This window comes from Sinohyriopsis cumingii, chromosome 7 (assembly GCF_028554795.1).
Source record: "Sinohyriopsis cumingii isolate HCF-2022 chromosome 7, ASM2855479v2, whole genome shotgun sequence".
NCBI classification, from domain to species: domain Eukaryota; kingdom Metazoa; phylum Mollusca; class Bivalvia; order Unionida; family Unionidae; genus Sinohyriopsis; species Sinohyriopsis cumingii.
Genome location: NC_142967.1, coordinates 14,157,979 through 14,373,010, shown reverse-complemented (window position 1 = coordinate 14,373,010; position 215,032 = coordinate 14,157,979). Strand labels below are relative to the sequence as shown.

At 37.4% G+C, this 215,032-nt stretch overlaps 1 protein-coding gene and 1 pseudogene across 7 annotated transcripts; both read left to right on the top strand.

Moving 5' to 3' along the window:
- Positions 1-2,392: 2,392 nt before the first annotated feature.
- LOC149794760 (vitamin D3 receptor-like) lies at positions 2,393-143,345 on the top strand. Of its 7 annotated transcripts, none has more exons than XM_089964395.1 (7): positions 2,393-2,441; positions 35,881-35,943; positions 87,968-88,098; positions 119,649-119,819; positions 127,260-127,377; positions 130,374-130,816; positions 138,232-143,345. In XM_089964395.1, the coding sequence occupies exons 1-7, from the start codon at positions 2,432-2,434 to the stop codon at positions 138,715-138,717; spliced, it is 1,422 nt and encodes a 473-aa protein (XP_089820521.1). In that variant the 5' UTR covers positions 2,393-2,431; the 3' UTR covers positions 138,718-143,345. The 7 variants fall into 7 exon arrangements, 5 of the variants coding, with proteins under 5 accessions (XP_089820521.1, XP_089820519.1, XP_089820523.1 ...); XM_089964393.1 differs by lacking the exon at positions 2,393-2,441 and adding an exon at positions 2,606-2,806; XR_016422194.1 differs by lacking the exons at positions 2,393-2,441; positions 35,881-35,943 and adding an exon at positions 86,381-86,768 and having other exon boundaries at positions 138,232-142,038; positions 142,206-143,345.
- On the top strand, positions 89,379-94,252 carry LOC149794761 (uncharacterized; annotated as a pseudogene).
- Positions 143,346-215,032: the final 71,687 nt, after the last annotated feature.

Below are 215,032 nucleotides of genomic sequence, written 5' to 3'. Positions count from 1 at the left end.
TAACAACACTTTTAAGACTCCAAAAGAGGACTTGTTATTTAATTCTAGATTATTGTATAGACAATTTCCAGGATGCAATAAATAATATAAAGATTTTAACAATGCATGAAAGAATATTTCTTGGAAAGGCCAAGTTGATGTATAAAGTATCCAGAAAAGCTATTCCCATCTGTCTAAGCAATATCTTTCACCAAAGAGATGCTGATGGTACTCCAAATTTAAGATCCACAAGAAGTTAAAATTACATTATACCAAGGCCAAAGAAGGAGTTGTTTTTTAAAAAAAATTCAATATACTGGTCCACTGGTATGGAATAACATTCCCAGTGAAATATGGCAGGCTCCTAGCATTTCTTCTTTTCATAATCAATGTCTCAAATGGGTGAAATCTTTAGACAATTGAACAGTTCTAGTACAATAAATACTGCCAGCTTTTGTGTAATCTTGCATCATTTTCACAGTTTAATTTTCAATGCAGGATGATATTTTATATTTTATATATGTTCAAGTGTTCACTGATGCCTGTGCATATGTTCCAGGCTTGATACTTTGATTTTTAGAATCATTTAATTACTTAGTGTCAAGCCAGATTCTTCACATCATGTTGTATATACTGTATATATTGTACATAACAGATATAAGGCCTCAAGGCATCATGTTGTATATACTGTATTAATTGTATATAACAGGTAGAAGGCATCCTCTACAGTTCCTCCTTCTCGCAAGGTCAAACCACACTCAGATTCTCTAGGAATTTCCTCACCATTTGCTTAGGTGGATGAATGAAGACAGATTCCTGGTGGGAGTTCCCATGCAAGCATCCAGCTTCCAGTGGGATTGCCTATTCTCATATGCCTTCCCACCATTTTGCCTGCAGCAAAAGATGCTACAAAAAGTCAGAACTAACACTGCTCAGATGATTCTCATAACCAGCAATTGTGTTCATGGATCTCCTAGAACTTTTGATCGATTGACCCAATTCCCTACCTGAGAGGAGGGATTTCCTGTCATAACAGCCCAAACAGCCTCCACCTTCATGCTTGGCTCATATCAAGTGCTTTCTCTGCCAGATCAAGGTTTTGGGACAAGTTGCCAGTTTCACCATTCATGCCAGGAGAGCTTCTGCATCCAAGACCTGTGATGCCAGCTATCTAGCTGCCATCTCCAATACACTTAAATTCTCTAAGGGCACAGATTTTGGTTCTGATCCACACCTTTCCAATCTTGTAAAGTATTTTGTACTAGACCTGTCTCCTCTTCTCTTAGTCCCCGATGGAATCTTTCTTGTGTTTTAAAATCATTAACCAAAACCTCATTTGAACCATGGAGGGAATCTTCCTCTCAAGACCTCACAGTCAAAACAGTGTTCCTATTTGCTCCTCTGAGGCAAAGAAGTGAGATTCTTACCTGTCGCTAGTAACAGTATACCATGGCCATTCAGTATACTAAGCATACCAGTGCCATTCAGTATACTCAGTATACCATTGCCATTCAGTATACTCAGCATACCACTGCCATTCAATATGCCGCAGCCCCGCCTAGAAATCAGGTGTAGTCCCATTTCATTGGTTAAATGTGTTGCTTATGAGTGCTTAGTTAATTTTACTAATGAGAACCAATGATAATGTGTTTATAATCTATTATAACAAACTGACTCCCATAAACACCATTATATCAGTTTTTGTGAATTTCATGGCTTTATGGTTGAAATAATGTGTTGCTTTCATCAGTACTGAAGATGATGCAACAGCTCTGTAAACTGATCTTTTTTCGCTTCACAGCTTGGTTATATATCAATGGGTGTTTAAATTAATTGCTTGATTCATCAACAAAAGCATCATCAAAAAACTTTCACCATGAATAAAACTTGATTAATAGTAGATGTATTGTAATCTGGCAATTTTGGTTCCCTGTAAAAAAAAAAATAATTATTTACTGCCTGTTGACATCTGAGCCACAATTAGGAGCCTTAAAGAATCTCAAAATGATGATAATGAAGAATTAAACAGGGTAGCTGGGTACAAGCTGTTTTGAAAGTCAGTGAGGCATATAGCTTGTCATGTGGCTTATCAGACTGATCTTCTGCTTCCAAATACTTTAATGTCTTACCTACCCTATACATCTCTTAACCAGTCTGCACTTGGCCAACTTCTGCATTAAGGCAAACGAGTGATTCCTTTCAGTTATTCAGTTTTAATGTGAAGTTTCTTTGATTATATAACTTTTCTTCATATTTTTTCACTGTAACTTTTTCTACCAAATATAAACTTTGATAAATGAACAGAAAGCAGCAGATTGTGTTGATATTGTAACCGATTTATTTTTTAAGAGATGTTTTAAAGACCATAAATACGGTAGTTAAGGAGTACACCAAGTGCAGTCATGGAGTCCTGAAACAACAACTGTTTATTAACTGTGTACCAGATGTAATCATGAGAGAGGGTATGTTCTTAATATAAATGGTGGGCCATATAAGTTAAGTTCAGGTGAATTTAGAATTCAGTGGAATATTAATTTATAGGCTTTTTATAAGAAGTTTACTTCCACTTAAATGTGTTGCTACTAGTAAAACCCCAAAGAACTTTAATCAATTATCAGCCATGCACATTAAGCGTAAGTGGTACAACATGATCACTGCTATAAATAAATGTACCACAGTATTACAGCAAATGTACTTCACATATGCATGTATATGTAAGCAGAAATTCAGCCGGATGCTAAGGTATAAACTGTGTGGATATTTACCAACTTTTGCATTCTTACAGGCATCATGTACAGCTTAAAAAGGGAATACTATGACACTCAAGGTGAGGAATCTTAACATTTTTTTAAAAACCTTTTTGTACTGGGGAATAAAAATATAGGTACCTTTATTAATCAAGTGCAGAGAGGAACTACATGTTAAATTGATGTGCTCCTGATCAAAAGTGAGGATGTAGGGTCTAATAAATATTGTGCATGGGTCCTAGGGTTACCATAATGTTGTATATGGGTTACTATACATGAATGTTGAATTCAAGTAGCCTAGTATTTGGACTACTGTTTTATACTGTTGTGATTTGGATCTTTAATGTAGCTTTAACAATTTTTGCAATGTCTCCAGTGTAGTGGTTTATAGTGATGTCTTGTACTGGGGCATCATGCTACAGACATATAGCATCATCTCCAACTCAGACACATTATCCCGATACCAGGTTGAGAATAATGTCCAACCCAGTCACATTATCCAAATACCAGGCTGAGAATAATGTCCAACCCAGTTAAATTATCCAGATACCAGGCTGAGAATAATGTCCAACTCAGACACATTATCCAGATACCAGGCTGAGAATAATGTCCGACCCAGTCACATTATCCAGATACATGTACCAGGCTGAGAATATGTCCAACCCAGTCACATTATGCAGATACCAGACTGAGAATAATGTCCGACCCGGTCACATTATCCAGATACATGTACCAGGCTGAGAATAATGTCCAACCTAGTCACATTATGCAGATACCAGGCTGAGAATAATGTCCAACTCAGACACATTATGCAGATACCAGGCTGAGAATAATGTCCGACCCGGTCACATTATCCAGATACATGTACTAGGCTGAGAATATGTCCAACCCAGTCACATTATGCAGATACCAGGCTGAGAATAATGTCCGACCCGGTCACATTATCCAGATACATGTACCAGGCTGAGAATAATGTCCAACCTAGTCACATTATGCAGATACCAGGCTGAGAATAATGTCCAACTCAGACACATTATGCAGATACCAGGCTGAGAATAATGTCCGACCCGGTCACATTATCCAGATACATGTACTAGGCTGAGAATATGTCCAACCCAGTCACATTATGCAGATACCAGGCTGAGAATAATGTCCGACCCGGTCACATTATCCAGATACATGTACCAGGCTGAGAATAATGTCCAACCTAGTCACATTATGCAGATACCAGGCTGAGAATAATGTCCAACCCAGTCACATTATCCAGATACATGTACCAGGCTGAGAATAATGTCCATCCTAGTCACATTATGCAGATACCAGGCTGGGATTAATGTCTGACCCAGTCACATTATCCAGATACATGTACCAGGCTGAGAATAATGTCCATCCCAGTCACATTATGCAGATATCAGGCTGAGAATAATGTCCAACCCAGTCACATTATCCAGATACATGTACCAGGCTTAGAATAATGTCCAACCCAGTCACAATATGCAAATATCAGGCTGAGAATAATGTCCGACCCAGTCACATTATCCAGATACATGTACCAGGCTGAGAATAATGTCCAACCCAGTCACATTATGCAAATATCAGGCTGAGAATAATGTCCAACCCAGTCACATTATGCAGATACCAGACTGAGAATAATGTCCGACCCAGTCACATTATCCAGATACATGTACCAGGCTGAGAATAATGTCCAATCCAGTCACATTATCCTGTTCTTTCTCTTTAATTACATCAATCGTGAAAAGGCTGCATGTGAGATACATTGTCAGATTCAGAATAAAAACTTACCAATGGGACTCCCCTCATCAGAGCATTCAAGATTTGAGAAACACAAAGAACTTTCTTCTAATCACTATGTACAATAGAAATGTTTGATAGCACTAGCAAAAGAGCACGGAAGCATCATAAAATGCTTTCAAAAACCTGGCTGATCAAAAACGTGAAAACTAATATCAATTAAATATAAGAGAAATACATATATTTCCATAGCATTCCTTATTTTCCTGCATCATAACATGATTCTATGTCTAAACTCGTTAGTTTTTCAATTTCAGTAAATCATAAAATTATTACCAATGTCAAAGACAGTCTGTGGTAAGTTCATGTGGGAGTTATGAAGAGACCGCAGCCATAACCACAATTCTGGCAAATAAGATCTGGCATTTTATTGGGAAAATATATTTATATCACCAGGGGAAAATATATTTATATCACCAGGGGGAATATATTTATATCACCAGGGGAAAATATAGTGATATCACCAGGGGAAAATATAGTGATATCACCACCAATGTAATACATTTCACTGATAAACTAATTGTTCATTAGTGGAGAAATATTTCAAATACAATTTAGGGAATAAATAAACACTAAAGCTTTTCATTTTTTTCATTTGCATTTTTTCACGATATGTAAAGTTAGAAGAAAAGAATTGTTCCTTTCTTACTTGGATAGACTAAACTGAGACATTCATAGATCAGCATGCACTGAAGTAAAAGTTTATCTCTAAAACTTTTTATCTTGCTGTGAGCATAATATGTAAAAAATAAGAACAATTCATTGACAAGATTTAGTTTTCATTCGCAACATTTTCCTGGTCACATATTCCAGATTACAACAAGAATGACAAGTACTACTAGTGTAATACAAAAATGGACTGTAATAGTGCCATGCCACCCCCACCCTATCACCCCCCACTATATCCAACTCAATGGCATCTAAGTAAATCTAAACCAAGATTTAGCAGTATGGAATGCTTACCATCTGAATCACCAATTGTCCCTAAGTATATTAAATTTCCATTCACTGTTGAAACCTGTCATTTTTTATCATTCCTGTGGAAATCCTGCTGTCTGAAAAATCTCTGATCTTTATTGCCAGGCTGACACTGGGCTAGATGGGTGCTGAATAATTTCATGTTTATGTGGATTGGAAGGTATGGCAGTAGAGCTGGTGTACCCTCCCTCCTCCAATGTATGAATGAGTATGAAACAACCGGAATGGTTCCTAGGTAACCAGGGAGGTCTAAAACTAGTAATCACAATATACAATAACCATAATTTATGCCTTTTAACCAAATTGATTCAAGACTCAACCTTTTCCCCTAGTCTGCAAATTAGGCTTACGGCTGACAACTATTTTAATATAGAAGCCATGGACACTGTGCATACCAAACCTCATTCAGCTTGCAGTAATTTGATTTGTTGCATTATTTTTATGTCTTATTATGACAATATTCAGTAAGACACATCTTTGTTGGCTACAACTTTCTTAAGATTGTTGTGATAGTGTTTAGTACTACCACATATATATGTTTTGAAAAAAATGCAACATGATGCAATGCATGGGCATGTACATATGATGTTTTATACTATCTACAATTACTAAAACTGCAAAGGCATACACACTTGAAATTATGTGAAAATGACATATACCTTAAAGAAAGAATTGACAGAAAAATCACATTGTCATAAGCAGAGATGTTGAAATATTTATATAATTTAAATTTGAATGGACAGTTTCAGTGTCAATGACAGCCATGTTGATGTCTATTTACACATTTGTAGACTTTCTACATGTTTATTGGTAGTAAATGAAATTAAGCTTTTTACACATGTAAATGTTGCAACCTTTTTCAAAAGTATTGCACCTTTTTCCCATGAAAATGTATTATATTAGCCTAATTTAGTTATGATTCATCACAACTTTGTTTGCCAATTATGATGTTTTTTTATTTTCTTTGTTAGAATTGATTTTGATGTTGTTTCTAAGGTAACAGAGGTTACAGCAACTACATCTAAGGCAAAACAAATTTGAATCCATGATACATCCACGTTTTATCCAAATTTGTATTATAATGTGTATTTTAGTGGATTTCCACTGTACATGGTAGTTTCAACACAGAACATATTTCTGAATTTAATATTTTTTACTGACTAATTGGATATTAAAGAAGAGTAATGTTTGAATATTATTTGGTTATGAAGATTCTTTAATAAATACTGTAAGAATTTTAAAAAATTAAAACCATTAAAGAGTACTGTTTTACAGCACTCACTCGCTATAAGGCTCTTCATTTTAGCATGGTTCATGTTGTGAAGCATGCATTGTGTTGGATCTAATTTTATTTATTTAGTATTAAAATTATATGCATCATGTACTTCATTAGGAGGTTGTCTCACTAAAAGATGGTCCACTCTATGACTCCTGTAGGCAGTGTTATATTGAGGGAATGTTGCATGGCAGGCTTAATTATAAGACAGTCTCTCTGTAAGACAGCAGATGCTATGGCTTCCATGGAAAGCACTATTAAGAAGGAATAAAGTACTGTAAGGTGCCATGACATGCAAAAGATTCATTCATCTATGGGAAATATTTAACAGGTTTCAACTTAATAATGCCTAACTTGAACATAAAGAGAAATTCTGTCCTCAAAAACTCAAGGATTCTTCCCTCGAAAACTTGAATGCTGGAAATTATGAGAAACACTAAACTAGTATTTGATATTTTTTTAGAACTATGTTAAAATGTACTAATTAAAATTGTGCTTTTGGTTCATTTGATATTATGTACTTCATTATTAGCAAAATTGTCAGTTATGACACGAAGTCCCATTAAAATCTGACAGACACCGATTATATAAGATTAGTACTTGTAATAAAGGGTTGAAGATGTGCACACTACTGGAAGGTATTCAACTCTTGCCTAATCCAAAGTCATCTGTACATATTCTTGGTCTGTGTGAGACATTCTTAGGTTGTAATCTCAATGGCAGCATAATTGTTATTAAAGGATATCAGTATAAACCAAATCAAGGGGAATTATTCTTAATATTGCAAACTCCAGAATATAAAAAAGAAGACATACTTTGAAAACTGAAACTATTGAAATACAGTGCATGGATAGAAGTAATCTTGATATGCATTAAACCTGTTCTTAAATGGATTTCCTAGAACAACAACAAGAATAATAATAACAATAACAATATAATATATTATATTAGTAATAATAATAAATTTATGTAAGATCAGCAAAAAACAGAAGTAGTAATACATAAAGCAAATATAAACAAAAATCACATAATGTTGATACAGCGCATACATAAAATCAGTTTAAGATGAACATAAAAATATGTGGTCCACCAAGGATCTCACAGTGAAAGTTTATAAAGCTTATTTTAAATGGGGTTCTGAGGAATCTTGATTTTGGAGCAGGGTACATTTTGCATCTTAAAATTTTGTATTCAACTAGGCTGAGAAATTTCTGATAAGTATATAAAACTTGAAAACTTATTTCAGAATTAAAACATCAGTAAAAGCCACTTTATTCTAATAAAATATCATTGAACTTACTCTTGATCTGCGTTCTTTTAAAAGGTATGGCATCTGCTGTTTGGAATAATTTGTATATTTTTGGATGGCAATATAAAAGAAATCATCAAAGCTATGGTGTAACAAGGTTAAATTGACTACTTCTAATGGCAAAAAGGTGATGATCAGTAATTTTCCAAACTCTTTGGCTTATGTACGATGGACATTTATCATTTTGGTAAACCAAAAAAAATATGATCATGGATTAATCACAATTGTTTCTCTATGTCCTCAACTTCACATTTTCAGGTTCATACTATCAGATACTTGAGCTGGGTTCAGAGTTACTTTTGAAACTTAACAGTTTTATTCTGTGGATAATTAGAGTTTGTTTTTCAGTTTTTTACAAATTCCAGGATGTCACAAATAACAGGAATAGCCAGAATTAAAAATAATAGAACAAAATATTTTTTTCTAGTATTATGTGATCAACATTTACCTTGTATAAAGAAAAACCTTTATCCTGGCATTTACATCCTTTAGTATACTGTTAACTGTGCATTTGCCCAAGCATTTTGTTTATGGAGACCCGAGTAATGAATATACTTTTGAAATTTGACTGTGTGGCCATAACAGGTTAGTTTGAATTTTCTGATGTTTTTCTTTTCACTTTTTGCTTCAGTCCAGAAAAGATATGTTCTGCCTCACCGTGTCATACTAATTTTTATTGCCAGTGTGCCAAAGATAGCAGGTTTCTAATTGTCATGTCAGGTTTCTAATTGTCAGGTTTCTAATTGTCAGGTTTCTAATTGTCAGGCTTTTTATGTTTAAATTTGATAATGATCTGAAGTGAGAAACATAATAGCAATGCCATCTGCAAATGCTGTGGGTGTACATGATAATGAAATTCTAAGTGTTTTGGGTGTACATGATAATGAAATTCTAAGTGTTATGGGTGTAGATGATAATGAAATATGAAATGCTATAGGTGTACATGATAATGAAATACTAAATGTTGTGGGTGTAGATGATACTGAAATACTAAATGCTTTGAGTGTACATGATATCGAAATGCCAAATGCTGTGGGTGTACATGATAATGAAATACTAAATGCTATGAGTGTACATGATATTGAATGAAATAATGACCTTCCAAAGGGATATGGATGTTGCAGGATCCAAATAGAGTCAATAATTGCTTTTTAAAGGTGTGTGTTATCTCATTCAAAAGAAATGACAACCAATTAATGAAACAGCTGTTTCTCAGCCCCTGCATGACCCTTATGACTTTTACTGCTGAATCACTCAAGTAAATGAAACCCTGATTGATCATAAAAATGATACTAATCAATGAGAAAATGTAACTGAAGTTTGTGATGCAATAAGCAGTCACTCTTATGTGTGTATCATGAAACATTAGCCCAAATTCACCTTTAAATGAAATTGGGAAAAATAAAGATTTCTGAAACTTTACGTAAAAAACATTTTCATGACATCTTACTTTGATGCCTTTTAATGATAATATGTATTATTTCAGAAGTTATTGTTGCATGGAAAATGATCTTTTTAAAGGTATGCATAATAATTAAAAACTATACTCAATTCACAACACAAAATAACTATGGCAACAATGGATACACAACAAGTATTGGCCCTCTGCCTGCAATGCATCTTATTCTAAAAAAAGTTTTAAAAGTTTTATTATTGAGATGCTTAATTGTCTTCATTCAGTCTTTGTCAGCCAGTAATAGAAAACTTCATAAATAATTGTATACATTTTAGTAGATGTAACATCAGTGTGTATCATCTTTACTAGACAGACTTTATAGTTATTGCCAGAAGAAGCTTTTTTATTCAAGAAACCAATCCTCCATGAGGCCTTCTGCAATTACAATGTTTTTATGTGTAAGAGGTTTAATTGTTAAACTATTCATCGGTGACACAGTAAATATAACATAGCGTAGGCAAATAACAAAGGAGAATTTTCAATAAAATCACCAGAGGATTTCTTTTTTGCGTTGCTGACTTGTACAAAGTGGAAGTACCACACTGACTTTGTGATATTAATTTTTTTCTTTATCATGGCCTTCCGTCATAACTCTGTCAAAGTTCTGAGAAATTTTTTTGATCCTTTACGTTAATTTTTTCCACATGGCGTAACAGATATATATATATATACCCATGCATATCTAGCTACATGAGGAAATAATTATACAGTTTTTCAAATATACCTTAATACTTAAGGGTCAAGTACATTTGAAAAATGTGGGTATATGGGAAAGCCTGCCAGTAGCTTCTCTTGGGTTGGTGGTTCTTCCCTGGGTTTTCCAGGGTTCTTCCTCCACCAGTTACACTGGCTGCCATGTATAGCCTATCTTGTGCTGAAAAATGGCGTTAAACCCTAAAAGAACAACAACAACATTTGAAAAACTGTTCAATTATTGTTCTCTACAGCTAGAAAACATGGATATACCTGAATTAATCTGTAGTACAAATATTAAACAAATGTTAAAAATGCCTTGTTTGCATGCTAGATTAACAGTAACATTTTGAATTGTGTATTGTTCTTTACTTCCCCAGAAAGATAATGGACCATTTTAATTTTGATGTATGCCCACAGGTTTAATTAGCTTAGACATCATGCATAGACATCATACATTGTTGTGCAATACGTAGATGACAACATGAAATACTGGCATACATGACAAAGTAATGCCATTTTCCATCATCATCAGTACATGCCGATTCGTGGGTAATCAAGATTTATCAATCTTATGGATCGACTGCCTAGAAATATTTTAGGACCTGTTAGATCATCTTTCTGTGCAGATATGTGGAGGGAGAGAAAAAAGTGCATGTATTCTTTTGTAACACAATGAATCATCCTGAAATTTTCAAGACACCATTTGTTTCTTTGAATTTATATAACTTCTCTAGCCCACTAAATACTTTCTCATTTGAGGAGTCAGCATGATAGGGCCATCCATTTAGTATGTATGCAAATAATTGGCAAAGCTTGACCCCTCCCCCCCCCACTATACAGATGCATACTTTTTTTAATTTAAAAAAAGACACTTGCATACAAATGCTTAATGCACCCCACCCCAACCACCTGAATTCTATAGAATGGCTTTTATTTAATCCATGCAGAAAAGATCAAGGATTAATAATATTAACGTGTTTAATAAAACAAATAGTCGATCAATGTTGAATGTCTGGCTGCATCAAAGAAAAAAGCTGTGTAATTTTAAAAAGTTTGTCGAGTGTCCACTAAAATTAAAATGCCGACTGAACCCAGTCAAACAGGTTATGTATTAGACAAATTATTATCAAGGTTTCACCCCCACCCACCCCCGTTTCCTGTGCGTATGTACATTATCAGTAGACATCCCCACACACACAAATGTATGCATTTGGGTTAATCCCCCATCCATGAAAACATACTAAATGGACAGCCCCATACTGGAATTTTCTGACAAATGTCTTAACTGGGTTTAACCGGGTGTTGACATGAGCTCAAAGTTTCCCTTGATATTTAGGGTTAGTTCAGACTATTTAGTGTTAGTACAGACTATTTAGGATTAGTACAGACTATTTAGGGTTAGTACAGACTATTTAACAAGCCCTCTAAGGTCACCATGTTTTACAGGCTGTCAGCTATAGTGTAAAAATATGGTACCACTTTAGTTACAATTTTAAGAAGACAACTTATACAACAATTAACATACACATGGCAAATTCTTCTACTATAAGATACTGACCTTGAAATTTGGTGGTGGGGAGATGTTGCAGTTTTCTTTCAAGCTGGATTATTTTATGGTATACCATTGTGTGTATCACACTATGTTCAGAATTACCAGAGTACAAAATTTTGCTTGGTAGACCAGCTCTGATTGATTGTGATGCATCAGTCTTATGGAGCATATAAAAATCACTTATAGTATCTACCTGATGATTCTGTTTATCTTAAATGGATAGAAAAATGTATAAATACAGAATAAAGTAGATGCTCTTGGGATTTAATTTAAAATGCTTTGGAGTATGTAAATTGCTCTTTGCAATGTAAACTTTTTTTTAAAAGATGTTTTAGAATAGAATTTTAATTTTAATGTCCATTTTACTTTCACAGAATTTAATTATTGTTTTCAGTTTCGTTTTGATCACTCCTTTGTGTGAAAACTATTATTTAGGTAATGTGTATCAGAAGATAAATGTAACTTTGCCTTTTATTTCTGTATTGCATTTATTACTCAATATCTCTGCAAGCATAGGGATGTAGAAGACTAAGGATTGTGCTGCCATGCTGTTAAACCCTATAACACACACACACACAGAGACACACACACACACATACATACATACACACACACACTAACACACACACACACACACACACACACACACACACACACACATACATACATACATGCACACACGCATATATATTGTATGTATGTATGTCTGTATCTCTGTATTTTGAGTACTCTGCTGTTGACTTCCCTACTAACCTGGCACCTGAAAATAGTAATACAAAGCACTACATTTACCAAAAAATGTACACTTATCAGTACAGATTTCAAGAAATAATTAATTAGACTGAAACTCAATGGGGAAATTTAGTTGTGGAGTAAGCATGATTAATGGACTTACCATAAATACTCAAAACTCTAGTCAAACTGCAAACAACAAAGATCCTCATCTGCCTTAGCATAATGTGCCTGCAGATCGGGGTGTATATTGTACTGATTACTCCTAAAAAACGGCGCAGATTCAGATATGCCGGTACATCTGTGCAGTTTTGCAGTTGGTGAGTAAGTATATATGGTAGTTCAAAATGTCAAAGTTATGATCTAATCAGTGATCAACTTCATGTTATTTTGACATTGGACCTTTCTTAGAAGTTGGTGGTACTTGTCATAAACAAACATTGTCAGTGGTTCTCTTGATCAGTTTCCTTGGGGTTTTTTTTTTACAAAAAACACATGGAAACGTAATTGGACAGAGATTATAATGGCGCTATTGAGACCAAAATACAGGTCTCATCTGTAGAGCAAGCCACTTAACAGTCTTTCAGACTGGTTTTGGGAAGTAGCACACACATTATATGGTACCATAGGCACGTACACATGCAAAAAAGTGTCCCCCTACCCCCAATAATTCTGCAGGTGCTTCTCTATGGTACTTAATAAAGTTAGTAATTTTGTTCAAATTTATATCTGCATCATAATTCCATAAGTCATAAATCTTAAAGGGACTCTTTTCATATTTTAATGTATCCTGATATAGAAAACTAGAGAATAATAATAATAATAATAATAATAATAAAGACTTTATTTAGAGAAGGTAACTCAGAGAGTTACAGAACTAATCTACCTTGAGACCTTCTATCTGTTAGGTACAATATATACAGTATATACAATGTGATGTGAAGAATCTGGCTTGACACTAGATAATTAAGTGATTTTATACAAAAAGGTACTATCTTTGCATTCCTTATATAAAGTTATCGACTGTTTCCACACTTGTGTTGGGCACTGAAGCAAAGATCATGTGGTTTATTCAGATGAAAAATGTAACCTACTTATGTCCCTACTGTAAACTCTAGGTACATGCATGAATGCCCTTAGCACATTCAGAGAAAAACAAACATCTAGCATGTGTATGGCAAAAGAAGGCTGTATTAGCATTTACCTGTAATCGATATAAACAAGTTTTTTACCTTGAAAAGAATCATTTAGTTAAAGATTGAAACACAGGTGTACAAAATAAAATCAAGTGTACATAGTGAAAATAAATTACAGACCATGTGGTACTTATTGACTCCCTTCATTTCAAGTGCCCCACTGCTAGTACCTAATGCTTCGAGTCATTATTCATGTCAGTCATAAGCTTAGAGTGTGTGTGTGTGTGTGTGTGTATTTTTAACTTAGCATTAACAATTTTCAGTCATATCGCTACGATGTCTGCAGCGTGGCAGTTTATAGTGATGTCTAGCATTGGGGCATCATGCCGCCAACATTTAGCACAATGTCCCACCCAGTCACATTATCCTGACACCAGGTCGACCAGACCTAACACTGACCTCTTAATGCTGGGCACCAAGCAAGGCAGCTGTTAGTACCATTTTTATAAGTCTTTGGTATGACTCGGCCGGGGATTGAACCCACGACCTCCCACATATGAGGCAGACACTCTAACCAGTAGGCCACCGGAGCAGTCATAAGCTTAGTTAAATGTTGGTTACTTCTTTGTTTCAAATTAATTTTAAATATTTCTCACCTTCTTAATATCAAATCCTTGTAGTGATATACCTTACAATTGTATAATTAACAGAAAGATGATAACTAGTTGGATCTATTTGAAGCTATTATGTGTTATTTTCAATTTTCTTGTATCAGCTCATGTATAGAAATGTTGTCCTTTTATGCCTGATAAGTGTATATATATACATAATAGGGTGGGAATTGCAGTAGTTTCTTATATATGACCCTATGGTCTAAGTCCCTAGGGATAAGGATTAACCCCAGTGTCAGAGTCAGTTGCAACATGTGTGTGTATGCCCAGTCAGTATGGGGCTTGGAATAGTTTATATGTTATAACTTGGAGCCTAAGTTCCTATGAGTAGAGAAAGATGCTCTGAGAATAACCAAGGGTTCTCATTTTGATATATATTTACAGATTGATCACATATACTGAATCTAAGATCAGTTGGGTGGGTTTTTTTTTAAATTCTACTGGTCATAGACCAGAAGAGCTTATAATAATAATAATAATAATAATAATGACCTTATTTCGAGAGGGTAACACAATTAGCTAAGAACTAATCTACCTTGAGGTCCTTATGCAAAGGAATTTATTTATTTTAGCTGGATCTCTAAAGCCATTGGATATATTGTGTTTGGAAGAAGGAAATAGAGTGGGCATTTCTAATCTCAACTGGAATACTATTCCAGAGCAAAGTTCCAGAGTATTGGAAACATTTTTTAAATAATTCCTTATTTGGTTTGGAAATTGTATACTATTTGGTAAACACGGATCACACGTGGGGAGTATTACCAGGTAGCCTATACTGGAATAGTGATTGTAAATATTCAGGAGCACTATTATGAGAATTTTTGAGTTCATGCATTGTGTTTTGGATGTCTGACAATGATGTGTCATCTGCATAGAGATCTGTAGCAGCAGAGGGGGCGAATCGGACATTTTGTCCAATCGTTATTTTGCTTAATTATTACTTTCTGCACTCAGCGGATCCGGTGTCGTCAGCGCCTGGTAAAAAAAAAACGACGACGTCGTTGGGGGATCGTCCAAACGTCATTTGGTTTAATTAACACCTTCTGCGCGCCGATCCCCAGCGTCGTCAGCGTCCGGTAAGCACATCGACGACCACGTCGATGTCATCGCCCCCTCTGCTGCTAAGTGGTTATTTACAATGAAAATTATTTACAACTAACCGAATATTTGGTCAAGTCCGATACGATATCGTGTCCGAGGATCATGTAAATTTATCGTTACAAATCCATGTGGGGTCGACTGAGCATGACTAAAAAAGTTTCGAAAAACATTAAAGTCCATGTCACCGCCGCACCATGTCTGCCAAATATTTCGTAGCGTGTGTGTATCAACGCCGTTGAACACAGCAAGAATATTACAGTTGTCTCTAATTACTTTTGGAATCTGAGTGTATCGTTGAGTGACATATATCACGTCAGTGTTTTTATGCCTGCCTCTGGAAAATATCCTAGCTGGGTTTTTTTGATTGTCTAACATAACATCATCGTACACGACTAGATTGTTAACGTCGCCATCAATATCATCAATACCCGGTGCATCATTGATATCCGTAATAAACTCAATAACATTTTTTTTAGCGATCGCTGATGCATTCTCGTTGAAATCTTTCAACACCTCGTAGCATCGTTGATCATCTACGCTAGGAGCAACCAAATACAACTTATCCCACTTCATCCATCTCATTATTAAATTGAGTAACAATTGCGTCTTGCCGGATCCAGATGGTCCGATGATAATCATCCGGATCGAGTTTGGTAACGCTGCAACATGCTTAACTGGTTCTCTTGTTTTAGTCGCCGAAAAATCAATTATATTCATATCTCTATACATAAATTATGGATCTATATTGTGTGAAGTGTAGAGTACGTACTGGCACAAATGATATGACAACCGCTACAACAAGAAATAACAGATCGGCCCTTACTGGCAAGTGTGTACAATGCGGTACAAAGAAATTTAGATTTATTTCTATTAGACCCGGAGATGTTTTAAAAAAAAGCGAGGAGGTGACATCGCAGCCAAATTGGCAAAACTCCCCGGAACACCGTGGGCAAAGTATCCAGGAGAAAAACACCTCCCAGGATATAACTACTGTGGCCCCGGAACACGATTAGATATTAGACTCGATGATCAAAATCAGCCCAAACCCGGTGAGTATCCAATAAACGCTATCGATAAGGCGTGTCATGCTCATGATGTTGCTTACAAAAGTAGCGATCTGCAACAGCGTCATATCGCGGATGTAAAATTAATTCACGCATTAAATGCTATTCCTGATAAATCCGTCAAAGAAAAATTGGCCTCATGGTTGGTAAAATCGGCTATGAAAGGTAAATTAATGATTGGAAGCGGAGCTTCTGGCGCTGGTAATTGAAAACGATAGCGTTTATAATAACAACATGGAATCCATCTATTATTCTCCGAGAGGATACTGGAAGGGGAAGGCCGCAATTGGTAAGCTTGCAAGCGCTGCAAAGGTAACAAAGACCACTGCGGCTAATTGGTTATCCAAACAGGCTATATGGCAAATCTATCTACCACCGCCTAAACAAATCAACTTCTCGCGCTTTGATGTCAGCGTACCTAATGAAGTTCATCAGGCTGATATACTATTTTTGCCGCATGACAACGGTTACAAATACGCGCTAACCGTAGTTGATGTTGCGAGTCGATACAAACAAGCGGAACCATTGAAAACAAAGTCAGCAACTGAAGTAGCCGATGCGTTTGAGCGGATTTATCGAAGAGGTCCTCTGCGCTGGCCAAATCTATTACAAGTTGATCCTGGTAGTGAATTTCGCGGCGCTGTTTTATCAACGCTGAAACATCATAGCGTCGCGATACGACGAGGTCATACTGCGCTACATCGTGATCAGGCAATTGTTGAACGATTCAATCGGACTCTCGCTGAACGGTTATTTGGATATCAATACGCGAAGGAATTCATTCAAGAAAAACGATCTCGTGAATGGGTTAAAAGGTTGCCAGGTGTAATTGCAGCGTTAAATAACGAGATTACCCGAGTAATCAACATGAAGCCCAGCGACGCGATTAAATACGAGTATATACCCGGAAAATTAAAAATAAATAGCGTTTCTAAGCCGATTCTTGGCGATGTCACTGTTAGATATCTATATGAACCAGGAGAGCTTGAAGGCGGTAAAAAAAGGGCTACCGATCCTATTTGGAGTGTTACCACACATAACATATCAACGATAACACGATCAACTGGTAGACCACCGATCTATAGACTGGATTCAACTGCTCCTCAGCGCGGATTTACACGCGAGCAACTACAAGTGATACCTGACGATACTCAATTACCCCCGCGTGGTCTTAACTAGCGCCGTTGCGTCTATTGCACTCAAGACAGGTCAACCTCACATTGTTTTTGACATGACCGAGACTGTTATCGATCCTATCCACGGTAAATTGGCGAGTGTCTTTATCCGAATAACGCCAACTCATTATACAATTGCAACTCGCGCAGTGATTATTCTGTTGTTGTCGTAGCGAGATTATTAATTCGGCATCAATATCAAAACGCCGCTGTTTTTTTTTATCCTGTTGGCGGTAACCCGAGAGTTTTCTATCAATGACGCTTGCATCGATAATGTCGTTGTCGTTGGTGACTCCGTCACTGACTTCGTCAACAACAATTCTTCGAAGCTGATTTATTCTCCGTACTCGGGACACTGCAAGATAGACTAGATTCGACCATTCGATGCGATTATCAACCATCCAAACAATTGTGTCCGTGATGGTTAGTCCCTGCGAGGAATGTATTGTTGTTGCGTATCCTAGCGTCCACGGGGATTTATCAGCACGTAGCGCGTCCTCGACGACGCTGATATCAACGAGCACGATATCATTCAGCACGAGAACTTGTTTTTTTGTCCCTGACGCTGTCGGGCCCGGGATTTCAACTTCAATGTTCTGCCGCCGTGTGTCCGCGGGTCTATAACACAACGGCACTGGGCGCGTTGGAAACTTTTCCTTATGCAACGTAAACAACCTCCGCTGAAGTGTGTCTCTGACTATCTTTCTACTCGCTACAATCAAATCGTTTGGTCTCCATGTTTCCCAGAATTCATTTAACGGCGTTTCCGGAATCACCTCGCGAATTATTTCACATTGAATTTTATCCGGCTGTAATCTGATTAGTTTTTTAACCTCGCGCAGTTGTTCATCAAGTGCTCGGTAATCAGTATCGGTTTCTTCATAATAGTCCACAAAACCCCTTAACCAATCATGTGGACCCTCGCCGACAAATGGTGGTGGTTGGCCATGGTCCCCACACATGATTACCGCTGTATTCGCGCGCAGCAACCACTCAAGAAACATTTGTAAAGTATCTAACGAAACAGTACATATCTCATCCCAGATGATAATATCGGGAATAAATTTTTCACCCATTCGATCAGGAGTCCACTCACCGCCGCTGTATCGAAAAAAGCTGTGATAAGTAACGGCGTCAACATTTCGTTGTTTTATCTCTCGCGCTAGTCTATGGGTCGGTGTAAGCACGATTATACTTGCCCGCGTTCGAAATAATTCAATTGCCCGAGTCGTCTTTCCCGACCCGCCACAGCCGCTTAAATAAACCGTCTTGTGTCTACAAATTGGATCAGAACACGATGGTGCATTAGACCATTCTGATAAATTATTACCGCGTAGGTAATTGTTCTCAACGATGACATTTGCTGACGGGGAATAATCGCGTCGTATTTCATTTTTAATTCTCCATGTACCCCAACTCTCGTCCGGACTAGTAAACTCGGCTACGTTTCCCTTATACGCTACGTCAATATAAAATGAATCAACGGCTACTCTAACCGCGGTGTCAGGAAATCTATTTATCATCGAGAATAAATTAATAGCGGCATAACCCAGCATAGACGCCCTCAAATGCGGGTATGCCGGGCTGTCTCCATCGCTGTAGGTAACAACTGTACCCAACCTTGTTCCATTGGACAAGAAAGCTGTTTTGCAGTTCACGTATCTATTTTTTGCCACTGCGTCCTTGATTACGAAATCATATTCTGCGTCATCTATAATTAGCCGTGAGCAATATCGTTTGTAGTCGCAGTTTTTTCCACCTTGTGTGAACTTACCAATTATTCTTCTACCGAGATCTTTTGCCTCTCTGTTTCGTTGGTTGAATATCCTCCTGGACCATTCGATGATATATTCCTCGTCGGCATCAATGTGTTTTTTGGACTCGTCAATTATGCTATCTAGACGCTCCGGTTCTGGTAACCAGACTTCAGTCTGTGCCCGGTATGATATAATCGCGTCACTGACAATCAACGAAACTAGCATGCTACAATCAATCATATACCGTAGCAGCGCTATTGGCAGCCATCTCTTTTCAGCCATGTGTCTACCGATCCAAATATAGCAACAGCGATGGAGTCCTGCCGCGAATTCAAATGATACTATGCGAGCGAATCCGGTTAAATCAAAATCAGGCAGTGGTCCATTAATAGCAACACGAGTCATTTCATGACTGGGGTGTCCAAATCGTTTGAAATACTCAGCGGCGGATCCATACCCGAGAAAACTCGCTGGATAACAGGCAACCATATCAACCGAGATCATAGCGTCGCGGTTGTATTCAGTGTTCCATAGTCCACCGTGATAGTATTCCAAACAACTGGATTGTACATCCGGCAGAAATTCCTTGCGCGTTGGTCTCCACGCATTTTTCCTTGCTGCAACATGAGCTACAACCGATGAAATCGTAAAACAATTTGTTAGCAGTTGTTCATCATGCTCCTCAAATTCTATGGCGGTTTTTTTCATCCTGTTGTGAAATGCTTCAGTGCGATATAATTCGCCGTTTGGTCTTACAAACTGATCAAAGGTATCCGCATCGTTTTCAGCGCTGCGAAGTAACCACACTGATACAGGGTCGTTTTTACACAAGTAGGCAATAGCATCAAATAGTTTCCTCTCCGCGAGAAAACCATCCCGGGAGAATTGTTCTCCCAGGAATTCTTCGGGTATATACTTTACTGTTCTATCCCGTGGAAATATTGTGATCGCGGGCGTCCATGCGTGTTCGTTATGATCAATAATTTTGATTGGGGCTCCCTTCGATTTATACTTCGATTCGTATAATACTTCACCGGTTATCGTTGTAACGGTTATTGGAAATCTCAGCGATGTTTCTAATCTCGCTATGTCGCTGATGGTTGCTCCACGCTCTTTTACGGTTAGTTCCCACTGGTTGATTTTGCTACGTCGTAAATCAGTCAATTTGTTTCCTCGACATGAATTTGTAAAATGCTCTATTATTCGTTCTGCTACACAATTTATCCCGGTTGACTGTTTCATCGGTTTCAGTTTTCCGATATCAGGTTTCTTATTTAACGGGTATATTCCATAAACAACTGCTGTTTCAGGATACGCTCGTTCATAGTATGGTCTGTCAATTCCGGTTAACAACCCCGGCTTGGAGTCGCGGCTGACAATGACTGTTTTCTTGTCGCTGAGAACCGGTTCAAATTTATCACGTATGATCCAATCGCCTGATTTCACCCGGACAATGAATTTTACTCTGAAGAAATATCTTTTACCGTCAAGTTGTGATATTATCATTGCTGCGCGGTTGTCGTTCATGGTAGCATCAACAACACCATCAATTCGAAATGTTGACCAACTATGAGATGCACCATCACGCTTGAATTCATTGATACAATCGCGTATTTTATTCAACAGGGTTTTATCGTTTATTAACGCTTTTGGTGTGTCCTTGAGGACTCTATCGAGATTGAACTTAATATTTTTCCAGGGCTTAATTACTGCTAATCTCTCAAACTCATCCATATAATTAAAACAAGTATTTAAATGAAAGAATATAGTATAATGAATCACTGCAAATGGTTGATGATTGGGTCGACAACCCCGTGCAATAAATCATGTAGAGGTGAATTCTGCGGGTATCATTTACAAAGCGTTCGTAATGGTTCTCTTGGCCCCCTGCCGTGCTTGGTTTGTCACGTCGGTGTAAGAGGAAAATCGCAGTTGTGTATTAATTGTGGCGGAAAGCGATACAGGGAACTAAAACGCTATTATGACAAGCGAATTAAAAACGCCGTCATTGACCCCACCGCCGATTTCGTCATTAAAACCCCCCAAGACTACGTTGAAAGATTCATAATTAAACCAAATAATAAATTAGACAAGTAGTATTATTATACAAATGGACCAAGAATTTCAGCCGCATCCCCTGGTCGTCAATTACGAGGCATCTCGCGACGGCATTGTTAGAAATCGTAGACTGAAGAAGCCGGTTGGTACCGTAAGTAATCAGGGGTATTTGATGTTTGGTGCCGGAAAAAAGAAGTATTATGTTCACAGGATTGTATTTGAAGCATTCAACGGATTAATCGAAAATGGGCTTGTGATTGATCATATTAATAATAATAAGACTGATAATTCTCTTACAAACTTGCAAGCTATCTCGCAAAGTCAGAATACCAAAAAAGGCCAAACCGGTAAATACCCAAAGAAAGCAAAACCCGTAAAGTCATTTGATACAACAACTCACGAGGAAAAAATATTTCAGTCGATGAATGAGGCAGGAAAATATTTTGACATTTATATCGCCTCAATACGATTTGTTGCAGAAGGAATACAGAATTCAGCGATCTCAAAAAAGACCGGGCATAGAATTCGATTTTTATATATAACAGAAATCAGCGAGTGACAAGGTCACCGTGACGAAGTCACCGGCGCCTATGGCGCTGACGAGGTCACGTCTAACGAATTATTAAACACCTTCGGAATTGATACACGGGGTTTCATTTTTCTTTTTATTTAAAAACAAGATGTTTTATAAGAATAATGAATATCGAAGACATCAATAATATATTAGCCGAGATTTCAAAATTAAAAAATCAAGGAATTGAATTATCTGATGGTCTCGACAGTGAAAAAATATTATCCGATTATGAGATTATTAACGAACAGTCGAAACGGGGGCGTTTTACCCTGGCCCGCGAGTATTTTTTTATAAAACGATTACAACATACGATCAATGAAAACTTGTACCACAATGACGCAAATGCATTCATTGGACTATTCACTGCCGTTGAAATAATACGAAAAAAACTCGGACGTGTTTATGAACGACGCCGGGAGATTTCTAGTAAGATCAAAAACATTAGAAGGATTATAGACGAAAACTCCGGCGAGAAATTAGAAATTGCTTCGCAATTGCAATAATGGTAGGCGAATCACTTACTACTCGGCTAGCCAGAGAGCGGCTAGCAGCGCTTAAAAAGTTTATACCGTTACGAGACAGGGTGAGAGAGAAACTTCAAACGCGACAACAAATGCAAACCGATTTTACTGTTGGAAGCGAACAACTCTTTGCCCCGGTAACTAAAGCGACCAAAGATGTTACGGCGGCAACTGTACCCGTTCTTGGTGCGCTTGAAAAGATAGCAACTCAAACCGAACAAACAAAAAGGTCCTTAGAAACACTCCCTGCAAAAATAGCGGCTGCTACAACACGGAGGCCACCACCACTCGCTATAACCGAACCACAAGAACCTTATGTTACAATGGCCGACGAGGAAGAATTAGGTGCTACTGCGAAAGAACCAGAAGAAGAAATACCCGAAGAAACACCAGAAGAAGAAATACCGGAAGAAAAAGAGGGGAATATACCCCGTATTGTACTCAAGAAGAGCACAATAGATGAAATTAGAGGCTTCAGCAACAGGGAAGAATTAATTAATTTTGCTGCCAACAATTTTGCTAAGAGCATACGAGATAAGAAGCATATCAATAGCGGTTACGAGAAAAATATAAAGTCGTTAAAGGACTGGGCAAGAATAGTGTATTTAGCGAGTAAACATAAAGATGCATTACCACATCGTAGTAAATCCGATTACGACGCATTCCACAAGGAAGTTAAGAGTATAACACCAAAAAAAGGAAAAGGATACCCTGTTGGTAAAGAATCCTACGGCGTTACCTGCCCTAATAGTGTTCTCAGTGATATATCACGGCTGGAAGTACTAATCGGAGGAAAACGAGCCGGAAATAACTCTACGGAAATAATCAATGAGGCCGCTGATATTTGCAAGCGGTTATTTGCAGGCGGTATTATGGACATTAATGCATATCGAACGCTCATAGACGAACTCGTGGATGATTAATTGGAAAACTGGTGTTTTAATAAGGATGATCATACACTACAACCATGATAAACCAGTACTCGTCTACGTGGTAAACTCGCGATTGCCTGTTTACCGCGCGTACTATGGAGATGGTCTCGGTAGCACCATTGCGGGGTTATTTACAAGAATGGCTCCAAAAGTAGCGCCGTTAGCCAAACAATTAGGAATGAAGGCTATTGATGTTATTCGTGATAAGGGTATTAGTGCCATTGGAGATGTTGCCGGAAGGGCGTTTTCAGCCGCGCGGGACAAACTAATGTCATTGGTGAAATCCAAGAGAAAAAAACAGAAACCACCGGTAATGCCATCAACGACAGTGATGCCTGCAAATGTCAGTAAAGTAATAAATAACGCCGTGGAAGAAAAACTAGAGTCGTTGGCGACGACTTCGCCATCCGCCGATGCGGCAACCAACGCGCTCATGAACGCGATAGCGGGGAGTGGTTTAAATTCAAAGAATTTACGACGAAAAAATCGCAATTGAAAACATCAACATGATAAATAATAGAATGTTTGCGCGAACCGCTGACCCCGCGTTTGATATGGACGCCCCAGTACGCAGGGATGATTCTGTCCGTGATTATCAATTTTATTCTTATTATGCAGCGCAACCTGACCTACGATCGCGAATTGAACTTCAAGTCCAAGATACCAGTAAATATTTTTTGCCGTGTGAAGCGTTTATCGAAATTGAGGGAGAACTCGTGACAAATACTGCCGATAATGCACCATACGCGGATGACCCTCGTGTTCGAGTTGGTTTCGTCAACAACGGTATCATGGCGTTATTTGAGAGCGCTAGATATCTTATTGACGGGCGAGAAATTGAATCAATAGAACGCGAGGTTGATGTTGCAACGACGATAATTGGGTTGGCGAGGTATTCAGATGATTATACAAGATCGGCGGGCCCATCTATGATGTTTGCGAAGGACGCCGCCGATAATGCTGATCACATTCAGTACATCAACGTGCTGGCGGAAAGAGATACCGCAGTTGACCCACAGGCTGAAGCAGCCAATCCAGACCGCAGAGCAAGACCAGGCGCTAATTTCAATATTATAAAAAGCACCAACAATGATTACAATCTAGGATTCGCAGCACGAGTAGGAATGTTGCAAGGACCACGCCGAAAGTTTTCATGCGCGATTCCACTCCATCACATATTTGGATTCTGCAGAAATGTCAGAAAAGTTGTCTATGGGGCTAAGCATACAATCGCGCTGACGCGAAGGGGCGATGATAACAATGCAATATGGCATGCTGCTGGCGTCGCTGCCGGTAAAGTCGTTTTAACTAAAATGGCATTGTGGATGCCGGTGTTGACTCCATCAGTTACCACGGAAGCACGATTGTTAGCATTTATGGAACAGGGAGGGAAATCGTTGTTGAGTTGGCTAGCGGTAACAACTGATGCTAAAGAGGATAACGTCGCCGATACGTTTACATGGCACCTAGCATCAAAACAGGGTGTTTCAGCCCCGCGTCATATATTCATAGCGCTACAGAATAGGGAACGATTGGGTAATCAAGAACGCAGCCATATGATATTTGATCGATTAGGAGTCATGGAGGTTTCGCTGAGAATAAACGGACAACAGGAACCATCCGAGGATATACAGCTTAATTACGGTGACAACCATGTCGCACGTGTGTATCATCGATTGCTGTCATATATGGGTCGTGATCAAAACGTCGACACCGGTTTGCAAATATCACAACTTGATTTTAAAAACCTGTATCCGATTTATTATTTTTCGCTGGAACATCTTGATTTAACGAGACAATCCGTCGTTGATATACACTTCCGAGCTCGTATAGCCCCGGCTGGTGTTAATTATAGAGCGGTTGCTGTCATTCTCAGCGATAAATCAATGCTGTTGGAAGGCGTTGGTGGACGAATGAGAATCGTTGATGCGCCAGTGGAAAACATGTAATTGAAAGCATAAACGCGTTTACAATAAAATGTCGTATAGTGTCGTCAGTGTAGAGTTGACTGATGGTCAAGTCAAGAAATTACGATCAAAGTCGGCTAAACAATGCGGGACCACAATAACGCTGAAGCCGTCGCAGATGGCGGGTGGTAATCATAAGATATCGTTGACGGCGCGTCAAATAAAACATTTCAATGACGCGATTAAGAATAAAAAAGGTGTTCAAATAGATTTTTCAGCCGCAGCAATTAAAAACATGGAAAAGACCGGTGGGATATTTCCGCTGTTAGCTGCGATTCCGGCATTGATTGCCGCGGCGGCCCCAGCAGTGGCTAAGGCGGCGGCGTTAGGAGCCGTTGGTACCGCGGCGGGAATGGCATTAAAGAAGGCAACCGGGAAAGGCTACAAAAAAAAACGACCCGTGGCCGGAAAGGGTCTAAGACTACCGGGAACCCCGTATTCATGGTACTCGGGAAAGGGTCTAAGACTACCGGGAACCGTTTATTGACTCGGGAGTCAATGACTCCAATGTCTAATTTTGATTTAATAGACGCCGCAAACGCGTTAGCGATAAAAAACTTCAGAGGTGTTTTTATGAGGGATCAATTACCGGCGGCACCAAGGAATATTGAAACCGGTATAATTAACCTCGATGGGTCCTCCGGAGCGGGAACTCATTGGGTTGCGTACGCGATTGATCCGCGTGCGATCGTCTATTTTGATTCATACGGGTTAGCCCCACCAAACGAATTCATGCGGTATATCCGGGCGTGTTCAGCCCGGGCGTGTTCAGCCCGGGTTTTTTATTCCACGCTGCCAACACAGCAGTTAAGTGACCCACCGATATGTGGCCATGAGGTATTGAACGTACTTGCGGCGATTTCATCATCGCGAAAACCACCTCATGTGGTTGTAAACGAATACACTAGTGGGGTCGTAGAAGCTCAACGGATTTTAGAGAATAACATTTACAATAATAATGATTGATATTTGGGGACGATCGGTTTCGGCGCTGAAAGAATCCACGGAAACAGCCGCCACCGATGACATAAAAAAACTAATTGAGGATGAAATCGCTGATACGTTGAACTTAACCAGTGTTGACCCAGATGAAATAGTTGTATTTCAAGACCGCCAGGGTAAATTGAAATCCGGTAATGTGTCGCTAAATGACGTTTTATTACGACAGCGTGATGCCGCCGAGAACACCATCGCGTTGTATACCGCCGACGGACGAATCAAACCGGGTGGACATATATTTCAGATAGAGAATACGATAGAATTAATCCGAGACGGTGTTATAAGGTTGAATAAATCAATAATCGAACTCGAAGGGTATGTGAAAACAACTATCGATAGATTTTTTGGGTACCCGATAGTATTCGAACCAAATCTTGCAACAATAAAAAATACTATTTCGGAGTTTACAACGCTGTCGGGCCAATTTTACACGTTGCGAAAAAATGTTAACAGGATCGATGACAACTTTGATAAATTCCTTGGTAAAAAAAATACCAAGCCGGATGAAATCACAATAACTATAAATGATATCACTGCGTATGGACAGAAAATAGAAACAATCAAAACTGATGTTGCAACAAACAAAAAGGGTGTAGACGCGCATGAACGGGAAATAGAAATAATCGGCGTTAATGTTGCAACGATCATAAATAATGTAGACTCGCATGGACGGAAAATAGAAACAATCAAAACTGATGTTACAACGATCATAAATAATATGGACGCGCATACACAGGAAATAGGAATAATCAAAACTGATATTGAAGCGAACAAAAAGGGTGTGGACGCGCATACACAGGAAATAGGAACAATCAAAACTGATGTTGAAGCGAACAAAAAAAATGTAGACGCGTATTGGCGGGGAATAGGATTAATCAAAACTGATGTTGCAGCGAACAAAAAAGGTATAGACGTGCATACATATGAAATAGGAACAATCAAACTTGATGTTGCAGCAAACAAAAAAAGTATGACCGAGAATACACGGGAAATAGAAACAATCAAAACTAATGTTGCAGCGAACAAGAATAATATAGACGCGAATTTGCGGAGAATAGAAATAATCGGAACTGATGTTGAAGCGATTAAAGACGGACTACCGAGAGTAGCAGAGCAATTCGAAAAAATAAAAATCCCTCATGAGAACATCATCAACACAGTATACACAATTCGGCATGGATCATTCGATTGGACTCCTACACAGAATACAGTAAATACTACCGCAACTGTTAAGGGCATTTATCGATTAACACTGGTTTCAATGATGCAGTTTAATATATTATCGTCGAGTTCATCCGGGTTTAACAATACAATATCAACAATTATAGACAGGAACGCAACTGAACAGTTTACAATTTATGCCGTTGATGGAAATTTAGCCCGGGCAAACATCACATGGTATGTGGAATTTGTAGCGAATCTAAGTAATTAAAAACACTAGCTCTTTTAGAATAAAATGACCACCAAGGTAGTTGAATCAGAGGTATCACCGACGTCACATCAATATCGATTCGATACCGCAAAAGAATTTTCCGCGAACTTGAAAACGCTTTCCGAACAATACCGTGTAAAAATAAAAAAATACCGTCGTAAAATAACCGCCATCGACGCGGTCGTGTACTCGGTGTCGGGTATAGTAGCTGGCGCCGGTGTTATTTTATCCACGGTGACCACGATAACCCCGATCGCTGTTCCAATCGCTGTCTCCGCAATGACAACAGTTGCTGGAGTTGCCAACGCAATCACTAGGAAGATATCATCGTGTTTTCAGAAAAAACTCAACGAGTATACAGTAAAACATCAAATAGTATCCGACGCATACTCGAAATTATCCGGGTTGATCTCGTTATCGATTGATAATTTGTTCGTATCCGATGTTGAATTCTCCACGATGGTCCAGTTATATAGCTCCGCGATGTCAAAAATCGAGGATTTTCAACTGGAAGCCGAAACCACCTGGTTGTTAAAATTAGACACTAAAAACAACGAATAATAATAATGTCGCTGAACCCCGAAGGGTCTCAATTACTTCAGCGGATCGCGGAGAACACCACTCCGGTACAAACAAGTATGATATCGATAACATCAACGAAACCCGAATTCAGTGTGAACTTCCCATCACCGGTTCCAGTAAAGGAAATAGCGCTGGCAAAATTGCGAGTATATCACAGTTGGCCTAATATCCGAGCGGACGCATTTAACGGACAACAACCTAATAACTCGCTGGTTTTTGCACGGACAAATAAACCCGATGGGACCCCAAACTGGGAGGAGGTTACAATACCAACTGGGTCATACCAAATAGAGCAAATCAATAAAGAATTTCAACGCAGGATAAAATCGATCACAGGAAAGGAATCAAAAATCGCTATTACGGTTCATGAACCGACGTTATCGTCGACGATTGAAATAAGCACACCGGGGTATATGGTTGATATTTATAACAGTTCAATAAGAACCATACTAGGATGGCCTGAGAATCCACCCGCGGACACCCCCCCATCAACTATCCTCAGACACGATAACGGAGATGGTGGTAGGCATATTGCTCCATACAACGTAAATATCGCATCAGTGATAGCGATCAATCTAGTGTGTGATGTTATCGAAGGGAGTTATCAGGTGGATACCAAGCAATCAAATCAAGCTCAACAGGGGTATATCCTTTATTCGTTTTCACCAACAGCCCCTCCGGGATTTTTGATCATTGAGAGTCCGATTAATCCGGTCTATATGCGATGCCATGATCGGTTTTTAACGAGAATTAATTTCAGACTTACCGATCAGTCAAATAACCTAATTGATCTGCAAGAGGAGGAGTTAGTGATCACTCTGTTTGTAAGATCATAGCAGCAGGGGGGGCGATGACATCGACGCGGTCGTCGATGTGCTTACCGGACGCTGACGACGCTGGGGATCGACGCGCAGAAGGTGTTAATTAAACCAAATGACGTTTGGACGATCCCCCAACGACGTCGTCGTTTTTTTTTTACCAGGCGCTGACGACACCGGATCCGCTGAGTGCAGAAAGTAATAATTAAGCAAAATAACGATTGGACAAAATGTCCGATTCGCCCCCTCTGCTGCTTCTGTAGATGATATTGAGTCTCTTAGTAAAAGTGGTAGGTCATTAATAAATAATAAAAAAAAGTAATGGACCAAGAATTGAGCCTTGTGGTACTCCATATCTAATTGTTCCAGGTTCAGACAGAACATAATTCATATAAATATGTTGTGTTCTCTCACTTAAGTATGAAGTAAATCATCTCACTTGGGGTCTTGACTAAAACGCTTCTTACGATGTATAGGTGGTTTCCGTGACAATGGTGTTGCTCTGATGTTCAAAATGGCACCATCTGGAAAATCTTCATATGGCTTTCCTAAATGGATGGCCATATGAACAGGGGGTAGTCACTAAAAGAATTCCTGTAATGAAGTTGGCCCTAAATAAAAATAGTGCTGATAACACATCATTTATGTCCACCATGGCAGCAATCTTCAAATTCTTTTCACAACTCCACCTGAACTTAAAGTCATATTGATATGGGATTTTCACCAAAATATATCTTATGATGAGTGCTTGGTCCTAAATGAAAATGGTGGTGATGTTACGAGTCTTTGCTCTTAAAATAAGTAACAGAAAAGAGTGAAGACAATAAGCTTTGTAAAATTTAGCAAATAATTTATTTCCCAAGAATACAAAGTGAAAAATGAGAAAAAAGAACTTACGGTTTAGTGAATTAAATCCAAAAATAATCCATGAATTAACAAATAGAAGTCCTATTAATAAAGGTCCTGCATTAAACTGAGTTCAAGTAATGATGAGATCAAAATTTGAAGGCGATGCCATCTGCTATAGTCAGCAAGGTGCTGATTTGTCAACAGTATCTTGTTGAATCACATAAATATTTTTCCAGATTTGAGTTGAGTATAAATTCCAATGAAAGTCTTTATCCAAGAATTTGTCAGAGAACTTTTGTATTTCCAGAGAAAATAATCACTTGAATTCAATAATTTGAAGAAAATAAAATTCAGCCTAAACTGGTCACAGCACAATACAACTTAATGTGTCAAGTGTTTTAAACCCAACTAGTGAAATTCTGACAGTCACAAGATAATATAGTTCTCTGTTTGACCCAAGGTGACAAATTAGCATTTTCAATAAACAACTATTGCCTAATGGAAAATAACTTTTTAGCATGATTGATTGAGTCTTGTTTACTTACAGCATAATAACTTATTAAATTCACTTGGGGATCTCCAAAACCCTGACCCTGATCAACATGTTTACCTGAATAATAATTTGGTTAATTAGTTCAGACACAAAGAATAATGAAGCTATTATTAGTTGTTTACTTAATGAAATTTTAAAAAAAGTGAATCGGGTCAAACAGAACTGAACTCAATTTTTGGGACAAGGTCAAGTCCAGCAAACAATGGGACATTACAGTAACATGTAACAGAATATATAAAAAGTTAAAACTATCAAACAAACATTAAATATACATAACAATAATATGAGGTTCAATATGTCTGCCATGGTGGCCATCTTGAAAATCTGTTTTCAACATTCCTCATAAATTTATAGTCACATTTGATATGTTGCTTTCACCAAGGGACTTGTTATGATGACTTTTGTGTAGTCTGTACTAAAATCAAATGGTACCAGTCTGATACACAATATGGCTGCCACAATGGCCAGCTTACAAAATCTTGTGATTACTCATATGACTGGGGTTTTTTCACTAAAGAACCTCTTATGAAGTTTTGTTGATCCTAAATTAAAATAATGTTGATATGGTATACAGGTTGTGGCCATCTTGAAAATCTTTTCACTACTCATCTTAAATGGAGTGTCATTTTGCCATGGGTTTTTCATCAGAAGAGTTCTCATAGTGTCTAGTTGGTCCACAATGAAAATTACTCACCCTCAATATGGCCACCATGGTGGCTATCTTGAAAATATTGTTATTTTTATGCCTCCCAATGGATGGCTATATCAACAATGGGTTTTCACCAGTAGACTTATGATACCAAGCTGGTCCTAAATAAAAAAGGTGCCAGTTTGTAAATCAAATATGGCTGCCACTGTAACTGTTAAAGCAAACTCATCTTAACACTATTATTCCTGCATGTATGATCATGATCACATGGAATTTTTACCAAACATTGATGTCTACTTTGTTCCTAATGAAATGCTAATCAAACATCTGGTATGTCCCCACAACAGTTGCTAATGTGAAAACCTTATCACTGCAGAATTGGACAGTTTTATTAATCACCAAGTTAAAAGGAAGAAATGGTCTTGTTCTTTTCACCTAGTAAGTTGTCAGTGATTTAGAGATCCTTTTTAAAATTGTATTTTTTAAGTTTTCTTTTTCATTTTTGAACAAGAGACAGAAGTTGTTACCTTGTCATTACAGAGTTAATAGCATTGCAATAGACCTAGGTATAATCAGGTCATATAATGATGGTGTCATAAAGTAGTGATTGCATCATTTTCACAGAGTTCATAGTATTGTAATATGTGTACACCTAGGTATAATGAGGTCAAATATTGATGGTGTCATAAAGTAGTGATTGCATCATTTTCACAGAGTTCATAGTATTGTAATATGTGTACACCTAGGCATAATGAGGTCATATATTGATGGTGTCATAAAGTAGTGATTGCATCATTTTCACAGAGTTCATAGTATTGTAATATGTGTACACCTAGGCATAATGAGATCAAATATTGATGGTGTCATAAAGTAGTGATTGCATCATTTTCACAGAGTTCATAGTATTGTAATTTGTGTACACCTAGGTATAATGAGGTCAAATATTGATGGTGTCATAAAGTAGTGATTGCATCATTTTCATATAGTTCATAGTATTGTAATTTGTGTACACCTAGGTATAATGAGGTCAAATATTGATGGTGTCATAAAGTAGTGATTGCATCATTTTCATATAGTTCATAGTATTGAAATACACTTAGCTCTAATCAGGTCATTAAATTGATGGTGTCATAATGTAGTGATCACATCATTTTCATCGCTCATAGCTTTGTAATACACCTGGGTATAATGTGGTCATAATGGTGTGATAATGTATTGGTCATTTTCACAGAGTTCATTTCATTGCATTGCACCTAGGTTAAATGTGAAGTTATATGTTAATGATGTCATAATGTATTGATCATGTTATTTTGAGCTTTCACAGAAAGTATTCGTTTTTATAAGAACAAAATTCTTGTCCAAAAATCAATGGCAAATAATTCTTAATTCTTTGTTGTGGTCAAAGAAGATTAAAGCGTTTAGAGACTAGGTTAACTTTCTTCTTGCACATAACCCTTAGGGTTGTTTTCTTCTCACTTGAAATTCCCTATTAGACTCACTTGCATATTGTTTGCCGCAGGTATCACAGGTGAGACAGTCAATAACTTATTCAGGACCTCTTAAATTGGTTGAGGCTTGTATAAGGATTTTAGATTTATCCATTTTCATTCAACTTCTAGTAATATAATCTGTTACTTTATTTGCAAAGGATTTCAGTTTTAAACCAGGGTATTTACTTAAGAAAACAAGCTCATATTGTTGCCACTGTTCCTTCTAAACAAAAATGTGTATATTGACATGTGGTTTTCACTAGAAGAATGTGTACATTGACATGTGCTTTTTACTAGAAAAATGTGTATATTAACATGTGCTTTTCACTAGAAGAATGTGTACATTGACGTGGTTTTCACTAGAAGAATGTGTATATTAACATGTGCTTTTCACTAGAAGAATGTGTACATTGACATGTGTGCTTTTCACTAGAAGAATGTGTACATTGACATGTGGTTTTCACTAGAAAAATGTGTACATTGACATGTGCTTTTCACTAGAAAAATGTGTATTTTAACATGTGCTTTTCACTAGAAGAATGTGTACATTGACATGTGCTTTTCACTAGAAGAATGTGTTTATTGACATGTGCTTTTCACTAGAAGAATGTGTACATTGACATGTGCTTTTCACTAGAAAAATGTGTATATTAACATGTGCTTTTCACTAGAAGAACATGTACATTGACGTGCTTTTCACTAGAAGAATGTGTATATTAACATGTGCTTTTCACTAGAAGAATGTGTACATTGACATGTGCTTTTTACTAGAAGAATGTGTACATTGACATGGAGTTTTCGCTAGAGGAATGTGTTTATTGACATGAGGTTTTCTGTTGAAGAATGTGTTTATTGACATGGGGTTTTCACTAGAAGAATGTGTATAGTGACATGGGGTTTTCACTAGAAGAATGTCTATTGACATGGGGTTTTCACTAGAAGAATGTCTATATTGACATGGGGTTTTCACTAGAAGAATGTCTATATTGACGTGGAGTTTTCACTAGAAGAATGTCTATATTGACTTGGGGTTTTCACTAGAAGAATGTCTATATTGACATGGGGTTTTCACTAGAAGAATGTCTATATTGACATGGGGTTTTCACTAGAAGAATGTGTATATTGACGTGGAGTTTTCACTAGAAGAATGTCTATATTGACATGGGGTTTTCGCTAGAAGAATGTCTATATTGACATGGGGTTTTCGCTAGAAGAATGTCTACATTGACATGGGGTTTTCACTAGAAGAAAGTCTATATTGACATGGGGTTTTCACTAGAAGAATGTCTATATTGATGGGTTTTCACTAGAAGAATGTGTACATTGACATGGGGTTTTCACTAGAAGAATGTGTACATTGACATGGGGTTTTCACTGGAAGAATGTGTACATTGACATGGGGTTTTCACTGGAAGAATGTGTACATTGACATGGAGTTTTCACAAGAGGAATGTGTTTATTGACATGGGGTTTTCGCTTGAAGAATGTGTTTATTGACATGGGGTTTTCGCTAGAAGAATGTGTATAGTGACATGGGGTTTCACTAGAAGAATGTGTATATTGACATGGGGTTTTCACTAGAAGAATGTGTATATTGACATGGGGTTTTCACTAGAAGAATGTGTACATTGACATGGGGTTTTCACTAGAAGAATGTATATATTGACATGGAGTTTTCGCTAGATGAATGTGTTTATTGACATGGGGTTTTCACTTGAAGAATGTGTTTATTGACCTGGGGTTTTCACTAGAAGAATCTGTATATTGACGTGGAGTTTTCACTAGAAGAATGTCTATATTGACATGGGGTTTTCACTAGAAGAATGTCTATATTGACATGGGGTTTTCACTAGAAGAATGTTTATATTGACATGGGGTTTTAACTAGAAGACTTCCTCTGCTGTATAAATGCTTCTGAATGACGATGCTGGTGCTCTGACATCCAATATGGCCACCATGGTGAACATCCTGAAAAGCGTCTTGTACTTTCTCCACCACAACTGATGGTCATATTGGCATAGAGTTTTCAGCAAAGTGCTTCTTATCATATCTCCTTGGTTCTACTTAACGCTAAATGCAGATGGTGCCAATCTTTTATCAAATATGGCAGCAATGATTGCAGTTTTGAAAATGCTATCTCTACACCATCAAAATGGATGGTCATATTGAAATGAGGTTTTCACCAAAAGTCTTATATGATGGCTAGTTTGTCCTAAATGAAAATGATGCTGATATTACATCAATTAGGCCACCACAGCAGCTTTTTTGAAAATTTGTTGCACAGGAATTCAGCACTCTCAAATGAAAAAGAAGACATGTTCTTTTCATCAATTCCTCACATTTCTTTTAGGACAGTAGAGGTTCGGTCTCTTCATAAGACTCTGCTTTTTTAACCAATGATATAAAATAAAAGATAAGTGCTATTTTGGTTGGTATTGCGGTCATTTTCATGCCATTAGCACGATTGATGCCTTGTGTGTAAACAATTGAAAACCCATCTACCCCAAATAACAGTATCTACTCTATAAATATAAAAATATTTATAGTATAGATGCTACTACTTAATCATTTTTATTGATGTAATTTGAAACTTGCGTGCCACCAATTAGTCATAAACATACAAAATAAAAAAATGACAACTGAAGATGTTTCAAAAGTCTAAGTATTCAAATTACTGTGATTTTTTCACTCTGTTTAATTTACATTATTTAATTGTTTTTCCAGGTAACTACAAAGGTAATTCAGGGACTCAGTTTGAATATTTTTATCCTTTTGTTATAGATCAGGGACGGTATTACTCCATACCATTCAATGGGTGCAATATGGTCATTGATCAGGTCACATGACTTAGTTCTAAATATAGCCACTGAGTCTCTTACAATCTTGGGTCATTCAAGGTTAGGAACAAAAATCAATAAAGTAGGCCAGGATATTTCAATACTATGTAGTTCAGTTCCTATATGTTAACACATCATGGATTGATTTGATATTAGGTTTTATTTAATCTTTGTATAGGTCTGACTGAGGAACAGGGAATACATACAGAGGAGAGAATTAGGGCATATGCTGCACACTTAAGTAAGTACAGTCTATAATGTATATTGTGTTTATATGTAAATCTGTTTACCTCATGCATGTATGTAGTATGTATATATCCTGCAATGGGCAACAGCCCTAACTACCTTGTACTGCAGCAAAATAACACGTTTGACCAGCTTCACACATGTGGGCTAGACTAGAGATAACTGTATGGATTTATTTTGATTACAGTCTGCATATATAGCATGTTACAGAAAACAGCGTACCATTCATATGTCGCATACAGCTAGCCTTCCCACACTACAAGACCCTTTCTTATGACATGGTTCCCATTATGAGGTGAGTAGGATCATGGATCCATTTTATTAGATTGTTTTAAAATTATGGGTATAATATATTTCATTATAAAGTGGTATTACTATAAGGCAGCATCCTTTATCGTTTTCATGACTGTGTTGTAATGAAGGAGTGTTCTCATTGTGAGGTGGTAATTTACAGTATGTCTCCAATCCACAGCATATTGTAATGAAAGAGTAGCATGTGAGGTCGTCTCATTATAAGATAATATGAATGGTTTCCATGACAATACTGCAGTGAAGGAGTGCTGTATAAGGTGTTCTCACTATAAGGTGGCATATTGTATGATTCTCTCGGACAGCATTATAATTAGGGAGTACTGTATCAATGTACTTCATTGTAAGACAGTACCAGTATAAGGCAGTATACGTATGGGTTCCATAGACAGCATTTGAATATTTCAGTGTACTTTATTATAAGACAGTCCCAGTATAAGGCAGTATTATGTATGGATTCCAAGGACAGCATTTGAATATATCAATGTACTTCATTATAAGACAGTCCCAGTATAAGGCAGTATTATGTATGGGTTCCATGGACAGCATTTGAATATATCAATGTACTTCATTATAAGACAGTCCCAGTACAAGGCAGTATACCCTATGTATACTCTACCTCGGTTGTTGTTGTTGTTGTTCTAGGGTTTAACGCCATTTTTCAGCACAAGATAGGCTATACATGGCGGCCAGTATAACTGGTGGAGGAAGAACCCTGGAAAACCCAGGGAAGAACCACCGACCTACAAGAAGCTACTGGCTCTTACCTCGGTAATTGCTCTGCCAGAATCTAATCAGCTGTTAAACATGCTATGTAAATTAAGCTGTCCCACACAAACTTTGTAATGAACATGGTCACCCGCACATAGGGACAAGAGGGGCAAACCCAACCCCAATTTCTCACCTAAACATGATTTGGCCTACATCCATAAAACTTATATGCTGACCACTACATGTTTGCACCCCCCCCCCCAAAAAAAAAAAAAAAAATTAATGAGTGAAGTGGAAACATTGTATATTTACAAGTGTTAAAACTACAAGTGACAACAGAGAATGCTTCCATTTCACTAATGAATTTTGTGCCTGTTTATGCGGAAAAAAAGTTTAGATTTTCTTTTTAGTATGCATCTGAAAGAAGAAGCATTGGGTTGCTTGGATATTTTCAGTTCTGTCTATACTAATGCTATTACCACTGTACACAAGCAGCCATTACAGCATCAAGAAAACATTTTAGAAAGTGTGTGTGTGTGTGTGTGTGTGTGTGTGTGTGTGCGATTTGGATTTTTAACCTAGCTTTAATGTTTTACTCGTGTGGGTACTATGTCTGCAGTGTGGCAGTTTATAGTGATGTCTTGCACTGGCAGACATGTAGCATGATGTTCCACCCAGCCACATTATCCTGACACCAGGCAACTAGTCCTAACACTAACCTCTTAATGCTGATTGCCAAGCAAGGCAGCTCCTAGTACCATTTTATAAGTCTTTGGTATGACTTGGCTGAGATTCAAAACTGTGACCTCCTGCATCGAAGACAGACGCTCTTCTCTGAACACTTAGACCACCGAAGCTGTCTATAGAAATTGTATAATAATTTAGGACAGGAACGTTTTAGAACTATGTTTCCTACATCTAATGTTTTAAATATTATCCTTATATTAATTTTTTATTTTTATATAAATGAAAGTGAATATGTTTTTCCTGCACAAATTTCTTACACGTGAACATTCTTAAGTTGGGTGTGATATCACAGAGCAGTTGAATCCAACAGTCTTCAGATCACACAGACTGTGAATTATGTGTTCTTTAGAAGCTACCAGTCTAGTTTTGTAACATTCACTTCATCTAACCTTTAACTGTCATGTGTGTGGGCTTGAGTGTCATGAGAGGTAAGTTTGCTAACTATCCAAGTATAGTATTAAGTTTATTCTAGATTTTTGCCTTCATATATCATAAACGTTATGAGGTATTTTGACAACAGGTGTTTGAGAATTTTAATAGAAACAGGTCATGGTAAGCTCCGTCAGTTTTAATTTTCAGATGATTCATGAAATGCCCTTTAATCTAATACTTAGAGAAATCTACTTGTTGTGGTCTGGAATTGGCTTTTAGGCATTTGGTTTTTTAATAGCACCATGTGTTTCATAATACAGTCATAAAGTACAGTGTAGGCACATTTTATTTTTACTAGCACAACATGTTTCAGAATATAGTCATAAAGTACAGTGTTGGCACATTTTGTTTTTACTAGCACCATGTGTTTCAGAATATTATAAAGTACAGTGTAGACACATTTACTTTTACTAGCACCTCTTGTTTCAGAATATAATCATAAAGTACATTGTAGGCACATTTTGTTTTTACTACCACCACATGTTTCACAATACAGTCGTAAAGTACAGTGTAGGCACATTTTGTTTTTACTACCACAGTCACATGTTTCACAATACAGTCGTAAAGTACAGTGTAGGCACATTTTGTTTTTACTACCACAGTCACATGTTTCACAATACAGTCGTAAAGTACAGTTTAGGCACATTTTGTTTTTACTACCACGGTCACATGTTTCACAATACAGTCGTAAAGTACAGTTTAGGTACATTTTGTTTTTGCTACCACGGTCACATGTTTCACAATACAGTCGTAAAGTACAGTTTAGGTACATTTTGTAGATCATCTGTTCATCTTATGAAGAATAAGAAGAGAAATGAATGAGTGAATGAATTAAATATGGAAAACACATGATATCTAAGGGCAAATATATTTCCTAAATAGGAATTGAAATTATTTCCAGAAGTGATATTGCCACAGTGGTAGTATGACTTTGATTGCGAGTCTAGGGCTCAGTCAGTGTGGGTACATGAGAAAGCTTGCCAGTAGCTTCTCACGAGTCAGTGGTTCTTTTCAGAATTTTCCCAGGTTTTTCCTCCAACATTTATACTGGCTGCCATATATAACCTATCTTGTCCTGAAAAATGGTGTTAAACCTCATTATAACAACAATAGCAATGACTTTCATTGCCACCATGGCAATATCAGTTTTTCTCACAGATAAATTTCAGCATCCCATTATCTAAAGACGTTCTTTTCATACTCATAACCCAGTAAGTTTACAGAATGAATTGAATTACAAATATATTTGGACAGAGATGAATATAGATATCACTCTTTAGCTTGCTGAGGTAAATCTGAACAAGGAGGATCATGTAACTGGCAGATGGTTATGTGTGATAGTGGTTCATTTAAAAGCCTTTCATTACCTGGATTATTTATCAAATATGACAGAATGTTTAGAGTTACACTATGTCACAGTCAGGATATCATGTGATTGAAATATTGTCTAGTATCAAAGCCTAATAAGCACTGTGAAAATAAATGTATATATATGTGTACAAGAAAACAACATCTAATACGTAAAATTCACATCTCTGATGAACATATTCATTCCTTTGTAAGTGATTAACTGGATTATATTTCAGTTTCCAGAATCATATTCTGTTGCTATGTGTCTAGGTCTACGTATATTATTCAAATTTTACAGTTCAGAGAAATAAATGGAAAAAGCCACTTCACGTGTCTTGATAGTATGCAAGCCAATTGATGCCATGTAGAAAAATATATAAAACCAGTGATGTAGGAAGACATTTTGGGTCACCACTAGGCCTGATCCACCCCCCCCCTTTCCCCCACACCTGTAGATGTGTTGATTGCTGTGCCTCGGCTAAACTCATTTAAACAGGTTCATAAACATATTTAAACAGGTTCATAAACACATTTGAACAGGTTCATAATTGAACAGGTTCATAAACACATTTGAACAGGTTCATAAACATATTTAAACAGGTTCATAAACACATTTGAACAGGTTCATAAACACATTTGAACAGGTTCATAATTGAACAGGTTCATAAACACATTTGAACAGGTTCATGAACACATTTGAACAGGTTCATAATTGAACAGGTTCATAAACACATTTGAACAGGTTCATAATTGAACAGGTTCATAAACACATTTGAACAGGTTCATGAACACATTTGAACAGGTTCATAAACACATTTGAACAGGTTCATAAACACATTTAAACAGGTTTAGAAATAGTTTGAATGAGTTACAAATTTAACTTTTTTGAACTAGAGCTTTTTATCTCCTGCTTATTTGTGATACAATACATATCATGATGCTTGGATGGTGATACAGTACATAAAGCAAGATGTATCATACCATTAGCAGACTTTACAAAACATATGGTGACACAGTACATAGAACAGTATGTATCATACAGTTAGCAGACTATACAAAACATGGTGATACAGTACATAAAATAATATGTATCATACCATTAGCAGACTATACAAAACATGGTGATACAGTACATAAAACAATATGTATCATACAGTTAGCAGACTATACAAAACATGGTGATACAGTACATAGAACAATATGTATCATACAGTTAGCAGACTATACAAAACATATGGTGATACAGTGCATGAAACAAGATGTATTGTACAGTTAGCAGACTATACATAACATGGTGATACAGTACATAGAACAATATGTATCATACAGTTAGCAGACTATACAAAACGTATGGTGATACAGTACATAAAACAATATGTATCATACAGTTAGCAGACTATACAAAACATATGGTGATACAGTACATAAAACAATATGTATCATACAGTTAGTAGACTATACAAAAAATATGGTGATACAGTACATAAAACAATATGTATCATACAGTTAGCAGACTATACAAAACATGGTGATACAGTACATAGAACAATATGTATCATACAGTTAGCAGACTATACACAAATTGTGATACAGTACATAAAACAATATGTATCATACAGTTAGCAGACTTTACAAAACATGGTAATACAGTACATAAAACAATATGTATCATACAGTTAGCAGACTATACAAAACATATGGTGATACAGTACATAAAACATGATGTATGATACAGTTAGCAGACTATACAAAACATGGTGATACAGTACATAGAACAATATGTATCATATAGTTAGCAGACTATACAAAACATGGTGATACAGTGCATGAAACAAGATGTATTGTACAGTTAGCAGACTATACAAAACATATGGTGATACAGTACATAAAACAATATGTATCATACCATTAGCAGACTATATAAAACATATGGTGATACAGTACATGAAACAAGATGTATCATACAGTTAGCAGACTATACAAAACATGGTGATACAGTACAAATACCATGACAGTCCCCTACCTTGTCCATTTGTCTTTGCATGCAATGTGTGTGTCCTGTGTTGGCATTTTAAACAGGCAGGAATGTTACTAATAGAATCTACATATGGTTTAATTAACTCTTTGATGCCTTTGTTATTATTTGACCCCTGAAACCCATAATATTTCCAGATAGAAGCGTAAAATACAGCTGAGGTGTTTAGATTCACCAGTTGGTCTTAACAAATCTTGTGATCAGAAGTTTAAAAAATGTTAAATATTTTTTTTTACAACTTGCAGTTATGAATGATAATTGATAAATTTTAAAAACAATTATAAATGTTCAAAATATGATTCAGTTATTAATTATTTTAAGTAACCATGTCTGACTTAAAATTATCATGATGTGTGGTCACTAAGACCAATGGTTTCTCTTGCTGAATAGGGAACCAGTGTGATGCCTACTGTCCACCAGATGGCTTGATTTGGTTTGGTGAGTTTAATGCCCTTTTAAAACACATGATAGGCTGTAAATGGTGGCCAGTATATCTGGTGTAAGAAGGACTTGAGTACACCCTTAAACCACTGACCCACAGAAAGCTACAGGCAAACTTTCTCACATACCCATGTTGACCGAGCCAAGACTCTAACCTATCCAGACAGAGGTGAAATGTCAGTGATCTACAGAGGCAAGAACCTTAGACCACTCAGTCACACTGTGCCCTGTCTACCAGATGGATGACTGTACCGCTCAGTCACACTGTGCCCTGTCTACCAGATGGATGACTGTACCACTCAGCCACACTGTGCCCTGTCTACCAGATGAATGACTGTACCACTCAGCCACACTGTGCCCTGTCTACCAGATGGATGACTGTACCACTCAGCCACACTGTGCCCTGTCTACCAGATGAATGATTGTACCACTCAGCCACACTGTGCCCTGTCTACCAGATGAATGACTGTGCTACTCAGCCACACTGTGCCCCGTCTGCCAGATGGATGATTGTACCAAAAGAGACAACAAGATTAAAATCTGTAATACTTTTATTGAAGAGACGTTAAAACTCATCAGTTTTATTTTCTCAACTTGTATTGCTTTGTATCATAATTATACATCAGGTGCTATAATTTGATGTATTATAACACACATGAAGTAATATGTGTTGAGGTATATTGGCAGAAGTACCAATATAGATTTAGCATATTGTCATATAAAATATAAGTATGAATTGATGAATTGTTACATCACTAGTTTCAGCAAGATTAGAGTTTATTTAAGTGAGTTAAAAACTTGTTTAAATCTTAAATGAGTACATAACTTGCTTTAACAAGTTCATAACTTGTTTGTACAGTCTAGTTTGAATGATTTCATAACTTGTTTGTACAGTCTAGTTTGAATAAGTTCATAACTTGTTTGTACAGTCTAGTTTGAATGAGTTCATAACTTGTTCATACAGTCTAGTTTGAATGAGTTCATAACTTGTTTGTACAGTCTAGTTTGAACGAGTTCATAACTTGTTTGTACGGTCTAGTTTGAATGAGTTCATAACTTGTTTGTACAGTCTAGTTTGAATAAGTTCATAACTTGTTTGTACGGTCTAGTTTGAATGAGTTCATAACTTGTTTGTACAGTCTAGTTTGAATGAGTTCATAACTTGTTTGTACAGTCTATCTGGTAGTTTGAACGAGTTCATAACTTGTAAAAAGACCCCTCAATATTTGACAGATGGGGTTGGGCATCAAGGGGTTAAAAGACCCCCTCAATATTTGAGAAATGGGGTTGGACATCAAGGGGTAAAAAGACCCCTCAGTATTTGACAAATGGGGTTGGGCATTGAGGGGTAAAAAGACCCCTCAGTATTTGACAAATGGGGTTGGGCATTGAGGGGTAAAAAGACCCCTCAATATTTGACAGATGGGGTTGGGCATCAAGGGGTAAAAAGACCCCCTCAGTATTTGAGAAATGGGGTTGGACATCAAGGGGTAAAAAGACCCCTCAATATTTGACAAATGGGGTTGGGCATCGAGGGGTAAAAAGACCCCTCAATATTTGACAGATGGGGTTGGGCATCAAGGGGTAAAAAGACCCCCTCAATATTTGAGAAATGGGGTTGGACATCAAGGGGTAAAAAGACCCCTCAATATTTGACAAATGGGGTTGGGCATCGAGGGGTAAAAAGACCCCTCAATATTTGACAAATGGGGTTGGGCATCGAAGGGTAAAAAGACCCCTCAATATTTGACAAATGGGATTGGGCAATTGTCAAAAATATTGGGCAGATTCAGCATTAAGTAAACAAAGAAAGGGTTATAAATTTTTTGCATCTTTTTTAACATTCTGTTCATCTCTTTGTTGAGTATTTAACCTGAATTCCATATTACTGCATAACCTTAATAAACACTGATTTGATAGAATGAATATTTCCAAAATCCCAAGAGGAAAGAAATTTATAAAGTTCAACTTCTAACTTTCGTCCAGAAAGCAACTAATTCTTTTAAGTAGCTGAATGGTATGTGGTCCTCTGCAAATCCACTGTTCTTGTACGGAAAAATGGCTGAACAGTCGATGGAAGTTCAGTGGATCTCAAAACTATTTGACCGATATTGAGCTCTTGAAGCTAGGTACATAAAATCTGCAAATCCCATAACTAAACAGCCCAGTGGACCATTACTTTTCAGGTGAAATAAATTAGTTCATTAAACACCCTTCATTAGCAACTGCCCCTTTTCTACTGATTTCTGCTGACGATATTTTCAGTTTGTTTATTTCTGATTTCCACTGCAAATCTGCAGCAAAATCTTTCATACTTTTAAGCTCTAACTGAACTCTGTTGCAAATCATAGAAAATATTTTATCTTCTGATATTGACAGCAAACCTACAAAAAATTATTTTTTCCTCAATTTCTTCTGCAGATCTGTTAAGAGTTATTTTTCTGCAGAAAAGCATTTTGTTCCAGAAACATGTAACAATTATTTGTGAAACATAATACACCTGGGGTTGCTTGATATACCCCACCAATACCTAAAATATTTCCCTTCTGGTAATGTCCCAGCGGGTGAGCATGGATGCAAGGGGCGGGGGGCCAATTTTAATTGAATGTCTGAATTTGTATTGTCATGCTTGTTAAGTTTATGTATGGTTCTTTACTGAGGATCTCAATAGTTTCTTTGTTACACCCCAGGAGCCACAACTTGATAACTCAAAGAACGACCCAGGGGCCTCATTCATCAACAGATGACTTAGCACACATAGAATTATCACCTATGATAAAAGGAAGGTAACAGATGGATGACAATGGAAATCTCGTTACACTTCCGTCTGTCGTCACTCATCCCTACCTTTCTGCCATTAACATCTTATCAAGAACATTAAGGACTTCTACCGGTAGCATTCTTTATTTTACCTTCAGGTTTAAAATAGGTTTGCAAAAGTCAGCCTTGTACATAACCATGCAAAAGTCAACCTTGTATATAACCATGCATATAAAGTGCAAATAATAAATTGTTGTTGGTTGGATTTTTAGTGGTGCATTTAAGACATTATTGGCAATATAATGGCCAGGAAATGGTAGCTAAGTGTACTTTTCAAGGATGTGCCAAAACAGACAAGTATGTTTTGCCAGGAGGGGTTAACATTATCTTTACGGTATAACATAAAGGATGATGAAAGTTGTTTTTTCTACAAATAGCAGTGTGAATCACGATCATTACTTACCATGGATATACAATTTATCAAATCACTAAGCATTTCTAAATGCACACACAGTCTTCAAGAAGTAGAATTTTACAATCCAGTATTTTAGGGAACTTTAATCAGAATGCCACTAACTATTTTCATGAGAGTTTTTCCCACTCATATTTTATTCTTGTCATATTTTAATTATACCATTTTCAGTTTTAAAAGGTAAACCATGATCCATGGTGTGTATCTAAATGCAAAACATTACAAAAAAATGTTCATTGTGATTGCCATATACATTTGCTAATACAATGAGTCAAACTGCAAACAACAAAGATCCTGATCTGCCATTGCATAATGCACTTGCAGATCAGGGGCTGTGTTGTTTGTTTTATTCATTACTCCAAACAAACTGCACAAACACGGATCTGCCAGCACATGCAATGGTAGATCAGGGTTGGTGCAGTTTGTAGTTGATAAGGGAGTATATACGGTACCTGTGGCATACCAAGCCTAAAGTAATTTTGTCCTAACATATGTGAATGCATTGTTTCAAAAATAGAACTCTGTACTCTGGGACCTTCCACTGACTAACATGGGTATGGATATTACAAACAAAACAAGGACTTCATAACTGTTGTAACAAATTTAACCATAACATGTGAAACAGACTATACTGTTTCAGCTCTTTGTTGATCAGTGTTTATCAGCTGATTACCCAGTAATCAGTTAAGAAATTTAAACATTCAACCTTAAACCAATTTTGTGGAGGATTATGTTTGTATGTTAGACCTACTCTGATGAACAGTGTTTTACTATTCACCTGCCTGGATTATGTACATCATGTAAAACATAAATGATTACATCATCTGTATGCCTGGCCAGGTTGATGGTAGTGTTACCACTGTATGTCTGTCCATCTGTATGTCTGTTACATCTTGGTTAGGTTTTACATTTGGGTCATTTCATGCATGCATTGCTGTCCCACTTTTAACAAGATGACACTGCATTGAAAAGTCATTGCTTTAGAAAGGAGCTTGACAAGTCGTAGCTTTAGAAAGGAGCTTGACAAGTCATTGCTTTAGAAAGAAGCTTAACAAGTCATTGCTTTAAAAAGGAGCTTGACAAGTCATTGCTTTAAAAAGGAGCTCCCATTGGCACATTTGTGAGCATGCCAGATTCATGACCAGAAGGGTCTGAGCGCAGATCCTACCATTAGATCAGACCATGTCACCTATCATGATATGTCCTTCGGCAAATGCCTCAGTGCTAAATAACCTATTTGTGTTGCTGTGCTGTAAAACACCAAACCAAAGCGTTGTTAAAAAAATGGTTCAGTTGTTATTCATGAATGTTTGGATAATCTGTTCTTCAGACAAAACCAAGGAAAGTGTTTAGTGTTAAGCAACACCCAATGTATAGAAATGAATTAAGAAGTTATAAATTAAGACAGAAGACGGTTTAATATTTTCCTCACAGCTTTCTGGCTCATCGGCTGACATATTTCCTCACAGTTACTTGGATGACATATTTCCTCCTTGCTGACCTATTTGCTGTCATTTAAATATGCTTACCATGGTTACTAGCAGCATCTATTAGTTCCCCACACCATATCACTGGACAGAATTTAAGCTGGCAGTACAGTTTGCTGCATACATTTCCTAGTCAGTTCCAACTTATATAATTAAAAACTTAATGGTTTTCAACATCATAGCTTATATATCAAGGTTTCAAACGCGGGAATCCAACAGCAATTTACTTTCATATACTGTTGATTTAGACTGACTTGGACATTGCAGTATTAACCATGATTTGTGTGTCACTCAAATTCAGCAAAGCATCTTTTAATAACTAAGGTATACTACTCTGCCATGAAATGTTTTCCCTGTTAAATATGGAGTTATTTCCCTTTCATGTAATGGCAATAAAGGACTCACGGTACTAATTCGACTCCAATGGTAAACATATGGAAACACTGTCATATTCAAAATTCAATAACTTAAAATTTATGGGTGATGATAATGACACCTATAATTTTTCGTGCACATCTAACCTTGGTGCAAGCTTATGTGTGGAGAACACCATATGACCCGCGGCAATTTGTTTACATACATGTGCATGAAACACGTGTTATTGATTCTGCACCAAATGAATCAGGTGCTACTTTCAGTATTGAGTACTCCTGAGTCAAGCCTGTAAAAATGATAAAATTGTATCAGTAGAAATTTGTCAATATTTTTTTTACATTACATATAGGACAAGCTCTCAAAAGATATTTTTCCTAAAATTTTAATTTTCATTATTAACCAATTATGGACCACCAAACCTGTAAATGCTCTATCATTTCTTCACCCATTTCTAGACTGGTTCACAGTTCTTCCGTACAATTAGTACCGTGTGTCCTATAACCAGATTTAATTTTTTTTGAAAAAGTTGTATTTTACTCCTTGATATTAGAGCATAATTGTAAGAAAGAATTGGCCATGCTTGTGCATGGATAATAGTGCAATAGCATTTTATGTGATACCAATATCTATAGTTAAATTGCATCCGCATCACATGTTGCTGTGTTGTATTGTACTTATTAATGGCTTATTCTTGTTATTAAAATAATTGTTTTCTGCCTTTGCATCTTCATGTTATCTTTCTATGGCATGCATGCTACACAAAAGAAACACAAGCATGCTGACATCAGCAAGTATGACATCACAGGGTATCAAATTACATGACGCATTGTATTTTCATCTCTCACTGGCTATAAGACAAGTTTTAAATGTTTTAAATTTTAAAATTGCAATTCTTTTCTTGCTGACTCTCACAGAAATAAGATACAGTGCATCCCTATTCACATCAATCAAACAAAACAAATAAGTGTGCCACATGACAGGTCAAAATGATAAGAGGCCGTTGCCCTTTTGTGACTAAAACAAATACACACACCCATGAAGCATCAAGAGATGCTGACATTCCAAACTTATTTAAACTATCATCACATGTGATTCATGACCCCCAAATGTTAATAAAAAGGTATAAAAGCCAAGGAAGAGTTCCATAAGCTTTATTATACTGAATAATTAAATAACATAGTGCTACTTTTTAGTATAAAACTATGGGGAAGGGTGAATAAGCAAAGAATAGACAGAGTAATTTCTTCAAACCTGGTAATGTTCCCCACAACGGGGGTGGGGGTGGGGGAATGTGTATCAACCCAAATAACACATCAACATGAGGTATGTTACATAAGGACAGCAAGAGACAAATTTGAAAAAGCTATCCAAAGTTCCTATAATGCTGACATTGATGTTGGAGACAGAAAGTGTATGCACAAACTGTTATGACTCAAGCTATTAAGTATGCTGGAGGTGGAGAAATGTGTGAAAAATTTTGCTATGCCAAGACAAGTTCATGTCTCTATGCAATATGCAGACACTGATAAAAATTGTCACTGAATACACTACTTGTTAAATTTAAGTAATAGAATTGAATTGCATATTGAAGTTGTCTAATACATAAATATATACCTACATTTACCCAAAGCTCATAAAAAGTTAAGAAAAAGTCTCAAAATCATTACTGTGGCTACTTTCCACTATAAGCAGTGTTAAATTACTTACTTTTTAATATAAAGCTGAAAAAATGCATACATTATTGAACAAAAGAGAAACAAAGCAAACATTGCAATCACTCAATTACAGTCAAAGGGGAGGTAATACACCTTGATTTGGCAAACCAAATAGCAAGCTCTAATTTACAGCTAAATGATTCCTTACTATTACTTGATGGTAAGAACAGAGCAATGTAGGTTTAATAAATAGCTTTTGTTTCAAATATGAAACCATATTTCTGACATGAAGCTTGTTTTCATTTATTCACAACAACATATATGGTGAACAAAACCCATATCACTTAGTGCACGCAATAATCAAATGCTGAGATTTGGAATAATGTGTTCTGAGACCACAAGTTGCAACACCCTGAGTATAAAGGTTTTCTATCATGGGACTTGGTACATGAAGAATAAAAAGATCTGGTTTGGTGGGAGAGAGCAGTATGTTCACCATGCAGTTATACATCAAGAATGTTTCAACTGTATGAAGGGAGGTTGGGGAAGAAAAACTGCCTGTGTAAAGAATGCAATACAGATAGGACTTTTGCAGACTTATATTGGGAATGAAGGGTTGAAAACTATTATTTTAAGTGAAAATGTCCCTCCCTGCTCCCTCAACAAAAGGAATGCAGAAAAGTTCCAATACTGTTTGCCCAAAAATGTAATGTACCAATATGAGAAACATGCTGAACATAGAATAGGTGTCAAGGAGTTTAATTCTAGGATAAGAAATAAGACCGGTATAATTGATATTCAATGTGACTCGACATATAATAATTCAATTTACAGGTTGAGGCAATGCAGCATGTGCAGTTTTGTGCACAGTCCTTATTTTTACAATGTTCTCTGCTATGATCTGCTGAGTGTGTCTCTAAAGTTAAATGATCAGTACTGATACATAAGTGATTGTGACATAAGTGGCTTACATATAAAATCTACCCCACCCCACCCCATTTTGGGGAATTATTGCATGTGTTAAATGGTAATTAACCATACAGACCAATCTATGGGTACCATCATATGAAATTCTGCCATCAGGCCATACTGTGCTCTTTTCCCTATGGCCTGAGCTATCTACTTCCACTCTCCAGTGTATAAAACCATCCCCATCTGTCTTTTGTATAGAATTTTTCTCCAAAATCACATGCAAACCATGATAAAAAGACTCCATTATCATTGTCATGTGTAAAAACCACCAAATTGATACCCTGGATGCACGTGGTAACCATGGAAACAACAAGCTCCTATTATGGTATAGGTCGCATATAGGACTCACGGTACTAATTCCACTCCAATGGTAAACATATGGAAACACTGTCATATTCAAAATTCAATAACTTAAAATTTATGGGTGATGATAATGACACCTATAATTTTTCGTGCACATCTAACCTTGGTGCAAGCTTATGTGTGGAGAACACCATATGACCCGCGGCAATTTGTTTACATACATGTGCATGAAACACGTGTTATTGATTCTGCACCAAATGAATCAGGTGCTACTTTCAGTATTGAGTACTCCTGAGTCAAGCCTGTAAAAATGATAAAATTGTATCAGTAGAAATTTGTCAATATTTTTTTTACATTACATATAGGACAAGCTCTCAAAAGATATTTTTCCTAAAATTTTAATTTTCATTATTAACCAATTATGGACCACCAAACCTGTAAATGCTCTATCATTTCTTCACCCATTTCTAGACTGGTTCACAGTTCTTCCGTACAATTAGTACCGTGTGTCCTATAGTAAGTGCTATCTATACTCGCTTATAAGTCGGGTACAACTGCAACAACATAGACCCAGATCTGCCTTCACATAATGTGCCAGAAAATCTGGAACTATTCAGTTTCTTTTTGGAATAATCAGTAGAACAAACCACTTTGCTTATCTGTTGGTGTATTATATGGCAGCAGATCTAGTCCATAATGTGCCAGAAAATCTGGAACTATTCAGTTTCTTTTTGGAATAATCAGTAGAACAAACCACTTTGCTTATCTGTTGGTGTATTATATGGCAGCAGATCTAGTCCATGTTATTTGCAGTTAGATCTTAAAAGTCGGGAATTGATTCTGACCAGTAATTGGTTCTGATATTGCAAGAAAATGATTTAATCAGATGTTTGTTTTAAGATCAATGACTATTTAATATTCATGAGTACTCATGAGTATTGGAATTAAAATATATTTCTCCAAATAGATTAAGATCTGTGACTAAAGATTTAGTAATCTTCTGACATTGACTATCAGTGCTTGTGTAAGGGCATTCTAATGAACAGAAGCTGTGTATATAAGGCAGCCAGATATTGGTGACAATTATTGTAAAAAGGAGGTTAAAGAATGCTGTAACAAAAAAGAAAATGATAAACGATAGAATTTCACCCAATTGCCACTGTGATTTTAAAAATTAATCTATTTATTGACAACAACAGTTGATTATTGAGCAATACCAATCAAGACTGATTGTAAAGTTTTATTTGCTGAGGTCCCCATACTTGTTCAAGGATAATAATAAAGGGTAGTTGTTGCTAGTAGGATTGTTTTCTTTTTGATTTGGGCATATCAATACAAAATCTTAATATAAAGGTCTGACATGCCATCACATTCTTAAAGGAACATAATGTGAGGGACTGGTTATTATTATGTCTGTAGTATAGATCCTGTGGCAATTGATCAGTTATATTGGGGTGTTTTCCCCATTTTCTTTCATTTGCAAGACAGATGGTAAGTAGTAATCAGATATCTTTCTGAGAAGCAAATGTTTGAAATTTATCACTTCTCTGTTCACATTAAAGATTCGTTTCCGTTCTCTATCCTCATTTTAAGCAGTTGACTGACCCATATAGCCCACAGGCAGTTGGGCGTTGCAAGCTCTGTTGGTGACACCTGTATCAATTATCCAAGAAAGAAACAATGTGTAAACACAATCACCTTTGAATTTAACTTCATTAAGGAATTCATTTGATGCTGTAATGACTAAACAAATCAATAACAGTTTAATGTAATATCATTTGAGATATCTTGTGATTGATGTTCTTTTGCTCACAGTATGTGTTGTTGTTGTTGTTGTGGGGTTTAACGCCATTTTTCAGCACACGATAGGCTATGCATGGCGGCCAGTATTAATGGTGGAGGAAGAACCCGGGAAAACCCTGGGAAGAACCACCGACCCACAAGAAGCTATTGGCAAGCTTTCTCACATACCCACATTGGCCGAATCCTAGACTCAAACCCACGCAGACAGAGGTGAGATGGCAGTGATCTGTAACGGAGAGCACTTTAGACCACTTGGGTCACTCGGGGGCCCCCAGTATGTGTTGCCTAATATATATATATATCTTTTCTGTGGCCTTTAACTATAATGCTTCATCCAGTGTCTAGTTGGTCCTAAATGAAAACAGCTAATCTAATATCCAGTATGGCTGCCATGATGAGCATCATAAAAAACTTGTTATTGCTTCCCCTTAACAGATGGTTGCATTGACATGGGATTTTCAGAAGAAAAAAAGAGCATCAGTCCTATTGAGGGACTCTTGTTTTATGTTTTTGTGTTATTTTTTCATTTCTTGCTAACAGTTACTTTTGTATATAACCTATTGGAAAATGTACATCTGCAGTATTCACATTCTGAGAACTTTGAGAGTCCAGGGCTAGTTTCTGAGGGTACATGAACTGCCATTTAAAGGGTCAAGGAAATGCATACAGAGAGCTGATATGTACATGATGAGTTAATGGCTCTTAGTAGCTGCAAATTAAAGTTTTCTGATGAAACCAGTATATAAATGCATGAAGCCTTGACCCAGAGCTTGTATAATGTGCTGGCCTATAAGGTTCTATGCTGTTTAATATTATTATTATTATTATTATTATTATTAAAAAATATACCTCAATTATTTAATGCACTTTATCTCAGGGGCCCCGAGTGGCCGAGTGGTTTAAAGCGCTCTCTGTTATGGATCACTGCCATCTCACCTGTCTGCATGGGATCGAGTCTTGGATTCGGCTAATGTGGGTATGTGAGAAAGCTTGCCAACAACAACAACAGCAACTTATCTCCCTTGAAGCCCTCTACTAAAATATAAACTAAAACGTAAAAAAGAAGTATTATCAGTAACATTAAGCAAAGTATCGTTATGCAGGTTTCTCTCATGAAAAAAAACCAATATTTTTCTCAAGTAAATACATCTCCAAATGCATACAAAAATACATTATGAAAGTAGAAGAATATAAATGTATATATACATTTTTGTTTTATCCCTCCAGCAACTGTGTTTTGAAATTGTTTTAAGCAGGATCGTCATGTATACATAACCGTTAATGATCACTTCTGCTTAGGTATAGCTTTAGGCTTTTCTGCACAAATGTAGAATGTAGTAACTGCATGCAGTATAATACTTAGTCAAAAAATATTAAGTACCGAAGTAGAGAGACATTTATACTGATAAATTTGAATTGTAATATTGCAGTAAATACCAACTCAATCTTTAACTTGTAGCTTTCTCAATAGTTTGTTAATTTGTAGGTTTGAAATATCGCATGTACATTTTTTAAGGATTTAGCTGACTCAGCAGATTGAATGAGTCCTATATTTTACCCCCTGAAAACTGAATTACACAGTTTTTGTAATTTGAACTGTTTGTTAAAGTTGATCTTAGATTATGGGGAGAAGATGTTTTGTAAATAATGTAATATAATAATGTCTTTTATTTGGTACAAATCACAGCAAGAAAATGTTTCACAGTGGGGGGGAGAGATTATTTTTTCAAAATTCCAAGCTCTCTCCCAACTTAAACATTTAATTAATGGTTGGTCCCTTATTGCAATTCATCACATGCAGTGCCGATTACAGTACACTTTTCTAAAGGCAGCTGCATGCAGTTAGCCGCCACAGACATCAGAAAGCCATAAAAGTTTTAAAAGTTTAATTTAAGAGAAAAAGGGTTCATGAATTAGGAAGTGAAAGGTAATTTCACCAAAAAGAAAGTCAGTCAAACCTACTTGTAGTTGAAATAAGCTTTCCATGTCAACTACATTGGAAAAGTACAAAAAAGCAAGACTGTTTATGTGTAACCAAAATCCCATGTAACCAGTGTTTATTTACACTTGCTTATAGCCACAATTCTACACAACCACTGTGTTTAATACACTCTTCATGTAGTCACAGGCCCACAAAACCAGTGCTTAAATATACTCTTGTATGTATAGCACAATTTCTACAACCAATGTGTTCACTACACTCTGCATGTTTCATCACAAGCCACACAACCATTGTGTTTAAATATACTCTTCATGTTTAGCCACAAGCCACACAACCGTTGTGTTTGAATATATATATTGTTAGAGTGTAGCCACAAGCCCACAGAACCAGTGTTAAAATACACTGTTCATGTATAGCTTATAACTCACACAAGCAGTGTGTTAAAATATAATATTTGTGTATGGTTGCAAACCCACACAACCATTATGGTAGAAGATACTGTTTATGCATAAACAGAAGCCCATACAACCAGTGCATGTGTTTAAAACATTCTGTTCATGTATGACCAGAAACCCATACAACCAGTACACATTTAAAATATACTGCTTTTGTATAGCCTGATTCCCACAAAACCAATGCATGTGTTTAAAAAATACAGTTCATGTATGACCAGAAGTTTACACAACCAATGCACGTGTTTAAAATATACTGTATACTAGGGCTGGAATAAGGTCCTTGCATGCCCTAGGCACTTCTGTAATAAAACCATTGACATGAGGCATGAAACCAGCCTATGTTTGGTGGTATGTTAAATATTGTATTTAAAAGAATGTTGGTCACTGATTGGCTGAAAATAATTACTGGAAATAAATTAGCATAATTTCTCAGAAGGAGCCTATGTATGAGTAAATGATATGCAAAAGTAAAAAAAAGTAGAAAAACATTTAAATATCATAAAGTTGCAGACAAACCCAGATTTCTTGGTCAGCTGATCTGGCATTGGCTTTTATAACTCTCTGCTAGATGAGTCATATCAGGCTCACTTGGGCCTCTTATTATCATAGAAACAATATATGAGCATGTTTATTATTCAGGAATCCTTGTGATATGCAGATACTTTAAGCATGCACAGAATCAAGGTGTACATTCTACCATCCTTGCTGAAGTGTCCATATTAAATGTAAATTGTACAGTATTTGAAATATCCATGAAACATGTCATCATGAACAGTCCACATTTTGCATAATTCCATATGTATTTTTTTAAATTGTGAGGTGAAATATCAAAAATTATACATATTTAGAAATGTTGCCTTACATACAAAACTAAGAGAAAACAGATAGAAGCAAAATTTAGGTAATTCCAGCACATGTGTGATTAGTGGTATATTGTAAAATATCAAGCTTAAATTTCACAAGATATAGATAAAATTTGATTCCTGCACAGTATGATAGGAATGCATACGCAATGAGAAGATAAAGATTCTGGATTTTTGTTGCACCAGTCTATTGCAGTACAGTTCCTTCAGGTTCAGTTAGATAGAAATATTGGGGACCTGTGCCTGCTTCAGCTCCTTCAACCGTCCTTGACTGTATGGCCATATAAACCAGTTCCAAAGTAAACTCACTTATGGGAGAGTGTCAGTATTCACTAAAACTATACACATTGAAACTTCTCTAAACTGAATCCTCGGTATGCAAGAATCTTCAATACCAAATTTTTTTGTCCCAAAGTTTTCCTTTTTTAATATCATTATTTTTTCCCAACAAATCAAACCCCTCAACTCCGAATTCCAAAACAAATTGCTGCGAATTTAATGACATGCTGGAATGATACTGTTCTTTTGTATACATAATTGCTTATGTTTTTAAATGAAACATTAGGGCTTTATGAACCAGGCATGTGGCATTGCTTTATATGCTATGCCAATGAAGACCCACATTGTTAAAAGTCAGATTCAGTCATCACATACCCTAAAGTTTTAGATCTTAGGCAAAGATTAATTAATTCATGATTGCTTAGGATGAGTATTATTTGGCTAAAGCACACGAATGGAGTCAGTAACCCTGAATGGAGTCAATAGCACAGAATTGAGTCTGTAACAGAAGAATGGAGTCAGTAACCCAGAATGGAGTCAGTAGCACAGAATGGAGCCTGTAACACAAGAATGGAGTCAGTAACCCAGAATGGAATCAATAGCACAGAATGGAATCTGTAACACAAGAATGGAGTCTGTAACCCAGAATGGAGTCAGTAGCACAGAATGAAGTCAGTAACACAGAATGGAGTCAGTAACACAGGCTTGATTTTGTTCAAGAAAGAAACAATAGACAAGACACCACTGCTTCTTTATGCCAGGCTTTTGAACCGTGAGCATTATGAATTATACAGAGCATTGTGGAGTATCGTTCATAACTGTAATCGACTTACAGTAAAGTTATAAAAGTATCTCATTCCTCAGATGCTTCTTTTGATGAGGGCTGTACTTCTATGTGGAACAACTGTATTTATTTACAAGATAGGATATGATTTTTAGAAGGAACGTATATTTTCAGCTAATTCTTCATGAAATACATGTGTTTAAAAAAAACAGCTATCTTAATTTTTTTAACACTTTTTCACAAGACACTGATTACTTTCTCTCTCTCTCGTTTCTTATAAGCGCCTAGCAGCTATGCAAAAACCTGTAAACTTAATTCTCAAAATTCAATGTACATGCTATATCTAGCTTGTAGTCTTTTCCTTTTACTGTAGTCTTTTGCTGTAGTCCTTTACTTTTACTGTAGTCTTTTACTTTTACTGTAGTCCTTTACTTTTCCTGTAGTCTTTTACTTTTACTGTAGTCCTTTACTTTTGCTGTAGTCCTTTACTTTTCCTGTAGTCTTTTACTTTTACTGTAGTCTTTTACTTTTACTGTAGTCTTTTACTGTAGTCCTTTACTTTTACAGTGGTCTTTTACTTTTACTGTAGTCCTTTACCTTTACTGTAGTCTTTTACTTTTACTGTAGTCCTTTACTTTTCCTGTAGTCTTTTACTTTTACTGTAGTCTTTTACTGTAGTCCTTTACTTTTCCTGTAGTCTTTTACTTTTACTGTAATCTTTTATTGTAGTCTTTTACTTTTACTGTAGTCTTTTACTGTAGTCCTTTACTTTTACTGTAGTCTTTTACTTTTACTGTAGTCTTTTACTGTAGTCCTTTACTTTTACAGTGGTCTTTTACTTTTACTGTAGTCCTTTACCTTTACTGTAGTCTTTTACTTTTACTGTAGTCCTTTACTTTTACTGTAGTCCTTTACTTTTACTGTAGTCTTTTACTGTAGTCCTTTACTTTTACTGTGGTCTTTTACTTTTACTGTAGTCCTTTACCTTTACTGTAGCCTTTTACTTTTACTGTAGTCCTTTACTTTTCCTGTAGTCTTTTACTTTTACTGTAGTCCTTTACTTTTCCTGTAGTCTTTTACTTTTACTGTAGTCTTTTATTGTAGTCTTTTACTTTTACTGTAGTCTTTTACTGTAGTCCTTTTACTGTAGTCTTTTACTTTTACTGTAGTCTTTTACTGTAGTCCTTTACTTTTACTGTAGTCTTTTACTTTTACTGTAGACTTTTACTTTTATCAAGATTCAGAATATATATTTATTGCAAATATCCAACAATTTATGTTAAACGTACAATCATCACGAGATTGTTTCACATTTCCACATATATGTACATGATAATAAATTCCTAATGAAACCTGACTTTCTGTACCAGATACGTTTATATGACACTTTATTAGGATACATGATGGCTACAAGAAACTGCAGTAGCTTACAAAGTTTAATGATGCTTCTTTAAAATAAATTCTTTGAAATAATATTTTTTTCATGCATTGCATGGTTGGTATGTACAACCAATGTTGTGTAATACATGGTACAACCAATTCTCATCAGTAAATCAGTCTGAAGTACAATGTTGTGTAATGTATGGTACAACCAGTTCTCATGAGTAAATCAGTCTGAAGTACATTGTTGTGCAATGCATGGTACAACCAGTTCTCATCAGTAAATCAGTCTGAAGTACAATGTTGTATAATACATGGTACAGCCAATTCTCATGAGTAAATCAGTCTGAAGTACAATGTTGTGCAATGCATGGTACAGCCAATTCTCATCAGTAAATCAGTCTGAAGTACAATGTTGTGTAATGCATGGTACAGCCAATTCTCATGAGTAAATCAGTCTGAGGTATATTGTTGTGCAATGCATGGTACAACCAGTTCTCATCAGTAAATCAGTCTGAGGTACATTGTTGCGTAATGCATGGTACAGCCAATTCTCATCATTAAATCAGTCTGAGTTACAATGTTGTGTAATGCATGGTACAACCAATTCTCATGAGTAAATCAGTCTGAGGTACATTGTTGTGCAATGCATGGTACAACCAATTCTCATGAGTAAATCAGTCTGAAGTACAATGTTGTATAATACATGGTACAGCCAATTCTCATGAGTAAATCAGTCTGAGGTACATTGTTGTGTAATGCATGGTACAACCAATTCTCATGAGTAAATCAGTCTGAAGTACAATGTTGTGTAATACATGGTACAGCCAATTCTCATGAGTAAATCAGTCTGAAGTACAATGTTGTGCAATGTATGGTACAACCAGTTCTCATCAGTAAATCAGTCTGAGTTACAATGTTGTGTAATACATGGTACAACCAATTCTCATCAGTGAATCAGTCTGAGGTACATTGTTGTGCAATGCATGGTACAACCAGTTCTCATCAGTAAATCAGTCTGAAGTACAATGTTGTGTAATGCATGGTACAGCCAATTCTCATCAGTAAATCAGTCTGAAGTACAATGTTGTGTAATGCATGGTACAGCCAATTCTCATGAGTAAATCAGTCTGAAGTACAATGTTGTGCAATGTATGGTACAACCAGTTCTCATCAGTAAATCAGTCTGAGTTACAATGTTGTGTAATACATGGTACAACCAATTCTCATGAGTGAATCAGTCTGAGGTACATTGTTGTGCAATGCATGGTACAACCAGTTCTCATCAGTAAGTCAGTCTGAAGTACAATGTTGTGTAATGCATGGTACAGCCAATTCTCATGAGTAAATCAGTCTGAAGTACAATGTTGTGCAATGTATGGTACAACCAGTTCTCATCAGTAAATCAGTCTGAGTTACAATGTTGTGTAATACATGGTACAACCAATTCTCATCAGTGAATCAGTCTGAGGTACATTGTTGTGCAATGCATGGTACAACCAATTCTCATCAGTAAATCAGTCTGAGTTACAATGTTGTGTAATGCATGGTACAACCAATTCTCATTAGTTTTGTTGGTTGTTTTTTTTTTCTTCAGTGATGACCCATTTTGATATGAAAATCAAATCCCTACATCACTGACAACCAGGTTCATGTTCATTTAGTTTCCAGGCAGTAAATGTAACTGTTGCAGCCTTATTTAATAAATATTGTAGAAAGTGTATCAAAAGACATTTTTTAAGCAAGAAGATAGAGAAAAGTTCTTAGTTGAAGTCTTCCTCATCAACAGCTCTGTTGAAAGTATTGGTAGTCTATATTTGTGTGGTAACTGCTGTGGATTACTGGCTAGCATGTTCAGGTTCAAATCCTGTCCAAGCCAGGTAATATTAGCAGCTGTTGATTAAATTTCAAATTTTAAGGCACTTTATTAAATTTTCATGTCACAGTATAACCTTACATGTGTCATGTGCAGTTAAACATCAAATGAGCCCCATTCATGTGAGAAAATAGTATTCTGTACAACTTCTTACTGACATTGACCTCACCAAAATTTGTTTGTTCTGTATGTGGAGTGTGACCTGCTTTTGCTTCGGTTTTTAATATAGTAAGATGCCTAGTCCAGAATGTAAACATTATGCACATCCTGACTCTTTACAGCAAATTGACCTACATTTTTTATTTGAGGTTGCCAGCCATTTGTAATCTAGCATGACAACCTTGTATAACAGTATTTTTTCATATGAACTGTTTGCTCTTGAAAATTGTGAAGTTGTTTAATAATATCAAGCTTAAATGTACTGGAGTGTCTCACTAATGGGTCATACAGAATATATGCTAATTTTTCTACCTATAGATGATTCAAATAATAATGTAATTATTTACAAATCACAGGTTTTATCAATTGGACTTAAAGCATTAGGATTATGGGACTGCCACATTTCATACCATGCAAAAGCTATATGTAGGACTTTGCAAATATTGGAAACTTAATAGAATTCTTTGATAGCAGTACACATGTTAACAAAGAACTGCTGTGGGTATCTTATTTTGATAAAATGCAACAAGAACCTACCCCTCAACAAAACTGCTACTCTTTCACAGATTTTGCAACTTTATCTCTTTTACAAATCAGAGTACATTTTTTCAACATGCAATATGTGGGGACCACAATTTTGTTTTCTTCAAACAACCCCACCCCACCCTACACCACCTCCATGATGGTCCTAAATGGTTCAGGACATCCATGTATAGTATATACATGCATATAAGCTTTAAAAGTCTTAAGAAGAGACATGGTAACAGATTTTACCTAAATTCAGATAATAGCAGAAAAATATTAACATATTTGATGTAAGCAATGTTTGAAAATCTAAAATAATTTCTTCCACACCTTTCATTTCTTTTCTTTCCAACCAAGGTTGTATTTTGTTTAAAATGATGCATAGAGTAAGGTCTTTTTGGCTACATATTAGAACAAGAGGATTAATATTCAAGATTTCTAACTGGAAATTTTTTTCACCCCTAAAATCCTAGGCCTCCTTATCTGAATATTAAATCAACATTCCCTGATTAAAAATGTATCCATTGGAAAAAGAAAGAAGAGCATACAATTTAAAGTCTTCTTTTCCATTTAACTCACATTTTTTGTAAGTGTTAAATTTGAGTATTATTTGTATATATAATTTAAATCATCCAGATTTGCCCTTTCATGTTTTTAAGTATAAATTAATTTTGATTCTGTTGATCATTGAAGTGTAAAAGATGGGATCAGTGTGGAGTGAACATGTGGTAACATCATTAAGTGCTTATAAATTTCAAAGCAAATGTGTCCCAAACATAATTTATCCTGTATTTCAGGTCCTATTCAGTAGATTATTATGAAGATCATAGGTCATAAACTTACCTGTATGGTGGACTATCCTGTTCTTTACATTTTTGAACATTCTTGGACATGAAACAAAATTTGTAATTTTCATTAAGTTATACTGAGAAAATCAAGACAAAGTACAAACATGGATACTGATTTTTCTGTTGCTGCAATATTTACCAAGTGGCAACCTGCAATGTTGCCTAAGTAAGGTACCTAACATAAAAAATATCAGTGTTCAGAGATCTTATGACAGTTCCCCATTCTGTGAAAAATGTGCACGTGTTTCTAAAGATCTTTACATGCCTGTCTGTTTTCTACCTATGCTTGTACTATCTCAGTTCTCATAATCATCCTATTGAATATTTAACTAGCATGAATTTTGCTTCAATACAAATTCTTTCAGTGATGCATACTTATCAACCTTGCCAACCATCCTACTGTGCCAAAATATGGCGGTATAATTATTTGACAGGGTGTGCATGGCCTAAAAGTGACCTTACACAATTCTCAGGTCATTGATTCTATCCATTTAGTTTAGAATGACTACAGCAATGCAAGATATTGGATTTGCTCCATAATGTAATATTAGTGGTGAATAATTGACTTTACATACTGTATATACTTGCTTATAAGATGACACCAACTGCGAACTACGAAGACCCAGATCTGCCATTGCAAAATGTGCCAGCATATCTGGGTATTTGCAGTTTGTTCGGAGTAATCGGTAGAAGAAAGAGCATAGACCCTATCTGCAGGCATATTATGTTGCTGCAGATTAAGGTCTTTGTTTTTAGCAGTTTTATTTGACTTATAAGCAGATATATATGGTACTTTATCACCTGTGTATGAGATACCTGTTTGTTACTGGCACAGATAGCTCAAACATGGGAAGCTCAGATCTGTATAAGAAGTGTTCATTATGATTTAGTGTGGAAACTGATTGTTAGTTTAGCTAATTTAGATTAACTATGGCTTATCACCAGTGGAGAGAGCCAGATGGTAAGATTTTTTTAAAAATAACATATGTAGAATATTGGGTTTTCTCTTGGTGTTTGTAGAGTTTGTAGTTTTATATTTTAACTTGTCACTTGATGTATCTGTACATGTAGTCTGTGTCAGTTATCATCACATCATTTGGGGGGAATGGTCTATCTTCCAAATGGGGTAAGGGTCTATCTTCCAAGCTCTTTTTGCAACTTAGATTTACAGTTTTCAAGCTTTACCTTTAGTTTCCACAATAAAGCTGTGATTGTTCTGAAATGCCCTATGATGTTACTACATACATGACATAGTTAAGTGAATAAATGTAAACTTACAGTAGTACATGTATGTAAGAAAATTTTGTATCAGTGAAACTCCGTTAAAAAATTTAGTTTGAAAAACTTGTGTACAGAAATAAGGCCATATTATTTATCAAAATTTTACTTTTACAGTGACCAAAATCAATTTGATTTAATTGACCCAGTTTAAAATTCAACCATTTTTCTATTTATGCATGTTAGACTTCATGTATACAGCTGAAAACTGTTATTATGTAAGCCACTGACAATGTGCAGGCCGTACCTGTCATCTTACAACTGTTTGCCGCATTTATGAAACGATTCAGTTTGTAAAAAATATCTTTGTTGAAAATATCTGACATTTTGGATAATATATATTTAAGTCATTGTGATATTACTTTGTATACATACATATATTTTGTATGATAATAAAAGTTGATAATACAACCGGACATGCACATTGGCTAATACCAGATGCACTGTGCATATTTGTTTTCATGGTTACTGATTTTGTAAACATTTACAAGCAGTAAAGTAAACTTAACCTTTACACATGTAAATGTTGCAGCCTGACTCGGATGATTGTACATGATTAATTAGATCAGAATACTTTTTCATGCGTGCAAGTTTATCCATTTTGAACACGAAACTATATTCACGAATATATTTCTTTTCCAAAATATGATATGATATAATGTAGTTAATTACATAAGGATCAGTAATTCGGGATAATTTTATATTGCAAGAATGCTGAATCAACTGTATTTGCAAAATTGAATGCCGTTAAAACATGATTCATAAATACATTATTTCATTATTTTCTTTGCACATTGTTGTGTACTAATTAATTAAAGCATGGTACTATTGACCATGCCTTCCTAACTGAAACTTGAGTCATAAATAAATTCCAGTGTGTGCTATGTTAAATAAAATACTGGTGGAATAATATTTTCATGTGGTGGATAATCCACATAATTCACACTGACTGCATATATTGTCTCAGGTATTTACAGGTACTGTTATCAGAACTGAAAACTAATAAAAGATTAAACATTGTGTAACATGCAACATAATGCTTAAAGGAAGGCATGTGCGTGCTGGTTGATTGTATTGTTTTTAGCTGCACTTCCAGGATAGGCATGTGTGTGCTGGTTGCCTGTAATGTTTTTAGCTGCACTTCCAGGATAGGCATGTGCGTGCTGGTTGCCTGTAATGTTTTTAGCTGCACTTCCAGGATAGGCATGTGCATGCTGGTTGCCTGTAATGTTTTTAGCTGCACTTCCTGGGAAAGCATGTGTGTGCTGGTTGCCTTTGATGATTTTAGCTGTACTTCTAATAAAGGCATAAGTGTGTGCTTATTTCCTGTAATGGTTTTAGCTGTATTATTAATAAAGGCATGTGTCGGCTGATTGCCTGTAATAATTTTAACCATACTTCTAAGAAAGGCATATGTGTGTACTGATTGCCTGTAATAATTTTAACCATACTTCTAAGAAAGGCATATGTGTGTACTGATTGCCTGTAATAATTTTAACCATACTTCTAAGAAAGGCATATGTGTGTACTGATTGCCTGTAATGATTTTAGCTACAGTGAAAGCTTTGTGTTTCCTTTAATGATTTTAGCTAAAGTGAAGGCTATGTGTGCTGGTTGCATGTAATGATTTTAGTTGTACTTACAATGAAGGTGTATGTGTGGGCAGGTAGCCTGTGATGATTTTAGCTGTGCTTACAGTGAAGACATGTGTTGGCTGATTACCTGTAATGATTTTAGTATTACTACTAATAAAGACATATATGTGTACTGATTCCCTATAATAATTTTAGTTGTACTTGCAATGAATTATATGTCAGTTGATTGCCTTAAGTGATTTTAACTACAATAAAGGCTTATATGTGTGCTGGTTCCATATAATAATTTTAGCTGTACTACTAATAAATAAATATGTCTGCTGATTCCCTGTAATGATTTTAGCTGTACTTGCAATGAATTATATGTGTCAGCTGATTGCCTTAAGTGATTTTAGCTACAATAAAGACTTATGTGTGTGCAGATTGCCTGTAATGATTTTAGCTGTACTTACAGTGATGACCTGTGTATGCTGATTGCCTGTAATGAGTTTAGCTACAGTGAAGGCTTTTGTGTGTACTGATTGCCTGTAATGATTTTAGCTGTACGTACAATGAAGACCTGTGTGTGCTGATTGCCTGTAATGAGTTTAGCTGTAGAGAAGGTTTTTGTGTGTGCTGATTGCCTGTAATGATTTTAGCTATAGAGAAGGCTTTTGTGTGTGCTGATTGCCAGTAATGAGTTTAGCTGTAGAGAAGGCTTTTGTGTGTGCTGATTGCCTGTAATGAGTTTAGCTATAGAGAAGGCTTTTGTGTGTGCTGATTGCCTGTAATGAGTTTAGCTATAGAGAAGGCTTTTGTGTGTGCTGATTGCCAGTAATGAGTTTAGCTATAGAGAAGGCTTTTGTGTGTGCTGATTGCCTGTAATGAGTTTAGCTATAGAGAAGGCTTATGTGTGTGCTGATTGCCTGTAATGAGTTTAGCTATAGAGAAGGCTTTTGTGTGTGCTGATTGCCAGTAATGAGTTTAGCTATAGAGAAGGCTTATGCTTGTGCTGATTGCTCCAATATTAAAAGGATGCTGATCTGAAATGGCTACCTTGGTAGTCATCAGCTACTGCTCTGTCTTAGAGCAAGGCACTTTTTTTTGCCTCAGCACAATATAACCTTCCTTGTTCATGTGCCATAAAACACCAACTCAAACCAACCATCTTGTAAATCTTCTTATGGCTATTCCTTCTGAATTCATTGCTGTTGCAACATGGGCTTTTCACTATAACACTATAACGGTATGTAGTAGAATATGAATGAAAATACTGCTGATCTGACTACTAACAAGGCAACCATAATTACCATCTGACTACTAACAGAGCAACCATAATTACCATCTGACTACTAACAAGGCAACCATAATTACCATCTGACTACTTACAAGGCAACCATAATTACTGTCTGACTACTAACAAGGCAACCATAATTACTATCTGACTACTAACAGAGCAACCATAATTACCATCTGACTACTAACAAGGCAACCATAATTACTATCTGACTACTAACATGGCAACCATAATTACCATCTAACTACTAACAAGGCAACCATAATTACTATCTGACTACTAACATGGCAACCATAATTACCATCTGACTACTAACAGAGCAACCATAATTACCATCTGACTACTAACAAGGCAGTCATAATTACCATCTGACTATTAACAAGGCAACCATAATTATCATCTGACTACTAACAAGGCAACCATAATTACCATCTTAAAATTCTCATCACTATTCTTCTAGGCAATCACATATCGTTTTCACCAAAACGCTTATCACCACCTGTTTGCAAACAAGTCTGAAATCCAGTCACACATGGATTTCAAAACTTGTCAAAGGTTTCTGCTTGCGTTTTTGTACTCATTAATGAACATAGTAACTTGTACAAAAATCTGAAGCAGGCTTTGTGCACATATTTTGTTTTTCAATAACATGATTGTTTTTGTCACTTAAGCCTTGTGCTGAATTTTATCCGACCTAGTCTATGCATATATCTGAAAAATACATTGAAATATGCCAGTTCAATTGCTCTGAGTGTGTGTGTGTGTGTTTGTGTGTGTGTGTGTGTGTGTGTGTAAAATAACAGTTAGAAAGTTCATTTCTTTTCCATTCATGTTATCTGTTTCAAAGTTATAGAACATGACGAAGACTTTCTGTAATGTCCTATATTTTGAACAAGTTAACTCAAGCACAGAAGAAAATGTACTTGTTGCCTTTTTTATATCTTGGTGTTTCTCAAGAATGTTTGAGGGGCCTCGAGTGGCTGATTGGTCTAAAGCGCTCTCCGTTATGGATCACTGCCATCTCACCTCTTTCTGCATGGGTTCGAGTCTAGGATTCGGCTAATATGGGTATGTGAGAAAGCTTGTCAGTAGCTTCTCGTTGTCGGTGGTTCTTCCTGGGGTTTTCCTGGGTTTTTCCTCCACCATTAATACTGGCCGCCATACATAGCATATCGTGTGCTGAAAAATGGCATTAAACCCCACAACAACAATAAGAATGTTTGAAATGATTCAGTATTCAGAAATTTAAAGAAAGACAAATGGTAGCAATAAACATGCTTTTCATGATTCCAAAGTTCTGGGTGATTCATATGTTGAGATTATTTTTGTCACCTTGCTTGAGAATATCAGCTAATTACATGTAAGGAATGTGTGATTGTTCATTTAATAGATATTAGAAGTTTGCAAAAAGAAATAACTCTAGAAAAGTGTCATGATTTAAACAGACAAACATTGAATCTTTATATATTTTGGCACCAAGTAAACAATCATATTTTGAGGTGATATACTTAGTGATATGATGTCATGTCTAACTGTACAGTATTCCCTTTTTATATCAATATATATGGGAGCTATAGGGTATGCCACCTTATTGTGATCAATATACAGTACTGTGATCAATATCCAGTACTCATATGACTGTCCATAGGAGCCATAGGGTATGCCACATTATTGTGATCAATATACAGTACTCATATGACTGTCCATAGAAGCCATAGGGTATGCCACATTATTGTGATCAATATACAGTACTGTGATCAATATACAGTACTCATATGACTGTCCATAGGAGCCATAGGGTATGCCACCTTATTGTGATTAATATACAGTACTGTGATCAATATACAGTACTCATATGACTGTCCATAGGAGCCATAGGGTATGCCACATTATTGTGATTAATATACAGTACTGTGATCAATATACAGTACTCATATGACTGTCCATAGGAGCCATAGGGTATGCCACATTATTGTGATCAATATACAGTACTCATATGACTGTCCATAGGAACCATAGGGTATGCCACATTATTGTGATCAATATACAGTACTCATATGACTGTCCATAGGAACCATAGGGTATGCCACATTATTGTGATCAATATACAGTACTCATATGACTGTCCATAGGAACCATAGGGTATGCCACATTATTGTGATCAATATACAGTACTCATATGACTGTCCATAGGAACCATAGGGTATGCCACATAATTGTGATCAATATACAGTACTGTGATCAATATACAGTACTCATATGACTGTCCATAGGAGCCATAGGGTATGCCACATTATTGTGATCAATATACAGTATTGTGATCAATATACAGTACTCATATGACTGTCCATAGGAGCCATAGGGTATGCCACATTAAAGAGGCTCAGTATACAGTACTCACTGTCCATGGAAACCATAGGGTATGCCACCTTATAGCCATCTTAAAAATCGTATTGTCGCTACTAGATGCAGATCTGACACGACTATATCCACCATAGCAGCCATCTTGAAAATATTTTTTATATTTACTCATTCTGAACTGTTGGTCATATCCAATATGGTTTTCACCCAAAAACTTCTAATGATATCTAGTTGCTCCAGAATAAAAATGGTTCCCTGCAGACATCCAGTATGGCTGCAATGCTTATCATTAATTCTGCCGTACTGATGGCTATAGTGGCATGGTGTCTTCACCAAAACTATTCCTATGGTGTCTAGTTCAACTGCAGTGAAAAGTATCTTAAATACATTATAACTGTTCCCACTGCGGGTCCGGGGTTGTAGAATTGGCCCGACGTGCCTCACTACTTGTCGCAAAAGGCGACTAAGTAGAGGCAACCTGTTTGCCATGGGTTGCGTCCCGTGTCGGGGGAGGAAATGATCCTGGTAGTTGAGCAGAGGTTTTCCAGTGCAATACACTACTTTGACCTCTACTTATATGCGGGTGGTCGGGATGAACCCGGTCTCGACAAATCGGCTGGTCAAGCCGAGCCCTAGGAAATCCTTATTTACTCACTCACCTTCTTTATCTGTATTCTTGTATCTCTCTTGATACCACCGTTGCCCCTACTGTCTATTCCTTCATCTTTCGTTTTCCCAAGTCCGAGAAGACTTCGTAGAAGGCGGTGGCTTAACAGGTCAATCAGGAGGTAATTTTATCAACTGAGTATAGCAGCTGTCTATCCCTGGCACTTGAAAAGTGTCCCCTTGTTAGCCTCCATGCTGGGCGGAAAGCATGGGTGCTGAATTTTAAACAAACAAACATGAAGAAAAAAATTACAAACGTACAAAAACAGTATCAGACTCGGATGACGAACCATGTAGTGTGGAGTCATTTCCACGCTTCATGGTTACACAATCGAAAGATGCCTCAAAACCGCTTTACGCACTCTTTCCCTTTGTTATTGAAAAGACAATTACGGGAACGACCGGAACACCAAAAAGTGTTTAAAAATGAAATCGGGTTACCTTCTTTTTGAGTGTAAGCGACGAGGTCAGACAGAAAATATCGTGAAAAATAAAACTTTCTTCGATATCCCAGTGATCTCGTTCGCTCACACAACACTCAGTACGTCCAAAGGCGTGATTCGCTGTCGTGACTTGGCTGGAGTCAGCGACACGTATCATTGAAGGGATGAAAAACGAAGGTGTCATTGCAGTTTGTAGAACACATATTAAAAGTAATAACAATCTGCAGGACACCAACACCATTGTTCTCACCTTCAACAAACCATCAGAACCCAGAGTGGTCAAAGTTGGCTTCTTGCAAGTGAAGGTCGAGATCTACATACCGAACCTCTTTCGATGCTGTAAGTGTCAGAAAAATGGCCACCACGAAGACAGCTGCTCAAAAAGCTAAATATATGGCCGATGCGGAGACCATTCCCATCAGGAATTTGTAGAGCAACTCCGCATTGTGTCAACTGTGGAAAGGAGCACCACGCCGTTTCCAAGGATTGTGATACTTGGAAACAGAAGGAAATACAGAGGGTAAATTATACATCTAACATTTCCTATCCAGAAGCCAGAAAAATTGTACGGGTCAAAACAGCCCATCCTTGCCCATCATTCTCCACTGTAGTGAAGAACAATCCCAAAACAACGAAGGACGCTCAAAAACACAGACAGATTTACCCGAATCAATACCAAGCTCTTAACACACACACACACACACACCATCACCAAGCACAAAAAAAACCACGGCATCTACTCAAACAACCTTCAATAATACCCCACCAGCGAAACCTCTAAAGAATAAACAAAATCTCGAGGAAATAGGCAGCAAAAGGGGTCAGATGACCCCATCAAACTCTATAACAGGTTTGGAGACATTGAGAGCATGCATGCAGAAGAAACTGCTCCATGCGCTCAAGGTAGCTCCAGACCTACCAACAAAACATTCACCCCTGTACATCCTCCAGAGAAACAAGCACACAGGTTGCCTCCGCGAAAGGACTAACCTAGCTCCACAATCTTCAATTCAAATTTATAATGAAGAACACCATCATACAATGGAACTGTCGAGGACTTAAAACCAACTACAGTGATATTCTCGGGTTTTTAAACGAACATGATCCTGCAGTACTATGCCTTCTGGAAACATTCTTGAAATATACGGATAACATCACACTTAAAAACTACTCCCTGTTTAACACCTATTCCCAGAATGTTGACAGGGCATCAGGAGGAGTTTCTGTTGTTGTGAATAATAGAGCCCCTCATAACGTCATCCCTTTAAACACAACGTTTTCAAGCTATTGCTGTACGCGTCACTCAACATCGAGTGATTACCTTTTGTTCTGTTTACATATGACCAAACACCAATTACATACAACAATACAGCCCTTGATAACGTCATCCCTTTAAACACAAATTTGCAAGCTATTGCCGTACGCGTCACTCAACATCGAGTGATTACTTTTTGTTCTATTTACATACGACCAAACACCATCTAGTACCAAATGAATTAGACAATCTTGTTCAACAACTTCCCGCGCCCTTTGTTTTACTCGGGGATTTGAATGCCCATAGCATTTTATGGGGATCAAATCATATATGTGACAGAGGTCACAAAGTAGAATAGTAGAATACTTCATCTCTAGACACGATTTGTGTCTATATAACACCAAATCACCGACGTATTTACAGCCAGGAATGGGCACGTACACGTGTATCAATTTGACAATTTGTTCTCCTACGCTGCTTTTTGGACTATCAATGACCTTCATAGCAGTGATCACTTTCCAATCTTCCTTTAAAATATCAACTCTACTATTGATGACGCAGTTTCACAATGGAATGTAAGGAAGGCCGACTGGGATAAGTTTTAATACCGTAATCTCCGGGCCAAAGTAAGGGATACTAAATGACCTGCACGATCTGGGTCTAAAAGGCCGTCTGCCCTCTTTCATATCAAACTTTCTCTCAGACAGAGAATTCAAGGTACGAGGGGGCTCTACCCTCTCAGATTTGCACGAGCAAGAGATGGGTGTGCCCCAGGTCAGTATTCTATCTGTGACGCTTTTAAACATCAAAATCAACAGCATCACCAAGTGTTTGGCTCCTGGAGTGGATTGCTTGTTATACGTTGATGATTTTCTAATATGTTATCGATCAAAGCACATGCATACAATTGAAAGACAGCTACAGTAGAATATCAACAAGATTCAAAATTGTGCTAGTACTAACGGAACTACAACAAAATATCAGCACGATTCAAAATTGGGCCAGTACTAACGGAACTACAACAAAATATCAACAAGATTCAAAATTGGGCCAGTACTAACGGTTTCAAATTCTCGAAGTCAAAAACGGTATGTATGCATTTCTGTCAGTTACGAAGACATCACGATGAACCTAATCTCACGCTGGACCGAACACCTATTCCAGTTGTTGAGGAAACACTAGACGGAACACCTATTCCAGTTGTTAAGGAAACAAGGTTTTTAGGTAATATCTTTGACAGAAAACTGACTTTTATTCCACACCTAAAGAACTTGAAAGCTAAATGCTTGAAATCTCTAGATCTGCTCAAAGTAGTAGCGCATACTGACTGGGGTGCTGATATAAAAGTCATCCTCGATTTATATAGAACGTTTATTCGCTCCAAACGGGACTATGGTTGCGTTGTTTATGGTTCAGCTAGGAAGTCATATTTGAAGATGCTTGACGCAATTCATCATCAAGGAATGAGATTCGCTCTGGGAGCATTTAAGACACCCCCGTGTGAATGTATCCTTGCTGAAACGAACGAACTACCATTATCACATCGTAGAGAAATGCTTTCCGCACAGTATGCTATCAAATTAATATCAAACCCTCTGAACCCTGTTTTTTTCGGCTGGTTTTCAACCCAAATACAAAACCTTGTACGAAAATAAACCAGACGCCATGCCATCCTTTGGCATTAGAATATCATCCAGCCTTGACAGTACAAAAATTGATCATTCTAAAATTCAGAAAACCTCCATCTCCGAAACACATCCCTGGCTGCTTAAACAACCAAAAGGACTTTTTACGCTTCACTGTGGAACAAAATCTGTGAAAAACCCTTCCATCTTCTACAACTCGTATCATGAATTCCTCATCGAATTTAAAAACTACAAAAGAATTTATACCAACTGATCAGAGGACGAGGAAAAGGCTGCTTCGTTAATGGAAAACACACAAGTTTGCTTACCAAATGGCACATCAGTTTTTTCAGCTGAAATCAGAGCAGCAGACCTTGGTCTGCAATATATAGAAAACAAACCTATTTTAAACAGCATCGTCTTCTCCGACTCCATGTCAGTACTTCAGTCACTACACAATTGAAAACTGGAGAACCCATCGTTGACCAATGTTCTTGTCAAAAATACTAAGCGGAGTACCTCCCACAATATTGTATACTGTTGGTTACCTAGCGATATTGATATTAAAGATAATGAAAAAGCTGATCGCGCTGCTAAAATGGCCCTAATTCAAGAACCATCTGATTTTGAAATACCGTATACTGATTTTAAACCCTGTATCAAAGAGACTTTAAGTCAGAAATGACAGGCATCATGGAATGAAGCAGTGAATAATAAACTTAATGCCATCAAGTCAACCCTAGGAGAATGGACTCCTTCCTACAGAACCATCCGTAGGGAGGAGGTAGTCATTGCAAGAATTAGAATTGGTCATAAGCATATAACCCACTCCCACATACTAAAAGTTGAAGACCCACCAGAGTGCGTTTCTTGCAATGAACCATTCACTGTTAAGCACTTTATGATAGAATGTTTCGACCTGCAACCTACGTACGATCAGTATTACAATGTACATGACATGAAGGAACTTTCTGATAAAATAAACATCACTTCTATTGTGAAATTCATGAAAGAAGTAAACATTTATTGTAAGCGATAACGGTATGCCAATACCTAGACCATTTTTATGTAATGTATATACCGTCCCTTTTTTTTCAAAACCTTTTTTCATATGTCTTTATTAACATACACCATTTACATCCCCCGTTGATCGGAAAGCTTTATTTTTTTTCGGTACCATCTTGTCGTTTTAATTTCAACTATTTGGTTTTTGATATCGCTGGTCGATATCAAACTGTTTATAATTTTTAAACTATGGTACATGTAACTTTTGTATGGCGCTAAATAGCCTAACAGTGATGGTGCGCCGTTAAAAATACAATCAATCAGTCATTAGAGCTGATGAAAAATCCCCTTAGCTCAGGAATAGCAAAGGTGGTTTTACCTTTCAGCAGTTAAAAAGAAAAGAAATGGTCTTATCTTAAATTCCTATAAATTCTTGTAATTCTTCTTTATAAATTGAATCTTCCCATTTCTATGTCACACTTTTGTTAACTTAATATCTTCAGAAGCCTTTTAAATATTTTCATGAAGCTTGGTATGCACTTCTGCCATGATGCTAGTTTTTGTTGTGTAGCAGGGTCTCTTTATTTTGAATACTGTATTTACGCTTCATATCTTACAGTTGGAAGGGGTCTTCCATAAGTACTAACTAGCCCACTGATAGATCTAGTTTCATTATAATTCCACAGTGTCATCCAGCCGTGAATTGTGCCTTACCTAACAAACGAAATTGTGTGTACATACAGTGCGAATCGCTTCAAGTTATTACATGCATTAAGCACATGTAGGTCACATTGTGTAGATAATGCAGTATGTTTTTTTTTTTCCTCAACCAAAATATAGAAGCAACCTGAGGAATGTAGCATGTACAGGGAGAAAGTGCAGCAGATGGCCAGTTTTCATTGAATGTTACAGGACTCACAGTACTAAATCACCTCCATGTAAACCTATGGAAACATCATAATATAAAAAAATTATTTTATATTTCAGAATGCTTGTAATCAATGTATTTTTCCGTATAGACCCATCCTAGATACAAGCTTTTATATTTCAGAATGTTTGTAATCAATCTATTTTTCAGTGTAGACCCATCCTAGATACAAGCTTCTGTGTAGAGATAACCATGTGAGCCAGGGCATTATTTTGATCTGCATCAGTTTGAAATGTGTGTTTCCAGTTCTGCACCTAAGAATCAGGTGCTAATTTCAGCAATGGGTTTAAAAAGTCAGCTCTGTGAAAGGACCGAAATTCTATCAGTAAAACATAGTCTCCATTTGTCTCAGTTACAAACAGGATAAGCTCCCAAAAGTTTCTTTTTACTAAAATGTTACTTCTCATTATAAAGCAATCACGGCTAGACTAACCCATATAAACATACATCTATATCTTCACCCATCTGCACCACTGCTATCACACTGCTTACAGGCTCAATGCAGATATTAAGAGTGAGTAATTGGAATATTTTCTCTCGAACAAGAAAAATATTAACTGCACGTTTCCTTAGTGTTTTTCTTTTATACATTTAGATGGCATCACAGATTGTTAACATTCACTGGCAGGTTGCTGTTTAGACATTGATTCATATATAATAATAATAATAATATATGCAGTAATTTTAATATAATTTAATATATAACTATATAGCTTATATATTGCTTATTGGTCAAGTCAAACTGCAAGCAACAATGTTCAGGATCTGCTGAGGCATAATGCACCTGCAGGTCAGGGTCTGTGTTCGGTATTCTACTGATTATTCCATACAAATGCAGTGGCAGATCAGGGTCTGTGCAGTTTGCAGTTGGAGATCAATTTCCAAATAAGATCCTTGGCTTTTTACAACCAAAGGTATATCATTCTCAGGTCTAATACGATTTTGGAGAAACGCACACACGCATGGATGTATGCCAGCCACAGCACCAGAAAACATCTCTTTTAGACACTATTGTGTGCATTTGTAACATAAACTTATTTGATGCATTCAGACCATAACATCTCTTTAATATGCATATTTTTTTTTAAATAAACTGAATTTTATTCAGGAAACTTGGCTCCTTTTGGAATATACAAATCTCAAAATGAGTATTTTGAAAGTAGTAGCAGTATGGTTTTGACACATCAACACAGTACTGGCTACATGGTACTGATTGAGACACGGAAGGTAGTTGTATGGCTTATCAGCTCTTGAAACAATTCTGGTTATGTGGTACAGATTGAGAAATGAAAATTAAGCAATACATGAAGGAATTTGAAACAGATTGTCACTTTAGCATGACTTTACCCACACTGAAATTTTTTTTGGACATGCATGCATCTGTGATTGTAGCCCACGTGTGGAAACCTGCATCATGGGTTGGAACTTACTGAGGTCAGTAACTTGCATAGGAAATTCAGTATTACCAAATTTTATTTCGTCCAGGTACTCTTCACATGTTTGAAGCTGGTCTGTGTGCTCTTACGCTGAATACATCGTGGATAATATCGTCCATTCAGAACAGAGATTTGTCGTAGAAAGGCTTGCATAGGGAAATGCGAAGTTTAACTTGGAAACATATGTCAACAGTCCATCCTGAACCTACATTGGTGTATTATTTATTTTTTTACTTTCTCGACGATTGATGCAAAATCGTTCTCGATTTCATTATTGATGGCCTCCGTATCTATTTAGTTCAAGATTGTACAGGTATCACCCCCAAAATGACAGGCTTGCGATTTTTAACACATCATTGCCTGGTGAGTCAATTTATTTGTGGGGTTAAGTGCCATGACTGTACACAATAAGAGCAATGTTCACTGTGAATAAAGAGGTGCACGCGTGCAGTACTTTTGATATGATCAATGGACGCTTTTTATAATAGCATTCACAGCATCAACGGCATTGGTAAGTCAGCTACGGAGTAAGGTACATAAAAACATACTGGTTCGCTATGTGATAGACACAAGAAACCGCTCATCTGTTAGTTTCGCGCAGCTTTGTATTGTTATATTTCTTGTTGTAAATTTCCTCTAGTGATTCTAACATGTAGGAGTCCAGAAATTTTCGTAGATTGTGTGTTAGGTGTTTGTTTTTTATATGTAATTTTTCCCTGGGCAACGAGCTTGTTTAGAGTGATACGTTGGGAAACCGTTTTGAATTGGAGCTGTTTTCCATCCATCCATCCATCCATCACTGTGCTGCTCTTTAACAAAGTTGTCTCACAGTCTCACATCTTTTCTTCTCCGAATCCTAATAGTCCAAGTACGTTGGCTTTTCTTGCATTTCTCAGTACCTTTATTCCACGTTCTCGCGCGGATAGTTCGAGTTGATTTACAGTTGTAGTTGCAAAGAGCAGTGATTCATTTGTGGTAAGTTGTCTCACAACCAGTCATGGCTCATCTGCAGAGTGCTTAAGTCCATTCTTAGGTGGCATACCTTAAGTATAAGGGTAAAATATTGTAAGATTACATAATTACCAAAAGAAATTACTTTTTTATAAAAAAAAAATTTAATCCTTGACAAAATCAACATTTTTCTTGACATCATTGACTTTTTGCATCATACAGTATTCATTACATCACTGTCCATGGGAGCCATAGGGCATGCCACTTTATACTGATCAATATACAGTACTCATTGTGTTACCGTACATGGGCGCCTTTGAGTATAGTACCTTATAGTAAGACCAGGATATAATGAATTGCACGATACGTACTGTACTCCTTCATTATAACCGTTGCCATGAGAATCATAGAGTATACCAGCTTACACAAGGCAGCCATCTTGAAAATCTTATTGTCTTAGACAGCAAAAGGGTTTCTGGTCGTTGTGCTCCGAATAAGTATGTTGAGAATTACGTGTTCTTTCGTTCTTTTACAAACAGTATGTGGCTTTCATTTAATATTTTTAAAATTTTGTACAGCAGTGTTGAAAAGGGGTTTATTGTTGATGTCACGTGACGATTAGACCTCTGCTCTCATGGACAGGTAGGTAGCAAGATTTGTGTAGTCATGTGACTAGCAATGCAAAGGTCTAGTCCAGATCACATTCCATCAACGCTGTAGTTTCGCCTCGACTTTCAGCAGATTAAAGACATAACGATTATATTGCTCGCAATTTCTACTTTTCCTATCGAGTTCATACAGGTGTGATTCTTGTAACATTGTGTAAGTTTACTAGGCCGCTAGTAAGCAGCTATCCTCCACCAGTTTTTCCACAGGCAGTTGACTCTACAATCCAGTATAAATGTCCAGATATCAAAAAGGGTTTTGGAAGGGTCCGAGGAAACTCTAAACCGCAAGGGATATCACTAGTACAGTGTACCTCCCTTGAGGATAAAAACCGCCCTGTTTCATTGCCAACATGTTGACACCATTGAGCTTCACTGGATCGCGAAGTACAAGACAGGTGACCGCTGAAGACAGGTGACGGCTGATTCCATTACATTTATATACGAAGTTGCATCGGTGGATTAGAATGATTGCTGAGACTTGGTGACCTTTGAACTCGGGTGACCGTTAAAGCAGGTTCTAGAACTTTAGTTTACAAATGAAATGGAATGCCTCATCACTTGTCTGTTTCTTCTTTCTCTTAGTTCCTCACTTATCTACTTACCTGCTTTGGTATCAAAGAAAAATCAGTATAATCGAGAGGAAAGTACGCCATTTTACGGCCATGATATGTACAATAATTAAAAGTTGATTTATAACGATGCCACTTATATTCTTTAATAATGAACTTGCACTGCCTGTCTGTCTGTCTGCGAGTTCCCAGCACTACAGCTCCCAGCCCATTATGCGGGATTGAGAAGAGAAGCTTCCGTTGACTACAATCACAGATGCACACACTTGCAAAAGTTGTCATTGGGAAAAAATGTAGGACAATCCTTAAAGCTTTCTGGCCAATAATGGTCTCAACACGGTCTCAAATATCCATTGTCATACTACCCAGCTAATTAAAACTATGACATGACCTAGTATTTGATCAGCTTCTTGGTCTAGACGTTACTATATCAAGAAATAATGCACTTATTACGATGCCATCACAGTTTTGTTTTTATACGAGGCATTGCAAGGTTTCTTGGTTTAATTTCGCCATTGGCAATTGAGTTTCAGGTTTCGACTTGCCCATTTGATTTTCACTTTACTGCCTACGCATTTAATGGGTAAGTAATCGATACAAATTTTCCGCAGAGGATTATCTGTGCATTAAGATATTCTGATGCGTAAATGAACATGAGTGAAACTTTACATGTTTCAGGCATACTTGAAAGGGCGATGCATGCAATTTGAGAACCTGTCTTAACAAGTTCACATTTAATGAGACTATGAACTGTGAAAATCCTTCATATTCCACGCAGACAGAGGTGAGATGGCAATGATATGCGATGCCATCGCTCATTATTATATCCAAACACAACTGTCACCGTTCATTTATGCCGCTTTCTTTAATAAACACGTGCTCCTTTTTTTTACTTCGTATTTTAAAGGATTCGCAACAAGTAACGGAATAAAAAGTCTTGAACCATCATTTCTTGCACTGCTATTGTTACATTGTCCTCTGTTTCACCAAATTTGTATATTTAAATGCAAAACAATCAGATTTTAAATCAGATCTCCACTGTATTACGTGAAGAATAGTGCAGATCTAATTTGAATCGGATTGAAATGCAAAAATGACTTGGTTGCCAACTCATGAGACTGATAACGCCACTGGAGAACAGTCGGATGAGCCGAAAGCAACACTAATAAACATATCAGTTAGAACAGATATGATTAAGAGCTTTTACTATTGTGACTAGAGAATTACGGTCCATTATTTCATACTTAGCAACAACAAAAAATTATGAGACTTGGAAAATAAATGCGCTGTACAAAACTAGGTATTTGAGCCATTTCAGATGTTTTAGGCTAAAAAGAAATGGCTGGGCCAATGACGTAATAGTTTTAGTACTGCGCCAGACATGTTCCTAGATGGTTACAGGTTCATCCCCTAGACTGATTAATTTGACCTGCTTGGCTTACAACACCAGTAGCTTTAGCGTGGGGGGAGGGTTGGGGTGGGAAGGGGGAGAGGTATCTTTTCTTTTGGGGGGGTATGGAATTATGTTTGCTTTTTTTAAAAAATAAAATCATTAAAAAATTAGGATTTTGCAGATATTGCAAAAGATGAGCAATTAAAAATAAAACATTTATCTATAAATCAAAATTAGGCATTGAAACGTTTAAGAACAAGCTATTACATGATTCTATAAATCAAAATTAGGCATTTAAACGTTTATGAACAAGCTATTACATGATTCTGTAAATCAAAATTAGGCATTTAAACGTTTATGAACGAGCTATTACATGATTCTATAAATCAAAATTAGGCATTTAAACATTTATGAACAAGCTATTACATGATTCTGTAAATCAAAATTAGGCATTTAAACGTTTAAGAACAAGCTATTACATGATTCTGTAAATCAAAATTAGGCATTTAAACGTTTATGAACGAGCTATTACATGATTCTGTAAATCAAAATTAGGCATTTAAACATTTAAGAACAAGCTATTACATGATTCTGTAAATCAAAATTAGGCATTTAAACGTTTATGAACGAGCTATTACATGATTCTATAAATCAAAATTAGGCATTTAAACGTTTAAGAACGAGCTATTACATGATTCTGTAAATCAAAATTAGGCATTTAAACGTTTAAGAACGAGCTATTACATGATTCTGTAAATCAAAATTAGGCATTTAAACGTTTATGAACAAGCTATTACATGATTCTGTAAATCAAAATTAGGCATTTAAACGTTTATGAACGAGCTATTACATGATTCTATAAATCAAAATTAGGCATTTAAACGTTTAAGAACGAGCTATTACATGATTCTGTAAATCAAAATTAGGCATTTAAACGTTTAAGAACAAGCTATTACATGATTCTGTAAATCAAAATTAGGCATTTAAACGTTTAAGAACGAGCTATTACATGATTCTGTAAATCAAAATTAGGCATTTAAACGTTTAAGAACGAGCTATTACATGATTCTGTAAATCAAAATTAGGCATTTAAACGTTTATGAACGAGCTATTACATGATTCTATAAATCAAAATTAGGCATTTAAACGTTTAAGAACGAGCTATTACATGATTCTGTAATCCAAAATTAGGCATTTAAACGTTTAAGAACAAGCTATTACATGATTCTGTAAATCAAAATTAGGCATTTAAACGTTTATGAACGAGCTATTACATGATTCTATAAATCAAAATTAGGCATTTAAACGTTTAAGAACGAGCTATTACATGATTCTGTAAATCAAAATTAGGCATTTAAACGTTTAAGAACGAGCTATTACATGATTCTGTAAATCAAAATTAGGCATTTAAACATTTATGAACAAGCTATTACATGATTCTGTAAATCAAAATTAGGCATTTAAACGTTTAAGAACAAGCTATTACATGATTCTGTAAATCAAAATTAGGCATTTAAACGTTTAAGAACAAGCTATTACATGATTCTATAAATCAAAATTAGGCATTTAAACGTTTATGAACAAGCTATTACATGATTCTATCAATCAAAATTAGGCATTTAAACGTTTAAGTGTCATTGTTCCATTTGTTTTCACCCTCTATATAACAGGGTAAGTCGTATGTGTGTATTTAACCCTGTGATTAAATTCGGTATCTACTGGTAATAAGTAAATCTGATGGACACTGGTACATGTTCTGTTGATCTTTTGATAACCTAGTGCGTTATAGTTTTCATGTTTCTGAACATAGAAACGCGAAGAAGGTGACAACGTTAGGGACCGCTTGGTGGCAGTCGAGCCTGAAATTATAAATCAGTGAATGAAATGAGCATATTTTGTGCATTATTAATATCTAGATGCTTTCCATTTTAAAATCGATCGGGAGGGGTACAAGGTGCCGGGTGGGAGTGAGGACTGCGTTATAGATGAATCAGGGTTTAAAACAGGGATGTATTCTGAAAGAGCAAGAGTTATGAGGAGCGTGGAAATTCCAAAGACGACCAGAATACGAACTTTTATTGGTGTCTGTCTGATCTCGGCTCAGACGGAATATTTTATGATTACTGCTTACAATGATAAACAACAGTTCATTTTCAGAATATAATCTTGATGAATATTTTTTTAATAGGGATTACATTTTTAAAACAACATTTTAATTAATTTGGAAAGTTGTTATAAGTTTTGTTGAAGTTGCTAAAAAAATATGTCAGTGCTGCTTTATGAGAGGGTTGCAGGCTCCTACAGTCGTAATAATGCAGTTTCTCTTTTGTTTCGTTGTTTATCTGTTTGTTTGCTTCTTGTTTTTTTTTTCTGATACTTGTATAAGCCTCAGTCATAACTTCTTCAGCATTTTCCTTCATTTTGCCAGGAAAAAATACCCCGGACGAAAATAGTGGTCATTTGGAACTTTCCTCAAGCCTGTGGTTGTCATTACATCATAATCCTAATGACATCACAATGCCTTGTGACGTTATACTGCTAAAAGCAACGTAATCAGTAGTTTGAGGGAATGGAAACTAAATGCTTTCTTCAGTTGCGTCTTTTATTTATAAAGTTACACAATAATAGTGAAAAAAATAAAAGTGCAAGTATTTTATTTATTGCTGAAGATGTGCAATTTTCAGCGTCAGTACTTCATCATGAGAATCGTTACTGTACATATCTAGCTGAATATTCATCCGCCAAAAAATGACCAATTTAGAAAGTATCGCTATGATTATGTGAGAATTTCTTTCAGATTCAGTTATTCAGCTTGCAATGGAAAGAGACGAGGCCTTTTAGACTGGTAGCAATTTGTCTGCTGAATATGCTTATTTGCAGCAACGTTTTGCTGCTTATTAACTTCTGAAAGACGACAGCTCCGATGGCCTAAGTGGTTAGAGCGTCCGCCTCAGATGCTGCAGGTCTCGGGTTCGAACCCCGGCCGAATCTTTCTAAAGGCTCACGAAAATGGTATTAAGAGCTGCCTCGCTATGGGCTCAGCATTAAGAGGGTAGTGTTAGAACTGATTGTCTAGGATGATATGACTTGATGCTACATGTCTGCTGTATGATGTCCTAAGTGTTAGACATCACTATAAACTGCTGCACTGCAGACATCGTAGCGATATGACTGAAAAATGTTAAAAATCAAAAATCACACACACACACATACACACACACACACACACACACACACACACACACACGCGCGCGCGCACACTTTTGAAAAACCATTTCGAGTCTAGTCAGGCTTTGGAAGTTAGGGCTTAACTTTTCACAATGGATAGTCAAGAAATCGTAACATTTTGTCATTTATAAGCAGGTGTCCTTCTTTGGGAGTGAATGTGCACGTAAACTTAATTTTAAAAAATTTCTACACTTAATGTCCTTTAATATAGCTAGGTCTACTTATATATATATATATATATATATATATATATATATATATATATATATATATATATATATATATATATATATATATATATATAAAATTTAGTTTTAAAGATGATTTAATGTAAAATGATGGAATATTTAACTCTTTGAAAAGTGGGTATTTTACATAGCCAAGTGTCGAAGCTATTGAAAGTCACAGAAAGAATGCATAGGTCGGTGTACATTTTCATGTAATACTCCTAGTTAAATATATACCAACAAGTAACGTGTCATTACATAGAAAAGTATGTGATAAAAAAGTCAGTCAGTAATTGCTCATAAAATAGTAGCTGACTGAGTATTTGAAATTTCATAAATTTTTGTTAAGGTTGAAGGTCACAGGCTGTTCGTATCAAAGACATGAAGAGAAACACTTGTTGGTGAATAATTAGGTTTCAGTACGGCGTAATCTGAGATAGCATAGGTTTTCCGAGGCAAAAAATACAACAACATGCGAGCTAGTTTATAGGGCAGGACGTAAATTGTTAAAGATTTCCAAATTGCGCTAGGGTTGAAAATCTAAAACATGCACAGTCAGGCAATTACAACCCATTTTTGCTGACCAAGAATAAACTATTACTCGACAAGGTGTGATAGATATACAAAAGTTGGCAATCACTTAAGATAGATCATGAGAGAATTTGTTTTCCGGAATTCTGTGACACTTTAACTGGTAGCCGCGCTAGCTGAGTAGAGTCTCGAACTCACTTGACGGGTCAAGTGCGAGTGTGCTAATTTTTTTAATAAGTGTACATTTTATATAAAATATAGGAAAAGAGTACATCAATAGCGGCACATCACTTTCCCAGGAGGTAGTCAGATAAATCAACCCCCTCATCTGTGTTGATACTGATGGGCGATATGTGGGTCTGATGTAACCTGTTCATTCAATTTTGCTGCATGCAAATCTTTCCGGAACAAACATACATAGACTTTATACACATACCGGTAATTGGTAACAGCCACATCAAGCGCAATATTGAAAATGGCTACAGGACAGATGGTTGTGCTGTTCCAGGTGGATTTACAAGATACCAAATATAGTACATGCTCCGGAAATATAATGTACATGTCACCAAAAGAACACTACAGCCGACGGTAGCTGCACAGCCACGAGAAATACCGGTAAGTGTATAAAATGTACACCGATGTGTGCAGCCATATTTGGATGCAGATAATTGCAGCTTTTAATGAATAGGTGATGTCAGAACCTCACCCGAAAATCAACATCATCACGGGTGAAGGGCTGATTTATCGGCCTACCCAGGAGGTACCACATGATACCACAAGATGTTATGCTGTGTGCTTTAATTGTCGATTTAGTTCGTGACAAAATATCGTCGACAGTTTTAACTTTGTTTGCATCCTTGATTCGTTCGACATGTTTCTTGCGACCTCACGTGCAAGTTTTAAGAACCTGATGTCATCAACTGCTTCCAGGGGCGCCCGCAGAATTATTGTGGGCGAGGGGTTGGGGCAAACATACAGTGGTCAGCTATTAAGTTTTAAGGATGTAGGCCAAAACATGCTTATAGGTGAAATATTGCAACCTACATGTCAATGACAGCAGAGGTCCAATAATCACGTGATGTCAACAATATACCATTTCGAAAGTTGTTGTACATAGAATTCGAAAATATTAATTAAAAGTCAGGTAACACTTGTATATAAAGTATAATGCACACTAAATTTTAAATATATTTATTCTGAGAACTATGACTAGAAACCTGTCGGTATCGCAGCAAGGTGGAGAAAACCAGATTCATCAAGTACTAAGCACGTGTCGGCAATGTATTTTGTTGGTATCACGTTACTTTCGCATTGACCTGTGCTCTCCGCTTGCTGAATCTGTTTTTCTTCTTCCAAGTTGCTGCAACATTTACAGATCTCTGGTCGTTGTTTTCAGAATAAATATTTTTGGAAGTTTATGTTCTTTCATTTAATTTTAAATAGTACTTGACTTTCATATATATATTCGATTTGTTTTCCTGCAGCGACATTAGAAATGGTCTATTGTTGATATCACGTGACTATTTGAATTCTGATGTCATTGATATGTAGGTCGCGAGATTTGTGTCATGTGACACAAATGGCGATTTCAAGGTCAAATTTCATCAACGCTATTGTTCCGGTTAGTTTGTCAGCGGGTTAGAGATATAACAAATGCTCTACTCGCAACATCTGAGAAAATAAATCATATTTCTATCGATTTCATGCAGGTATATCTCGGTAAAGTTTGCTAGGCCGGCTAGTAAGCGGCTACCCTATTCCGACACCAACTTTTCGATAGGCAATGGATTCTGACCATACACCCCAACATGAACGTCCAAATATAAAAAAATGGGGTGGCAAGGGTCAGAGGAAACTCGGACTAAGGTGAAATCAACCGTGGGGTAGGGGGTCTACAAATCTAACCGGAATGAAATTCTTCATTTGGGGTATTATATAAAGATGAACGGGTGTGTCTGTGTGAGAGAGAGAAATAAACAGGTCAGTCTTGGTTTAGCAGTTTCAGTAGGACAACTGGTAGATAACCAAGTAGGCGACTCTTTAAATGTTGCACTGACCAGGCAATCACAGACATTCAACTTGATACGTCTCAGCTCGCGTCGAACACGCACTGAAGTCTTGGTCTTTTTACTAACGATGGTCGTGGGTCGGTAGTTCTTTTCGGGGTTTTCTCAGGTTCTTCCTACACCATTTGTACTGTCCGCCATGTATAGCCCATCTTGTGCTGAAACAAACAACAACAACTAACGATGGATGCTTAATCTCATTATCTCTTTTTAATGCTGTAAAATTCCTGGCACTTTGCGGTATACAGCAAAGAAACAGATTTTTTTTTTATAAAAAAAAAAACAGTTGTTTTCCAGGATCAAAAACGAAAAATAAAACTAACGCATTCACATTCTATATAAATGCAAATTGGTTTAACAGTCTGTGCTGCCATAGCTAATTTTAAAAAAAAATAACAGCCAAAAGAACTGGTAAATAATCAGGTTTCACAACGTACATTTCTCATCTTGTTAAGCTTACCAAGTCTGTTGGTTTACATACCCATCCGTAGATGTATCTGTTAAAGCCGTTTCCGTTTCGATTATATAATATTTTGAAATGGTTTTTCTAAATTCGGTTTCAGTCAACATTTATGTGCATTCAGTGTAGATGCAAATGATATTGTGGGGGGGGGGGGGGGGCGTTTTTATATGTTATACCGTAAGACATCCTATACTATCTTGTCACTAAAAGGTGACATAATATAATTTTCACGTCGTTTCATGTTGATTTCACATAAACCTTAAAGAGAAGATACTTCTAACCTGCCTATCCTGGTCAAGACACACTTCATATGGCATTGTCAAGACACTCTTCATATGGCATTGTCAAGACACACTTCATATGGCATTGTCAAGACACTCTTCATATGGCATTGTCGTTTTTATTGGTTTAGGCATCAATGTCAGCTTTATGCAATTAATTTCTTGATGGTTGTATTCAGATGTGGAAGGTAATAATTATCACGTGCATAAAGAGCTCACGGTGACCTATTTTTCGTGTCCATAAGACTTTGATGTGTATTTGGAATACGTCTCAGATTAGCGAGACATAATTCTGTACAACCTTTGTAGTAAAACAAGTGATGCACTGTATTCAAAAGGGAAGACAGTCTCTTCAGAACAAGAGTAAATGTTCAAAAGCTTCAATAGTCCTGTGTAAATACTTGGTTTTAATTTTTGTAACAAATTAAATAAATGCGAAGAATGGTTTAAGTAATACAGTTTATTCATTAATATAATTCTAAACTACATATTACGGAGTTGAGTAGTGCCAGTACATGTTAGACCGTTGTGTAACCATTTTGTTGTTTGTTTTCTTGTTTTTCTTTTTTATGGCTTTTTGGGTTTTTTTTGTAAGATATGTGTAATCATTTGTCCAAGACGGTTTAAGAAGCTTACCTTTTTTTTAATCTAACATAAAGTAATTGCGTCAGCAGGCCATCGTGTCTACATCGGGTGATTACTCTCAGGACTATATAAAGGACAACTATGTCGTGACATTCGTTTTAAATTTTACAGTTTGTACAGCTGATTGTTACAAGATCGTATTACAGTGATGGTCATGGTACTGAATCAATAAACAAAAATAGCATTGGCTGTCGACGTTGCTTATGGACCGATCATTTAATAGCGTACGTCTCCATTTTATGCGCACATCGTATCTGTTTTTTTAAGTGCGCGAGGGACCGACTATTGTTTTCAGAAGGAGTGGCTTCGTTGAGGAATTTTTTAAGTTCTATTTCAGTTTACTAGATTGTAATAAAAATAATACTCTTGCTCTGATTTGTAAAAAGAGCGAACTAGTTATTTGCTGAACCGCACCCCATTTCCTTCATTGGACCTACTACCACCACTACATGATAAAATGTTAGCCCCATACATACCTGTGTCTTCTGGGTCACTTGAATCATCGTCAAGACGTTAACAAGATCTCCCTGACATAATATTTAGCACGCTTTGCTTGAGTGCAGGTCGTATGTACTTTAAATTAGGTATAGGTAATGTGATACAGTGTATCTCACTAGCAGTACAGAAAATTGGTAGTGTGTAAAACTGTAAAAGGAATCATTTCGCTAGCTTGATACAATTTATCAAGTTATTCTTTCCTTGATAGTCAAAACTACAACTTTATTTTGGGGTAATTTGACACGGAGGACGTCTTGAGTATTTTGCTGTGATGATGCCAGCTTGGCTGTATTTGGTTCGAGTATAAAATTACATTTTTCTTAAAGTACAAGAACGTGTAATGTGATGGAGTGCCAAGGATTATGTACTGGATATCAGTTGGATCGAAATCGGAGCTGGTTCAATCATGCAGTGGCTGATGAACTCCTTCGCCAATCTCAAAATTTCGAGGAGATAATCGGTTGGAAAGGTTGTATATTTATCCACAGTAATCCGACATTCATATTTAAAATAGACAGAATTAAAAATTACTCCCGATAATGCCAAAAAACCAGAACGGCGTTTGGGGTCAATATCAGGGTTATTTTTAAATCTAAGACAATTTTACTGATGTAATATGAGATGCGGGGAGGGGGGAGACGGATTCAGTATTAGACTGATTTTTAATTCCATTGTAAAGATAGAACTTCAGATTCCTTTGAGTTCTGGTACATAAGATTTTTATTAACAAAAAATATGTAGAGGGGAGTTTCCTTGAGTAAGTTATTTTTTTTGTTTTTGTTTTTTTTTCTGCATTTAGATGGTTAAAATTATGACGGGAAATGCATAAAATGCAGTAGATGTGGGTGGGGAGCGTTCCACCGACCCCTTGGCTATTTGTTTTGACCTTGCTTTTTTTAAATTTCCCAGAGTATGATATCTACGAATTACTGCAGTGTTAAAACCTTTTGTATAATTTTTTATTTTGCAAACCTTCGGCAGATATCTTGCTTACCAAACTATACATGGGCCTAAATAAGTTATGTTTCTGGTTATCGTCACATGATACAATAGTATTATTAGACAATAAAGGAATATTTAGTCTTTTACTTTACATGCAGTCATAATATAGTCATGCATACCGATATTTCAATCAATCCAAAGGTACCCTTGACACTGAAATCTTGTTCCTGTTTTGTTATGTAATTTTGCCAGTTATTATGATTAGGCTTTCTTTGTCCGCCATTTGTGATAAATGTTTCATCACTACCATTGTAGTTTCTTTGTCACCATCCGCAAAATTTAGTGGTGGGACAACTCTTAGAACAAAAGTTATCAATAGACCTTTCTGGCCTCACTTAACAGAGGTGTCAGTCATCACGATGGCCGTTGGTTACACTGCTCAGGTTCAAGAGGATACCATGTTCGAACTGGAAGAAAAGGCAAAACTCGAGATGTTTTGCATGTTTGATTCTACAAGACTTCATTCATTCACTCACATCATTTTATGAAGTGATCAGGAATAAATTTACTAATGGATTTAATTATTTTTTTTATTTTATAAGTCAGAGCAAAGATATTTATTTCAAGCTATTTTCAAAAAGTTCCAGGTTCCCAACCCCAAAAGGTAAATGGTCAGTACCTAAGGTTTCATTATGGAGTTCTAAAAGCACCATTTCTTTATTTCAGATTCACTGAAGATGGATGGTTACCATTTATCTTCATCATATAGTACAATGGAGGAGGATTCCTGGACTGCAGGGATTCCAAATGCCATGCAAGAATCACCTACTTCTAGCAACTCAGACAATTCACTTCAGGTTAGGCCCATTGCATGCATACATTTATATCACAAGCACCCACCTTCATGCTGAGACATGACAACAGGGACTTTAGAAACCCCTTGGTTGCTTAATAAAGTTGTTTTATGATTGATAGGTATTTTGAAAGCTGGTAATTTAAACAAAAAATTCCAAAAGTTCATCTTACAAGCCACAGGTATGGCATGTTTGACCATAATTTGATAAGTTTGTCATTAATTCTCTGGAGCTCCTTTATAGTGAAGTACATGAGGCTAGCACACAAAATACTTTGGGGCCCCTTTAAAGTGAAGTACACAAAGTACTTTGGAGTCCCTTGAATGTGAAGTACACAAAGCTAATACACAAAATACTTTGGAGCCCCTTTTATAGTGAAGTACATAAAATACTTTGGAGCCCCTTTTATAGTGAAGTACATAAATACTTGGAGCCTCTTTATAGTGAAGTACACATGGCTAGTAAAGCTGTCAGAATTTTAGAAAACTTTTCTACTGGGTACCTGTCCATTCTAATGATCGGTTACCTGCGTACCTGATCAAAGGGAAATTATATGTACAAACCTGAAGTTAATTCTGCATTTTTTTTTTAATTCACAGTATTCGATTAGTCCTGTAGTGTAAGATATCAACCTTGATATTTATGTTTAAAACATTGAAAAATTAGTATTTTAATGACAAACGAGAAATCCAGAGTGAAGGAAATTGACAAAGACATGTAGAATAAATATTCTTCAAATGGTTTTAATGTTGTGTAGAATTGAAGACTGGTTTAGACAAGCCGGTATCATTTAAACTAGGTAATGCTTTTGTCAAATGTGACTTATCAGCACATGCATTACGCAATTTGTGTACCAAGCAAATAAATCAAAGCAGTTGTGTCTCAGTTGCTCTTGAAGATCATGTCAGGTCATCAAAATGTGTCACTTTTAAAACAGAAATTCTCATATTACAGTATTGATAAGTTGTTTAAACAGTTCTGTGATGAACCCCAACCATTTGAAAAAGTTCTTAGTATCAGTACCGCTGACACTGCAGCCACAACTGTCCCATTCCCACATATTGTTTTAACATGTGATAGGATAATGATTGTTACTATGGTATGTTTGTTAATGGTTTTACAATGAATTTCTCACAGATGTGCAACAGTTCCATGGCTTTGGACCCTCAGCATACATTTTTCTTTTTCTTTTTAATAAATACTGTTCACAGGCCTGGATTTAAAAAATTACAGAATGTTTCAAAAAAATTTAGTATCATAATAGGTGATTCCACTGATCATGGTAGTGAAAAATGTGTTGACATTTTGGTTAAAGTTTTGGATTGTTAAGTACAATAAGTAAATGGCTTCTTTGTAACATTGTTACAGGTTCAGATCTTTTTGATTGCCTAAACCAGGTGTTTCTTGACAAAAAAAATCCCATGGCCATTCTTGTTCTTGACAAAAAAATCCCTGGCCATTCTTGTTCTTGACAAAAAAATCCCATTGCCATTCTTGTTGGCTATTCAAGTGACCATGTAAATGTCATGATTTGGAAGCAGAATTCTGTGTTATCAAGAATTAGGGAAAATCAGCCCCTAGTGTATGATTTGGGATGCATGTGTCATTTGGCCAACACATGCCTAGCATATGGCCTGAAGAAGCTGCCTTACAATATTGAAGAGATGCTAATTGATGTCTACTATCATTTTCTGAACAGTCCAAAAAGAAAAGAAGAAAATAAAGAATTTCAACAATTCACAGACACAGATGCAACAAAATTACTGAAGCAGTCCAGCAGGGTGGCTGTCTCTAAGTTAATGTATGGCAAGAACCCTAAAACAGTGGCCTTCTTTGAAGGCATCAGGGCAGGTGCAAAGCTATTTTGCACCCTGGGCAAACCATCACCTTACGCCCCTGGCCACAGGGCATCACTTATTATAAACTGTTCATTAGTATTAATACACACTTGGCTTGATCATTTATTTATTTCATTATTTGGTATACATATTTAATGATAATAAATGAATAACCTGACTGTGTACTTCAGTTTTGGCATCCTAGACAGACACTTAGTTCACATGCTGGATTAAGCCTGTCCTAGGCAGACACTTAGTTTGCATGCTGGGTTAAGCCTGCCCTAGGCAGACACTTAGTTTGCATACTGGGTTAAGCCTGCCCTAGGCAGACACTTAGTTCACATGCTGGGTTAAGCCTGCCCTAGGCAGACACTTAGTTCGCATGCTGGGTTAAGCCAGGCCTAGGCAGACTCTTAGTTTGAATGCTGGGTTAAGCCTGCCCAGGAAAGCATGTTGGGTAATCCTACTCAGGAAAGCATGTTGGGTTAAGCCTGCCCTAGGCAGACACTTAGTTTGCATGCTGGGTTAAGCCTGCCCAGGAAAACATGCTGGGTTAAGCCTGTCCAGGAAAGCATGATGGGTTAAGCCTGGCCATGGCAGACACTTAGTTTGCATGCTGGGTTTAGCCTGCTCAGGAAAGCATGTTGGGTTAAGCTTGCCCTAGGCAGACACTTAGTTCACATACTGGGTTAAGCCTGCCCTAGGCAGACACTTAGTTCACATGCTGGGTTAAGCCTGCCCTAGGCAGACACTTAGTTCGCATGCTGGGTTAAGCCAGGCCTAGGCAGACTCTTAGTTTGAATGCTGGGTTAAGCCTGCCCAGGAAAGCATGTTGGGTAATCCTACTCAGGAAAGCATGTTGGGTTAAGCCTGCCCTAGGCAGACACTTAGTTTGCATGCTGGGTTAAGCCTGCCCAGGAAAACATGCTGGGTTAAGCCTGTCCAGGAAAGCATGATGGGTTAAGCCTGGCCATGGCAGACACTTAGTTTGCATGCTGGGTTTAGCCTGCTCAGGAAAGCATGTTGGGTTAAGCTTGCCCTAGGCAGACACTTAGTTCCCATGCTGGAATTAAGCCTGCCCAGGAAAGCATATTGGGCTAAGCCTGTCCTAGGCAGCCACTTAGTTCGCATGCTGGGTTAAGCCTGCCCTAGGCAGACACTTAGTTTGCATGCAGGGTTAAGCCTGCCCTAGGCAGACACTTAGTTGCCCAGGAAAGCATACTTTAATAGTCATGAAGATGATGAAAAATGTGGTTTAAGAGTTTTCAGATGTAAAAACAACAACAGTAATGAACAATTATACTTGTTCAACCATATTTTATATTTCATTTTGCAGCCATTGCTTGAATTCATCACCACCTTTCAGGTGGTTGAATCAGTGGTTGGCCACTTGGATAACAGATTACTCTGCAAGTATTTGGACCAGTTTGTCAAAATATTTGCAATAACATCCATTTCAAATTTTTAGAAGTAGATTTCAAGAATGCAAGTAATCAACATTTGGATGATATAGCAGTAGGCATATGGACTCAACAGTACATAGCTAAAACACACACTTTCTGGAGGTGTCTGTGAAACCATTTTTTTTTTATAACTGTTAGACAGTTCTACAAAGAAGTAACTAAGAAGATGATCAGGAAATTTCCATCTAAAGTTGTCAGTCTCAAAGTATTGGGATTCTTAAATCCTGATCTGAAACAAGAAGTCCACAGAGAATCACTCATTCAGCTAGCAGACCTTCTCAGTGTAGATTTGTCAAAGATGAACTGCATGATTAGTATTCTGATAATGACTCAAGATGAACTGCTTGATGAGTATTCTGATAACAGCTCAAGATGAACTGCTTGATGAGCATCCTGATTACATCTCAAGATGAACTGCTTGATGAGTATTCTAATTACACCTCAAGATGAACTCCTTGATGTGTATTTTGATTACACCTCAAGATGAACTGCTTGATGAGTATTCTGATTACACCTCAAGATGAACTGCTTGATGAGTATTTTGATTACACCTCAAGATGAACTGCTTGATGAGTATTTTGATTACACCTCAAGATGAACTGCTTGATGAGTATTTTGATTACACCTCATGATGAACTGCTTGATGAGTATTCTAATTACACATCAAGATGAATTGCTTGATGAGTATTCTGATTACACCTCAAGATGAACTGCTTGATGAGTATTTTGATTACACCTCAAGATGAACTGCTTGATGAGTATTTTGATTACACCTCAAGATGAACTGCTTGATGAGTATTCTGATTACACCTCAAGATGAACTGCTTGATGAGTATTCTGATTACACCTCAAGATGAACTGCTTGATGAGTATTCTGATTACACCTCAACATGAACTGCTTGATGAGTATTCTAATTACACCTCAAGATAAACTGCTTGGTGTGCATTTTGATTACACCTCAAGATGAACTGCTTGGTGAGCATTCTAATTACACCTCAAGATGAACTGCTTGATGAGTATTCTGATTACACCTCAAGATGAACTGCTTGATGAGTATTCTAATTACACATCAAGATGAACTGCTTGATGAGTATTTTGATTACACCTCAAGATGGACTGCTTGATGAGTATTTTGATTACACCTCATGATGAACTGCTTGATGAGCATTCTAATTACACCTCAAGATGAACTGCTTGATGAGTATTCTGATTACACCTCAAGATGAACTGCTTGATGAGTATTCTAATTACACCTCAAGATAAACTGCTTGGTGTGCATTTTGATTACACCTCAAGATGAACTGCTTGGTGAGCATTCTAATTACACCTCAAGATGAACTGCTTGGTGAGCATTTTGATTACACCTCCAGATGAACTGCTTGATGAGCATTCTAATTACACCTCAAGATGAACTGCTTGGTGAGTGTTCTGATTACACCTCAAGATGAACTGCTTGATGAGTATTCTGATTACACCTCAAGATGAATTGCTTGATGAGTATTCTAATTACACCTCAAGATAAACAGCTTGGTGAGCATTCTAATTACACCTCAAGATGAACTGCTTGGTGAACATTTTGATTACACCTCCAGATGAACTGCTTGATGAGTATTCTAATTACACCTCAAGATGAACTGCTTGGTGAGCATTCTGATTACACCTCAAGATGAACTGCTTGATGAGTATTCTAATTACACCTCCAGATGAACTGCTTGATGAGTATTCTAATTATACCTCAAGATGAACTGCTTGATGAGTATTCTAATTACACCTCAAGATGAACTGCTTGGTGAACATTTTGATTACACCTCCAGATGAACTGCTTGATGAGTATTCTAATTACACCTCAAGATGAACTGCTTGGTGAGCATTCTGATTACACCTCAAGATGAACTGCTTGATGAGTATTCTAATTACACCTCAAGATAAACAGCTTGGTGAGCATTCTAATTACACCTCAAGATGAATTGCTTGATGAGTATTCTAATTACACCTCAAGATAAACAGCTTGGTGAGCATTCTGATTACACCTCAAGATGAATTGCTTGACGAGTATTCTAATTACACCTCAAGATAAACAGCTTGGTGAGCATTCTAATTACACCTCAAGATGAACTGCTTGGTGAACATTTTGATTACACCTCCAGATGAACTGCTTGATGAGTATTCTAATTACACCTCAAGATGAACTGCTTGGTGAGCATTCTGATTACACCTCAAGATGAACTGCTTGATGAGTATTCTAATTACACCTCAAGATGAACTGCTTGATGAGTATTCTAATTACACCTCAAGATGAACTTCTTGATGAGTATTCTAATTACACCTCAAGATAAACAGCTTGGTGAGCATTCTAATTACACCTCAAGATGAACCGCTTGATGAGTATTCTGATAACACCTCAAGATGAACTGCTTGGTGAGCATTCTGATTACACCTCAAGATGAACTGCTTGATAAGTATTCTGAGTACACCTCAAGATGAACTTCCAACATTTGTTTATGGTCAAACTACTTTGGATGAAATTTGGTTCAGAATTGTGGATATGAAGCTTGTAGTTTGTATTAACCATTTCATGTGTCTGATGGAATTGACATTTGCTGCATGTCTTCTACACTTTTGCAGGTACAGAAAGATGTTTCTCAGCAGTGAGAAAAATCCTAACAGATTGCAGAGACAGTTTGAATAACAAAACATTTGATGCTGTCCTTAGTGTCAAACTGAATACTCTATTGATGTTAGACCAAATGAAGATCTAAAGCAAGCAAATTTTGTACAGTGAAAAATTAAAATGTATCAGCTAGTCAGAAGTAGACTTTTATTGTATTTGGTAAATAAAATTTGTAAGAATGTAATGTTTTCAGTATTATTACTAGCTATTTTCGGATTGGGCTAATGTGGGTATGTGAGAAAGCTTGCCAGTATATGATATTATATGCTCAGGCACTAGGATATATTATATGACAAGATGTCAACTGGCCTTCTGGTGTCAGATTACATTATCTTAAATGATGGGGAGCTGATATTTTTATCAGTGAGATTGCTTTAAATTATCTAGGCAGTAGAACCTAAAAATCAGACTCGAACCTCCATATTTTGGAAGTTGGAATGCATCAAAGCTCCACACACACCCTTAACCATTGTTAAATACAGTACAAGTAAGAGGTGCCATAGTGGACAAAAGCTGGTCAAATGAGAAAGTTACAGTTGAAATTTCAATGTTGTATGTCGAGAAATCAAATATCACGTGTGGGATCAAATTACCTGTCATTAAAGTTCCATTGTCTTGATTGAGATATAAGATTTTATATGTTGAATTATACAGTGGTGGTTTAAAGTTGTATTTCCTGTGTCGACGTTTTACAGTGTATATTTTGAATTGCACAACGGTGGTAGAAATTTCAATATCATATGTCGAGCATTCCTAATTCACACATTGTATGCAACTGTTTGTGATGAAAGATCCATTTCATATGGCGAGTATTTTGATTTCATCTGTTAAATTTTACAGCATCAAGAAGCAACCTCCTTGTTTAAAAATAACGTCTGTTCACAAGAGCGACCTCTAGTAAAGAAATTCATAGTTATTCTCGACCTGTGAATTGTAACTTTCAAACTATAGATGCATGAAATGTAATAGCGCCTCATAATTGAATACACGAATGATGTGTCTGTATACTCAATATTAAATTGAACTGTTAAAGTGGACATTGAGTAATGTTACTTTTAACACCTTCACATCATTTCACCATATCAAAATAACAATTCTGACAAGTACAATAAAGTGTCCAATCACCGCTGTGTAATTCAACAGATACAATCTCAAAACTCAACATACAGAATGGAACTTTCAGCACAATCAATGTGATTCAACATGCTAAATTGAAACTCTCGACACATGACATTAAAATTTCAACAACCGCTGTGTATTTCTGAAGATACAATCTAAAAACTCGACATTGGACATCAAATTTTCAACTAGCGCTGTGCAAAGTCAACAGATGAACTCTAAATACTCAACATATGAAATGGAACATTCAACACAAACTCTTTGAACCAATAACGTAAATTAGGAATTCTCAACGTATGACAATGAAATTTCAACCACCACCGTGTAATTCAAACGACACAATCTAAAACCTTGACATAGAAAATATAACTTTCAACCACTACTGTTTAATTCAACAGATACATTATAAAATCTCAACCTAGGAAATAGAACTTTAAGGACAAGAATCTTTGATACAACAAGTGAAATTGGAATTTTGGACATATGACATTAAAATTTCAACGGCAACGTTCTGATTGGGCCAGCTTTGGACATTGACAGAGTGAGATGAGAGATATATGCATTAAATAATCAATTAAAATGACAAATTATGATGAATTTGGAATCTTTTCTCATAATTACTTTTCCTTTTAAACTTTTAAATACCATTCAAATAACAATTGGAATGTTAAAAGAGAGATGAAAAAGAAATTTAACATAGTCTAGCTTTTTAACATGAATATGTGACACTGTGTTTGCAGTGAATCATCTTTCTAGTCAGCTGCCAATAGTTCAGAATCATAATGTGTCAAAGTGTTAATACCAAGAAAAATAACAATAAATGCACTTTCCAGAAAATGACCATCAAAATTTAGGTATCACTGGCTTGATAATTGTGTTCTGATGTATATATGTGGATTTTTTCCAGCTTTCTATGAACTATTTCCTGGGTTGAGTTTATGGGGCCATTCAGGGAGCCTGCCTATTATTATAATATATATTTGTTACTCTCCACCACAATTATGATAATTAGCATGAAGCTCCTGTAAACACTTGTTCCTTGTGCATGTAGTTATCTTTGATACTGAAGTGTTTCTTGATTATCATTGCAATATGTTTTATTCAATACAAGAATTTCTACAGATACTAGCACATCAAAATTTAACTAAGTGTCTACTAGCACATCAAAATTTCAATAACAGTGTCTACTAGCACATCAAAATTTCAATAACAGTGTCTACTAGCACATCAAAATTTCAATAACAGTGTCTACTAGCACATCAAAATTTAACTAAGTGTCTACTAGCACATCAAAATTTCAATAACAGTGTCTACTAGCACATCAAAATTTCAATAACAGTGTCTACTAGCACATCAAAATTTCAATAACAGTGTCTACTAGCACATCAAAATTTCAATAACAGTGTCTACTAGCACATCAAAATTTCAGTAACAGTGTCTACTAGCACATCAAAATTTAAATAACAGTGTCTACTAGCACATCAAAATTTCAATAACAGTGTCTACTAGCACATCAAAATTTCAATAAGTGTCTACTAGCACATCAAAATTTAAATAACAGTGTCTACTAGCACATCAAAATTTCAATAACAGTGTCTACTAGCACATCAAAATTTCAATAACAGTGTCTACTAGCACATCAAAATTTCAATAACAGTGTCTACTAGCACATCAAAATTTAAATAACAGTGTCTACTAGCACATCAAAATTTCAATAACAGTGTCTACTAGCACATCAAAATTTAAATAACAGTGTCTACTAGCACATCAAAATTTCAATAACAGTGTCTACTAGCACATCAAAATTTCAATAAGTGTCTACTAGCACATCAAAATTTAAATAACAGTGTCTACTAGCACATCAAAAATTTCAATAACAGTGTCTACTAGCACATCAAAATTTAAATAAGTGTCTACTAGCACATCAAAATTTCAATAACAGTGTCTACTAGCACATCAAAATTTAAATAACAGTGTCTACTAGCACATCAAAATTTCAATAACAGTGTCTACTAGCACATCAAAATTTCAATAAGTGTCTACTAGCACATCAAAATTTCAATAACAGTGTCTACTAGCACATCAAAATTTCAATAACAGTGTCTACTAGCACATCAAAATTTCAATAACAGTGTCTACTAGCACATCAAAATTTCAATAACAGTGTCTACTAGCACATCAAAATTTAAATAACAGTGTCTACTAGCACATCAAAATTTCAATAACAGTGTCTACTAGCACATCAAAATTTAAATAACAGTGTCTACTAGCACATCAAAATTTCAATAACAGTGTCTACTAGCACATCAAAATTTCAATAAGTGTCTACTAGCACATCAAAATTTCAATAACAGTGTCTACTAGCACATCAAAAATTTCAATAACAGTGTCTACTAGCACATCAAAATTTAAATAAGTGTCTACTAGCACATCAAAATTTCAATAACAGTGTCTACTAGCACATCAAAATTTCAATAACAGTGTCTACTAGCACATCAAAATTTCAATAACAGTGTCTACTAGCACATCAAAATTTCAATAACAGTGTCTACTGGCACATCAAAATTTAAATAAGTGTCTACTAGCACATCAAAATTTAACTAAGTGTCTACACAACTCTGCAGAGTTTTTACAAAATCAAATCTTGCTTTTATTTTTGGTCGTTTTGAAGCCAACCCAAAAAGTTGGGGATATAAATAGTGTGATTATTTAATTTTGGTGTATATTATGGTGGGGGGGCTACTAAAGAAAAAAGCAAAGAAGTGTATGTCGAGGGATGAAAATGTTATTAGGATACATGCAGATGATGCAGTAGTGAAAAACTGACTTCACAATTGACTGCTTCAATGGCCAAGTGGTTTAAGAGCATCCACCTCGGACGTGGGAGGTCGTGGGTTGAATCCCTGGCCGAATCATACCAAAGACTTATAAAAGTGGTACTAACAGCTGCCTCACTTGGCGCTCAGCATTAAGAGGTTAGTGTTAGGACTGGTCAGCCTTGTGTCAGGATAATGTGACTGGGTGGGACATCATGCTACATGCCTGCAGCATGATGCCCCAGTGCTAGACATCACTAAACTGCCACACTGCAGACACTGTAGCGATATGACCGAATTTTTTTTAAAGCTATGTTAAAAATCCAAATCATACACATGCACAGATTTCTCAGTTTACTGCATGGGTTTAACACCCAGTCACCTGTTATAGTCTTATCACTTCAGATGTACGGACTGGCTATGTGGATCAAATATTCCATATCCTGTCCCTTCTGAAAGATCAGTACAGTGTCATGTCAACTACAGTGATCCAGTTCCACAATGACTGGACTCTGCCACATGTCTCTGATCACAGCAGGTCATCACCACAGTTGATCATACATTGTAATCCAGATTTGGAAAGAACTTTATTGATTACATTGGAGCGAGATTGAGATCAAGCAAATCTACTCAGATATTTTGCACATCACCTGTTTCCAATGGTTTTGCCCAGAAAGACCCCAATGAACCTCTCCCTCAATGGACAGTACATTCCACTGTCCCTGTTTATGATCAGTTAAAACAAGAACATCAGCATACCCACCTAATTCAGTTAAACATAGTGACATATAAGTAATTGCTATAAAAATGGAGTTTTTTGAGGGGGTAAAATTAAACTGAATTGACAAATGAGTGGCATGTGTGACTGAGTGGTTAAAGCACTTGCCTTAACTGATCAGTGCCCTCTGTCCAAGTAGGTTGCCTTAACTGATCAGTGCCCCCTGTCCAAGTAGGTTGCCTTAACTGATCAGTGCCCCCTGTCCAAGTAGGTTGCCTTAACTGATCAGTGCCCCCTGTCCAAGTAGGTTGCCTTAACTGATCAGTGCCCTCTGTCCAAGTAGGTTGCCATAACTGATCAGTGCCCTCTGTCCAAGTAGGTTCAAGTCACGGGCCAATATGGATGGGTGAGAATCTTGCCAGTAGCTTCCGGTGGATAGGTGGTTCTTACTGGGGTTTTCCCAGGTTCTTTCTCCACCAAATATATTGGCCACCATATGTAGCCTATTGTGTGCTGAAAAGAACTACAACAGCAACAACATTGACAAAGCATATACTGTATGTTGTACAATCGTTTAATTTACTCTACACTTTTTGCCTTGTATTATCACATGCTTCAGTTTTTTTAGTTTGCTTGGCTGTAAAGCCATGTGGGTTTATAGTATAGCCCTGTTTTCATTGTCTGTCACATTATACATCAATGCATCAGTAATTGCTTGTTACCATTATGGAGCCCATATTTCTGATCTGATTTCAATCAAACATGGAATATGAGTTTATCACATTAAAAACTTGGGCTCTCAGATGAGTCCAGTAATAAGTGTGATGTAAGTATTATTGATATGATCTTGCATCTGATTGTCTGAACTTCTTGCCTTTCTTGAAGCCTATATATCTGATTGTCTGAACTTCTTGCCTTTCTTGAAGCCTATATATCTGATTTGATTTTGATCAGACTTCAAATACAATCTATATCATCAACATCTTGGATTCAATAATGTCATCAAGATCTTGTTTGATTTTGATTATGTGTGTGTGTGTGTGTGTGTGTGTGTGTGTGTTTTCGACTTCTAAAGTATTTTTAACAATTTTTCAATCATATCACTACAATATCTACAATTGGACAGTTTACAGAGATGTCTAGCACAGGGGCATCATGCCGCAGATATGTAGCATCGTGTCCCACCCAGTCACATTATCCTGACACCAGGCCAACCTAACACTAACTTCTTAATGCTGCGCACTAAGCAAGGCAGCTACTTGTACAAGATTTACAAGTCTTTGGCATGACTTGGCTGGGGTTCAAACCTGCAACTTCCCACATCTTACGTGGACGTTCTAACCACTATGCCAGCAAAGTGGTTTCATCATGAGTGAGATGGATGCATATTAACAAGTTGATCTTGCATCTGACTGACTGAGATTGTTACTACAGTATTAAAATGCATATTTTGCCAAGACATCGCAGTCACTGGTCGCATTCAGCAGGTGCTTGCTCATAACAGAGCATTTATATAATAAAATCAATTTGTGCATTACAATTGTGGTTGGAAATGACAGGTGGTCACTCATAGCAGCTTTTACTGTACTGTTATTTCAAATTTAATTTTGATAAACTTGAAATATAGGCTTTTAAAATCAGGGTCTTGGATTGGATTGATAATGTGCAAGATCAGTGCTTATAAATAATGTAATTTTACCTCTTATTGGCAGGTCTCATAAAGCCATATCTGGAGTCTGATTTTGATCAAACTTGGGATGTATACCACAGTGTTTCCCCTTAACGCACATTTGTGCAAAGGATTCTCTTAAATCTATCAGGATTTATTTAATATCCAATACTTTGGATGAGCATAGTCATAGTCTGGTTCCCTGCTTCATATGCTCCCTGGGTTGCACTCAGATATTCATATAGCTGAGTGCAACACAGGGAGCAAATGAAACAGGGAACCAGACTAGCATAGGCAATATTATGATGGAGTAGCTTCCCCTAATCTCACAAGCTATCGCGATTTCCATCGAGCTGATCAAGATGTCATCTGGATGTTTAACGTCAATGTTTGTTGCACTAGAAAGTGATCACCAGATTAAAATGGCTTGGACTAAGAATCATTAGCGAAAAAGTAAAAGAAGCAGAACACAAAAGAGTAACTGTAGATCTAACTTTAATGAAAAACGGAGAAAATAATTCCCTTGACTGGAATATGGCACATCCATTAGGATTACCAGTGTGACTTCTGATTGCATGATTGCGAAGACTGCTAAAGTGAATAATCCTTTCATGACGGGTTTAAGAATTTTAAAAAATCTGCCATTGTTTGCCACAAGATATCTGGAGAACACATTATCACCCAAGACATTCTTTCACAACAAAGAAATCAGTAAACTTGCTGAGACAAATGTTATTTGGATTACAGAGTCAAGGGGTCATTGCAGGTTTTGTTGGTTTTTAACTTGCTGCAATAAAAGAAAGGTCTTAAAGTTCAAGTGTAACTTGTTAGAAAGAAGAATAGTCATTAGCCATTTTGATGTTTGGATAAATTTGTTCTAGGACGAAGTACAATGAAACTGATGATAGTACACATTTTATGACAGGCAGTAAATTAACTGCCATTTGGTTTAAAAGATTTAATTGGCTTTTTGTATTAACTTATATGTAATGTGTTGGACTATAATATTGCTACAAAAAGATTATAAGGAGACTGTTAAAAGTACGACTTTAAACTAAAAGAAAAAGGAACTAATAAAATTATTCTTTGAATGGACAATGCATTTGTTTGTTAATTGTGCATGTTGGTTTATTTGTATTTTTAGAGAGAGAGAGAGAGTTCATTGTGCAAGTTGCAATATCCTATTTCAGGCTGAAAAAGTATGGGTGAGATGAAAATTTGTCAGTACATTTTTGACCCCCCACATTTTTTATTTGACCCCCAGTTCTGACACTTAGGGGGTATTTTTTTACCCTCAATTTTACACCCCTGAGAGATACACTGTATACTATGTAATTCATGATCTTGAACTGTTTCAAAAGGAAACAATATTGATATATATTAATGGGCTAATCTTGCATTTGATTGAAGGGTGTGTTGCCACTCTTGAAGCCTTATGTTTATCTTTCTGGGTTATTATCATCAAGATCTTGGATGACCACGATTAAGAGCAAGAAACTACATATTAATTTTGCCTTCATCTTTAAGAAATAACTTTTATCAGGAAGATAGTTCACATGTATTCACACACTACTACACACTACATACATACTATATACATACACTACATACACTACTACACAAGTCATATGTGTTCATACACTACTACACAAGTCACATGTGTTCATACACTACTACACAAGTCTGCTTAGTGAAATGTTCAACTGTTAATGAAGCCAGTTAAGTGATGTCAGGACCACTTGGGCCTCTTGCTAACATGTCTTTGTTGAATATATCTTACATTTTAAGTAAGCATCTTTAGGATCATCAAAATACTGTTTCATACTGCTACATGTATGCATATAATGATAAATTCATAGCGCAAAAATATGTCGCGTACACAAGTAAACATTGCAACCTTTACAACTTCCATTTGAAACAATTCAGTTTTCCAAGTTTGACAGAAACACTAAATATCTGTAGAGAACAGCATTATTGTTTATTAAAATGTCAAGCAAAAACTATGTTACAGCTAGCATGGCTTAAAGCTGGGAGTTATTTTATCACTAAATGTCTTATCCAGTATGCACACCATGGGAAGTATTGCATGTTCCGACTTTCTGAATCATTCATTTGCCAAATTTTATTAAAATTTTGTTATCTTAGAATGAATTTTGACACGTTTGTGCTGTACCTAAGTGTGGTTACTTGATATTATGGGTATATTAATACCCTTGTCTGTCATTCTGACAACATAGGTTAGGTTTTGGGGTTAGATTAGTTTTCAGGCACAGTGGTGAAAGCCATCAGTATTCCACAACTGTGGCTGCCATTTGATAAGCATACTTTGAACAGAAAAAGGATACTTCATAAATCTTGTGTAATTGATACCTGAAATATTCTGTCTGTGTGTGTGGGTAAGTGCCATCAGGATGTGAAGGGTCATTTTGTAAGCTGCCATTAGTGTAAATGAGACTGCACACAAATTGGCATGCTTCATGAAGACAGGATTCTTATTCCTAAATAGTCCATGGTATTTTCTGGTAATCTAGCCATCAACTAGGACAAGAGCATCTCAAGAGAAATTCCATAATGATCTTTGTATCCAATCTGCAGAGATCTGATGCTGTGTAATTCAGATAAACAAGAATCCCCTGTTCACTTGAAATCATTAATGTTCAGCATGGACCCTGATCTGATTGCACCTTTTGCAATAGTGAATCTGAGTCTACACTGGTCACAGTTAGGATTGTTTTGTACATCAGCAAATACAGTACTGTGAGACCCTGATCTGCTTGCACATTATATAGCAGTTCATCTGAGTCCTTGCTGGACACAATTAGGCATGTTTTTGGTGTTTTAATTTTTATGGGGTTTAATGCTATTTTTCAGTACAGTATAGGCAGTACACAGCAGCTGGCATGACTGGTGGACAAAAAAAAATCAGGGAAAACCCTGGGAATAATCACTGGCCCACAGGCATGTTTTGTTCATCAGTAAATATATTATAGTCATAATCATGTTTATGATGTCAGCTTTCATGTGTTTACTGCAGAACTCGAAATGATATGATAATTACATTAGGAGGTCAACAATAGGTGTATCGAATTGCTTTTGAACTCTGTGAGAAATTAAATGTCAAATGATGCAATTGTGACTCCTGCTTTCTAGTAAATAATGGAAAAGAAAAATTCTTGGGCAGTTTTAATAATCACAGCATGACTTCTGAGCTGGAAAATGTTGAATCCGAGCATAAAGTATACAAGACCAGGGGAAATCTAGTCATTTATATCTTACTGTAAGTGTCCATGCAGGCTTTCTCTTATAGAAAACTTATATGATCTCATTACAGTATTTGTATCAGGCTGAAAAATGTCACTCACCTTTTTCTTGTTGTATTTAGTAGGGGAAGTCTATGATTAACCTGGTGGATTAGATGGGTTTTTAAATACTGTATATAATCTCTTATAAGTCAAGTCCAACTGCAAACTGCACAGACCCAGATTTGCCATCGCAAAATGTGCTGGCAAATGTGGGTCTGTGTAGGTTGTTAGGAGTCATTAGTAGAACATACAACATAGACCTTGATCTGCAGAGTCATTATACTACAGAAGATCATGATCATTTTTTCATTTTCAGTTTGACTTGACTTATAAGCAAGTTTATATGGTACTAATTTAGGTATTGTGTTATGGGCAATTACTGACAGAGTACTGTACTTTTTCCAACACTTTTTTCTATATAATGATCCCCAAATGGGGACAGATGTTCAACTACTGTTTTATGGGCAGTTATTGACGGAATATTTTTCCCATGCATTTCTGTGTAATGATCAACAAATGGGGACAGATGTTCAGACACTGTGTTATGGGTACCAGTAGTTATTGACAATATTTTTTCCCATGCTTTTCTATGTAATGATCCTCAGATGGGGACAGATGTTCAGCTACTGTTATGGGCAGTTATTGACGGAATATTTTTTCCTGTGCTTTTCTATGTAATGATCCTCAAATGGTGACATATGTTCAGCTAGGAATGACAGACATACATTCTTCAAATGATTTAGGATTATTTAAGTGTGTAAACTTGTAAGTTTCTCAAAAAGTATAGTCAAACATTTCATTAGTAATCATCCTTGCTCCATGGTGAGGATTACAGTGGATAATTAATATTCCACAGAGTTAAATGCAGAATTTTGTTTTTAATTCTAACAAATTACAAGATTCTGAAAGAGACTCACTTGCATTCTTCAAAATTAATACATTTTTGGGGGTTTCATACACTATAATTTTGGGGGATTCATACACTATAATTTGGGGGGATTCATACACTATAATTTGGGAGGATTCATACACTATAATTTTGGGGGTTTCATACACTATAATTTTGGGGGATTCATACACTATAATTTTGGGGGTTTCATACGCTATAATTTTGGGGGATTCATACACTATAATTTGGGGGGATTCATACACTATAATTTTGGGGGTTTCATACACTATAATTTTGTTCTTGACCCTTTAATATGGTATGACAATATCAAAATGGCAGCTCTCTGATGCATGTTATTCTTGGTACCTTTTCACAGCAATTTCATTAAAATCAAATCTCCCTGTCCTGTGTGAAGGTCTGACCGTGACTGCTTAGTGGTCATGATCTTGTGACCTTTGAATTTGCCAATGGAAATGCTGCTTTTAGAAATCAAAAGTTAATCAAATTGTTCGGTTCACATAGTCTCCCAAACATGAAGGTGTAAGACTTCCTCTGATTGGTTGATAAAATTAGCAGTTACAGTATTGTAATAACATAGGTCACCAGAACATGATCCCTAAGCAGTTGCTGTCTGGTCTTCACATAAGAGAGTGGAGATTTGATTTTAATCAGATTACTTTTCACAGATGTATGATTCATACAATTCTTGGTACCTTTTCACACACAATAGGGAAAAGCTTTAACTTGGTAATGATTGTACCAAGCTTTCCAGACATGCATTAAAAAAAATTAAAATAGTCTCACACCCAGGTAAAGGATTAAATATCTGCAAGAGAATACATTCATATTCCCTACATTTCTACATACTTGCAGAGTATTGTGATAGCTTAAAACTGTAGATCTGCCTCAGTGAGAAAGGTAATTGAGATATTAAAAAGTAATACTAGTACCTGATTTCTCATGCAATAAACCCATGAGGCAAGCTTTTAAATGTTATATATATATATATATATATATATATATATATATATATATATATATATATATATATATATATATATATATATATATATATATGAGTGTATGTATATATTGCAGGCTTACGGTCATTCAATAAAGTTTCTTTAGTAACAATTTGAGGGAGGGGTGGCTTATGGTTAAATGTGGGCTTTCCATGGTGTATTTACAGTACTTCATTATTTTTGACTTAGTTGCCTTAGCAAGTTGAGACAAACATAATACTTTTTTTTACAACAGCAGCAATGTTGATGTTTTGTTTTCCATATGAGACACTAGGTTCCCAAGGTATATATACATCAGTATATTGATGCATGTGAGACTAGGTTCAATAGGTATGCATCAGCATATTGATGCATGTGAGACTGGAGGTACACATATACAGTTTAAATGAGAAAAACAATTGCCCATTAGGTAAAAAACAATTGAGAAGTATCATTTCTTTTCCTGTTCAAACTTTTAGAAAAGTTTTATGATATAATTTTCACAATTTGATTTTATAAAGTAATGATCAAATCTTGATTTGATTTCACCAACAATTAATGTTTCAGCTCTTAGTTTGAATTCCGAACAGTTAATTGTTTCACTCTTAGGAAAACCCTAATGATTGTTTCGCTGTAAGGAAAACCCTAATAATTGCTTCACTGTAAGGAAAACCCTAATGATTGCTTCACTGTAAGGAAAACCCTAATGATTGTTTCACTGTATGGAAAACCCTAATAATTGCTTCACTGTAAGGAAAACCCTAATGATTGTTTCACTGTAAGGAAAACCCTAATGATTGTTTCACAGTAAGGAAAACCTTAATGATTGCTTCACTGTAAGGAAAACCCTAATGATTGTTTCACTGTAAGGAAAACCCTAATGATTGCTTCACTATAAGGAAAACTTAAATGCTATCCATACGATATGTACAAGATTCTATGTTATTGTCATATTTTTTAGCTCTTCGATTATAAACCAGAAGATCTTTTGGGATCACCTTTTGTCAGTCATCAGTCCATTATCTGTCATCCATCATCCACTGTTTGTCAGTCTGTTTGCACACATTTGTTATTACTATCCCCCTTATTACTTTGCACACCCATGGTCCAGCTTGTCGTAAATTATTTGTGATTCTTGTAATTGCTACTCACCCAGAATGGGTAGCTATACCCACATGGAGTGTTTATTAAAAGACTTTTTATGATGTATAATTTGTCCTAAATGAAAATGGTGTAGATCTATGGCATACCATTATGCTTCTGGTAATTATTAGGCTTTTTTCCACCTTGTTACATCTTACACTTGCCTATCTATGGATTATGAACATTCAGAAATTAAAAACTAAATCAATAAAACATTGTGCTTGTTATTTTTATTCTTATCTCTTTAATCCACACATCATATCAATTTGAGAGTATTGTAAAACAGAAGATTACTGCAAATGAAAATAGTGTAAGAGTGTGTTGTCCATTGTACTGTACATTGCTTATTTTCTATTTATAGCAGCTATATATGACACATTTCCAAGAAAATAGATGAGTTTCTTCAATTTGACAAATATGTTACAGAGTCATATAATAATGAATACTGTTTGTTAGTGGACCTTTTGATCCTTAAAAAAGAATGGCACCAAATGTTAAGCAAAACATGCTTTAACAGTGTGACTCAAAGATGTTACATTGCAGAAAAATGTTAGAGAAGAAGAGAGATTTTTTCAAAACTTTAAAACACATTTGATCAGACAAAGAATAAATCAATAGTGCTAAACAAATTTATTTTAGCACTCAGATCTTTACAATCAATTGAGTGAAAGTTAAACTTGAAGACTAGTTAATGAATGTGTGTGTGTGTGTGTCACTCTGTATACACACACTGTATCATTGATATACCACGAGTGGTATAAATTTTTCTTTAAAAGGAAATGAGGATTGCCTAGTTTCTTTTTAATGAAAAATGTATATGAGTGGTATATCAAAGATACAGTGTACATACTCCACATGTATCTTATTTATGCCACATACAAATACACATACTTGCATTTCCAGCATGTATCATGTCCAGTGGCCACCAATTGGCAGCCCACTTGATATTGCTGATATTCTTCCTGAAGAGTCAATCTTATCAACATGGGATTATCATTCAGAACTTTTTATAATGTCTAATTGATCCTGAATGAAAATGGTGCCAATCAGGCATTTACTATAGCTGCCACAGTGGCCATCATGAAAATCGTGTTACTGCTACCCCTTGGTTTTCATCAGTAGACTTCTTATGATGTCTGGTTGGTCCAAAATGAAAATGTGCTGATCAAACATCCAAAATTGGCCACTATGCCCACCTTTTTTGCAGATCTTCTTATCACCACTTCTATTGGAAAGTCATGCCAAGATAGTGTTTTCACCAGAAGACTTTCTTGTCTAGTTGGTTCTAAATGAAAATGGTGCCTATCTTGCATCCAGTATGGCTATCATGACAGCTATCCAGACCTGCCAACTCTTACAATTTTGCCATAAGTCCTATGAAAATTACCCATAAAATATGGACTTACAAGCAAAAACTTCAGAAAAATGATATCTGCCAAAAAATCAGGATAATCAGTTCATCTGTGTTTGATATGGATTGGGGTTTCATATTAGGATTAGTGAAATAAGGTAGGGAACCAAACTAATTTTACAGCAGCACTCCAGACGCTTTAAACTGCACCTATTTGTTCATACAAAGTGTCTGCATGATCAAACTGTTGATTATTAAAAAAATTAAAATGGCTTCCAAAAAGCAGAGCATGTTTAAGACAAAAGGGAAAAAAAGTTTCTAACAAAGTGTTAAAGATCAACATAGAAGAATAAAAAGGAGTATTCAGATTCTTGTGAATAAAAGCAGGAAAGGACACAGTTAGTTTATTGGAGATCATATGCCAATTTGATTATGTCTCGTCGGGAGATATGATTGCCGTCATCACGTGAAATGGAAAAGAGAATTCCAAGAATTATGTCAAGTTGAGCATTAGCAACAAGTCATGGAGTTGCATAGGGTTTCGGAACTAATGTTCGAGCAACTGTACTAGTGGTAAATAAACTTATAAAGTCTATGTGTACTTTACAAACTTTTCAGTTGAACATAATGTTTAACATTGCTGCGTCAAAAGTTTAATTATGTTTTCCAAGTTTACAATAGCAGTTATTGATATTTTGTTACACCTTACTGGAAACTGGTCAATCTTACGGTAAAAAATCAACTGCCTTACTGAGACGGACTCGTCAGGGTTGGCACATCTGGCTATTGTTATCACTACTCATTCTGAAAGGAACATCATATGAACATGGGGTTTTCACCAAAAGACTTTGATCCTAAATGTAGACAGTGCTCATCTAAACATCCAATGCGGATGCCCTTTTTTTTCATATTGTTTAAAACAAGATTAATGATTTTCTTTCCATGAAAACGGTTTCAAGATCAGTAGTCATCACTGCTTTTACAGGCATCCTGCCAACATGTATTGCAAGAAAAAAGTTCATCCAAATTTGGTACGTTGGAATTTATCAAAATTATCCAATATAGTTTCAGCGCTCGGCAATAAAAATAATTGCAGTCTTATCTTCAGTTTTTGGAAATTCTATTTTGTTGATCAAGTTTGAAGACAAGCAAATAATTTACAGTCAGTGGTTTGAACATTAGTTCACATTTTGTGTTCGGTTTCATGATTATGGGACTAGATGATCATTTTAATTTATAGTGATGTAATAAAGTCATGCAACAGATTGCTTTTATTACTTTACGATCCTTCTCGAGGGTCAGTGGTTCTTTTCGGGGATTTCCCGGATTTTTCCTTCACCATTAATACTGGCCGCCATGTATAGCCTATCGTGTGCTGGAAAATGGAATTAAACTCTACAACAACAACAACTTCACGATCATGTATATTTCAGTTTTCAATGATATTCATTTTGGTAGATACAGGCCAGACAATGTGTGCCAGTGGGGAAAGCTCATATTAAAAAGTCTGTCAAACCATGTTATATTAATTATTGATCATAAAGTGTTGTCACTCAGTATTTACTATTATGATTTTGGATAATAAAGAGTTGACATACTGTTTAGTGTAAATACAAGCTCTACTTCGGGAAAAATACTGTACTCCCCAAGGCTTAATGGCATTTTCTTAAGCCATTATTAAGCCTTCACAAGAAATGTAGGGCCAAGTTTAACTTTTGTATGACATAATTTTACCTTGTATTCAAGTACAAATTTGGTCACAGTTCAATTAGTTTATTGATTGGAACATATCTGATAAAAGTGTTTTGCACAAAATCTAAACTGTCGCCTCACTTTAAGTATGTGGACACACACAAAGTTCACACGCTGACTTGATGACTAGGGCTTTCAAATATACATTTGGTTTCCAAGTCATATGATATACTTAGCGAAGAAGTACAGCAAGATCTTTAAGATTTTATTGTTACATGTATTTGAGTGCTGGCAGTCTGATCAAAGGATACTGATCAGGCTTTTATCGCAAATCAATTCAAAACCATATCAGGATTTGAAATTATACTACTTGTTTTCATTTACTAACAAAGAGTTTGTTGACACTCAGCAGAGTTTCTTCCATGTGTAAGCAGACGACAGTTGAATTTCTAGAAGTAAATCTCTCATTTCCTTAAAGAATTATGAATGAAAACAAATGTTATCTGACAATCCAGAGCAGATTTGGAGTCTTAGTCAATTGCAGCTTACTATGTTCTTCCTTTGAAAGGCTTTCCTGAGCTAGTTATTCAGAAAGTCTTTAGTTGCATTTATTGAATCAGTCGAAAGCACATCAACTGGGATCATATCCTATGCTTCAGGGGAATATAGAGGATTGGTTGCCATACTAGTGGAATAAAAAACAAAACAAGACTTAGGAGAAAAGCCCCAAAACCATGGAAGCTGGTTGCAACTGGTCAGCATTTCATCACAGTGATTCATACAGTGACTGTGCTTATAATGCCTCTGATATTATGGTACAGAGGCATGAAAAGATGGAACCAGTCTGGGGTTTGGAGGTAAGGATTCTAATGTCATTGAAACAATCTTTTCTCATGTTGTGACAGAGAAGACTGGATTTGTAAATTTACTGACATTTTGTTGGATTGGTGGCTGTGCATTATGAAGAATGAATATACCATATCTACTTGTGTAAAAGCCAAACAATTTATGAAAAAATAAAGGCCTGGAAGAAGGGGGTCAGCTTATCTGCTGACCAATGTCTAAACTTGACGATTTTTAGGTCTTTTTGTTGACTACTGTAATGGCTGTAAATCTTGGGACACAAAAAAATACTTTCTTCTGTGTCATAAGACATAGGTGTGTAAAAAAAAAAAAAAAATTTCAGTGATCCGACAATTATTAAACTTTTATAATGTACTATGATCGATTTTGTTATTATTTTGCATGTGCATAATTTCTGATTCCTCCAACACGAAATTAAAGGTAAATACAGACTTCATAATTTGCTGGCCGGTGGAGTTTACCCAGGAGACCAGGCTGAACTATAAAGTACAGTACTTACAGACAGCAAAGTGTCACTTAAATCCTTATTTATTCCCATACCAGATGCAGATTTTGCTTTATTCATTGTTTCGGCCAAATTGCATTCTTTCATTTACATTGAATCATGCGTTCACGAGTTACTCATTTGCAGTGGTATAAACAATCCTACAAATTGAAGTAATATTTTTAAAAAGGTACACGCATTTAATTGTACAAAGCACATAACCAGCATAATTTACATGTTCACGAAGAGTGGTAATAATAAAGGCTAAAATTCTCATATAGATCAACTAAGATCAACATCAATCAGTTTTAGTTTTGTGTTTTGCTGAACAAATGTAACTTTACACACAATGGAAAGTTTGATTTTTAGGCATCTCCTATGTTGATAGTCAGCGAATTTGTCTTTCGTTTTGCAACAGCAGTACAGGCCAGTTAAACCGCTCCGGTGGCCTAGTGGTTAGAGCGTCTGTCTCAGATGCGGGAGGTTGTGGGTTCAATTCCCGGCCAAGTCATTCCAAAGACTTACAAAAATGGAACTAACAGCTGCCTCACTTGGTGCTCAGCATTAAGAAGTTAGTGTTAGGACTGGTTGGACTGGGTGGGACATCATGCTACATGTCTGCAGCATGATGCCCCAGTGCTAGACATCACTATAAACTGCCACACTGCAGACATTGTAGTGATATGACTGAAAAATTGTTAAAGCAATGTTAAAAATCCAAATCACACACACACACACAGGCCAGTTAATCATTAAAACCCTGAAACTGACTTGTGTTAAGAGGGAATTTTGACCGGCAACTTTACCAGTACATTGATGTGTAACTGCCTTTTATTCCATAATATTAGCACGATTACCATAGTTTTGCAAAACAGAGTGTAAGGCATACTTGTCATCTTTTAAAAAGCCAAGTAGGGAGACTGAATTGGGACCTAAAATCGGGAGTTTTTTTTGTGGCATTTTTAAAGCCTTGTTTTCACTAAATATTGATCAATCTTCCCGGTCCAAATATGAGTAAAATTCGCAAAAAGACTAGCCATTTCTCCCAGAAAGTGCCCTATTTTCATATTCTGTTCACCTCTGGTCAAACTGCACAATAGCTAAAGATTAGTCTTAAATAAGCAAGCAAGAAAGCCAATGCAACTAATTAAAAGTTAATCTTTATCCATGCAACTATTTTGTGAAAATGACTGGCCCTCTGTCGTATTTCAAAGAAACCACATTTTACACTGTGTGTTATGCAAGTACCAGCAATTGATTAGCAAATAAAGGATTCCCAATTTTGTTCAACTAAAGGTACCTAAATAGGCAGCCAAATGGTACCATACATGTGGCAACTATTTTCCCATTGTATGTCCGACCTTTTTCCCATATTATCAGTTCGTAAAGCATTTAGTATTCTTTACTATAAAACATGTATTCTGAATTAGTTTTTTTGAGTATACATTTGATGCGTTGTATGTATTTTCATTGCTTCTTTTAATTTAAAAATGGTAAATAACATTGGTATATATGGTATAAAAAGGCCAGGTGTGTTTCTCGTGTTTCTTTCGTGGGATTGGTGCTTTAACATGTGGAGTTAAGCAATCATAGTGATCATTCTTGGGATTGTAATTAATTGTGGATGATTTTGTTGTTGTGGTTTATTTTTTGGTTCTGGTTTACTTTTTATTTTTGTATTCTTGTAGAGGTTTTAAAAAATCCTTAATTTACGTGAATAGTGATTAAACTTAACATTCTATTTAGTGAAGAAGCGAATTCTTTCTAGTAAAGTAATTATTTAATCACAACAATAATTCACAGGTCATACAACAGAACATGTAAAACCTTTGTTGTTTAGAAGAAATGAAAATCGAACACATAATGTAATAATCGGAACACATAATGTAATAATCGGGAGTTCTCTGCAAAAATTGGAAGATATTAGGAAATCGGGAGATAGGCGTGGAGCAACCCAAAAACCTGGATTCCCCCCCCCCATGTGAAAGTTGACAGATATGGTTTAAGGTCGCTTACATAAAAAACAAACTACAACTCAGCTTTTATGGTATTAGCATAATTTTCAAAGCATTATTTCTGAAACTTCATTATTATTTTTTGTAGATATCATTAAAGTTTAGCACAGTGGTGCACACGATTCGAATCCAAGGAATGTACTTAATTCAGCACATAATCAGTACTACAATGTACATGTGGTGGCACCATTACGTAAATACGTTCATTAGCCTAATTGCGAGCGTTGAATCAAACCATATTGTTGTTCATTGTTTTGTTTTGCTGGGATTACGTTTTAATGAGTTAGGTATTTACAATTTGAAAGCAAAGTAAAAACATAATTACCGGTGCACTGATATAAAATGTCCAATGCAATAATGCGTAAACAAACAATAGTCGAGTCAAAAGAGAGGCAGTGTTACAGCAACTCATGATTGCTAAATTCTTGTCATCATTTGATCAAATTATACACAAATCTAAATTAGGCAGAAACACTAAGAAAACAGAAAATTAAATACATTACTTTTCAAAAAAGTTTATGCACGCCAACCTCAAGTTGAGTATACGTGTAATTTTTTTAAATATTAGTTTGCCTAAATAAATGCATTTAGAACTTACTTCATGCATCTTGAGATGTCTCGGAGTTGTGGGTCAGCTTATATGTGGGTCATGCACTTTTTAGTGTTTATAACTTCAGTTTGGGGGTAGGCTTATACATGAAAGGGCTTATACGCAAGTATATACAGTACTATAAGTGCCAAGATGGACATCAACTTCATCTGATCCATCTGCTGGTACTTCCAGGTGAAATACTGTATATTGGCTAGTCATTCGCTGTTCAGTTTGGATTGCATGGCTGGACAAATTTGTATTCAAGTCAGCTTATCCCTGGGCATTCTGACTGGAACTTGCCTTAAGGAGAGTTCAGCTTGTCCAAAAATATAACACAAGGACAATGAAAGCTTGTTTTTGTTGTTTGTTTTTTTGGTTAAAATTAAACATTGGAAGCTTTCTTGAAATTGTGTTATATTTTATTATTTATTTTACTACTAAAAATGTTTGTGATGTTTTCTTTTCATCTTTTTTGGCTCATTAAAAACATACCCAACAACCATAATGGTTTTTCTTTTTTCTTCAGCAAATTTCATTTTCCATAACACTGCATATGGATTCAGCTTTTTGGCTGCATTAAAAAATAAAAATTAAGCACTATAAAAATGTTTTGTCATTTTATTATCATCTCTTTAATTCCAAATTATAAATTTGTGAATATTCTTAAAAAAAAGTGACTGCTGCATAAGAATAGCATAAGAGTACTTTCCTTATTTGCTATTTATAGCAATTGCATATAACCCCATTTCCAAGAAAAACGGATGAGTTTCTTCAACAGTGAACTGTGCCTAACAGATTTGTGTTATTAATAAGATAATTAGTTAGTGAACCAGTCCATATTTTTTAAAGAAAATGGTGTCAGATGTTAAGTAAAATGCTTTATGGTGTGATTTGTGTATGTTATATGATGGAATATGTTAGAGCAGATAAATATTTTCAAACTTCAAAATATGTCAGATCAAAAAAGCTGACAAATCAATGCCACTTTAGAAAGTTTAAAAAAAGGAATATGAGAGAAATGTAAAGTCACAAACACACACACACACACACACAGAAATGTAATGCAGTACAGTGAGCACTCAGCATTATGAGGTTAGTATTAGGACTGGTTGGCCTTGTGTCAGGATAATGTGGCTGGATGGGACATGATGCTACATGTCTGTGGCATGATGCCCTAGTGTTTGATATCACTATAAACTGCCACACTGAATACATCATAGCAATATGATTGGAAAATTGTTAAAACTGTGTAAATCTATATCACACACACATACTCCAAGCCTTTATTGTTAAAGTGTCACACACTTCAAGCTCAATACACTGTACCAAAAAAAATTTGTTTGACAGGGTAGGTTAAGGTTTGAAACTCAAGAAGACCTACAAATGTTAATATTTAAAACCTACCTGATAATAAGTTTCACTATAATTATGTATTCCCTTAACTTTTCTTTTAATTATAAGCATTCACAGTATCATGTCTATACAATGCCATGTGAGATTAACCAAGACGTTAACTATAAGATCGAAGTGCGACTTTGACAATGTATTGTGAAATAAAGGATTAAAGTTGAATGGAATTGCACACATTTATGTTTCAGAAGCATGTATGTAAAAACACTAAATACAAGCACAGATTTATGTACTGGAGCTCATACATACCAATCCATATCTCTCTCTCTGTCTTTCTCCTCTACTGACGATAGAGAAGTACAACTTGTGGGGTGACCTTTTGTTCGTTGTTCATTGTCCATCATCCATTAGCACAATTTTGTTATTGCTACTTCTTCCCCTTGGAAACATGACACATTCATCCCAGCATCTAAATGAAAATGGTGCCACTTGGACATCCAAAATGGCCACCACAATGTCTAAAATCTCGTTATCACCACTTCACTCTGCACCAACACCACTTAGAAAGCAACTCTTCTATCTGGCAATTACTATCCATTTTAGGATATTATTCCTATGCCAACCAGCTCAGGGGATGTGTCCATATGTTGAGAGCAAGAAATTGTTCCCAATACTCAGCCCAATTATCTTGTTTATTTTCATGACTTGTTAAGGTCAGTCTAACATATGTCTTGATTGTGATTTAAACTAAGTAACATTCTTTGTAAAAATTCTGTTAACATTATTTTTGCAAAACTTAAAATTGACCATGCTGATTGTAACATTTCCCTTGTCAAATCTGCAGTTTTAAAAGTTGATAGTTTTTGCATATTGTCAGCCCCTTCAGTTGCATATTGTCCCCAATCCCATAATGCCTAAAAAGAGGTGTCTGGTTTCTAAGAGCACGAGAAAACTTGTGATCACAAGTCTTGAGTGGCTGACTTCTAAAAGAAGCATAGCTTCAACAGAATAATACTTCTGTACCCCAGACTTGAAACAAACTTTGTGACTGGCTTGCACTTGTGGTAAGGAAGAAGGTCAAGGTCACTGCGATAGAAAGCATAAAAATGGTTTATGTAGGTTTATTCCATATACTTGGACCATGCTTGGTGGATAGTTTGCATTGGGGGAAATGAAAAAGTATGTTGATTTGTGGTCAACATTACTTCACAGACCTGGATCAAACTTTGTAGATGGCAGATATATTGGTTAGGGAAGAATCTAGTCAATTTGAGGTCAAAGGTCAAGGTATCTATGACTTAGAGAACATGAAAGATCTCTGCAAAAAACTTTTAAAACTTTGACCATGTACCTTGGACAAAGTTTGTCTATGGCTTGCATGAATAATGAGTAAAATAAAAAACTGAATAATAACTTTATTTCTAGACCAGGGTCTTAAACATACAGCCACTGGAGTTACTTCCTGCAGCCTGCAATGACACCAAGAATTTGTAAAATTAATAATGCAAATGAAGAGGTTTCAGTGATGTGGCCATCAGGCTGTTGTACTAATCATGATGTGCCCTTGTGGTGATTTTGAGTTTGAGACCCCTGTTTTAGACCATGCACCTTAACCTAAGTTTGTGGCGGTCTTACATTTGAGCTGTGAAAGAGGACTTTTTATTTGGTGCTGAGAAATCAGAGGTCAAGGTTATTGTGGTTCAAAGATTATTAAGATCATAGGTTGAAAGAACCACGTATATACCTCAATCAGTTGGCACATTATGTGATGCCATATTTATTTATTACCGATGCATATAAAATTCTCCAGAAGTATCAGTTCAAAGATTTTACTGATATTTCGTTCAAGACAAGATACTGCCAGCTAAGAAAGAAGAGAGGTGCATGATACTTTACAAAAATAATCAGTTACAGCAATATCTTTGACCAATCCATCTTTTCAGAGGCTTAAAAATGCCCATTATTGTACAGACCTACTATACCACTGTGACACAAAGAACATGAACTGGTGGTTTCTGGACACCATATACATTACGATGCCTGATAACTAAATGTGTCAACATTGCAATACTTTGTACATGGATGTTATTGTTCAAATGCTAATCTTGTGTTCAAAACACAAAGAATGTGGGATCAATATTGCACATACAATACCAGTAAATTCAAGATTCTACTTGGTGCTAATCTGTATAACATATTTGACAAAGAATTTTTTTGGCACTTAATCAGGGTAGTGAATTCCCCTCTGTGTACAGATTGAATGACACCGATGTCATCAGAAATTTTATAACGTAAATAATTTCTGCAGGATGAATTTTGCAACTAATCAGATGGACAACTGTGTATTGGAGCATTCTTTGATATTTTTTTTAATCTTGGGAAACTGATATAAAGAAAATTTATATTGTCCTTCTGTACCACTTCACATATAACATGGTCTCATAGCATAGGTCATGTGATCTCATAGCATAGGTCATTTGATCTCATAGCATAGGTCATGTGGTCTCATAGCATAGGTCATGTGATTTCATAGCATAGGTCATATGATTTCATAGCATAGGTCATGTCGTATCAACTGTTCCGTATATTGATGTTATATCTGTTCTAGTTCTTTACATTGGAAATTTATGTTTTTGTAGCTTGTATGCATGTCGAGTTGGAAACAAAAATGGATGAATGATCTGTCTAAGAGAATAATAGCAAAATCAGGATATTATAACACATGCCTTTTATCTGAGCAATGACCACTTACATGGTAGGGTATGACCATATTGTAATTCTACCTTTGATAGTGGTCTTTGAATGGCTGTATGGGTAATGTTGAAATGGTACAGCCCCCACAGAATCATAATAATAAATTACACATAAGATTTTGTGCTTAGCTTTTACTGGTCTTTATTCTTTAAAAAGCTTTTTGATGAACAACATCTTTGTCTTTCAAAAAGAATATGGTTTATATAATAAATTTTGACCCTGTATTTTAAATGGTTTCATTTGTCCCTTATTGAATTTATCTTTTATGTTGTATAACTTTTGAAACATTTGTAACGACCTTTTTAATTTTTTGTTGGAATATGTGTTTATGTTTACATGGATCAATTTTTTTGTCCAGAAGTTTTGAGCAATTTTTACCTTTTCATTTTAACAAGTTTTTTTATTTATTTGGCATGTCATATCCATGATTGTGTTGTGACATGTACATGCATACATACATACACACACACACACACACACACACACACACACACACACACACACACACACACACACACATATATATATATATATATACACACACACACACACACACATGCATACATACATACATACATATGCACTTGTTGACCTAATTTGATTAATTTCAAGTTTTTTGTGGTCGGTGTCATTCTAAGAAATTGCACAAGGCTTTTGACACCATACAGTGTAGAAATGTGAGATGTATTTCACTTTGCTATCATGTTATTGTTAGCAAGTTATTCATGTACATTGAGATTGCTTGTCAAGAAAGCCTTGTACTTTCACTGATACATTGCCAGGGCTGATTGTTTGTCAAGAAAGCCTTGTACTTTCACTGATACATGGCCAGGGCTGAGATTGCTTGTCAAGAAAGCCTTGTACTTTCACTGATACATGGCCAGGGCTGAGATTGCTTGTCAAGAAAGCCTTGTACTTTTCACTGATACATGGCCAGGGCTGAGATTGCTTGTCAAGAAAGCCTTGTACTTTCACTGATACATGGCCAGGGCTGAGATTGCTTGTCAAGAAAGCCTTGTACTTTCACTGATACATGGCCAGGGCTGAGATTGCTTGTCAAGAAAGCCTTGTACTTTCACTGATACATTGCCAGGGCTGATTGCTTGTCAAGAAAGCCTTGTACTTTCACTGATACATGGCCAGGGCTGAGATTGCTTGTCAAGAAAGCCTTGTACTTTCACTGATACATGGCCAGGGCTGAGACTGCTTGTCAAGAAAGCCTTGTACTTTCACTGATACATGGCCAGGGCTGATTGCTTGTCAAGAAAGCCTTGTACTTTCACTGATACATGACCAGGGCTGAGATTGCTTGTCAAGAAAGCCTTGTACTTTCACTGATACATGGCCAGGGCTGAGATTGCTTGTCAAGAAAGCCTTGTAATTTCATTGATACATGGCCAGGGCTGAGATTGCTTGTCAAGAAAGCCTTGTAATTTCATTGATACATGGCCAGGGCTGAGATTGCTTGTCAAGAAAGCCTTGTAATTTCATTGATACATGGCCAGGGCTGAGATTGCTTGTCAAGAAAGCCTTGTACTTTCACTGATACATGGCCAGGGCTGAGATTGCTTGTCAAGAAAGCCTTGTAATTTCATTGATACGTGGCCAGGGCTGAGATTGCTTGTCAAGAAAGCCTTGTAATTTCATTGATACATGGCCAGGGCTGAGATTGCTTGTCAAGAAAGCCTTGTAATTTCATTGATACATGGCCAGGGCTGAGACGTATACACGTTTGAGTCAATGGAAAGATTAATGTTTATTCATCTGTGTATTATTTTCTGTGTATATGCTGTATCAGATCATGGCTTAATTTCTTTGCAGTATTATGATGAGAATAAAATGAAGCGAGAACAGAAGAGACGCCCCAAGCCTAAAGATGGCACACAGCTGTTCTGTGGTGTTTGTGGTGACAGAGCCCTGGGATATAACTTCGATGCCATCACCTGTGAATCATGCAAAGCTTTTTTCAGAAGAAATGCCCTAAAAACTAAGGTTTGTGTATATGCATGGTCTTTATAACACCACTTTTTGTGCCCTAAAATCTAAGGTTTGTGTACATGCATGGTCTTTTATGTTACACCACTTTTTGGGCCCTAAAAACTAAGGTTTGTGTATATGCATTTTCTTTATAACACCACTTTTTGGGCCCTAAAAACGAAGGTTTGTGTTGTAGGGTTTAACGCCATTTTTTAGACACGATAGACTATACATGGCGGCCAGTATTAATGGTAAAAGAAGAACCTGGGAAAACCCCAGAAAGAACCACCGACCCACGAGAAACTACTGGCAAGCTTTCTCACATACCCACATTGGCTGAATCCGAGACTCGAACCCACGCAGACAGAGGTGAGATGGCAGTGATCTGTAACAGAGAGCGCTTTAGACCACTCGGCCACTCGGGGCCCCTAAGCTTTGTGTATATGCTTGGTCTTTTACAACACCACTTTTTGTGCCCTAAAAACTAAGGTTTGTGTACATGCATGGTCTTTATAACACCACTTTTTGTGCCCTAAGAACTAAGGTTTGTGTACATGCATGGTCTTTATAACACCACTTTTTGTGCCCTAAAAACTAAGGTTTGTGTACATGCATGGTCTTTATAACACCACTTTTTGTGCCCTAAGAACTAAGGTTTGTGTACATGCATGGTCTTTATAACACCACTTTTTGTGCCCTAAGAACTAAGGTTTGTGTACATGCATGGTCTTTATAACACCACTTTTTGTGCCCTAAAAACTAAGGTTTGTGTACATGCATGGTCTTTATAACACCACTTTTTGTGCCCTAAGAACTAAGGTTTGTGTACATGCATGGTCTTTATAACACCACTTTTTGGGCCCTATAAACTAAGGTTTGTGTACACGCATGGTCTTTATAACACCACTTTTTGTGCCCTAAGAACTAAGGTTTGTGTACATGCATGGTCTTTATAACACCACTTTTTGTGCCCTAAAAACTAAGGTTTGTGTACATGCATGGTCTTTATAACACCACTTTTTGTGCCCTAAGAACTAAGGTTTGTGTACATGCATGGTCTTTATAACACCACTTTTTGTGCCCTAAAATCTAAGGTTTGTGTACATGCATGGTCTTTTATGTTACACCACTTTTTGGGCCCTAAAAACTAAGGTTTGTGTATATGCATTTTCTTTATGACACCACTTTTTGTGCCCTAAAAATGAAGGTTTGTGTTGTAGGGTTTAACGCCATTTTTCAGACACGATAGACTATACATGGCGGCCAGTATTAATGGTAAAAGAAGAACCTGGGAAAACCCCAGAAAGAACCACCGACCCACGAGAAACTACTGGCAAGCTTTCTCACATACCCACATTGGCTGAATCCGAGACTCGAACCCACGCAGACAGAGGTGAGATGGCAGTGATCTGTAACAGAGAGCGCTTTAGACCACTCGGCCACTCGGGGCCCGTAAGGTTTGTGTATATGCTTGGTCTTTTACAACACCACTTTTTGTGCCCTAAAAACTAAGGTTTGTGTACATGCATGGTCTTTATAACACCACTTTTTGTGCCCTAAGAACTAAGGTTTGTGTATATGCTTGGTCTTTTACAACACCACTTTTTGTGCCCTAAAAACTAAGGTTTGTGTACATGCATGGTCTTTATAACACCACTTTTTGTGCTGGGCACATCTGATTTAGTCATGTCTATCAGTCCATCCACACTCTAGATTAAGGTAAATATTAAATTTTCCTTTCCTACCTAAATAAATGCTGGCTAGACAAAAAAGTGGGTTTCTTGTTATCTAATTATCATATGAAGTGAGCAAAGTAGACCCTGATCTTGCCATTATTACTTTATGCAACATGAATAAGGAAAAAAATGCAAAATTATGGGGGTAGGGGTAAACTAACAAACGTTGCCACAAAAGGACTGGTATTGTTTCTTACTTTTTCCATACAAGTCACCACATAAGCACTCCAGCAGTTTTGATACATATCCAGCCTCTCCTTTCAAAGTAAAATACTACTGTTCCAGTGAATGCATTCAATGCATTAATCGTTACAAAATTAAAACAGTTGATTTAGTGGCACACTTACTTGGCCCATTCAACTTTTGGTCAAGGTCACAGTCTAAGAAAATAAGTGTTTAGGTTTTTTATTAAAGTTTTAATTTGCATATTTTTTAAATAAAACAATGGATGGATTCTCAAAAAATACTTGGATGAAGAATTCTAAAGCTAAAACATTTAATTGTACAACACACCCACTTGTGATTTTGATCTTGGGGTCAAGGTCACAGTAATAAAACTTTGCAATTTTTTTGTGTGCTTACATTTCCTAAACATTTTGATTGATTTTGCTCATGCATGTTATGAATCATTTTTAAGCTGCAACAATTCATTACGTGACATGCTTTCTTGTTATTGACCTCGTGTCAAGGTAACAGGTCATAGAAAATATGTGTTAAAGCTTGGATAAGGTTTTTTCATTTGCTTATATTTTCTAAACCCTATTATGGATGAATTATTATGAACCTAAAGACAATTCATTCAGCATCATGCACACGTAACTATATGACCAGGCTGTCAAGGTCACATTTTTGAATGCAACACTACCATCATGGGCATGACAGGCTGGCCATGGCCTTTTGTATTTCAGTGATTGCTTTGTAAACCTGAAACCTGAAAGTGCGTTTTAAACATATTGTCAGGACTGTTTATTATCCTGATGTTTAAACATTACGATTATTGTAACAACCCCCATTACATCAGACCTTTCTTCCATCCACCCATTCATCCATCCTTCCATCTGTCCATTTCTGTCCCCTCCTAATCACGTCTGGTTATAAATTCACAAAACTTAGTACACAATATGGTAACCATGTATGAGGATATAAATATTGTTTCCATCCCCCAGATGCTTTGGGAGGGTTCATAGTTCAAATGTGCAATAATTTCAATTAGAGCTGTGTTTTTAATAAATCTCTTGTCGGAACCTTGTATATTCAATCACAGTAGAAAAACATTTAATATGCTATTTTTATGTAATGTCTGCACTGTGCGCTTTGAGGAATCATTATCTGGGTAAATTCTGTCATGTTAAATTTCTTTGTAAAAAGCTTACACTGACAATGTCCTCAACAAAGTTACAGTCTTGTATTTGTATGTAAATGTAAAGTTAATTCCTTTTGACTATGTTGAGAGCTCACTGTTGCACTGCATAAAATATTCAAAAGTTTTGTGATATTAAGACACAGGCATGCAGATGGTAAATTTAGTGGTAATGAGAGACCAGGCATTCATGATGGTAAGATAAATGATAATGAGATACCAGGCATGAATAGCAGTATATTTAGTAGCAACAAGTCATCATGCAGCATGATGGTAATTTAGTGGCAACCAGACATCAGGCATGATGGAAAGTTATGTGTTAATGAGACATCAGGCAGGCATGATGGTAAATTCAGTGGTAACGAGACATCAGGTTGGTATGATGGTATATTTAGTAGCAGTGAGACATCAGGCTGGCATGATGGTATGTTTAGTGGTAATGAGACATCAGGCTGGCATGATGGTATATTTAGTGGCAACAAGACATCAGGCTGGTATGATGGTAAATATAGTGGTAACAATAAATCAGATAAGCATGATGGTAATTTACGCAATGATGAGACATCAGGCAAGCATGATGGTAAATAATAACAAGATACCAGGCATGCACGATGGTACATTTAGTGGTAACAAGACATCAGGCAGGCATGATGGTAAATATAGTTACAAGACATTAGGCTGGCATGATGGTATATTTAGCGGCAACAAGACATCAGGCATGATGGTAAATTTAGTGTTAATGCAAGATGGTATGTTTAGTGGCAACCTGTCATCAGGCAGGCAGGATGATAAGTTACGTGATAATGAAACATCAAGCAGGCATGAAGGTAAATTTAGTGGTAACAAGATGTCTGGCAGGCATGATCTTAAGTTAGGTGATATGTGAATACCAGGAATGCTTGATGGTAAATTAAGAAATAACAAGACACCAGGCATGCATGATGGTAAATTAAGATGATGAGACACCAGGCGTGCGTGATGGTACAATTATCGGTAATGAGATATAGGGCATGCATGATCACAAGAAGTAGTGAGACACCAAGTATGCATGATGGTAATTTTAAAGAGAATCAAAGACTTTGTAGGCTATAATATCTACTTCCTTTACGCCGCCTGTACTAGATCAACATGTCCTTGTACAATTTAAAAAAAGGATAAATTTGTTTGCAGACTTTAAGCAGAATGATAAACCATGCTCAGGTATCACATCAAATAAAGTATGTAGTGATTTTGACAGCATATAACGCAGTTATCACATCAAATACTGTATGTAGTGATTTTGACAGCATAAAGCAGGTTCACCTTAGGGATTGGAGAGGAGGGGAAAGATTCATTGATTTAAAGGTATAAGCAATATGTAATAAATATATGGAAATTTTGCAATAGATTCCCATTTAAGTTCCATTACTTAACATTTTTTTTACCTGTAGTGATCTAACTATTCCATGAATATCAAAAAGTAGGTAACTATTAACTTGTTTTTAGAGAAAAGGACATTGTTGTTGTTCATAATAGATTACTGTGTCAGGTTTTTTTATCCAATAAAATTGTTATCCTTAGTTCAAATGAACAAAAGGAACAGTTTATGTATAGTAATATACCTTGTATTACTTTGCTTTGGATGAGGGGAACTTGACGAATTGTGTGTTGTTAGTTTGTACTTTTAATGGTGCATATAAAACAGAATTGCATGACTATTCTTAAACCATTCCAATCTGTGACTAATTGATGCACCTGTTTTCTGCATTTGTGGCTTCTATACATCCTGCATCCTGTAAGTTAGATTGAAAATGTTTTGAAACAGGGATCATTATGTTAACGATAATTATAGGTTACTGCATTTGAATGGGAAAATATGAACAAGTTTTTCTGATTGAAATACTCCACGACCTTGGGAGTGTAGTATATCCATCCAACTAAATGAGTTCATATTTTCCCATACAAATGCAGTAACCTTTTTATTATATGCTCATTTTCTTATTCTATCTAAGGCTTAATTATGTAAATAAATATACACTACACGAAACAAAGTAACTGAATATATGCCATATTCCAAACTAAATACACAGGCGCAGATTCATCATTACACAACAACAACATTATTAATGAACTTACCTTTCGAAAGAAAATGGCGTTTTGGTCTACTTAAAATTGAAATTTGGAGTCATACTGTGAATGAATGTGCATTGCAGCAACTTTTCCATTTGATATGGAATGAATAGATTTTGGTATTTTTGTCAATGCTCATGAACTGGAATTATGTGCAAATTCTGCATGAAGTACATTGGATTTCAGCGGCAACGGAGCAGCGTGTTGACATCTGCAAGTGTGTTTCTGTTCTGCCATTGAATGTTTGAAATCATAATATGGGAAAAATATGAAGTCATTCAATTTCAATTATCAAAAAGACACTATGGAATATAATGTTTATTTCATTTTGAGTGCAGTAAGGGGGATGTGATTACAGTTGGAATATAGTCATAATTACAGTACAATTTCGAAATATGTAATTAAGCTTGAGAACCCATGACAAGCTCATGTAATTCGGATTTGCAGAACTAAGAAAGTACATTTTGAGGAAATTCAGGATGTAAAACTGTAAGCATATTTTTTTGCCCCACTTACTACCAGCTAAAGGAGACAGTTTATGCCTAGTAACTTGCATGTTATTTGTAGGTACCCAGCAATTTTATGAAATCTGGTGTCTATCACCAAAATCCGAAACATTGTATCAATAAAGTTAATGCGGAATGTAGCAAAGCAGCTGGTATGTTTCAGTCTATGAAACGTCTTTAATACATTCAGAAACAAATTTGATCAACCAAAACGTAAAGCGTCTGCTACATGAGTGTACATGATTTGTTTACAAAGTAGTTCCTAATACACTATTGGGTACACGTTTCCTGCACGTGATTGCAATACGAAGGTATACAATATTGTAAAATATTGCACAATTCTGACAATGTAAAGTTAAAGGATAAAAAAATTGAGCATATAATTAATAGTACATGTAACTGCACTTGAAATTAAATGTTCAAGAGGTGATTAATCTACCAGCTTTAGAATTTAGCACAGACCTTGTGACAACAATGTATTCTTGTCAGGATTACCTGCTGTCAATGTCTAAGTCTTACCACTAGGCACTTCTCATTTCTTAAAGGTGCTGTCATGGTTCAGTGGTTTGCCAGTCAGTGGACTTGCACTCAGACTAGCCTGGCTGACTGCCATAATGTGTCTCCAGGCAATATGCTTTAGTTCCTTTTGCCCAGCACTTAACTCGTACCAACTGCCATTTTAACTCCACTTTATTGTCATTTTACCTGCAGTTAATAGTGCACCATAGTGTGGGGTATTTAAGATGTGGGTCCAGTTGTATCAGCCCAAGAATTTTTTCAGGGCATGCTGCAGTCAGAAGGAGAACATCCCATAGAGAATAATGGTACCTCCCACCAGGCAGAAAAATTCAGCAATGATATAGCTCTTCTATTGCTGCTATTAAAATGTATTAAAATGCACTTAAAGCTAACTTTAATTATGTAACACTCAGTTATTATTGCACATGTCCTTTCCCATATGTATGTCCTTCAGTCTTGGCCAAAGTCAGAGAAGAAAGATATTCCAATTGTCAGAAGTGGACTTAGGTATCAGACTGGGATTATTTTTCACAATTACTAATAGGATGAGGGAATAGAGTCCTTGGATTGGGGACTAGTACCAGGAAAAGGGAATAGAGTCCTTGGATTGGGGACTAGTACCAGGAAAAAATATAGCAGTGCAATAATAGCAGGTAAGTATTACATAATTAAGGTTAGTTGGATTGTCTAATTTGTTTTTAGGCTTGCATGTTGACTCTACAGTTGATGATTGAATTGTTGCGACCAGTTAAGTGTATAAATAACCATTAAACAATGTAATCCTAAAATAGGTGCAGCATGTTGATTGTAACGCATGATTTCATGACCACAGTCTTCAAGACAAGAATAAAGCCACTTTTGAATTTTAACAAAATAGTTTTCACACAGATCACAGCATTAAATTCTCATGTGTTTTTGGTCTTCGTTTAGTTATGATGAATGTGCAATGTAGGATTATGTTTTTATTTTGTTATGGTCATTTATACTGGGCAAGCTGGACTGGTTGCAACAAAAGCAACATGCATAATGAAAAGGCTTATGGAAAGAATGTTTGCAAGGAAACATAAAATATGAAATTTTCAATACTGTGATGTAACATTCTGTTTTTGTAGATTATGACTCATATGTTATTTCCAGCCATCTTGACATAATTTTAAAAATTTGTATTGAGTTATCACTGTTACTTGTCAATGATAGTGACTTAAGTTCTTAATTTTATTTACAGGCATTTGCCTGTAGTTTTGATGGCAACTGCAAGTTGGATCCTCATACAAGGAAGTTTTGCTCAGGCTGCAGACTGAAGAAGTGCTTTGAAATAGGGATGAAAAAGGACTGGATCTTGAGTAAGTTGTAGTGTGCTTCATACCATCAAGACATAATTTATTACTCCCAAAAAATATCGGTGTTTGCATTCTGGGATTATTACATGATTAATGACAGTGAATAATGGTGCCAAAAATGCTGGTTGACCGTGTACAGTGAAACCCTGCTATAGCATGATGGTTAGGGGTCCACAAATTACCATCATGCTTTGTAGCCATATCCAGCCAAATCAGTTACATGCAGAAAATATTGCATGATTATCCTCTTGGGTATATAGTACAGCAAGTGCAGATTTCGGTGCAGAACTGCAGACTTCATTGGTGCATTTACCAACTTAATGTATTCTAAATGAAATATACTTAAAACAGTTATTCCATATTTAATATTTCTTATTTTGGCAGAGAAGCATTCATTGGAACATGCATATGTGCTTAAGAACAGTGCCAGCTTAAATGTACTGTACTCTTGAGCCAAAGTCTCAATGTATCCAAAATATTAATTCCATCAGCAAAACATTCATATTTACTTCACATGTCCAACAGGTCTGCTTTTGTACTGACAATAACATGGATATACAACTCTCCTCTAATATAACATAGTAGTCAGGATCCATAAATGCCAACTGCATTATGTGCCGAACAGTGGTATAGCGAAAATGATAGAAAATTATGTGGGTACCTGTATGATTGGGGGGGGGGGTAAACAAGCCGCCAGTCAGATGTATATTAATACTATCAGTTTATTTCAGATTCTTTTTTCACTGCGTGGTATTTATAAATTTAATTGTGTCCAATAATGATATTTTAAGAGCAAATGAAAATAAAATACCATCCAGCTTAAAGTGAATTAAAATGATAACAAAATATCACTTGCCCCCCTCAGAATTGATTAATTTTAGGTTGCACTTGAGACCAATGCATCTTGGCATTAAAACTGCATTTTTTTGTTCTAAGAGTTCAAAATCACACGTCTACTACTTCAACACCCAGTTTGCGATTAAATAAGTGATCATAAATCTGTAACAAGAGTACTGAGCAAAGTCAAGTCATTTTTATCAATAAAATGTCTATGTCTCAAAATATTAGTTACATATGATGATTAATGACTGAGTGATGTCACATAATGTACAGCATGCTTTTAACAATTCCAAAACATGGAATAACAAAGAAAAATAATAATAATAAACTCACTTATATGCATAGATGCCAACCCTCACGATTTTGGCATGAATTTTACAACATTCTACAGCGATTCACAGATTATTTGCCACATGCAAAAAAAATCACGAATTCCCCCATTCTCAACTATTTCAAAGTTTCCTGTTAAGTGCTAGTCATGATATCGCGATATTAGTAAAACTGTAGCCGATTGGTACAGTTCTCAGAGTAGCAAGCGTTTTAGCATATTTTAATCTATATGTATATGAGTACAAATTTCATACAGCTAAAATTTTCTCATGCATTTCCATGTACATTTATCCCATGTAAATTTACAATAATTAAAGCTTGTATGCCTATTCATTTGAACGACTACAGCAAGAATAATTAACAATCAACCAATGCTTTCAGTGTGCGTATAACGTTTATTTCAGATTTTGTGAATATCGAAAGAAACGTATTAAAACTACTATACTAATCATTGCGTAAAGTGCAGAGAACAGTTTGCATTTGTGAACTTCCTTTTCCATAACGGTAAAAACTTTTATAAAAAAAATAGGAAATTATTGATTATTATTAATAATAAAATTAATAAGCAAAAATATTAATAAGCAAACACCATGCACATGTAAAACCCGAGAACTAAGTGCAGTAGGTCTGCAATGGTCACAAGTCACTTTTATTTAAAAAAAATTAGGTTGATAAACTAGTTTCTACAGGTGTGTATGATAGTTGATTGAGCAGGCACTAGTGGTCAATTGTTTTAATGTTGGTAAATTAATTCATTTACAAATTCAGTTGATCAACTTTAAAGACCTCCACATTGTTTGGTGCATGGATACATATATCAGATGAATGAGCAAGCATTTGTTGGCTGTTAATTACCCTGGATTGAGTAACATTTCTTCACAGGCTGCACTGAAGTTAAGCACAAAGAAGACCTAATGGCTTTATTGTTGATGGTTCAATGATAATTATATCAACAATTAAGAGGATCAGTTCTTTTCAAAAGTATACCAAAAAAATTATTTTTTCTTAACAGTACAACACATCTTTACCAATTACCCAATCAAACCTTTTTCACTGAAACTTTGTAATACTTTAAAAAAATAACTGAACTTACTGCAAAACTTGGGAGTCTTTCCACAATCATGTTATTTTCCAATTTGTACTCTTACAAAGTATCTTATTTCATTGTTTCACTGTACATAGTAAAACTTTGCATTCTTTTCGAACAAAATTTTATCTGTAGATTCCTTTGAACAGCACTTATAATTCAACACCTATTATAGACTAATCCATCACCTACTGACCACTCTGGTGGCCTAAATGGTTAGAGCATCCACCTAGGATGCAGGCGGTCGCAGGTTCAAACCCTAGCCAAGTCATTCCAAAAGCTTATAAAAGTTATACTTGCAGCTGCTTCGCTCGGCACTCAGCCTTAGAAGGTTAGTGTTAGTACTGGTTGACCTGGTGTCAGGATAATGGAATGTTATATGTCTTAGACATAATGCCCCAGTGCTAGATGTCACATAAACTGCCACGCTGCGGACATTGTAGCGATATTGCCAAAACGTTTTTGAAGCTGTGTTAAAAATCCAAATCACACAATATATCACCTCCTTTAAGCTCAAACAATAAAGAAAATGAAATTAACTTAAAATGTTTGGTTGCGTAAATGGAGAGTAGAAAATATGTAATATTGTAGCTAAGAACATATAGAGTTGGAAATTTAATTTCACAGATAAAACGTGATTGTTGCTGTTCCATATACCAGCATCCTTTTGAAAGGTATACTCAAGTATTGCCATGAATTTTTTAAAGTATTAAAACTACTATAAATTATAAAAAAATTTCAGCTGATGATCAGCTTGCTAAACGACGAAAGAAAAATCCAGATGGTAGAATTAAAGATGGCAGATTCTCTGATTACTCAGAATCCAATTCACCCCACAGTTCTACGGAAGTTTCATCAGCGATGATGGATGATGCAGATGAAGCAGCTGCAAACTTCAACTTTTCACCGATGACTCTCAAATGTGAGCCAGAAGAGGAGGATGATTTTCCACAACCATTGTCAGAAGAGATTCAGAAAGAGATTGAACAACTGGAGAAGGAATATGATGCTGTATTTAGTCAGGGATATTCAAAGGAACAATCAACTAAGTTAACAGACAACCCAAGAAGTGCCAATGAATTGTTCAACATGACAGATATATTCATTCGCAGATTGATAAAGTTTAGCAAGCATATACCAGAATTCAGACAACTCAAGCAAGATGACCAGATTTATTTACTCAAGGTAAGCTGTACATTGATTGTTGTTTTGATCAAAGCCACAACATTTACAAACTTGGTAAACTTGTAAATGAACATGCATGTAGGTGTCCGTGATTCAGGACCTACCCATTTTAGTTCTGTACTTTCACATATCTGATTGGAGGGGCTCTTTTTAATAGGATTTTTTGGTTTATTTTCTTCTTAAAGTATGATTTTCACATTGAATGTGTCTTTTGAAGGAAAATGGCAAAGTTGATAAGAATCCTTTGTAGTGCACATTACAAATCCGGTTTAATTGCTGATATAATTTTTCATGTAAACTATGTATATACTCATAAGTCAAATCAAACTGCAGAGATCCAGATCTGCCATAGCATAATGCAGCTAAACATCAGGTCTATGCTTTTTGTTCTAGTTATTACTCCTAATAAACTGCACAAATCTTGTTCTGCCATTACATTATGCAACTGCAGATCTGGGTCTGTGCATTTTGCAGTTTGACTTGTCTTATAAGCTAGTATTAATGGTACATTATTTACCTTTGAACAACATGTTTGTTAACAGAACCTATGATTACTTCCCCTTGTCAGTCTTAAACTGCATGTCCACACATTGACTCCAATTTGTTTCATCTTGTACATGTAACAATTGGAAACAGAATCATCATGCAGCTGTCTCACATAGACCATCAGATATTTACACTTAATATAATAAGCGGCGGCAGATGTACAGCAGTTGAAACAGTCAGGGGTTGAGCAAGGTATGGCAATACATTATAGTAGCAGCAGCTGTTCATTCGCCATAAGGAGTAAATGGGTGAATAGATTGAGTTTCTAATCATTTTGATTAAATGGCACCATTTCAGTTATTGTAAATCATGCACACATTTAGAAACCTTGGTAAACAATGCAGCCTTAGGTTTGGTACTAGTTTCTTGTATTAGTTTTGATACTTGTTTGATACTGTTTATAGATACTTGATTGATACTGCTTATAAATACTTGATTGATACTGTTTATAGATACTTGTTTGATACTGCTTATAGATACTTGATTGATACTGCTTATAGATACTGCTTATAGATACTTGATTGATACTGCTTATAGATACTTGTTTGATACTGCTTATAGATACTTGATTGATACTGCTTATAGATACTTGATTGATACTGCTTATAGATACTTGTTTGATACTGCTTATAGATACTTGATTGATACTGCTTATAGATACTTGATTGATACTGCTTATAGATACTTGTTTGATACTGCTTATAGATACTTGATTGATACTGCTTATAGATACTTGATTGATACTGCTTATAGATACTTGTTTGATACTGCTTATAGATACTTGTTTGATACTGCTTATAGATACTTGATTGATACTGCTTATAGATACTTGTTTGATACTGCTTATAGATACTTGTTTGATTCTTACTAGTTTCAGACTTGTAACTAAATCATCTGACATTCTATTAAAAGCTAGTAATCAGATGTTTATGATTTCAGGTGTACAGTAATTTTCACATCACTCTGGGTGTTGTCCACTTTGTAAGAAATTAAATAGAAACACAAAAAATAATGCTATCCCTTAACTTATGATGCATTGTGAAACAGAATGTTAAAGTACAATTTGCTTCAATTTTACAGTGGGGGCCACTGTGGCTTGGTGCTTAGCATTCCATACCCCTCACCAAAATAGTGTGGGTTTAAATTCTACAGTTGTATCATCCTGGTCAGCTTTGATGATGTGACCATGTGCATGATACTTTATTTTAATTGTTTTGGTGAATTACTTGTGTTGCTGTGCCATAAAACAGTAAAACAAATCAAAACCAATTTTCGTTAGTGGGGGCTTTAGAATGTTAAATGCACCCTCCATCATGTCATTAGCGGTAACTAATGGAGGTAGATGTTTTGCTCCTCTGATGATGTTCCATTGAGAAGGTTTCAGATGTTTTTTAAAGGTTTGTCAAAAAATTAGATTTCGTATTTTTAGGATTTTACCCATGTTTTTTGTATGCCTACCATTATGTTAATAATTTAAAGTTAAGATGTCTGTTTCCAATTTGGCTTCAGCCCAATAACTTGCTATCCACCATCTCGAGTTACCAAACTTTGTGGAAGGCTTGTACTTACGGTATGGCAGAACCTTATTGATCTATTTCAAGCCCAGAGATCCATGTTGCTGAGACTGAAAGAAGGAAAACAGCTTCTGCACAATAACTTTGAGTTATGCACCATCATCAGTTGCCAAACTTTATGGATAACTTGCACTTGGGGTTAGGAAGAACCGCATTGATTTCAGGATAGATTGATGGTAATGGTCACTAAATGAAAGCAGAAAAAATGGTTTCAGCACTGTAACTCAAGTTCTGAAAAACTTAACGATTTCAAGCTAACAAGGTGAGAGGTCAAGGTCACACTGAAAAAAAACATTTCTGCACAATTACATTAGTTTTCCATCATCTGAAGTTACCAAACTTTTTGGATGGCTTGCATTTGGTGCAAGAAAAAACTTATTTATTTCTGGAGTCAACATAACAAAGGTCAAGGTCATTGACTGGAAAATTGCACAATAAAGTTAGTTCTGTATGACATGCCTCACCTATGCTTTATGGATGACTTGCACTTACGGTGATAAAGCATTTGATTTGGGGGTGTAAAGGTCAAAAGTCAAGGTCACTGACTGAAAGAAGAAAAATGATTTCCCCACAGTGATATTAGTTCTACATCACAAACCCCACCCAGACATGCATACAACCTGTTCTTACATTCAAGGGTAAGAGTATAATGTATTTATTGGAAAGTTATGGATAACCAGCAAAACACCTGCTAGTATTTAAACGCTCTATTACAAACCATCTGTACAAATAATATCACCTGTAGATGAGATTGGCACTAATACAATACATAAAAAATAAACTGAACAATGTCTGCCATTTATTTCCATAAATATCAAACAAAGGACACCTGTTCTCAGTTGCCATGCCATTGTGTGTCACATGAAGAACACAATTTTGGACCATCAGCCAGTATTAGATACCATGATATGTTTTTGGGCAAGGCACTTTATTTTAAATTCCTTGGCATTAAATGATTTGCCTTTGGTGTTGTGCTATAAAACACAAACTCTCATACATTATTAACATTTCCCTAAGCATGATTTTTGCCATATTCCATCTATATGAAAATGGGGAGAACAAATTGTCCAGCACTGTCAAAAAAAACTTTTGTATTACCAAGTACAAGTTTTTATTCCAAGTTTTAGAGCAGAGCATCAGCCCCTTCAAGGGTCTCTTGTTTCTGCAAGTTGTATGCAATGCAATTCAGTACAATGCAACTGCCATTGAAGTTACATCCATGCAATACAATTCAGTACAATACAACTGCCATTGAAGTTACATCCATTCAAGAAATATAAAGAAGAGTGCAGAGAAGTAACTAGTGGGATTTATATGTATAGCCAAGAAAACAGAACAGAATACTAAATTTGAAAAAGAAACATGACAACAAATCTGGAAGAAGGAAAATTAAATTCAAAGTGGGTTCTTTCTATTTCATAAAAATACAATAAAAATAAAATACCAATGACTGACATAAATATAAAATGAATTAATAAACAAGAAGCTTCCTCCCCGAGTTTTAATAATGAGTATAGCTAGCTAGCTGTATTCTGGAAGGGGGGTGAGGGTTAAACGGTTTTGAAATAAAAATGGAAAACCTTAAAATTGAGATTAAATTAATTAAATGTACATGGATTACTAATTGGATTACTAATAAGTATAATTGGAGCATAATCTATATATTACGTGCCATAATTACAGAAAACCATATGAAAAACGTACATTTATTTTTGCTACTGATGTAGATCTTCAGTTATGATTCTTGTCACAAATCGGCTAAATCCATGTGGATTAGTTCAAGAATACAGACACAAAACAAATCAAAAAATTGACTTTGTCTACAGTACATGTTTAACTTTCTCTGAAACATCGTAAAGTCAGGCCCACAAATTCAGAATGCTATATTACATTGCTGTCGAATTCCTCTTTCAAAATTTGTAAAGCGCTATTGATTTGTCCTTTTCCTGGTCCAACATGTTCTTCAGTTTAACAAAATCCATCTCCTAACATGTTTCAGTCATATAACATCCACAAGGCATATTGATAAAGACCGTTTCACTTAATATTTGGCACCATGTTTTTTTTTTCTCAATATATACTGGTCTGCTGCTTAAGTGTATATCAAACTACATGTATAATGAATCAGTGATACATGGTTTCAGCTTCCAGAAACCCATCTGTTTTCTTGGAAACATGTCATGTACAGTTACTATAAATAGAAAATAAGGAAACTGTTCATCATACATTGCCAAATGGTTGCACACGTCAAAAATGTAAGATCAGTATATGGAGATCAATGATGGATAAATGCGCAGCATCCAATAGACAGACGATACAAGCCTTGAAGTGTACTCTATATTCTGTGTCTCACTTGCTCCTGACCTTGCCAAATATAATCTTTGATCTGAACTTGGAAACATTTTGTTTGGTTTGTTTTAATTTACATGAACCCAATAAGGTAATTTTATTACCTGTGTAATTATGTACAGGCAGGTACCCATTAACATCTTTAACCACCACCATCACCATTTGAGTATGAAAACCCTAAACAGTCCGGAAATAGAGTAAAAACGCATTTTAGATCAATCATAAAGCCCTGCAATGTAATGTCAATATAATTGAAATTTTTTTGTATCTGACACTGACAGAGACCCTAGGGGAGGGAGCCAAAGATGACATCCCTCTGATGGATGGTTATTCCAAGGGAAACACAACCAACTAAATAGCTTAATGGTCTTCCATCTGTTGGAAGGTATCACATATCTCCCAGTTAAGCATGGAATCAAAAAGATGGATAAAACAATATAGCATGGAATCAAAAAGATGGATAAAATAACTTGATCTTGTGGAAACTCCTTGACATCTTTAGTAGCAGAGTCAGCCTTAGCTCTCAGAATTTATATCATGTGTCCAAAGGTACTAATTATAGAGATAGTGATGTCCAGTTAGCTAACCATCGCCAATATCGTTTCTTCAACATAGTTTTAGTCTGCTGTGTTTTTTCTTTTCTCCAAACCTGTGTGTGGCTTACCAATGGTTAGAGACAGAAGATTGTTGATATTGACACTGCTAAATACATTTCAGGGTTACTGGAGGTGAAAATGTGAATTTACTTTCTGTATAGTAAGTCACATTTTCTTGGCCTAATTTTCATGCGACTAGAATGCACTTGGGTAGTGGCTGTTCCCTATTTATTCTGAGACCAAGTAGTGAAATGTCAAGGTAACTGAAGGTGATGTACATTTTGGGCTTTTTGCTTTATGAGGAAAGTTCCAACATTTGGTTTTGATCAAACTTCAAAGATAGCTTATACTTGTACAGAGGCATCTCCATATTGATTTTCTATCCCAGAGGTCATGGTCACAGGAGTTAGAATTGTAATTCATAGTTTTATATGATACATCAACTTTACTTTTTTTTTTTTGAATTATATTTAGGACGGTCAGTTCCCTATTTAGTCTATGATCAGTAATAGATCAAGGGGCAAAGGTCACTGGATATGAAATTGCAAAATCATACTAATTTTATATTTGTAATATTTATGGGTTGGCCAAGAGGATGAACCGTTCTTGGGATGGCTAATTTTGTATTAAAGGATATTGTATATGAAGATTTGAACACCTGAGAAATTATATGGGAAGACTTAATTACCTGAAAAATTATATCTTCTTGTAGACAAGTGGCATTATAATGAAAGAAAGCTGTTAAAGGATTTAGGACATCAAGAGAGGTTACTTGAGGGCCTGTCAGGGTTAATTGTGTTACGTGTTTAGGCTCTTACAAAATATAACAAGAAATAAGCTAAGGCAACAAGCGTTGTAAAATTTAACAAATAATTTATTTCCCTAGAATAACAAGGTAAAATTCAGAAAAAGAACTTATGGTTTTGTGAATCATATCCAGAAATAATCAAAGAATTTAAAAATAGAAGTCCATGTAATAAAAAGTCCTAAATGAAACTGAGTTTGAATCCCAATGAATCCAAATTGGAAGGTGATGACGTATGCTGTAGTCAGCATCATACAGATGTGTCAACATTTCTTTGTTGAATCACAGAAAATAATATTCCATTTTGATTTCTGTATAAATTTCGATAACTGTCTTTGTCCAAGAATGAATTTATATTTAAGGGAAAAATATCTTGGAATACAAATAATTTGAAGAAAAATAAAATAATTAACCCCAAAACTGGTCACAACATAAAACACTTTGACTTCTCAAGTGTTATGGTAAGAATGACCATTATTTCTCAAAACATCAACAATTGATCTAGCTACAACGCAAAATAGATGCCCAGATTTGGGTCAATCCTCTGGAAAAACAGGAGTTTGTATCAATTGATACATGTTATTTGACATGTAGACCAGATATGGCCTTGATTCCACTTGATGAATCTTACTGTGAGATAGAATTAAAAATAATCAAAAAGTAAAAAGTTGTTTACTAGAAACCACTGGATCTGAATCAAAGTCAGGAACTAGGTCAGCATTAGATACAAAGTTTCTATTATTAATTGTAAATATTTTTTAAAAAAGTCTGAACTGAACTCTCTTCCAGTTATATTACAATAGCACGTAATCAAATAAAACAAATTTAAAATTAACAAACAATTACATTAAATCAAATATAAATTCAATCAGATATGCTTAATAATTGGAAGTCAAGATAGGTTACTTGAGGGCCAGTCAGAGTTAATTGGATGTCAAGAGAGGTTACTTGAGGGCCAGTCAGGTAAGTGGATGTCAAGAGAGGTTACTTGAGGGCCAATCAATTAAGTGGATGTCAAGAGAGGTTACTTGAAGGCCAATCAGAGTTAAGTGGATGTCAAGAGAGGTTGCTTTGGTGGCAGTCAGGGTTAGTTGGGCAAAATAAGAGGTTACTTAAGGGCCAATCAGGGTTAATTGGTTCTCAGTATCTTCATGGAAATTTTATCATTGAGGAAAAAGAGACAAAGATTGAATAGCAGTAATTAACCCAACATGAAAGGGGAATAGTCAAGGTAGCACCATAATGCCAGCATGGTTTCTCCTCAAGCCTGAAATTCATTAAATGACTGAGATTTGACTTGCCAGGATCTCATTTGAGAGTAAGAACAGTCTGGTAAACATAGATATAGAAGATTTATCTAAATAACTTTGCAATTTGCAAATAGGAATATTTATTGTATGACTAGAACATGTGTTCTTTATGATGTTGACAGCAATATGACAGTTTAGAATTCAATAAAAAAATTAATTTATTCTGTTCCATTAATAAAAAGAGATATGCCAGCCTTGGTTCTACTGCTGTAATAATTTTTTATTTCTTTAACAGGGAGGAATTATGGAGATTCTTGTTTTGAGGTCAGCAATGGGCTATGACATGAAAATGAACAAGTGGAAGTTAAAGGACAGCGAAATTGGTAAAGAGTACAGACTTGATCCCCATATGATCCAAAATGCTCTGGGACAGAACATGTACTCGGAACACGTCAAATTTGTCACATCTTTACATCATCTCACCCAGAGCAACAAGACTGTTATGACTCTTCTTTTTGTCATTGAACTTTTCTCAGCAGATCGGCCAAACATCCAAAACAAAGAGCTGGTCTCTAAAACTCAGGAAAAATTCTCCATGTGGCTGAAGGCATACCTCGAGTCGATTTATTCAGTCAATGAAGCAAGGCAGCTATACCCGAAGTTGTTGGTGAAGTTGTTGGATGTGAGAAATTTGGGTGAATTCAGTTCTCAACTTGCGTCAAATCTGGACATAACAAAGTTGGAACCTTTGCTCATAGAGATCTTCAGCTTACAAAAATGATGAGTTATTGTTCACATTCTGGTTTAAGTTGTTATAACACAGCTCTCCCCTGTTATAACACGACTCATTATAACAAGATTCAGGATATAATGCAGTACTAATGAACCTGTGAGAAAAATTATACTGATGTACAACAATATGGTTTCAAAGAAAATACACCTTTATACCATGGTTCATTATATTACACTATACTCAATATATCACATAACATAGTCAGATGTTATGAACCACAGCTACCATATTATAACGAGGGAGAATTGTATTAACATTCATTTGACATGCTTATTTTAGAAATGAGTAAATGATGTACATACCCAGACTGGCAGTGTTTGAAATAGATTATTCAGGTGTTTTAATCCAAGTAAATAATGGCGCTGATAGAGATGGATTGTACATAAGTGGAATATACTTGTATCTCATATCTAAAATGCTTAACAATTTCAACACTATTAACTGAAAGTCTATCTTGAAAATGTCTGTATTCCAGAATATATGTATATGTGTGTGTGTATATATGTATAGATAGATAGATAGATATAGATATATATATATATATATATATATATATATATATATATATATATATATATATATATATATATATATGTATGTATACTAATTGAACTGACAGATTTGGAAAGTTCTGTGATCAGTGTGACCGGTGAACTGTAAATTGAGTTGTATATGTTTTTACCTCATCATTTAGTTATTTCATAATACTAATATGTTTCTGATCTGTACATGTTTAGATAACTAACCCATCTGTCATTGCATGGTAACCTCATTTAAGGCAAATCTTTCTGTGCTACGTGTGCTGACAGTGTTGGAGAGAGCTTTTTGTGCTTTTCTTAGAAGCACCAGTCCACCTTGTTGTATGATTGTAAAATGAAATGAAATGCATTTCTGATTGTTTGTTTTGTTGTGCATTGTATGAAAAACTGGCATTTTTTTTGTAGAGAGTAGCGGAACACGGTTTATAGTAAATATTATATTGGCCTTTCAGAGTCATAAACATCTTAAACTTGATTTATAAAAAGTGATCAAATGACTCATTACTGGATGAACTATTTCCATCCCTAATTATACCCTAGAAAAAAACATTTTACATAAAGATTGAAGTTTTGATGTTATTGTGATGTGGCATTTTAACAGACTGTACTTGATGCATGCATTTTAATTATACATAATAATTAATGCAAGATTGACTTCTGTACTCATTCATTCAGATCTGCTATGATATACTGTATTTCTTCCATGACAAGAACATGGGGCCAGCCTACAGAATATTGTTAAAATGTATAGTGGGGGCTTATTATCAGGTAAATATATCCATTGTAAATATTTGCCAAAATAGGGAGTGGGCTTATCACAAATAAATACAGTAATAAGGATTCAGACTGTTTCTTTTATGATTGTAATGTAAATAGCATAAATTCCAGTGTACTCAGACTTTATGTGACAGCAAATCTGGGTCTCTGCTGTACACAGCTGGGTGCATGCATGATTATTGTTGTTGTTGTTGTTGTGGGGTTTAACGCCATTTTTCAGCACACGATAGGCTATACATGGCGGCCAGTATTAATGGTGGAGGAAGAACCCGGGAAAACCCCGGAAAGAACCACCGACCCTCGAGAAGCTACTGGCAAGCTTTCTCACATACCCACATTGGCTGAATCTTAGACTCGAACCGCCGCAGACAGAGGTGAGATGGCAGTGATCCGTAACGAAGAGCGCTTTAGACCACTCGGCCACTCGGGGCCCCGCATGCATGATTAAATGTTACGTTAACTTGCAGGATCAGTGGTATTAGGATCTAGGTATGGAAGATGGATTATTTAGTAATATAATCAGATTCGTTGAATGAATGAAATTACCATGATAGTGTATGTGTACATTGATGCCAGATATTGTCATAAGTGGAGAGGAGTATATGTTGTTATGGATTTACCATCATTTTTAAACACATGATAGGCTATACATGGTGGCCAGTATATTTTTGGTGGAGGAATTGCCCAGGAATTACCACTGGCCCATGGGAAGCTACTGGCAAACTTTCTTGGATAGCCATTTTGGCCAAGCCCAAGATTCAAACTAATGCAAACAAAGATGAGATGTCAGTGATTGTAAAGAAAGCTTTTAACACTTGGCCAACTGGGAATCCAGAGTACTATTGTATTTACATTGTGAGTAATAAAGCATAGTAGTATAACACGTATCAGAGTGGATATTTAGATGTTTGGAATGTGAAAGTCAGTGACTAGGGTTGTGATGTTTGCTTTCTAACTTGAAAAGGTGAGACAGCTTAATTATTAGCATCTGTTTTTTCAATCTTGAATAGATTTATTGAAACTTTGCACTAATCTTGCACAGTGTTAACAAATTGGAGTACTGAAAGTTTTCTTCTAGTAAATGTTTATGGTTTTTAATTTGTATGACAAACTGATCCTATGATCTCAGTAAGATCATAAACATTTGTTAGCTTTGAGAAATTTAAATTTCTCATTCACATCATCTCAACAAATTAGATATAGTAATAATAACAACCCATTTGAATCATTTAGTTAACAAAAATACCGATTTCGCTTAATGCAGTTTTCTTAGTGATGTAAGTTATCCTCAGTTATCTCTATAGTTGTGTTTTCGTGTGTTTGATACTTCAGAAGTATGAAATGTAGCTGCCGTAAAAAGAAATTGTTGTAGTTTTAAAAGCAGACAGTTAGCTCTGAAATATTGGCTTACATTTTCATTTTGTATACATTCGTTATAGTGCAGAAATTTGTACAGGATCGGAATGTTTGAAGAATGAGATGATTTCCACTCACAAGATGGATATCAGATAGTATGTTTGTTATATGATAGTTCAAGTTATGTTAATGTTATGATATCAATATATATTTAGATCATGATGAATAACAATATAGTTAATGATTGGTTCACATTTAGTTTCTTTTAAAATGTAAGTGCAAATGAATATTAGATTTTGTACATCACATGAACTTGTATTGTATCAGAGCAAGGCAGTTGTGCCTGCTGGAACAGGTATAATGACTTTATTACCATATGTACTCACTTATAAGCCTAGCAAAACTGCAAACAACAAAGATCCTGATATGTCATTGCATAATGTGCCAGATGATCAGAGTATATTTTGTTTGTTTAAGTGATTACAACTAACAAGCTGCACAGACCCAGATATTCTGGTGCTTATGCGTCAGCAGATCTGGGTCTGTGCAGTTTGCAATTGGACTTGTCCTATATGTGAGTTTATACAGTATCCTTAAGTTGAGGGGAAAATGTATACTGTATCATGACCTTTGCCAGGTATGATATCCTGAAGTCCAGGGGAAAATGTATACTGTATCATGACCTTTGCTAGGTATGATATCCTGAAGTCCAGGGGGAAAATGTATACTGTATCATGACCTTTGCTAGGTATGATATCCTGAAGTCCAGGGGGAAAATGTATACTGTATCATGACCTTTGCCAGGTATTGTATCCTGGAGTCCAGGGGGAAAATGAGTTCTGACCTAAAATAAATCCATGCAAATAGTAAATCATAACTTGAAATTTTTTGTGAATTATTAAGGAGAAACAATTCAGCCTCTACATTATCAGAAGTGGGAAATCAACTCATCACACTGTCATTTCCACTCATGTACATATCACTTTAAGTGTTATGTGTTGAAAGTTTATCAAGTTTGTTGATTTTAGTTAATGTTTTCATCTAAACCAAGTGCTTTTATTTAAAAACAAGTGTGCTAGGTTGCATTATGTTGATGAATTTTGGTTTCATACACATTTGCACACTGACAAGACATTTCAATTCCCATGTTTTATCTGGACTTTTGTTATGAAATGTTCGTCAGGAAAACATGGCTATTAAAACTGGATAGTCTAAAGCCTAGTTTTGTTCATGCTTATTCTTTTCCCTTTAATATTTTTACTGCTTCAGATTCCTTAAAGGTTCATGTATAGGATATATATACCAAGCTGCAAATGTCAAGATCTGTCAGTTGAATCCTGCTACTGAATCGGGCCTGACTTTCAGCCGTGTGACCCAGGGCAAGGCACTTTATTCCAATTGCCTTGGCACTAAATAACTTATGTTCCTTTGCTGTGAAACTCAAAACTAATCCTCAAAATGTACTGCTTGGAGTCAAAAATAAGTAGCATTTGTGTAGTAACTGATTTTCTGCCATGCACCAACTTTTGCGGAGCCTCTGCAATTAACATTGATTGGCAACAAGGAAGTTGCTTCTTAATAGTCCAAAATTTCTTACTCTATTGTTATTTCTTTTCTCTTTTTGTTTTAAGAAAGGGTACTTCTATGCATGCATTTTAGACCTATCGTTGACATGACTAAATTGGACCTATTCAGGATGGCCCTTAACAAGGAAGGTATTGTAGACCTCAAGTGTAATGCACTGTTTTAAACATAGATCCTGATCTACTGCTGTAATGTGCCATGGAAGATCTGGTTCTGTGATGTTAACAGTTGAATGCACTTTATGGATGCAACATTTCTTTAGGTAAAATGGGTCACTGTTTTCTGACCGTTTATCATTGCTGTAATTTGATGTGCATGGATATGGCAGCTTGTAGTAAATTGTTTCAGTTCTTAAAATTACTCGTGTATTTTGTTTTTATTCCCTTGCCAATGAAGATGGAAGGGGTTATGTGTTCGTTCACTCACTCATTCATTCATTCATTCATTCATTCATTCATTCCACAGTATCTTGGCCATACCAAAACTAAGTTAATATGACCTAATGTTCACACTTGAATGACTCTATTTTATCTACTAGTGACCTTTATTTTCATGCTTAAGTGAACATCTATCCATTTGTAACACCTTTAATATCCTTAACACCCAATTTAACCTATGATTATGAAAATTGGTATGAGCATGCTTTTAAAGGCCAGTACCTTAACTATACCAAAAACCATGTCAACTGTGACAACTGACCCATGTGAATTAGTGTCAACTTTTTAATGTATGATATATATTTAATGCAAAATGGCTGAAAAATGTTAAAGTGATCACAATTTGAATTTGTTTATGACAGTTGCATAGGAGACCAATATTAGGCTCAAATGTTCGAGAAGCTTCGGCATACCCATAAATCGTTGTGATACCAGACAACTTTGCCAGTATTAGTGCTCTAGGGTTTGGACTTGTGTCTGGATACGAACAAGTTCGAGTTTTGCATAGCCATCCTAATTTAGTCTTGCATTTGAAGCTTTCATTATTTTTGTCTGCTGTTTAAAGTATACATTGATTTTAACAAATTGTACTTTGTATACATCCAAAGGAATAGTTGCATAGGCTCATGATGTAATCAATTATATTCTTATAAACAGAAAGTTTAAAGCAACGGATATTTTAGAAAAAGTATAAAGAGAGAGAGAGAGAGAGAGAACTTGGATAAATAATTTCATGATAGATGCAACCTGATTAAAATGGAGATATGTTTTTATTTTATGGTAGGCCAAGAATTATTGGATTGTGATTATTTAGTGGAGTGAAACATGATAAATATTTTTACTGCTAAGTCAATACAAGAAAACAGCTATTTAAGACATTTGCAGGGTCTCTTGGAGTAGCATAATAATAAAGTTTGTTTTATTTCTTTTGTTTGTGGTCTTGAGTCAAAGCAGCTACCACCCATGCCTTGATCCTCATATCAGATGTGCACATATGCAAACCCTTAATTGTAATCCGACAGGCACCCATGGAAGAGGAAAGTAATGTGGGGTAAAGGATTTCAACCTATATCAGTGTTCATTAATGATATGTACTACTCAAGTCTCTGAGATTGTCTGACAAATGACAAGCATAAATACAAGTACATGTACAAGTAAAAGTACAAACGCACAAATGCAACCATTTGTGCATCCACTGACCAAGGTCATGATTTGCATCAACTCGCATGGTAAACAAACCAGCCACTGTTATTGCTATTCTATTACAGACAACTGGGCACAACATAATTTGTGGATTGACGGGTTTGTGAGCTAGCTATTCAAAACTGTTTCTTCCCATATTTAATATTTTGATATCGGATGTTTTTACAGCTTGCAAAATTTGAGATTCCATATCTGATATAATCTGGTTGAGCTGATTTCGTACATTTCTTGAACTTCTTTGACAGGAATGGAACCATGCAATAATGTGTTGTAAGGTCTACCGTTTTCTTGGTATTTATATACTTTTATGTTTTATTTGGAAATTACTCAACTTTTACTGCATGTAAATCCACTCACCCACTCCCCTTTTACTACCTATAAATCCACTCCCCCACTCCACCCCCGATTCATTATCTGTACTTTGAGTTGCCAGTGGTTTTTCCATTTGATAATACAGTTTTGAACTCCTCCATGCTAATTGTTTTATTCCCAAAAGCCAGTGATAACAGATTGGTAATTTTGTTGAGACTTTTGTGCTGCCACAAGAAGTTCTGAATAGACATGTATTCAAGAATGCAGCGATAATGAGATTCTTTAATTAGCACTGCCAGTCACACTGACACAATGACAATTCCGATAGGTGTGCCTATAACTTTAATGTATCTCTGCTTCCTGACACATGCAAACCAATGGTGGTTGTTAAGCTTGAAGTTCTATGCTAGTTCTTCTATTAATAATGTGATTCCAAAGTTAATTGCTCAACAGACTGGCCTTGTTCAGGTAAAATACACACCACCCCCAACACACACTTCCAACCAAGCACTTTTCTTCACTGGTACAGTTGCCATGCAATGAGAGAAAATCGCTTCTTTGGGAATTGTGCTTACCGTCATGTTCACCTAAACCTACACCAATTACTCCTTTGCTATTTGTTCTCGTTTTCCTTTCTCCCACTACTGTTACATGGACAAGTGTATTTTAGGTGAATTTCATTTGAGGTCTTTCTTTTCCTGGCAGAGTCAATGTTGGTGGTTCAATATAATTGACAGGGAATTTATTGCAGTGAGTTTGTTGTTGAATTAACACTGTCATTGTAAAAAAATAATCAAGGGTCTTTCTCTGTATAGTTTGCAGCATTGCATCATCACCTGCTAATGCTATGACTCCAGGCTGGCGTCAGGTTATTAGTGGTACATCAGTGTGATTCCAACGTTCTATTTCTATCTTACCTTCACTTAGCTTATATTTGAGAATATACACAGACCTAGTAACACTACTCCAAAGTAAATATTAAGCAAAGTTGAACAAAATTCATGTCAATGATAACATCCTCTGATAGCTGGTCTGCAAATTCCTCAAACTTCATCACTTCGATCAGAATTCATTATTTGTATATAATAATAAAGCTTAAGCACAAACATCTAAGATAGTTAAAAACCTGCCTGGATAGATGTTGATTCCTTCGAATTGAATATTATATACGGCTATTAATGATGTCGATACTGTAAATGTTAATACAAAATCAATGAACATCAAAGTCGATTTTGTGTATATATATATATATATATATATATATATATATATATATATATATATATATATATATATATATATATATATATATATAATAAACAATTAAAACAGCTGATTATTTATTGACATCACTATCAACACCATTAGTTCTGGTTATAATGAACGAGCATGATCCAGACATGCACACTGATGTTCAGGTCTGTAAACACCATTGTCAGAAGAACCAGAAAACAAGTTGGCCATTTGCTAAAGTTCAGTTGTTTTTTTTTTTTCTTCCTCTGCATCTTTGGTAAATATTGCTTAAATTTCCCTCCATGAAGTTGGTACGTGTGGTGGTTGGGGCACCTCTGCGATCTTTACACCCATGTGTTGTTTCATCTATGTATTAGCAACAACGAAATAGTCTTTGATAAAAGCACCAAGATATCAAAGTCTCGGATTTCCCATATTTATCTAGTCTTTGATAAAAGCACCAAGATATAAAAGTCTCGGATTCCCCATATTTATCTAGTCTTTGATAAAAGCACCAAGATATCAAAGTCTCAGATTCCCCAGATTTCTCTGACTTCGTCTTGGAAAATCTCAAGCTCGTCCGGGTCGACGTCAAAAATAAGACGACTGATAAATTTGGGCCAACAGACTTTGCATGATCATAACTGTATCTGGAGAGTCCGATAATTGTTGTGGGAATGTCAACCTTGTCAAACATGGATTCGATTTCCTTTCTTTCACTGGAATCGCGTGCGATGTCAAACAACGGCATGCAACCATTGGCAACAAATCCAAGCTTGTCATCTTCACCGTCATCGCTATCATAGTCCTTTGTTAGTTTTTCCACAATTCCTAAGAAGGCCTAACATGGAAGAAAATGCTGAGACATGTCCTGCACTTGCAATTCTGTTTTTAATGGATCGAGCACTCTAGATGGATGGATATCAATAATACTGAAAATATTTGGCACTGCGATTTAATATTACAGGCGTACCCATATCCCATGCAGGATCAGGTGTTTATTTAACTCTTGTCATTAGTACTTATACATTATGGGTTTCATCTAATACCTTTCTGCATAACAACCATAATCCACTTATCATTGCCAGACTTGCAATCGCTGAATCAGCTATATTGTTTTGGGCTTCATTGATGATTTTACTAAGTGGGGGGGGGGGGGCCGAGTGATCTAAAGCGCTCTCCGTTACGGATCGCTGCCATCTCACCTCTTTCTGTGTGGGTTCCAGTCTAGGATTCGGCCAATGTGGATACGTGAGAAAGCTTGCAAGTAGCTTCTCGTGGGTCGGTGATTCTTCCCGGGGTTTTCCCAAGTTCTTCCTCCATTAATACTGGCCGCCATGCATAGCCTATCGTGTGCTGCAAAATGGCGTTAAAGACAACAACAACTAACTGGAACTGACCTTTGGTGGTGCTCGAGTCACTAATAATCGTAGTCGATCTCAAATCGATTGAAGAGCCTGCAAACCCAGATTTGTTAACCAATCCTGAGCAACATTTTTAATGCTATTAAAGACTAGTATTGTACCTTGTTTAGCGGTTGGTGTAACGTGCAAGGTCAGAACAGCTAACACCTTTGGTTTGCATGTGATTATTCCTTGGACAACATCACCGCGACTATTTCAGTAGTATGTTGTGTAAATCGGTTTTACGTTGGGTTTTTTATATCGAGTTGACGATACGCACAGATATCACACGTTTACGTACGACTGTTAATATATTTAAATATCAGGTATCACACGTTTACGTACGACTGTTATTACATTTAAATATCAGGTCCATATATAAGAGTCAGCTGTAGTATGAAATTATTCCACGGAGATCCACAATGTGCCCGTATTGGTCCACAAGGGTAAAACGAATATATGTCAACCTGCCATTACGACATGGTGTAATCGATATTAAATCACCTGGTTCCACAGTTGGTAGAATAAACAGTATATAACTGAGCCAATGGCGTCACGGGTTAAAGTGGCCTGCATTATCGAGGTAATGTCTCGTGCGATATGGTATCCGGACCCTCCAGGTCCTGCATACAGAATTTATTGTTTTTCTTTTCAATACCGCGAAATAACACTTTACAGTTGTTTCTACTGCTCTGTTGGCCTAAGTGGTTAGAGCGTCCGTCTCGGATGCGGGAGATAGTGGGTTTGAACTCTGGCCAAGTCATATTAAAGACTTTTAAAAATGGCACAAGCAGCTGCCTTGTTTGGCGTTCGGTATTAAGAGGTTAGTGTTCGGACTGGTCGGTCTGTTGTCAGGAAAATGTGGCTGGTGGGACATGATGCTACATGTCTGTGACATGATGCCCCAATGCTAGACATTACTATAAACTGCCACACTGCAGACAAGATATGACTGAAAAATTGCTAAAGCTACGTTAAAAATCGAAATTTCACGTAGACACACGCATACACACATACAAACACAGAGTTACGGATCGCTTTAGGCACTTGTGTGTATCATTGTGTTACATAGATCATGTATTTTTGTGCCTACCACTGGAAAATATTTTAGATGTTTAAAAACATCATCGTATACGACAAGATTATTCTTAGCCGGATACAGGTCATCAATGGCAGGACCTTCATCAACTGTGGACAAAAAAATCAATGATTGACGATTTACTTCTTGGCGACGACTGAACCGCTTCCAGAAAAGCGCTGAATATATCATAACATGTTTCCAAAATAATTTCACGCATTAATCCTTATCCCGGTCGGATCTAGAAAAACCCATCTGTCGGTGAATCTGATTGTGAGATAGTTAACGTGGGATTGCCTTTAGGTAATTGCACCGTCGTCAGATAAGAAGGCTAAGATTTGCACTTGGTGGACGGTGTCTCCTCACTGAAGGTAAAGCACATTGATATAAAAAAAAAAAACACGGATAAGAAACTAGCCGCAATGTACAACTGTTCCCGTGGCTACTGAAGGGGCGAATCTACTGTTGAAACATTAACGATTGCTGCAAAGATCACCCACAGGGCTGCCCAAGCAATGGTTTGTCATACAAACGCTGTGGTAAATTACCTATCCGCGTAAACGAAGATTTCCCGGGCATAGCATAATGTGAAAATGCCCAACGAAGTTCATGAGGATGATCTTTCGTTTTTCCCACACGATCGGGCACGCGGACGTATATAGAAGTTCACATTAACCACTGTAGATGTTGCCATTAGATAAAAAGAAGCGGATACGTTGACGTCCAAAGATTCAGCGAATGTCAGAGATGAGCGTAAGTGTATCTAAACACGTGGGTCACTAACACAGCCACGGTTGTTTCAACTGGATCCAGGTAAAGAATTTTCAAGCCGTTACTGCATTGTCAACAGAACACGAGGTTTGGGTTCGTATTGGACATGTTAACATACATCGCAACCAGGTTAATGTGGAACAATTTAACCGTAGACTTGCGGAACGAATATTCAGATATCAGTACACGCAGGATTTGTTAATGCACTTGTGCATTTGTGCTTTTTCTTACATTTGTACGTGTAATTATATTTATATTTGTCATATCGACGGACAATCTGATATACGTGATTAGTATGATAATTGCGGTTTAGTTGTTTACTGATCTAGGTTGAAGTCTCCTACCCCACATGACTTTCCTCTTCCATGGGCGCCTGTTGGTAACGTTCGCGGATTACAAACGCGGGTTCGCATGCACGAGCGTCTGATGCGAGGACAAAGTCATATGTGGGGGGGGGGGTGAGGTAAAAGGCTTTAACCTAGATCAGTAGAAATAATAAATAGCCGATGTTATAATGCTACTAGTGGTAAGTATGGCCCCCTTTGCATACAAACGAGACCAGTTCAAATCCAATAGATTACACATACATTTTTTCGTCAGTTTGGTTTAATTTGCTGTTTTGCATTAAACTGAACTGAATTATGACAAACTTGTTTTCACTATGGTCAATACACATCGATATCATTACAACCATGTAAACTGTTACTTTTTTGGTCTGGTGTTGAGCATGTCTACCTGCCATGTAGGAGTAACAACTTAAACTCTCACAGCGTGCTTATTTGTTTCCTTGGTTTGCGTGTCATGTTTTTTATATGAGTTTTTTCTTTGAATTTGGAAGGAAGTCTATGTTACTACTGATAGATTCCTTGCGAATATACACAAAACACAGCAGACATAATCGATTACCACTGACATTATTGCGGGGGACACAGTTCCAAATCTGCTACTTCAGTAGGTTATACATATTGCTAGCCAATACGTCTGAGCATAAAATAAAAACATTTACTTCTTCGCTAACTAAGGGTTTTAGATCCACTTTGTTTAATATTGACCCTTGGTCAAGTTGATGCCTACCGCTACGCTATCTTATTTGATGCAGCTGAATGAAATGTGTCCATTCATTGATAGTTACGTCCACCAGCGAAATAGTTACTAACAATTACAGCGGCCTCCGTGGACAGCGATACATATCACATTTTAAGTTTCTCCAATTTAATCCTTTTGCAGACAGATTTTTCTTTTAAGTAAAGACATGTTGACATATTTGAAGTTGCTCTTTTTTAGTAGTATAACAGATAAAGTAAAATATTCTTTGTATTTGTTTTTATCCTGTAATCGTGGGTTCAGTCATTCACATCCACGCCACGTACAACGTCTACTTGAAAACTGAGCATCAGACATTATTTGTAATAATAGGTAACCATTCATATAATAAAAAATGTAAATCATAGTAGTATAATGCCATTAATGTTTCACAAAGTTTGAGGCTATTTGAGAGAGTCGATGTTATTCGATTCGTATAGGAAAATAATGAAGATGTTCCAATTACGTTATTATATGACATCGCAAAGAAGTAAGCTTCAGTGAGATTATTTCAATGAAAATTCACGCTGGGTTCGTTCTTTTAAAACATCTACGGGAAAATAGAACGTAATTTTTAGTTACAGCAGTTTGCTTTGACTTTTATTTTGGTGACGGTGCACAATCTAATACTTACACTTTTTTGTTGTTTAATATATATCATAAGTTGTTATTAAAATGTGTATTGAAGCCAAATAACGCAAAGTCCATGTTTCCTAAAAATAATGCAAAACATTTTATCTACCAATCATGGAAAGACAGTTATCTACAACTAATGAAAATCCTATGTCATCTGCAAATAATGCAAAGTCAATGTTATCTACAGATTGGGTTCGTAAGACAGGATATATTTGAAAACAAATCATTATTAAATAGATGACACATGTGCATCATGCTGACTTGCGCTGAACACATTTTCATAAAATCATATTCATCATCAGTTAGTTCAGTTATTTAAGTATATTGTAGATTGTGTGAAGCGCACAGCTCGAGAGTAATTAAAGTATATTTTAGACTGTGTGAAGCGTACAGATCGTGAGTCATTTAAGTATATTTTAGATTGTGTCAAGCGCACAGATCGAGAGTAATTCAATTATATTTTAGATTGTGTCAAGCGCACAGATCGTCATTTAAGTTTTTTTAGTTTGTGTGCAGCGCACAGATCGTGAGTCATTTAAATATATTGTAGATTGTGTGCAACGCACAGATCGAGAGTAATTAAAGTATATTTTAGATTGTGTGTAGCGCATAGATCGTGAGTCATTTTAGTATATTACAGATTGTGTGTAGCGCACAGATCATGAGTCATTTAAATATATTGCAGATTATGTATAGTGCACAGATCGAGAGTAATTAAAGTATATTTTAGATTGTGTGTAGCGCATAGATCGTGAGTCATTTAAGTATATTACAGATTGTGTGTAGAGCACAGATCGTGAGTCATTTAAGTATATTGCAGATTGTGTATAGTGTACAGATCGTGAGTCATTTAAGTATATTACAGATTGTGTATAGTGCACAGATCGTGAGTCATTTAAGTATATTACAGATTGTGTGTAGCGCACAGATCGTTAGTCATTTAAGTATATGGCAGATCGTGTATAGTGCACAGATCGTGAGTCATTTAAGTATATTACAGATTGTGTATAGTGCACATATCGTGAGTCATTTAAGTATATTACAGATTGTGTGTAGCGCACAGATCGTGAGTCATTTAAGTATATTGCAGATTGTGTATAGTGCACAGATCGTGAGTTATTTAAGTATGTTTTAGAAACGTGAAGCCTACAGATTGTGATTGATTTAAATATATTTTAGAAAGCGCGTGTAGCGCACAGATAGTGAGCAATTTAAGTATGTTGTATATTGTGTGTAGCGCACAGATAGTTAGCCGTTTAAGTATATTTTTGAAAGTGTGTGCTACATACAAATAGTATGTTTCTGGCAGAATGGAGTGTTTATTTTTTTAAAGTCAATTTCGACTGGTTAAAGTTGCTTATATGTCTAACTTTTTATTTTTCCTAATTTAAAAAAAACAACAACCTTAGTGGTCCATAACTTTGATGGTCTTTATTACTTGTTATGCATATTTAATTTAATTGTTTGTTTGTTTGTTTTAAAGTTATTTATTCCATTACTTGCTATTGTAATGTAACATTGTTTACTGGATTTGGCATTGTCTTAGTCGTATGACAGCTGTATTGATAAAAGCTAGCCAGTCGACGAAAGATATTTGACACGATAAGTTGTATTATGTTGTGACCAGTTTGGGCTGAATTTTATTTGCTTGAAATTATTGAATTCAAGTGATTATTTTCTCTGGAAATACAAAAGTGCCCTGATATAATTCTTGGACAAAGACATTTGCTGGAATTTATACCGAATTCAAAAACTGGAATAATATTTTCTGTGATTCAACAAGAGACTGTTGTCACATCAGTACAACGCTGACTATAACATACGTCATCGACTTCCATCTTGAATTTCATTGGGATTTGAACTGTGATTCACTTAGAACTTTTCATTGATAGGACTTGTGTTTTAAATCTTGATAGGACTTGTGTTTTAAATCTTGGATAACAATTTGGATTTAATTCGCAATACTGTAAGTTCTTATTTGTTATATTATTTTACTTTGTAGTCTTGTGAAAAAAATGTTTTGTTAAATCTTACAAAGCTTGTTGTATTCACTCTTTTCTGTTACTTATTTTAAGAGCATAGACTCGTAACATACTGAAGTGGTAAATATTACTTGAACTTGGCTTATAAATACCTTTTACTCATCACAAAAGTGGGTTTTTCGTATCTCGGTACCCGATATAATAGCTGATGATAGATCTGTATATCAGTTAGTATTGAATGATCCTGTTGAATATTACTTTGCAAACTAAACAATCCTTGAAAGTAGATTTATGGTCTTTCTTTTCTTTCCAAAGATTTCAATCAATATCCACAGCCAACACTCTATTCAATATTTTCAAGCAAGAAAATTTAAAGATTTAATCCAATACGTACACAGTGAGGTGAAAGAGATGATTATAATATTGAATGAAATTTCTGCTATTGAATCAGATAAGTCCCACACACAGAAAAAGAGGTTAAATTGATCGAGTAATGTTTCGTTTTAAGCAAATCGAAGCTTTGATGTATCAGTGGGCATTGGTATGCAATGTGAAGTCAAATGAATTCGTCAATATTAACAGCTCAAATTTTCTGTACCATGTACAACAATAATGATGTATAATGTAAGCCCAACTGCAAAGAGTGTAGATCCTGATCTCTCATTGTAAACTGTGTAGACAGATCAAGATCTGTGCTGATTGTTTTAAGTACATGGGTCCCTCACAGAAGCAGTCACAATACCACACTGTCCCTTTTATAGGATGGTTATGGGCATGATTTCCATTACATTACATAGTCGTTACAATACTTATTTCATATTTCATAATGAGATATTTGAAATGTATTAGTGGGAGAAAATTGATATCGCTACAGAGGCAAATACAGCAATTGCCACCTAATGGAGATAACACTTTGGAATTTTTTTGCTGGATCAACGCTTTTTTGCAGATGTGTGTCAATTATAAATGATAAATACGGTATGATATTTTAAAACTACTTGTCTTTTTTCTGGGGCTTAATATTTTAACAAACCACGTTCAATAATCGGAATATTTGTTCTTAAAATTAAAACGATAAAATGAACCACAATAATCACTGGGTAAGCTGTTATTTTCACACAGCAAGTTGCCTATATAAATGCCCTGTATTTAAAGGTCACCGGCCTTATGCGTTTAGTGGCCAGGTGTTTCATAACCAAACAACGGTTTCGCCCTTCCTTAAACGGTCACTGGAGCTTATCAGCAGCGAGCATTCCAGGTATGCAAATTAAACACATCTTTTGCATGATGATCAAGGCATTGTTTAGATGAAGGAACATCGTTTGAATCGACGTTTAAGCGTGTCATATCTCGATTGTACTCCAGTCATACTGGAAGTGAAGCTCAACGTTGTCAGGATGGTGGCTTCGAAAGCAAGGCGATTTTTCTCTTACAGACGGGGATCGAAGCAATTCCTTTGCTGTATGGTGGGTAAATGAATTGTGTTGTCTCAGCAGAAATGGGAGTCATCTTATATGCCATTGTGACACACATAGTTTTTAATTTGGATGAATTTATTTATTCAAATTATTATTCATCGGAATTATAAAGTGCTCATTATAATCGTGGACTAAAACTTTAATTTGGAATTATCGTGAGTTCACACAAGAGCATTTTGGATTATATTATTGAGATACATCAAAGGACTTTTAGCACATCGCCACACTCTAAACCATTGCCACATTAGCACGAACGAGACTACAGGTACATCAACACATTCAATATTGAAATTTATTTGGAATACCACTGTAATTCAATTAGAACTTCATACATTTTGAACTATGACAAAAGATTTAGGATTATTTGAAATTTTATTCACAATACTGTAAGTTCTTTTCAATTTTTCACTTTGTATTTTAAGGATATAAATTATTTGTTGAAATTTGCAAAACTTGTTGGGTTTCGCTATTTTCTTTTACTCAAGACCATATAGTCGTAACACACACTCCTTCCCTTATTTTAAGAAGCAAAAGGGGTTTAAGCCTTTCTTTAGAATTCCATGCTCATCAGCCTCCGTCAGATAAAAACAACAGCAGATGCTTTTCGATCTTGGCAGGAGACGTTATGTGGAAATTGTATCTTCATTCTGGCAACTCAGCTGTTGTCTGTTTTTTCAGATAGCAGGCGGGAACCATTTCCCTGGACCTATACATTCTCGTTTGGGCCTTCAAAATTAGCATATTCACATCAAGGTCCTCGAGTACTTGGCCAGTTCTGTGCTTCAGATGGAATACACCATTTATCATACAATGGTAAGCATCCTTGCTAAAACAATCGCACATTCAGGTTCCATACCATCCAAGAAATGCCGCACCGGCAAACAAGAACTCAGAAACATTTGTGCAGGCAAGCTGTCACATAATTGACTGTGTAAGGATGCCCACTATTTTGAGGCCGAAGCGAGCAATTGAACATTTTTTCTTCCAGTGGTGAGAGCAGAGAAGCATCTCTTCCTTGAAAGTCTTGATGTCACCAATCGCTAACTTTAGTCTCTTTTTTTTTTTCGATGATAAGTTAGCTCCGATCACCATCAAGGCCTACCGTTTTACAGTTTCATGCAGGTTTTGCCACCATGGAGGGGGGGGGGGGGGTGCAACAGCCAGAACAATGACCTCTTCAATATTTTATCGAATTTTGACTTATCCTGGAACCAACCATGTGGTTGAACAAGGCACCATTTATATACTGGCTATGGCCAAACATTGACTTTCCTATCCATTCAAACCAGTTTTCTTATCTCCTTAGCCTCAGCAGGCAGAATACGTAAGATTCATCGGTTAACTCAAACTATCTGCAGATTCGCCATCATGATTCGGTTTCTTTCATGACGGCTTCTAGCCAAGAAAAGGTTCATGCTAATGAAGAATCATGTTTTGTCTTTAATCTACTATCTTCTTCCCAAGGGCATATGCAGGACACAAAGAATTTAAGTGTTACATGAAAAGTCTCCAGGACCAATCAAAAGAGGGAGATCTGCTTGTTCTTATAACATTTCTGCTCAGGCTTGTTTGCCCTGGATCATTTGACTACAAGGAACTAACAAAAGTCAAAGTGAATTTCTCATGCATGTCGACTCAAGAGCGTAGGACATGGAGTTAGATAGTAACTGCTTTCTGACCAACATCATTCAAGCTGTTGGACAAAAAATCAGATACAATTTTTCAGCTTTTACCTCGGATACCTCTCATCCGAATGAGCTCGGTTAGGTCTGGTGAGATATGAATCATCAGTGGAACAAGTTATCTTACCAGAACACTCAGTAGCTTCGTTATGCAAGATGAGCAGGAGTGAAAAAAATATATTTTTCTTCTTCAAGACGGCAATGGCGTCTCTCGGGGGGTGGGGGTGCTTAGTGTGCGGACCGCACCTGGTGACACCATCAGAGGGGGTGACACCAAAATGACATTACCAAGGATTCTGTATGTTCTGTTACGGAAGCAGGTCCATGGGGTGACACCACGAGTTACCGCACTGGATGAGACCGACCCTAGTGACGCCACTGCAAGAAGGCATTCATTCATTGGCCTGTGCTAATCATAACTGATATTATAATGACAGAAACAACAACGATAACCATGACGTTGCTAGTCACATCGATCCTCTAGAACTGTTGGAAAAATCATTCTTCTTTTTTGACATCCGGTGACTTTACGGAAACCAGGGGATTGGATTTATAAATAACAAATTTTATTTGACAATACTTAGCAACAGTTTCTATGGATACGTTTTCCTAAACCTAACCATGTTTCACGGCAAAATTGCTACAAGTTATATAGTTGGATAACGGCGCTCATTGAGAAGTGACTCTGGTAAAAATAGTAATTCAACCCACTCAAGATCTTAATATCAGCTGGAAACGAAGACAGTTCCTAGTGGAAATACTCAACAAACAAATCCAAGAACTCTTGGATACAAACTATCCCGTCTTTTACGAAAATAGAAAAAGAGAACCATCAGCCAATCCAAAACATCAGCTGATCTTTTTTTGATGTTCGGTCAGCAGCTCTTCGATACAGTTTCAGCTCTTTTCAATGAACGTTTGGCTAAGATACTGCACGTGATTGACTACCACACAACTTCTCATCATCTGAAATAGATTTTTGCTGACAAGAACAACTGATTTTTTATATCCTATTTAACTGAACCAATGGCATAATTTTAATGTTTGTGGAGAAATAAAATATTGGAAATCACAGAGAATTCAATGGTGAGAGTCATTCGATTTAATGTGCCTGCCTGCAGTCCTTGCGGCGACGAACAAAATTGTGGAAACTTGCATCACATTTACTGAGAATTTGTGCCGCCCTATTAGTATCCTGTTTAGAAATTTCATTTTGAGAACGTCAATATTAGTTGTTATGTATATCTTTTTGTTTTGTTTATGACTGTAAATTGTGGTGATTATCTGTAAAGAAGATATTACATGTCTAATTTTGTACACGGGTATATATTCAATTTTAAGATATCAAGACTGCCGTAAATTGCAAGGATCTATGAATAGATCTTGTCAAGTTTCTAATAACAAAACCTGTTTACAAGTTTGAGGTTATTTCCCAATGGATAGGTAGGTTAGGTGGGAGTAGTATATGGGGTCACCCTAGCGTCAAGTGGACTTACCATGCAAAAACAGTCGATTCACTCTGGCGTCAATGGGAATTTAACATGGGAAATTTTAACATGGATGGAACTGTAGAGCGTCAAGGGGAATTGAACATGGAAATTGAACAGGACCGGTACTTTAACGTCAATGGGACTTTAACGTTAAAATATGGGGTTTGCACTTTGTCGTAAATGGAAATTGAACATGGGAATGTCACCTGGATGTCAATGGGAATTGAACTTTGGGTGACGTCATGAGGTTTATAGGGTCAAAACATTTTATAGGGATTTTAATGTATTTGTAAGGACAAAAGGTAGATAGGGACAAACATACAAATACACATTTAAACACACAGAAAAGACGACAGAAATGTTCTAAAACAAACCTCACAGAGAGAATAATGGCTCAAAAAAGAAAAGTCTATTGTATGGGTTCAAAACATTTATTCAAGTATATACATGGGCTCTCTGGCCTGTGCTTTGGTCTAAGCACTATCCATTTAATACATAAACATTTCTACATCAAACAAACATATTTACTAGTTATTTAGTTCTTGGCTCTAGTAAACCTGTTTACATTTAATGTTCATTTATAAGAAAAAGCTAACACAAAACAAGTAACATGCAATCAAATAGGACAAAGTTCATGTTTCTCTCTCTCTATTCGTCTCACATGTTGTTAAAAATCTGGTCAGCTAGCACTTGTGTCCCAGCGTAGATATTTCCCATCACTTAATCCGTTTCATTCATAAATCGGCTGTTATATCCATCGTGCTAGGTACACTTATCAGTAAGCAGATCAAGTGCAGTCATCGTCTTCTTCCCATGGAGGTACAATGTATACCATATGAATGGTTACTTTTCCTTCGTTGATGTCAAGTTTTCCTCTCATCGACTGCACGTCTTCAATAGCCCTAAAAAGTTTGGACGAAGTTATTTCTGCAGGTGTGCTAAATCCGAGACATACAGGTGAGTTCCAACTGTCGCGATACATAGATAGGCTCAAACGACCTCGATCTTTGACTTGGCAATGACATTTGAGTTCCTCTAACAGTGAGTCAAGTAGGTCCGTAATGAAACCTGCTACTTCCTCGGCTGAAATGTCAGACGCGAAGTCTCTAAATTTCACCGTGTAGGTGTAAGTTGTCGTTCTAAATTTTCTTGAGGTCACTGTCTGAGTCATTTGGATGCTAAAATACTCCTGTAGGTCTACTGAATCCTTTCCCTTCTTGGACGCACTTTGCTGTGACGGTATGGTAGTGAAAGAGGTCAGTGATGTTTGTTCCTTCTCTTTTTTCATCTGCGTAGAGTGATTCATCTTTCTCGTTGCTTGTCCTCGCAATGAAGTGTCGTTCTTGGAAGTCGTCCCTTTTTATACTGGGTGATATCAGTATGTCCATAAGGTAAAGTTTTGTGGTCTGGAAGTTTCACTAGCTGCACGTAGTTTGTCATGGCGTTAGTACATAAATAACTAAGATGTGTTACTGCATTGGTGATGTGATAGTGAGGCAAAGAATCACACCCGAGTTTCTCGTTGGACTTGAGTCTTACGCTCTATACTTGCTGTTTGAAGGGATTCATTTTTTCTCAATTGGTCTTAGTAGTGACAATGAACTGTTGGTCTTGGACGTTGTCCTTTTTTATATGCTGACCAATATTGATGTGACCGTACGGCAAAGTAAAGTGGTTGGGAAGTCGCACTCGCTTCTGGTACACGATTTGATAGACTTTTTCCAAGGGTCGACTGACGATGTGGTGAGTGGGTAAACGTACAATCTTGTTCGGCTGGTAGGTGGTCACTTTAAAGTTTGCATCCTCTCCAGACTGCAATGCTTCTTTCAATACGCCAAAGTTGACCACACGACTGGTACGATAATTCAGAGTCAATCCTTTCACTTTACACTCTGTGTGCACTTCTCCTTGTGGGTCCCGGTATTCGTAGCCGTAATTTTTAGGACCGCCACTCGCGAAACTTAAAATCTTGTCGTCAGGATGTTCGTCTGTCCAGGCTCCTAAACGGTCTCCTTCGATGTTAGGGTGTTGCTGACCCGGTCGATCGATGTAGATGCAACTGTCCGTGTCAAAGTACAGGACGCGATCCCCTAACAGTTCTAAAGCTTCGTACAATTTTAAGCGAGCATGAGCTGTCACGTAAGCCGCAATGATGACATTTCCAAAAGGGTCGTCTTGTACAAAGTCCAGATCTTCTTCGTAATTGACCAAGATTAAATTCTCTCGAACGACGTCCACGTGTTTCATGTATTTGGTTTTGTCGTGAATCATCTGGAAGTAGCGGGAAGGTTCTGTCAAATATTCCGTCTTGGGTAAACACGGTCGTTGTGCCATTTTACCCCACAAGCAATTTAACATCACTTTGGCAAACGATCGCCTGCCTTCGTTTTTCTCGATGTGGTCTAAAGTGATGCCCTCTTGTTCCCGGTATTTCTCTTTGAATTTTATTTGGTCTTCGGGAGTGTGACACCAGGAAGGATAGCCGCTGGCTTCTTGCTTCAGTTTCAAAAAGGCATCCACGTAGTCTGCGAAAATGCCTTTCTGAGTAGGGTCACCCTTGTGGTATTGTTGTGTCTTGGGAAAGTGGCAAATTTCGTACACTTCTAACAGTTGGTATCCCATGTCCATAGCTTTGAACAATTCTACGCTGACCCAGGTTCCCGTCAAGACCCGTTCTTCCTGGGTGTGCTGACAAGGCTGATCTTGGTTGCACGTTTCGGCACAAGTACGGCACAAGGGAAATATCAGTTTGCCTTGACAATGGTGAGGTAAGACGGGATGGTATAGGTTCGTGGGAGGCAAAACTTTGCACTTGATCAAGCCTTCGTATTGTCGAATGTTGACCAGGTCGATGTGTTCCGTCAGCAATCGCGGGTGCCCTGTAGGAAAGTGACAATATTTGCACACGTAGGGATACAGCGAACACACATCCAAGTATTTGATTTCTTCTCCTTTCTCTTCGTCGGCTTGGTACAGCAAACAGGTGGCATTGGTCCTTCCTCCGTACAAACTATCCCTCGGGTTCAGGGGGTCCATCAGCTTGTAACTTTCCACGACACGTTTAAACTCGGGATCGATTTTCAAACGGTGATCGTATTCGTGTTCCCACATTTCTACCACTTGGTATCCTTGCTGTTCTAACTTCAAGCGTCGCTGACAAGTGTCCTGGTACAGGTCTTCCATGGTCCGTTGTAAAAACTGATTTTTAGTGTCACGGTCAGGGTAGCAGACGGGACATCCGTGAAATAAGCAACCGTTAAACTCATACACGATCTTGGGGTTTTTTAAGTCCCAGCCATCGACCGAATACGTTCCGATGGTCCTTTCGCCTCCTCCGTTGCGGGCATGCTGAATCCATTTGCCTTCCTTGTCGCACAAGTAATGTAACCAGCGTAGGGCTTTGACGGAGTATTGACGCTTGACATAGTTGGTCGTTTGAGGACTGATGACAGCCACGGTGTTTTCAGGCATGAATCGTTGGCGGTACACTAAGGAACACGCTTTGGCAATGGTGCAAGCTTCTTTCAAAGGATCGACCCCTCCGTGTTCCATGAACAGTTCTCGAAATTTTCCACAGCAACGTCGTAAAATGTCCACGTCGGAACGACAATACTTTAACATTTCTTCCTGAAAGTCGAAGGGGTCAGAGGCATGAGCCTGGTACCAAGCGTAGAAATCTTCTCGTTGTTCGGTACGCATGTTGTCGGGGTCGTAATAGTGAGCCTCAGGCAAATGGGGTAGAACGGCATGTTGATTGGCTTCCGTATTGAAAAAGTGTGGAAAGTACCCTTTAGCCATTTCTGTCATTCCAAACGTTTTAGGCATTCGACTCAAAGGCATGGCCAAGTAACTCATCGAATCTTTAAACTGCACTTGTCCCACTTGCATGAAAATGATTTTGGCTCCGTTCAAAGTGACTTTAGGACGTTCGGTGCCATGTTCCGTATAGTACGTCAAAAGAAACTGTCCATCGTATCCGGAGAAATTGTGAGCCATCACTGTGGCATGGCGATGACAATCTCGGTAACGTTCGATGTCCTCTTTGCTCCATGTCTTGTCGATGGGGTCTAAGACCCATTTGGCAAAATCGTCTAGCGTATTTGGTCCTCGAAAGATTTTTTCACGCCCTCCAGGAATTTTGCTGCAGTGAGGGCAATAACTGAAGATAGGTTCTTGAATACACTTCTCGCACGCTCGATGAGCCACGCAGAAATTAGGAATGTGAATGCCAGTCTCTTGCATGCATTCGAAATCGAAAAAGATGAAATTGCCTTTCTTCTTGTGACCGTCCTCTTTCTCTGGTGGGGGTTGGTATTTTTGCACGTAACATTGGTGTTCCAAGTCCACGATGTGGTGACAAATGTGACATTTTTTCTTTCCTGAACATACGTGTGCCTTGACACTATTGGTACGTATGCCTTGTCCACACGCGGGGCACAATCTCAGCAGTTGACAAGCGCATTTCTTCTGTGAACCTTGCGTCTTCAAATGTTGTTGGTAACAGGTAGGGCTGACAAACGTGCGCAGACAAGTTGAACAAGGCACTGGTTCTTCGCTCAGACAGGGTTGAGAGGCCAAACATCCTGAGCATTTCCATCCACAATGTTTGTGTTGCTCTCGATTATTATAACCATAGTCACATTTCTCACAATAATAAACATATCCCAGGAATCCAGTGATACTGGTAATGGTATCGAAATGTTCATCGTGATGATAAAGGTGAATGTATTTTCCGTCCTTAAAATGTTGGCCTCGAAACAACAGAGGCCCGCGCATTTCTTGAGGGTGCACTTTCAAGGTGTAGCGTGGAGCTAGGGCATCTTGCAATTTTTGCATCTCAGGAATGCCACAGGGTGTGTCTTTGGACAGTCCGGCTTGTTGTAACAGGAGTTCTGCTTCATTTCGTTGTTTGGCTCGGTCGGATTGTTGAATAGTTTTCCAGGTTCTTTTCCATTCTACCGTGTCGTTCTTGTTGGCATAGGTTCGTCCCACCACGATGGCACGGGCTAAACACATCTGGTCATGAGGGTTGTTAATTCGGACGAGACTTGTTTTGGTGTTGCGAAGGTCGTCCACCAATAAGACCTTTTTGCGTCCTGTCCCTTGAGGAAGAGAGACGTGAGCCATTTTCAGTGTGGCTTTACCATCGGTGATGTCAAACTTGTCATTCGATTGTTGCACCTGTTGTATCTTGTCCATGACTTTGGAAGGGGTCAGTTCTGCGGGTCTGCTAAACTCGATCCAAACAGGGGATTTCAAGCTGTCGTGTTGTATGGATAGTGTCAAGCGATCGTCTTCTTTGGGTTGACATTGTCGCTTGAGTGTGGTGAGCAAAGAATCCCACATCTCGGTGATGAACCCTTCTGCTTTCTCCAACGGTACGTCGGACTTGAAATCTTTAAACTTCACCGTGTAGGTGTAAGCCGTGGTTCTAAATTTTCTAGAGGAGCGCTTTTCCGTCTCTCGAATGTGATAGTACTTTTCAGGGTTGACTGGTGAACTTTGGTTTGGAGTAGACTCTCTCTGTCTGGTCGCAGACGTGGAAGGTGTTGGTTCAGGTTCGCTCATGTCTTCTATTTGAGCGAACACTTCTTTTCGTGTGTGAGGCGGTACGTCACTTCGCTGCCTCTTACGTTCTTCTTCTCTCTCACTGAAATCGTGCGATCGTTTCATCTCGATTGCTGATTCAGAAATGATTTAACCAAGTTCATTCTTTCCATATATACCCTCTCTACCTCTCGTTGTGACAATGACGGTATATTTCACAAGGCAAGTGAAAGCCAAGCATATAGGAACCCAACGACAGCGTTGCGTCTTAAACACCTCATGCATCTTGACGACCCTTCGATTCAAACCCTACCACGAAAGAAAATAGTTGCAAGAAAAATAAAAGACAGTTGGTGTCTTCAAGAGAGCTAGAGACGGCACTGTGTCGCTGGGACACGTACGTACGTACTCCAGAAAACTACGCTACTCGACAACGTGAGTGTGCTTGTCAAAATGTTTGAATAAGATTAAAAATGTTTGTCAGTTTCAAAACGCGAACCAGTACTGTGTCCGTTTAATATTTGATGTGGCAAGAAGAAATGGTACAATACGCAACAAAGGGTTTGTACGTTTACACTCCAATCTGTCTGTACTGCAAAGGTAACAGCGCTCTTGCGTTAGCATTATTTTGCCACACTACCTTTTAAATAAAACAATGCATCACTCATCATAAACGATTTCATTGGCTATACTTATTTTCTTACCGCTTTCGCTTCGAATTGACTTCAGTACCTTTTCGCACAGCGACAAGATCGGACGTGTTTTTTTATTCTGCGTCTGGTCGCTACACTACTTGCCCTGAATTTGCAACCAAACAATGTGTTACACATTGTAATTGACTTCATTGGCTAACCGATATTTTACACTTCTGTCTCTGTTGATGTGAGTGTGCTTGTCAAAATGTTTGAGTAAGATTAAAAATGTTTGTTAGTTTCAAAACGCGAACCAGTACTGTGGCCGTTTAATATTTGATGTGGCAAGAAGAAATGGTACAATACGCAACAAAGGGTTTGTATGTTTACACTCCAATCTGTCTGTACTGCAATGGTAACAGCGCTCTTGCGTTGGCATTATTTTGCCACACTACCTTAAAAAAAACCCCAATGCATCATTCATCATAAACGATTTCATTGGCTAAACTTATTTTCTTACCGCTTTCGCTTCGAATTGACTTCAGTACCTTTTTGCATAGCGACAAGATCGGACGTGTTTTTTTTTATTCTGCGGCTGGTCGCTACACTACTGTCAACAAGCCCTGAATTTACAACCAAACAATGTGTTACACATTGTAAGTGACTTCATTGGCTAACCGATATCTTACAATTCTGTCTCTATTGATGTGAGTGTGCTTGTCGAAATGTTTGAGTAAGATTAAAAATGTTTGTCAGTTTCAAAACGCGAACCAGTACTGTGGCCGTTTAATATTTGACGTGGCAAGAAGAAATGGTACAATACGCAACAAAGGGTTTGTACGTTTACACTCGTTGGTATTATTTTGCCACACTACCTTTAATAAAACCCCAATGCATCACTCATCATAAACGATTTCATTGGCTATACTTATTTTCTTACCGCTTTCGCTTCGAATTGACTTCAGTACCTTTTCGCACAGCGACAAGATCGGACGTGTTTTTTTATTCTGCGTCTGGTCGCTACACTACTTGCCCTGAATTTACAACCAAACAATGTGTTACACATTGTAATTGACTTCATTGGCTAACCGATATTTTACACTTCTGTCTCTGTTGATGTGAGTGTGCTTGTCAAAATGTTTGAGTAAGATTAAAAATGTTTGTTAGTTTCAAAACGCGAACCAGTACTGTGGCCGTTTAATATTTGATGTGGCAAGAAGAAATGGTACAATACGCAACAAAGGGTTTGTATGTTTACACTCCAATCTGTCTGTACTGCAATGGTAACAGCGCTCTTGCGTTGGCATTATTTTGCCACACTACCTTAAAAAAAAAACCCAATGCATCATTCATCATAAACGATTTCATTGGCTAAACTTATTTTCTTACCGCTTTCGCTTCGAATTGACTTCAGTACCTTTTTGCACAGCGACAAGATCGGACATGTTTTTTTTTATTCTGCGGCTGGTCGCTACACTACTGTCAACAAGCCCTGAATTTACAACCAAACAATGTGTTACACATTGTAAGTGACTTCATTGGCTAACCGATATTTTACAATTCTGTCTCTATTGATGTGAGTGTGCTTGTCGAAATGTTTGAGTAAGATTAAAAATGTTTGTCAGTTTCAAAACGCGAACCAGTACTGTGGCCGTTTAATATTTGACGTGGCAAGAAGAAATGGTACAATACGCAACAAAGGGTTTGTACGTTTACACTCCAATCTGTCTGCACTGCAATGGTAATAGCACACTTGCGTTGGTATTATTTTGCCACACTACCTTTAATAAAACCCCGATGCATCACTCATCATAAACGATTTCATTGGCTAAACTTATTTTCTTACCGCTTTCGCTTCGAATTGACTTCAGTACCTTTTCGCACAGCGACAAGATCGGACGTGTTTTTTTATTCTGCGTCTGGTCGCTACTCTACTTGCCCTGAATTTACAATCAAACAATGTGTTACACATTGTAAGTGACTTCATTGGTCAGTCGATATTTTCCACCGCCTTAGCTTCAAATTGGTTTCACTTGTTATTCGCACCGTGAGATGATCAGACACGTTTTTCTGTACCTGACCATTAGTCACTTCACAAACAATAAAACTAAAACACAAATGATCACGACATGAGCGGCTCATGGAAATTATGTTAGTCATGTTACGAAATATAGCACGACTTGCTTGGATGTACTTTTCTGTGGTCACTCTTTAATTACATGCGTCTTCAGTTCACTCTTGTGATATTTTTTGTAAAGGGTGTATTTTTTCTATGGATGTGATTGTGTTATGTTCTTTTATGTTTTCAGTGATTTTACTTTATATCTATATTTTAATTTAGATGTATAGACTATGTAGTCTGAAATAAAGAATTCTTATCTTATCTTATGTAAATGGAATGAGTGTTTCTTTGAAACTTTCATAAGGAAAATGTGCCATAAAAACAAACGTACGTGTCGTCATATTTTTAAAGTAGGAATACATGATCTCTTTCTCTCTCTCTCTCTCTCTCTCATTGTAGTTTTGATTTATACCCTAATGGAATATGTTCCCGTTTGAAGATACCTCTCCAAAATTGTGATCAGTAGTCACCATAATTACGTGAACTGTTCGTCATGTCATTTTTTTCAAAAGTTTACACTCTAAAAAATTGTAGAACGATTTTTTTTCTTCCATCAGTAAATCTTTGTATGAAATAAAAGCTTGAGTTTGCACAATTCTGGTATCTTAACTTTATCCGGTTTTGGAACTGCAATATGTCACGCAATTTTTTTCTTTTAACGTTAGATTTACAGTTTTTCAGAAAAAAGACAATCACACGGCTTTTTTAAGAATGAAACAAATGACATTGCACTGTATAACCCTGCCTATGGTTAACTCTGAATTCTAAAGTCAAAACATGGGTTCGGAAAAAATGTAACAATGTTCGTCCTATATTCTCTCAGTTTACACTGAGGATAGGACGAACATTGTTACATTTTTTTCCGAACCCATGTTTTGACTTTAGAATTCAGAGTTAACCATAGGCAGGGTTATACAGTGCAATGTCATTTGTTTCATTCTTAAAAAAGCCGTGTGATTGTCTTTTTTCTGAAAAACTGTAAATCTAACGTTAAAAGAAAAAAATTGCGTGACATATTGCAGTTCCAAAACCGGATAAAGTTAAGATACCAGAATTGTGCAAACTCAAGCTTTTATTTCATACAAAGATTTACTGATGGAAGAAAAAAAATCGTTCTACAATTTTTTAGAGTGTAAACTTTTGAAAAAAATGACATGACGAACAGTTCACGTAATTATGGTGACTACTGATCACAATTTTGGAGAGGTATCTTCAAACGGGAACATATTCCATTAGGGTATAAATCAAAACTACAATGAGAGAGAGAGAGAGAGAGAGAAAGAGATCATGTATTCCTACTTTAAAAATATGACGACACGTACGTTTGTTTTTATGGCACATTTTCCTTATGAAAGTTTCAAAGAAACACTCATTCCATTTACATAAGATAAGATAAGAATTCTTTATTTCAGACTACATAGTCTATACATCTAAATTAAAATATAGATATAAAGTAAAATCACTGAAAACATAAAAGAACATAACACAATCACATCCATAGAAAAAATACACCCTTTACAAAAAATATCACAAGAGTGAACTGAAGACGCATGTAATTAAAGAGTGACCACAGAAAAGTACATCCAAGCAAGTCGTGCTATATTTCGTAACATGACTAACATAATTTCCATGAGCCGCTCATGTCGTGATCATTTGTGTTTTAGTTTTATTGTTTGTGAAGTGACTAATGGTCAGGTACAGAAAAACGTGTCTGATCATCTCACGGTGCGAATAACAAGTGAAACCAATTTGAAGCTAAGGCGGTGGAAAATATCGACTGACCAATGAAGTCACTTACAATGTGTAACACATTGTTTGATTGTAAATTCAGGGCAAGTAGAGTAGCGACCAGACGCAGAATAAAAAAACACGTCCGATCTTGTCGCTGTGCGAAAAGGTACTGAAGTCAATTCGAAGCGAAAGCGGTAAGAAAATAAGTTTAGCCAATGAAATCGTTTATGATGAGTGATGCATCGGGGTTTTATTAAAGGTAGTGTGGCAAAATAATACCAACGCAAGTGTGCTATTACCATTGCAGTGCAGACAGATTGGAGTGTAAACGTACAAACCCTTTGTTGCGTATTGTACCATTTCTTCTTGCCACGTCAAATATTAAACGGCCACAGTACTGGTTCGCGTTTTGAAACTGACAAACATTTTTAATCTTACTCAAACATTTCGACAAGCACACTCACATCAATAGAGACAGAATTGTAAAATATCGGTTAGCCAATGAAGTCACTTACAATGTGTAACACATTGTTTGGTTGTAAATTCAGGGCTTGTTGACAGTAGTGTAGCGACCAGCCGCAGAATAAAAAAAAACACGTCCGATCTTGTCGCTGTGCAAAAAGGTACTGAAGTCAATTCGAAGCGAAAGCGGTAAGAAAATAAGTTTAGCCAATGAAATCGTTTATGATGAATGATGCATTGGGTTTTTTTTTTAAGGTAGTGTGGCAAAATAATGCCAACGCAAGAGCGCTGTTACCATTGCAGTACAGACAGATTGGAGTGTAAACATACAAACCCTTTGTTGCGTATTGTACCATTTCTTCTTGCCACATCAAATATTAAACGGCCACAGTACTGGTTCGCGTTTTGAAACTAACAAACATTTTTAATCTTACTCAAACATTTTGACAAGCACACTCACATCAACAGAGACAGAAGTGTAAAATATCGGTTAGCCAATGAAGTCAATTACAATGTGTAACACATTGTTTGGTTGTAAATTCAGGGCAAGTAGTGTAGCGACCAGACGCAGAATAAAAAAACACGTCCGATCTTGTCGCTGTGCGAAAAGGTACTGAAGTCAATTCGAAGCGAAAGCGGTAAGAAAATAAGTATAGCCAATGAAATCGTTTATGATGAGTGATGCATTGGGGTTTTATTAAAGGTAGTGTGGCAAAATAATACCAACGAGTGTAAACGTACAAACCCTTTGTTGCGTATTGTACCATTTCTTCTTGCCACGTCAAATATTAAACGGCCACAGTACTGGTTCGCGTTTTGAAACTGACAAACATTTTTAATCTTACTCAAACATTTCGACAAGCACACTCACATCAATAGAGACAGAATTGTAAGATATCGGTTAGCCAATGAAGTCACTTACAATGTGTAACACATTGTTTGGTTGTAAATTCAGGGCTTGTTGACAGTAGTGTAGCGACCAGCCGCAGAATAAAAAAAAACACGTCCGATCTTGTCGCTATGCAAAAAGGTACTGAAGTCAATTCGAAGCGAAAGCGGTAAGAAAATAAGTTTAGCCAATGAAATCGTTTATGATGAATGATGCATTGGGGTTTTTTTTAAGGTAGTGTGGCAAAATAATGCCAACGCAAGAGCGCTGTTACCATTGCAGTACAGACAGATTGGAGTGTAAACATACAAACCCTTTGTTGCGTATTGTACCATTTCTTCTTGCCACATCAAATATTAAACGGCCACAGTACTGGTTCGCGTTTTGAAACTAACAAACATTTTTAATCTTACTCAAACATTTTGACAAGCACACTCACATCAACAGAGACAGAAGTGTAAAATATCGGTTAGCCAATGAAGTCAATTACAATGTGTAACACATTGTTTGGTTGCAAATTCAGGGCAAGTAGTGTAGCGACCAGACGCAGAATAAAAAAACACGTCCGATCTTGTCGCTGTGCGAAAAGGTACTGAAGTCAATTCGAAGCGAAAGCGGTAAGAAAATAAGTATAGCCAATGAAATCGTTTATGATGAGTGATGCATTGTTTTATTTAAAAGGTAGTGTGGCAAAATAATGCTAACGCAAGAGCGCTGTTACCTTTGCAGTACAGACAGATTGGAGTGTAAACGTACAAACCCTTTGTTGCGTATTGTACCATTTCTTCTTGCCACATCAAATATTAAACGGACACAGTACTGGTTCGCGTTTTGAAACTGACAAACATTTTTAATCTTATTCAAACATTTTGACAAGCACACTCACGTTGTCGAGTAGCGTAGTTTTCTGGAGTACGTACGTACGTGTCCCAGCGACACAGTGCCGTCTCTAGCTCTCTTGAAGACACCAACTGTCTTTTATTTTTCTTGCAACTATTTTCTTTCGTGGTAGGGTTTGAATCGAAGGGTCGTCAAGATGCATGAGGTGTTTAAGACGCAACGCTGTCGTTGGGTTCCTATATGCTTGGCTTTCACTTGCCTTGTGAAATATACCGTCATTGTCACAACGAGAGGTAGAGAGGGTATATATGGAAAGAATGAACTTGGTTAAATCATTTCTGAATCAGCAATCGAGATGAAACGATCGCACGATTTCAGTGAGAGAGAAGAAGAACGTAAGAGGCAGCGAAGTGACGTACCGCCTCACACACGAAAAGAAGTGTTCGCTCAAATAGAAGACATGAGCGAACCTGAACCAACACCTTCCACGTCTGCGACCAGACAGAGAGAGTCTACTCCAAACCAAAGTTCACCAGTCAACCCTGAAAAGTACTATCACATTCGAGAGACGGAAAAGCGCTCCTCTAGAAAATTTAGAACCACGGCTTACACCTACACGGTGAAGTTTAAAGATTTCAAGTCCGACGTACCGTTGGAGAAAGCAGAAGGGTTCATCACCGAGATGTGGGATTCTTTGCTCACCACACTCAAGCGACAATGTCAACCCAAAGAAGACGATCGCTTGACACTATCCATACAACACGACAGCTTGAAATCCCCTGTTTGGATCGAGTTTAGCAGACCCGCAGAACTGACCCCTTCCAAAGTCATGGACAAGATACAACAGGTGCAACAATCGAATGACAAGTTTGACATCACCGATGGTAAAGCCACACTGAAAATGGCTCACGTCTCTCTTCCTCAAGGGACAGGACGCAAAAAGGTCTTATTGGTGGACGACCTTCGCAACACCAAAACAAGTCTCGTCCGAATTAACAACCCTCATGACCAGATGTGTTTAGCCCGTGCCATCGTGGTGGGACGAACCTATGCCAACAAGAACGACACGGTAGAATGGAAAAGAACCTGGAAAACTATTCAACAATCCGACCGAGCCAAACAACGAAATGAAGCAGAACTCCTGTTACAACAAGCCGGACTGTCCAAAGACACACCCTGTGGCATTCCTGAGATGCAAAAATTGCAAGATGCCCTAGCTCCACGCTACACCTTGAAAGTGCACCCTCAAGAAATGCGCGGGCCTCTGTTGTTTCGAGGCCAACATTTTAAGGACGGAAAATACATTCACCTTTATCATCACGATGAACATTTCGATACCATTACCAGTATCACTGGATTCCTGGGATATGTTTATTATTGTGAGAAATGTGACTATGGTTATAATAATCGAGAGCAACACAAACATTGTGGATGGAAATGCTCAGGATGTTTGGCCTCTCAACCCTGTCTGAGCGAAGAACCAGTGCCTTGTTCAACTTGTCTGCGCACGTTTGTCAGCCCTACCTGTTACCAACAACATTTGAAGACGCAAGGTTCACAGAAGAAATGCGCTTGTCAACTGCTGAGATTGTGCCCCGCGTGTGGACAAGGCATACGTACCAATAGTGTCAAGGCACACGTATGTTCAGGAAAGAAAAAATGTCACATTTGTCACCACATCGTGGACTTGGAACACCAATGTTACGTGCAAAAATACCAACCCCCACCAGAGAAAGAGGACGGTCACAAGAAGAAAGGCAATTTCATCTTTTTCGATTTCGAATGCATGCAAGAGACTGGCATTCACATTCCTAATTTCTGCGTGGCTCATCGAGCGTGCGAGAAGTGTATTCAAGAACCTATCTTCAGTTATTGCCCTCACTGCAGCAAAATTCCTGGAGGGCGTGAAAAAATCTTTCGAGGACCAAATACGCTAGACGATTTTGCCAAATGGGTCTTAGACCCCATCGACAAGACATGGAGCAAAGAGGACATCGAACGTTACCGAGATTGTCATCGCCATGCCACAGTGATGGCTCACAATTTCTCCGGATACGATGGACAGTTTCTTTTGACGTACTATACGGAACATGGCACCGAACGTCCTAAAGTCACTTTGAACGGAGCCAAAATCATTTTCATGCAAGTGGGACAAGTGCAGTTTAAAGATTCGATGAGTTACTTGGCCATGCCTTTGAGTCGAATGCCTAAAACGTTTGGAATGACAGAAATGGCTAAAGGGTACTTTCCACACTTTTTCAATACGGAAGCCAATCAACATGCCGTTCTACCCCATTTGCCTGAGGCTCACTATTACGACCCCGACAACATGCGTACCGAACAACGAGAAGATTTCTACGCTTGGTACCAGGCTCATGCCTCTGACCCCTTCGACTTTCAGGAAGAAATGTTAAAGTATTGTCGTTCCGACGTGGACATTTTACGACGTTGCTGTGGAAAATTTCGAGAACTGTTCATGGAACACGGAGGGGTCGATCCTTTGAAAGAAGCTTGCACCATTGCCAAAGCGTGTTCCTTAGTGTACCGCCAACGATTCATGCCTGAAAACACCGTGGCTGTCATCAGTCCTCAAACGACCAACTATGTCAAGCGTCAATACTCCGTCAAAGCCCTACGCTGGTTACATTACTTGTGCGACAAGGAAGGCAAATGGATTCAGCATGCCCGCAACGGAGGAGGCGAAAGGACCATCGGAACGTATTCGGTCGATGGCTGGGACTTAAAAAACCCCAAGATCGTGTATGAGTTTAACGGTTGCTTATTTCACGGATGTCCCGTCTGCTACCCTGACCGTGACACTAAAAATCAGTTTTTACAACGGACCATGGAAGACCTGTACCAGGACACTTGTCAGCGACGCTTGAAGTTAGAACAGCAAGGATACCAAGTGGTAGAAATGTGGGAACACGAATACGATCACCGTTTGAAAATCGATCCCGAGTTTAAACGTGTCGTGGAAAGTTACAAGCTGATGGACCCCCTGAACCCGAGGGATAGTTTGTACGGAGGAAGGACCAATGCCACCTGTTTGCTGTACCAAGCCGACGAAGAGAAAGGAGAAGAAATCAAATACTTGGATGTGTGTTCGCTGTATCCCTACGTGTGCAAATATTGTCACTTTCCTACAGGGCACCCGCGATTGCTGACGGAACACATCGACCTGGTCAACATTCGACAATACGAAGGCTTGATCAAGTGCAAAGTTTTGCCTCCCACGAACCTATACCATCCCGTCTTACCTCACCATTGTCAAGGCAAACTGATATTTCCCTTGTGCCGTACTTGTGCCGAAACGTGCAACCAAGATCAGCCTTGTCAGCACACCCAGGAAGAACGGGTCTTGACGGGAACCTGGGTCAGCGTAGAATTGTTCAAAGCTATGGACATGGGATACCAACTGTTAGAAGTGTACGAAATTTGCCACTTTCCCAAGACACAACAATACCACAAGGGTGACCCTACTCAGAAAGGCATTTTCGCAGACTACGTGGATGCCTTTTTGAAACTGAAGCAAGAAGCCAGCGGCTATCCTTCCTGGTGTCACACTCCCGAAGACCAAATAAAATTCAAAGAGAAATACCGGGAACAAGAGGGCATCACTTTAGACCACATCGAGAAAAACGAAGGCAGGCGATCGTTTGCCAAAGTGATGTTAAATTGCTTGTGGGGTAAAATGGCACAACGACCGTGTTTACCCAAGACGGAATATTTGACAGAACCTTCCCGCTACTTCCAGATGATTCACGACAAAACCAAATACATGAAACACGTGGACGTCGTTCGAGAGAATTTAATCTTGGTCAATTACGAAGAAGATCTGGACTTTGTACAAGACGACCCTTTTGGAAATGTCATCATTGCGGCTTACGTGACAGCTCATGCTCGCTTAAAATTGTACGAAGCTTTAGAACTGTTAGGGGATCGCGTCCTGTACTTTGACACGGACAGTTGCATCTACATCGATCGACCGGGTCAGCAACACCCTAACATCGAAGGAGACCGTTTAGGAGCCTGGACAGACGAACATCCTGACGACAAGATTTTAAGTTTCGCGAGTGGCGGTCCTAAAAATTACGGCTACGAATACCGGGACCCACAAGGAGAAGTGCACACAGAGTGTAAAGTGAAAGGATTGACTCTGAATTATCGTACCAGTCGTGTGGTCAACTTTGGCGTATTGAAAGAAGCATTGCAGTCTGGAGAGGATGCAAACTTTAAAGTGACCACCTACCAGCCGAACAAGATTGTACGTTTACCCACTCACCACATCGTCAGTCGACCCTTGGAAAAAGTCTATCAAATCGTGTACCAGAAGCGAGTGCGACTTCCCAACCACTTTACTTTGCCGTACGGTCACATCAATATTGGTCAGCATATAAAAAAGGACAACGTCCAAGACCAACAGTTCATTGTCACTACTAAGACCAATTGAGAAAAAATGAATCCCTTCAAACAGCAAGTATAGAGCGTAAGACTCAAGTCCAACGAGAAACTCGGGTGTGATTCTTTGCCTCACTATCACATCACCAATGCAGTAACACATCTTAGTTATTTATGTACTAACGCCATGACAAACTACGTGCAGCTAGTGAAACTTCCAGACCACAAAACTTTACCTTATGGACATACTGATATCACCCAGTATAAAAAGGGACGACTTCCAAGAACGACACTTCATTGCGAGGACAAGCAACGAGAAAGATGAATCACTCTACGCAGATGAAAAAAGAGAAGGAACAAACATCACTGACCTCTTTCACTACCATACCGTCACAGCAAAGTGCGTCCAAGAAGGGAAAGGATTCAGTAGACCTACAGGAGTATTTTAGCATCCAAATGACTCAGACAGTGACCTCAAGAAAATTTAGAACGACAACTTACACCTACACGGTGAAATTTAGAGACTTCGCGTCTGACATTTCAGCCGAGGAAGTAGCAGGTTTCATTACGGACCTACTTGACTCACTGTTAGAGGAACTCAAATGTCATTGCCAAGTCAAAGATCGAGGTCGTTTGAGCCTATCTATGTATCGCGACAGTTGGAACTCACCTGTATGTCTCGGATTTAGCACACCTGCAGAAATAACTTCGTCCAAACTTTTTAGGGCTATTGAAGACGTGCAGTCGATGAGAGGAAAACTTGACATCAACGAAGGAAAAGTAACCATTCATATGGTATACATTGTACCTCCATGGGAAGAAGACGATGACTGCACTTGATCTGCTTACTGATAAGTGTACCTAGCACGATGGATATAACAGCCGATTTATGAATGAAACGGATTAAGTGATGGGAAATATCTACGCTGGGACACAAGTGCTAGCTGACCAGATTTTTAACAACATGTGAGACGAATAGAGAGAGAGAAACATGAACTTTGTCCTATTTGATTGCATGTTACTTGTTTTGTGTTAGCTTTTTCTTATAAATGAACATTAAATGTAAACAGGTTTACTAGAGCCAAGAACTAAATAACTAGTAAATATGTTTGTTTGATGTAGAAATGTTTATGTATTAAATGGATAGTGCTTAGACCAAAGCACAGGCCAGAGAGCCCATGTATATACTTGAATAAATGTTTTGAACCCATACAATAGACTTTTCTTTTTTGAGCCATTATTCTCTCTGTGAGGTTTGTTTTAGAACATTTCTGTCGTCTTTTCTGTGTGTTTAAATGTGTATTTGTATGTTTGTCCCTATCTACCTTTTGTCCTTACAAATACATTAAAATCCCTATAAAATGTTTTGACCCTATAAACCTCATGACGTCACCCAAAGTTCAATTCCCATTGACATCCAGGTGACATTCCCATGTTCAATTTCCATTTACGACAAAGTGCAAACCCCATATTTTAACGTTAAAGTCCCATTGACGTTAAAGTACCGGTCCTGTTCAATTTCCATGTTCAATTCCCCTTGACGCTCTACAGTTCCATCCATGTTAAAATTTCCCATGTTAAATTCCCATTGACGCCAGAGTGAATCGACTGTTTTTGCATGGTAAGTCCACTTGACGCTAGGGTGACCCCATATACTACTGGTGGGTTCTTTTACGATGTGGGGTATTTGCTAAATGTATGTATGTATGTATGTATGTATGTATGATGCATGCATGCATGCATGTATGTATATATGCATGCACGCATGTACGCACGCACGCATGCATGCATGCATGCATGTATGTATGTATGTATGTATGCTTGATTACACTAACTTCTCTGCTGCATGAAGGACATATTAAGAGGGAGGTAACTCCTTTCAAACCTTTAATTGAAAACTACTGCGTCTGGACCAAGTAGCATATTTTGGGCTTTATTTACAAGAAACTGGAAAATAAAAGAGATTACAATACATTTTCTTGTTTGTTTTCCCGTGAAACTCTGCACTTCTATTTAATCAATATTATTCATGTTTCAGTACAGACACATAAAAACATGGCATGAAATTTTGTCACACATTCGTCTAAGAAATTAACTCAAGGAGTAGATACATTTGTGAGGAATAATAAATAAATTTGCTGTAAGTGGCTAAAGAGACATTGTAAATAGGAGTGGACATGACATCTTGCTGTTCATGTTGGGGCGGGGTGGGGTGGAGAATACGTGTTAAAGTACACAGATTTACTTTATACTTGCATGAACGCACTTAAAGTTGACCTCACTGATTCACACATCACACATAAGCCACAAGGGAAATGTATTAATGTTATGCATCGATCTTTTGAAATTTCTAATTAATAATTAATTAAATAGTAATTAAAATAAAATCTGTGTTGGACATAATGGTATTTTATGAAGTAATTACAAAGCGGGTGGGTTTATGCAGCAGACACGATCATTGCTTGTTCATACTCCAGAAGTCATGTACAAAGAACTTGCGTATGATATCCTTCTTCTTTGTATCATTTGATTGTACCAAGTTTTTCTTTTTAACATAAAGGTTATTTCCTAAGGAAATGTAACAGCAATTTTTGTAACAGAATGTGAGTTGTCGAAAGAAAGACCATTCCAGTCTATAGATGTACTACTGATCGTCAAAATCAGATCTGCAGTGTTGAAGTCAAAGGTCCATGACTAGTCTCTGTATATTTTTCATTGACTAGAAAACATGTTCGCATTCATGGATTTGAAACACTCTAAACAGACGAGGCTCACTGTTTGTCCTGTCCTAACGGTCATAACCTCTATTATCGTTAACAAATGATTAACGAGCGTCCGATGTCGAGCTGACATTGAGTTGACACAGGGGAGACAATCTTGCCTACGAAATGAAAATCAGAAAATCATTATTACAACGATGGATGCCCATCTTCGATACCCACGACTGCATACAGGGAAAGTCAGTAGTACCTATCTCCATCACTGTCTCTACACAATGATGGTTCCTAGAAGACGACGGCATAAAATTATCCACTGCATTGCGTTTAATGATAGAAAATATAGTATGACGAGCAAACCACAACAAAATGCTCCTGCTAGAATCAAGATACTGCGAAATAACTCATGCTATCAAATGTAGATTTTAATCTTCATCAGTGCATGGTTCCACACAACATTTTAAAAAGATTTTTTTTTAATAAAAATAGATCAAACAGGAGATGGCAATTATCTCCCTTGACTTATTCTCGTTTTAATATGTGAATCTAGCCCCATGAGAATAACAAAGTGTGCTGACTAGTCCATACTGATTCGATACTATTTTTCGGTTTAGAAAGCATTTTCTCTAAATCGAAGCCCCATAATCAAATAGACAATTATAAACATGGACTGAAATTAGCGATAATGAAAGCATCTGTATGATTATGTGTTATGGTTATGCCATATCCACTATATGTCTATTGAAACATGATATAATGAAATAGTGTCATATTGACACTGAATTTGTTCCTAAACAACAAAAACTCAAACTTTGCCTGATTACCACATCTTCTAAGTCCTACATTTGTTTTAGCAGAGCGATCGATAACATGTTTGCATTTTGATAGAAGACCTTCTTTATAACCTTCTAGCCCGATATGCAAAATTATATCTGTTCTCGGTTATCCCGACCGAACAGTAAATGTTTCTTCAACCAAATTATGTTCAAAATATCGATTTAAATTTGTATGTCAGGTTATATTCTTGACTTCTGATCGCATTTTGTGGTATTCCTTATCGCAACTCACAATCAATAACAACATTTGCATTAGAGTAGCTAGATACAGAAGACGCGCATGAAGGTATGAAATAGACAGCAACAAGAAGCAGACGATTGTCATTTATCATTAAAAGGTATGGGAAAAGGAATGATGTAAGAAATACAAAAATCCATCTGTATTTTTTTTTTACTTTGATCATTGTAAGTTACACTTATAATTATGTATATATTTATGTATGTTTTTCTATCGTTACAAATTACAGGCATTGTACGTGTCACACCGTCCCTCTCCTGAAAATTGAATATATATATATATATATATATATATATATATATATATATATATATATATATATATATATATATATATATATATATATATATATATATATATATATGTGTGTGTGTGTGTGTGTGTGTGTGTGTGTGTTTGTGTGTGTGCATATGAAATCAAGCAAACATGATCAGAATATTGCTAGCAATATGAATCACGAATCACACTCATCACTCATATATATATATATATATATATATATATATATATATATATATATATATATATATATATATATATATATATATATATATATATATATAAGATGTTTTATTTAGTAATGTCTCGAATCGTATCAGAGATTCAAAAAATAAAAAACGTGTTCGACTTAAATTTTGCTCCTGTCAGCCTCTTTTTGGCATATTTATTTATTACCTCCCTCTCTCGAGTGACTATGAATACGTTGAATTTGTAAATGGAGATTTAATATTTTGCCTCACCATACAGGGGAGAGAATACATGTTAAGCTGTAAATAATTCTCATTTTTATTATATGAAACCAAATTAACTTTGAATTTTTTTCCTCATGATCTGTCTCTATTGATCATGGAAGTCCCAAGGCCTCTACACCAGTCTAAAGTTTACGTTGATCTGTCTTTTATGATCATGGAAGTCCCAGGGCCTCTACACCAGTCTAAAGTTTACGTACCTTTCAAAAGTTTAATATCATAACATAGCTTCAGTTCACATCCACTCCGGATTTTTTACTCTTTAGAAAACCCACAGCTGATAAAACAAATGAATTTCTCAGATACGAGAATAATCTTGAATGTGTGCAAAAGCATAAAAAGAATTCGAATTTAGGATACTATTCGTCTATGTTTGCTGTTATACACTGGTATAATACACAAAGTGATTTTATATGCTAAAATGGCACTTTTCGAAACCTTCAATTGTTTTAGAACATTTTTGGACGCCATAGATTCGTATTGAGGGTAGAAATAGTTCCTAATGTTTAATTGTAGACTCTGATATATTTGCTAGTAGAAAGGCATGTGTTTAACACAGAGTAGCTTGCATTCGTCTCGGCTTCAATTGTTTCCAGAAGTTTTCAGAACGTTGCCTAAGAATGCTATATCGTGACGCTAAACGACAACGTTGAACCAATATTCCAGCAAATTCACCAAATCATTTTGCCACAACAAACATTAAAGCTTTAATTACGAAACAACGTTGTTGCAATGTTGCATTGTTAACTGTGAAAGTGAGGAGGCAAATAATAATAATAATAATAATACATAAAGTTCTAGTAAATCCAATCCACTGCTCTTTATTTTAGCTTTAACTAAATTTTAAACACATTTACCTTTACACATTCGGTACTGCGTATTTAAGTGTTTCACAATTTACTAAACATAGATACCATTTAGCCCTGTGAGGTTCCTTGGGTTAGAAATATATAAAGCGATTACTCTTTGCTTTTAGTTTATACAGAAAATATATTGTATACATATCTTTGCATTAAATGTAGACTCAGCTTCTACAATATAATAGTCTTATTCAATTATTAATTCTTTGAAGACTGCTGTCATCAAATGTTATTAGTGCGCGTTATACCGTGACAGTAACTATTAAGCAGATTAATAGATCTAGCCTACATACGATACTGACATTATGCATTACAACAATGAATCAAATTGATGACTTTTATCTATGGGTGTGATTCGTGATTCACGTTACTATCAATATTCTGATCATGTTTGCTTGATTTCACACACACACACACACACACACATATTCAATTTTCAGGAGAGGGGCGGTGTGACACGTGCCATGCCTGTAATTTGTAACAATAGAAAAACAGTAAGTGGTTTATTTTGCTATTGATAATGGATCAACATTATTACATTGAATATGGAACTTAAGAAAAAGCCCTTGGTTTTCTCGTGGAGTATAGACATTATGGTTACTAAGCCCGTGGTTTTCTCGTTGAGTATAGACATTATGGTTACTAAGCCAGTGGTTTTCTCGTGGAGTATAGACGTTATGGTTACTAAGCCCGTGGTTTTCTCGTGGAGTATATACATTATGGTTACTAAGCCCGTTTCAAGCTGACTGCCAGAAATCATACAAGTATGCATATGTACACGATATGCGTACTTTTCTTGTCATTCGTATCATTTATAACTCTGGTGTTTTCTTTTGCAACATTTTCTAAATGCTGTGTATATTTACGTTAAGTACGGTTGCTTAAATCTGGCCGCTATTTTCGTTTTAATTAAATAAGTTTTCATGTTCACTCTTAGGACCGAAGTCAAAATCCTGCTAGAATCGCTTTAAAGGGACTTCCCACATTTGCATCCTTGAAAGAAATCGTTACTAGGAAGAAAATGTCAAATCAAATGAGCGCGGAACTAAACTTATTTGATTGACTGGTGATGTCATCCTTCTACAACCTTGCAAAGACGATTTCTTATTACCTGGTGTCCTAGTACAATTGTATATGAACCTTATCAATACACCCAGCTTAACCTTTTAGCTCTAATCTGTTTTGTTTGGTTTTATTGTGGGGGGTAGGTTGCCTGTTTGTTTGTTTTATATTGTTTTGTTTCGTTTCGGACATATTTACTGGAAATGCACGCGGTTTTATACATTTATTTACTTATTGCTATGGCTGTCAGTGGCAAACTTTCACAAGGTGGAAACATGCTATGCAAATATTTGGTGCAGTGACGTGAATTAACGTGAATGAAATTGTGTTAAGCTGTCCCTGATTTTTTATTTAAAACAGAATGTGTATCGTAAAGGACACATACAAGATTAAACTTTTTACACATTTTGTACATTAGAGTCCAGAATAATGAGGTAAACGTTGTTTATTGCTCTCATAAACGTGCCAGCAATCAAATGCACTGATTCAATTGTTGAAGGAGGGAAGAAACTGTAAGTGAGTAAAAAGAAAAACATTTACACAAATGTTGCAACTTTGGCGAAATACAACTAGCACGTTAACGTGTTATCTACGCATGCTCAATGACAGTTACGAATGTTGGTCTTAGTTTTGCTTTAAAGTGTTAGACGTCCATTTTCATCAAAAGACACTGGGACTGCGAATATTCCGCCAAAGGTTGAATCCAACTTAATTGACAATTAATGCTGTTTATTCAAGATAAATACGGTAGTTATTCACAGACGAAGTTGATACCGGATAGTTATAACAATATACAGTCATGGTGAACAAATATGAATTGTTAGGTTAGGAAGAATGCATGCAGCTGATAACTTTCAAAATAAAGATATTTTACTGAGGTGTTTACATGCAAACTGGATTATACATTTATTTTTATTTTGATAATCAATAGATAAACTAAACAAATTTGGTATTAACACGCTCACATCCAACCCAAATATTTTACTTGAATTTTAAAGTATTTCTGCTACATATTCTTGTGATAATAAGACACGTGTATAACTTTATTCTTATGAGACTATGTAGACAACGAACAAAAGCAGTTTCTCTTTCGTGCTTCGCATCGATAATAAATAGTATGAAATATTGCAGGTTTCTATACACAATAACAATACTCTCTTTCTATTTTTTCACTGTATCTTTCTTCACACACACACACACACATATCACACACACACACATATACATGCATACACACACATACACATACATGCATACATATATACATACATATATAGATACATACATACATACATACATGCATACATATATACATACATATATAAATACATACGTACATACATACATACACACATACATACATACATACATACATACATGCATGCATGCATGCATGCATGCATACATACATACCTATGTGCATACATTCATACACACACATACATACATACATACATACATACATACATACATACATACATACAGACATATATACATTCTCATACATACATTCATTCATGCATACATACATACATACACACACATACATACATACACACACATACATACATTCATTCATGCATACATTCATACACACATATACACACACATACATACATATGTGCATACATTCATACACACACACATACATACATACATACATACATACACACATACATACATACACACATACATACCATATCTGCATGCATTCATACACACACATGCATACATACATACCACATACATACATACATACACACATACATACATATGTGCATACATTCATACACGCACATACATACATACACACACATACATGCATACATACATACATTCATCCATACATACATACATACATGCATGCATGCATGCATATATACATACATATGTGCATACATTCATACACACACATACATACATACATACATACATACATACATACAGACAGACAGACAGACAGACATATACATATACTACCGATTTTCATTATTGTCTTGATAGACTGCTCTGGTGGCCTAGTGTTTATAGCATCCGGCTCGGATGCGGGAGGTCGTGGGTTTGATCCCCGGCCGAATCATACCAAAGACTTACAAAAATGGTACTGACATTTGCCTCGCTTGGCGCTCAGCATTAAGAGGTTAGTGTTAGGACTGGTCGGCCTGGTGTCAGAATAATGCGACTGGGTGGGACATCATGCTACATGTCTGCGACATGATGCCCAAGTGCTAGATATAGTTATAAACTGCCACATTGCAGACATCTTAGCGATATGACTGTGAAATATTGTTAAAGCTACGTTAAACATCAAAATCACACACACACACACACACACTGTCTTGATAATACCACCAATTATTACAAGCATGTGGTCATCAGACCATTATATACGACTTCCAAATGCACTGGTTCTTGTGCAGTTGTCAAATTCTGCACCTTGGAACGTTGTACCCGATAAATGATTGTTTCTATCTGAGGTCAAGCTCAGAATTTGTGAGTTCTTTAGGCGGCCTTTGTGAGAGGCTACGATGGGGAATTGGCAAGGAAATGGCAGACTCATGCTGACAGGTATTTGCAGGGAATTCCACAAATTCATGGAATTAGTTGATACAGATTTTTTTTTTCTCGTAAAGAATGTTTCTCATTTTCTTTTATATGTCAAGTTAGAGAACGGATCATCAGTTAGCACATTGTGCTGTGATTGAAAACACTGAGGAAAACGTATTTCCAGCCCCATGTGATAATATGCTGACGTTGTTGTTGTTGTGGGGTTTAACGACATTTTTCAGCACACTAAAGGCTATACATGGCGGCCAGTATTAATGGTGGAAGAAGACCCGGGAAGAACCATCGACCCATGAGAAGCTACTGGCAGACTTTCTCACATACCCACATTGGATAATATGCTGATACGGAATATATATATATATATATATATATATATATATATATATATATATATATATATATATGTATATGTATGTATGTATATATATATATATATATATATATATATATATATATATATATATATATATATATATATATATATATATATATATATATATATATATATATATATATATATATATATATATATATATAAAGTAGCTACAAAATGTCAGTCGGCACACTGCTGAAAGAATTCAAATTTATTAGTAATTATACACATCATAAACTCGGCCTCCTCGTGCTTTTTTCAAACTGAATTTCATACCAAAACTCCATTGAGCCCAAACAATATAACTTCTTATCTTTATAGATGTCCGTGAATCATGAACCAAATATAATAATAATAAACCTAATCTGCTAACAATATGTCACAAAAGAAAAAGATAATTAACAGGTAGCAGATATTCATCCGTGTAATGGCGATCATTTCCGGTTCATCGACGGTTTCACGCATGTAAATTAATTTTTATGCCGTCTCACGTTAGTTGGCTGTTCTTTGCCAGTTTTTGTTTGTTCTAAATTTATTGAATAAATGACGCGTACAATACCGTGCTAATATAGCTTAAAGGTGTATACAAAAATGCTTGAAGGTGTAAAAAAAAATTTAAAAAAATAACTTCGATGGCGTTAACAGACAACATATCAAGAAAGCGATTTACATCATAGACAGTAATTTGCATTTGCTTTAGAATTTATTATAGCTGTATTGAACACTGTCAACAATTTGAGAGTCAAACTCAGTCGTAGGCAGACTGTAGAATGTAACGCCATTGACTAAGTACATTTAGTTAAACATGATGCACCGTGGACGTCGTAACAAAGCTTACAGATCCAATGAAAGAGAATGACATTACCCAATGAGATTCGCTACCTTTTATAAACTTTACACCTTTAAACATTGCATAATTAAGTCCGACAAATCGACTGGTTATTTTAAATCTCCTTAACATGCTTGTTTTGATGGATGAATGATCGTTTGATTAAATAGACTTTTCTATTTTTGTGTCATATAGCGTACCATAGCCAACAGTTGACCCTGTGTGCAATATTGAACGATACATTGTGTTTATGTTTTGTGTCACAAATATAATTTGTATAAAATAGAAGTAGACATTTGTTTATCTGAGGTCACATATGTTGTACTCCTGAGTAACTTTTATTAGTGTAAGAACACCTACAGTATAAAGTGGTGTGTTCAATAAATATATTCTGTTGTTTCTAATGTTGTATTATTCACAGGCCCCGTTTTACCTAGGTTCCAAAGATATGCCTAACACAAGCCTCGCTGTTCTACTGTACTGGGTATTTGACAATAAGTTGTACACCGTGTGCATTCATGACAGGCTTCGATGTTGTATTTGAGCAATATGATTTCGTACAGGGTAAGACGTTGTTTTTTAACAATATGATTTCGTACAGGCTTATAGCATATCTCAAGTATGCATATGATATAGCCAATAGTAATTAACAAGAAAAAGGCTGAAATTGTGAACAAGCTAAACACGAAATGTTCCTTTTTGTCTTGTTCCAATAAGCCAAAAACATAAACATATCCAGTCTGTTGTAAGTTACTAGTAATTTTATTTCCACCAGCTCGATACAAAAATGGATATTTCTTTCAATCTTTGAAATTTAAATTTGGTTGAAAGTAAATTTCACCCCTCTTCTTTTGTAATATTTTGTTCGCTTTAACAAGATTATTATTAAATATATCAGAAGCTTTTTTTAAAACAATATTTTCGAGTCTTTTCTTTGCTAAAAGATTTACATTCGAGAGATGAATTTATTTTTATCGTTAGGATCTTTACTTTTAACACGATGAGAAACGTTTCACACGTTCCTTTGTATGTGAGGGTTGTAAGAGTACCAAGTAGGAAGTGTACCTATTTTAGCAAGAACATGTACGTCACCAATAGTCAGTTTTAGAATGTCACCTCAGTACATTTAGTTAGTTACTTTAACGGCATAGTCTTTTGAATATTGAATATATTGTTCACAAATAAATTCGTTAAAACAGTTGCTGATGCCAATATGATTGTTATTTACGATACTTACGAGCCGTTGTCTAAAATGATCAAATTAACTTTTAAAAGTGCAACGTAAATAAATTTCCACTGGAGCTGAGATAATTTAACAGCAGTTAAAATGTGCAAATGAATGGAAAGCTGAATGTGAAAGAAGAGATACATACCCATTATGGAAAGATTAATGTGGTAGAAGAAGTATATACCCAATGAATGAAAGTGGCGAATAAATTACAAATTCATTTAATTCCATATAAATTCAAAAGTACATTTTAAAAGAGAGAGAGAGAGAGGTTTGAATTACTAACGTAGCTTTAACAATGTTTCACTTATAACCCTACGATGTCTGCAGTGTGGCAGTCTAGTCATAAGTAGCAGTGAGGCATCATGCCATTCGTTATCATGATACCAGGCGACCAATCCTAGCACTAGCCTCTAAATGCTGAGCGCCAAACGAGGCAGTTGCTAGTACCATCTTTGGTATGACTCGGCCGCGATTTGAACCCGCAACGTCCCGCATCTGAGGCTGACGCTCTAAGCATTTATGCCACTGGAGCGGTCATTTTAAAAGAATGTACAATAATATCAACTTGCTTAAACGTTAGTAGTGAAGGGGGGCACTATACGTACAATGGGAATTAGCATTAAAAACACCCTTGGGGCACTATACGTACAATGGAAATTTAACATGGAGAAAAATCGTGGGGCACTATACGTACAAGGGAAATTTAACATGGCGATAAATCGTGGGGCACTTTACGTACAAGGGGAATTTAACATGGGAATAGAGTTTGGGCTTGTTTAGGGACAAGGGAAATTGAACATGGGATTTTTTTTTAAAAAAAAAATTTTTTTTAAAAAGGGGTAGGCAATTCAAAAGACTATCTCTTTTCGAGAAATATGGCTGGCCCTGAAAAGGGCCTTTGGGTTTTATGTTAATCTATTCATTAACATAAATGGCACCGCATTGGTCTTCTTCTTGTTCTTAGGCTACGTCTCACTGTTGGTCCGTACATCAGCACTCTTTTTAGGCATCCTTGTCTTTCAACGTAGATCCTACGTATCCACAGGCTGGTGTTTGTCCTGTGGACAACGGTCCACTTCGATCGGACATACATGAGCAAGTCTGTCCGAAACATCATGGAAGACACAAGGGTGGATGACTCAACTGTAGTCCACATCTTGAAGCGACGAGAACAGGTGAATCAATGCAGTCAACGGCGCTTATTTATAGGGACAGAAAGGATTGAAACGGATTGAGTTCATTCACCAATCCAAACACGCGTTACAAAATTCAGCCAGCCGCATCCAATCCGAAGAGAGCAGTCTGTGACGTCACGTAGTCAATATAGATCTGCTAGCGCTTGTGTGCAGTCAATCTATGCGACAGTCATTCAACATGACGGAAACTCAGAAAACGATCCATTGGGGTGCACCAGCAGGAGAGACTGCCCAAGGGAACTCGGACTTACTTTCAGAAGAAGTGAATTGGGATTTTGTGGATTTTCTCTCTTCGCAAGAATTTGTTCCGGAACCTGCGTTACCTTCTTCATTACCGCAAGTGGAAAATTTTAGACAGAGACAGAAAGAAGAATTGGAGAAATTTATACAACGACAAAAGGAAGCGGAACAAGCTTTTCTCCTACAGCAACAGCAACAAGAAGAAGAGGTAAGAAAAAAACAACAGCAGCAACAGCAAGAAGAAGTAGCAGCAAAGAAACAAGAGGGTGAAAATCAAACGGTCACGGTACTGTTGGACATTTTAGCGGAGTTAAGAAGTCTGAAACAAATGTATCAGACTTCTTTATCACGACCGAAGAGAATACGACCTTCCCGAGCCAAACACGTTAACCCTGTGACTAAGCCTACCGTACCACCCTTAGTGATTTCAACCCAATCATTATCATCATCATCAACATTACGCAGTCCAGAAGTAGGCCTTGGCCGTGGCAAAGGCATAAGGCAGTTAAAGCTGATTGCTTAAACTCACCCCTACACCATGAAGAAAAAGGCCCTTTTCAGGGCCACCCACATTTCTCGAAAAGAAATACAATTTCAATTTGCCAATAACTCAAAAAAAAAAAAAAAACCCCACCCATGTTACCCTTATAGTACGTGTCTGTGTATGAGTGCGTGAGTGTAGCTTCTTATTTTAAAATCACAACTCAAAGACTCTTACCTTATATCATTCATTTATTCTTTTCTCCATTTTTTACAATCCAATTCACAATTATCAACACAACACTTTAATTAAAAGTTCATTGACTTCTTCTGTCTCCTTGTTTAGTCTCTCTGTTTTTTGAATTTTTTCACTGTCACACTCTTTTCCTCTTCTTCCTCCTCACTTTCTTCCCTTCTTCTTTTCTTCTCCTGTTTCTTTTTCTTCACCTGTCTGCTTTCTTCCTCTGAAGAATCCCTCTCTTCCTCTGAAGAACCCCTCTCGTCTGAAGAATCCCTCTTTTCTTCTGATTCCTCTTGTTTCTTTTTTGGGCAATCTGGAGACCAATGTCCTTTTTCTTTACAATAATAACAGGTATCTTGACTTTTGTCTTTTTTAGTCCCTGTTTTTGTTCTTTTTTGACGGTCTGGACACTCTGAAGACCAATGCCCTTTCTTCTGACAGATATAGCAAGTATCTTGACTTTTATCTCGAAAGGAAGGAGAGTAGTCTGTCGGCTGGTCTGAAGAGAATTTTCTAATGACCCCTCGCAAAGCTCTAACGAAACGTTCCATCTGGTCAGTCTCTTCCATCGTTGTGCTCGGCTTGAGAGTGAAATGAATAGTGAAAGGACAAGACACACACCCTTTTATATACGCTGGTCTGCTATGACTATAAAGTAGTTTATGGTGTTTGAACTTGAGTCATTTGACTTTTTGCTTTCAAGATGAAACGATCTAATTCATTTGAGAAGGAAGAAGAAGAAAGTAAGAGGCAGAAACGTGATCTATCGCCTCGTACCAGAGCTGAAATCTTGGCACAAATTCATGCCAGTGATTTTGAAGAGGACATGAGTGAACCAGAATCAGAACCCTCTAAAACAAGTTCACCACCCTTAGTCAACCCTGAAAAATACTATTCCATTCGAGAGACGGAAAAGCGCTCCTCTAGAAAATTTAGAACCACGGCTTACAAATACACGGTGAAGTTTAAAGATTTCAAGGCTGAAGTGCCGTTAGAGAAAGCAGAAGTGTTCATCACTGAGGTGTGGGATTCTTTGCTCACTGCACTCAAGCAACAATGTCAACCCAAAGAAGACGATCGCTTGAGACTTTCCATACAACACGACGGTTTGAAATCCCCTGTTTGGATCGAGTTTAGCACCCCTGCAGAATTGACCGCTTCCAAAGTCATGGACAAGATTCAACACGTGCAACAATCTAATGACCAGTTTGACATCACCGATGGAAAAGCCACATTGGACATGACCCACGTCTCTCCTCCTCAAGGGACTGGACGCAAAAAGATGTTATTGGTGAACGACCTTCGCAGCATTAAGCGTAGCCTTGTCCAAATTCACAATCCTCATGACCAGATGTGTTTAGCCCGTGCCATCGTGGTGGGACGAACCTATGCCAACAAGAACGACACGGTAGAATGGAAAAGAACCTGGAACACTATTCAACGTTCCTATCGAGCCAAACAACGAAGCGAAGCAGAACTCCTGTTACGACAAGCCGGCCTGTCCAAAGACACACCCTGTGGCATTCCTGAGATGCAAAAATTGCAAGATGCCCTAGCTCCACGCTACACCTTGAAAGTGCACCCTCAAGAAGTGCGCGGACCTCTGTTGTTTCGAGGCCAAGACTTTAAGGACGGAAAATACATTCACCTTTATCATCACGATGAACATTTCGATACCATTACCAGTATCACCGGATTCCTTAAATACAGTTATTACTGTGAGAAATGTGACCATGGTTATAACAATCGAGAGCAACACAAGCATTGTGGATCGAAATGCACAGGATGTTTGGCCTCTTCACCCTGTCTGAGCGAAGAACCAGTGCCTTGTTCCACTTGTCTGCGCACGTTTGTCAGCCCTACCTGTTACCAACAACATCTGAAGACGCAAGGTTCACAGAAGAAATGCGCTTGTCAACTGCTGAGATTGTGCTCTACGTGTGAACAAGTCATACGTACCAATAATACCAAGGCACACGTATGTTCAGGAAAGAAAAAATGTCACATTTGTCACCACATCGTGGACTTGGAACACCAATGTTACGTGCAAAAATACCAACCCCCACCAGAGAAAGAGGACGGTCACAAGAAGAAAGGCAATTTCATCTTTTTCGATTTCGAATGCATGCAAGAGACCGGCATTCACATTCCTAATTTCTGCGTGGCTCATCGAGCGTGCGAGAAGTGCATTCAAGAACCTATCTTCAGTCATTGCCCTCACTGCAGCAAGATACCCGGAGGGCGTGAAAAAATCTTTCGGGGACCAAACACGTTAGCCGATTTTGCCCAATGGGTCTTAGACCCCGTCGACAAGACGTGGAGCCAAGAGGACATCGAACGTTACGGAGATTGTCATCGTCATGCCACGGTGATGGCTCACAATTTCTCCGGATACGATGGACAGTTTCTTTTGAGGTACTATACGGAACAAGGCACCGAACGTCCTAAAGTGACTTTGAACGGAGCCAAAATCATTTTCATGCAAGTGGGACAAGTGCAGTTTAAAGATTCGATGAGCTATTTGGCCATGCCTTTGAGTCGAATGCCTAAAACGTTTGGAATGACAGAAATGGCTAAAGGGTACTTTCCACACTTTTTCAATACGGAAGCCAATCAACACGCCGTTCTACCCCATTTACCTGAGGCTCACTATTACGACCCCGACAACATGCGTACCGAACAACGAAAAGCTTTCTACGCTTGGTACCAGGCTCACGCCTCGGACCCTTTCGACTTTCAGGAAGAAATGCTAAAGTATTGTCGTTCCGACGTGGACATTTTACGGCGTTGCTGTGGAAAATTTCGAGAACTGTTCATGGAACACGGAGGGGTCGATCCTTTGAAAGAAGCTTGCACCATTGCCAAAGCGTGTTCCTTAGTGTATCGACAACGATTCATGCCTGAAAAGACCGTGGCTGTCATCAGCCCTCAAACGACCCACTTTGTCAAACGTCAATACTCGGTCAAAGCCCTACGTTGGTTACATTACTTGTGCGACAAGGAAGACAAGTGGATTCAGCATGCCCGCAACGGAGGGGGCGAAAAGACCATCGGAACATATTCGGTCGATGGCTGGGACTTAGAAAACCCCAAGATCGTGTACGAGTTTAACGGTTGCTTATTTCACGGATGTCCCGTCTGTTACCCTGACCGTGGCACTAAAAATCAGTTTTTGCAACGAACCATGGAAGACTTGTACCAGGACACTTGTCAGCGGCGCCTAAAGTTGGAACAGCAAGGATACCAAGTGGTGGAAATGTGGGAACACGAGTACGATCACCGTATGAAAACCGATCCCGAGTTTAAACGCCTCGTGGAAAGTTACCAGTTCGTGGACCCGCTGAACCCGAGGGATAGTTTGTACGGAGGAAGGACCAATGCCACCTGTTTGCTGTACCAAGCCGACGAAGAGAAAGGAGAAGAAATCAAATACTTGGACGTGTGTTCGCTGTATCCCTACGTGTGCAAATATTGTCGCTTTCCCGTAGGGCACCCACAATTGCTGACGGAACACATCGACCTGAAAAATATTCGACAATACGAAGGCTTGATCAAGTGTAAAGTTTTGCCTCCCACGAACCTCTACCATCCCGTCTTACCTCACCATTGTCAAGGCAAACTGATGTTTCCCTTGTGCCGTACTTGTGCCGAAACGTGCAACCAAGACCAAGCTTGTCAGCACACCCAGGAAGAACGGGCCTTGACGGGAACCTGGGTCAGCGTGGAATTGTTCAAAGCTTTGGACATGGGATACCAACTGTTAGAAGTGTACGAAATTTGCCACTTTCCCAAGACACAACAATACCACAAGGGTGATCCCAGTCAGAAAGGCATTTTCGCTGACTACGTGGATGCCTTTTTGAAACTGAAACAAGAAGCCAGCGGCTATCCTTCCTGGTGTCACACTCCCGAAGACCAAATACAATTCAAAGAGAAATACTACGAACAAGAAGGCATCACTTTAGACCACATCGAGAAAAACGAAGGCAGGCGATCGTTTGCCAAAGTGATGTTAAATTGCTTGTGGGGTAAAATGGCACAACGACCGTGTTTACCCAAGACGGAATATTTGACAGAACCTTCCCGCTACTTCCAGATGATTCACGACAAAACCAAATACATGAAACACGTGGACGTCGTTCGAGAGAATTTGATCTTGGTCAATTACGAAGAAGATCTGGACTTTGTGCAAGACGACCCTTTTGGAAATGTCATCATTGCGGCTTACGTGACAGCCCATGCTCGCTTAAAATTGTACGAAGCTTTAGAACTGTTAGAAGAACGCGTCCTGTACTTTGACACGGACAGTTGCATTTACATCCATCACCCGATTCAACATCACCCTAACATCGAAGGAGACCGTTTAGGAGCCTGGACAGACGAGCATCCCGACGACAAGATTCTAAGTTTTGTCAGTGGCGGTCCCAAAAATTACGGCTACGAATACCGGGACAAACAAGGAGAAGTGCACACGACGTGCAAAGTGAAAGGACTGACTCTGAATTATCGTACCAGTCGAGTGGTCAACTTTGGGGTATTGAAAGAAGCCTTGCAATCGGGAGAGGATGGAAACTTTAAAGTGACCACTCACCAACCGAACAAGATTGTACGTTTACCCACTCACCACATCGTCAGTCGACCTTTGGAAAAAGTTTATCAAATCGTGTACCAGAAGCGAGTTCGACTTCCCAATCATTTCACCTTACCGTATGGACACGTTGGTATAAAACATTGGTTGTAAGAGGATAGTTACCCCACCAGAAAGATGACTTCGCCACAGCAAGAATCGAGTGAGAAACCCGATGAGAACTCCAAGTTCAAACCCTACCATTTTCCAGTCTTCTTACCTGACTATTGTGATTGTGCCCGTCGATTGGACACGTTTCAGAAATGGCCTACGGATAGGGAAGGATTACCTTCTTCGCATGTTTTAGCTAGAACAGGATTTGTCTACTTGGGACCTGAGTCAGGATTGGGATACGAGGTACAGTGTTTCGCTTGCGGACTGAAGTTACGAATGGATCTATGTATCTATAAAGATTCAGCTATTCTGGAACATACTCGATGGTCTCCGCACTGCCCTTACCTTTCTATGGCCTTTCCACCCATCACACTACGGTACAATGTTGACGGTACCTTAGAGACGGTACCTTCCAGAACAGGACATAAAAAACGTAAAAAAGGAAAGATGTACAAGCTGGAGACTGCGTTGCGACTAGTATAAAAAGGGGGCTATGGTCAAGATCGATAGTTCATTGTGACTACCAAGACCGAGGGAACAAGATGAATACTTTCAGAGAAACACAGAACAAGTTGTTTAGAAGGGCACAATTCAAGTGTGAGGCTTCGGAAGTGGAATGCGATTGTGAGCCTTGCGATGGATACGATGCTGTACCTTGTGACCTGAGCGATGCCGTAAAGCATCATGGGGACTTTAGTGCCCCTACCCCTATCATGGAAAGTGATGCTGTGCGTGTCAAACCTGTGGGATGCGAAAGCGATGCTGCTCGTCCTCTTGGACATTTTACTGGGTTTCGTTTTAAAGGGGAATGTCGACCTTCACGTTTACCTCCCTACGGATGTCATCCAGCCCTGAGCAAACTCCTACCCATTTCACTCAACCCTCATCGAAACGAACCTGTGAAAAACGAATATTCGTTTCCTGTGCGTTCGTCGGAATACTGCGACTTTGAAAATCGTCTTCAATCGTTCAAAGGAAAATGGCCAAAGTATCTGGGAGGACCGACCCCCGAAGAATTAGCCAGAGCCGGATTTTTCTACTTGGGCGAAGGAGATAAAGTCAAGTGCTTCAGTTGCGGTGTGTCACTTCACCACTGGGAACCGCAAGATTCGGCCTACGTAGAACATGCTCGATGGTCACCGAATTGTCATTACTTACCTTTAGTGGGACCGAGACATTGAAGTAACTTTTTACCATAATCATCTGTTCATGGATACTTTACAAGAGAACATTCGTGCTTTGCCTGTGGAGTTGAGAGAACGCATTTACCGAGAGCTGGTCAAAATACAAGTGAAACGTAAAGAACAATTGCATCCGATACGTCACCGGTGTTTGAACCACTGGTACCTGAAGGCTATACAAGGACTGATTCAATTGAAAGTGTTCCATTGGACAGACATTGATCAACGACCTCCTGGTTATAAAAAGGAATGGTTTGGTATTGACGATTTTATCTACTACATTGTAAACGTACTGCATCGAATTCCAGAGGAAGAGTTAACGAATTACCAACATCTTGAACACAATGTCAACTTGGTGAAAGAGGAAACTTCTGAACGAATTGTAATGTGTAGATTAGTGACTCAACGATTTAAATTCGACACTGAAGTGAAACCATGTTTGTGCAAAGAGTACATTTCTTGTGTCAGACCAAAGAGGATTTAGTATGACCTATTCATGGATACTTTACAAGAGAACATTCGTGCTTTGCCTGTGGAGTTGAGAGAACGCATTTACCGAGAGCTGGTCAAAATACAAGTGAAACGTAAAGAACAATTGCATCCGTTACGTCACCAGATCTTTAACCACTGGTACCTGAAGGGTATAAGAGAACTGATTCGTCAGAAATTGTTTCAGTGGTCAGACCTTGTTCAATACTTCCAGGCCCCCGATGATTCACGTGTTGATCATTTTGGTTACTTCGAGATTCACCTAGAGCAACCCATTGAGGAAGACGAGGTAAAGGATTACCAACATATTTTACGTGGAATCTACTTAGCGGAAGAGGAAACTTCTAATCGAACTCTGACGTTTCGGTTACAGTATGCAAGATTTACATTCCCCACTGGAAAACGAACATCACTGGCTAGAAAGTACGTGTATTCTTTTCGAAACAAAGAGACTATAAAAACAGGCAGTTATGCCACGACTTATGTCGTATGTCATCCAACAGATTCCGTGGAAGGAACTCAATGACCATATTCAAACCGTGGATCATTACCATCAATTATTACAAGAACTTTATCCATTCAATTTGGGACGACAAGTGGTGTGTGTCTTAGTGACTTGTTTTCTGGGATTTCGTTTACCAGCCGATTCTTTGTGGACTCTTTACGATCAGTACTTACCACCTCCATGGCCTTAAATGGTCACGAAAAACTCCTTTTGTTCAAAGCCTTGCGTTTTCATCTGGATACTTCTCGACCTCAACAGGAAAAAAAGATTCGTCAACTTTTAGCGACCCAAGACGTGTATGACGATGTGTGTGTAGCTTGTGACTTACACCCTCATTGGACAGATGTTCGTGATTGGAAAAAGGGGGGTTTTGAGGTTTGGACCCAAGAAGTGGCCCAGTATGCACAAGAGTTGTTCAAGGAAAAAAGTTACTTTTCAACCCGTGTTAGTGACGGTGCCAGAAGAACCCGTCACCGAGAACAACCACTCGCTTCAGGACAGGACTGTCATGGACATGCCTGAAAGGTCATTCCGGGAGGACACTTGTGTGACAATACCTCATGTAGAGACTGTAAGAACATTACACACTGTCCCTAGGACATCTTGGTTAACCAAAACATGTTGTACAGACACTTGTTTATATTCCACTTTGATCGCTTTGCTGTGTTTTATATTCCTGTACATCACTATTTGGGTTGTATGTATTTTTGTCTTTCGTGTTCATATTTGAAACATTCAATAAACGTGTTCTGAAAAAGTATATAAACTCTTGTCTTGTTTGTTTTTTCGTGTCACAAGTGACATTTCTCATACCATGGCTACCTCTGCTGTCTCTGCTCCCTCTTCCTCTACTGTCAAAGTCATCGACGAACACTTAGATCGTGCCAGTTGGGAGGCTTTGTATCTTCGCCATCCCTTTAACATGCTCATTGCTGGACCTAGCGGTTCAGGCAAAACCGAATTCGTCAAACGTTTGATCGAACATAAACATCATTTGATCGATCGGCCACCTCAACGGATCGTGTGGTGTTACAAAGAGTGGCAATCGGCGTACAGCCTCTTGCGAGAAAGTCAAGGCGATTCCATCGTGTTTGTGGAAGGCATTCCTAAAGAAGACGATGGCATCGTCTCTGACTCCCGTCTAACCCATTTGGTCATTTTCGACGACATGTTAGGAGAAGACGAAGAAGAAATTAAATTGTGGTTTACGCGCAAAGGGCATCACCGTAATGCCAGTGTCGTTTACATCACCCAAAATTTGTTTCAACAAAGTAAAGCCCATCGCACCATCAGTCTCAATGCACATTACGTAGTCTTGTTTAAAAGCCCTCGAGATAAATCGCAAGTGCAAGTCTTAGCCAAACAGTTAGGAACGCCTTGGCTGACTCAGGCGTACGACGATGCCACTCAAACGCCACACGCCTATTTACTCGTCGATTTGAAACCTACGACCCCCGAGGATTTGCGATTTCGTACCCACTTGTTTCACCACTGGTGCCAAGACGGAGGACCTGTCCTGTACACGTCTCCGTCCTCGACTTCATTTCACTCCACCCATGAAAAAAATCTATAAAAACCTCAGACCCTTTTTCGTCTGTCTCACACAGTGTGAACATGACGTCCCTTCAGTCACATCTTCCCGTCAAATTGATTCGTGCCTTGTATGGCATCAGCCGAGAAAAAGATCCACAAACACGAGCTCGTGTCTTAGAAGCTAGTCTCAAAGAAGTCTTACGATGGTTCACGGTGACGGCACGTCAATTACTCCAAGGAATCATTCAGATTCCTCATCAAACCCAACGCTTTTTCGATCGAAACAAAGTCGCTTTGGTCCAACTGGCCGATCCCCGCATCGACACTCAAACCAAAAAACAAATCATTTTGAAACCTGGAGGGAGCGGTACTCTAGGAGGGGTCATCATTCGCTCACTCTTAAGATGGGATCCTAATGCCCCCAAAGTTATCCCCAAGACAAAAGTTCAACGAAGCCCCAAGAAGAAAAAGAAAAAGACCAAGTCCCCAAGAAGAACAACTTCTCCAGTGGCAGGACCCTCCTCTTACCAGACACCACCACCATCACCCCGGAAAAAGAAAAGAAGCCCCCAGAAAAAGAAACAGAGAAAAAGTCCTCAGAAAAAGAAAAGTCCACAGAAGAAGAAGAAAACTAGTCGCAAGAGAGGCACTTCGGCCAGGACGCAACCTTACACTCGCAAGCCACGACCTGCCACAGCGGTGACTGCGTCTCCGGCAGCCTCACGTTTGTCCACTTCTCCGTTGATGTCACCAGGAACTGAAGAGTACTTGGAGACGTTGATCACACCAAGAACTTCTCCGTTGATGACCCCCAAAAGAACTTCCCCAGTGGCAGGACCTTCCCATTTAGCGGCAGTGGCTGCTGCTCACAAAGTACCTTCTCCCAAAATCAAAGTCCAAGAAAGATCGGGCATGTTACAAAGTTTACTGGATTTGTCCAAACAAGAACTGGCTCGATTTAGTCCGTTACGTACCCCTGCACGACGTGTCATGCCTGTCCTCAAACTGATACGCCGTAAAGACAATCAGTGGCGACGCGTTCCAGTATAAAAAAGGCCTGTGACCGAGTAGGGTATCAGTGTTTTTAGGTGCTCCTAAAGACTCAAAGATGTCACCCTCCAGAAAACCCCAAGGAAAGAAAAGGAAAGGACTGCCACCACGTTTAGCCAAACATGGGGACCTGTTATCTGTCCTGTCCAAAGCTTCTCCACCCCTACGAAAAAAACTCATTCAAACGGCTTCCAAAGAGGTCATCGATACCGTGTGCGAATGTTGTTTGAACGTCTTGAAAGGCACGATCCCTTTGTCCAAACACCAGAAACAATGCTTAGGCAAACATCGTCACGTTCTTCGGAAAATGGTTCAAAAGAAAATTCCCATTCGTCAAAAAAAGAAGATGTTGGTCCAACGTGGAGGTATTTTACCTCTCTTGTTAGGCCCCATACTGAAAGGAGTCTTGGGAACCATGTTGGGAGGACTGGTGGGAGCAAGATAAAAAGGCCTTCGGAAGTCCCAAGATCTCAGAATTCACCCCTGACAACCCCATGGAAGGACGAAAACTAGCTTTAGTGCCTTACAAACGATGGATGGAATACCATCGGTGGCAAGAACAACGCACCCCGCATTTACCTCCCAATCCCAATTTGAGCGAGATGTCCCAGTTACAACACGAATTGCAGTCCTTGATGGATCGCCAAGATTTGTCCGAAACAGAAAAATCGCAAACAGAAAAATCGCAAAAGTACGGTCAACTCTTGCAACGATTGCAACTCTTTCACCAGAAAGCTTTAGACGAAACAGCTCTACCCACTCTGAAAGATTTTAAGACCTTGATGAAAAGTCCAGCACCATCATCATCATTACCACCACTACTGTCATCCCCAACAGTCACCAGAGATGCTACCCCACAAAGACCTGAGGAAGAAGAGACGCGCGAAGTGTTTCAAACACCGTCAGCAGCTCCCATTTCGAGTAAGATTGCAGCATCCTTATTGACCCCGTCCCCCACACCCGAACGAGAAGAAATGAAAGCTTGGGTTAAAAAGATGATGTCCACACCTCCTTCGACAGAAGTGAAAAAGAAAGAAGGGAAACCAGAAGCGAAAAAAGAAAAGAAAACCAAAGCTATTCCATTGCCACCTCCACCACCACCACTACCTTCGACTTCTACTCCCGTAGCCCATCGGACACGTAAATCCGTTTCCAAACCACCCTTTAGACCCACCCAAAGTAGCATCACCGAAGAGTGGGTGACTTATTAACACGCCAACACAAAAAAATGGAAAAAGTCTTAGCCAGCATTTACTACGATCCCTCGCATCCTGCAGGTTACGCAGGAGTTCAAAAATTGTATCGTGCTGCCAAAACGCAACTGAAAAGTCTCCGTTTACCTCAAGTGCAACGATGGTTACAAGAACAAGCTACCTACACTTTGCACAAACCCATTCGACGCAAGTTTGCCAGAAGTCGCACCCGAGTGGAAGGCATCGATCATCAATGGCAAGCCGATTTAGCCGATGTCTCTCATTTGGCCAGCTACAATCGCGGCTACAAATATTTGTTTTGTGTCATCGACGTCTTTTCCAAATTTGCCTGGGTCGTGCCCTTGACTTCCAAATCGAGCAGCGAATTAGTGCGAGCCCTGCAACGGGTGTTGAAACAAAGCGGTCGTCGCCCTCTTCGATGGCAAACGGACAAAGGCACCGAATTTCTGAACCAAGCTTTCCAAAAAGAATTAAAGAAACGTGACATTCATTTTTTTACCACCGAAAATCCCGAAACCAAAGCCAGCATCGTGGAACGTTTTCAACGCACTTTGAAAGAACGCATGTGGAAATATTTTACGCATCACCACACTCTGAAGTACATCGACATCTTACCGCACCTGGTGCAAGCGTACAACCAATCTTACCATCGAAGCATCGGACGTGCCCCGCAAGACGTGACTCCCGACAACGAAGTGCTGGTGTTCGAGCGTCTGTTCGGTACGTCCCCGACGAGGGCTGTCCCCAAGAAAAGTGGAGAGTTGACCGTAGGAGATTGGGTGCGCATTGGCAAAACCAAACGCACTTTCGACAAAGGTTACTTACCTAACTGGACGACCGAACTGTTTCGCGTCACTGGACGAGTGCATGGCCGTCATCCTGCCGTCTATAAATTGGAAGACATGAACGGAGAAGTACTCAAAGGAACGTTTTATTTGCCCGAGTTACAACGTGTCACCAAAAAAGAAGACGACGTGTACGACATCGAAAGCATTCTCGAACGCAGAACCCGTAAAGTGGGCAAACGACGTGTCAAAGAAGTCAAAGTACGTTGGAAAGGATATCCACCCAGTTTCGATTCTTGGATCGACGCTTCGCAAGTCATCGACTATAAAAAGAAGAAGTGACCATCATGCCCTTTCACACATCAGACGCAGCTACGTCGACCAGTCCTTCTTCCCCTAGTTCTTCTGTGCAAGATTTACAAAAACAACCCTTGTGGGTGTGGTGTGGAGAACGTGTGCCTAAAACGCAAATCGTCTTTTTCTGCCAAATCTTCGTGGTGTATTGTGTCATCGGGGCAGCCATCGCCAATTTGAGTTTGCAACAAGGAGACAAACAATTGTGGACCATTTTATTGAGCAGTTGCATCGGTTACCTACTTCCTAATCCCTCCCTGAAATTCTCCTCGAACGGGAACGTTGTGTCCAGTGCCAGTGTTAGTGCCAGTCACCACTCCAACAACCACAACCAGAACCCCATTTTGGGCGGAGACACGCCTCTGACATCCACTAACCCCTCGGACAGCCACAGAACTCTAGAATTATGAGTCACCAAAACCAATTTTACTTAACCTTACCCAGTGACAGTTCCATGGAGGTGTTTCCCAACAACACGTTGTGCTGTTACACGGCCAAATTACCTCAAGCCATCCCGTTAGATCACGAAGCCCATTGGGAAGTGGCTTTAGTAGAAATGATTCACCCGACCCAAGTCCTCAATGTCCTTAACAACCAAAATTTTTTTAAGGTGGAAGTTCATGACAAACCATTGCAAGAGGAGTTGGATAAGACTAGTAGCACATATACCAGTAGAACCTATGATGAAAAACTTAAAACGTGGACCTACAACTTTGTGATTCCCCCAGGCTATTATTTCAGTGGTCATCATTTGGTCAGCGCCATAGCCTCCAAGTTTAATGGTGTGTTTGGGGAAGTTTTTAAGAAGGAAACTTTCAGGAACAAAAGTGTCACCATGGAGTACCACAAAGTAGCTCGTCGCTTCTTGATGAAATTTGAACGGAGTAAAATCTTGTCCATTTTATTTTGTCCTGAATTGTATGACATGTTGGGTGGAGACATGAACATGAGAATGACCATACTCAAGAACAGCGAATCACCCACCGTTCACGACAACGAGTCTTTTAGCAAGTTATTTCGTGCCCCAGTAGAACTGAACCAAGGACTGAATTTGATCTTTGTGTATTCCGATGTGGTGGAATACAACGTGGTGGGACACACCTCCGTACCGTTACTGCGTGTCATTCCTTTCAAAGTGGATTCTGCCACGAACGCTGACGAGGAAGGTGGAAACACTTACCACGTCCACCGCGAATTTGTCCATCCTCACTATTTGCCGGTCAGCAAGTCGTATTTGGACACGGTCAACATTACTATAAAAGGAGATTTGGGACAAAATATTCCATTCACCAAAGGAAAAGTCACGGTGAAACTCCATTTTCGAAAACGGTTCTCTCACGACTCGTAAGTAAGTCATGTATCCAGTGTACCAAGGGGTGGCTCGACAGCGAGGACACGGTTTAGGAGACATGTTAAAATCGGCCTTTCGTTCGGTGGCCCCAGTGTTGAAACCGATGGTGACACGCGGATTGCACGCCTTGAAAGATGCGGCACTGACACAAGGCAAAGAATTTCTCCAAAATGTCATCATCGACAAACAAAACCCTAAAGAAGCCTTCATGAGGGCTGGCAAAAATGTCTTGCTGCAAACGGGCAAAGACATTTTAGGTCGACGAGAGACACCTATAAATGCCCTGCACGCTACCGAGTCAAGCATTCAGCAAGGACAAGGCAGAAAGAGACGACGAAGAAGAAAACACCCTTTCACCAGACTTCAAGCGAGAAAGGCCAAGAAAAGAAGAACCGTTCGAGACTTAGACGTTTTCGATTATTGAGACACAAAACAAAATGATGCACCGAGAGTCTTGCGCCTGTTCCAAGACGGAACTGGATCTGTTTGCCATGCCCCCCACCATGATGACCATGCAAGAATCCCAATGGGTGGAATTTAATCCCGTCTCCTCACTGACCGATTCCGCTCCCATCGAGTTTGAAATCAAGGCACAGTCCGAAGATTACATCGATCTGAATAGCAGTTACTTGTACTTGAAAGTCCAAGTTCTAGATAAGGATGGTAATGGAGTAAAAGACGATGACGAAATAGGTCCCGTCAACAATTTCATGCATTCCTTGTTCAGCTCAGTGGATTTGTACTTGAATAACAAACTAGTCAGCAGCAGCATGGATACATACCCTTACCGTGCCTACTTGGAAAATCTCTTGACGTACGGAATAGATGCCAAGGATAGTCATCTCAATGCCTGTGTGCTGTGGGTAGCTGACGAAGCGGGCAAGTTAGAAAAAACAGATACATCCAATTCCAGCTTTGAGGCAAGAGCAGACAAAATCATAAACAAGAGGAGTTTAGAACTGATGGATCGTTTGCATTTGGACATGTGGTTGCAAGAGAAATATTTGCTGAACGGGGTGAATGTCCGCTTGAGACTGAATCGTAGCAGTGCCGCTTTCCATTTGATGGCTGCTGATCTTAATAAGCCTCCTAAAAGCACAATTTTAGAGGCCAAACTGTACGTACGACGCGTAGAAGTGTTACCTAAAGTGGCAAACGACATCAGTCAAACGTTGAGCAGAACGACTGCCAAGTATCCCATCCGACGTGTGGAAGTGAAAACGTTCACCATTTCTGCTGGACTGCAATCCATAACCGAAGATCATCTGTTCCAAGGACAGTTACCCAAGCGTTTGATCCTTGGTATGGTCACGAATTCAGCCTTCAACGGAACCTTCAATCAAAATCCTTTCAACTTTGATCACTTCAACGTGAAGAAAATCGAAGTCAGTCGTGATGGCAAGACCTTGTGTACCCGACCTTTCGAACCTGACTTTAGTGACAAGAACAAGAATTACTTGAGATCGTACTTGTCCCTGTACGAAGCCACGGGTCAGTTAGGAACCAACACCAGTCACGGCATTGAGTATGAGGATTATGCAGAAGGCTATGCTTTGTGGGCTTTCGATTTCACTCCAGACCAAGGCAGCGACGAGGGACATTTCCACCCTATAAAATCTGGCCAGATTCGTGTGGAACTTCAGTTTGCAAAAGAACTGCCAAAAACAGTGAACGTCATCCTGTATGCAGAATTCGATAATACCATAGAAATCAACAGTTTGAGAGAAGTCATTCTAGATTATTAGAAAGCCATGGAAGACTGTTATCCCTCTTTACCTAGTGGAGAAACTTCGGAGATGGAATGTGAGGAGACCGTGGAAAAAAAAGAATCTCAAGACAAAGACGAAGAAGATATCATAATGAAGTCGAGATGGCCATAACAAGAAGCCCATTTAGTCTCCTGTTTTGCCAAACACTTGGTCGACAAAATGACGGAATTGATCAAGAAAAATTGTTATGGATGTCAAAACGATCATCCCAGTCAAATTCAACACGATAAATGCCTGATGTTGAGTCAAGAAGAAAAATTGGACGAGTATCTGGACGAAGCTTGGAGTCTCATCTCGAACGAAGACGTGTTGCACCAGTGGTATAAAGACTTGCGTGAACATTCTTGTCCACCATTAACCACTCAAGAGATCCATCGTATCGAAGCTCTCCTGAATCAGAGTGAGGAAACAGAACGAATAACCGTTTATTCGTCAGACATTTTCAAGCAAAAAGTCAGGATCGAATTGACGACTTATTATTACCTGTGAAGAAGAAAACAAACAACACAAATCAATGGATACCTGGGAACTTTATTACCTTTTGAACCACAGTTCGTATACGGCTTCTTGGAATCCCGTCGTCTGTGCTAAAGATGAACTCCCTCATCGCAAACCTAAAGACCATCAAGCTTACGTGATCAACACGGACGACAGTCATCTCCCAGGAACCCACTGGGTAGCCGTCTACTTTCCTCAAGAAGGATGTGTGGAATATTTCGATTCGTATGGATTGCCGCCTTTGGAAGACGATATCATCGACTTTATGAGAAGAAATGCTCAAACCACCCGATTCAATAACGTGAAATTACAAGGCACAGATTCCTTGGTGTGTGGACAATACTGTGTGTATTTTCTGCATCATCGCAGCCTGGGCTATTCCTTAGAACATTTAGTGACTCATTTCGATCCTCGTTCTTCTGCTAGAAACGATGTGAAAGTAGATAGATGGTTTTGTGACCATTATGCTTATCTTTTGTCTCAAGCTAGGAAACGTAGTGTCTATCAATGGCCTAATGATTTCCAACAGTGGAAATCACAATTTCATTCACAACGTTGTCAGCCTTGTTTAAAGTAGATTGCATTTAAAGAAAAAAATTGTTTGTGATTTGAAAAAAATTGTTTGATGTTATAGTGTTGGTTTATTATTAAAAATGTTGTTGTTAGTTAGTGTTAAGTGATTTTTTGAATGAAAAATGTTGTGTTTTGAAAAAAAATGCCTTTGTGGTTTGTTTAGCTATAAGAATGTTGGATTGATGCTCTTTCATTTCTTACTATCCCTCTCATGAACGTTGCGGCTCGAAAACCGTGTGGGGGATGTTTTCCTTCACGTCCGCGCTTTCACTTTAAGAACCGGGTTGTTCCCAGTCTAGCCATCCATTGTCGACTCATCCTCCTAAGAAGATGTGCTCCAAACTAGCTAAGCTCAACGAAGCCTACGTGAATCTGCATAGGGTCAGACACAGTCTGATACCGAAGCCAGAAGAAATAGAGAATGTGAGAATGTTAAAAATCACTGAAGACCTGATAGAAGAGCTCTTCAGAGAAGAAATGAACAGGGAGAAAGAAGAATGGACAGAGAAGTACAGACTTCAGAGACAGCAGCAACAGCAGCAACAGCAGCAGCAACAACAGCAACAGCAGCAGCAACCTGAAGCTGACAGAGGCTTTGTGGATTGTCGTATCGACACCAAAGAGTTCTTCTTCTCTTTCCGAAGAAGCAGACCTATTGCCAGAAAGTCTATCCTCAGAGGACATCGCATTCTTAGAAACTAAAAAAGAATGCCATAGCAAAACAAAAAAACAGCCCTTTTCAGGGCTACCCAATACTCTAGAAAAGAAATAACGATCCATTTGCCAATGTATGTAGGTAGAGTAGTGTGAAAATAAACACTAACTCTTTCTTAAAAAATGTGAGAGTATGAGTTTGTGTGTTTGTGTGATTGTGTTTGTAAGTGATAAAGTAGGTTGGTGTGGATAGTAGATTAAAATGATGTTTGTTTGTTTTTTGGGCTGTTTGAGGTGTATATTTTGGGTTAGATTGGATTGCTTTGCGTATGTGGATAGTCTATTGAAGTGATGGGTAGCATAAAAAAAGTGAGCGAGTGTTTCTTTTAGGTCCGCGCGTTGTTGTTGTTTTTTGGTCATGATCTAGGTAAGATGAATTTTATGTTTTTAGGGGGATGTTTTCCTTCACGTTCGCGCTTTCAGTATAAATTGAAACTCGTTGGGCAGTCGAGCTACCCTTGTTGATTGATCAACACCAAAATGAACACGAGACTGGAGAAACTGTTGGAACTTCATGTGCATCTGGAATATGCCAGGCGCATATTAAATGAACTGGCCGCTGAAGCCATTGTCGAGGAGGGAAGGATAAGAGAGGAGGAAAGAAGAAAAAAAGAAGAGGAGGAGAGAAGATATAAAGAAGAGGAGGAGGAAAAGGAGAGAAGAAAAAATTTCAGAATCCCAGAGAGTGAAAATTGGGATTCTGAAGCGACATATCCTGCCTCTGCTCTCTCCCCCCAAAAGGTAAAAAGTAACTGGGGGATAAGATGTGTATGTGGCGCCAGGCCTGGAAGGTGCCACCATTAACCAGGTGTCCATGAAGTTCCAAACAAAACAGCCCTTTTCAGGGCTACCCAATACTCTAGAAAAGAAATAACTATTAATTTGCCAATGTATGTAGGTAGAGTAGTGTGAAAATAAACACTAACTCTTTATTAATACTGGAAGTGTATGTGTTTGTGTGTGTGTGTGTGTGTGTGTGTGTGTGTGTTAGTAAGAGCTCAGGTATGTTGGTGTGAATAGTAGATTATGGGTTTCTTAGCAAATGTGGAGAGTATAGTTAGGGTTATATTATATGAAATGAGAAAGTAGGGGGATGTTTTCCTTCACGTCCGCGCGATGTTCGGTCATCATCTAGGTAAGATCCATTTTATGTTTTTAGGGGGATGTTTTCCTTCACGTACGCGCTTTTCGTATAAGAACCCACAGTATTCGTCGTTCAAACCATTCTGCAAAGAATACAAAGAAGATGGCGTCAAACCAAATGGACAAATTACAAACCTTGCAAGACGTTTTAGACAATTTAGGAATAATGGAACAGATGCTATTAAGACTGGTTGAAGACCATTATTCCTATAGTCCCCATCGTGTAAAGATGGAAATTAACAATTTAAGGAAAGCAAAGGACAAGATTAGTGGTGTAATGAAAGAGATCAAGGAGGAGAAGGAGGATGAAGAGGAAAAGATAAGAATAAGAACATGGAACGAAAAAATTGAAAAAGAAGAGGAAAATGAGAAGAGGAAGAAAGAAGAAGAGGAGGAAGAGAAGAAAGAAGAGAAGAAAGAAGAGAAGGAGAAAAAAAAGAAGAGAAAGAGTGTTGGAGATAAAATAAGAAGTTGGTGGAGGAAAAGAAGAAATTAGAAGAAGAAGAAAACCCAAAGGCCCTTTTCAGGGCCAGCCATATTTCTCGAAAAGAGATAGTCTTTTGAATTGCCTACCCCTTTTTAAAAATTTTTTTTTTTTTTAAAAAAAAATCCCATGTTCAATTCCCCTTGTCCCTAAACAAGTCCAAACTCTATTCCCATGTTAAATTCCCCTTGTACGTAAAGTGCCCCACGATTTATCGCCATGTTAAATTTCCCTTGTACGTATAGTGCCCCACGATTTTTCTCCATGTTAAATTTCCATTGTACGTATAGTGCCCCAAGGGTGTTTTTAATGCTAATTCCCATTGTACGTATAGTGCCCCCCTTCACTACTAACGTTTGTCAATTTCAAATGTAACTAACCTGAATTCATTTTCAGTACACAAACAGAGGATTGGAGGGAACAGTTAAAATGTTTCAACATCAAGCGTTAAAAAATTGAAACAAATTTCAGTTTATAAAATAGACGATTTCTCACAATTGGCTGACACACTTAAATGCTTATCAAAATCGTACATAAGTTAGCTAAAAAGATTTTACCTAAATAAATATTTTTGCAGATTGCTAATTATGCCTTAAGTCTGTTGATTTAAATCTTTACAAAATTAAAACAGTTTATTTTCAGTATATAAATATACTATATTTTTACATAGATGGATGAAACAGTCCAGCATTTGTCTAGTTTCACCGTAACCAAATCGAAAGAATTCTAAGTTAAACAGACGATTTATCAGATATGGACAAGAAGGTTCTAACTTAAACTTCTCAGTATTTACATAATTAATTGAAAACAATATGGTAAGATTTCTCTCTCCGTTTATTTGTGTGGAAGAAAACATATTTATCATTGTATGCGATACAATGTATGTTTTTTTGTATTTGTTTCACGTTTGTCTTCCAGTCTGTGTTTTTTATTTATATCCAATGAAAGTTGTATTTATTCTAAGTACATATACAGGTAAGAATGGTTAAACGCCAAATGTACAGCTTCATTTAATATGGACTAATAAATAAAGAGAAGCCAAACGATTGTAGAGAAGTCAAACGATTTTACGATAAAATATTAATAATGAATGTCAGTTTGTCGACTTCAGTTGTAACTAAAAAAAAATTCTCTGAGTTTAATCGTGAATAACAATGTCACTACATACATACATACTGGGCCGGCGCCAGACTATCTGGCGCCCTAGGCAAGGTTAGATTCTGGCCCCCCACCCCACCCCCGGAAAATATCGATTTCAAAATTTATAAACAATAAAAAAAAGTTAAAAATGCGCCCCTTGAAATCAGCGCCCTAGGCGGCTGCCTAGTTTGCCTATATGGCAGCGCCGGCCCTGCATACATACATGCATGCATGCATGCATGCATACAGACAGACAGACAGACATACATACCTCTTAAAGTGGTCCAGTCTGACAAAGAAGATCATGTATACATGTTAATACTTTGTACAAAAGATGCAGAATACGTAATATTACGTTGGAATCCAAGATGAATATTGGTATCGAGCCAAAATAAACCAAGTTAATCGATCAACGTTCTTATGTAAAAAAAAAAATGCTTTAGTGTGCAGTAATATCAGAAACATTTAACTGAGCAAGACGTTTATTATAATCTAGGTAGAACCAAAGACAACCATGCCTAAAAGTTTTCAACCAATCAATTTAAAAGCTAGCACCCTCATCTAAACTTTGCATCCGTCATTTTCTGCGACTTCGAATGAGTGTTACCTAAATAGACAGACGACTTCGAATGAGTGGTACCTAAATAGACGGACGACTTGGAATGAGTGGTCCCTAAATAGACAGACGATTTCGAATGAGTGTAACCTAAACAGAAAGACGACTTCGAATGAGTGTTACCTAAATAGACAGACGACTTCGAATGAGTGGTACCTAAATAGACAGACGACTTCGAATGAGTGGTACCTAAATAGACAGACGACTTCGAATGAGTGGTACCTAAATAGACAGACGATGTGATTGAAAGCTCTCATAAAGCAGCAAAGATGTGTGTACCTAGATACTGGACACGTCAGTAATAAATCAAGTGTCTATATATGTACTAGTCACCATCGTACGTCTTGCGCTAATTGCAAATCCAGTATACAAAGGCGAATAAGCACAATGACACACACATTGTGGTGAGCATCACGAAATGTTGCTTTGTCACTAGATATCAGTTACACCTATGGTAGGCTACATACCATATAGGCCTGTAAAAAAATTATTTGGGCATCTACGGAGCACAATACTTATGGTAGAAAAAAATCTTTCAAATATATCGGACGACAGCACTACACTAGATAGATCTAAAAGTACCAGTTTATTGTAGAGTTACTTCAAGGGCTATTCTCTTGCACCTAAAAAGATTATAACATTCTCGAAGATAGGTTAGAATTTCAAAAGCAAATAAGTTAGGATGAAAAAGGAACGAACCGAGCAGAACCAAAATCACAGTGTAAGTAAACAGGGTGTTTGATTCACCTCAGAAAATTAAAGTTGTACATGCAGTTAAGACTAAAACTGAAAAGTACACAGTCGTTGTCATGTTCGAACGCCCACTGTGTTTAAAACCCCAAATCAAGGTCAATTTAATTTGAGACAAATATATACTAAGGATACTAGAAAGAAATTCTTTAAATTGGTAAATAACAGTACATTCGGGAGGCAGATAAAAAAAACTCCAGGAAACAAACAACTGTAAAAATATTCATGAAGGAATATTAAATATTTGAAGGGGCTGAAAGATCTTTCCTTCATAAGTACTCCAAGTCTCGATGATGACTTATTATTCGTTAGTCTGAAAGACTATCAACAATAAACCTTTTTGGTGGCTTCACTGTGTTGGGAATGTCGAAATGGTATGAATTGTGTTACAAGATGAACATTCACACTACAGTTGAATGTTGTTGTTTGTCATTCGAGTTCCAGTTCGAGTCACTAACAGGTTTAGTTTTTGTGAGTACGTGAGTGGCTGCTCAAGTTAATTTGTGCTCTGAACTGTCGCTGGCACACTTTACTCGATATACCGCTTGGGTTTCCTTCTCCGTTCAAAATCAGCAGATTCACGATGGACGAGACTCCGCCAAGTGGGGCGATCCAAGGCCAGGGTCATTGTTGAAGTATTTCAAGAATGATTTAGGAAATCGTTTAAGCGTTTCTTATGACTACCCTGGTATCGCTTTCCCTCTCTTAGCTCACCGTAAAATATCTTCTTGAGTAGTTGCTCTTTTAACATCGTAGATACGTGGCCTGACCATCTCAACTGTGATTTTATCAGCAGACTATGAATGCATGGAATGTATGCGCGTGTGAAAAAAATCAATGTCTGAGGTCCTGTCCTACCATCTTATTTTCATCAGTTTCCTCATGTAGCGTACGTTAAAATCATTCATCTTCTTGGCATACCCTCTATCCACCGACCAGGTTTTTCAAGCAAACAACAAGGTCGGCAGCACAATGTCATTTGTAGATCTTGAGCTTTCTTAGAGACTGGTCCCTCTGAGCTCCATCAGATTTGCAAATAGTCTAGCAAATTTCACACATGCTTTAGCAATCATTTCAACGTGGATTGCACATGATAGTGGGCTACCGAGATATGAGAACTTGTTCGCTATCACTAGTATTTAGCCATTTACTGTAACAGTTGGCTCTACGTAGTGCTTTCCTGGCACAGGTTGGAGCATCACTCTGTCTTCTTGATAGCCTACTGGTTGTGGGACCGAAATTGTCACAAGCTGAAAAGAACTTGTCCATACTGTGTTGCATGTGAGACACAGAAATGGCATTTAGGGAATATTCGTCGCCAAAAGAACAATCTCTTCCTGTCACTTCTTCTTCGCTTGTAATCTCCTCAGATTGAAGAGCTTGCCATTAGTCCGATATCTAATGTAGAACCAAGTGTCACATTGTTATAGTTACGGAAGGCATTAGTAAGCATGTCAGAAAACATATTACTGAAGAGGGTTGGTGTAAACACACAACCCTGGTTGACTCCATATGTTGACTTAGAATCGGTGCACAACACGAATAAGCATGCAATAATGGAAATGCCCAACCACTATGACGAATTTTTCTGGGCAACTAAATTTCCCTATGATATTTCAAAGGCCTCTAGACTGACCGTGTTAAAGGCTTTTGTCAGGTCGATGATTGTCGTGTGCAGGTTTGTGTTCTGTTCCTGCAATTTCTTCTATAAGTGTGAGCTGCCAACACAATATTTGTAGTGTCCCGTACTTTTCTGAAGCTACAGTGCCACTCTGGTATGAACGATGATCAGCAGATTGATCAAATTTCTGGCAATTGTTTTACCGGTTACTGACAGCAAGGAGATGCCCCGATGATTGTTACATGAACGTTTCCATTAAAATGTCAACGGCTATGCGTTCCATCGGAACCCCTGACGCGATCAGCTGCATTGGAACTCTGTCCTGGTGACTTTAGCTTCGAACAGGCATCACATATTTGGCACCACAATCGAACATCTTTCTGTAGTCCGACCCAATAGTGACCTTTCCTGATATTCTCCAGAGTCTGACACCAAGGTGTCCTCCACTTCGCGAATCGTGCGCCATACGTAGAACATCATTTCTTTTTTCTCGTGGAACAATAGTTTGACTGTGACTTTTTCCATCATTGTGCGACTCCCATCTGCGACAGAGTATGTCGTTCTTTATCTCTAGCTGGTCACGCTGAATCCAGAGGCTTTTCACCAACACGCCATATCTGACAACTTCTTCCCATGGTGGCGGTGCATGCCTTCAACTCAACTCATTAGAATTGCGACAACCTGATCAGCTTTCCGAGCCTCGGCGAATTCTTCGCTACCACAGGATGTCTGTATCTCAGCTACTGGAATATCAGTCATTACACCCCATTCCTTGTCTGTCGCTGGATCATCGCTGCTTTATTTCGTTTCTTTCTTTTCGGTTTGTGTCTCTACTTGAAAACCGCATTGCCTACATGTGCATCTGGACAGGGCGTCAGCGTTACGATGCAGTCTTCCTGGACGATGTTGAATCTCGAACTGATACTGCGACAGGACTTCAATCCATCTTGCGAGTTGCATTTCCGAATTCTTGAAATGCAGTAACCACTCAAGAGAGTTGTGGTCTGTCTTAATCAAGAAACGTCTTCCATATAGCTAATGCTTGAAATATTTCACAAAGAATACGACCGCCAATAGCTTCTTTCTCGTCAGGTAATATCTTTTCTCGACTTTCGTTAGCAATTGTGCAACATATGATACAACCCTCTTGCATCCGCTGTGAACTTGCGACAGGACAGCTCCAAGTCCATTGTCTCTAGCGTCTGTGTTAAGAATAAAGGACTTTTAAGGGTCTGGAAACGCTAATACAGGCTCGTCGTCAATCGCCTCTTTAACTCATCGAATGAAGACTAATAACTCTCAGTCCAGACAAAAGATCTCCCTTTTTCTGTCAGCCGGTGTAGGCTTATGGCAATATCGGCAAATCCCCTTAGGAATCTGCGATAATTTAGTCCTTAGAAGCTGGTAAGTTCTGTCGGCGACGTTGGATTTCTCCAGTCCACGACGGCGGACACTTTCTCTGGATTTGCATGTTTCCCCTCCTTCGACACAATATGTCCCAAGTACGTGACTTCTTTTGCAAACAAATGGCATTTCTTGGGTTTGAGCTTCAGACCAGCTTTCAGCAATCTGTCAAAGACCTGTAGCAGACGACCCAATTCCTCCTCAAATGTGCGTTTGAAGATTATTATGTAGTCGAGGTACACCAAACATATCTGCCACTTCAGTCCCGCTAGAACTGTCTCTATCAGTCATTCAAAGGTCCCTGGTGCATTACAGGGCCCGTACGGCATAACACTGAACTCGTATAAACCTGGCCTAGTCGCAAAAGATGGCTTCGACCAATCTTCTGTCTCCATTTCTACCTGCCAATATCCAATCATGAGGTCTAAGGTTGAGAACCAAGTTGCTCCTGAGAGAGAATCAAGCGACTCGTCGACCCGCTGTAGAGGGTCTGAGTCTTTCTCAGTCACTTCGTTCAAGGCACGGCAGTCGACGCAAAACCTCGTTGTGCCATCTCTTTTCTTTACTAACACAAATGGTGACGACCAATGACCGGAAGATGGTGAAACTATCCGTTTTTTCAACATGTCGTTCACATGCTTCTCAATTTCTTCTCTGGCATGAATCGTGACTCATATCGTAGGTAGTTGTATTGGTCTAGAGCTCCCTATTTCAATTCTGTGTTGCGTCTTTGTAGTCCTTCCAAGGTCAGCATCTGATGCGGAGAAGAGTGACTGGTAGTCGCAGAGAAACCTATCCACCTTTCTTGTCTGTTCTTCAGAGAGTGATTCTTTTGATGCCTGAGCCAGTTCTTCCAAATGAGTCGGCACTCGAATCTGCGACTCCTTACTTTAAACAACGAACGTCCGCACTCCCCTCTAAGGCGACGACTTCTAAATCAGCTATGTTTGTCCCAGCTTAGAGCGTCTGGTTATCTGCAGTTTCATTCAGTATCCGTACTGGAAAATTCCCTTTTCCGGATCTGGCTAGCGTTCTCGTGGCTAAGATGTCGTGGCGCTCTCCAAACTTCTGATACTGCTCTATGACTCCAATTTCCGGCACTGCTGAAGACGAAGCTTGTCAGATTCTCCTGGAACGATCATTTCATGCATCAGTGGAACGTTCACTGTTCAGCGACAATTATTCTGGCGCATCCTACTTATCCTTTAAACTTACAAGGTAAATTCTCCTTACGATGGACTCTTATTAACATCGAGTCGATAGGAATTAAATTTGAGAAAATCTAATCCAAGCATTCCCTCTTCTGCGATGTGAGCAACCAGCATTTTATGTCGTCGACGAACACCATGTAGTCTTATTTCGAAATGTCCTTTCGCGTCGACTGACATAGGTTTACCGTCTGTGAGCTCCTTTGCTCTCACAGGAATCAGGCTTGGTCTCTTCTCCGGTTTGATCCTCCGATACACTTCCCCTGATAGGATTCTTACGGTAGCACCCGTATCAATCAGGAAATCGATACCAATACCTTCAATGGAGCCTACTACATGCAACCCGACGTCAGCATCCGACGATCGGTTTCCAAGTCGATAAGTAACTTTATTCTTCTGGTGTCTCTGGCTCTCGTTCCTGCCGTATCTCATGCGACCCGTCGACTGCGAGGTCGGTTGCGAGCTATTGTTACATGACGTCTTAGCAGGATATTCTTTCTTGAAACGTCCCAGCTGGACGCACCCGTAACAATCAAGTTCGTCATAGTTTCTGTTTCTGTGTCGCACTGGGACTTGTCTCGATTGCTTGGTACTCCTTATCATTTGTTCTCTCAGTTATCTGATCGCTGGTCATTGCCCTTCTTCCTCTGCCGACACGATACGGACTTGTCTTTTCCTTCCCTGTCTTTGTAAGGCAGCTCCAGCGAACGCCTCTAACTCGACAGCTATCTGTACCGGGTCTCGCCTGTTGTACCTGTAAGGGCATTAATGAATTGTTCTTTAGTGAGTGTATTAACCAAAAGAAAACTCGCCTCTTGGTAAGCTAAAGTCGCAAGCCGTCAGATAGCTTGCGTAAACTCTGGTAAGGATTCTCCATTCTAGCGAATCCTACTCCTTAGCTGAATTTTCTGTACAAATCGGCCTGGTTCGATGCGTGAATTTCTGTTTCAGAGCCTCAACTAATTCAGCGTACGACTTCTTTCTGGTACTGCCAAAAATGTATGTGCTTGACCTCTAAGTGCAACACCTAAATCAAGATTATTTTCTTTTTCTTTCCAAGAATTTAGGGTTCAATAAAAGGTGAATGATAAAATCAATCAAGGATGTCGTCCTGTCGTACGACATCGGAGTAACGACCGGCCTCTTCAAGGTTCACCGCGGAAGATCAGTCGCCACACTGCTTCCTTCTACAACCGTTCCCTTCCTCTCAGATCTCGATCTGTCTTTAAGAGCTGCCTGTACAGCATCCCTTGTCGCTGTGGTATCGGCTATCTTCATCTTCGGTGACTTCGAGGGTGGCGACATCACCTGTCTACTAAAGTGAATATGTCGTCTGTATGCGATTCTTTCTCACGACCACTCCCCTACCTTCCTGGTCATCTCCGCATTCATATCCACAGTCCCCTTCCTCGCAGTTAGTCTTTTCTCCAAATCTTCTCAATCTTTCGTCAAGCGCCGAAACTCATCATTGAAAGCAATCGCTGTCTTTACCTCGGTTTCGGGGTAAGCATCCAGTCACCTAAATGTGACCCTCCGTAAGCCATCTTGATTTTCTCTTTAATTCCTCGACCTTTCCCAACGCAGCCACCAATTTGTATCAGAACACTCCCTCGGCTACATTGCCCCGAGACTAGCTCTCTCGGGTTCTGTAGGATAGGTCCTGTATTTAGAGTGATACCCCGCTCAGTCTGTCTGAGGATTGGCACTCCAGAGTGTGGAAAATTTCTACCTCAGCGGGATAGCGTCTTATTCCTAGCTGCTTGCCGCCGACTGTGTTGCTGATTTGGTCGCAGTTGCCGACTTGTCGCAGGGTCGCCGACTGGTCTTCCTCTGGTCGCCAAATTTTCGCAGTATTGATTGCAGTCGCCTACTAGTCGTGTCGTATCGTTAAC

Bases quoted from the DNA above. Each gene is read 5' to 3' on its own strand.
- LOC149794760 (XM_089964392.1), top strand. From the start codon at position 86,645: ATGGAGTGCCAAGGATTATGTACTGGATATCAGTTGGATCGAAATCGG. The intron at 86,769-87,967 runs GTTGTATATTTA...TCTTTATTTCAG, and splicing joins GGAGATAATCGGTTGGAAAG to ATTCACTGAAGATGGATGGT. The intron at 119,820-127,259 runs GTTTGTGTATAT...TTTTATTTACAG, and splicing joins GAAATGCCCTAAAAACTAAG to GCATTTGCCTGTAGTTTTGA.